Below are 288358 nucleotides of genomic sequence, written 5' to 3' on the forward strand. Positions count from 1 at the left end.
GCTTCCATGAGCGTCAAATCCCGCCGCAGATGGGAATACATTGCAATCAGTTGAAAGCTATTTGCGTCCCTTTATGAAGTTGAAGGAGCCTAGGAGCGTCACAACTGCACGCCACGGACACTGACCAAACGTCGCTCCTGGACGATTATGGAGTGAGAGTGTGTTGCCTCACAACACAGCTCCATTTCTCTGGCCGTTATTTCTTCTAATCCTTGGCTGCTCTTGGCCGCCTAGCAGGCTCATAATTATAAGGTTGTGGTCCGTCATATGCATTCGAATATACATTTTCAACCTCTTCTTTGTCAAAACTAGCATTGTGATCCATGTTTGTTTATTAATACGTTAGACCGGCCGCTCTCCCATGTGATGTCACACGCGAGTGTTCTTTTTTTATGCGGAAGTAAACATGTCTTACAAAAAGTACGCCAGATGTCACTGTAGTGTATATTTATGTATATTTTTTGGAAAAACATCATTTTCCTACACATTTATTCACTGGGGTCTCTAACCTGCAAGTTGCCCTTTAATACTAAATAAAGGTTTTGATTTAACCCGCAAGAACACACGATGAATTGTTATGTGTTCTTACAGAAGATACATCTTTTATGATGCAAACATATATGTATTACGAGCGAGCGAGAAATCTGATTTCATTATGTTTCCTAGACACATATTTTAATGCTGGATATAACTGTATGCCTTCTAAATCATATTGGTACAACATGTTGATATGAGCAGCATGTTTATCTCGGTTGATATTAAAAGGCTCTTTTGTCTCTCTCTGTTTACATCCCAACAAGGCAGGAAGCCTCAGAGGATATCATCAGTCTTATGGCTCCCGACGGTCTCACATTATCACCCTCATACTCTCACCCACTCTTTTCTCTCCCTTTATATATTTTGTTTCTCTTTACAGCCCAGCAGAGCAGCAAAGCTTCCTGAATACCAGCCAATAATTAAAAAAGTTTTTCAGTCTGGTTTCTTTACTCCGAATAATGGTCATGTAACATTTCAAAAGGTTACTTTTATGATGACAGAGAATTTTTTTTATATCATTGTAATGTATAGTTTAAAGGGAAGACAACGCAGACAGGTTGCCGTGAATTTAGGGAAAGAAAAACACTGAGTGAATTAGATAATACTAGATCATTTTAGTTAAACTTTTCACATTCAGCTGTCAATTTGGTTAGGTATGAAACAATGAAAAATGCGAGGGTCTGAGAAACACAAAATAATGTGTTTTAGTTTAAATTCAGTGAAAATTATTTAAAATTGAGGAATATCAACGGATAAGGTGGCGTTATTCTTCTCTTCTTCAACATACTGTATCAGTAAATACCAAAACATCAATGTATGTGTGTGTATCAAGCTGATTTATACTTTGTGCCATAGCGCTCAATGCTTTTTTCAAAAGACTATTTCACACATCAACAAGCAACTGGGTGTGCTGGGTGACCTTCATGAACAAACACACAATTTAGTTTATTTTGTCTTTATACGAGTCCTGATGCTAGAAATACTCACTACAGTACCAAATGTTGCATAAGATGATAAAGAAGAAAAAGGTATCCACCAACACATTTCTGTTATTATCTTTTAAATCCCACGTTAACCACGGGATTCATTAAGATTATTCAGCCAAACATCACTAATTAGTCCTACACAGTTCTATTGATCCTTTCTCCCAAAATACCACATGTCTGTCCGTGTAAAGGGTATAAAATGATCATTAAAATAGTTTTTAACAGCGTGTTCATCCTGATCCACTGTTTAGTGCCAAAGAACCGCAGTGGTATTCCAAAACTGCAGCCGAACACGAATGTTCGCTCGTGTACGCCAGCCTTCAATCACTGAACAGCTAATTAGTTCCCAGCTTGCACTGCACAAGTCCTTCTCAACTCCTGCTGTTTCCAGCCTCTTTTCATTAAAGGCTCTTCATCATGTCAACAAACAAAGTTTATAGAGAGTCAGGACATTAATGTGATCAGGCAATGCCTCCAAGTTAAGGTGCAATAGTGACACAAATCAGTTTGATTTGATACAGGTGATAGAATGGGATATTTCAAATTCAAAAGGTAAAAGCATCAAGTCAAATACAAATATTTAAAGATAACAGCAGCAAGTCATCCATGTTTTACAGTATGTCCTTAGGGTTATTCTTTTATTTCTTATAACTTAATAGTTTCAACCTGCCTTGATTGACATTATGTATAATTTGCATAACAATGAACATTAATGCATTGTTTTCCTATATCGGAAGCAATATAAGGTGATGAATAGAATTGCACCAAGTACAGGACTGACTTTGGAAAGTATGGATAATTCATCGTTAACATGTTCAAACTGATACAAAGACCACAACTTGGGTCTTTGTATCAGTTTAAACCAGTGTAGTGCTGGTCCTTTAATGCAAATTAGATGTTCCAGTCTCTTTAATAGAATGTGATGGTCAATGGTCTCGATTGCAGCCCTTAGATCCAACAAGGCAAGTCCTTTGTCTGATGCAGTTAGAAGGTCATTTGTAACTGTCACCAGTGCTGTTTCTATGATGCTCTCTGAATCCGGAGGCTAAAATGTGAGAGTCTCAGTATCCAACGACAATAAAGTATCCTCAAAGTAACTGCTCTACGGTCGGTAGAATTTGAACTTTCTGAAAAAATGTATGCATGCGAGTGTAATGATCAGGAATTCTCAGAGATTGTGGACAAAGACGCCTTTCACAGTTCGTAAAGTTTCTGCAAACTAAACATTAGCTGCAACAATGCCCTTTTAATCGACGTTCGCCCTCTTCACATCGCTTGGTTGTTATTTAGTGATGCATGAATGTGACTATTGTTCCCTGGTGAGAGTGCAGCCACTGTGTAACCACTGTTGATCATTCATGTGATTCCTCCCAGTGTATGTGGGCTGAGGAAAAATTGTACAGATTAAGATCCGAACCAGCGAGTGCACTGCCTAACGCAGAAGAAAGAAAATGTTGGCACCTCAACACCCGCAGAGCGAGAAAATACTGACATTACACAAAGCTCAGTCAGCACAAACCACTGACCACAATGGACCACAAAAAAAAAGATGAAAAAGGGGAGTAGATTGTCTGGACTATTCTGTAATACCTGCTGCCAGGTTCAGCCCGGAAAGAGTATGAGATATGCAGTTTTTTTGTTGCTAATTTGGCTCACATTTATATCCCTGGTTATGAAGCTGCGATGTGAAATAATAAAAGCAGTAGAAGAGAGAAGAGAGTACATTTTACTTGGTAAAATCAGATGTGACAGTACCATCAGGGTAGCAATACAAAGAAAGCAGCAAACCTTGTGAAGGAACAAGTGAAATCACCTGGTGGGGTTAACATTGGTGTGCAGAGCTTTTAGCTCATGTGCCGTCCACATCGATATACCATTATAAAAATGTTTTCTTGTTGAGCAGTGAAAAAACTCAGAGCTAAAAAGAAAAACAGCACTTTTCCCAATCTTAAAGACATTTGAACCCTGCAATAAATAGTCGGAAGCTGCCAGTAGAAGAGAGAGAAACCCATTGCCACTCCCACCTCACAGATAAAGCCATTTGCCTTAATAATCCACCTGATTCCCAACAAGTCAGGAGTCAATTAATGTTGACTACTTGACAGATTGCAGTGAGTTTGAATAACCAAACACTTGCCATCATAAGAGGGTGGTTCATGAGTTATGTTGACATGATAATGGCACGAAAAATTGCCGGAAATGACCAGAGATGGCAAAAGTAAACACATCCTTTACTCAAGTAGAAGTACAGATACTCTTGTTTAAAAATACTCTGGTAAAAGTAGAAGTATGGACTAAACTTCTTTACTCAAGTAAAAGTAAAGAAGTATGGGCTTCGAAATGTACTTAAGTAAAAAGTACCCATAACTACCATCTGTTTTAAAGAGTACCTGACCTCCCTTTATATTAATAGAACAATAATGTCATTGCTAGCCAATGAATGTTTCGATGCTGAACAACGGCAAAATTACAACGTTCTCATTGGTCCCTCTTCTTTAGAGAAGACCAGGAAATGATGGATACACGGATCGTGTTCAAATCAATAGACACGCAATGACTCTAAATAATAATGATCACGCCACCAAACGTAGATTAAAACTAAAGTAACGACCCTGTTTTGAAAATGTAAGAAGTAGAAAGTTCAGGGATTTGTGTTAAAAATGTAAGAAGTAAAAGTAAAAAGTTGTCAGAAAAATAAGTAGTGGAGTAAAGAAAAATGTACTTAAGTACAGTAACAAAGTATTTGTAGTCCACTACTTCCCACCTCTGGAAATGACAACTATTAAAACAAATATATGACAGTTCTCAAGTGTGGTGACTGCATCCGGGCACATCTCTCTCTTAATAAATGCATCAAATTGGCAACAACAACGTTAGGGATTGTGCTTTGTAGAAGCAGATTTTAATGCAATGTGAGACCAGAATGTGACACTTGTCTACAGTGTTTATTTATACCGTTAAATGACAAAATCACATCTGGCTCTGTGAGATCAGATCACTGCCAGGCACTCAGTAATTGCTTGACGTTTTTTGACTTTCAAAACTGAAACAGGTCCAAAATTCCAAATTCTAAAACACTAGTTTTATGGCCAAGAGTTTTGGCAAGCTGTCATCTGTGAACATTTGTAACTACATTCTCTAGATACAGAAAAGTTTGCTCTGTGTGTGTTTGAAGAATTTGCAGGGGAAATAAGGACATTTAAATCAATGTATCAGCTAAAAGTAATCTTTTGTGTATACAGAAAGCAACTTTTTAGAGCATTTGCTGATATAATTCATTGGATTATGGCTTTTTACCCTATGTTTGACATATAATGTGTTCCCTTTGTCATCACAGTAAAAATACAAAATAAATGAAAACGATAAAATCCTGAACGACACAAAAATGGCAAATAAAATGATCGATCTCACAAATCTCAGAATCACAGGATTGAACTCTTATGCTTTAACAAAGGGGCAAAGTAAATGCAAAGTAAGCAAATACCGTATATTATTTAGCATTAACTTAAGCCACTTTGAAATAGAGGATGATTTATCTCCAATTTCTTTACCTCCAATGTACAGCTATGTGAATTCATGTGCATTTCAATCTCAACCACCTGGTGCACCTGGCACTTTATTCGGAAGTATCTTGAAATACCATCCAGTACGTACGAGGCACAAAAAAGCTCAGACATAATTATTAAGGTTTTACACGCACTGCAGATGAAACAGAAATCAAAGTTACAAATTCATGACACTTCACAACTTTTGATGAATCTCAGCAGCCAGTGCGGATAAGTGATGAATAAAACTTATATGACAACATTTTCATCCATCAGATAAAAGAGCTGAGAGACACATAACGGACTTTTATAGTAGAATCAAATCCTGGGACAGCAGTGGCTTTTCCTGCCATACTAAAACTATACAGGAGAAAACGTGCAACAGTTGAGCAGAGTCAATCCAACACTGTTAAACGGCTGACTTGTAAGTGTGTCAGACAAGCATTACATATTCAAACCAGCCTCAGACAAAAGGTGATTTTAATATTTAATCACAGGTGAAATCACTTCTCTGTGGAAACTTGCTCGACAAATAGCACCAGCGTCACTGATCCAACCAGCCGCAAGCCATAATCCTTTATATGTGTATTCAAACATTTTCAAACTATAGTTCAAGGAATAATGCATTACAAAGACTTCATTCCTTTTCATGCAGCCCTTCAGGTAAGAGAAAGCCTTTTTCTTTCTCTTTTCAGCTGAATCATGAGACAAAGAGAAGGCCAGTCAATAACTCCCCCTCAGCTTTGTGGGCTTCTTATTCCAATAATCCAAGAGAAAAGTCATCTTTAGGAGAGTGGCTCTTTGTATGAAGAAGCTCTTTTCTTAAAAGAGCCACTGTGAAATGGCACACAATCATGTGAAATCTTTGCCTTTCTGTGACAACGACGCTTGACTTTGAAACGTCCTTACTTAGCCAGTAGTGTTGTTGAAATGACAAAGAAAGAGCTTCAAAGAAAATTGTCAAAACCCCTTTTAACATAATTAAATTGGCATATTGAATATTGATGGGAAAGCCGCCAATCCTTCTAACTTTTATCCTGTGACAGTTATGATAAAGAAATATAATGTAAAAGTTTCTTACAAAAGGCATTTAAATGTGATTTGTTGCCAGTTTTACTCTAATGCAGACAATGTCAGTTGTTTTAATATATGGACAAAAACGCTAACGCCATGCTCAGATGCTTTTCGCAAAAGATCTGTAGCTCTAGGTTAGCCGTCGCTCAGTGAAGATTTGCTAATGAGTCAACCTGCTGAGTCCCATTCTCCGAGCCAGCTTCTCTGATCAAACAGTCGCTCTGCAGTGGGCTTGCTATCATGAGATGAAGAAAGCGAGGAGCCCGGATTAATCTGGGGTAGCAATGGTTCACTCTGCTGATAAAACTGCAAACAAGAAAGGAGGCATGACCTAGAACGAACTCTGCCAGAGCTAAGCGTTAGGGTCGGCTGAAAACCATCAAATTAAAATACGCTGAAGGAAAGTGAAGTTATTTCTGAGCGAATGTGGCCAGTGATGCCCGACAGCGGCTTTAAACAGACTCATTTGTCTGCTTTGTGAGATTTAATATCTGACTTTGGTATATAAAAAAAAGGCCTGGACTTAAATAACCGTTCACATTTTTCATTCTTAAAAAATACAGTCCTTTTTCTTTTGAATGAAAAGCTTCATTAACGCGTTCGAAAAAGCTCCAGGGAGTCTTTTTATTCCAAACTGAAAAAATCGGATTTCCTTCGATGATTTTAAGGCTCGGAGACAATGAAAAAGGCATGAAAGCTGTCAGGAAAACAATTTCACACATATGATTAATCATGATCCATTGAAGCGCCATGAAGACGATGAAGACATCAGGGAAATGTGGAAACTGGATGCATCGAGAAGCATTGTGAGATAAAACAGCAATTTCTTTGGATAGATTACATCCGATTTTACTCTCCAATGTCTTTTTTTTTTTTAATTGTAATTGAATGTATAAACATAAATATATATATCATTTGCAACTCTCCCCTTAGGACAAAATAAATTACAGAAAGAAGATTAAAGACTGACGACATGACCTTAATGGCATCTGTACAATCTATGGCTTGAAATAAACACTACAAACTGGATACAGATATTTTGGAAATGGCTTTCCTCATAATTCTGTGCTATCTTTACAGTCCTCCATTCACCAGGTATTCACCCTGTACGTTATTGCAGAAATGTTTGCACTGCAGATGAAAAGGAACTTGGTCCAGAGATGCTCGGCCGCAGGCGACAGACAACTTCCTGTTTCTTAAAAGATGAGACACATCACATTCGGATCAAAGTCACATTTTTATCAAATGCCTGAAACCAGCTTCTGAATCTCTGAAAACTTTAGACTTTCTTATTATTGACTTCACAGCTGAATTCCATGTTATTTGTATAACAGTGGGATACATTTGACTATACATTTACTTTATTCAGAGCAGCAGGTAAAGAAAAGACAGAAAGTAAAGAAGGGAAACTTAATAAATATGACCATAAGCCTGTTGCAACATCAGCTTATCACTACTCTTAGGTTTTAGAGATAACACTGACTTTTATAAGCCAAAGCTACACATTGCCTCCTAGCTAGCTACTATCTTATGTTGCTCATTCTATTTGTTCACATTTATGAAAATATCAGGCATCTTCTGGATGTTTTCTGTCAAAATTCAAAGGTAAGGGAAACATTTAAAACATGGTGTCATTTTAACAAAGATTGAACAAAAACGAGCAGTCAAGTGCTTAAAACGTTTGCCTTAGCATCATCGTGGTACTTAAAAGTCGATTTTTGTTTATAACAGCTTCGATACAACCAACTTAGCTATAAGAACTACATATATCAATGGTGAGCCATTATCTGTAGTCTAGTGAAAACTCAATTAAATATCAAAGGGACATTCACCACCTTTTGAGGTAAAGTCCCATCAATGTTGATGATAGGCGAATAAAGCAATAAATTACACTCAGGCAAAACGCTGTGGGCCTAAAGAGAATCATCGTCGATTGCATTTACTATGTAAACATTTCTAGTTGTTTTTTTGGATCCAATGACTACCGCAGTCAATTTGAACAATGCCTTTTATTTTGGCATCTTTGAAAACTACTCCATGAATGGCAGTTTCAGACTGAAGAATGCAGGAAAATGTAAATATTCAGGATGGAAGTACAGAGCACTCAGCGACAACACACAGGGCTGCATCACAGAAAGTGATCTGGGCAATATTATTATTTAATCAGCCATATAATCCACTGGGTCATGCCTCATCAGTGTCATCATTGGATCAAATGTAGGTTACTTTAATTACAACATTTATGCATTACGCAATCCAATGTTAAAGTATACTTCTGCTTTCTCAATAGTTTGTCTCCGATTCAACATATTGGTTTCATCAAGATTCATGAATTGATCATATTTTTGTTGCCCATTTCTGTATTTATCCCATTGTTGCAGCTCATGTCTTTCCTTCATTGCTTCTCTTTACTTTTGGTTTCTCTGAGAATCATTCATCACTTTCTGTGGAGCAGTAAAGCAAAACAATAGCTCACTCATAGTAGCACAGATGTACACACACAGCACACTTGGGGGAATGCAAAGACCTCGAACCCAACACAACAATAACAAAAAAAAAAAAAAAAGCAGGTTTTTGTAAAACATCTGACCTCAGCAGGTAGTACAGGAAGGAGAAGGCATACAAAGAAAACCAGCTTGTTCTCCACAGGCAAACATTGTATGCATTGCTGTACATGCTAACTCAATTGCCCTTTTAGTATAAAACACATACTGATGTACATTATAAAAAGGCTTTCCCTTTTGCAAAAGGTCAGTGTTTCTCTTTCGTCGGCGTGTATCATCTGAAATATTTCTGAGTCCTTTAATACATAGCGACAGAGAAGCTGAGACAGCGAGAGGGTCGGTACACCTGACTCTTAAAAAGTATGTAAAGCTTTAAACATCATAAGATATAAATAAATGTCATGACTACTATGGGTATGTTCAGGAGTGTTCACAAGATGTAGTTTCTGTTGTAACCCAGATTGTTACGTCTTGTCACGTAGTCAAGTGTTTCCGTCAGAAAAGGTCCAAATCTGGTGCCGTATAAAGTAAAACATGTATTAATGCCACGTTTTTTCGAATTATATTGCTTATGATGATGCTTCTGTGTCGTTGGCTGTTACCTATGGCAACACATCTGTTTCTTACGCCTTCACTATGAATAGTAAAACCTTTAAGATATTTGTATTAGAAATATTTAAGTATTGGCCGTTGCAAATTCACCTATATTGCCTAAACAGAATCACTACGCAACCAATTTGTTTACATCTACTTCCATAGTTTTTAAATGTGATGCTTTTTTAGAACACTTGCTTGTGGGAAGTATGTAGTTGTAGTGTTCATTATGATTATATTGGGGTTAGAATAGAGCTCGGGTGCTGTAATACAGTGATGTGGAATCAAATAAACAAATAAGTCAAATAATGAAAATGACACCAGATGGGAAGAAATGAACACATAGCCTTGTTTGAGAAACTTTTAAGATAACATTTTACATGAACAGAAACACATACATGTTTTCACACTGAATATTTGATCAAAAAAACAAAGCAAAAATATCCAAAACTTGGGAGGTTTAGTGGTAAATAGAAAATATAACCCTCTCATCCTTTTGCAAAGTCAGGTGCTGACAGCAGGGGGGCTACAGTCAGATAAGGTCTTTGCATTCACACAGAGGGAGAGGTTTGTGATCGGGATGAAGCTGAACTGAAATCAGAGATTATGTTACTCGTTGATGCCAAAGAAAGTCTGTGTGATGTGCTTCTTCTTGCCACAAGTGCATTGACATAAGGCACAGGCACAGTTCCCCTCTTTCAACAGAGCGGCTCGCATTAGTTTGTTTTTGTTCTTTTAAAAAATATCCCAGTGCAAGAAACCAGTAGGGTGACCACCGCCGCTGAGCTCCCGTCAGCTTACATTGGAAATGTTTTGTGTGAAAAGAAAGCGTTATAACAGGTTGTGACATTGTTAAGGAGACAGATCATTTACGCAGCAAAGCAAAACACTATGTGAAAATCAAACAGCTTTTTACTCAGTTAAAAATAGAATGACTACATCAAATAAAATAGAGAAAACACACACAACAGACCAGTAGTTTATAGGTTAAGCTTTTCAAGGCAGAACTCTTTCCATGTTCACATCCTGCAAATGTGCCAAACCAGAAACACATATTTAACATGAGTGACATCATCCCAAAGCAAAGTCCATAGTGAAAGCGGGTTGGTAAACTGAAAACCTTATTTGTCTGTGTTCTGGCTGAGCTGAAGTATCCATTAAACTCATAAGCCATGCAGTCCTTTTGTCAATTACACCAGTGGTTCTCAACCTTTTTGAGTCGTGACCACCCCCAGAATAATCTCTTTAGTGTTTGTTTACCTTGAACAGCATTTACCTAGGCGTCGCTAAATGTACTCTAGGCACTCTGTTTTTTTTAAATCGGACTTTCTCTCCCCGACACAGAAATCCCCCACTCACGAACACACACCATACACTTTTCGTTTTCTAAGGCAAATGATAACACTGTTACAGGCAATGATATGTAAAAAACCTTCCCTCGTCTAAAATAGGTTATTTTATTATTAATGTTTTTTTTTTTCCGTCTTTGCACAACCATCTGGCAACCCTCAGAAATAATCTTGTGGACCCCCTGGGTTGAGAACCACTGCATTAGACCATCCTATATCCTGACCCAATTTGTTTAAGGAATGACCTTAATTAAGTGCTTCCAGAATGCCTATGGGCTTTACAAATGCTTTATGAACAACAGCAAAAGTATTAATCCTTCACTTATCTTCGCTGCGGAGAAGAAAAAAGAGAAATTAGGAAAAATGAGAAGAAAAACGGAGGGGAGGGGGAGTGGCCTGTTGCTATGGGTTATCACCCTAGTGATTCTCGTTCTCTTGAGAGAGAAAAGGAACAGATCGGTGTTTCTTTTAGTAAATCTCTGGAGATTCTCCTCTTAGTTTCTACCAGGAGGCTCCTACGAGCAAAGAGAGTGAGTGTGTTCATACACCATGTTAAATGTGTATAATGTGCGAATGCATGTTTGTAAGCAAGTGTGTGCATCCTCATGTTTGTATGCTATAAATAAATAGCAGGTTGAGACCGATATATTACCAATACTGTCCTTTTGTTAAATAATATTAATATCAGCCAGTCAGTGCCCTTTCTATACAACTAGTTTGAAATGTCTTTCTGATCTCAGTGTTAAAACCTTTTTAAAACCTGCAATAAAACACATTTTTTAAATGTATTCATGTAATTCAGTTTAAAAGCCATGTAACTCGTGCTGTACTTTATGTATAAAGAGCATAGAGAGATGTATGTGACACTCAGTGGAGAGTTTTATTGTCCGTGATGTTGTAAATGCTGATTTAAAAGGCTTTTCCTTTCAGAAACGTATAAAATTAGGGGAGAAAATATCTTTTAGTGTTGAAATATTGGCACAAAAGATCAGCTGTCCGCAGCTTCAATCCAAGATTTTCGGTATTGGCCTGCTGAAACATATTGGTTGAGCCTAAATATCAGTCTGATTGTTTGCGATTGTTTGTGAAGTGTATACATCAGTGTGTCTGTATAGTTACAGTATCTGTTATTGTTTATATTTCCATCAGCTCTGGCAGTCTTTGTATGGTGTGTCTGTGATTGCTGTTTATCAGTCCTGGAGGCGGGCAATATGTGAACATCTATCCGTCTTTGCCCGTCTGTCTTTCAGGATATCTGTGTATTTATTTATATATGTATATATCAGTCCTAGAGGCAGACATTGTTGCTGATCTGGCAGGTGGATCCGGTGCCCGCCTGGGACAGGAAAAGCCTCCCGTTCGGGCAAACGCAAACCTCGTAGACAGTCTGCCTGTTCCCAGAGGACGAGGAGCTGGTGGAGGCCTTCCCCTCAGGCAACCGCATCAGGCGAATCCTCCGAGCATCCAGCGAGATCTGAGGAGAGAGAGAGAAAACCGGTGAGATGGGAAGAAGGGAGGAGACATAATGAGCGTATATCAAGTGGGAGGTGAAGTCAAAGAGGTTGAACATGTAGAAATCCAGTTTGAAAAGGTTTTTGAGATCATGTTTTTTTGCTACACATATTCAGACCCAGTGGGAAGGAAATATATGCAACTTTGCGCTGGGCTGCAAATAATTCAATATTTATAATGATTTGATGATTTGTTTTACCTTAGGGTGCTACACATATAAACCGGTCTTACCTGATGAGCAGGACCGACGTGCAACAGTAATATCTCCTATTATGCTATTTCTAGGCATATATTATTGTGATTCCATAGATGTGTCTCCCATCACCCAAAAACCCAGTTAACAAACACTAGGTAAAGTATTTTTCCTTCAGTAAAGAAGATGTAATTCCAATGTAGACACACCTGTCTTTTAAAACTACAATTCCCAGTAGAGACGTGCTATAGAGAACATGTTGCGAAACACAATAGCCAGCATGTGTAGTTCTGGGGGGCGTTCGAGTCCAGTTTAGAATAGTCTGCCGTGGTTTCGTTCCATTTCAAAGAGCTTGACGCTCGGCGTAACCTTGACGCACTGCCACTCCAACATCCAATCCCAGAGCTTGAAGATTAATCACGGGGATTGTCAACGGGACTGTAGTCCCAAACGATAGCTGGGGATTATGGGTAGTGTAGTGTCTTCGGCCATCCTAAACTCTAACATTTTGTTCAGATATCATATTGCATTAACACCACATCCCAACGTGCATTGCGGCTAACACATCCAATCAGCGAACATGAAAACATTCCCAGTTAAACATGCAAAAACAAATCGCTAAATAAAAAGATAAAACACTGACATGTAATTTACGTTAGAATAAATAGAATGGTTTTGAATAATAGATGAGAGTCAAATCTACATCACTTTACAGCCCCGCCTACTTTTGGGGAAACCAACGCTGTCATTTGAACGGCGATCAAGCCTGAAGCCACAGAGCTCTTCTTTAGTGTCCTTTCTTCTTAGAGGAAGTACAGAAACACGTAACTCTGGATTTGTTTGAATGTTTGAGGTGCAATGAACGACACAGCAGCTTTTTGGCATGTTAAATCTATTATGTTCCGCCTCGCTCATGAGAGTAACAGCTGGCGAAATTACAGCCTCGCCTACTGATTTTAATTTAACCATATATCGAGCCCTATTCTCGATTTCAAATGTGTGCTCTAAAATGATATTTATAAATGACTATTATCATTATTATAAGCAAGACAATAAATGGCAAAGATATGTAGAAAATAAACATATTTAAGATACGTTCATAACAAATGGTGGGAGAAAATATGTTTCTAGAAGATATGTAGAAAATAAACGTATTCATAACGTAACGTGGGAGAAAATACGTTTCTAGCATCTAACTGAGAATGCAGTTTAGTTCTGTGGGAACGTAATTTTTAGGAGACAGGGTTGCTCCGTTGTACCCCCGTTTTTAGAGATGTGGGTTAGGGGTGCAACAACTAATCGACTTAATCGATTAAAATCGAATTAATGTGGCCAAAACAAATTACATGTTATTCAATACAAAGTCTGAGAGTAGAAATAAATGACTGTATTATACGGATTTGCAATACTGAGATAGAGAAAGTTGGTGCATGTACATTTTTAGGACTCATTGTTGATGAAAAACTCAACTGGAAGCACCATATAAATTATGTACAAACTAAACTGTCAAAAATAATAGCTATTTTGTATCGTATTAAGAATATTCTCGAGGAAAAAATACTCAGAACTCTTTATAACAGTCTATTTCTCCCGTACCTTTATTACTGCTCCGAAATATGGGGAAACACGTACGCAACAAATCTACAAAAAATAATAACATCTCAAAAAAAAGTATTACGAATAGTCTGTGGTGTTGGTAAATATGAACACACAACTCCCATATTTAAAAAACTCAATCTATTCAAATGTGTTGATATAGTTAAGCTTAAAACAGTACTGATTATGCACAACATTTACCATCACAAAATGCCTACTAACATTCAAAAGCAGTTCCAAACCACAGTCAGGAAATACCCAACCAGGCATCCTAACTGGTTGTGTAGCAAGCCCTGTAGAACAACCATCAAATCACACAGCTTATCCATAATCGGAGTGACACTTTTTGAGTTCCCTGACACACCGGGGACACATATATATACAGTATATGTATAAACGACATCAAAAAGTGCATTTAGCATGATAGGACACTTCATCTCAAAGATAAGAGATGCTATGCCAGATTATAGCTGTAAACTGATTTCCATGCAGTCCTTGGGCAGGTATACACAGAACAATCAATAAACATTAAAACATCTGACTATCTTTAAGACGGCACAAAATCTGCGTATTCTGATAAATATGGATCTTTTTTTTCTGCATCTTTGCTCATAAAACATGGGTTTAGATTGTAGTGCCGATTGTAAGTACAACCCATTTAGGCCCATACTATGTTTTCTGTTTGAAAGCATTCACACCTTGCAGAAACCACAATTCATTGTATGAGGTTGAAGTCTGGACTAATAGTGACTTTGGACATGTAAACCACAAAGGACAAGTCCAAGTTAAGTAGTTGGCTTATAGTGAATTAAGGTGTTTGAACTGAGGTCAACTGGACACGACTGTCGATGGTCAGGATATGTGACTTTTGGCAGAAAACCAGCTACAGTTTCTTCAATCTTACTCAAATCACCTCACCTTGATAAACTGCATATGTCTGTCCTGTTCATATCACAATTTAATATACAGTACGTTCAACCTCCCTAAGATCCTCACTCTTCATTCAGACCAGAAGAGGAACCCATTTTCTTTCTTTATAGGCTAAAATAATCGTCTTTTCCCCTTTAATCTTTACCTAAACTAGCCCCTGCTGAAGCATGTGTCTCTTCTCGTCTCTTCACTCTAATTGCTCTCAAAGCAAATCTCTTGACCCACTCTCTGTAGCTAAGCCTTTGTTTTTCTTTGCAGAACTTCTAACTCACAGGATTGTACTCACACAAATAGTGTATTTGGCATATAGGCAAGGCAAGGCAAGGCAAAGCAAAGCAAGGCAAGGCATATAAAACCCTAGCACTCCACTTTGTTGGTTTCCTAGAATGTTAGTCTAGAGATTAAACTCAATTCGCAACTATGCAATTTCCCTGACAACGGATCTTGTGTATAAGAGAACTTTCCCTTCGTTCTTGCAGCGTTTTGAGCTCTTTCTAATATTCAGTGCACACCGACAGTGTATGAGTGAAGAGAATGATAAAGGTCATTTGCTGGATTTTGAGTGTGAGCTCTGATATATGGCAGAGTGATATCCATGAGAAAAGCCACCCAGAATGCATCTGTCTGGTATTGTAGCCTACAGGACAAGAGAGCTTGTCACCTAAAGGTTATCAGATTGAATCTCTGAAGCATGAGACAACACATAGGTGAATGGTAGAAGTAATTTTCTCAAAACCGGGAATAGCCAGAAGATATTGCGAAAAACACTCCGAGATCCATGCTTACAGACAAAAAAAACAGCTGTGCCTAGTCAGATATCTATCAGCAAATTACAACCGACATTTTATATTTTTTAACAATTTAATGCCTTAGACACAATAATGAAGATAACAAAATGGATGGCAAAACAAAAACAAAAATGTGTTTAATGTCTGCTGAGTCCCAGGTCATTCCTTTTCTCTCTAGAGAAATAAAAAAAGAGCAAGATACTAGAAAATTCCTTACTACAACGCCACAAACACATACTCGCACACAGCTCCTCATCCACTCATTGTACCCTCTTGAGCCCCTCATTGATTGAACAAAACTGCCCTTCTCCCTCTGCGCAGAAACAAAGCACTGCTGCATGAATCCTATCTCTCTCCGCTCTCATCCTTCCTCCCTACCAGCCTCCTGGGGCTCATACAGGGCTGCTGTCTCACTGGCCGAGGAGGGAATGAGCTCTCCAGCCATATAAAAGGTAAAGGAGCCATTACCGGGCACTTCTGGGAGGCATCACCATCAAATGACCTGGAACCCTTTTAAAGCAGAGTCTCAGCTGACTTTCTCAGCTGCTGTTGAGCACATCTTTCACCATGAGGGGCAAACAGGGTAGACCTCCGTGTGTGTGTGTGTGTGTGTGTGTGTGTGTGTGTGTGTGCGTGTGTGTGTGTTGAGGCTTGTGCTCATGGTTATACACTAGCAGAGAACAAAGAACATGAAGTATATACATAGAGTGAAAGGTAGGAATCATTTTCTGATTTTTTACTGAAAAATACCCAGGTAGTTCGAACCGACTTTCGATACATTTGAATGAACTTTTTTCAATGTTGTCTCATATTCATTTATTAGGAATGTCCTCCCTGCAGCACAGTGGAGATGTAAGCCTACTCTACACTTGTATACACTAAGCAAAACCTGGTAGAAGAAGAATCAGCCATGCAACCTCAACAATTACACTCAATGTCAGTGTAAGTAAGCAGAAAAGCGGCAGCAGTTTAAAGCATCCATCATTGTCTATAAGATGCGTTCAGGCACATCACTGAATGTGGGTCATCCCAGGGCCCAGAACCCAATGCACTACCACTGTAGTTATCATGTATAGTGCAAATACAAATTATAAGGCTGGGTATTGGGAGATAATTTAAGGTATTGATGATATTTTCGATAACCAAGTAGAATTGAAACTTCTAACCCTAACCCTAACAAAAGAAAACGTTTAAATGGAAGGCAACCTTGAGTTGTTGTTAGCTGCTAAATATTTGCCTTGCTGGGTCCCTTAAACGATGCAATTATTTTGGATTAGCCAGGAGTTAGACAGCCAAGATGCTGGGGAACAGCCTACTTTCAGCTTCCCATCATATCTCCAGAAACCCATGGGTGAAATCACAGACAATCTGGCCCTATTTGATTGAGTCTATGGATAAACCACACTGGGTTGTGGTCTGTACTTGTGACTACACCCAGCTGTGATGTTGCATGATATTATAGTACCCCAATAAATCACTGCTGTACATGGTTCGGAAAAAGCACACCGACATCTTAAACCGGATGATCAGACAGAGTGAGGTCACCCTTAATAAGTGTTAGTTATGTGACTGTGAATAGCTTCAGATAGAGTGTGTGTGTGTGTGTGTGTGTGTGTGTGTCTATTTCTGTATCTGCCTGTGTGGTTTGTGGGTGTCTAATGACCAAAGCCACTCTGTAATTGCAGTGGTGGTGCCAAGGGGGTCCTGAGGAGAGGGGAGAGAGAGTGTGTGTGTGTGTGTGTGTGTGTGTGTGTGTGTGTGTGTGTGTGTGTATGTGTGTGTGTGTGAGTATACGTGTATGTGAAAGATTTGACAAATGGACATTGTGCACGCTAATGGAGCATGAGAACGTATTTCTAATTATGTGAATTGACCATCATAAGTTAACAGCCTTACTGTGGATCACACAGCCGTGAAAACTGATGTGCCGTGGGCGTGGCTACTGCAGTTATTTTTAATTGAACCATGAATCCAAGAACACTTTCCAGAAACAGTGTCTCTCTTCCTCAATCCCATATCAGAGCCCGTCTTCATGTATTTAAATGTTGTTGTGGGAAACTTTTTAAACACTTTCTTCTCCCTAATCCTCCTTTCGGTGATTTAAACAGATCTGACATGACACAACTGCTGCAACGCAAGGAGGGAAATTCTTTTATCAGCGCAGCCGAGCGTGATGAATGTGAGGACTGATGCATGTAATGAATCAGAGGAGGGTTGGAGGAATTTAAGAGCAGAGAGGAAAGAAATAAAGAAGCAGCATGAGAATGATGAGGGAATCAATGAAAAAATGATGTTAAAAAAGCAAAGTTAAAGACAGAAGGAGGACAGAGAAAGGAGGAGGGGGTTCAGATAAGATAGGAAAATGGAAAGTGGATGTAAAAGAGAAAGTTGTTAGAGTACACAAGAACCAAAGACAACTGAATTAGGAAATGAAGGGAGGATATGAGCATAAAAAAGAGAAAACAAATCAACTTCTGTTCTCTAATTTCCTGTTCTTCTGTGAGGCTCTAACAGATTCTGGTGGACGGCCAGTATGTGGGAAATTGCCAGAAGCCAAAGCTGGTCCTGGTCCACTATTGTTTGCTAAAAATAAGTTTGGACAGGCACAATTTTCAATTGAGAAGAAGCCTTATCAGCCAGTATGGCTTGAGGACAATACAAGATGATGCATACCCTTGCCAATACACAGAGTAGGAGCTTTAGTATATGTGTAAAAGGCTTTTTAGACATAAGAGGACTGCATTTAACCAACAAAAAAAGTGTTTTTATACTTTGTTTGGTCAGGTATCCCAACTCATGACAGAAAGTCTGCATGTCCAATAACAAGACACAGAAATCAAAGTAGCTCTATAGAATTGAACCATCATTACAATTATTATTTAATAACACACAACTTGTCAACATTTCTTTCATGAAAAGGCCAATGGTGCTAATAAAGAAAAAGGGCAAAGAGGGAGCGTGACTTAATTCTTCACTCAGGTAGACACTACTCCAATATATCTTTACACAGCCCCTTAGAGCTCGTTCCGTTCTATTAATACCAAACTGTCTAACCCACTTCATGAGGATACCAGTGATACAAATATCACAATATTAATATTCACTCATTGCACAGGACAACTGTTTGTGCACGACTACACTAAGTATAGTCCAAGTCAAAGCTGGAAGAAGTATTTTTCTTACCTTAAATACATTCTGACTGTGTATTCAGACCTATCAGACTAGATTTGAGTGATTTATCAGTGTTGCCAGATCTCAGCTATTCACTTTTTATAATGAGTAATGCCATCATCGCCTAAGCCATGACCATAAGACTTGAGTTGGTGAAGTTCTCGACTTTCAAACAAACAAAAAGTTAATTTGCATTTTAGGTTGACGCACCTCTCCGTCTTTGGACTCCAGTCGCAGCTCGTTCCTGCAGATGGCCTGAATGTCTCCGGCCTCAGCCAGGATCTGGATGCCTTTAGGAGCCTCCATCAGTAAGGACCGGGTGGGAGACTCCAGCCTGAGGGTGACACACAGGCACAACACATGTATTCCTGAAAACTGTTTGAATGAGTAGTAGGAGATTCTTACAACAATTAAATACGTTTATTCTGTGAATATCCTAGTTTGTTGAGTAGAATATTAGACGTTGTTCCATCTTGTTGTTGGACATTACATTACATTACATTGCATTTAGCTGACGCTTTTATCCAAAGCGACTTACAATAAGTACATTCGACCAGGAAGACACAACCTTGGACAGCCTAATTGGAACCTTGTAAACTAAAGAAACAATTTTTCAAGCAGCCTGTTCATTAGATTGTTTAAAGTGGACCTATCATGCTATATTTGAATAATATATTGTAGGGCCATACCTATATAAAACATGTCTGTGAAGTTTTTTTATCAAAATACCAAACAGATCATGCATTTTAGCCATGCCTCATTTCGCTCTATTTGCTCTATTCCAGCCCTGTCTTCACAAGGGCTGATTCTGTGGCAAATGAGCTGCAGCTGACCATGCCCCCCTGCAAAGGAGGGGGGCGAGGCACGAGCATCATGTTACCATGCTGTTACCATGCTGTTACCATGCTGTTACCATGCCACGCAACCTCTCATTCCCCTGATAGGTGGAGAGTTGCCCATATAGGCGTCAGAACAATTTCAAATCTGTATCAGTCTGTATCAGATCCGTTGCAGTCAATCAATCAATCAATCAATCAATGTTTATTTATATAGCCCAATATCACAAATGTTACATTTGTCTCAGTGGTCTTCACAGTGTGTACAGAATATCAGTATGACAATACGACACCCTCTGTCCTTAGACCCTCACATCGCACAAGGAAAAACTTCCAAAGAAAACCCAGTTTAAAGGGAAAAATGGGAGAAACCTCAGGGAGAGCAACAGAGGAGGGATCCCTCTCCCAGGACGGACAGACGTGCAATAGATGCCGTGTGTAAATTGAAAAGATAATACATTTGCAACATAGGTAGTCCAAATGTTTGGAAATGCATGTGTGTATAATAGGAAGATGAATCCACGAGGATATCCATCCAGGACCTATGATCCAGGACCACAGCCACGACTCAAGATCCAGCGCTCGCGATCCAGGACACAGGACCGCAGGATCATCCATGACTCCGGATCCCAGCGTATATAGACACCAAAAAGAAAGACATTTGGGGAAGCTGGGTTAATCGGAACATGAGTGTACACGGGTATAGACAGAGAGAAGGAAGAAGTAAGATGTCCCCCGACAAACTAAGCCTATATCAGCAAAACTAGGGGCTGAATCTAATCAGCCCTAACTATAAGCTTTATCAAAAAGGAAGGTCTTAAGCGCACTCTTAAAAACGGATAGGGTGTCTGCCGCCCGAACACAAACTGGAAGCTGATTCCACAAATGTGGAGCTTGATAAGAAAAGGCTCTGGCTCCCATTGTACTTTTAAAGATTCTAGGAACAACCAACAACCCTGCATTCTTGGAACGCAGTCCTGTTTTTAGAGATTTGGGTATGGAGGAAAAGAGAGAGGGTTGTGTTTTCTGACACTTGGTGAGTTCCCTGACACACCGGGGACACATATTCATGTATAAAAGACGTACAAACGTGCATTTTGCATGATAGGTCCCCTTTAAGCAATTTGTCATCCTGACACTGCACAATTCTTAAGAGATTATTATCACTTTCGCAAATAACAAAAACAAAACGCAGGGAATGAGAACCACCCCCCCTTTTGATTGACATCATGCTTAGGTATGTAAGGAGAGTAGACACAACAAATGTTGTATAAATAAGTTATTTTACTTTAAGGCAGGCAAAGTTGATTTTTATAGCTCATTCAAACAACAATGCAATTCAAAGTGCTTTACCCATAACTTTAAACACATATAAAACAAAGTGAAAAAGAAGGAGATTATAAATAACTTTTAAATACAATTAAAGGTGGGGTAGGTACGTTTCAGAAACCGGCTCGAGATACACTTTTTGTTATATTCCATGGAATGCTCTTAACATCCCGATAGCAATGAATATCTTAAGTGCTTTGACAAAAAATCCATACAAAAATGTCATCTGTGGAAGCCGTAATACTGTAAAAAGCCCTGTCTGTCAGCCTTCCATCTCGTGCACGCACAAATGTATCTCGTGCCCTCATTGGGCGTGCCGTCATTGGGCGTGCCGTCATTGGGCGTGCATTGCGCGTTCACGTGTGTTGGAGGAGGTGCTCTGTAAGGAAGTCTGAAGGAAGGGGCGGATTCTTTTCGGCTGTGTCCTTTCAAATTTTCAATGTACACCCGATGGACACACGAATATTGAATTGTGAATTTCGCACAAAGATGGCCCCGAACCACACACGAAGGCAACATTTACATTACATTTAAGACATACAACTGCAATGAAAGTAACACAAACAATTATGTTACAGTACTATGTACTGATATCTTCAGACTTTGTTCTTTACTTTATCCGTCTTTATATGTAGAATATATTAAGTTTTCTCCTTAATGTTGTTTCCATAGCAACAACAACTTCCTGTCAACTCGCCTTAAAAATAATATATTATATCCTTTTTTGTTTCACAGAACACAAATTGGGTTATTTACATAATATGTTTACATGATTTTGTTGTGCAATAAAACAACCAGATGGACACACGATAAAGGAAATGTTCAAATTCGGCTGTGATCGTAGCAACATCGGGCCATTCGTGAGGGCATCTTAAGCCTTCGTATGACCGCCGGTGGAGTTTCTCAGGCTCCGGCAGCAACTTCGTGAGCGGAGGCAAAATCTTTGGCATGCCAAAAAATTGCTGAAGGACCTTGCGAAGGTTCATTTTCATGTTGAATTTGTGTGTCCATTTTGCCCTTCGTAAGGCCCTCGTGAGGGCATCTTGTTATCCTCGGTGCCATCGGGCATTCGCCCCGATCAGAGTGAGGGTGAATGCACCGATGATAACACGATTTGACAAGATGCCCTCACGAGTGCCTTACGAAGTTGCCTCTCACGAAGTTGCTGCCGGAGCCTGAGAAACTCCACCGGCGGTCATACGATGGCTTAGATGCCCTCACGAATGGCCCGATGTTGCTACGATCACAGCCGAATTTGAACATTTCCTTTATCGGATGTCCTTCGGGTGTCAATTTCGGGACAGTGTGACAGGGGCTTAACAGAAGTCATTACAAGATAAATGCTCAATAAAACAGGCTAAAATAGAACAAGACACGTGTGAAATAAAAATATTCAATGTAACAGTTAAGAGTAAGAAATAATCCTTATTGGATAGCCTTGTTTTAAAAGTTTGTTCCAGATAAAAACTTGCCCTCTCCTTAAGTTTTGACTCTGGGGACAAAGTGCAGACCTGATCCTGAGAGTTCTTGATGGCTCATAATGTAGCGGAAAATACAACACGTATTTTGGTCCTAACTTCTTTGGCATGAAACCAGTGTAAAGACCTCAGAGCTGGAGGGATGTGACCCACTTTTCTTCGTGTTAGTGAGGGCTCCAGCAGAAGCGTTCCCAATCAGCTGGAGCTCTACAAACTACTTATTAACTTTTTTAATAAAACCCTAAAAAGACACCGTTACAGTGGAGTCTATACTGAAGAATAAGCATGGACAAGTTTTTCCAAATCTTGCTTAGACTTACGTCCTTACATCCTTGATATATTTTTGTTAGGTTTGACTTTATAAATGTCTTAATGTGATTGATGAACTTCAGGTCGTTAACAACTTGTTTTCAGAGGATTTTGGGGACTATGGAAGTAAAAGCCTTCTATTGTTCATTGTTGTGCTCCTTCCCCTAAAACAGGGGCATTACATCCTCAGTCTTAATATCTAAAACTTGCTTTGGTTTTCAGAAAGATTCAGAAGCAAGAACCGATTTCGTGGAACACCACAGTGAATGGAGTTTAAATTGAGTTGATCTGACATCACAGCCCACCTGCATGCTGTGGCTGTTTACTATTTTCTGTACGAGGATTTAAAGTCAGCCAACTCCTTTTCCGGTGTTGACAAAACCCCTCAAAGCCACAAGCCGATCTCTATAGGAAGAAGCAAAGGTGTCAGAACGCTTCAGTAGATTCAGACCTGCAAAGGAGGTCTCTGTAGACTTCCTGTCTTCCTGTCACCACGGCAGGCATGGATAGAACCTGTGATATTTTCTCCATAGGGAAGGTTTTCATTGATAAAACACACTGTATTGTGCTGGAGGATTTGGGGCTTTTGTTCTAAGCGAGGAACATCTAGGTTATTTTTGTATGCACAGATACAGTAAATGTTATCTACATGTATCATTCCCTTGTGTTCAGGGTCTAAGTAAGTATTTCTATGTTAATGTGTCAATGTAGGATCAGCGTCGGCATAAGCTATGGGTTTAGTTTTTTGCCCATGAGCCTTCTTTTTTGAACATATTCACATATCCAAGAAGAAAATCTGGAGAACGAAATGACTGAAGAAGAACCATCTAATTTCTAATGTAATTCCCTGCAGTCGGCTGGTGTCACTCCCTGACTTTTCTCCTGTCAGCTTAAATGAACAGTGGTGACCCAAATTCCCCAGAAAACGAGGAGAGGTGAGAGGAGATGCAGCACAGTATGTTGTTGTATATTACAGAAGTTAAACGTTGAGGGAAATAAATAAACGGCAGCAAGTTTAACTTCTGTTTCAGTACAGACAAACTTGAATGCACCTTATATGACCCCTTACTCTCTACCACAGAGGGTCATGCCTTAACACATATTAATTGGTTAGCCTAAAATGGTGAGGTATTAAATGCACTTAATCGTTGCCTCACTATTGTAGCAATTTTATTATCAGTCAGATTTTATAGGATGATTTTAAACAAGTGTCATGTCTAGGAAACTAATAGTGAAAGTTTATTCTTTATGTTAGTTTTGTCATGTCCCTTTGCCCTGTGCTTTATGTTTATTCCCTTAATTAATCATCCCTCTCATTTCAGGCCTCCACGCTCCCCGCCCCCTTCTGTCTCCTGCGTCCTTGATTGTTTTCCCCCGCCCTGATTGTTTCCACCTGTGTCCCCTTTACCTGTGTATATATTGTGGTAGCTTCCTCCTGTTCATTGTCAGTTCGTTGTCTTACTATGACCCACGTTCCTGATTACCTCACGGACTTCCCACGGATCTACCTCATTGATCACTTGCTAGTTTTCCTCGAAAGAGTATATTTGTTTTCCTTGTTTTGATTACGGTGCTAAATTCCAGTAAAGTCTTTATTTTTTGAAAACACTATCTGAGTCGTGCAATTGAGTTCATGCCTCAGAGTCTCTCCTTGACAGTAACATAAAGCACAGGGCAAAGGGACATGACAAAACTAACATAAAGAATAAACTTTCACTATTAGTTTCCTAGACATGACAACAAGTTCTGGATACAATTGTTGAAATAAGCAGCTTTTTTATTCCGCTCAACTCTAAACACATCAGACCAATCAATCACCCCATTAGCCAGTCTCTGTTTGTTTCTCTGTTTTTGCCTGCATCAACAGTGTTGACACAATCTATTTGTATTCTCACTAACCGATGCCACCAGAGGGCATATAACAACAGATTAGAGACAGCACAATTTAAAGCTGTTGCAACTGAACATTAAGTCAACATGGATAACTTTTTATGCTTTACAAAACAAGAGAGTAAACATTGATCCCACAGGGGTTGTGGTGGGAATAATGAAACGCTTTAGACCTTAAGAGCTCAACGATGCATGGAGAACTCACTGGATGGATGGAGTTTGGTGTTCGGCATCCTTAAACACCCAATAAACCAATTTGTGGAGACTGGCCCAACGCCTTTTACCTCAGGACATGAATTCCTCACAGGGAATTATTGCATAAGAAGATGTAGTCCATAATATGACAGAGTGCAGTAGCTCTATGTTGCAGCACCTTGCTCTTGCTCTTTACCCCTACTAAAAAGACTCTGAGGAGGCAGAAAAATATGTTTCTTTAGCATTGAAAATAACTCAGGGGGATTTGGTGTCTATGGATGTGAAATACTCTAAAGGCATTCCTGCTCCAAGTTTGCTCCTCAGGGAGTCAGGAGAGAAAACATTTATGTGCGAGGGTTACAGTCATTTTCATTTCCTTTCCACAGTGCTTGTCTATTTTTTTCTATTTCCTTCAGTATTATTTCTGCCTTGTTCTAATATTACCTTTTTTCTATTTAATGAATATCTACATTGAATACATAGTCTGTCATTGAAAGCTTTTTAGGCTTTTTGAGTGCAGCGGCTACGAATATGGCTTACAAGAAAAGTTTCTCCAGATTAAGAATAAAAACACAGCAGACTTTTTTGAAACAGCTTGAATGTAACCAACACCCATTTATATAAATAGAACAAGTATAAGTAGACATTGCAACCTGTAGCTGTAAAGAATGCATGCAATAAGGTCATCTCACCCATTAATAACAAGTCACCTTATTGTATTTCACCACTTGATTTCCATTTGTATCTTTATATCCCTGTTGTCACCTTTGGCTTTTATGGTTGCCACAACATTTCCCCCGCAGCGATCAATAAAGTTTCCTTTTGCTCTCTTTCTTGTTTTTTTATTTAACTTTTGTACATCCTTTTATCTGTTCTCACTCTTTTCTTGGCAGCATTCGGTATCTGCAACTGAGATCAAAGGTTAATAACTTTTCAAGCTTCCTCCTCATATCGCCGGCCTTCAGATAAAAACAGAAATGATTGGAGGTTTTTGACATGACAGAAATTGTAAACTTGCACAGTCTGAAAGCTGTGGGCAGCTTTCTTAATCTCCTTCAGCTCGACACGTTGCTCCTTTTGTCCTTGGCGACATCGCCTTTTTTGAATGATCTGCAACTGTTTCGTGTGCGGTCTGAACACAGTGGTCAGAACAATTTGCTGTTATAAAAAATGTAAGCTATGGTGAGTGGAAATGAGCTGCGAATCATAGGTTAAATGGCAATCTCGGCAGATACGAGAGCAGCTTATTGCTTCGCGGGGCTTTGTGAACGGCCCGATATTTTTCTGGGTAACACACCATCCTCTCTATTACTGATCCAGAGTAAACTGAAGGTGTGGAGGATGACAAGGGTAGAGAGAAAAAAAAAAGATATGACTGTGACATTCAAGAAGACAGAGCATGGATATGGTATCCTAATTTGCGACCTATTTTTCCTGATTCTTCTTTCCTGTTCAGAGAACGCTCGGAGGTGGTAATGGCAAACGCCACCTTAAAGGTGGGGTAGGTAAGTTTGAGAAACCGGCTCGAGATCGCTAGAATTTGAAAATACACAACCGGAGAAAATCTGCCACTTCCTTACAGAGCCCCTCCTCCAACACACACGAACGCGCACATGACCAATGAGGGCACGAGATAAGTTTGTGCCCCGATGGAAGGCTGACAGGCAGGTAGGCCGGCCCGGTTGTACTTTTTACAGTATTACGGCTTCTATAGATGACATTTTTTTATGGATTTTTTGTCAAAGCACTTAAGATATTCATTGCTATCGGGATGTTAAGAGCATTCCATGGAATATAACAAAAAGTGTATCTCGAGCCGGTTTCTGAAACTTATCTACCCCACCTTTAAGTAGTGATTTGGTACACAGTATTTGTATTAGTAAAATGTCAGTGTGCAACTCGACTTAAGATAGGATACTGCTGCTGACTTCTAGAATTGTGTGAGTAACACTTTGTTTTTTAGACTTCTCTGTTTCAGTGTGCTCTGAATAAATGTTCTGTAGTTGATCTGATTGAAATTGTGATATTAATATCAAAACTGCTAAAGTATTTTCAGGCAGAAATGTGGGACAATTATTTTTACAGAAACCTTAAAACAGAACTAACTGGTTGTTAGGGTTTACTTTGATTTAAACATTAAAAACTAAGGGCTTTATTGACTAGGGGTAACTGTATTAAGGGTCAACCTCATAACTTTATTAGCTAGGGTTTAATGTAATTGTAAACTTAAAGTTTCATTAAGAACTCAGGATTAATCCAGTTTCAATTTCCTATTGCTGCCCATCAGCTGCAGAGAGTTAACTAATGAAAGGGGCCTGGCCCCACAGCTGTGACAACTCAGTAATCAGGACTGGTGTCCATTTTAGGCAGCACTTTCCTGGAGCGTCAGACAGACGAAGACAATAGTGTCCTGCTGGAGTCACGAGTGAGGCAAAGAGGAGGCAAATCCTACTTTGACTGAGCTAAGTATCGCTGGTGTTTTTATCCCCTCATGCTAAAACATGTGTATATTCTCCATTCCTGTTCATGTATCCTCTCGCAATTATTACTGGCCCCGTGCATCGCCTAATCGATATACCCGGCCTGCTCTCATCCATCCCACATGCTCCACCGAGATCCAACATCTAGTTACAGGTGGCCCGTGGAACTGCCAGTCAGCTGTTCCTAAGGCTGACTTCATCTCTGGCTACGCTTCCCTGCAGTCTCTGGATTTCCTTGCTCTCACTGAGACGTGGATTACTCCATCCAACACATCCACCCCAGCAGCTCTCTCCACAGCATATTCCTTCTCCCATACACCCAGACCCACTGGCAGAGGAGGTGGCACTGGTCTCCTGCTCTCTCCCAAATGGAGCTTTTCCCTCTTCAAGCTACCTAACTTCACTCCTTCCACCTTTGAATTCCATGCCGTCACAGTAACCCATCCTATACAATTAACCATTGTTGTTCTCTACCGTCCACCAGGAGCCTTGGGGGACTTCTTGGAGGAATTAGATCATCTCCTCTCACACATCCCTGAATCCGGCCCTCCCGCTGTACTTCTGGGAGACTTCAACCTCCAGACGGGGAAGATAGACGAACTAACATCTCTGTTAACCGCCTTTGCTTTCTCACTGTCTCCATCCCCACCAACTCATAAAGCTGGCAATGTCCTCGATCTCATATTCTCAAGGAACTGCTCTACTTCTAACCTCTCTGTAAACCCGCTCCACACCTCGGATCACTTCGTCATTTCATTCTCTCTACCCCTTTCCAAACATAACGAACTAATCTCTTCTAATTCTGCACTTGTCCGCCGTAACCTTCGTTCCCTCTCCCCCTCTACCCTTGCCTCATCGGTGCTCTCAGCCCTCCCTTCCTCTGACTCGTTCCAACTCCTGCCTCCAAACTCTGCTGCAGAAACTCTCCTCTCTCCTCTCTCATCCTCTCTGGACTCTCTCTGTCCTGTCACTACCTGCATGTGCCATCCGACCTCTGCAGCTCATCCAGAATGCAGCGGCTCGTCTGGTCTTCAACCTTCCTAAATTCTCCCACACCACACAAAGACACTGGTACTTGCGTACCATGCTGCGAATGGATCTGGCCCTTCGTACATCCAGGACATGGTTAAACTGTACACCCCAGCACGTGCACTCCGCTCTGCATCAGCCAAACGGCTCGCTGCACCCTCACTGCGAGGGGGACCCAAGTTCCCATCAGCAAAAACACGTGGGTTTAGTATCCTGGCTCCAAAATGTTGGAATGAGCTCCCCATTGACATCAGGACAGCAGAAAGCTTACACATATTCCGGAGCAGACTGAAAACTCCTCTCTTTCGACTCCACTTCGAGCAATAAAAAAAAAAAATGCACTTAGATACTAATTAAGCACTTATATACTGTACTAACAAAGCACTTACTAACAAAGGACTGGCTTATCTAAAGCCTGTTGAGTATCACTTGAAATGGTTTGGCTCTAGGAAACCTAATGTACTTATATGATTCTGTTTTCTTCAACTTTGTATCTTCTTGGGCGAATGCACTTATTGTAAGTCGCTTTGGATAAAAGCGTCAGCTAAATGTAACGTAATAAGTAATGTGTTGGTTTTCTTACTGTGAATTCCTTTTATTTTATGTTTTTTTTGGTTAACTTATAATGGCTCTTGCAGTTAAATGTTATGATAAATCAAATAACAAGGTCGAACTGAGAGACAGGAGTAAAGTTCAGACTCAAAGATTAATATGGAAGAATAAAAGGGGTGCACAATAAAACGAAAAAGAAAGACAGCACGTGAGGAGAATAAAAGATAAAGGGCAGAGGGATGATAGGAGAAGAAAGAAGACCAATATGCTCGGAGTGGAGGGGTGTCGTTGAGACAGGAATGAAAGGGAAGATGAAGGAAATTGAACAGGAAGAAGAAGAGGAGGGTGGAGGGTAAATAAGGGCAGGGTGAGAATGGAGAGGGGAGATGAGAGGAGATCCTGCAAGAGTGAGGTGAGAGCAGAGGAGATTGGAGATGGCAAGAGTTGAAACAAGAGCTGAGAGGTAGAGATGAGGATAAAGAAAGGAAAGGGCTCAAGGCAACGTTCAATGAAAGTCTGACCAAGGTTCAAGGTTCTTTATTGTCAAACTAACATAGCTACAGAGTAATTATGTCGTTGAAAATCTTAGGTCACAGGCTTCTCCAACAATGCAACACAATAATACAGATAAGCAGACAATATTAAAACAATATTAAAGTATATTATATTAAAAGTAACACAAAAAAGAAAAATAGTTTCAGTGTTCAGGTGGGTTTGCAGCACTGTGTGATGTTGAAAAGCTACAGAAACAGGTGTTGCTGAGAGCAAACTTAGGAGATACATAGAAATACATGTAATGTTATATGCTGTTAAAGGAAATACAAAATGAATACACAAATGTATACAGTTTGTATGTTTTTTAAGGGCCAAACTAATAGACATTGATTATATTAGGATGCGAGCATGTAGAGTGATATAAAATTCACTGAAATCAATCAATCAATCAATCAATGTTTATTTATATAGCCCAATATCACAAATATTACATTTGTCTCAGTGGACTTCACAGTGTGTACAGAATATCAGTATGACAATACGACACCCTCTGTCCTTAGACCCTCACATCGTACAAGGAAATACTTCCGGAGAAAAAACAAAAAAATAACTGAAATTGGCTTAATTAAATGTGATGTTAACAGATTTCACATGTATTAGGTTAGTTGAAAGTAATAATATTACGTTTAAAGCAATTTATTGATTCAAACTAACCTAATCAAATTATGTGAAATGTGTTGACATAATACATTTAAATAAATTCAACTTTGCAGTTTCTTCAGTGCATAGTGGCTTAAAAGGACCACAGGGTCAACATACATTCAATAACTGTGTCCCTACTGATTGATTGTTTGCTCTGCTCTGTAAAAAACATGTGAATGTTTTCCTCTTGTGCCAGATGATATTGAATATCTCCTGCTGTGCATGTCCGTCCGTCAGCGCACTTTAAATCTCAGCACCATAATGTGTAGAGCGAACATTGCAGGGCACTGAAAACCGTCCATACAGAAAGAGCCGGGGGACAAACGTCACCTGATTGAGTTCCTGTAAGTCTAATGTGAGTCTATCAAAGTGTTCATGATGTGAAAACATGCAGCTGCACAGCTCCTGCAGGAAGTGAGCCTCTTCACATCTCAATTCACCTTGTAAAAGAAAAAAGGAACCTCACGATTCTCCTCACTGCATTTGTTTCCTTCCTCATCCTGTCCCACTACTGTGAGTATTGTCCTTGTTATTGCTTCAGTTTTTCGTCCCTTTATCTGTGCTCTGAATTGGTCGGGAAATAAATCAAGGTTCTAGCAAATTCGTCCACGCTGCCATTTAACTTTCACAAAAGCATTTGTCTGATGCAAGGACACATCCTGTTGACAAGACATTACCTCGCAGATGGATATGGCAGTTACGGTTTTGATAAGAAACTGACAGCTCTGGGTGGGAGATGTGTGTGTATGTTATCAGGGTTAATATGATATCCCCAAATGGGATTTGAGTCCTCGATTGCTACCTGCCAAGGGGTTTAGAGTACGATTAGATTTTAGCCATGCTCCAACGAGCTCGCTCCCCTTTTCTGACATAATTGGATAGTTTGTGCCATATTTCATTGTCAATTGGCGAGTTGTCACTAAAGATGCATAAACACAGGGAAAGGGGAAAGGGGAAAGGGAAAAAACACATCGCGTCGACTCTGACTGTCATATTAGATGAACATTCGCATGATGAGGGGCATTGGATCGACACAAATAAATGATCTGCACATCACTGAAAGGACTTTTTTCGCTTTTTTATTATTCGAAGGGAAGGTTTGGAAAGGAAAGCTGCGATGATTGATGGTGCACCACCACTGAAATAGTGTAATTAGATATTTGTCATCAAAGTCCTCTATCCAACCCCTAATTCCCGTCACGCTCGTCTCTGCAGCATTTCTTCTCTGTCACACAAAGCTATATTTTTCTTTCTTCGTATTATCTCTCTACCCTCTTCGTCTCTTTTTTCTTCTTGTTTCATACTTCTGTCTTAATCTCTTTCTGACAAAAAAGGCCCCTTTTCTAATTTTTCTCTTTTGCCATCTTCATACATGCTTCAACATGCCTTTCAAGCTCTTTCATTGTTGCCCATGTGTCTTTCTTTCTCCTTCACTCTTGTTCTTTAATCTTCACACTTTATACTTTTGTCATTTATTTTCCTGCTCTTTCTAGATTTTCTAATCCTCATCTCACAGTCTGCTACTGTCCCTCCCTGACTCTCATTCAATTTGTGACTTGTGAAACCGACTAATTGTGGCTGTAGAACGTGAAAAGACCAGTACAGGACATTCACTAATAAACTACACTTTTATTGTGAAAACAAAGATCTGCACACCGAATATTTTTGTAGTCGATCAGGACCATCATTTGTTTGTGACGCTGCACCTCAGAGACGGTGTGGTTATTGTCAGGCTTATAAAGTGTGTCGAAAAACACAGTCAGCTGATCGAATGCACCTATTTCCACATCTACACTCCATCAGCTGATTATTTCTATTTGCCTCACTTTATGAGCTTCACATCACCTGTGCGTTGTACCGCAGAGTTTGCAACGTCACAAATAAATGGGGCCAATCTTCAGTCAGATGTGAATGTGTAATCTAACATTTTCAGTAAGAATAATGGACAAAAGGATTGCAAATACAAATTCAATTTATTGAAATGTGAACCAAAAGTTAATCAAAAATGTTTTAAATAAAAAGCACATGTGGACAGAAGGTGTAAACCTATTAAATGTATAAGTAAACACATTTAGTCAAATAAAGTGACAGACTAGGCCTGTGCAGGTGGTATCAGCTAAGCCCAGCATGGGCTCCTCAATCAGGCCTGGTCCTCCTCGCTGAGGAAAGACCCGCAGTCCTCTCCAAACCAACAGACAGGACGTCCATCACACGGAGGTTTCTCCCTGAAGTCTCTGCAGCCCTCTGGACACCACGCTGTCTCAATCCGTCCACACTGAATATGAGAGGGGAAAAATGAAAATAATAAATGCTTTAGACAATAAGAAATATAAAGTTGACTGTTGAGTTGCTCAGTTTTTTTAGATTGTCAATACTATTACTGTATAACTAATATCTCAGGTTAAGAGGCACCTTCAAATAAAGATTGGTCTTTAAATACATTTAGTTGATTTTGTCTTTTGAATTGTTTGTCTAAAGTCAAGGATCTAGAACTGGCACTTATAGTTTTAATGATAGTCTGGTTATAATGCTGTTTGGAGGAGGCCTCACAGGTAAGAGCACTAACTAGCTACCATCACATGTACCTTAGCTTGACTTAAATGTATTAAACGTATAATTAAGTGATAGCAAAATATAACTAACTAATGTCATGCAAACATATTAATATTTGCTTGATTCCAGTGTTGAATTTAGCACAATTGCATACAAACGTCAAGGGATTTTAAGATTCTGAAGTATTATGCTAAAAACTCAATAACTTAGATTATTATTTATAGTTTTGCTGAATAGTTTTATGTCCGCTTACCTTAGAAACGTAAAATGCGACGACAGTGTGCAGATGGGGAGCATATTAGCTTAGCTTGGTAGCCTCAGCTAGCTCTGGAGCTTCCAGCTCGGTGGCAGCAGGTCCCGCCTCGGCTCCGCCTCTTTGCCCTTATTTGGATCAGGCTGGAGCAGGCGGGAGTTGGACTCTGACGTCACTGTCGAGCCGTTAGTGGCCGACACCGCCTACTTTAGGCTTCTCAGCAACTCTGCAGAATCCTATGGGTGACGTCACGGACCCTACGTCCATATACAGTCTATGGTTGATACCAAATGGACTTAAAAAAAGAGTCCATCACCATTTCTTAAAAACATTTAAAAAGGAAAGATTATATTATATTTAGAATGTGTTAGCCTACTGCAAGCGAACATACAGCTGAAATACGTTGAATAAAAACAATTGTGATTAGTCTGATATATTAAAAAACTATATGAGAAGTGAGAATCAGCCTCCAGGTTATGGCCATTTTCATCAAATCTTACAAGACTAATTACCTGAGAAATAGAGTCATTCTCTCTTTGAGAATACAGTATGACTTATTGCAAGTGCTGACCATTGGAAAAAATGCACTCTTGAGGCAATTCCACAATGGCTTCGCTTTTCGGGTCCAGAGGTCCACCCTGTTAATATTTCTTGTGTAAAAGTATGAGTTTTGTCTGAGAAAATAAATATCTACAGCAGTTTTTATGACAAACTGGCTATTATATTCGGAGCTACATTGTTATGGACCAACGTCTTGGGGTAGGGTAGGCTGTAAGAGGAACAGTTGGCCTAATGATGGCTATAGGGTAAATGTACATGCTGTTACATTTTAGACACAGAATGGCCAGCAGCTGTTTTGTGATGTATTTTCCTTTTGACTAAAGGACTAAGTTCAAAGTAAAAAAAGACTAAAAACACATTTTCACCAGCTGTGTCTTTTCAAACATTCAAAGGTGAAACAGATTATGGAAACACCTGTTAAGGTGTTTCCATAATCTGTTTAATTAGATTTCTGCGAGGTTGAAGGTGTGAGTGCTGGGAAAAGGAGAGTGAGGGAGATATCAATCAAGATCAAGCAAAGTCTGTACACGCCCACTCAACCCTGAGACAGGGAAAGTAAGTGAAAACACACACATGGTAAGGAATTGATTTTAAGAAGAAAAAGTCAATGGGTTCAACATTTATATCCTTATAAGTATTCTGAAAAATATGGATTTTCTTCTCACTCCCTCCCTGTCACGCAGCGATGTAGCTCTCTCTGCTCCATCATTTTCTGGATAAACGTCTCTCTCTCCACTGTCACACTGTCTCACTCTCTCTCTGCTCTGATTGACTGTCATCGCACCTGACAGCAGAAGTAGGGGAAAGATGATAAACAAGACGTTTACACCAAGGCGACATCGTTTGTTGTCTCCACACACACACACACACACACACACACACACACACACACACACACACACACACACACACACACACACACACACACACACACACACACACACACACACACACACACACACACACACCACACACACACACACACACACACACACACACACACACACACACACACACACACACACACACACACACACACACACACACACACACACACACACACACCACACACAGTGAGTCTGTTACATTAGTCTGATGTGTGTCAGGCAGCTGAACACGTTGACATCTCTCTGCTTTAGAGTCATAATCAACCCAAACCATTGTGATGATAAAACACTCAGGCTTGAGAGGTGGCTGTTATTGTTTCCCCGTGGCAAACTGAGTCTGTAAAGTATGTTTTTTTGAGCACTTGGCAGAGAAAATTAACACCTTTTTAGTTCACAAAAGATAAGCTTGTTCTCCACCAAAGAACAATATATTTGTCTAAAACGCTGCTCCGTTTTCCAAGGCCATTTTGATTTAGTGTCTAACCAGTTGCTGATCTCGTAATCTTTTCCCTCCCATTATTTGTTGTCTATCTAATAATGTTTATATTTCCACATCTCTTTTTTTATTCAAATCTTGCTCTTGCTTCTCTTTAGTCCTCCCTGACATCTTATAATTTTTCGGTTCATTTCCGGATGTGTTGGTTTTATCTTTGGGAGATCGATAAGGCATCTGTTGCCGAAGATCGACCAATTGATCTGAAGATGACTTAACACTGACTCTGGCTTATATACATGGAAATTACTGGAGAGGAGAGGCAACAGCCAATGGAAAAGTGTTCTTTCTACCTCCAGGAAGATGAGTAAGTAATGATATCTCAGGGCTGAAAATGATGCAAAAAACAATGTACCAGAAGTTGATCAAAAGTAAATGACAAATTAGTAATACATTCAAACACTTTCAAAGTTTTTTTTTTGGAGACAGCCTAGCTTTTTCTTTGGTCATAATCATACTAAAAAGGGCTTATTTACACAGGATGTATCAACACAACATATTTAAGCCATTAGCAAAGCATCGATGAATCATCATTTCGCCATGCATCATGAATTCAAATATTGGCAGAGACATCTAAGTGTAGTGCTTCTGTGATTAGTACTGGAATATTAAGCAATATAACAATATCATTGTACCCGCTGTAAGCAGTATGATATAAACCCTTTATATGATAATGCATTTCATTTGCTGCCTGCAGTGTTTTTATTGTCTGAACGATTACTGGAGACTGATCCATATCCGCAGATTTCACACCTACTTTTTCCAGACGTTTTACTTCCTCTGCTGTAATGCTCAATGAGTAATATAATCAATCAAAATCAGTGGTCATTTAAAAATATCTCCTTCTGTATTTTAGAGGATATATTCATCTGTCATCATACTGATCATACAGTCAATAACGCCATCGAAAAGAATATGCTACATTACAACTACTTCTGGGTCTCTGTGTGTCATTCAAGCTCGGCTCTGTGTGTGTGTGTGTGTGTGTGTGTGTGTGTGTGTGTGTGTGTGTGTGTGTGTGTGTGTGTGGCTAGCTATGCTAGTATAATAAACTAAAAAAGAAAAGTTGTTATTAATAAACAAGAATACAGTTTAAAGGGGGAGTGATTTATAAAATGTCCATGAGCACTTTGTTCAACGTGGGTTGTTTTTAAATGTGCTTTATAAATAAATGTGATTGATTGATAAAGAAAAGGAACATCTGCTTACAGTTCTGTTTCATATGGATGTTGAGCGATCTATCCATAGATCTCTTCATTTTGCTCTCAAAGTGCACCAGATGGATGCTTTTAACTTCAACATTTAATTTGTTTTTGCACAGCATGAAAGAAAGGCAAAATGAGTGGGCTGTGACTTTAATATTTTTAAGCAGAGGTCAATAATTTGTACGGCCCTCGGAGGATGTTGTAAAAATTGAAATGGCCCTTGAGAGGAAAAAGGTTCCCCACCCCTGCTTTAGATGAAAATGAGGTGCCACTCCCAACGCCCCTCTGCGAGATATTTTGTTAACCCTGAGCCTGTTTTTCAGGTTTCAGGCTCGAATAATGGCATGCCCAGAACAAATGAATATATTTCCCCTTATAAAAGAGGTAAATGAATAAACTTTTTTCTCAAAGCAATGATACACCTGTGAGTTGGATGTAGAAAAGTCAGAATCAATATAGATGTTTTTATTTGAAAGTAAATTCAGATTGAACATAGATTGGTTGGCTAATGGTTACACAAGCCAAATAATCTTTATGACATCATAAAGTGGCCAAAATCTGATCAACTCATTTTCAGTTAAGTTTTTATATAGATCAGGACAAAAAGTGAGCGAATCTTGTTTCCTTAAACTTTCAGAATATCTTTACACAGAGGGGACACATGTTTATGTATAAAAGACATGAACACGTGGATTTTGCACAATAGGTGACCTTTAAAATTCCTATTGCATAAGCTCTATGCATCTTTTTTGTTCAATTAATCCAATACAAAAAAATCAATCCAGAAAACAGAGCATCTTCAATGTTTTTGAAACATTACTTTTTAAGCTAAAAATCTAATATTTAAATGTCATTTTCTATCTATGGACTAATTGTTTCAGCTCTTTTATGATCACACACACAAATGTAGACATATCAGTGCTGGTGTGAGATAACGTGAGTGTTATACTCTGTGGAGGCTTGGGTATGTTTGTATTTATTGTGTGAGTGTAATTGTTTCATTGAATTACCGCAGTATTTATGCAGTGTAGGTGCAGGACCTTTCCACACTATTAGAGATGTATTGATTGACTGTGTATGTGTTTGATGGGTGCCAGGATTAAAACAGATGCTGACTCACCTCAGCTCTTTGAAGGGCTCGGCCCTGACATGTGGCGTCTCCACCGATTTGCTGAACACGGCTCCTTCGGCCCCTGAAATCACAGAAGACATTATCAGACAGGAGGCCGCCGTCAATAGAAACCACAAACCACTCCTGTCCGATCAATGGACATAATCTCTCGGAGTCCGCTGATCTATACGGCTCCAGTCAGCGCGCACAGCGGCCCTCAGCTCACCTTGCCTCACTGATAACTCACACACATTTGATAAGGAAACATATGCTGATGGAATATTATGAGAAAACCTTGTTTCATAATTCAGGGAAAAGGAAGAATATATTTAAAGCTTCTGCTACTGCAGCAAGAGCAATACTGAACATTCTGTCAAATATGAACTCCTAATTGCAAAGTCTTTGATTTTTGGAAAAACATAACATAACATTTTTGCATTTCAATAACTGACCTCTTGTAAGGCTAATGTCAATAGGTATTCACACACATAAGCAACAGAACAACATTCTTTGATATGATATAGTAGTTATTTACCAAAAATAACATTTGGTCCAGTACAATAACAAGATTATTTTTTACGGGAGTCCTTTCAACCAAAGGAAATGCTTATTGTCAGCTTTCTCAAATGCAGCAAGCAATGCAGACTAGATATAAGTAGACGTATTGTAATTAAATATACAGAAAGAGAAATCAAGTTCTACAAAGCAGTCATGGGACAAAGTACTCAGAGCTCAGTATACAGTAATCTTGCTGACAGACAAAAAAGTGAACCGCAACCATCACCACTTTGGAGGAGGTAATAAAGAACCACAACGCTATTAGCAGAATGATAATGCATCATAAACAGTTTAAGGGCGACACTCACTTGCAGCATATCAATACAATATCCTGTTAACACTGCAGAAAATCAGCTTTTAATATACTTCTAACAATGTTTTCCCCCGTCCAGTTGTATAAGGAATAGAAACGGGTAAAAATGGAAGTTCTTCAAACTTTTTTACGTCATGCTGTGTTGCTTTGTTATATTTAGTCTTGTTTGATTTCTTAAAAGACTTCCAAACCCAAGTTATATTCTGAAGTATGACTTGTGTTTTATTGCTTGTTTGTGATGTAGTACAAGCTAAAAGCAAACAAAAATCACAACAAAGTAACAATCAGTTAGCCCTCACCCCCAGGCTTTGATTGACTGTAGTGCAAATACAGCAGCACAGCTTGAGTAAACTGAAGCTTTCAGGTACATCGAGTGATCAAAGCATAAGGTGCAGACTTTTGCCCACATTTCAGATTATTATAATTATTTAAACTAGTCTAGTGTTGTGCTCATTGATGGCTGTTTCAACAGTCATAAAAGCAATTGAGCCACTCAAAGCTTTGCTAGCGTAACATAATATAAAATCCTCTGTGGATAAGGGAACATTGGGAAAGCCATCACAAAGTGCTGCAATAATTATAAAAGTCATTTTAAATGTGCAACCCAAACTAAAATGGAAAACTTCTTATTATTAAAATCAATTATGTTGATGCCAGCTGGACAGATTTAGTTGTGGGAGGACAAGTTTGGGTATTTTTCAGTTAAACAGGCATTTAATGGTTGAGTTTCCCCTTATTTCTGGAGATATTTACAACACTCACAATCCTCCTGGGGGCTCTTCATAACACCGCTCAAGCTGTTGAGAAGTAAGGGAAATAAAATATCTTTACGCAATGCAGAACCTTCGTCTCGCCCATGTGTTATAGATAACTCTAGTCCTAATGACTGAAGGTGGATTGTTCAAATTTACTTGAAGTGACCAGGTTTTATTGGTTCTGTTAATCCTTAAAAATACACTAGCCATAGCATGACATATCTAACTAATGACAGTGGTGTAGTGATGAAATAGCCGATCCTGAAGTTAGCATTGCAAGGACTCTCTAAAAAAAAGCATGGGAATTTATCATTGGATTTGCAAGAAATAAGATCTGTGGCAAACAAACGCTTGTGGTGTTTAAACGTTTTGTCCGGGAGAATAATCTTCACAAGTAACACTATCGTTTATGATTTGTGTAACGTTACTACATTCGCTAACAGCTTCAAACAAACTACATCAGGTCTGCATGACTTCATGTTCTGCACGCTTAACCAAAGGCTGCTGATGTTCAGTGAGATGGTGTTAGCACCTTACATTTTTAAGACACATGTACAGTACGTAGAAGCTATGGACATGATGTCTTTATTTCGTAGAACAAAATGTCTCTTAAGCTTGTGTGAACCACAGACTGTATTTCAGTCATCTAACCAAAATCATATTCATAAAAACGTTAACGGTGTGACAGGGCGACAGGAAGTGGTAAAATGCTGACTAATTTCAGGGTTGTAGGACTCGTTACTGCACCACTCTATGGAAGGACTCCATTCTGTCTATCTCATTGTATTCAGTGCAGGTACACCGCATGGGTGCAGCGACTGACGTTTTTGTAAGCATTTGCACCCAACTGACCCTTAAACTTCAGCTTTACAAGGGGATGCAGAACTTTATTTCATGGCAGCTTTACTGCTCAGGACCCCAGGAGTGTAGTGTAGTGTGTGTGTGTGTGTGTGTGTGTGTAGTGTGCAGTTGTTGATGGGTGGTCCATGAGAAAGCTTAGCAATAGGCCTGACCCAAGCACTTTGATCACCTTGGGTATAATTGGGTAACTTTGCCCAGCCAGTATTTGACAAAAAAGTTCTTATTAGGAAATAAAGGACAAGTGCTTTGTTTTGGGGGATTTAAAATATTAATTCCTCAGGTTTCCTTATAAGTTAAAGAAATGGTGGGCTTTCAATGGGAAAAAAACAACTTTTTCTTATTATCTCATGAAAGCTCCAGTGACATTTAAATACCTGTTCAGTCAGTTAGAACTAGAATACAGAGAGGAGGATGTAAAGTGAAGTGGAAGCCTCGGTGCGTGTCACTGACTCTTTCCTGCAGTAAAGTGAGTGAAGATAAAACAGAAGCCTAACATTAGAAATCCCGGCACTCAGTTGGAATAAAAAGAACAAAAAGCTCTTTACTTTGCTCCTGGCTGTCACGCTGTCTACAATAGCTAGTGTAAAGGATAAAACCAATGTCATTTAACTTAATTCATACTACCTTTTATATAGCACTATAGAAAGTCCGAACAGACTATTGTAATCCTCTCTCTTTGTGTATGTATTTATTATTTTATTTGAATGATTACTTCAATTTTCAAATACACATCAACACAAGGGTCTCCAGTAAAATGTATTTTTTTGTAACTTTAGATTGTAAATAATTGTGCTTTATTCCACAACAGTATGACATTAACCTGTAGTTTGGTTCACTACATAGTACTAGAAAATGTGATTATTTCTGTGAAAATGTGACCATACAGAACAGCAAAACCTATGGAAAAATAGGAATATGTTGTGATGCAATCAGGGACATAGACATGCAATGTTGCAGAATTGATCTAAAATGTATCTTAAATAAAGGGAAGTAGTTCAATTTGGTGAAATGTGTTCAACAAAGGTTAACCTATTAGACCTGGAAAAGACTAAAGAGAAAAATCACATGCGGAAAATAATGCATGTTCTCCTGTTCATGAATTCATGGTCAACCTAACAGATATTGATGGCGTTCTAAGTTACTGCTCTCAAACATACTGGCAGATTACATTCTGTATTAGCCTCAAGAAACACTATTTATCCTAGGATAGTATACGGTCTATTATCTTATACATAGGGTATAATATATAGGTGGTTGGAAATGTTTGCATGTTAGGTTCATGTCAACTAATATTAACTAATAGATTTTAAAACTGACATATATCAGTTTCAGTTTAAAACACATGTGAGGGTGAGGCACGAGTTATGTATTAGACAATGACATTGATGAAGATTATAAGGACAAGACATTTGCTTGTACTAAATGTTACATATTAGGCGTGTGCCGCAGTGGATAGAGCCTTGGTGTTGGGGTCAGGGGGTCACAGGTTCAAACCCCACTGCTGTCAGCATGTCGTTGTGTCCCTGAGACACTTCACCCCAAATTGCTCCTGTGGGGATTGCCCACAGTATTGAGTATGTAAGTCGCTTTGGAGAAAAGCGTCTAACAAGTAACATGTAATATTATTGACTTTATGACACTGCAGATGTTTGTATTTTGGCTCAGCTCCATTTATGTGCACCTCTGTGCATAAAACTTGATCTATCTGATTTTCGGATCACACGCTCAACATGAATACCGAGCAGACAGCAGCAATACGTCACAGCTCTGACATGTTCATAGACCAATGGGGGGGGGGGGGATAAATGATGCCAATAAAGATTAGGGGTCTGTGTGAGCAGCTGTGTGTGTCCATGTGTATCTGTGTGTATGAGGCAGTCGTGAGACCAGGGCTGGATATCATCAGTTTTGGCCTGAAGTCCCTGAGAGGTGATGAAATACAGAGACAAATAGCACACAGAAAAGCCTCCCTCCAGGAATAATTCCAATGATTGGTGATGGTTATGGACGATACATGACTTGCAACAATAACTAGAAATTCAAATCCTGCATTTATCTTCATGCATTTCAGCACATATTGCTGAATGGTTTTGCTTTTCCATCTACAACAGCGGTAGCGGGCCTGGTAGAAGGCAAATAAATTAGATTCCACTGCAAAGATGTAGTAGTCTTTCATAGAACATGCTATTTATTCGAGTTTCCTGCATAACTAAAAAACCGAGAGATAGTGAGTATGAAGAAGACAGTTTTATAGTTTTTAAACCAATTCACCACTGAACTAAAATGAGCAAAGTATTGGTCTCATGGAGCACTGGTGTGGTACTTGCACCTGATTGGCTTTATCTGCTTCATTTATGATTCCTATAACCGGCTCATTAGTCTGCTTTTTGTCTACTTGCTGACTCACACAGTATCTTGAGAAGCCTGTAAAAACTGTCCCTGTCATTATTAACGGCCACTTCCTAATACAGCTTTGTCATCATATTATCGTTTATGTAACAAAGGTCTCATATTCAAGTATGTGTTCTCACTTGATATTTTGTATAGCTATTCTACACACAGTAGAGCCTTCCCTGGCAAATTGAACTTTACATCCATGTGCTACAGGGTCATTTCCTGTATGACAGACTTAACTACAAGTGATACATTAGCATAATATCTCAAATGTTCACCCCTGGGACTCCATGGCCTGCTTCTAGTTGGAAAACACATTCCATCACTGCTTAGCTTACAAACAGTTACCATCAACTGAAAAGAAACCTAAAGAAGTCTCTGCAAATCCATCCTTGATTCCTTTCAAATGAAAAAAAAGTTGCTAGATCTCTCCTGCTAGAAGTGAACATACTGTGGCTGCTGCTGATGTGATACTGATAAAAGAAGGATATTAAATCTAAAAGTTGAGTCTAACCTGATGGAAAAGGACAATGCCTACAATATTAGATTACATTTACACAGTGTTTTGCTGAATTTAATGCATGCAGTCACGCACATGCAGGTACCCAGACACGCATACTCATATATTACATTTCCCCCTGATACATATGAGCTGGATTAGCTTGCATATTATTCACACAGCTCATCTTAACCTATGTACTGTTACGTGATGACTGTTCAGCATCACAACCCCGCTGGAGCTGTAGCATGCCAGTTAAACTTTGACAGCAGGTTATAAACCCTGTGAAATTATGATCACTGACCGGACGGCCAACTGCATGAAACACTTTCATCCTGTCAGGGGAAATCCTACTCTCAAGCTGTTAGATAAAGCCGATTTGTGATATTTTGTGCGTTCTGTTGAAGTGTTGTAATGTATTATCATGGTGTACCCACTTTCCCCACAATCTGCCTCAACCATCTCTACTGCAAATGAAGATTGCCTACATTTTCCAAAATGACTTTGAGACCTTTGAGGTTGTTGTGTGTATTCTAGAGAGAGTACAGAGGATAGAGTGATTCTTCGACAGTTTTACTGCTACTAGTAACTACGTAACAATATAACTTGTTATGTTGATGTTATGTGCTTTTTGATAATGGATTAATTCCAATAGGAATGTTTCAAATTAACATTTTGAGGTGCCGTGACATGTCCTTTAGTTTGATTTTTAAATGTAATCCCTCATTGTTGAAAACATATGGAAAATCCTGCATGTACAATAAAGTACATAAAAAGTCTAATGTTGTCTTTATGAACGTGGTATTTCTGAGTAGAATTTTTAATAAATTAGTCGGTAAATTGGCTGATGGTCATCCAGCCTTTTGACCTATTGAAGGTTTTGGAAATATCAACTCCTGGAGGCAAGTATTTACCATCATGTAGACAGAAAAACCTGTCTCTAAGAATCCTGCAGCTAAGGGAAGTTTAATAATCTCCATTTTAATATTTTCTCTCTTTTACCTGTATTATCTTCCACTCTCAGTCTATAATTAATATTATTCCGTTTTTGAACTCCAGCCAGACTTGGAGGGCAGCTAAAACCAGATGCTTTGTCCTTTCTCCTCTCTCAATGCTGTAAGATATCAGCAACTTTTATTGAGGGGGGTAATTCAACACCTTGACAGTAAGTTTAGGCTGTCAAATAGTATTTGCAGCAAGCACATTAGAACAGAAAGTAAAGAGAGGAAATGAGTTCAAAGTAAGTACTATATTTAGAAGTAAACAGCAAAAGTGGAGATGGAGGAGTGGAGGAAAAAAGAATAAAATAAATGTAAGATATCAGCAACTTTTATTGAGGCGGGTAATTCAACACCTTGACAGTAAGTTTAGGCTGTCAAATAGTATTTGCAGCAAGCACATTAGAACAGAAAGTAAAGAGAGGAAATGAGTTCAAAGTAAGTACTACATTTAGAAGTAAACAGCAAAAGTGGAGATGGAGGAGTGGAGGAAAAAAGAAGAAAAGAAATGTGAGAAAGCACTCCCGCAAAAAAAAAAAAGAGAAGCTAAGCATGGCAGCAGCTGACATATGGATTCCTCTTGCTCAGCTCAAGTCCGACTCGTCACATACAGTATGCAGCGGGTGGATTATAGCCCGCTAGGAAAGACGTGACAAGCCACCGACAAGTTCCCACTGCAGGTGAATGGACGGAGTGCAGAGACACTGCCACCGGAGTGACAGGCGTGCAGACAGTGATCGGTGAGAAAGCAAGAAACATTTGAACAACGACGGTGTGGCATCGACCACAGAGGATACACAGCTGTCAGCTGCAACATCAATGTCAGGCTGCACGCGGTGACTACCTGTCATCCAGTGTAGAATAATACAGAAACAACAGTGCTGGTGCATTTTTGGAGGCACTGCCAGTGGTTTGGAGGATTACAGAGCCATTGATTCAGGACAGTTCATACGCATGCATTTGTCAAGACTTGTTGGGGATCAGAGGTTGAGATGTGGGTCTAAAGAGGCAGGAGGAGTGTTTTATACAATAGTTTAAATAGCAGACAGCTACCGGGATGCAGGTCATCATCAGCCTTGTTCTCCACAGGCTGCTATATAAAGCTGTGCTGAAAAGGCCAAATTATCTTACTCCAGGTCATAAACCTGACCCCAGATCTGAGAGAGAGAGAGAGAGAGAGAGAGAGAGAGAGAGAGAGAGAGAGAGAGAGAGAGAGAGAGAGAGAGAGAGAGAGAGAGAGAGAGAGAGAGAATGGCTACGTTTTAGGCAGCTAAGAAATAGCTTCACATCTCAAATAAAAAGTGCTAAATCAAAGTACTATTTGTCGGTTACCACAGAAAACCTGAATAATCCTAGGACATTTTGGAAAGCCATAAAATCGATTTCCACTGGTGATATCCCAAATGAGCTACCTCCGTGCCTCACCACAGCATCTGGCTCTATATCACACAGGGCTACTATGCTCAATTGCTTTAATGAGCATGTTGTGTCTTGTGGCTCTCTGTTTGGCTGTGTGGCTCCTGTGAACGCTCCAATCCTTGACTCTGAACAATGTGGTCTGGAAAAGCCTTTCAGTTTTACTCCTTTAACTATTGGTATTGTTCATGAAGCATTATCCAAGTTAGATCCTAGGAAACCGGCTGGCCCGGACAACGTAGAACCTTTCTTTTTAAAGATAGCTGCAGATTTTATTGCTCCACCTCTTACTTCTCTTTTTAACCTCTCCCTCAGCACGAACACAATTCCAAAAGTATGGAAGTCTGCTTATGAAAAAGCAGATTTTACCCCAGAGCCATACGAGAACTGAACACCGTCAAACGCTGAACTGAACAGTTACAACTTCCAACTGCACTACTTTTTAATAGTTGTATTAACTTATGAACTGATCGACATCAGAGATGCAAAATATCATCCCTGTGTTGTTTTTTTATATTGTAAACTGTATTTAAATAATGTGCGGGCATGTATGGATGTGTGAGCATGTTTAATGTGCATATGTTTATATAGATAATATATTTATTCGTTGTATGTGGAAATGCACTGCGAGGATTGCTTTTTTAAATTTCGTTGTACCTGGTGCGATGACAATAAAGGAATTCTATTCTATTCTATTATGTCTTGCCTTTACTGAAAGGAGGGGAGGCAACTATTTTAAATAACTATAGGCCAATCTCTAAATTGTCAGTTCTGGCTAAGGTGCTCGAACGACTTGTGAGTGAACAAGTAAAGGAGTTTTTATGTATAAATGATATCCTGTCTAAACATCAGTCAGGATTCAGAAAGAAACACAGCACCATCACTGCCACGATGAAAGTGGTAAATGACATTACTACTATTTTAGATAATAAGCAGAGTTGTGCAGCTCTGTTTATTGACCTTTCCAAAGCGTTTGACACCGTTGATCATCGCATTTGCAGTGGGGTGGTTTGTGAACTACCTCTCTGAAAGGTCCCAATGTGTTCATTTTGATGGACTGTCTTCTGAGTGGTTAAACATTTCTAATGGTGTACCACAAGGTTCTGTTTTAGGATCACTTTTATTCTCCATATATATTAACTGCGTAGGTGATAATGTGGATGAAGCTACTTTACATTTGTATGCGGATGATACTGTAATGTATTGTGCAGGTCCCTCCATTCAGGAGGCTGTTGTTAAATTACAAGCTGTTTTTAACACTATTCAGACTCAGCTCTCTGAACTAAAGCTTCTTTTAAATGTGGATAAAACCAAGGTAATGCTCTTTTCAAAAGCAAAAAAGACACCAGAGCCTGTTTTAGATATTGTAACTACGCAAGGAATAAAACTTGAAGTTGTTGCCTGTTACAAATACCTGGGTATCTGGCTTGATGATTGTCTCTCTTTTAAACTTCATGTCAATAACCTGCTTAAAAAACTGAGGGTTAGGCTAGGGTTCTTTTTCAGAAACAAGTCCTGTTTCTCGCTTGAGGCCAGGAAAAGGCTATCACTGTGACCTTTTTACCTGTGCTGGACTATGGGGATCTGGTCTATATGAATGCACCTGCCAATTACCTGAGCAAATTGGATGCTGCGTATCACAGTGCTCTGAGATTTGTCACAAATTGTAAAGCGCTTACACATCACTGTACCCTGTATACCAAGGCAGGTTTACCATCACTCTCTGTACGGAGGCTCAGTCATTGGTACACGTTTATCTATACAGCTTTGTTGGGTAAACTCCCGTATTATATCTGCTCTCTGATAACACAGAGAGTTGCAAGCAGCTATTGTCTGAGGTCACATGATGTGGTCTTGTTAGATGTGCCAAGAGCAAGGACTGTCTTCGGTAAGACAGCTTTTATGCGTGCAGCTCCACTTGCTTGGAACAATCTTCAGCAAGAATTGAAACTGAGCAATCTCATTCCTCTGCATGTTTTTAAAGCTAGGCTAAATGAAATGCTTGCCGATACAATGGGCACTTGTAAATGTCTGTAACTATGTATCCTGTAAATATAATGTATAATGTCCTTTATTGTTTTATGTTTCATGTGGAACCTATATGCTGCAGGTCTCCCTTGAAAAAGAGATCTATGATCTTAATGGGACCAATCTGGTTAAATAAAGGTTTGAAATGAAATGAAATGAGAGAGAGAGAGAGAGAGAGAGAGAGAGAGAGAGAGAGAGAGAGAGAGAGAGAGACAGATAGATGAACCTCACTGAGCCTACAGGTAACATCCTTCAAATCTTAAACAGATTGTACAAGATAAGTAAAGAGCCTGAACCTTGATGTCTGTCTGCCTGTATGTACATATACAGTATCTGTGTGTGTGTGTGTGTGTGTGTGTGTGTGTGTGTGTGTGTGTGTGTGTGTTTGAAGCCTGCAGCCTGTGGGGCGGCAGTAATGAAGTCCTGAGCCTCTAATGGGAAAGAATGATAGTGAGCAGGACGTTTGATATTCCTCTGCAAATGGGCCTGCAGGGGACGTCGACTTTAAGAGTGTTGGGCCAAGCTGATTAGCAAGGCAGGGAATGTGTGTGGGTGTGTGTGCTTCTGTGTGTGTTTTAAGATCATTTCAGTTCATTCATTTGCATTAGAGGCACCTTGAAAATAGCATACAAAAATGTATACATCAAAACGTTTTTGAATGCTTGTAGGCAAATATATTCGGAGTGTCTGATCTGGCGGGTCAACATAGCTGAAGCTGATCTAAATGTCCATTTTCCTTCGTTCTGCTCCACTACAAAAATCACTTTACAGAAGGACGATCACAGTGTGTCATAGCACATTAAATGATTGAACAGCGTCATTCTTTAGACTTTTCACTTTGACAGTGTAGAGTGTATGGCCACAGTTATCACTCTATTTACAAGCATTGGGCTCCATGTTTCATTTAGTTATTCTTGTGAGCTAAATAAATTCACTTAAAGTCAAGCGATCAAATCATACACTTAAAGTAATATGTAATTAGTGAATGTTTTCTTTCTATTTCATTTCATTCTCTGGCACGAACGTCTAAATCTAGTAACGCAGCAACAGCATCCTCCCATGCTATTTACAGCTGTATGTGGGGGTCAGTAGTGCTGTAGCGACGCGTCGACTTCAAAATATCGACGTGGGTGTGTAAACAAAGCAACAAGCAGTTTGCAATCGCACTTCAAACACAATGGAGACTGAAACGGCTACCACCTCCTCCTCACAGGATTGCGCACGAAGCCCTCAAACGAAAACATCTCGCCCTAGGTCTTCAAAAGCATGGGAATATTTTAAAGTTAGTCCAAAACGCAAAGATATTGTCATTTGCAGTCTTTGCCAAATGGAGTTGGCATATCACACAAGCACAACGGCTATGTTGGAACATTTAAAGCGGCAGCTAGCTGTGGTGGCTACCATTAGCAGCTAGCATTTGCTCTCCGATTTTTACATAAAAATGGAATTATGGATTATAAATTCAATCATTTTTTTATACATAGACGTTAAAAACCTATGGATTAACCGATTCAGCCGCGTTTTTTCTCGTTTTAATGCCATTGAACACGTCTTTTGATCAGATTGACAGCTACGGTGGTGAGACGATCTCCCTAGAAGCTCTGTAAATGTACGTGTTGTGATGACTGTATTTGCTTCCCCTGTCGCGAGTCCGGATCACTCAGTGATGATACTATATACCTACATAATCTGTGGAGTCTCAGCTTTAATCGGATATCTTGTATGTGCAGCTACGATAAGTAATAAGGGTACTTTTATCTTGAGTTCTGTGCCAATGTCCGTTAGCATTTTTCGCTCATGGGTCATCTCTATCTGAATTCGCACTTAAATCCATTCCGGACACACAGGAAAAAACCTCTGCTTCAATTTCAATTTGCTTCTTATGAGACTTGTGTTTTGTTTTGGTAAACATGGTTTGTATCGTCAGTTAGCTGAGATTATTTCCGTTAATCTGGTATAACACATTAATAGTTTGTTAAATATTAAGATCCCCTGAGACACAGTATCGTGAACAATTTTTTTTACATTACGTTTTTTTTACATTACGTTTTTTATTAATTGAACAACAGAAAAATAATCGTTAGATTAGTCGACTAATCGATCAAATAATCGCCCGATTAATCGTTTTTGAAATAATCGTTTCCCCCCAGCACTAGGGGTCAGGCACTTGAATGTGCATAATGACTCAATAATCCAAAAGTGTTAATTAATAGATTAAATAAAGACCGTGTAGGCATCTCTAAGCAGAGACACTTTTTATATCCTTGTTCTTTCATCAATGGTTACATCCAATTCCAATTGCATTCATTTGGTATGAATTCCTGGCAAATATGTGTTCAATGAACACAAAATGAAGAAACCAAATAGTTTGACGGAATAGAAGTTGCGTGCAGGTCTCTGGGGGATTGTTTTCTTACCCCCATTACAAACATAATCAATTTAGAGCTAACCTTTAGTTTTTTAATATTTATGTAATGTTTCAAATTGAAGTAAAAGCTAGAAGCTTTCTTAAGCTTTAATATACATATGCTTATGTTTTTATCACATGCTATCCTTACCACCGAGAAGTTCTTCTGCCAACCTCTCTTTATTGCCATATTTGTTGCTTTAACAAAGTTAACTAAAGTGTCATTGGCTGCCTTCCGGTTCTAGACACGATTAGATCCGAAAAGTACTTCACACACTGCCGGTGCCCCCTCGGTCTGGGGTGTTATCATTGGGTATAAAAACAAGACAGATTACTTATCCGGCTAATGACAGTGCACACATGTAGTTAAATGTTAATGTAAGCATATCAAATGGATTCTGGGGTTTTATCAAGACGTGGGACACTTAAAAGTACAACGTTGTGAATGACTAGCGATTATAATCGTTCTTATCTGTGACTTTCCACACCTTGCAGGTCACGGCTGTATTTGTGAGGTTTATTTCAGAACCATTAACGGCTACGGAGGGAACCTGTCTGACTATTACCAACATTTCCTTTCATGTGCTTCTTAACTGCGGTGTAATCAGTCCTCATCTGCCGCCCAGTCGATGAGACGCCTGCAGACTCGGATCGATACGGCCCACCTGCATTTACACACCGCTCGCCGCCTCCACGCTCACTCTTTACCACTTTGTTCTCCACCCATCCTCTCGTCATCTTCCTCTCTCTCTATTTGCCTCGTAAACATGTACAAACAGACTCCAAGAGGGATCGATAAAACCCATTCCGGGGGTTTTATTTCGACTTTTTATAGCCAAAATATTACGCCTCCTCCTATGAAATGATTTCATCAGTAGGTTTTCTCAAACGCAACCTCGGATGTAGTCTTACTTTCTTTCTTTATGTTTTGTCTTCTTCCATTCCTCACTTTACTTTTTCTTCTGCTACTTATGACATCATTGTTTCAATGCTCTAGATTTATTTTCCATGTTCTTTCCTTTATTCATTCTGTACCCTCTCTCCCACTTCCTTATTCTTCTAGTTTGCCCCTTCACTCCGTCCCTCCTCTGTCATCCCACATAACTCACCTCCCCTCTCCCCAGTTCCTAATGCAGTCATCTCTTTGCTTATTTATTTCCTTTCTTCTTGTGTCCATCCTTATCTCTTCATCTCGCTCCGCCTCACTTCTTAATACTAATCTTTCCCGCAGTTGACAAACACCAAGCAAGTCATTTAGTTTGTATTCACAACGCTAACCATGTGTTTAAAACTTGATCCTGCAACTCAACTATGTGAACAGCGGGGAATGAGAACGAGGTCACAGACAATCCATAAATCGCACAGACATGACAAGCAAAATGTCCTTAAAAGTGTTGTACTATTCATACGCCTTCCCATGAGACTACGTTGCCATGTGCTCTTCTTCCCTTGTTTATCCTGTTTAAGAATCCCTTCCTTTTTTGTTCCAGAATTCGTCCTTTATTGCACCTTTCCTTTTCTTCATTTTCTTCTCGGTTCTGTTCCTTATTCACTCAACTATGTTGCTATATACTGTCCTAATTTCCTTCCTTTCCGCTTGCTCAGTTTTTTATTCACTCCCTTGTTTTACACATCATTCCTTACCTCCATTTCTTGCTTCTGCACAATACTGCCTCTACTCTCCATGTTCCTTTTCTTCTTCTGTTTATTTGTCATTAGAACCTGCTCTTATTCCTTTCCATTACCTGTTTCTTCTTTCCTCTGTCTCATGTTCCCCTGTCAGATTCCGTCTCTCTCTTTGGGTTTGCTCTTGTCCCTCCCTTAGTTTTCTGCCGTCCGCGACTGAGATCAATCAGGAACTTATGAAGCATGCAGCAGGATAAATCAGCGGTGTTTGGAGGCCTCATGAAGATTCACTTAATGGTATTTCGTGTCGGCAGGCGAATGGTACTGATAAGGAACAGCAGCATCGGAGAGAGAGAGAGAACTGGGGTGAGGAGGAGGAGGAGGAGGAGGAGACGAAAACGGGGACAGAGAGAAAAATGTGATGGATAAAGAAATGCCCGGAGTAAAGACAGTAAATAAAACAAAGTAAAATTGGAGAAGAAAGATTAACAGTCTCTATATAACCCATAAAATAGCATTCACACACGAATTTCAGGCAATCTGCCACCGAGAAGTTATTTTGTTTCCCCAGACCCGAGCCATTGGTGGCGGGGAATTATGGGTATTATAGAGAAAATAGGATATTATAATAAACAAAACTGCAGATATATTACAGAGCCAGGGGGGAACCCACAATGCTGCTGAGCTTTTGCAAAAGTCTAACCTTTCTGATGGTTATTGTACACACATGTGTACTGTGAGCTACTGCCAAGGTGAAACCCCCGAGGGAAATACTGCAGTGCCTCAAAGAATACACTGAGTCATTTATGGCTCACAAAGTAATGGTTGAATAAATTGATGTAGAAGTTTGTAAAATGTCAGTGAATTAAAAAAATAGGGTGGGGACAGGCATTGATGATCGAATCACCAGGTTAAGATTTTCCTTTGATTGATCAGTATCAGAATCAGAAACAGGTTTGTTACCAGGTTGACATGTACGAGGAATTTGCAAAGATATAAACAAATACATATTACAAATAATAAAAAATATAGCAGTATTTTACATAGAAATAGAATGGAAAAAATTGAATAAAATATGGAATAAGATTCGGCAGTAATACCAAAGAAAGAAAACATTGTGTGCATCGATGTAAAGATATGATATGATATGGCATCTGTCCCCCGTAGGCCACCGTAGTAAATTATGAGCTGTCAAAAATGAGAGTGAAAAGTGGAGTGCCATTGAATATGGAATGGAATAAATAGGAAGGCCGTCTACATTAAACATACCAAAACGTATTAATACTATACAGTTATATCAAACTACTGTGGTCCACTGCTGTTTCATGCGTGTTACAGCCCAGAGTGGCTTCGTACAGAGAATTGTATGTTTTCTCCAGACTGTCAGTCAGGTGAAGTTGCTGCGAGCTGCTGGGGGAAATGACGGAGCAGCTCAAAACGCTGTGGAGCCTTTGATGTGTTTTTCTATTTGGTCTATAAGCAAACCAACCATCTGTTCCAAAAAACTTTCCTATGGGAGACCCGGGCCATTAAGACCACAACTAGCTGTCACCTTAAAAGGTTCGTCACAAAAAGCTGTCAACCCTCTCCCCCAACACACACTCAAACAAACACACACAACACAGACACGTTCAAATTCAAAGTCAAACTTTGCTCCAGAAACTCTAGACTCCCTCTCCAGGGGGATCTCACTCTGCTCCTGTAACTCCCAGAGCTTCCACCAAGTGTTGTGAACACACACACACACACACACACACACACACACACACACACACACACACACACACACACACACACACACACACACACACGCACACGCACACGCACACGCGCGCGCGGGCGGGCATAGGAATAAAGCTCACTTTTAATTAGGATTGCGTCAGCACATTTACAATATGTCAGAGCAATTCAAACACCATCCAAAGTTAATTGTCTAACAAATAGAAAGACTGCAAGCACACTGCAAATGTCAGGCTGCATGCTCGTCTATAATTAACAGGAATCTGGGCTAAATGGTAAATTATGTTCAGCAAGTCTCAGTTTAATACATATATTCAACAATCTCAACCTGTGGAGCAACAGAGAACAGCATCGCATCCCAGCGTGAAGCCATCACGGTCTCATACCGCACAAAGAAACAAATCTGACACTGGATACACAACCGTTATGCATGTGGATTCTTTAAATTCTTACAATTACTTTTGCTAAGACGATTGGTTAGTTATTGTACCTTATTATTACTAGTCTTTTTGTTTTGGGCTTAAAAAACGACAAGCATATTCTTGAGTTCCAGCGTCTGAATTGTCAAAGTATGTGACTCTTTCGTTTTATAAAATAGTGATTTTTCAGGGGGTTGACTGATAAAACATCTAAAGATGTCAATTTTTACTTTTCCCGAAAAGACCATACTAAACAATATAGTAGGTTATGACAGTTAGTCAGAGCTTAAATGTTGTAAATGATCTATATTAGTACGAAAGGAAACAAATTATATATTTAACACAAATGTTATAATAATACATTACATTTATAAAGTGCTTTTCCTGGTGCTCAAAGCGCTTACAAGCAAGTAAAACAAAATAATGTTATGTTATGTTATATATATAATAAAGTTATGTTACTAACACATTAACCTCTCCTACTGGTTCAGATTGACACTGCACAAAAAGTAAAAAGTAGCAACTTTGAACATCAGTAAGATTTATTTTACACTTAGAAACTTATTTTCCTTCCAACAATGATATCTGTTCTCAACAGACACTTTGTGGCACAGTGGGAGTGTAAGAGCAAGTGTAGCAATTTAAGCACATGAAACACTCTTTTTGGTCCTGTTGCTTGCCGCCCTTCATTAAATACTATTCGCTGCAAGTTAGATTGAAGAGCAGAATATCCCCTCATCGTTTGTAATAAGGAACCTCCTGCAAGTCGCTGCTGAACATGCTCCAGATGGCCCATAGCATGGAAATTAGTGCCATCCTTCTGGCTGCGCCGCATCTCCTTCCATTTACCAACACAATTACATACATTTGTATCCGAGCCACAAGAGCCAATGAATGTACTACTTTAGGTCCCTTTAGCACATCCTGCAGTTCTACCCTCACTTCAGTATCTCAACCTCCTTGCTGGTTGATTTGATTTGATTTTATATAGCCCAATATCACAGATTTGCCCAAGGGATTTTACACAGCATAGGACATACTGTTCTTAAATCTAAAATTAGTTAAAACCCGGCTGAAAAACGTTTTACGTCTTCCATTTTTCTTCCACTATTTTCTTCCTTACTGCCTTCCCTCCTTACTTCCTATACATTATTGTCTTCCCTATACCTATTTATTCTCACAAAGCACAACTTCCTCTCTGTCTGTCTGTATATCACTCCTCTTTCTTTCTTTCTTTCTTTCTTTCTTTGTGTCCGTCTGAAATGAATTTCTTCTTAATAACTCTAGTTATTAACCAGGGAGGAGATGAGAGAGGAGGAGGATGAAGGTGCATGTTGGACTTGATGTACAGCTAATGAGGGTCAGGGGCTGGACAGGGCCCCAGGCGGCGCTCTCACAACAGGACAGTGAGATTGCACATTATCGTGAATATATATTTAGCTCTCCTCCATCTCATTACAGAAAGTCAATGAGAGAGCTCGAGGAGGATCTGGGCAGAACAGAGCAAAACGAGCCACCGGACACATTTAACAAGTTGAGCCTGCAGCGCTAACAGGCGATTAAAACCTTCCTTTCACAACGGAAAGAAGGAGAACTTCAATCAGAAATGGCTTAATTATAAATGAGAACAGTGTGATTTTGAAAAGGCGGGATGTGATTGAAATGATTAAATGTTCAGATTTAAGGAGGGTTAACACTTGCAATTAATAGCTCAACAGATAGTTTTAACGCCGATATTGATGAAAAAATGATATCAGTTTATTAGATATCTTGAAGAAATCTGCACGAAAATATTAAGAAATGAAATATTAAGTGTTTAATTGCATGAGGTGGGATGTTTTTGAAAGTCCTTCAGGGCAAGTGTGTCACATGACTTCCAATATTTCAACTGCCTCACGGCCCAGTACTGTTCATGGGGTTTGGGTTGAGCCTTTCTGCATGCAGCATAGAGGAAGATTCAATGAGAAAATCACCTCCAATGGTGATCCTGTCGAAGAAGTCCTTAGTGTTCCAATTTGAAAGTCGGTCTGACTGTTTCCCTTTTTAATGGTCATAAATCATTGGATTCATGCATTATTGAATACACTCCAGTGTGCAGTACCTTGATCTAGCTCATTGAATGCAGAGACAAATGAAAAATAACCAAACGGACACAAGAAAGCTCTTGGCCTGTGACCACTATGACCGTTCAATCACATACTTATGGTACAATCCTCACTGTGTCTGCCTCCCCTTCAATCAGTGCCTGTTATAATGCTAATGAGAGAGCCATATGGCAGACACAAACACAAATGAGGGCAGCGCTCGGGCAAATGACAAGCAGCAGAGTATTTACACAACAAACAAAAAAAAAAACCTTGCTGACAATTAGAACACGATGTGTAGGTGGGACGACTCATGTTTGTCTTGTTCATGTTTGCTTTCCTGTGTGTGCATTAATCAGTTTCTCTGCAGCTGTTCCAGTCAAAGTGAAACACGCCGAGGTGAGAGAAGGGAGGGCATCATTTAGAGCTTCTTAACCTCAGGGTCGAAATCCAATTTGTAGTTACTCACTCAATGTGATTTGATCTTGTAGAATAGGACATTACTAAACACTTTTTAGATATGTCTCTGTTGGATATAAAAAACACATAGCAATAGTGAACAAATGGTAATGTACCTCGCTTAGGTGGAATGGTCGGCATATCAACAAAAAGGGAGCTGATGGCTGATAGGAAAAACAGTTTTTTCCTTTGTTATGATTTTGTATAGAAAAGGCTTTTTAGGCCAATGTACACCACTTGCAAAAATGACGATTATGATGGTGGCATCTAAAGTTATGTTTCCGACCGAAAATACATTTCCGTCTAAATGTATATGTGTGGTTTATTCCCTGGACTGTTTGTGCAGGCTGTTTATTTAGGATATGCCAGTGTTGTAGTCAAGTCACCAATTCACGAGTCCAAGTCACCCTCGAGTCACCACTCTTCGAGTCCGAGTCCAAGTCCGAGTCACCAAGGGAGAGTCGTAGTCGAGTCCGAGTCCAAGTCCGAGTCACCCAAGGAGTGTCCAAGTCGAGTCCGAGTCCGAGTCATCATTACCTGTGTTCGAGTCCGAGTCCAATTCCGAGTCACTTAAGAAGAGTCCAAGTCAAGTCCGAGTCACAAGTCTTCATGTATTAATCTTCGTGGATATATGTTTTGAAATGTAGCTGCTCCTCTACATTGCTGTTATCCTGTCTATTGAACTGCTGTGAAGCGAGTTTGGCTACAATTCTTGTAATAGGTGCTATACAAATATAAAGCTTATTTCTAATATTAATATTATTATTATATATAAATAAACTATATTTAAAATGAGTTACCTTTTAGAGAAGTGATTATATTTGTATGCCAATATTTTCCTATGGTAAAGTTTTCGTTTTGCACTTTTATTTTGATAGTAATAAGATCGGGACTCTTATTTTGAAGGAACTTTTACGGGTTAAATCAGTTTACTGATAAAGATTTATCCCCAGAAAGCACATGGCTACTTAGCATGCAAAATGACATCATTCTGCATGTTAAGTATGTGCTTTCGTTATCGGCTGAATCTTTATTTATTGATTAGATCACGTTACTCTGATGAGTGTTCAAGACAGCCTATATGTCTGAACTCGATCCTTAGAGTAATGTGTTACGGAGCCTTCTCTTCTATATTGTTTCCACATAACGAGCATTTTGCTCTTTTCCAATGTGGAAGCAGAATGTGTGAAAGCATACAGCACGATGCGGGGTGTGTCTCTAGACATCTCTAGACTGGAATAGCGGGGCCCAGTACGTGAACTCGCCATACAGGATAGAGGACATCAGACTCCAGAGAAAATGTGGAGTCAGAGCGTCAATGTACGAGTCGAGTCCGAGTCATCGTGGGGGGGGAATTCACGAGTCCGAGTCCGAGTCCAAGTCATCCTGTGCGAGAATTCACGAGTCCAAGTCCGAGTCGCGTCAATCAGTGCGCGAGTCCGAGTCGAGTCACGAGTCCCGAAAATCGGCACTCAAGTCCGACTCGAGTCCGAGTCCAGGACTCGAGTACTCCATCTCTGGGATATGCCATCTGTACCGACTTTGTAGCAAAGCAGCAATGTACACATCAGTTGTGTGTTGTGTGATAGCTCCAAGTCCGACTGATCTTCAGCTCTGTTATATTGCTCCGGACCCAGATACCCATAACCGGTCACATAAACCTCAAGATAAGCAGCAACCTTTCACTGAAGTAGACATTTGTTTTACTTGCAGGGATATTTCTTTGTTTAAATTTGTGCTAGCAACGAAGAACGTTCATCCAGTGTCCTCACATGGACTGCTTCTCTCATTTAAAACAGAAATGGAAGGTCATTCTGTGCCATTACAAAACTATAATTTTTAAAACGTACAAAATAAATGACACAACAAGAAAAGTATTATAAGTGCAGCTTCGTTATGTTCCCATCTTCTCCTTCCTTCCTCTTTAGAACACTTCTTGTATGACTGGGAAAGTCACCTTAGAGTAAACTCTGCCATCATTGTTGAAAGAATTGCATCATGGCTGTCGGTTATGCTTTCATGCTAGATGTTATGACTACATTAGCACTAACTGCACTCGCCTTCATTCTCTCTCACAGATGGCCCATTACGTGTTGATGGGGGATAAAGACAGAGAGAACATAACATTCCTCTACCGCCTATAGGACCCTGACTGCCTGTCACTGACATATATCTGCGTCTGGAAAAGCAAACAAAGCCAGCCGTGATCTGTGTAAAATGGCTTTATCAGGGTTCTTGAATGCACCTCGTTTGTCAGGGACGTTGCCAGCTGCAGTTGCCCGGAGCCGAGGAGGAGGAGAGCGCCACACTCACAATCTAATCTGGCTTCATGACTTCTGGCACCTGGATTTATGTCAGCCATGAAACAAGGCTGCAGTAGATGTCCTCTAACCCTGAAGCCAGCCAGGTGTGAGGGACACAAACACACACGAACAACTGCAACTAGACATACCCGAAGAGGAACGTTTTATTTTCAGGTTTCTTAAGACAGCTGTCCTCACTTTGTGATACATTTTTGCACAATCGAACACTTTTGTTGATCCACAAGTTGAGCCAGATCCGGACTGTGGACTGATTGCTTGGATGGTCTTCACTGAAATGCACTTTGGGGGTCGTTGTCAACCGTATTTTCTTTAGTTTTTAGGTGCAGAGGTTTTTACTTGACTGTAGTGGATGACTGATGTATTGGCCTTTCTGCTTTGATAATGATGCAGCAATTAATCACATCTGAACAATAGTCCGGGGATGTGAATCAACATGCTCAAAGCAAATCCAAATCATTGATCGTCCCACAGCATGCAGGGAAATGTACAGAAAACACTGTGTGATATTCTCTCACTTTTTCTTTGAATGAGACTGGCTCTGTCAAACCAAACACAGTTATGACCATTACACACACATCTCCACATGTGTGTTACAAGTGTTTGACTCTGCAGATTAACACTTATATTAGTGGTTTACTGAAACCCAATGCAGTACGGATGAGCACACACACACACACACACACACACACACACACACACACACACACACACACACACACACACACACACACACACACACACACACACACACACACACACACACACACACACACACACACACACACACACACACACACACACACACTATTAGTTGCAGTTTAATGGATTCTTTATCATCTCCTTGGTGGTCGGCTGACAGGAATCCAATGACTGCTAGCGCACTAGCACATTTCCCATTCACTCCAGATAAAACCGTAAAATGTAGGCCCTGTCTCGCCTTGAATAAATTCTACGCTGTGACGTCCCCTACGCAGTAACTCTGAAGTGTCTTTATGTTCTTATTACGGCTTAACGGCGTCCACTCCGAGGGAAGGAGGGCTGGAAATAAAACCCTGAGACTGAAGCTTTCAGGGTGAAAATATGACTGAGCATGGGGAGGTTTGATGGGACATAAAGATGAGGATCGCCCAAGTGAATGTGTTCAGGCAGATAGTGCAGAAGTGTTGGGTGAAGTTTATTACAGACACATATGTTGAGTCTGTTTCATTGAAACTGAAACAGGCCCCAAAAGTATAGAAGTCAGTTTGTCTCTGCCAAATTTCGGGCCGAACACTTCAGAGACATGTTTAGTACATAATAGACCTATAATATATTGTTGAAAAAAAGTACAATAGGAGACCTTTAAATTGAAATTGAATATTGTATGCATGTTCTTAAATTAGCCTGATTTCCTAACATTAGCCGGGATGTATCAAAGGTGCATTCCCCATTTCCTCCCATCCTACTTCCTGCTTATTTTAACACCCTTCTTTGAATTCAACCTCCATTTTCACCTCAACAGAACACCTGTAAACACTGCATTGTTCATGGTTATGAAGCTATCAATGCTGCATAATCTACTACAACGTGAATATAAAAAAACCTTGCAAAATACCTGAAAGTCTTGTGTGGTAACTCTGCAGTAGCTTCAGTAGCTGTCTCCAGGAACACATTTAGCCATGAATGCTCCTGGGTTGCTCAATTTAGGGCAACACAAGACTCTTTTGTCAGAGGAACCAAATGGCTCAATTTGATTTCTGTGCTTCAAAATGGTACTGGGATCTTTGCAGCATGGTTTCACCCCCTGTGTCTGTCCCAACCCTTCTGTCTGGCTTCACTGAAAAATGGTCCGGTGGATAAAAAGAACAACAACATCATTTAAAATCCTCACAGGCAGTCTTGAGAAAAGGCACTCTCCCGAGGGCAAATATTCCAACCGACGCCTCCTAAAATCCGAAGTGACCCTGGAGCAAAAAGGCTGATGCAAGGTTAGCTTCAGGCTACTGAGAGTCCACAGGGGCTAAGACTGGGGCAGAATAAAACCAGCTCCTCCAGGGCAACTGGGAGGCAAACATCAAAACACAAACTGACTTTCCTCATTACAAAACAGCCGAGGAAGAGTGTCAGAGGGCGGCTGAACTCGGAGCCCTTTTCAGGCGTGATCCCTGTGATCATGAATCTGATGCGAGCCGTGGGAGAGCTTCACTCACAGACGCTGAAGGTTGGAGTTGTTTCAGTAAGGACAGAGAATAAATCAGAGCCTGAAGGAAAGAAGGCTGAGGTCAAAGGTGCAGTTAAAATTATCCAAGAGCTCAACTGTAGAGGAAAAGAGCGAGAGAGAGTTTTGCTTGTGAGGTGATGCTTTTTAAAACTTCTCAATTAACTTCCTGAAGTTTACCTCCGTGTCTTCTGGAAGGAGTGATGTTTTATGAGGTCTCTTTTTCCCAGGGATCTATTGTTAGATTGGACTTCTGCAGGTCGTGACCACAATGATTGCACACGTTTAGGTTCTGGGCTCCATCAATGGATGTTCAGCGGCGGTGAATCCTACACACTAATAAGGTGAGCTCAAACGTTATTTCTTCTCACAGTTAAACAACTGTAACCCCAGAGCTTCTTATCTTGGCCTTGGTTTTCATACAGTACAGGTAAAATATAGGGCTGAAGAGTACAGAGTGAACAAGGTTAAATATATATATATCTGAATCTTCCTTTTCTTTGTGAGAAAGTACAGTGAACAGGATGGTGGGTGTATGACAGATAAACGGCTGATGCAGGCCCGCGTTTGAAAGCATTAACGACAATTCAGACAAAAGTTTAGAAAGGGAGGCTTTGCTCTTCGCTGAATCCAGACAGGGAGTTCAAGCAGAGGTTCTTCGCACTTTAATGCAGTTTATAAAAACACACCATTTAAACATTCATTGTTAACCTTTAAGTGAAACCCTCTCCCAAGCCCCTTGATTTTTTACGTTTGTATTGCTTTTAAAGAGTTTGGCAGTGTCTCATCCATGTGCTTTCTGAAGCTCTGATCCCACTTCCAGCAGGTCCTCCTCAGGCGGGCTACGAAGGACCAGAGTGGGAGATGCAGATGTTACCTCAGTCCAACGGTTCACTGCCTGTGAGTTGAACTGTTGCTAGGATTTGGCAAAAACATCCTGGACTTTTGAGGGGAAGTTAGCCATTCAAGTTTTGATCAAACTGCTTTCAATCTATAAGCCTTCACCAACTTGATTCAGAGAAGATAATATAAAATAACAAGAGATGTTGCTTATTCATGTGAATCTCTTGATCATTGATTTTAAGATTTTATTGTTTGTTTTTAAATCTCTTAATGGGCTGGCCCCAGAGTACATCTCCGACCTCTTACAGGTGTACACCCCCTCAAGGGCTTTGAGGTCGGCTGATCAGCTGCTGCTTGTAGTCCCAAAAACAAAGAGAAAGACCAGGGGAGACCGAGCGTTCTCATCGGTAGCCCCCAGGCTCTGGAACGACCTGCCCCCTCATGTTAAATTGTCGCCCACTCTTGAAGCTTTTAAGTCCCGCCTAAAAACCCACCTCTTGTCCCTCGCTTACCAGTCAGTCTGAGCTGAGCTATGTCATACCTATTTGTATGCTTTCACTGTCTGTCCATGGCCTTATGTGCCTTGTTTTTACGGAATGTGTGCTTTTTTTTATCTATTCGTGTAATATTATATTTTATTATAATGTTATGTTCATTGTGAAGCACTTTGGCAAACCCTCTGTTTTTAAACTGTGCTATACAAATAAAGTGGATTGGATTGGATTGATAAGAAAAAACTAAACAAAACAATTGTTCTTTACAAAAGCATTGAAATACCGTTTTGTAGTTAACAACATGAGGCCTTAATGTTTTCTCTGTACTCGCGTATTGAGTGCATCAAAGCAGACGATAACCAGTCTCATACACGGGAAGAGCAGGTGAAATCTCTTCCAGTTGCCTTTCTCTCTCCTCTGCTGTCTTCTTCCTTTCAACTTTAACAACCCTGGTTTAAATACCAACCTTGGCCACATGTTCCAATAGAGAACCGCAGTGACGCGTCGTAAAACCCGGAAGTAAATTAGCATTTGTAGCACTTCCGGTTCCTTCGTCAAAAAAAGCAATGCATTTTCTCCATAGGGTTTTGGAAAATAGCTCGAAATAAGGTCTGTGGTTGACACACATTTAAGAGATAAATCACGTTTTGTTCTACGACAGTAGATACATCAGCACTGACCCCACTGGTGATTTTTGAAGAGTTTACGTGTCTGCAAAACGATGGTTGTTACCGAGTGGCTGAATAGGACTACAGAAATTGTCGAGGCCGTTGTACGTCATTACGCCTACACACGTAAACAATCCCGCTAAGTTTGTTTCCCCCTGTGTTCTGCTTGAAAGCAAGTACCTGCCTATCTTTAGTATCTCTATCTATATCTGACCATTAGAATCTGTATTTTTGAAATTGTCGTTTTTAACACCGTAGTTTTACAAAGTATAGAATAATTCATTACCAGTGTTTTCCAATTTTACTCGGCAGTTCGTTTCGTTGGCTAACGTCAGCTAAAGCTAGCGCTACTAGTTAGCTACGCAATGGTTTGTTGCTTTGCTCCGGGTTGCAGCCACAGGTCTTCGCATGAAAGGTGCTCGTTCTATCGTTTCCCGGCCAATGTTTTCCAAAGGAGAGTCTGGATTCGTGCCATGAGGTAAGCTGACGTTACATTTTTGTCCATGTCACGGTGAAATGTAGATGATGGGTAGTGACTGTATCGCCGTTTTAGAGATGGCGCTTCTGAAAAGACCGCAACATAAGTAAAGATAATGAATACATCCTATTAAAACCTGTGTGGCTTATATGATAAGTCTAATTAGTACAAGCAGCATAACGTTTCACCATGTAACTAAAGATTGTATTCAGGGAAATCAGTTTGACATATTGAACTAATAACAAATCACCTCTGGCTGGCAGAGAACTCTCTGCTCCATAGCTTCTTCCATGTACATTTTACATTTATATTCAATGTAATATTCCATCCCTAACATACTTTTGTATATATAATAACTTATATTTTGTTTTTCTTGTTATGCTGCTGCAACACAAATATTTCCCAAATTGGGATCAATACAGTAATATCTTATCTTAATTAATTAAGAAATATAACTATTATAATTAGTGTAGCAGCTGACACCTATTTTCAATATGGATTAATCTACCATTTATTTCTTTAGTTCAATTTTGATCTATAAAAATGTCAAAATAGTGAAAATGTTCACGAGACAAAGTGCAAGGTTATATCTTTAGATGTTTTGTTTTAGCCTATGTACTGTATGTCTTAATGCTCTTATATGTGACGGTGTGACTTCCATGAAACTAATATGTTATATCTTCCCAACAGACGAGCTGACAGGAAGCCTAACACTCTAACAACCACAACATTGCAAAGGTGAGTAAATGTAAATTAAAAACGATTCACAATTTCTTAATTTCTTCTTCTTTCTTGCAGTGAGGTGAAGCTGACCTTGCACTTGGTGCCAGTAAGGATGCTCCTCACGCAGGCTGAATGTTTCTCCCTCCTTACTGACACAGAAGCCCTTGACTTGCAATGCTTCACTAATTGTCATTTCCCTGGCTCCGTAGGGACACTTTACCTCCAGCACAGCGGGAGACCCTACCAGACCATCTGGAGATGCCCCCAACACTCCTGATTGGGAGAGCCACAAACCTGACTCATGGACCTGCATCTGGGATGCAGTGGTGAATGCCCTGACGCCCTCACATTCATTCATAGTCCCCCACTGTACAGACAAAACACCATCAAGGGCCTGTTGTTGCCCTAGCACCCTGGCACTAAGGGCAGCAGTCACACGCTTTGACCTCAGGACAGCTCCATAGTTGCTGGCAGTCAACCTTCCTTTCCTGAACAAATGCCAGTTTGGGTTGGTTCGCTGACCAGTGTAGCCACCTGAATTGCCCTCTGTTGCTCCTCAGACAATGCCATGCTTGCCACAATTGCCTCAGGTCCCTGATGCCCAACAGATTTGAGAATTTCAGGAACAGTAAGTGTTTCCAAGCTGAAGTGTTCCTCTTCTGGCTCGGGGGAGAGAAGCCAAGACATTCCTGAGAACCTGCCCCCGAGTCTGTCCCTCAGCCAGTCACGATCTTCGGAGGTGGGCTCTCTTGTCAGCGGGTTGAATGAGTTATTGGTTGGAGGAAACAGCTCCTCCACTGAATGCGTACGTTTAGCTGCCTTTGGCTTCTTCCACTGACAGGGGGTGTCAGTGCAGCTGAAAGTGTGGATGGCAAAGATGGCTAATGCAGCCATTCTCCACGTGGGCATTCACATTTTGTGGAGAGAATTCCCTCTTCTCCTGTAGATACCTGTGGTGGTGGGATTGTTTTATTATTTAAAATATATTTACATTTGTAATGCCTTCCCAATTATCCCTTTAATTGTTTATAGCCTACTGTATGTTTATTTCATGGATATTTCTGTGTTTTCTGGTGTGTACTATTTGTAATCTTGGGGCCTCTTCTCTTTAACATCTACATGCTACCACTGGCTCAGATAATGAAGAACAACAAAATAAGTTACCATAGCTATGCAGATGACACACACATTTACGTAACCATTTCACCAGGAGACTATGCTCCAATTCAAACACTGAGTACGTGCATTGAACAAATCAATGACTGGATGTGTCAGAACTTTCTCCAATTAAACAAAGATAAAACTGAGGTAATGGTTTTTGGAGCCAAGGCAGAACGTATAAAAGTGAGCGCTGAGCTTCAGTGTGCAATGTTCAAAACAACAGATAAAGCCAGAAATCTAGGTGTAGTCATGGACTCTGACCTGAGTTTCAACAGTCACATTAAAACAGTTACTAAATCAGCCTACTATCACCTAAAGAATATATCTAGGAATTAAAGACTAATGTCACAGCAGGATTTGGAAAAACTTGTCCATGCCTTTATCTTCAGTAGACTCGACTACTGCAATGGTGTCTTCACAGGTCTGACTAAAAAATCTATTAGGAAGCTGCAGCTGATTCAGAACGCCGCTGCTCGAGTCCTCACTAACACTAAGAAAGTGGATCACATCACTCCTGCTCTGAAGTCTTTACACTGGCTTCCTGTGTGTCAAAGAATAGATTTCAAAATACTGCTGCTGGTTTATAAAGCACTGAATGGTTTAGGCCCAAAATACATTTCTGACCTCCTGCTAAACTATGAACCATCCAGATCTCTCAGGTCTTCAGGGACTGGTCAGCTTTCTGTCCCCAGAGTCAGAACTAAACATGGTAAAGCAGCGTTCAGTTATTATGCTCCAAACATCTGGAACAAACTCCCAGACACCTGCAGGTCCGCTGCAACTCTGACTACTTTTAAATCCAGGCTGAAGACTTTTCTTTTTGCCGCTGCTTTTAATTGAACTATTCATATCTTAAACTGCACTGTAACTTTTATCCATGTATTTTTTCTTTTAATGTTTATTTTATTAGCTTTTCTTTTTAATGACTGGTTTTAAATGCCATTTCTTAATGTCTTTAATTTTTTGTAAAGCACTTTGAATTGCCATGTGTTGAAAAGTGCTATATAAATAAACTTGCCTTGCCTAATAAAGATTTCATGTGATGGGATTTGTTGATGGGAATTAATGTGAATAAATTAACTCTTGCTATAACTACTCACCGACACTATAAACCTTGTCCCTCATGCTAGCCCTGACAACACCGGTAAGCACACCTTCATCGAGGCTGCACGTGTCCTGACTTGTAGTGGTTCTCTCCTCTATCTCCATTCTTCTTGTCATCTTTGTAAAACGATATCAGACTGGTAATTGACACAGCCATGACTTCTAGTTAAATTCAGTGTGGCTAAAATGAAAAGCTTTGTTAAAATATGCAAGCACGCGGAAGTCAATGTCAGCTTTATTGTAAACAAATTCTACATGTGTTATACATCCAGAAATATCGTTTCCCACAGTGTGACATGTATACATAAAACAAAACAAAAAGGGCCTAGATAAACGGGGTATACAGTTTAAAATGTTAATATATTTAAAGTGTTCAAAGTGCAGTTTCAGTGCAAGTCAGTTGAAACGATCTTAAGTCGGCGTGACGTTGAAGTCGTGCGACCCTGCTGCTGTACTGGCTTGTAGTTCGTTTATAGCATAACGTTAGCATTTCGCTTTTGGCGACTAGATTTATGATTCAAAAATTATAAAAGTAGGCGAGACATGTGGATATTATCCGGCTAAACAAAACGTGATCCCTCTCTTAAATGTGTGTCAACCACAGACCTTATTTCGAGCTATTTTCCAAAATCCTATGGAGAAATTGCATTGCGTTTGTGACGAAGGAACCGGAAGAAGTTTACATCCGGGTTTTAGGGCGCGTCACTGCGGTTCTCTATTAGGGTTCGTCATTATAAATCTAAAGTTTCAGCCAGCAAACGGCACAAATTTGCAAAAGAAACATGTTGGGTAATTCAACCGTGTCTTCAAATTACATCAACAAGTCATTTACACTTGCCAATATGTTTGGAAGGAAACATAATGATCATATTGACTGTTTTTGCAACATTTGCATTCTGCATGCACCTCTGGCAAATGAAGACGGATTGACATTTACTTTAATTATTTATGTAGCATGAGACATTCAGGCGTTTAGTACACCTCAGCAACCACACTTCCACACACTTTAATCTCAACACAGCCCAGTAAGCAATCACATTACACTACGTATGTTCATTAAAGTTGTATAAATAACCACCTGCCTTTCTCCTTGTGTTAACATGACTCTGATCCAGAGCACCAAGGTGACTTTTGCGTTCCTCCCTGTGGGCTCTTGGCCTGTACAAGTTGAAATGCCTCTGGCCTTGTCCACCCTTTGCTGTAAACTGTATCCTGTATTTATCAGTGCAGTCAGCTGCTCAGTGGTTTCCTCCAGAGCTTTGAAAGGAAACCAGCATGAGCACAACGCATGAGTGAGCAGTGCTTATTTTGGAACTGGAGGTTGATTCAAAGCTGGTCTGAGCGAGCTCAGGAAAATCCGTCGGGGATATATGACTTGACCTATTGACTTACAAACTGCTACTGTAACAAGCAGCTGCCCTCCAGGGGTTCATTTACATTAAATGTTAATGGCATTTTCTTTTTTTACAAGATTGCTTCTGGATAGGTTTAAAATAGCAGTCTATATTTATTAATAATGTTGAATTGTTGACTGTATAACAGTTATTTAAAAAGTAGGTGTTGTATTCTCCATTAGAAAACATGACATTATAGATCACATTGAAACAAAAATGTATATCATAATGCAGGGAAATATACTCTTACATTTAAATGACTTGACCAATTACATTCAATGATATGTATGATATTTTACAATAAATTAAAAATATAAATTGAAAAAAACTGGCTGGTGTCATGACCTTGCTTACTGAAATGTTACTAAATGCTTATTTATTTTATTTGAACTGTTTTGCTATTTACTGAAAGATGCATTAATGGAACCATATTGTGAAACAAGGAGTTATTTTCTCGCTAATCCTAAACTGTATCAACCAATCCTGGGTGTTTTACAGCTCTTTGAATTCTCATCTGTGCCACAACTGCTGCCAGAATGGGCAAAAACAAACCATAACAAAGTATTTCTACTGTGCTTTGACCCAGACAATCATCCCATTCGCCCTGTTTGTGTTCTCCTTTACTGTCTGTCTGCTGGGAGCCCGTCAGCATGTCTGACTGGACTGTAATATCTATGGAAGCCATAATGAAGCCAATGATAGCAGCAGCATAGATTTCCAATGACCTCAGTCGGGCCAGTTAAAGTTATATGCAGGGTATAATCATCAATTTGATTGGTGAAGAAGGAATGACTAGGTAATGACATGTGGCAGCTTTATAAGCCTCCACAGTGCCTTCATACATCACAGAGACGAGGGGGAAGATAGTAGCTCATACTCAGGTCAGAATACACTTCAACTGCCTCTGTTTCACTGGTGTGTGGTGGACATTAAGAATCACATGCACAGATAAATGTGTGTGATCCGTTTAAAGATATATTTTTATGACATCTTCTATGTCACTGTAACAAAAATGTGTCATGTCCATGCACCAACACAATTCAATTATTTGACATATCATGTTGTCAAATACTATAAAAAAAGTCAATATTTTATTTGGCCTGTACTTGAGTTTTAATTGAAGAAGTTTGTCCTATTTGTTAGATAAAAAAGAGAGCAGGTCTTGTTTTGTAATTGGCACAGAGATCACGGCCTCAGAGTGGAATACACACTAGGTGCTCCACGTAATAAACATTTTGGTAGACTCAAAGGGCCGTCTCTTTGTGCCGAGTCAGCGGTTGCGAAGGTGTTTGATTAGCCTGGCAGCCCTGAGCGGCCTCATCAAAGGGCTGTGGAGATGAATGCAGTAATTGGAAAATCATTGGCACTCTCTTCCTCTGCGTTCCTGCTCTGACTCTCTCCCACACCTGCTCCCAATGGCTTTACAATGGTATCACCTCAACTAACTAATAACCGTCGATTAAATAGTGTTTTTAACTTCCTGGTTCTGTCACCTCTTATGTATGGATGATTTGTCACGATTGTCTTGGATTGTATTCATGAGGGCAAAAAAGGGATAAACGTGCTACTGATGTTTTATTGTGAATCCCAGCTCAACAGAGAACAATTAATTATCAATTTGAAAGCTCCCAATAAGTTTGATATGTTTTGTCGAGTTTCTTGAATTAGCAGAGATTAAAATAGACCACTAGGATAAGGGTGCAAGACCAACACCATTTACAAGATAAATGCTGGCATAATATGCAAGTGGCTATAACATTTACATCACCAACAAAGAAAAACAGTAACCTGGTAAAGTTTGAACATTCATTAAATTCACTGGTGGACAAACAATTAACATGTTCACCTTGGTTTGGACTAAACGTCTGCACGAGTTTCACTGATCATTATATATGAATGTACGTATATATGAATATTTTGAAAACAGAAGATACAACAGCTCCTTGCAGAGTTACTGATTTCACTGTTACAAATTACAATGTCTTGCATGATGCTTTTGGAATAAATAAAGTAGACTGCCCCCCTGTTAAACTTGGTCAAAATCATGTCTTCAGCCTCTCTTTTTCTTCACATAATTGATCAACATCCCTGCAAACTTTTGTAGTGCTTTTCCAGTTTCAAGTAGGGAATCAAAGGGGACCCTCTAGTGCTTCTGTGAACATCACACAACAGCGATCACAGGAGTTTTCTCTGGTAAACACAAGCTTGTTGTGTGTCAGGATGTTGAGGATTCTAATCTTTAAAACTTAGTTTAAAAAGGCAGCAGTGGATGAATACCGCAATAGCTTTGACTTTGGGATAGATATTGTGTCAGAAACAAATGCCTTCCTTATGAGACAACCCTGACTCCCCCCACCCTCCATCCCCACCCTGCTTCTGTGTCTCCCTTTGTTAAGAGGAGCACTTTGCTGAGGTGGGTGACGGTAATGAACTCTGACTCAGTGAGGGCTGGAAAGGATGTAAATGAATGTAGATGAGGATGGGAGAGGAAGAGTAATTGCTCACAAAGAGGGCTCTGAAAGGTGTGTGTCAGAGAGAGAATGTCAGAAGCAGAGAGATACAGCGCACCCATGAGAGCTCCTAAGGGAAATTGTGCGGCCCAGACAAGAGGGAGACGCTTCAAATATCTGTTTATCTATTATGCCTGAATGGATGGATTGATGAACGGGTGGGCGGATGGGTGAGTGATGGTGAATGGTGGCAGATGGAAGTATAATGGTGGGTGACGTTAAAGAGGAAACGGGAAAAAGGCAATACTTTTTAAAGTAGAACAGAGGAAAGGATGGAATTAGAATAAGAGATGGGATCAATACAAAAATATGTAAAACACAACTTTGGATGAACTGTGAATCTGAGGAAAACTGTAAGTGTGAGTTCACTTGAGCTTAACATTCGGCGGATCTTTTTATTTTTTTATCTTAATTATCCTCACAGCAAGTTATTATATTCCATCCTAATGTATAAGTGAGTGTGTATCATATTAGAAATAAGCGATGATTACATCTGTACTCTCGCAGCATGGTCAGCTGGTTTCTTGAAATCTTATAGCAGAAAGTCTGGAAAAAAGTATTTTCTGGTTTGCAAGCACTGCGTTCTGCATCAAATGGAGAAACACAGATATATAATGTCAAGGTTACATTTTCTATGATTCCATCAACAACTTATTTAACTTATTATTTTCATTATTTCAGCCAACGGTCCTTAGCCCCATTGACATTTACTAACTTTGTTCATTTTAGTGGACAAGATGCAACACATACTTAATTTACATTAAACATTAGATACAATGGCGTTGTGTTCAGAACTACAAAATAGATTGAAGGAATGCTACCTAATGACAAAAACATGTTAAATCATGACATAATAATTGGTCTACGAGTGGCTGATGGGTCAGTCACTACTTACTCTACATTCTTTAAATTCTAATGGACATCTTAAAGTTTACAAAGACACCAAATAAACCAGGTTTACTTTTTTGGAATAAAAGTGTGTAAGGGGATTTACAACACAACACCTAGACTAATTACACATTGAGTAAACACATTGAGTAAACACACATTGAGTAAACATGTTCAACAATACAAGACAGAAAAACACCTAACTGCTTCTTAGAAAAGTTATTTTCTTCCAAATAAATAAACAAAGCGGCATCCATTGTTGCTTCCACCTAGCAGCAACATCCTGAATCACTTGAACCCTGACGAAACCACATCTGGGTTCATGCAAAAGTCTTGTGATACAGACCACAGATAAGTAAAGTCCATGCAATCTACAGGATGATCTTTCAGCAGGAGTTTGCATTCATGTTTTCAAAGTAAACACATTTCCTCTCACTATTCCAGTTACGCCTCCCTATTCTCACAGAAAATCATCTGTCGCAGTAGCATCACTGCAGTCAGAACAGCGTCTGCATTTCTTACCTCCTGTCTAATGACTACATGTCAGTCCGTCCCCCCGGAGCCCTTCTGGATATGTGAGTTCTCTCCCATGATTCTCTTCACCAAGCTTTCATCTTCTATCTCCCAAAAAAGCTCAAAATATTATCTTCTCTTGCAAGTTGTCATATTGCTCCTCTCATACACAATGTACTTCCTGCATACATCTGTAACTTGCTCTCTCCACTGACTGCTAACACTGCTCATGTAAGCATTATATTCTTCTTCTTTGAAAGTCATACATCACATCAGTTCAGTTACAGTGATGCAGTGTGTAGTGTGTGTGTGTCTGTGTGTGTGTGTGTGTGTGTGTGTGTGTGTGTGTGTGTGTGTGTGTGTGTGTGTGTGTGTGTGTGTGTGTGTGTGTGTGTGTGTGTGTGTGTGTGTGTGTGTGTGTGTGTGTGTGTGTACATGAGTATGTATGTTTCCATTTGGAATAGGTGAAGTAACCAATTTCCCTGAGTTCAATGAACATAAGAGCCGAAATCCAATTATACGTCCACTCGCAAAAGATTAAGATAAGAAAATGCACCTTTTATTACGGAGCCCCCTAGGGGACATGGAGAAGAAAAAGAAAAATAATAAAAAAATAAATAAAAATGTTTTGCGAGATCTCGCAATACTTTTCATTTAGTACTTCCTGGTCAGTTCTGCTGCTACGGCAACACAGAAACCACAACAATAGAGTGGTTCATCGATTTTACTTTGAGCTTGGCCTTAACTATACAGATATAACATCAGTGCTTGGCAATAGGCACGGGTTTCACACATAGACTGTATATATATAAAAGGGTTTCACATAAGTGAAGACACCTCAAGAGAACACTCAGAGCGAGGGGACATGCACGTTCCTCTGAGCTGAGTTATTGACAGATTCGAGTTTCGCGGATCAATAACTCAGGAACATAACGTTGTAAAAATACAAACAACATGACTTTACAATCATAGCAAGGTAGACAACGAGCTACAGAGTCGTTTTTATCAGAACAGTTCGATACGCGCCGTCAGCCGAGCTAAACATCAATAATTGGTCACAATCTGCAGCTGGAGGAGGGAGAGGAGTGCTTAGGGACCGTCTACAAACTGCAACGGGGTTTTGCGAGATCTCGCAAAAAAATTCTTTTTCTTCTTCTCCATGTCCCCTAGGGGGCTCCGTATTTTATATCTAAACAAAAGTAAATGTAATCTTTTCTTTCTTTTCCAAAAAGTGAGTTCAACAAATAAAATCAACTTAAACTCCATGATGCTATTATTATAACAAGAGCCTAAGTCACAGGATCACACATGGTAAGAAACAAATATGGTCTGAAAAAAAAAAAAAAGCCCTCTGTCAGAACAACACAAACATCATTAGTTTTAATTTCATACTTTGGATCCTGACAACGGGTCAGTTTGCATACATGTCATCTGGTCACTCACCCATCACTCGGAGCCTCTCGGCGCCCACCACCACCTCCTGCTCGTCGGCGGAGAAAAGGAGCTTCCCAGAGGTGGATTTGACTTCAAACAATTTGCCTTTTGCTTTAAATCCACTCGAACCTGGACAGAACACACAGAGGGAGAGAGAGGAGACATCAAAGAGGAGCTACTGTAGCTTGAGCTGATTTTTTAGAGAATTAACTCAGCATTTGAACATTTAAAATGCTTCCAGGTGGAAGACATTCAAGTTGGCTGGTAGGACTTGCCGACTAGCTTACAACTTCCTAATCTAACATTTTAAATTGTTGCCACCAAATAGCAGAGGAACTGTCTAAACACAGAAATTCATGTTCATATATTAACACAGATATATATTTGATTTATATGATAAAGTTGTTCTCTTTGCTCCTTTTAGCTCTGTTTTTGGTCACCACCACTCCTGATGACAACTATAGGACGATTGGTGCGAGGCAGGTTATGTACAGCAGATTTATCAGAGCTGTTGGGTTAAGAATGGCAGCCTGCTGGAGTTTGAAACATGCAATAAAAGGAAGTAAACATTTACAAAAACAGTAGTTTTGAGGTAAAAAACAAAACAATGAGCTGAAAGATGCTAACATGCTAAGTACAGCTAAGAGGGACCTTCAGTGTAACATAATATTCACTGTTGGTTCATCCTTCCATGAGAAGTTTATCTAGACGTGTTGTAATTTTTTGTTGACACAGTGACTTTTGATATAATTTCAAAGGAATCACGACTAAGATGAAGATGGTGTATTACAAAGAAATTAAAAAAACTATTGCATGTTTTAGATCTTTGCCAATTACTAAAATCCTTTTAAGAATAAAAAAAAAAATGTATCACTAGATTAGCCTTTATGAATACAAATCAAACTGTTGAAACTATCAGTCCGCCAAACAGAATATTGACAGCTTGTTTGAAAAAGGATGATCAGTTTTAGCTCTTACAAAAATGCATGCTGTTCTGGAACAGCTCTATAAAGGTTTGTGTACCCGCTTTGATTTTATCCCTTGATAATTTAGACTTTAATTATTTGAGTAAATACATTCAAATGTATATCGGGAAAATATAAAGTAAGACATCTCGAGACGAACGGAATTACAGTATGTATTTTTCACTGATTGTGATGAAAGGTTTAGAAACTATTTCATCCAGATGTGACCTGTTGGTGAAATAGATTTCCACCACCACAATACTCAAATTAAAGATGCCTGAACAATAACTGGTGTCACAACAAACAAGAACATGTAGTCACCTCCCTCCAACACAAATTGCTTTGTCTCACGCGGTGACAGAAAACACTGGTGCTGGGGGTGAGTGGTTGACTTGCGCGCAATTGATTCTGTCATTCTCCATCTGGGATGTGAAGTTCCTCCCCGTACACAAACCCAGCTTTGTCATCCAAGAGAAACATCGGAACATACTTCGTCTTCCTCCTCCTCAAACCCACAAGGCAAATGTCAGATCACTTTTTAAACGTGAGAGACACTTCCTGTGTATGCTTACACAAAGTTATTTCCATTCACAGAAGACTGCCAACTCTATTAGAGTGTGACAGGCAGAACATGGGGGAATATAAAGCAGAAAGTGCAATCTCAGATGTATGGTGGTGCAACTGAGGCCTCTGCTGGCACAGTAAAGAGGAAGAGAGGAAGAATATATAACATGCTAATGGCTAATCCTTGAAAACGTCACATTTTTGAACAGTGGTTCCTGACCCAACAGTCTGGGCTACCCAAAGAGTCCCAAGAGAAAAATAAAATCACACAATTACAATAAAAGTGAGAAATAACATGGCTGATAAAATAATGCAGTTTTTCTCATTTCTTTTTTCCTTTATGGACGTTTTTTTATGGACGACTAACAGGAGGGCTATTTTTCTTTTATAAGTTATGCTTTCTGCCCTCCCACTTCTACTAATTTAGTTTTGGATTGTCAGTTGCATTGATTGACTGTATTAATATTGAACTGGTATGAGAATACAATTATGCCAAAATAAAGTTCCCAGTGGCAATAATGCATATTTTGTCAAAATGAATGAGAACTTAAAACACAATTCTTAGTGGCACACATCAACACTTTTACATGTCGGGCAGTTGCAGTGAATGTCGTCAGTGTTGTCAGGTTTGATGTTTTTGAAACAAGAAGACATGTATAATATCAAAAGAAAACTTCAATACAACACATGAAAGCACGCTGGCTCTTACCTGTTACAAGTTGTGTGAGCAGCTGGTTCTTGCTATTGACAATATTGACCGACACATTTCTGGATGACTGCAGGAACAGCGGGCGGCCCTGCAAAGAAAGAGACACCATTATTTATTTAGTTTGTGGTACGTGCATGGTTATTCAACTATTGATGAGTTTGGAGGAACGAGAATGAGGACGGATAAGGAGAGAATAAAATAACATCACAGGTTGAAGATTAAACATCTTTACAATCAAAAGGTTTGTTCTTTGGTTTGTTGTTCCCGACCCCTTGACTTTCATAGACATATATTTTATGAACATGTCATATGACTGTTTGCTCATCAGCAACCTTTAAAGTGAAGGTCTTGTAAAGTTTAGACAAAGAACTACAACAAAATGGTTATGGTTTAGGAGAAATACTGGTAATGATTTGGCAATTATTTGTCTTTCCAGCACGGTCTATGGCTGGAAATCTCCTCCCTACTGCTTTTTGACAATCGATCTCTATGTCTAGCCACTTCAGGATAACATTGATTACTTTAATGACCCCAATATTTTACTTTGTTGTCCTATACAGGGACGAGAATATTGGAGATGAGGTATTTACCTGGACTGTCCCAGTATGAAGTAGACAACAAATATACAATTCAACAAAAACGGGCTACCAAATCCTTATGAGTTTGTTGAACCGATGACTTTTAATATAGTTGCTGACTGGACTGTAAGTCTTGAATTGTTTTGTTCTGATTGTTACGTTTGGTGTTTTCTGTCAACAGCTTCAGGTGGATCACCTTATTGGCACGTAGCTGTGCTGACTTGGGGGTTGGGCTTACATTGGTTGAGCCAGCTATAATACTAAATGAGTACAATAGCACACATACATAGATACACATGCATACAAATGTACAACTTTACACTCAAACAAAACCACCAGAATTGTCGGAGCGCAGAGACTTAAGCCCCCTGTTCGGTTTGATAACTTGTATTTCCCAGAGTGCCCTGCACCCATCTGTAATGCTGATCACGTTGGACACTCTGCTCTTTCTGTGCCCGACTAATCTTCATGCCTCAGTCAACTTCTTAATTAGAGATAACGGCCTGACCATTGTGCTGCGCTCGCACCCGAGGAAGGGATATGCTTTGTGTGTATAAAACTGATAACATTATGGCTCTTGGAAAACGTATTGAAGTTCTCACAGTAAATACACTAAATGCACGATGTGCAAAGACATTATCACAATAACAATGTGTCGGGACCTGAATGCAAATCTGGAAAAAAGTTTGAAAAGAAAGTAATTTCACTGTGTCAGGTTTGACAAGTCCACTCGGTCTTTAAAAGTTGAGGCGTGTGTATTTTAAATGTTTGCATGCAACCAAGCACCATACAATGTTTAACGCCGGAAGCAGTGCCTCAGTGTGTTGAGGAGGCTGTTTGCTCATTAGTTCTAATTACCTTCAGCTGTGTGGACATCAATATAACAGTCAACAAGGTTGTGTACAGGAAGTACACATGTGCAGTGTGACAAGAAGCAATATCAGTCAATCTATTCAAACAAATACAATATTATCACATTCATTCATCTAACTCAGAGCATAGAATAACGTATCTGCAAAACATTCACTGAAAATGTTTCGCATCATTTGATTCAAGCAAACGACAGCTCATGTGTTTTTTGTCCACAAATTGCATGGATCTGTAAGGAACAACAAGTCCTGCAACTCATACGACCAAATAGGTCGATTGCTCAAGACCTTATTATGACTAAATAGGTCGTTTGTTCGAGCGCTTAATACGACCTATAATCACGTTTTAAAGTTTTCGCCCTCTAGTGCTCCCGTTGATTGCAAACGTTACAGAGGGTCGTTTATTTACAAATAACCCTCTCTGTAAAATCCTAAATTGTAGGATAGTTTGGCCATTAAAACGCTTTTTGATTAGATTTCTAGCGAGAATTGTATATTGTACTTTTAGAATCCACGTCCAGTGGATGTGTAGGATCTATAGTTTGATAGATATTACGAAGATGATTTGAGGTTTCGCCAGGAGAACGTGTATATGCGGCAGTGAAAACAGTGTTTCCGGTCTCGAAGTTTTCATAATAAAACCAATGATCAAAGGATTTAACAGTGATATCTGCAGTACTCATCCACTAAAAAACATCAGTTTATCCTTGTTAATTACACAACATTAATTGGTTTAAATTGTGTACTTTTGTGTTTTTCCCATAGGTTTTTCCCTTTCGATTCTGAGAGACACATTTATTTTTTCAGAGGTTTTGATAGGCTAAAACATCGAACTACCCATAATCCTGGATGTTTTAGCCGCAATGCACGTCGGGATATGGTGTTTATGCGATATGAAATCGGAAAACATTTAAAAAAATAAAAAAATAGCACTTTATTCAGAGTGTTCTTGCTTTTCTCTTTGGAAGTCATCACATAACGGCATTGTAATACACGGTTCGGCTGCATTAAATATTACATATCTGCTGTAGTTATTTATCTATAGAGCCCTGATTAGAAGACTTCTGAACAAACTGAAAGAAATGCCGCCGAAACTGAATATGTGACGGGGATCATAAATATATCAGCAATTAAACAACATCTTCAATTTCTCTTCACACAATACGTCTCCTTGCAGTATCAACACTAATTCGGCTGACTTTCATATTTGATCCAATTGGTAGATAGGCTGTATTTACACCATAACGGTACACAGCTGATAGAAAGGGACACCTAGCGGTTAAAGCACGTTATTGAATTTTATTATTTTTATTATTAGATATTAATAGGAGACACATACAGACAAACCAATAAGGCTTTATTTAAACATTAAAGAATCCTTTAGGTTAAGGTCTTCTTTTGAATAAGAAAAAAGCTTTGGGGGTATCTACAGATAAATATTAAGCCTGACAAAGTACTAATATTGCATTCCTGCAATGTTAACTACTGTATGTTTAAGCACTTAATTTAACTGATATTATACATATGTATTATACTCTTATACGATGTATGTAGATAGTATAAGAAATGTGCAGAATAGGACAGTTTAATGGTGGAGGTATACACACATATTGATAGATGTCTTGTAATGCACTGTTGAGGAACCTGCGACCCAAGTTTTTCATCTCCGGCCTTGTCAGGTATTGAACAATCAATAAATAAAGAACACAGAATTATTAAATATAAAACACAGAATTTGTGTGATTATACTAAATGATTTACAAATAAACACCACTGCATATTTACAACTGTTACACATGCTGATGTAACTCAAATGTTTTCAACTTGGGATCAATAAAGTATATCTTATCTTATGATGATCGATGGCTACTGCCATATTTGAAAGATGTGCCTCTGAACCTTGACAAGTGCATGTTTCAGGTTCATCAATGAACAACAGGAGGGGTCACAGACATAAGACCAGCTGTTAAATACAGCTCTTCTGACCTTAGCTGGCATGTGGGTATATATTAATGCTGCACATTATGGACACAACAATTTTCACCCATTTATTAATTATATGTTTTAAATGTGAGTGTTTCCTATCCCCTAAACCTCCAGGGATGTACACAGTTTAATACTGGCAACTTCTTATTATGGGAAATACGAAAACGTCTTTTAAAACTACAATTCCCAGTAGAGACGTGCCTTAGAGAACATGTTGCAAAACACACAATAGCCAGCATGTGTAGTTCTGGGGGCGGGGTGGGGGCGGGGGGTGGTGGACCCATCCGAATCCAGTTTTGGACAGTCTGCCGTGGTTCCATCCCATTTCAAAGTGCTGTTTGACGCTCGGCGTAACCCTCGGTGCACACTCAAACAACCAATCACATAGCTTGAGGACTAATCACGGGGTTTGAGCAAAGCGGAGAGAATACTTACTTCCGTGTGTAAAATTCTATTAAGCAACTGCTATGAGCTGCTCCGACCCTCAGTCCTGACGGACTCCAAAAGTCCTACATTATACAATCAAACAAATAAATAAACACAAGGATAATTGTGTCTTATTGTTGAGTAAATAACAGTGTGTGGTTTAGAAAAGAATACAAAATTAGAAGGAAAAAACGATGAAACAATACAGATTTCAGTTTTCTGAGCCCCTACTCTCCCCCTAACTGACGGCAACAAAAGTCCGACATTATTCAATTAAAATAAAGAAGTAAACTCAATAAGTGTGGCTTGATATTGAGTTAGAAAAAGGTTGATAAACGCTATGAGAATGGATCTGCGGAGAGCATTTCGCCGCGATCCCAACTCGTCTATTACCAACGTTCAGGGAACTCTATGCAAGTCAATGGGACAACCTGATAGTTGAAACTCGACAGTTTCCCCCCCTTGCGTTGGACAGTGACGACAGGGACCCTGACATAACGTCAACATAGGCCGAGTATACATAACAGGAAGTATGATTACCTAGAAGAGCGCCAGGACACACTGTTTTAGGCATTAGATAGCTATGTGACAACGATTAACATGATGATTCAGCCTCTATGGAGATAGACATATGACTGTCATGTCTAATGCTTACGCAGGCCTTAGCTAATCTGAACGAAGCATAGAATACTGCTTTGAATCATTATTCTGCATCTTGTGACTGTAACACTCTCTTGTATAGCATATCAAGGATACTATTCTGGGAACTATTTGTCGCATGCAACCCTATGTTTGATGACTACTTCCATTCTTGCAAGGACAATAAATACATGTATCCTGATATTGAAGATCAAGCCGGTGACGAGTGATATTTGTTCTAACAATAACCAAGTAGTAAAGTAACACACCTAACTCACATGAAGTTGGACTAACTTGCATGTTAAAAAATGACGGTAAATGTGTTTAAAGGTGACAAGTTGTTGCTCCAGGCACTACCTTGAGTGTGTTATGTTCCAGAGCAGCCATCTCATCGTCCCGTCTGTCTTTTTTTCTCTGCTCAGTCCCTTGGTATTCCTCAGAGAGGCTAATGTCCATTGGGGCTGCTTGTGTACAGTACAAGTGTTTGTTTTGTTGTTGTGTGGTGACTCTGATTCACTACGTTTCCCTTCTCTCTTCATTACTTATGCAACAGACCATATTACTCCCAGCAGGAGGCCTCTCACACAGAGAGGAATACAAGTGAGGGAAAAACAAGAGAAGTGAGAAAAGACACATGGAGAATGATGTTGAGTGGAAATACGTATATAAATATGTTTTGGAGGCAGAACTTATTCAAAGATGATATAAAAACTCACTGGTTGAATTAAACCTTATAACTTGAACTAAAATACCACAATTGAGATCAACAGGTTGGCTTTCCAGAAATGTTGTTTGGTCTTATCAAAATATTTTCTCGGCTTAGTGTTGATCTCTCTTTATTAAAGGGCACACAGGTATTGTAGGGCGTTGTAAGCAATAGTTGATATGTGGTGGAGTTGATTAATCAATTGATTTACCGATCATATATTTGAAAAGTAAACCTATTCACTTATTGAGTAAAACACAACATACCTGTCACTACCAATCAATGGCAGTGGCAGCCATTTGCCCTTATGTGGCAGAAACAAGCCGAGAACAAAACACTGACTTATTATCAACTTTTTAATTGCTTGCTAGCTAACTTTCGTCAGGTATAGTGAAACATAAGCTTTCACTAGGATTTATTTTTCTGGCATTTTACACTGATTCATTAATCTTTGGTTTTACACTTACTCCTAAAAGGAGAACTCTGTGTCTCTTTAACAGCTAAATGCCCCACTACATGTATGCTTACCAGCTAGTCGGTAGCTTTGTTAAAACTGAGATATTGATAAGAGTATTCAGGAGATGTGATTAAAATGTATTATACTGCATATCATTTGATAACAGATAGTCCCACGGAGTCTTTAGTAATAAGACAATTATTTAGTGATAAAGTTAAACTACTGTAAGAGAAAGATAAAGGCTAAAGATCAGAGGCATGAATAGAAGACTAAATAGAAAATAGAAAGGAAGTATCGGGAGACTGCAACAAAATGAAGAGGAATTACTGCATAGGGGTCTTTCCATGTTTTATTTTTCTTAATCGTTCTGTAAGTCTGTCTTTTTTCCTCTAACCTGCTTCTTGGTATTAAGATTCTTCTAACTGCTCGGCTGAAACGTTCATACTAGCCATCAATTACCTTCTCTGTTCTCTCCTCTGTTGATATCTAATTCTGCATTAGTGTATCTTGTCTACCCTCTTTTATTTGGGACTTCATTTAAATATGAATATTTTACTGTGTAATTATATCACACTGCAAATATGTTGTGTTTGTTTGAGTCTGTGTCAGACTTGGACGCTTCTTGCACGTCGCCGCCTGTCATAATATGCTCGCTGGCTTCTAATTTCTCTCATTCTAATTCAGTCCTTGTCCATCTGTCTCTCTGTTTTGTTTGTCTCTATTACTCTTCTTCTTCTCTCTCATTATTCATCTTCATCTCCATACTCACTCGGCTTTACCTCATTCCCTTATGCTCCTCTCCGCTCTCCATCGCTCATTTTCTCTATAAGCTTGCGTAAGATCCTAGACAGCAGAGATAAAGCATGCTACTCTCCCTCATTATCAACCATCCGTCCACTACCTGGCTATTATTACTGCCAGAGCACAAAGACATAGGGAGAGTGTGCGTATCACTTTATCGTGCCCATCACTCCATTTCTCTGACATCTCTAAGCTTGGATACTCCTCCTGTAGTTGTAGTAAAGGCAGCACGAAGCACATCAGAATGTTAATTGTGTAAACAGAACATACGAAGGGACCTATAACTTGTCTTGACTGATGGGGCCATATGGTGCTTGTCAAAACTTTAGGATGTTTTGTCATATCTTGTTATGTTCTGACATGAAATCACATTACAAGACAAGCCGTTTTGTGACACAGTATGACACATCTTCTCTTGTTTTGTCATGGCATGGCACAGAACATATTATAATAACCTGACATTTCTTGGCGTGACATGGCATGATTTAGATTGTAAATGTGACTGGAAGGCTTGAGCTTTTGCTGGAATCTGCTCTTTCACAAAACCATAATTAATGCTAGAATAAATCTAGGCTAAAATTGCAGTAATTAACTCCCAAGCTAACAAAGCCATGTTTTTTTCCAAAGACCCTGCTTTTGCTGCTGATTTAGCAGTCACTGTATGTAAGAGCTTTATGGTTCTAATTTTTGGAGGATGACCTTAAAAACAGGATTGCAGGCAAGAGAAACTAAAATAACTTGTCTTTGCAGAGTAATTTGGCTCGGCCTTTGGGACACTATGACATCAGGGACAAGCTTGTATGTGAACTATTGCTCCTTCAGTTTGAAAGAACCACCTCCCTGTGGAGGTTTCCTGAGAGGGGACACAATGGCAAACCCACAGCAAACTCCACAGACTACATATTCCATCTGACCTTGGAAGGCTTCAGATTCCCACATGGGGGATTGATGGAGTACTTTTGGACTTCTGGCTCACTCTACTGACACCGTATTCTGACCATACATGTGGCCAGAAATGGATCAATGGTTGTCAGCTGTAAGAACATGCAGTGCAGTGCCTTTTATTTCCCTAGAATGCATGTTAGGGAGGCTTTAAAAACCTTAACGCTTTGTTAGAGCAATATTTAGACACTTAATGGAATCAATACAAGTTGTAATGTGCAGCTTGGTGTCCCAACAGGATTCTCTCACATCTTTTTTTTTCCCACTATGGAGATGTTGGCTCCAAGAATCAATTCGCACTTATAGTCATTATACTGTCATCTCTTCAAACCATTGGACCTTCTCACTTCATACTGTGAAATGTTATTCATCGGGTGTTAGTTGTGACATACACATCAAGCAATTTAGAATGATTTATGCCATGTAAACTTTTATTTAATATCAAATTATAATTTTTGTCAATGTTAAATGAAAACTTGTAGAGCATAGTGTGTTTTTTGTGAATGACTTACTGGTTTGGACTGGATTTCTTTGGCATAGAGGGGTTCAAGGAACTCAGAGGCCCCCTCCACTTTCAGGCCCTTCTCTGTTATTCTTAGTTTGCCCATGCCGTCCTGTAAAAAGAAAGACAGTGACAGTTAGTTCATATTCTATTCTTGTGCTTTTAGAGTACACATCAACAGGTTGTGAATCTCACACATATCCATTTCTATATCCAACCGTATTTCGCTAAATACAATCACTGATGTGACAGTTTGTGACATCTGTCTGACGTCAAAGGGAGATAACAAAGGTTGAAGTTAAGTAGAGCTTTAATTATGTTTGATCTATTTCTGCTTCCGTTATCAAAATCAACAATGAGTCAAATGCAGTGCTTGTTCGCAAGCCAAGACTCTTCACAGTTTTCTCTTCATGTATTTCCTGCCAATATGGTGCGGAGCCATCAACAGGAATCACTGGCTGATAGCACACATCTATGTGGTAAAATTGGTGTGCAGGGAAAAATGAAACCTAATATCACACACGCCTGATGTTGTGATTAAAGATGTTATTTTTGTTGCACACTCGCAGATTACCAGGTACACACTCTGCACAGTGTACACAGACGAAACCAGTCTCATTAAACCGTCTCCCTAGTTGATCAGCTGCACAAATCTCTTTAATCTTTTTTAATGCAGAGTTAGTGGTTGATACTTGACTGAAGCATTAGTATTACAAACTGATCCATTGGCAAACATGGCACATCGCATAGAGTCCAGGCTCCTGCTATTTTTCATTATCAAGTACAAGAGACAATGCTACTGACAAGTCACTGTATTTTGTATTAATGACAACTGAAGTCTCAGAAGAAGCATATCCTCCTAATTATATGAGCAACATTCAGAGGAGGATTAAGTGAATTTGGTGTACTTTAGTATCCAAAATGTTACGGTTATTTGTGTCAAAAAATGAATAGCAATAATGCATAGTTTAACTGGGTTTTAACTGAAGAGATGTTGCTTATAGATCTAAAAGGATGTCATGTGTACATAATCTTTCAATGTGCAAAGTGTCATATCATCCAATTAAAAGGAAATGTATTCACCTGAGGGACATACATTTCCTCTTTTGGAACCCTTATGGTAAAAACTACGTATACTTCAATAAGAATTTTGAGAATAATCATAATAGCATGTTTCAATGTAAAGGTAACACTTACACTATATTTTGTTCTTGTTTGTGTATTTCAGACAGGCACCCAAAGGGACACATTTTGTTTCTTTCTCTGGTTGATAAGCTCAATAACACAGCAAAACAACAAATACTTAGGTATCCTGTATTAAGTAAATTAAGTGAAATATTTTATGGTGGCAGCAGGAATATCATTTGATAGAACTGTGTCAATAAATACATGTTGATGTAGCTCAGAGGGTACACAAGACTGTATGAAAGTAGCCAACCAGTATGCTTCCATTTACCACAAAGACTGCTGTCAAGCCATTAAAATCTACTAAAGCTGAGTTGTTGTTTTATTTTACATATTGCCATTTTCTCCCAAAATGTAAAAGTAATTAAAAGACAAAGAGGAAATGCAGGAGCTTGCAAGTGAGTCAAATGTATTGCAGCAGTGTTGCAGATGCTCATGTTGTCTAAGTCTATACACTATAACAGCCACATACCAAAGGATATTAACCAGCAATGATTAGAGGAGATTGGCTCAGTCTGTTTTCATTCAAAAAAGACTAGCAAGGCTTAGCCTACCCTTCACTTTCCATCCAGTCTTTATATATATATATATATATTAGGGCTGTCAGTCGATTAAAATATTTAATCGCGATTAATCGCATGATTGTCCATAGTTAATCGCGATTAATCGCACATTTTTTATCTGTTCTAAATGTACCTTAGAGGAATATTTTTCAAGTTTTTAATACTCTTATCAACATATGAGTGGACAAATATGCTTTATGCAAATGTTTATTATCATTTGAACAATGACAAATATTCTCATGAATATTAAACACAACAACCTGGAACCTCTCTCATTCAATAATACAATACATATGGTGTGTGTGTGTGTGTGTGTGTGTGTGTGTGTGTGTGTGTGTGTGTGTGTGTGTGTGTGCGCGCGCGCGCGCGCGCGTGTGTGTGTGTGTGTGTGTGTGTGTGTGTGTGTGTGTGTGTGTGTGTGTGTGTGTGTGTGTGTGTGTGTGTGTGTGTGTGTGTGTTGGAGCTATGTGCAACTCAAGGCATATGCTCGAACGGGAGCTTTCTGGACGCTGCAATCATGTTGCGCGCACTATCCGTGCTGAGTGTGCTGACTTTTCGTACAATGTCCCACTATCTGGCTTCCTGCATAAAGTCAAGTGCTCGGGAAATGTCGCTCCTCTGTTTTCATTTAAACAGCTCCTTATATCCGTTAGCGCAGCTAGCTAGCACCAGATGCTAACAACAACAATACACGTAAGGTCTCTCTCTCGCTCGCTCGGGCAACACATACACACACCCTCCCGGTCCTCCCAATAGGCAGTCGGTGCCTGCCGGTGAGCGTGGAAGTGTGGTCTGCTGCAAGCGGGCAGCAGGAGCGGGGCTGTCAGCATCAGTTTACAAGTAGATGGTATTTTAAACTCGATGCTCTCTGAAACTACGGGGCGGCCGAGGAAAAAAAATACACATGCGTTAATCGCGTTAAAATAATTAGTGGCGTTCATTTTTTTTTTGTGTTAGCGCGTTATTAACGCGTTAACTTGACAGCCCTAATATATATATATATTAATTAAATGAAATCACCCGCAGGATCATTTCAAAGATAAGAGACGTCGGTGTGATATAAGAGTAAGACAGAGAGACAAAAAAGCTATCCATGTGATCTTCTCCTGCAAAGACTTTTTTTGTTTTCCCGCCGTCTTTTGATACCAAGGTTCTGATGAGCAAATTGGGATCAAGACCCCTTGAAATCCCAAAGTAACTGAGGACTGTTTTCAAGCCTCCTTCATGTAATCCTTCCCCCCACTGAGTAAAACATATTACAATTCTGGCACTGTTGTGGCGACGGAGGGGGAGAGTCCCGGACGTGTTTGGATTGTAAATTATCCCCACGTGGAAATCAGCAGGCCTGTGAGAGAAGGCAGGCCGATCTTTTCTAAACCCAATTTCCTGCAATTTGATGACAAAAGCAGTTTATTTTTCCTACTTGGAGGTTCTCAAAAGAATCCTCTCATTTGCATACACCTTTTTTCTCAGTGGAGTTTTTGTCCATCTGTCCTTTTACTGAAACATACTCATCGAGACTTTCTTTGACCAGTTTAGTATCTTCAATGGTGGTATGACCATAAAGAGAGAGATACATACAATATACTTGTTGTCCCTGCAATATTAAAAACTGATCAAGGAGCAAAAGAGCAAGTAATACAGTATGTCCACATTTTGTTGAAATCACTTGTATTTATCCTTGTATTTATCTATTTCCATTTTATGTGTGTGTCCAAATTATTTCTTATTATATTCTGGCAGTTTCTGCCCTATAGTGTCCTCCACAAATCCTTGATGGACTAAAACTATAGGTTACTTACGTAACCCCAGTTCTCAGAGTAACATGAAGTGAGATGTCTCACTATGGATGCGCCTCATCGCGGAGCAAACAGAAGCATCAATCTCATTACGCCAATCCTGATTGGCTGGTGATCTTGACGTCAACGTCAGGGGAAATCACCCCCTATAAGTAGCCTGCGCCACGACGCATGCGTCATTCAAAATAAGCACCTCTTCTCGCTTCACCATAGCAAGGAGGCCGTCTGGTGAGACATCTCACTTCATGTTACTCTGAGGACTGGGGTTACGTAAGTAACCTATAGTTCTCATTCATAACACTCCGTTCGATGTCTCACTATGGGATATTGTAGCTCCCGTATTGCCAGACAAGCTTATCTCGAAGATCACCGATCAACCAGAATTTAACAGGTGGAGTCCCGACTCAACAAGGTGCCCAGCACTGCTCGGGCCACGCTTGGAGCGGAGACGTCTAGCCTGTAAAAGCGGACAAAAGTGAGCGGCGAAGACCAGCTTGCCGCTGCACAGATGTCTTGGATGGAAACACCCTTGAACAAAGCCCAGGATGTAGCCAGGCCCCGAGTCGAGTGAGCCCGCAGACCCGAAGGTGCTTGCAGATTCTGACTTGTGTAGGCCAAAGCAATCGCCTCCACGATCCAGTGGGAGAGCCGTTGCTTAGTAACAGGCTTTCCCTTGTGAGGTTTAGCCCAGGACACGAAGAGTTGGTCATTAAGACGAAGCTCCTTTGATCTGTCCATATATGTGTGTAAAGCCCGGACTGGACACAACAGATCCTGCTGCTGCTCCCCGGAGGAAACCAGCGGCGGAGGAAATGCCTCAATGTCAATCGGGGTACACGAACCAACCACCCTTGGTGTAAAGGCAGGGTTGGGTTTCAACAACACTCTCGTTTGCCCTGGGGCGAACTGAGTGCATGAGGGATGTACAGACAGTGCATGGATATCGCTGACCCGCTTGGCGGATGCCAGGGCCAGTAACAGCACTGTCTTGAGTGACAGATGTTTCATGTCAGCTCCTTCCAGGGGTTCAAATGGGGTCATCTTGAGCCCATTTAAAACCACTGCCAGGTCCCATAAGGGCACCAGTGACCTGGAGACAGGGAGGAGCCTGCGAGCTCCCTTCATAAAACGGCAAACCAAAGGATGTTGGCTAGCCGTCTTACCCTCAAAGCCCACATGGCATGCAGCAATAGCAGCCAGGTACACCTTGATCGTGGAGAAAGCTCTGTGTTTTTCGATCAAGTCCTGTAGAAATGATAAAATCACCCCGACAGGACATTGAAAAGAGATGTGTCCTTCTTGAAGGCACCACTCCTCAAACACCCTCCACTTACAGTCGTAAAGAGACCTGGTGGAGGAAGCTCTCGCACTCTGAATAGTGTTTATCACCTTCTGAGGGAGTCCCACTGTATTCAGATTGTACCACTCACGGGTCAGGCCCATAGTGCCCCACGCTCTGGGCGTGGGTAAAGGATCGCCCCCCCCGCCTGAGACAATCTGTCCCTGCGTGGTGGGGGCTGCCATGGCTGCCCGCACAACAGCTGATATATCTCCGCCAGCCCGGCAATGGGTGTGTTGCTAGCTTGAGAATCAAAACCTTACCTTAATTCCAGAGGAAGAACGGCGAGGTTGATTATAATACTAACTGGTGTGTTAGTACTATACTCTTCTGCGAGGCAGAATAGGGTAGCTGGCTAACGCCCGTCGACCGAAATTAGCTTTTGGTTCAGTCTGTGGACTGTTAAGCTAGCCCGGCTACTGTAGAGATGTGCTCTGAAGCGAGAAGAGGTGTTTGAATGACGCATGCGTCGTGGCGCAGGCTACTTATAGGGGGTGATTTCCCCTGACGTTGACGTCAAGATCACCAGCCAATCAGGATTGGCGTAATGAGATTGATGCTTCTGTTTGCTCCGCGATGAGGCGCATCCATAGTGAGACATGGAACGGAGTGTTATGAATGAGAACTGGTATATACTGAATCAACAAGACGATTCATAGTGTTCGACATCTTATTTTGAATGAGTCAGCACCAGGGAGTGAAGCAGATTGTTTTCCACCATCCAGACGCCTTATCAAGTATGTACTCATTACACAGATATTTACTTAATGTAACAATACTACAGTGTAAAAACAGTTACAAGTAAAAGTCCCATTCTAAATTGTAACTTTACTTAAGTAAAAGTAAAACAGTATTGGTAACAAAATGTACTTTATACCAAAAATACAATTATGCATTATGCAGAATGGTCCATTTAAGCACAAACCATTTTTTTAGCATTTTATAAAAAGATATTGATGAATATATGTGTTCATCACCTTCATTTTGGACTTGGTAAAAGTAGGGTTTGTTTTAATTACTTTATATACTACCGTGGCATGTAGCCTACCCTATAACATATGTATTTTCTGATATATATTTTGTATTAATAATCAAATTCTGCAAATCAACAAGTAATTCAATCTGTGTAAAAAGTACAACATTTGCCAACAATATGTAGTGGACTAAAAGTTTAGAGTAATGTGAACATACTCAAGTAAAGTACAATCCCTCAATTGTGTACTGAGAGAATGTACTTAGTTACATTCCACCATTGCTTTCATGATCCGAAAGTTAAAACAAATCCAGCAGAGGGTCGAAGAGAATGCAAGCGGACTATTCATTTTGTTTAACTTATTCCAGCGGCATACGATCAAATCATGAACTTCATCCCGCTGAAAAAACTGCAATTAAAACGGTCTCAGAACGTCTCACACAGCTACACTATTTGCAGTTTATTTTGCTAGTCAGAATTCTTTCTTTTTATTCTCCGCAGTGAGCATTGCGCTGCAGCCAGCACAGCGAGACGAGCAGTCATGAATAATTCAGGAGCGCTCTTACCAGGACGGAGGCCTGTGAACACTGAGGTGTGCCTCCTTACCTCTCCTCCTCTCCTCTCCACTCCACTCCTTCACCCGCTGCCTTTCAACTCATTGTAATCCTCGCCCTTGTTCGGTGCCCTTGCTGATCAATCTGTTTGTCAGTTTTAGAGTCCTCTTGTCCTATCTCTTTCTGTCTTCTCTCATATTTCTCCTCCTTCAATTTCTTCTCCTACATCTTTTTAACTTTCTCTTGTCACTTGTTTTGCTTTCGATCTCTCTCTTCACCTCCATCTTTTCTTCAAAACTTTTATTTCTGTCTCTTCTGTTTGGCTGCAAATGTATTCAAATGCAAAAATTCAAAACAACATGATGTGAGAATAAAATGACATATACGAGATAAGGTCATAATTCAGATAGCAGTCATCGTGATGACAACAATACTAATAATACTACAATAAAGTTACTCAGACAATGAGACAAATAAAGATTGCATATTTATTTCCACCAGTGGCAGCGTTCACTGCTGACCTTTAGTTGTCGACATCTATTGGCGCAATCTTCATTTCATTTGGCACAAACTGTATTTATGGCCCTTAGAGGACAATTCCTAAATATTTTATTGACATCCTGACCTTTCTATTCCAACCACAACCACCACATTATCTTCATTCCCCAAACCAGTATACACTAAATGTTACGAATGGGTGAAGCAGGTAGGACTCAAATGCAGAATAACGAAAAGCGAGCTTTATTAAATAATAAAGCTGTCGCAAAAACAAGGCAGAATCCAAAATATCCAATAAAGCTGCACAAGGAACACAGACCGTGAAATAACATGGAGGGGAAACAATGAACCGACATGGAACACAGGGGAAGACTAGACTAAATACACAGAAGGGTAATCACAGAACAAGACACAGCTGGGCAGGGGAGGAGAAACACAAGGACAACAGGTGAACACAATCGGGTAATCAGGGAGGGAAACAGACATAAAGCAGACAGGCAGGAAACGGGGGTGAACACTTTACACAATAAAACCCAAGGACAAGAAAAACACCAACACAGACAAAACTACAAACGTAACAAAACATGAGAATCGTGACACTAATATACTTTGGATATTCTACAATTGCAGTAGATACATTATCTTTCCAGTTTTAAAAGCACCATTGACTTCAGAACAGTTTCTTTATCATTAGATTCATGTTTTAGCAGCACGATAACAATCTCTTACGGCAAAATATTTCACAAGACTAGAGACCTACTTTTTACTTCTACCTGCAGGATTTAGTGAGCACTTTAATGCTCTTTAACCTTTTCTGTACCACCACCACTCCCAAGACAAAATGATAACCTTGCACATGACACACTCATTAGGTACAGCTAAATCGAATGCAGACTAATGCAACAGTCTTGTAATAAATCCTATGTTTTATGTATACTTCGAAGGAGGTGGTGCGGTTGAACTGCATTGAATTATAGAGGTGAATGCTTTGCTTTAAGAAAGGTGCACTCAATAAACCGGCAACAGTTATAAGAATGTTATAATTTAATGCACCCATCTAAAAATGTACAATTTCATGCTCCAAAGGTGTGTCATCCATCCGTCCATCCATCTGTCCATCCATCTGTCCATCCATCCATCCATCCACCCAACTACTTTTGTTGTCTATATTTTTATTGTTTTCCATCGGATGGATAGATGGATGGTCCGGCGGACTGATCGACGGACCAACAGACCGACCTACCAACAAACCAATTACATTTGTTGTGTAAATATACATTATTTTAATTGTATTGAATTGCAGCAAACATACAATCTTTGACTATTTTTTTAAATTAAAGCTATGTACTTAACCTTTTCAGTCATCCTGTAATAGTGTTTTCATCACCTAAGCCACTTTAATGCAAGTTATATTTGTGGGGGAAACATCTGAAGCAATTGGAGTCAGGACTCAGAGAGACACGAGGAGAGCTGGAGCTTTGATGGCAAACACTGATGGTTTATTTGGAGCTTCGGCCGGAGATTCACAAGACATGTCACGGGCCACGAGTTGACCACACGGCTGAGATGCCACAATCAATTATGAAGAACGCTACCCCAGACCCATGTATTTAGCTAGTTCTGAGAGAATAATCAACATTGTGCATAACAAGATAGAATCATACCACCTCTATCAGCTGACGCCAAGAGGCAGGAACAGGGAGACAAAACACAGAGAGCACAGCAGCCAAGGTTGCAGGTGCCTGTGCACAGTCAGGACAGTATAAACTGGGGGCGCAACAGTGGTAATTAAAGTTTCAAAGTCTCAAAATGCTACAACTACTGTCACAAACTGGATGAATGTGAAGTATTTTGTTAAAGGAGGATGAAAGCGTAAATTAAGGAGCACTATTGGATAGGGGTGTAACGGTATCCGTATTCGCCCCGTACCGTCACGGTTCGGACGTCACGGTTCGGCACATGCAGTCACACGGCGAATACGCCTTTTTTTTTACGAGTGGGAAAAAAGTCTGTCATTCAGGGCAGTATCCACTACACTATATATAATCCAGGGGGCGGTATTGCGCCTAAAAGCTGTTTGCCAGCCGCCCTTAAACAACAAATGAAGAACAAGAAGAAACAACAACAAAACGAACTAAATACAAGAAGAAGAAAAGTTAGTATGGCGATTTCAGATAACACACAGGAGCTCTCCCACCTGCTTCTTTTAAATCAGCTGTGTGGGAACATTTCGGGTTCCCTGTGGACTACAATAACGATGAAGTGTGCGAGTGGTGGATCGGAAGAGGACGGTGTGTCGGCGTTGTTCTACAGCGGTGCGGTATGCTAATGGTAACACACGCCAAACATGCTAAATCATATCAGAACGCAAAACCAAAATAAATAACGGAAGCTTTTGGCATATGTTTTTCAACGACTTTGCGCTCTGGAAACACTTTCTTATTATTTATTATGTAATATTTTCAAGACATTCTTTTTAGTTTTACAGCTTGATGAAACCTTTTAGTTTGACATCAGCCATTATAGATACTATGGCCATCTGAGTGTGTGGTGCTGTTTGTGGTTTGTTTTTAACTGATTAATACAGTTCATTATTCAAGATGTCAGAGTTCCTTATTTTGAAACTGAAACTTGCACTACTGTTCAAAAATAAATAACAACAAACCTGGAATTACGCATTTGGGATTTGTTTTGCTTTTTCTTGTTGTACCGAACCGTACCGAACCGTGACCCCCAAACCGAGGTACGAACCGAACCGTGACTTCTGTGAACCGTTACATCCCTACTATTGGAGTGACTTTGATGGTTATTGGACTCAGGATTAATTCATTTGGATTCCCGTTGTATGAAGAAATTAAAGGACGGCGCAAGTGGAAACAATTCATAAAGGGATTAAACTGTTTAAAACACGCTCAAAGTAAGCCGGATTTTGCCGATGTGTTTATGTGGATTCAAAAGTCGTAAATAATCTACAAAATGGAGGAGACCAATCTGATCGGAGCAACTGTGACAAATAATCCAACTGAAACCGGCATGGACAATGACTATGTTTTAAAAATGCGCTTATCCAGACAAGCCTGGTTTGGACACTTTACGGGCGGAAGAAACATTTCTATTAAAGAAAGAATTATACATTTCTGTCTTTGTATGCCTATAATAGCTACTAACTTGAATTTGTATTCAAATGAATTAATCAATTATTTTTTATATTTTATTGTAATGTAGAGACAAGGCTTTTAGTGACAATCATGTATTGCGTTACAATAATATGTAAAAAAAAAAAAAAAATCTAAATATGATATTTGGCCTCAAATCATCTGAGGCCTGGCGCCCCCCCTGCGATCTTTGGCGCCCCCCAGGTTGGGAACCACTGCTCTACTGCACCAGACAATATTTCTTTTTTAATGTTGAAGTTAAATGCATCAATCTGGTGCACTTTGAGCACAAAATGAATTTATGGATACAGCTCTCAACACTCATATGAAAGGGAGCTGTATGCTTTTCAATAATCCAAACATCTTTAGAATATGATCACAACCAATAACAAATCATTCAATCTTGTTTATTCTTATCTTATTACATCACATGTCACTTGTTAGACGCTTTTATCCAAAGCGACTTACATACTCAATACTGTGGGCAGTCCCCACAGGAGCAATTTGGGGTGAAGTGTCTCAGGGACACAACGACATGCTGACTGCAGTGGGGTTTGAACCTGTGACCCCCTCTTATGTTACCTAGTTAGCATTCTTTTTTTATTTATGCATAGTTTACTAATCACTCCCCATTTAAACCGTTTTTTTTTTTTGTACTGTTCTATAGTACACATTGGAGAGATTCCTTACTTTATTTTTACAACTAGGTTATATAAATAGATAAAGGCGTGCTCTCTCTCTCTCTCTCTCTCTCTCTCTCTCTCTCTCTCTCTCTCTCTCTCTCTAAAAAATAAATAATAATAATCTCCCGTTCATTGCGACCCACCTATCACATCTCTGCGCCCCACTGCCCCACACTTTGAGAAACACTGCTATAAAGGGTTAGCAAGGCCTTACTCTAAGGATCTGTTTCTTCCTTTGCCTGCCTGAAGTTGTGAGCGATTTGGACATAATTCATTGCACAACTCCCCACCCTACCCATTTTCCCCCCCCACCTAAATCCCTTTCTTCCTCTCTCATCCTCTCGCTCTCTCGCTCTCTCTCTTTCCAGCATTTTCTGCAACAAGGACTCAATTGATCTACACTCAACCCAGCACTGCCTCTTCTGTCACCACTTCTGTTAGTGTTATAGCTATTGACAATTTATTGTGTTTCTGTGTGTACTTGGGCTTCTTTTTGAAAGTGTGTTTCTTAGACTCATTGTGTATGAAGTCTGTGCGTGTGTGTGTTTTACTAGATATGTGCGTGTGGCTAGCTGCTCTATTTACCTGGCTGTTTGTCTCTGTGTGAGTGCAGGAGAGAACGTCTGTCTTGTAAATAACACTTGTGCCTTCAGTTCCCTCTGTTATTTTCAAGATTTATTTGGCTCAGCTGTGTGTGCTACAGCAGAGACAGAGGGGGGTCGACAGTGACTGTGAGGAGGGCGTAGAGAAGTCAGTGATGAGCAAGGCCAAATAAAAGGACTGAATGTGTCTTTGAATCGCTCTGTTATGTCCTCTATCTGTATCCGTCTGTGTCTTTATCTATACTGTCTCTCTCTGAATGTTGTCTTCCTCCATCTCCAGTTAACATTACCAGAGAGCTGGGAGTCAATAATCTAGAGCCCTCGGTCTATTATCGAGCGTCGGCATCGATATGCATCAAGCGACCACCCAAAGCTAAAGCAAATATAGAGGTCTTGAAGCTTTGGGGAATATATCACAAGGAGTCTGACTTTATTTTTACAGCATAACTTAAGTTAAGTTCTGCATTTTGAATCTCCTAGTACACATTATTCTAGGATCAAGTGTTATGTGTTGGCTCAATAAACAGCAAGAAGATGAAAAGCAACATAAACTTCAAAATGTGACCAACATATATTATCTGTTGCCAAAGACTTCTTCACCTGTTAAGTTGGGTAGATTTTTCTTTCTTTTAAAACTCCTGTTTTGATACACATCCCTTATACCTTGTTGGGGGTTCTTATATTAAGGGTACCATCACATGTGTACATAAGAAGTATTGTTTTTTAAATCAAAATCTGAATATGAAGGAGCCTTAAGCCAACCAAACGGTGCATTTAAGGTTACCAAACAACAGTTTACCAACAAACTGACCATTGTTCAATGATTTTAACATGTGATTGGCTTAAACAATGTTAGCATTGGGTATTTAACATATTCCTGGTATTTGCACAATCATGCACTGGTTTCAACCTCCTCATTCAACAAACTAAATCTAACAAAACCAATGCTATATTCACATAAAACTAATTGACTGACCCACGATTATTATAGGACCACAAAGGCTGTAAAGTCTTTGTGGTGACACTGGTCACATCAAATTGAGGATAATTCAGGCATTTTAATTTACTCCTTTTCAATGAGTATTTTAATTGTATCTTAAAAATGGAAAAAAAGAGGAAAAAAAGCTTTCATGAATTTGATCACGGTTGTACCTTCATGGCAGAGAGTCAGATACCATGAAAGCCTTACAATAGGAACATAGAAATTGTAAATAATGTAGCATTGCAGATTACCAGATTTACATTACAGCCTGTGTAAATCCTCCCCTCCAGGCAGCTTCAACACTTCCCTTCTGGCACATGTCAGCAAATAATGATGAGGGGCTCAGAGGTAGAACGGAGCTGTGTGTTTGCCACAGGTAAACATACAAGGTTCGAGGAGAAGCTGCTCTCTTGTTTATTCTCTCATTAACTAGCAAAACCTGCATTAGTGTTTAAAATGCAAATGAATACAACGCTGGCCACCTGCTAGCCCTCTGCCAAAAAGCACTTGGAGAGTAACATGAAGCACCATTGAGCAGCAACAATGCTTCTCCTGCCATGCCTTCCCTCTCCAATCTTGCAACAGAGTGCTCTTTCACTCAGCCTCTGATGGTCCTGTTTGTCTGCCAGGCGCGACAATGGCCGAACTCCAAACTAATACATTTTCATATTGATCAATGTGATAACAACAACAAAAACAACAACTGCTGCAACAACTACCACAACAACATCCTCAACAGAAGAAAAGTGTTCCCCTCCGTCCAAAAGTTTGAGAAAAGCACCTGGAACTCGGAGAAGCTGCTCTCACTCTTTTTCTCCTTCTCTCTCTCTCATTCAACAGGTGATATCTGCAACGTCATGTTGCAACACCCTGCGATGGCTATCAGTGGAATTGGCTTTGAGATTGCTCTCCACAGCGAACCCTGATTGAGGCCCTCGACGCTACACCACATCATCCATCAATGGGATAGGAAAGCAGATGGGGGAGGGAGTCGAGGGACATACCCAGAAGAAAAAGGAGAGCAAGAAGAGGTATTGATGAAATCAGGTAGAGATACGACTGGGTATAATAGATAAATAAACACAGAAAGCACGATAAGGGTGAGGGAAAAAAATGAGATGGACTATGTGTTGGGGTGTAAATGAGGAGAATGACTGCAAGTGTAAAGAGAGGTAGGCAGGTGGGTGGGGGAGCGGGTGGGGCAGAGTGATGAAAACATTGGAAGGATAGAAAAAAAAAAGTGAGAGACTGCGAAAAAATAGGACAAGTAAGAGACTTCACGTCCACATTAATGTGAATGGATGTGAAAAGCCATCTTTTTCTCTCTGTTTGGTTATTGCATCCACTTTAAGCCACCACTTTCACATTCTAAGCTGTTGGAAAAATGCTCTCCAAGGTATCATTTGGAAAAGACTGGCCTCACATTACAGTGCGGACAGAAAGAAGAGATCTTTTTAAAAACCCTCTTTGGTACAATCTTCAATAAACCTTTCACAAATGCAGACCCATTACTTTTGTTTAGCAGCAATTCTACAAAGTAAACTGTCCATCACATTCAGCCATCTCTGTGAAGTGGTATTTTATAAACCAAATGTGTGCGCTAATAAATGTAAGCATGTTTACACACTACACTAACATGGTGAACATACTGTAGTCGATAAACCAGCGTACTGTAACGGACTGGTTATAATGTTAATGTTTGATGTGTTTGTTGTTCAGAGTTTGTTTGCATTTTACAGAGTGTCAGTGAACGTGCCACTGTTTTGATGGACGGTTCTTGTGATCTGTAGCTGTGGGTTTGGGTGGGAGAGTGTTGTCTGGTTGGTTGGGGCTGGAAGAGAGACGCGGGAAGCTAGGAGAGAGCTAGCGGGAGACGTGACGGAGTGTGAGAATACGACAGGGTTAGTGGATTGTTTTGGCGTGGTTATGGCCAACAGTAACCTGTGATCTGTATAATAAACTCCCGGATAAAGGACAAACTAAGCCTCCCTATGTTCCTGTAGCGAGACGCTACAGTACATTAATATCACCATGTTAACATGCCAACCATTATCACTTAGCCCAAAGTACTTATTGGAGTTGCTAGCATGACAGTAAACTTGTTAATAGGATGTAATATTACTATTTAAAAAAGCACATATTCATATATTGCATGTCTATGTTCATATTAATGTAGAAATTGTGCATTTTAGGAGAGAGAAATCAGCTATTGCCAAAAGACTAATGGCATTTATATATCATCAAGTCAACATATTATCAGCAAATGCAACTCAACTCCTAAGACTTGTTAATACTTAGTAAGGAGGTCATAATATTTTTGACTCATGGCTGAAGTTAAGTTTCTCCAGCTCTCCCCAGGTTGGCAAAAAAATGCATCTCAAAATGCATCAGATTGATGCTTTAAAATATGGAATATTCAAAATGTTCTTCCGGGGGAGCATGCCCCCGGACCCCCCTAGAGGGATAATATCCTTCTCACCTTTTTTACCCCTGACCCGTTTTCATGCCTGCTTGTGATCGTTTTTATATTTAGTGAAAGTGATGCTTTGGCTGAGCAACAATGGTCTCCTTACACATATTCTGACCAGGTGATATATAAAAAATCCTCTCAAATTCCAAGAGGCAGTTAGGACGTACATTGTTGTATTTGCTCGTAATTAAATGCTTTAGAACAGTAACAAGGGCAGGTTAGAAAATATTTTTAAGAGACTCCATCTAAGCTCCCTGTGCCTGAGGCTGCCACATGTCAGTGTCACAGGCCGATAGATTTCTTTTTAACTTCATCTTCATCTGGGAGGGACTGCATGGCCTTCGGAGGCTGATAGCAGCCAGTATCAAGGTCTTCACAGCGGCAGTGATTGACGTGTGAATACAGAAGCTTGCAGGCTCAGTGTGCTGCATAAGAGACACATTGAGGAGTGGGGATTGTACACAAGATGCCATGAGCGTTCCTGAATTCACAAACACATCGTATGATGTAGGTTACACTTTTTAAATGTTTGTGGTTTCGAAAAAGCTGCAAGAAAGAGCACAATGTCCAAACTTTCTTACACTGTTCACCATTGGTTTACATTGTAAGGACACAGCACACACACACACACACACACACACACACACACACACACACACACACACACACACACACACACACACACACACACACACACACACACACACACACACACACACACACACACACACACACACACACACACACACACACACACACACACACACACACACACACACACACACACACTCACACTGTTATGAATAAATTGTGACAGTAGTCAAAGTGGTGAAATTATCTCCTGATTATTAAGTAATTACTGTGGGCTAATTGGAAACAGTTATTGTTTTTATGGTTCTTAGAGCAGCTTTGTGAGGAAGTTGTATAGGAGACAGAATTACGGTTCGGTCACTGTCACAGCCACGTCCGTCCAACGCAGCATTTAGTTTAATATGTGTGAGGATGCAGTCATGTGCTGCAGCAGCACTGATTAAGTGGGCAATAAATGTCTCAATGTGTGCTATATTGACCTACCTATTGCATTCCTTTGGCTGTATGTCTGAAATAACTATGTCTGGATATCTGAGTCAGTCAAAACACAATATATATCCTAGTCTATTAAAATTCTTTGCATTACTGTGTCGTGGTGACAGGAAAAGGGAGTTATGCTATTTAGCTGCAGAATGTCCAATGGATTTTCAGAATAAGCCTGTGATTTATTTTAATAATATGTCATGCTTTATTTCATGAAAATACACAAAAGTGTTAGTATGCTTTATTACGTAGTAGCAGTAGTTGCTCTGTATAATAGACACTTTGTAATGTATGCCTTCAGAACAACTGTATATAATGTAGAAACAATGATCTCAGGTGATGTATACAGGTGATGGTCAGGTTCAACAAAGTCAAAACAAGAACACAGATTATAATATTACATTTAAAATTGCAGCCTTCTCTTTGATCTACGTCTCCTCCCCTTGTCTTTCTTGGGAAGAGACAGTTTAAATGAAGTCTTGCCCCTATCTCCAGATTGCATTGAAGAGGCCTTCAATAAAATGTTTGCCCTTCTCTGCATCATGTAAAGAATTACGATGTACAAACTTTCATTGAATGTCAGGGTTGCTTAGATTGAATAGCCTTGTCTTCAAGGCACAAGCCCCATCAAAGGGACCTCGATGTCTGCAAGGCCGATAGGACAGACACACACAGATAGAGAGAAGACCAGCTAACTCACATTCAAGTTTTGACATCTTCTGTATAGTGACTTTTTTTAAAAACAATTTCTCCTATACAGCCTTTCAACTTTATGGATACATATCGAACCCAAAGCCAGTCAGCATAAAAACGAGAACATTCAATCAGTGTATCTCTTTGCTTTTGTTTTAATGAACACATACTCCATATTTTGATGTAACTGATCTATACTGATGTACTGCATCTATGCCAACCTTTAAAGGATCACAAACGGTAGTTTTGAACAAACATGTGCATCTCTCCGGTGCAAGCTTGACCATTATACGGTGCATTTTCAAAAATAGGATAAATAGAAGGTCTTACTGATTCATATAAGTGTCCTGAACTGCAGCGGCATGTTATTATGTGTGATTTTCTTTTAACTTAAAAAGAACAAAGCACCCTTGTTATTTCTTGCTTGCCATCAAATCTCTATGAGTAAAATAAAAAAGAGTTTGGTGCGCACCTCCAATAGGAGGCACGAAGGAAAAACATACAAATAGTCTCAGTGCTGATGTGGGCAGAAGAGCGGACCTTGCTTGTTAAAGCCCACCTGGATGTATTAGGGTTAATATGAAAGTAGATAAGCAAGATTTACTGATATATGGTGGTGCTTTATTTAGACCTGTCATCTTTCTTTTCGTCCTCAAGTGTGGAATTGGAGAAATAGACGGCCATTTTCTTTAACTATTATTCACATCTAAGGGAGCCAATTGAGAGTGGAGTGGATACATATTCAATATGCCCACCTGTTATGATATCCATATATTTCCATCTGTTGTCATTATGGATTGCATGGCCATGTGGCAGTGCAGTAATACATTTATTTTTAAATGGTAAATATACAGATGGACAATTTTTTCATATTCTGTTCCTGGAGTGCCAAGATGTCAATTTCCTTCCCATTTTAATACATTTTCTTCAATATCATTTTATCATATGTCTGAAATGTGTAGGCTATGCATGCAAAATATTCTTGGCAGCCCTGTTCCCTTCAGTTCAGTCTGCTGGGTTGTGCGGTGATGGTGTGTGTGCACTCTCAGACACTCCCTTCAATCCCCAATATGAAAAATAGTCAGGGCGGGTATAGCTGGAAGTTGTCAGCTTTATCTGCCACCCCTGCCATTTGATCTCTACCTTATGGGACTTTACTGAATGCCTGGGAAGTCAGACATAAACACAATGCCGCAGAGCAGACACATACTCTCTCTCAAACAAATCCACACAAAGTCAAACCTGTTGGTAAAGCAAACGTGCACTTAAAACGATCAAAACACATCCATCTATCCTTTTGAAAAACACTCGTAAGGGCTGTAAACAACAAATGAACCTCTTGCTGTGAAATACCTGATCTGTGATATTTTAATATCTATATTAGTTTAGTCCTGTAGATTTATGAATTAGTAGCACAAACACTAAATCCTGTCTTTTGTAATGGCTTTGTTAATGGTAAGTGTAAAGCGTTAAACCAGTTCATTGTTAAAAAAAATAAGTAAAGTTAAAAAAGTGTCACCCCCATATTTTGTATTGTTGATGTCTCTTTAGAAGTCATTCAACTGTATTACATTGCAACTGTGTGGCGGACTGATCACTAGAGGGCGATACCACTCGGGAGGATCAAGAACCCTGCAAGAGCAGAAACCTGCAGATTAAATCCTGCAGTTGAGCTACAAACAGGTGGGTTCTAAATCCTTCAAATGACACCATAGTGTCCCAGTATAAGGGGTATAAGTGTTGTGAGTGTGTTGTGATTGAGTGTGATATGTCTAATCGTTGTTTTAGGCAGTTATGTATAGCAATGTGACGCTAGCGGCTAGCGGAGCTAACGCTAAGGTCCACTATGTAGACACGTGTTGCTTGGTGTATGATGTAAATTACTATGAGGTAGATTGTGTTTATGCATATAGGTTGTATGTTTCTTTGAAGTGTGTGTATTGTATTGGAATTTGAGTGTGAGGATAACAGTGAGTTCTGAGTGTGACGATTTTATTGTACATTTCTGTTGTATTTGTACCATGATGTCATCGTTGTTATGTGGATGCTGTTGCCTTATTGATCTCTGGTGTTGTTGCCTCATGGAAATGAGCATGGATAAATGCTTTTGTTGTGGATTGTTTCCAAATGAGGAGATTAAATCCTGCAGTTGAGCTACAAACAAGCTAACATTTCTGCCTCGTGTGTTTTTCATATACAGAGGTAGAGTCTGCTGCTGGCCCAGGTACCCCTAGGCCTGAGGCCAGTAACATAAGCAACATAAGTAAAAAAGAGAGATAAGGGGATTGAGACAGATTCACAGCATGATAGGGTTTTTCTACAGAGGCAGTAATAGATGCACCTGATCTTTTCCAAATTATGATTTCCCTCAACCTGAGTTTTTTCATTGGCTCAGACTAGAGACATGCGTTCTTTCTGACTGGACCACCTGGTGTGAAGTACAAAAACATTGCTGTTCTCCCTGCTGGTTGGACATATTAACAGCCTGATGAGTCATGCTAATATTGATCCTCAGAGCACGTCAAAAGACAGACAGTTATTATCAGCATAAAAAAAAACACAATGCTGACAGGAGCTCATCAAACAGGCTTCTGCTTTCTACGCCGAAGGGACAACAGAACAATTTCCAATGTTTTATACTTCCACAGATGACTTTTAAAGTCTGAAAAATGGCAACAAATCAGGTTTAAAAACTTCTAACATTGATCAGAACTTGTGTTTGTAAAAAAGCTGACTACTGCTGAAAACCAGTTTGATAAAAACAACACTCATTGAACCAAACAGTAATACAGTATGTGTCAAACCTGTCTACTCCATATAATCTTAGGATATATTCAGAAATGCAGCTTCAACACTGAAGTATAAATCGCATTTTTGATCAAATTATCTTCTTTTAAGGATAGGAGAGGGCTTGGCTTTGTTTGATCCTTGTTATTCTGAGCTATTTGGCAATTGTTCACATGCTTTGAACATTGTCTAACAACAACAACTTAATGAAACACAGTACTGGAACACTCCATTACGAGTAAAACTACAGAGCTTTGTGCTCCTGCTGGAGCTCAACACCACTTCAAAGAAACTCTGACCTTCCCTCTCCTTTGCTCTTCTTCTGTTCTTTATAGGCTACCACTTTATGTCTCTTTAGAATCCCTTACCCCCTCCCTTTGAATAATCTCTTGCTTTGTATTTCCTACTAAATCCCGCCTTGCCTCTTTGTTACTTCTAAAGCTTTTTAACTCTCTCCACTTTGCCCGTTGTCCTTTCCCTTCTGTCTTTCTGCCCTCTGCCTCTCACTTTACCCTCTTTCCTTTGTCTTCTTCTGAACTTTGCTTCCATCTTCACAGAGAAAAACAAGCCATTAAGAAGATGCTAGACTCCCCCCCAACAAGGCTATCAGTCAGGTTCCCAGGAAGTCATGAAGGTTGTCTCGTATGAGGAGGCTCAAGGGTCTTGTATCGCCAAATCACCTCTTGAAATGCTGCTGAGTAAGACTCTTGAGCCTTACCTCACCAGCAAAGCGAAAATGTGCTGCCTGAAGCTTATTTCTTGAAATACACCCTTCATAAAAGGGAGGCTGATACAACCCCGACAGTAACCCGGGAAGCATAACACCAAACAGTAAGAGTCTGACCCTGTGAAACTGAGATACATTTTGGAGTGTAATAAAAGCGCAGACACAACACCAGACAGTGCCGGTCGATGACGTTGATGCATCTCAGAACATTTTCCACTTAAATTTTTCTACATTGAAGAGCACTGGATTGCTTTTTTCCCACCATTTTTCTTGCCTCAAACCCACTGTGTTCACGTTAGCCTTCCGCCCTTACCGATCAGTAGTAAGTGACATATTGATTAGTCATTTTCAGTCGACGGAAAAGTAGCTCTGTCCATCTTCTCACTGGAGAACATTTGCCTGATTACATGACTAAGGATTCAAAGCAAAACCCTGCATGACCTGTCACAGATAGCTGATTAAGACTGATTAGAAAAGGTTAACTGAGAGAACTTGGAACCTTTAGCATTTGCTTGGTTATTTGCACACACCTCATTATGTCATATGCGGGTGTGAATGACCTTGCTCAAGGGTATGTCAGCTGCAGCAATTATGGAAAGGGGGAGCTGATGTTTCAGTCTGTCAGGTTCAAACTAATGACTTCAGGTCCCAATAATTTCATCTCAAACATTAGCAACCCGATGCCTCATTAGCAGAGCGTTTGTTTGTATATGTGTGTGTTTTGTGAATGATCAAACATTAGCCCCGAGCAGAACTCACTTTTCTACAGTGATACGCTTTATTCATCCAACGCCATCAATATCAGACTCAATACTGTTCAGACGACAGCAGACGGTGGGATGGATGGATCGTTACTGTATGTGAATTAAATGTTCAACACAGTTTCATGTCTTTTTAGATCTGAACTTCCCTTGACCCTATTCCAACTTGGAGGGAAACAAATGCAGTCAATCACTTGACTCTGACTAAGAGGAAGAACAAATCCATTTCGACCGACTCCCTCTCAAACAAAGTCATGTCAAACTAAACTGTCAAAACAATTAAAGTTAGGACTCTCACTTTTGGAGATCAAGTAAGTGTTAAGAAAGTTTCTGGCATTCAGATGAACACATTTCTGTGAACAAATAACAATTGTGAGGACCATCAAAATAGATCTCTAGTGACCGATCGATACTGAGTGTACTCGATGGTCTGGTTCTGCTAGACCTGAGCACATTTCATGCTCATAATTAGGAATCTTATTAATATTAGAGTATTATATTTAAGTCACGATCATATTTTTAAATGTATGGACTTGCTGTTTATTCTAGAAAATGTTATAAAACCCCATAGCTTGTTTCCAGCCTAAAAGGATTATGTTTATAATATTATTATACAGAAAGACACTACTTGGTTACAAATGTATTAATAATCTCATTTTGTAAATAAGGATTAATCAAGATTTTGAATAATAATCAGTGTTACTAAATACAAATGTTAAAGTGAGTCAAAAGTGCAGATGATAGTTGTCAAGGACACTTTTAAATGTTTGGTGTACTTGGTAACATGAGCATGTTTTGTGTCCCGGAGTTTTGCATGTGCTGATTTTATTATATCAAGCACAGGACTGATTAATGCGGGATATTAATTAAAATCAACTTCATGACACAACGCTGTTGGATGGACTAATGGTTGAAGTCTTTGTGACTAGGCATGTTTTTGATGGTGGCCGAGGTTTTACACTTCAAGAATAGTTCACAATGCTTGATTAGTTTGTCCTTTTTGATCATTAAATGCTCGGTTCAAGGCAAGTTTGAGTTACCAGAGGGGAAACTTTCTGCAGACTTTTACCAGAACCAATCACTTCGGCGGGTGATTTCACTGATGAGTCCTTGTCTGTTTGAAGCTGTTCTAATCTGAGATCATTTGTTGGTCGAATCCAGCAAACTATCTGTCCTACATAGAAAATCATTTTCTATATAGGGAGAAGGACACAAGGCCATATTGATTACTGCTGATGACACCAGACCACTTGTTCTTTCCACCTGATGAGTCGGATCGAAAGAAAACCCTGATGAGCTTCACTCAATAAATCAAACTGTGGACGGCACTAACTAACAACACTTGTAGTCTTTGGATTGGTAATATAATCCAATGTCTATAAATAGTATTTTCAACAATTAATCTTTTAACAACTAAGTCATGAGTTTTAGTTGAGATTGTGTTGAGGCCTTGGTGGAGCTGTAGATATGAAAATAATTACAGCAGTATTGTTCACTGCTGCTGGCGTATTTGAACACCACGATAAAGCACTTACATTAAGTACACTTTAAAGTGGGGGCACATTTGCTTCCTCTTGGCTTATTAAGAGAGCTGATAACATGACTGGTCAATTACAATGATTTAGAAAGACGTATTTTTTAAATTTTACTAGTTGAGTATGGTGTAATACGTATGTCTTGTGTTGTAAGGTCTTGCCAAGGGACACATCTTTGGAATTGATTTATGTTGAATATGCCAGTAACAATTAAATGATGGTAATAATTGTGCCCAAAGATTGCTTCTGTATTTTTCTTTATATTACGTCTTTTGTAGGGGGTTTATATTAGGACTTCATTATTATGATTATAGTCATGCCTTACTCCAACTTCACATTTTAAATCGTTTTTTCTTTGACTTTTTGCAGGCAATTAAGAGCACAGTCACCATTCACCAATAAGCCTAATTACCGTGGGACACAGTAGTGGGAGATGAACATATCTGCATTTAATTCATTTTAATCTATCTCATATAACCCCCCAGGATGTTCTTCTCTGGGCATTACACAGCAGGATCAAAATTAAATATTTTCACAGCAACATTAAAATATCTCTCAGCTGGCGACCGTTCTTTGTCACGGCTGTATGTTTTGCTGTTTTTATCTCTTCATGTTTTGTAATTATGCATTTTGTTGGTTGCCTTGCAGCAATCTAATTTCCCCATTAGGCACTATGACATTTTGAAGTTGAGCTTTATTAGTCATTCCCTGAGCACTGAAGTCAGGAAGTAAGCAGCCTCTGCCTCAAATGTAATTAGAGTCTTCGACCGTAACTCTATTTCACATTTCCGAAATGCATTGCATGCTTATTTGTCCCACTCTCATCATTCCTTTCATTTTGCATAATGAATCGTATGTGAATTGTGGAAACAGCCTGCCGACGGTCTCGGGTCTACTTATTTTCTCCCTCTGTCTCCCTCATGGCTCTTTCTTCCGTCCCTCTCTCTGTTGACCTTTCAGTAAAGGCTGCTGGAGGAACTGAGATTTAATTGTCCCCAATGAGAGCCAGTAACTCCAACCTCATCAACAGCATAGGATTTAATGTCACCAGCAGCCAATTCTACATTCTGTGGGCGAGAAGCAAGAATAGACAGTTTGGATGCTGATTTGGACTAAATCAGGGAGAGAATAATCTGGACCTGAATTCAAATTGAAGAGATGATGATTAAGAGTTGCTGATTTTTGTTTCAAAGCTGTAAACATCCACATAGTTAAACAAAGTTGAAAAAACATTACCATTGAAAAAACAAGTCCACAATTTCTAACATGGCTGCAGGCCAGAGATGGGGACTCGAGTCTGCGACTCGGACTCGAGTCGCACTTAAGTCGCACACACAGAGACTTCAGACTTGACTTGGACTCGTGACCAAAATACTTCAGACTCGACTTGGACTCGTGTGTTGGGACTCGTGAACAATCATTGTGTTTTCTATTTTTGGCGTATTAAAGGTGGGGTAGGTACATTTGAGAGAAACCGGCTCGAGATCGCTAGAATTTGAAAATACACAACCGGAGATAATCTGCTAGAGGCTGCTACTTCCTTATAGAGCCCGCCTCCTCCAACACACACGAACGCGCACATGACCAATGAGGGCACGAGATCATTTTGTGCCCAGATGGAAGGCTGACAGGCAGGTAGGCCATCCAGTTATTTTAGCCGGGCTCATTACGCAGACGTGCGCGCCTCTGTTACTACCTCGTAGTAACACCATGGCGACCGGCGGCACACCTGCGGCTGTACCGCTTGTAATTAGGTTCAACTACAAAAACTTTGAACAAAACGCCGGCGGCACCAACAAAAGGAGCGCACACTGCAAAGTCTGCAATATCAAAATCAAGGATGCTGGCGCAACAACGTCGGATTTCATCAGGCACTTGAAAACTCACCCGGAGAGGTCAGTCACATTAACGCATGGACGGTTAGCAAACATGTTTAGCTCAGCATCAGCTATGTAATGTTAACTTAGCTTGCTACTAGCTTTGTAACTGAATATTTGAAAAGATGAGTGAATGTTTGCTTGTCACACTTGTTTGAGTTGAGTGGCGTTGACATCCAACTCTTGACATGACATCAAAAAGGTCGGTAACGTTAATCATTACGTTCCGCTGCGTTAAACGTATATACAAAAATACATAGTTACATACATAAATACATCTGTGGATTTATAGGCAGGTTACAGGTTTATTGTTGACCACGTAGCGTTAATGTTACAGGTTTATCAGGTTACCATGACACTGGCTTTGAGTGAGAGGATATAGGAATATGTTTATTAATAGTAGACTTAAAAGATGTCATTAGAGACCCAGTGTATAATAACACAGTAAATGCTTTGAATTGCTTAGATATAGCTGTGCAGTATTCTTAACAGACTGGATAGCAGCAGACAATAGAAGGCTTATTACAACCAGAAGAGACATGAGACTTTTATTCGTTAGAGACTTGAGACTTGACTTGGACTCGTGACCAAAGACTTGAGACTTGATCAAGTCTCACCCCACAAAGACTTGAGACTTGACTTGGACTCGTGACCAAAGACTTGTGAACATCTCTGCTGCAGGCTTGTGTTTTAATGCATTTAATTTTCTGAACACACCCAGTGGTGGTGGATGAAAAAGTAATGTTTTGCACGTAGCACTAGTGTTAATTTCGTTGACTAAAACTATGACGAAATATGTTCGTCAACGACCTTTTTTTCCATGACGAAAACGAGACGATGACGAGACGGCACCGACGGCAGTAAACAATAACTGTAACGAAATCATCATGCAATATTGTTGACGAAAAGTGACGAGACGAAAATGTAGTTTACTAAATAAAAACTATGACAAAATCTCTCTTTACTTTCGTTGACGAAAAATGAGGAGACGAAATATTATCAAAGATAACGTTACATCTCTGATAGTCAGTTTTTCTCCCAGCAGTTCCATTTCCGGTGCTGCGGCAGAGCAGCAGCTGTTTCTGTGCTGCGCGCGGCGGTACATTTGAATTACACCGGGCAGCGGCACAATATGAACTGTCAGGAAGACTCGGGTCTAACTAACTCATGGTCTAACTAACCTTATTTAACAGAAAATAAAATGGCCGCGTTAACCGAATACCCCCCCGTCAGCGCGAGTGAGTGATACATTGTGCACTCGACGGATAATAATGGATTATGACGGAAATGTTACAATCCTGTCCGTAAAAATGACTGACAACAAAAAAGTCTAAAGCCACCACTGCTTGGGAGAAAGAAACGATGTGATATTTGGGCCCATTTTCGCTACAATGAGGCGGAGAAAAAAAGCGAATGCATTGTTTCATCAGAAGGGAAGCAATGTGGCCATAACACAGCTGGTAAAAACACCACAAACCAGACCTGATACTCTCTGCAAAGCTTCTTAATCATTCAACCTGTGTTTTTCATCAAATAAGGACAAGATAATCTTATTTATTTATATACTAAAATGACAAATTATTGGTTTTGGCTAGACTAGTTTGACTGAAATGTTCTATATAATCTGATGACTAAAAAAGACTCAACCGTTTTCATTGACAAAAAGTAGACTAAAATAATTAGTTTTCTTTGACTAAAATAAGACTAAAATGCTCAGACTTTTAGTCGACTAAATCTTGACTAAAATGTTTACTGTTTTAGTCGACTAAAATAAGACTAAAATGCTCAGACTTTTAGTCGACTAAAACTTGACTAAATAAAAACAGGATGAAGGTGACTAAATATGACTAAAACTAAAAAGGAAATTTAACACAGGACTAAGACTAAAACTAAATTAAAAAATAGCTGACGAAATTAACACTACGTAGCACTTAAGAAGCCCCCAGACGCTGTCTCCTGCAGTGACACGTTTTGCATCAATCTTGACACAGGATACTTATTATATGTTGTAGTTTGCATTCCTAAAGCTTTTAGTCTACCATCCCATCATTCAAGGGTGGTTTTCACTATAAGTAATTTTTTATTTTTGGACGGACACAATCATTTAAATGTTTTTACTGTGTTCAATCTGAATTGACTTTAAAATAAAAACATCGAAATTGATTCTGACACTTCTACATCTAACTCACAGATGTAACCTTGCTTTGAGAAAAAAGATTATTAATTTAACCCTTTTAGAAGGGAAGATATGGTAATTTGTTCTGGGAATGTGATTTTCGAGCCTGAGACCTGAAAAACAGGCTCGGGGCTTAACTTAAATCTTCTCTTTATTTTTCAGAGTGATGGTCAGAACTCCAAAAATAACACCCTAAAATGTAAACAATTAGATTTTTTTATTTTCCTTTAGTCCATGTACCAACAGAAAACCCCCCAAAATCTGAATATGACAAAGACAAGCCTTTTAGAAGGCTCGCAGAACACTGATGAAAATGAAATGATGTTTTACATAAATTATATCACGGGTGAAGTTCGACAACCTCAGTCATCTTGCTTTCTCAACCAAGATGCAGAATAAGTCAGACGGTTCATGACTGAGGATGATACAGAAAACCAAGGTCCAATAAAACATATTACAGGTCAGTGTAATCATTCTAATATAATATGGCAACCAATAAAGAAAAAACATGGTCATTTGGGTTCCTTTTTTGGCTGTAGTCAAATGCATCGTCGTCGTCGTCGTCGTCCTCATCAACAGCAGCAGAAGCCTCTTCATCTTCTCTTTATTTGAATTATTTTTACCTATCCCCTTTATTCTATGATTGAAACCTGAAAAGCTGTGAGAAATCTTATCAATGTTGCCTCTGAGGAAGGCAGGCTGCAATCAGAGGGAAAATTACTGCTCTTTCTCCTGTCGCCATCACCGGCAATCAACAGCAGAGCCAGGGATGTTTCTCTATCGAAAGTCTTCAAATGCATTACGACTGAACTGCAATCTGCAAAAAGGAAGAATGGACTTATATAGTAGCATGTCCCCCCCCCCCCCATCACACACAAACATACATAATTGCTTATGTTTCCTTTATAAATAAATTGGGTTTCAAAAGTTTTAGAATTCAAAGACCTATATTATAGTGAAATGCTGACTCCTGAGAGTTGGTCAATACTGAAAAGTACAACCGATCATATCCTCAAAAATGATGTCAGATGATTTGTAGCTCTCTGTAGAACCTACATAACTAAATAGATGACCCTTGAGTGGTCCAATATCACTGGATATGTGCTACATGTACTCTGTGTCAGAGTATACAGCCATTTAAAACGTAGTACTCTCTGAAATTCCCATAATGAGAAGCAAACACCTTGTTCAAACAATCCTACATGTGTCGCATTTATGTATGTAAACATTTATAAAAATTGTAATATTACAACTGTCAGTGATGACTCAAAAGGATGGTGTCAAAACTCTAAATGTTCAGCTAAGTAAAGAGCAACTCAGACTATATTTAGAAGATAATACTGACTGCTGCTGCACTGCTTAGGCCCATAGCTCTGCCCTATAAACCACCACAACAAGCACCCACAGTCACTGAAACAGATACTGACATAGTTGCGTGTGTGCTTTTGTCTCTGGGCCCTAAATACAGTTTGGCACTCCTCTCTCAGATTACAGAAGGAAGTAAACATTTCAGCAGCTCCGAGTTCATCTCCCGTCCTGACATTGTGAATCGTATCAAAGCCTCCACTGTTATGTCAGAGTAAAGGTTATGAGAAGTTTGCTGAAGTATGCTGTTGAGGACGGTATACTGGTATACAATGAGCTTACACTCTGTCTGAAAAGAGAGCTACACCAGAACAAACCAACTGGTTGTATATTAATGGGGCCAAAAGGTAGTTATCAGTGTTTTGGTTTATATATTTTCTTCATCATGCCACATCTTATTATATCTTCAGTGTTACTTTCAGAGTATGTGTGTGAAAGTAGCATGTGTCCGGTTTGTCCGATGGGATGTATAGATCATTTCAATCTTTTGGTGGGCAGGAGTAAAACATTCATAGAGGCAGATATGTCAAAAAGACTACATGACTAAATGCCATTAGAACTACAAACACATTTTGGGTCAGCTTTCCTTTAGCCGTTTGACTGCCAAACATATAGTAAATACCCAGTCCAGAAAACCCACCTAAAATATTCTATATTTCCAATTGAGTCTAAAAAATGAGAGGAGCTCAAACTTCAAATTCAGCAACATCACTATGACCTTGCAACATTTCCTGCAGAAATCTGTATTCCGTAAATCAGAAAACATGAATAAACAGCATGGGTCAGTGGGCCTTTAGGGAGTTGGTGAGTGCTGATTGTGTGGGTGAATAGGGGAAGGTCAATCCCCCCCCCTGAGAACACATAGTCGACGTTGTTGGCACTGCCGGCCTCGAGTTGACCTCTTCTGGGACTCCGGGAGGCAAAGGCTCTTGGTTCAACAGCACAGTGTGGAGCCGCTGCAACCCTCCTCCTGTGGGCTTCGGATCTGTCTCCCTGGAGCAGTGAGCCGTGTCACGCAGTCACAGCAGTTCACCTCACTTTGAGTACCGGCTCCAGTGAGGAACCAGGTACAGAAAGAGTTTGGAGCTTTTTTTATCCTTTTCTCCCCTTGATTAATCTCTGCTGCCAGGCGGACCTCCCTGGTTGTTTGTCCTGTAAAAGTGCTCTGCGGTAACAAAGTTAACTCCTATCAGTCAGAATAATGGCATTATGTAAGTCAAACTACTGCTTTTAAATATGTACTGTGTATACAGAATAATGTCTGAAAGGAGTGGAAAATGTTCCTAACATTTCTTAAATAACATTATTTTGTTGATTTGATACAACTGCTCTTCATTTTGCTTAATTTTTCTCTTTTTAGAGAATTGTGCGATACAATCTAATTTAAATGTAAACGTTTGAGTAAAAGTTTGAAGCTTAAGTAGGCCTTCTGAGTTTTTGTAATGATACAATAGCAGAAAGCATCTTGATGATGATATAGAACGTTTGTATTCTTAAGTAGTATTTTAATTTTAATTTGAAATGCTTAACTAAAACAGTTATTATTATTATTTAGCAGTGATAAAATTGGACCAAAACTTGAAGATATGATATATTAACCATGTTTTGTTATCGGTATGAAGCTGTGCTTCCACATTCCAAATAAAGTCTACGCACAATGGGAACAAACCCCCAGCCCTTTGTGCAGTATCATTTTACCCAGTTTTTGATAGTTTTAGCTCAAAAACCGGAAAGCTGACACTCAAATCTTAACACTAATGAAGTTTCACCATTGCATCTGTTCCTTTACAACTCCAGGCCATTTTGTCTGGCTGCTGCAAAGGCCTGGTTCACTGGAGTGGAAGGACCTGGAAGGAAGGGCTGCAAATACATCACTTCCCCCTCTCTTTCCTCATTACCACACTGACTCTGGACCGCCATGTACATGAGGTGCAGCCACTTCAATATGTCTCAATCTGAGAGCCCTCGGCAGTCTTCGCTGCTACAACGAGCCTATTTAACATGATGAGAAGCAGGAAATACGGCCTACGAGCTGTAGATCTCTGGAGACAGAGGCAAGGAAATTCAAACACACACACACCTGTACGACAAATAACAGACATGAACTCTATACTATCACACTAAGATAACAGTCACACCTCAAAGGCTTAGTGATTGAAACGCAAACATCTCATTACATCCTACAGGCCCATTACTTTGTTTCACACTACTCTTGTGCTGACTCATTGGATTGCTTGGAAATGGTGTCTTATAAAAAAAGAAAATCATTCAATGTCATAACGACCTTGCTAGAAACGGACCTTCAGAGACAGAGACACCAGCTGCAGACACTGCCCTATTTGACAGCTTTATAGAAAATCTTAAACAGGGTCAAATGAGAGTAACTATGCTCCAAATGTTGCACAATCCTAATTGGGAACATTTTAACCCTTCATTATTAATTTATGAGTATTCTATTAACTTATAATGACTTTACCGCCCTGAGCTCTTTAAGTCTGTGACCCTGACTAAGAAGTGCGGGCTCTCCAAATTACTGCTTTTGCTTTAGCCTTAGGATTTTCATGTAATGTACTTTTTACATGTTTAGCATTCCACACAGTCTGCAAGTTGCTGTATGTGAGAACAAATACACTGTCTCAAAGTTACAGTTCCATACCCTATAAAGGCCCTGTATTGAATCCAATCACGGAAAAAAGGGAGCATATATTATCAGATGCTAGCCAACCATTTTTTAGTAGAAAGCACAAACACTGTCCATCCAAATGAAAACGCAACAACCTTCCTGATCAAAAAAAGGCAAATATCTAATGAAAAAGTTTTTTTTTTTTTTTTTATGAATAGCTGCATATGTTTGTACCAAAACTTAGTTTATTCAGAAATGTGCCAATTCACATCCAACGTTCAACAAAAGCCATGACAATATGTTGGAACTTAAGAAACAGTTCTGATTTGAAAGTCATGTGATGCAAAAAAGACATAAAGCTGATAAACTTCTATCCTAGGACAGGAAGCGACATGCTTCCATTTCAAACTTATCTAACTCATTTCCAATGTTTTTCTAATCCTATATCTTCAGGAAGATGCATTAAAAAGGTTTTAAAAGCCCAAGTGCAGCGCTCTGTCAGAACATACAGCTCCTCATCAGAGAAACATGCTCTTTGATTTATGTAGATCTCATATTAAAGCCCCACTGCGAGGCAAACTTTATGCATTATTCACAGCAACGATTGCGTGTGTGTGTGTGTGTGTGTGTGCTTGTATGTGCAATACTATAAATGTGTGTGTGTCGTAGTCTGTCGAATCTGTATCTGACTCATCACAGGCACAGTGGATTACTAAGCAGGGAGAGAGTGGAGCATACCGACAGAAACATTGAGAATTAGTAAACGGAAACTAGGATGAGAAGATGGCAGTACTGCAAACATGGATGGAAGAATAATCTGATAATTACAAACATCGTTATTCTCGTTAGCATAACTAAACTAATCGTCCATGGTACTTTTTTATTGGAATGCATATTTTCTCTCTTTTATTGCACAATAATTGACTGCTTAAACAGACTGTAAACCCGGTTTGTAAAACCTCCAACACCTGGGGCCTGATGCAAAAAATAAATAAAATAGAAATAAGAAAAAAAAAGTAAGCCAATGCCATTTTAGATACTAAAAATTGGAGTTGTATATGTTTCGCAAAAACACACAAACATCCCAAGGCATTAAGTTATAGAGAGATGTACAGTGTTTCTGATGAGAAATCCAATGTGTACGCATGCATTTGTGTAAGCAGAGGTTAACTCATAAACCTACTATAGACAAAGTTTCATGCATTTGGTTCCTGGTGTCAGTATGCCCCGATTGTAACATGGGAAATTAAGTTGTTTTTACTTTGAGTTTGTTGGGATATTAATCTGATGAACGGTTCATCAGGTTAATGAAAATAAACAACAACAAAAAAATGATCATGGAATAAACACAACAAAGCAAGGATAGCTAGCATTAATAGTTTAGAACAAAAGTGTTATTAAATCAATAATACTTCACAGCTTCTGGTAAAATCCACAGTCACGACATAAATATACTGGAGAAAATGTCAGGGAAATCATTGGACAGTACCAATTACTTTACTCTATTGATTTGAGTTCTGATGGTAAACACATTTTAGACCAACTACAGGCCTTGTCCATAGTAGCAACAAAGAGTAATTATAAAGTGTGTAGATCACACTACCCTGAAAACTGAACCAAACTTTCACACGTGAATCAAGGCAGCATGTAACAAGCAGATAACATCGTAACCTATGTGATACAGATGGATTGTGAAGAACACTGTAATACCGAACAGTACAAGCTTCTTGAAGAATATTGGTTGTTTTAACCCAAACATTTATAAAAGTTAATTCACCGCTAATGTTCTGATGACTCTGAACTGATTTGTAATATTGTGTATACAGTATTCATCCACTTTTGGTCATATTGGGGATTGTACTCAAATGTCTTTACTGAATCTGTCTGACGTCATCACGTATGTGCTCCGCCCCCGACGTGCCTCACTGCTCTCATCCATGCGTTCATTTGAGTCCGCCATTATAGCTCCTCTCGGATGAAATCACTCAAACTTTCAGAAGTATACTTTGCCCACCATGCTCTCGAGTCTCACTACCAGAATTTGACCGCGCTACTCTGGTAAGTTACGTCTTGCCTTTGCACAGTATTTAAATGATGTTTTATTAATTTCTGCATCTAATGCTCTTTGTGTCGCATGGTGTTTGATTTGAGCTCTTGTTAGCTAGCCTAGATTTAATATCTGCCTCACTTGAAAAATGATTTAAACGTGTAAGACAGTATTTTATATTGCTTTAAGTTATATCTCAAAGTGGAACGTTTGTGTTGCAAAAGTTCTCTGGAAAATTCAAACCGCAAATGGCGGCAGTTTTTTTTCTTCTTTTTTGTTACTGCATGCATGTCTGAGCATATTATTAACTTAGAGGCATAGAGGATTTATGTTCATTTTATCCACTACAATTACCATAACCGTGCATTCTGCATGTTTGTAAAAGCAAGCTAACTTGAAATACTAGACTATTCATTTTACAATGGGTTTCAAGTTAGCTTGCTTTTAAAAAACATGCATAACGCACGGTTATGGTACAACGTTAGTGGATACAATTAACGTAAATCCTCTATGCTTCTAAGTCAGTGTTTCTCAAACTTTTTCATACCAAGGACCACTTAACCAATACAAAAACACTCTCGGACCACACAACTAACAATTAACTCCACAAATATCAAACAACACATCGTTTTTCTAGAACAGATTACAAATCACCTGAAAATGGTACAAACAAGTGGCAACATGTGTGATGAAGGTGTTGCGCTGGGCTATATCAGGCAATTGAAAGTGAAACTTAACCTCGCTCCATTGCGGAGAAATTCCCGCGAGAGTGCGGAAAACTGAAATGAATTTATTTATTTCAAATGTGAAATGTTACCAATATACTCACGGACCACTAGGGGGCGCTCACGGACCACCAGTGCTAGTGTGTGTTAAGATGAGAGATAAAAAACCATCCCTTGATTGCAAAGTTAATGCAGACACCTTTGCCCTGCGGCGCAATGAGATCATCAATGATGAGCTACCTGTTGGAGAGATCGCTTGACAATGGAGTCACAGGTGAAAATATTTTAGATATTACAACTATATAATAATTTTGTGTGCCTTTGTCATTGATAACTTTGGCATGTGTACTCAGATTTAGCATGTTATGTTTCTGTTTATCTCTGCTGCCTTCAGTCCACATATACATTGTACTCTGAATTAAATAGTCATTTTATATTTTGGCAGATTTGTGCAGAGTTTCACAGGATAACGAACCTCAAGCTGAAGAACCACTTGTACGCAGAGTTGGATCGGCATGCTGTTGAGCTTGTTCAGGAAGAAGGCGGCAGGCGAAGTGTCTGAAGTTCAGCTCTTCACCGCCTATGACCTCCAGGTGAGTCGGTTAAGCCTCTTGGTGTTTTATTATCATACTAGAGTGGATTCTGTGTGTGTGTTGGGGGGCAGAGGGTCAGCCTGATAGATTTAGATGTATTATTAAGATACTTGTGTTTGGGGAGGGAACAGCAGTGTTAATGTTATTGCACCTACACACACAGACACACACATACACACATTCACAGACACACACACTCGAGAGGGCTTTCTTTCCTGCAGCACCAGTGTTCAATACAAAATAATCTCTAGTGTTCCCCATATATTTTGTATGTGTAGTAAATATACTGTATATATTTACAGTACTGTATACTGTAAATATATATTCAGTTTCCAGTTTATTAGGTACAACTAGCTAATAGTAACAGTCTAATACAGTGATGCAATAAATAATACCCTTATGAAGGTTATACATGTTTTTTCTGTAAAATAATTTGTCAACTGATTGGTTATTTTAGAGGCTGAAGTTTCTGGTGCAATGCGAATAGGCGTTTCCTTAAACCCACGTTATGCACAAAACATTAGGTTATTTGATGTGATATGTCACTGATGTATTTTTCAGCAAACATATTTCTGAGATAGCTAAGGCAATTTGGGGTAATAGGTAACGTGTATCTGTTCTTGTCATCAGGTAGAGCAGTCTGAGGATCCAGACATAGATGACGTCGCGTCAGACTTCTCTTGATCAGTGCCAGGTCGACAAATGCCACGCTCTTCTGCCCAGAGAAGATCGCTGTTGTCATAGAGGGGGACAAAGTTATCGAACTCCCCACACTGGCTGAGGCATTCATCCATCTTTTCGCACTGATCTATGCCCTCCATCTGAGTTACCCGAAAGAGTTGGCAAACACTTTCGACTTCATCCAGAAAGTATTGATGGGCCTGGATGAGGAGAACATGAGGCCCAGGGTATTGAGCCTAAAAAATGAGCTTCTCACATTGTAGTCATCCTACAATATAACACACACACACACACACACACACACACACACACACACACACACACACACACACACACACACACACACACACACACACACACACACACACACACACACACACACACACATCCTGCAATTTCAATCTGTTAATTGAAAAATGTGTTACTGTTCAGCTTCAAGTTGAAGGACTGTTTCCCATTATTTTATACTTTTATAAAAATATATCTGGATATTTGTCAAGGCCTTAGCACTGTTTAATTTATTTTGTATTTAAAAGTTAGTTATTTGCTATAATTTATATATATTGTTTGGTAAAGTGTGTGTCACTTAATAAAACAGTAATTTGCATTTCAATTGTCAGTGTTAAAGTGCTTTTTAATGTTTAGTCAAAATGTTAACTTAGGGATTTTGAGTTACAGTTAACAAATTGTTTCGATGTAATCGGTTTCAACAAACGTTTTAAGTATTCGACATTCCGTTTCGAGTACTACTCAACATTTTAATTCATATTGGGGTTTAGAGATAATAAAAATATTTAAGTTAAATCTACCTGATTTTCATATCTACTGTGCTAACAAAATAGCTATTGAAGAGATATGAAAATGTCTAAGTTAAAGATACTTGATCTTTATATGTACAGTGTTAACAACAATTATTAGTTTAAATAACTTAATATATCCATGTTTCTTTAACTTAAAAACAATATGTTTGTGTCACTTAAAAATTACTAGTAAATAGAACTAAATTGATAAGATTATACTTTAACTTAAAACATTTAAGTGAAGGTACTCAAAAATGTCGATGTAATCAGTTTCAAAAAAACGTTTGAGTTCTATTAACTTGTCAGGTTTTACAGTGAAGAACACAAAATCAGAGTGGAGCAAATGTAGGTCTGTATGAAATGTAAGAGAGTGGTGGTACCATCAAAGATATACTGTATACAGTATGTGACCGTGTTATCGGAGGGTCACTGTTAAACATTTAATGAATAACCCGGGATGCAGTGGTGAAGGTATTCAGAGAATACTCTGGAACACTCAGATAAAACAAACAAAAAATTGATTTAATCATATAAATAAAATGAATACATGACAATCGTATCTGTGTTGTTGTTGTAATCTGTAAAATGACAGTGATAGGTTGATTTGTTTGTCTTTCTCAGTCCATGCAATATGCATTTGAGTGGCTTTGTGTTAGAAAAAAATTGCAACCAATCAGATATTTTTCTGGGTCTCTGGGTAGAATATCCTTCAACCAATGTTGAAGGTGCGGCGTACAGGGGGTTGTGTGTCGACAGAAGGTCCAGTTGTGGTAGACACGGTTCGCCACTGCCAGGATGATAAGTTGGGTAACTCAAATATTTATCATTGAAGGATTTAACTAATCCCACCCCTGAAAAAAAGGACTTTATGAGGACTACTTCATGCACTTCATTGGTACTTGTTTCCCAAGAAATAAAAGATAAATGATGACTTACTATGGTGAAGTTCATGACCTTGAGGATCCAGATAGTTAGTGCCAAGTTGATCAGGATCAAGATCATCAGCAGCAGGACAAAGAAGTAAAGGCAGCGTTTCCTCCAGCCGTATATTCCCACTTTGTACACTTGGGGTTTCTCTGAACTCTGGACATTGTTCCTATGAGTGCACTGTTCTTGGGTCATCTGAAATGAGACAGAAAGAAAGATACATTTATTATTATTGAAGGAAATGTCAGTGACATTTCCAATTTTAACATTCAGTAGGGAAACATTTTCCACAAGTCCAATTTTCACTCCTACTTTATCTTCTATTAAGTCCTCTGAGAGAAACATATGTGGCTTGGTCTGATAAATGTTAACTTTATTTGCTTGTTGGTGCTGGACACTCTTTGTATAATCAACAGCAACAATTTACAGTCTCATTTTCTTGTCTGGCTGTTGTGTATTCTTCAATTATTGAATCCATTGGGCCTCCATGGTGAAGCGAGCCATGATTGCTTAGAGATTTGTGATGCAGCTGCAGAGACTGTGTAGAAAATGACCTTAAGATAAAATATAGGTTATATCTGAGCATTAGTACAAATAACATGCCATAAACATTCATCTCACAGACTCCACTCCAATACTGACCGGCCATTCTGTACCAGCACGATGAAAGACAGTTTAGTTAGCAATCACATTGATTGATTGCCCCATAAGTGGTCTATAACTCCATTATATCCCCTCTGCCCCATTGATGTGCTGATAGTGCCGATTAATGATGATTCTAATTGTGTTCCTGTGAAGACGAGGAGGCATTGTTCACTTGAAGCGCCATAATAATAGCCTAATAACTCTGTGGAAAAATACAATTTACTGTCCACCGTGCTTTGGAGTGCAAGTCTCAGACCACCAAAGCCAATCGTTGTTGACAACCAGGCATAATACCCACTAACTGAAACAAATGGCACAAGACAGGGGCCCAGTGAAAAAGTGCTGAAAGCTATAGACGAGACTCCAAAGCACCAGTCAGCAAAAACAAGGAAATCTAATTGTGTACGATCGGATTTTCATTTTTGTTTGACGGGAGATGCAGGGAGATGAAGAAGCATATCTTTGGAATGTTGAGGCTGGCGGAGAATAGGGGAATCAGTACAATGAGAGTAAACAAAGCTGGAATACCAAAAAACAAACAAAGCTCATTAGGGTCCACTAGATCCCGCATTGTTCACTATGCAGAATAAAAGTTATAGACCAGAATGTAACGTTTCTGGGATTTTTGTTTGCTTTACTATTTCTGTCCATGCTAAAGTCCTCTTTTTTGAACATGCCTTAAAAGCTCTGATTGGCAGAGCTGCATTTTAACTCAGCAAAACCACAATCAATGAGCTAAAAACCAAACCTATTTTGAGCTTTGACAGAAATTAATATGAGGAAGAAACAATTGGGTCATTGAAAATGGCAAAATCCACCACCATTTCCCCGAGTTGGGAAATAAATATTGTGCTCAGTAACAACCTTGACATTACCAGTTTACTCATGAACCAACCTAATGAGTGATGTCTTTCACAAACTAAGTATGAGTTTGGGTGATTACTTGCAAGAAAAGGCCACAGACATCCACTACAATCTTATCATGTAGTCCCAAATAGACTACATAATTGACTCATCGAGGAAATCGGTTATTTTGCAGTTCTTGGAATACACAATGGTGTACGTAGTGAAGTAAAGTACACCTAAAGGACGCCTCATGCAGAACCAGATACTCAGTTTTACTAACCACCACTCAATACAAGATATAAGACATATATACTATAATGGTGCTTATGGAAAGCTGATACTGGTGCCAGGCCAAGGTTTTGCAGACATGATAGGGAATTATCCTCTGTGGACCTTGAATAGCTAAACCCAAATTCATGGCAATAGTTGTGGAGATTATCTCGGATTGGATGCACATAACACACAATATCTTCTCTATCAAAGTAACAACAGTATAGGTTGGTTCTTTAAGTTTGGTTTACATATAGAACAACTAAAATATACAACAAACAGCTATACTGTATGAGCCACAAGTAACTGAGGATGTTTGATCAGCTCTTTGGCAAAGTCCTCATAGAAAGCTGCAGCCTGTGAGTGGAGATTTATGTTATAACACACCTGATCCTGCATCACATTTTATTTTGTTTCCATCTGCAAGCACCTGCCAGACACACTGTGTTGACCCTGGAACAAACAGCTGTCCGGATCCAGTTCAGGTGATGTTTATTTAAACCAGGGCATTTGATAATGACAAAAACAACACAATATTCAAAGACTGACTGGCAGGTTTTCCATTTCCTCTCTCTGGGTTTGATTTGTTCTGATCTGATGTGACAGCTTCAGATAACTGACCCTGAAACTAATATGAAGCAAAAACCTCAAAACAAACCAGATCACGTCAGTAACATTTGGTATGCCGATAGCACCAAGATGATGAAAAAGTCTAACAACATCAAAGTTATGAGACAGGGTTTTTGGAGAATTTAATAAATCTCGAAAATGTGAGAAATATAGGGAGGAAACATTTACAACCTTAACTGAGTAGTATGTATATACTATATCTAAATAGTAAATAATCATTGACACAGCTTAGTGAAGGTGATTCAAGAAGGATATTACTTTTCACAAAGGTACAATGGCCAGTATGTAAGCAATGCTACTTGCTTACCAATTGCTTGCCTATGGGTACAATATGGTTAATACAATGTATAATACAAGTTTAGCATATCTAGGCTTAGTATACTGTACACAAGAAAAGGGCATGAGGGAATGTGTGACTTTCTAATAGTGCCCTGAACGGAAAAAGGAATACTAAGCGATATATTATACGTTATATATATATTTTATTCCCTACTCTCACCTTACTGTAGCCTCCATCCCCACAATAAGCATGGGTAAAACAATCAGTTCGCACAGGTGGTCACAATGCACATTGTTGAACTGCGTGTGCAAAACAGCTGCTCTGCAAAGCTCTTCTACCTGCAGAACACGTTTACCTCAGTAGCATGTTTTCCATACAAATGTAAGATATCAGCATACAGTACAATGTCCGGAAGACTAGTTTGCTAATACCATCAGTTAACTGTTACCTTGGACACTTTTAATGTCGATGAGTATTTAGTAGTATAGTTTCATTCCTTACATATATTATGTAGCAGTATCTGTATATTATATATATAGGGCTATGCAGATATAAGTACTTTTTATATGTTAAGTGTTGGTTGACATCATATGAGTTCATCTTCTACAGTAGCTTAACAAATAGAAATGGAACTCTCGTAAAAAATCCAAACATGAAAACAAATACATAATATTTAGTCGATAATTTGAAAACGCAATCATGGCCTATTTGTTTATCGTATTCCTGCACATGTACTGTATTGCATTGTGGATTTAGCTTCTCTTATAAAGTGTATCATAAATCAAATAAATGTAATGCACTATTGAAATATGTGTTTCTCTCGCCTGTGCTTTCCACATACTCAACCTACATGCAAGTAATACTGATAGCTTTCCAATAAGCACTTAGGCTACCGGCTGACTGAGAAAAGAAAGTACTTGGTTACGAGCTAAATAATAGCCACTCACGTAAGAGTGAAGGTGTGTGTGTTAAGAAAGCGGAGTTAAAGAGCCAGGGAGGAAGAAAATAAGGGGCAAATTGGAGGCAAATCAAATCATCGGCCTTTGAGTCTTTTCCCTACACTCTTGCTGTCCAAAGGTAACTCTTGCTAAAGCCAACTATTCATTCAGAGAGCCTGAAGAAATCCCAATGGTCCAAAAACAAAGTCTGTTTCTGATTAGAGAGAGAAATTAGGTTTTACAAATTGTTATTGGTTATTACCGTTGCCAAATAGCCACGCAGCGCCCCATTAGGACTTTTATAGACAACATGTGGATCTCTACCAGGAACTGCAGGCTGCTGCCAATGTATACGCCATTAGTGGGGCTCGCACGCCTCCAACTGTGTGAATATACAAAATGGCCGACAGCCAGGGGCAGTTTATTGGCCATTGCAATGTGTGGGTAAACGGACAAGTGGAGAAAAGTGAACAGCTGACTGAATAGTTACTAAGTATTTCACGGTCTGTTTTTCAGGGTCATGATCATAATTGCTAGCAGAAGCCAGAAGCAACTAGGCTACAAGCTAATAGCTATAGATTAGCTCTTGTGTTTTTTGATAACCTGGGTAAGGATTTTAGTTTCAGCATGTGTTGGTTTTCATTTTATGCTGTGCAATCTTCTATTATCCTGATCAATTAGCTACTGTCCTAACATTTACCCCACAACTCTTCTTTTAATATTAACTGTCCTTTTCCTTGGTCTAAAGGGCCCCTATAGCAATTAATTTGTTATTGTATGGGTGAAGTTCCAGAAACTTCACTACAAGCTTTTTTTATTTGCCTTCAACAGAACCAGAGAGCAGCACTGAAGCAGTGCAGACCATTGGAGGCAAAGAGCAAAAATAATCTGATGAAACGGTGACGAAAACATCTTCCATACTAAACCAACTATGTTGTTTATTGAAAGATCAATAACTTCTGAAGATACTAATAATACTACTGCACTTATAATAGTGATGCTGCCTTGCAGATCTTTGCAATTCATTTTAAGAACATATCTACTAAGGCCAAAATTAAAAGATAACAAAATAAGACAGAAAATAAAACAGCCATCGAAGCAACTGAGATACATGCATTTTCAACCCAGTCTCACGGCATTTCGTGTTCACCAACACGATTTTTAATCTATTGATTCGTGTTCACCAACACGATTTGCCCCTTTTTTTCGTGTTGCACAGCACGATTTTAAAAGCAATGTATTTCTACTGGTAACGTGTTTCGTGCCTGCAGGCTGCAGCACGTCTTTTTCTCCGGTCGGGTCGTGGAAGACCGGAAGCTGTGTGGTTCATAAAAACATGTTCTTACTCAATATCAAGCCACAGTTATTGCTTTTATTTTAAATCGTATAATTTCGGACTTTTGTTGCCGTCTGTGAGGAAAATAAATGGGGCTCAGAGCCTCAGGATACTGAAATCTGTATTTTTTAAATCTTTTTTTCCTCCTAATTTGTTATTCTTTTCAAAATAACACACTGTTATTTACTCACCAATAACACACAATTATCCTTGCTTTTATTTATTGGTTTAATTCCACAATCTCGGGCTTTTTTGGCGTCCGTCAGGAACTGAATTTCAAAATAAATATAACCGGAAACAGACGTAGGCATTTTGAGCGATTACCCAAGATCCTCAGCTATGGTTTTAAGCTCACTGATTGGATGTGTTAGCCGCAATGCATGCTGGGATTTGGTGTTTATATTATATGAAATCCGGAAAACATTTTAAAAGTATAAAATAATACTTAATTCCGAGTGCTCTTGCTTTTCTCTTTGAACGTCATCACATAACGGCATTGTAATACACGGTTCGGCTGCATTACATATTACAGATCTGCCGTAGTTCTTTATTTAGAGAGCCCTGATGAGAAGACCTTTGGAAAAACTGGAAGAAATGGCGCTGAAACTGAATACTTGACATGGATCATAAATATATCAACAATTAAACAACATCTTCAATTTCTCTTCACACAATACGTCTCCTTGCAGTATCAACACTAATTCGGCTGACTTTTACATTTGATCTAATTCATAGATAGGTTATATTTACACCATAACGGTGCACAGCTGATAGAAAAGGACTGTAGTTTTCAAGATATTACTGATTTTCTTTGAATGTAAGAATGTAAATACTGAGTCTGAAATAGTATAGCAATATGCTGTAAAATGATGTGAAAGCATGCATAAAACTATACATCTTCAGATGTTGTACATACACACTAATAATACAAAGTTATTATGGCTGTGTGTACCTTGTGTGCACCTCCTAGTGGTTAAAGCACGTTATTGAATTATTGTTTTTATGTGTTATATTTGATTAAAAAAATATTAAGAGTACATACTTTCATAGGGGGGAAGTATAAATATAGAAATATAGAATATAAAAAATCAAGAAGATACTATAAGTGATCTCTACAATAAAACAGTTTAGTGCAGGATGTACACAGATATTAATAGGAGGAGGTGCAAAACAGAAAAACGGATTAACCTTTATTTAAACATTAAATATTAAATATTAAGCCTGACAAAGTAATTAACGTCTAATATATTGCTTTCCTGCAATGTTAACTATGTTGAAGCACTTATTTTAACTGATATTATACACATTAATTATACTCTTATGTATGTAGATAGTATAAGAAATGTGCAGAATATGACAGTTTAATGGTGGAGGTACACACATATTGATATATGTCTTGTAATGCACTGTTGAGTAGTGTTAATTTCGTCAGCTATTTTTTAATTTAGTTTTAGTCTTAGTCCTGTGTTAAATTTCCTTTTTAGTTTTAGTCATATTTAGTCACCTTCATCCTGTTTTTATTTAGTCAAGTTTTAGTCGACTAAAAGTCTGAGCATTTTAGTCTTATTTTAGTCGACTAAAACAGTAAACATTTTAGTCAAGATTTAGTCGACTAAAAGTCTGAGCATTTTAGTCTTATTTTAGTCGACTAAAACAGTAAACATTTTAGTCAAGATTTAGTCGACTAAAAGTCTGAGCATTTTAGTCTTATTTTAGTCAAAGAAAACTAATTATTTTAGTCTACTTTTTGTCAATGAAAACGGTTGAGTCTTTTTTAGTCATCAGATTATATAGAACATTTCAGTCAAACTAAACTAGTCTAGCCAAAACCAATAATTTGTCATTTTAGTATATAAATAAATAAGATTATCTTGTCCTTATTTGATGAAAAACACAGGTTGAATGATTAAGAAGCTTTGCAGAGAGTATCAGGTCAGGTTTGTGGTGTTTTTACCAGCTGTGTTATGGCCACATTGCTTCCCTTCTGATGAAACAATGCATTCGCTTTTTTTCTCCGCCTCATTGTAGCGAAAATGGGCCCAAATATCACATAGTTTCTTTCTCCCAAGCAGTGGTGGCTTTAGACTTTTTCGTTGTCAGTCATTTTGACGGACAGGATTGTAACATTTCCGTCATAATCCATTATTATCCATCGAGTGCACAATGTATCACTCACTCGCGCTGACGGGGGGGTATTCGGTTAACGCGACCACTGCTCCTAAGCCCTGTTGTTACCATTTTATTTTCTGTTAAATAAGGTTAGTTAGACCATGAGTTAGTTAGACCCGAGTCTTCCTGACAGTTCATATTGTGCCGCTGCCCGGTGTAATTCAAATGTACCGCCGCGCGCAGCACAGAAACAGCTGCTGCTCTGCGGCAGCACCGGAAATGGAACTGCTGGGAGAAAAACTGACTATCAGAGATGTAACGTTATCTTTGATAATATTTCGTCTCCTCATTTTTCGTCAACGAAAGTAAAGAGAGATTTTGTCATAGTTTTTATTTAGTAAACTACATTTTCGTCTCGTCACTTTTCGTCAACGATATTGCATGATGATTTCGTTACAGTTATTGTTTACTGCCGTCAGTGCCGTCTCGTCATCGTCTCGTTTTCGTCATGGAAAAAAAGGTCGTTGACGAACATATTTCGTCATAGTTTTAGTCAACGAAATGAACACTACTGTTGAGGAACCTGTGACCCAAGTTTTTCATTCATTGCATAACTACTAGGGGTGTAACGGTTCACAAACATTTCGGTTCGGTACGTACCTCGGTTTTTAGGTCACGGTTCGGTTCGGTACGTTTTCGGTACAGCAGAAAAAATTATCACAAAACATAACATATTTTTTTTTAATTATTATTAAACTGTGAATAATGTATTCACTCAAATAAATGCAAAATATAATAAAATAAACATTAAGGTGCAGCATTTCGATGAACTGAAATCATCTGTATTTGAACTTTACTGTACTAGTACTCACAAAACATAAACTATTAGTTTTGGGTTTTTAATTATTATTAAACTATGAATATTCACTCAAATAAATATAAAATATAATAAAATAAACATTAAGGTGCAGCTTTTCGATGAACTGAAATAATCTGTATTTGAACTGTACTGTACTAGTACCTAAGCAGCCAGCTTGACATTATGACTTGCTTGTCATTCATTGTATGTTCATGTTGTTTGAAAGAAAGATGTACTTGTCCACATTGCTTGCCGAAAGGGCAGATCTGCTGGCACTAACAATGTCTCCTGCTGTGGAGAACACCCTCTCGCTAGGGACAGAGGTAGTAGCAGATACAGCCAGGTAGCGCTTTGCTAACATGGCAACATAAGGATATTTGCCGTTTGTAATAGCTTTGGCTCGGTCTGAAGTTTTTGCGAGTGGTGGAGGCTTAAATGCTAGCGGGAGTTGGGTTTGCACTTCAGTCTTTTGGTACCGGTGATATTCACGTTCGGGTGATGCCTTTTCAAATGAGTGCAAGTTTGATGTATTGCCAGCCGCGTAACCAATTGTAGTTGAACAATGCCGACAAACAGCTTTGGTTCGGTCCACCCGTCTTTGTCCGTCATCCTTGTACGTAACTGCGAAACCAAAATGTTCCCAAACCGGAGACTTCAATGATGCTGGAGGATTTTCGAGCTCAACTTTATCTGCGTTCGCCATTTCGACAGTTCCTCAAATTACTGACTACATTTGAACGCATCCCTCTGACCAGCTCGTCCAATAAAATGACTTGGACGCTCTGACGCGTTGAACACAATGGGAGCAAATTACTCTGAATGCTGCGACGCAGCACCTGAGATTACTTCCAAGAAGTTGTTCACGTTCTCAATTTTTTACGTTTAACGTTATATTCGTTCGGTACACTTCGGTACACATGTGTACCGAACCGAAGGGCCCGTACCGAATAATTTTGGTACGGGTACGTGTACCGTTACACCCCTAATAACTACACCGTAGTTGTGTATGATATGTCAATAAACCTTTGAAAATCTTGAAAGGGATGTGCAAAATAGCCATAATATACAGTCTTTAATTAACTATTAGTAGAGAATAACGAGTAATGAATATACTTTATTACTTGTTTCCATTCATGTCAATTGCAGATACATGTTTAGTCTTCTCAAACACCAACTATCAAATATCTCTCCTGATTGTTGGCACGTGACAATCACCTTACCTGAATTTTACTCAGGTGTAACTAAAGTCTGATTTAAGGGTTGTTTATATTTCACATAATTAATCAGAATCTGCAAAGTAACTCAAATAAATGCAGTGGAGTAAAAATACCAGGTTAACCTCTGAATTGTAGTGGAGTATAATTACAAAGTAGCAATGAGCTGTCATGTGGGAATACGGCATTAATATAATGCTGCGCATGGACACAAGTGATTTTCACCCATTTATTAATTATATGTTTTACATTTGAAAAGAAAAGGGAAAAGAAAGCCCCAAAAGAAAGTTTGGGGTTCTCTGCTGGAACTGCTACCCCCGCGACCCGACCACGGATAAGCGGGAGAAGATGGATGGATGGACATTTGATAACACCAATGTGTTTAATAATGGCAACTTCTAATTGTGGGAAAAACGAAAACGTTCAGTAGAGACGTCCCATAGAACATTTTGCGAAACACAATAGCCAGCATGTGTAGTTCTGGAGGGGTGTTCGATTCCAGTTTTGGATAGTCTGGCGTGGTTTCGTTCCATTTCACACAGCTGTTTGACGCTCTGCGTAACCTTACGGGAACTGTAGTCCTAAACGATAGCTGGGGATTATGGGTAGTGTAGTGTCTTCGGCCATCCTAAACTCAAAAATGTTGACAATCTCAATGATGCTCGAAATGTCCCTTATAGTCCTACGTCTGTTTCCGGTTATTTTTATTTTGAAATTCAGTTCCTGACGGACACCAAAAAAGCCCGAGATTATGGAATTAAACCAATAAATAAAAGCAAGGATAATTGTGTGTTATTGGTGAGTAAATAACAGTGTGTTATTTTGAAAAGAATAACAAATTAGAAGGAAAAGAATATTTAAAAATACAGATTTCAGTATCCTGAGGCTCTGAGCCCCATTTATTTTCCTCACAGATGGCAACAAACGTCCGAAATTATACGATTTAAAATAAAAGCAATAACTGTGGCTTGATATTGAGTAAGAACATGTTTTTATGAACCACACAGCTTCCGGTCTTCCACGACCCGACCGGAGAAAAAGACGTGCTGCAGCCTGCAGGCACGAAACACGTTACCAGTAGAAATACATTGCTTTTAAAATCGTGCTGTGCAACACGAAAAAAAGGGGCAAATCGTGATGGTGAACACGAATCAATAGATTAAAAATCGTGTTGGTGAACACGAAATGCCGTGAGACTGGGTTGGCATTTTATGTTGTCTTACAGAAGTACAGTAGTTGTTTTGCTGAGTGGACTAGCAACACGTTGTTGCCCCTTATTACCACTGAGGATACATTCCTAGCACAACCCTTTATTCTTGTGTGCTTTAGCAGCTTACTGCCCATTGCAGAGGAGAACAATTAGGCTAATACTTACAGATACTATACTGAAAAACAATAAACCATTTTAATAAAAGCCACATTGTTAAGGATCTTACAGAGCTACTTCAAGTAATTAAACTAAAAAAGGCAAAATAATAAGAAACCATCCAATTTCACTTGCTAATTCTGCCGTTAAGATGTGAGTCCAGGCCTGGGGCCATGCCTAACTGGGAGGTTAATGAACACTTAAACAGCTGAGTAACTTTGACCATTTTCTTTTTACAGGTGCAAATGCAGATTTTTTTCTTTAACAGCATTGTTGAGCATAATAAGGATCATTTGGCAAATACCTTTTATCCTGTGTGAAAGATGTGATACTGATCTGTGTATTTATAATTAGGAGTGAGGAACCACATCTTTTATAGCATGTGCTCTTAAAATCATGTTTTTAAGCACTCTGGTCACATTGGGGTGTAGCTTTGAATACCAGATTCATGCGTGAATGGGATGGTGTTGAATAATGTTCCCTAAAATGCAGTTCATTTTTAATGTCAATCCAATTTGAAGGTGCAATATATAATGCCAGAAGCAATAGTGAGAGGTTGAATGTCTCACAATATAGTACAGGATGCAGACCGAAAGAACAGCAGTTTAAAACATGCATCTCTGAATAATTTAAATCGTCTTTGCGTTCTCTTTATTTAACTAAAGTGGACCTATCATGCTATATTTGAATAATATATTGTAGGGCCATACCTATATAAAATATGTCTGTGAATTTTTTTTTTCAAAATACCAAACATTTGCCTCATTTCGCTTTATTTGCTCTATTCCAGCCCTGTCTTCACAAGGGCTGATTCTGTGGCAAATGAGCTGCAGCTGATCACGCCCCCCTGCAAAGGGGGGGGGCGAGGCACGAGCGTCATGTTACCATGCTGTTACCATGCCACGCAACCTCTCATTCCCCTGATAGGTGGAGAGTTGCCCATATCGGCGGAGCTCCTCGTTTCTGACGTCAGAACAATTTCAAATCTGTATCAGTCTGTATCAGATCCGTTGCAGCCCCGTTTTTAGAGATTTGGGTATGGAGGAAAAGAGAGGGTTGTGTTTTCTGACACTTGGTGAGTTCCCTGACACACCGGGGACACATCTTCATGTATAAAAGACGTACAAAAGTGCATGTTGCATGATAGGTCCCCTTTAACTAAGTGAAGTAGTTTAAATACATAGTGAAACAATCACAATGTTAATGAAACCCAGTAAAACACATTTCCTAACATGATTTCCTTCATGGGCATAAGAGGTGAAGGTAGTTTGGTTATTACATTATTAAGCTATAAAACACAATGGCAACTTGACAGCACCCATGGTACTATGGTTACCTGCACACCTTGCTTATTTATAATTTACCAAACATATTTTCAACTAAAAACAACCGTTTCCTGCTGAGTCTGTAAACCCTGATGCAATCCTAAACAAGAACAAATCAACTTCCAATCTGTAATGCTATCAAAGCTAAAAGGCTCTCCGTTATCATGAATGAATTATCTACAAAAACATCTAATCATAGACTGAATATGAAGCGTATAGAATCAGCAAGGAAGTCAAGCAGAAAGAAGGAACCCAGAATACATTCCCTTCCAGATATAGAGACAAAAGTGAAAGCAGAAGTAAAGAGAGAAGTGGGAGTGACACTGCTAAGCTCAGAGTCTGGATCGGCACCCCGCTGTGATTAAGATGTGTTGGACTTCAACGAGGCAGAGAAGTAAAACCTCCATAGCTTACTAAGAAAGGCCGAGATGGGAAATAAACAGTTTAGGGGGGAGGAGGGTAGGGGAAGGAGTTGAGGAATTAAGTATAGAAACAGGAAGTGTTCAGACTATGGCGAAAAGCAGTCTTTGCTGATTGAAACCTTCTTATTTGCTTAAACACAGTAACACACTCATATTGACTTGAGAAATATATAAATATCACAATAACCAGGGATTTTATTAAGTATAATCTTTGCTGATATGAATAACCAACCCGGTCTCACAGTCTGCGTACAAATGACACGACTTTGCAAAGGCGTGCAATAGATACGCAGAAGTCCGATTTTGCGTGCATATGATACGCTGATATTGCACCTCAAACATTAAAACAAAGAGCTCTGTGGCTTCAGGCTTGATCGCCGTTCCAATGACAGTTTTAATGTTTGCGGTGCAATAAACGACACAGCAGCTTATTGGGTTAGGCGTTAGGTTAAATAAATGGCAAAGATATGTAGAAAATAAACGCATTTAGATAAAGATACGTTCATAACAAACGTATACGTGGGAGTATCATATGCACACAAAATCGGACTTCTGCGTATCTATTGCACGCCTTTGCAAAGTCGTGTCATTTGTACGCAGACTGAAGAGAGTGGGCTGGAATAACACAGTCATCAACCACACATTGGGACAGCAGTGGCTTCAGATGTTGTTGGTCAGTGTAGACATCCTTGTATCCAGTAGTGAAGACACAATCAAGCAAAACCATATCCAATGCACTTCTGCTGCTAACTCTCATTGTGGGTCACACTGGCAAAACACAAGTCTACATTTTACATGAAATATGTTAATTTTCATTTATAATTCATCAATATTTAAAGAAGTGTGTCAAATCAGACACTTCAGTTATCCTTGGTTTTATGACAATTGTCCATGTGTTTCCATTTTTTAAAACAAAAGGTTTGTGCTTTCCATGTGTGTCCTTGTGATCTTATATGTGGTTATTGATTTCGTCTAATGTTTTGTAAATTCATTAAATGGTTCCACTGGATAAAGAAAATAAAACTAATGAATCAATCAATCGCTAGACTTTGTATCGCATCTACACGTAGGACTGTTGTTAATGTTGGCAACACATTGCCTATCATGATTTAAGAAATTATGAAATATTAGTAACCTGGCTGGGTTTACTTCAAACATAATGGTCAGAATAGCCTGTAAGATAGAGATGGAGGCTTTAAAGTGGGTAAAGATGTCTTTGTGTGGGAAAGAGATGTAAGGAGTCCTCTTCGATCACACCCAGCACAGTGACAGGTCAGCAGTGTGCCGCCGCCTTTATCCCAGGAGAGAGACAGTGATGCTAAATTGCCTGGCTCTTATCCTAGCTCTCCCTCTCTTTCTGTTTCTCTCTCCCTTATTCCCTCAGTTTTTCATTTTAAATATCTCTCTCTCTATGTATCCCCCTCCCTCTCCCCCTCGCTTTGAGAGGCTAACATCTTAATCATAATTATGTCATGAACCATACACACTCATATGCTAGGCGGTGGAAGCAGCCTCGGGGGAAGCAATGGTGCTGAATAATAACAATAACTTTATTTGAAGAGCACCTTTGTGAAAACTTGTCACGGCTTATGTGTGTTTACATACTGTACAGAACAATGAGACATCACTTCAAGTACAATAGGTATCGTATTAAAAAAAACACAACATGAAGGCGAAGGAAATTATACCAGGTCATAAATCCATTGATTATAAAACGATATTATGTAATTTATTCAAACCAAAAATGATAAACTTGTTATCCGACTATTTTGTGTCACAAACAAATTAGTACTTTTATAAATGGTGATTTATAACCACAGTCTAAATGTCATTTTATAGGACATGACACATAAGAGTTTTAAATATTTCAGAGTTTTGAACTTTCTACTTTTTATGAGAAACAGAAAAAGGTGATGTTGCTCGTAGCAGTTCCTCTCAGGATCTCAGGAGAGACAGAGCATGATTCAGAGTGAGACAGTGGACAAGATGCAGTCCACGATGTGCCTGCAGAACTAATGCTGCACTTCTTATCCATCCCAGAGAGAAACTCTTGAGTAAAAAGAAGCCATACAATAAGTAGTTTTACTCTACTTCCAGCATGGGGTATAACAAGTGATGCAGCAGTAGAACTAAAGGCAACATATCCACTATTCTTTCACAGTTTGTTATTAATAACAGAAAAATGATTTTCGAGTACACGGTAAGAGAGGGATTTCTCTATAGGCCTACAGCTTTTTTGTTTTACTGTATAGTGCCAGAACTAATACAACGTAATAATGCACAGGCAGCAGTGTTATTGCTCATTTGAGGAACAATTAAGTGTATTGGCTTGCGGAGGGGAATATGGAATTCCAATGGCAAACAGTCAGTAAATATGGTCATGGTGATGACACAAATACAATATTGTTCTTGCCCTTAAAGGTTGCTTCGCAGCACCTGTCTCTCCAATATCCCAAATGATGTCAAGTACATATTATTAATATAAACCATTTTACATACAATATTTTCAAAAGTCCTCTGCAATTATATATGTATATATAAAAGGAAATAGTTAAGGAAGTGGAAAAGAGGACGGACCCATTAGACGTTGTTTTAACTCCAGTATGTTATAGTTACATTACTACAAGTCAAATGCAGCCGCAGGAGATAGATTAAAGTGCTGTTGGTACAAAACAAACACGAATAATGTTGGTTGGTTCAGTGATTCAGTCTCAGTCCGTGTATAGTATTTTCTTGGTATTACAAGGGGATTGATGCTGATCCAGAGAATATCATACAACTTCTACTGGCTTAGCTGCCTTTCCGATAGCAGGATCTCCCTGCCTATTGGACCAGTCTGTGGGGGATTGTTCAGAGGAAGCTCTTGGACTTTCTGTGGCTCAACCAGATGGCAGACTACTTCCATTTCCAAACCCACAGTAAATAAATATTAATCCGATAGCCAAAAGCTGCTTCCAGGGTACAGATATACGGAAGAACGTCTGCAAGGTTTGCTGTGGGCCTCTACATTTCTTTTGAGCTCAGCAGGGGTCTCCAACAACAGAAAACAATCTCTCCAGCTTTAAGATTCCATATTCATAATAACTTGTTTGCAAATTAAGTCGAAAGAGTATTTTCATCATTTTGGGAAAACATTTCCATCCAATTCTAGCAATCAAATTCTAACTATTAAGGCTGCATCTATTATGATCAATTCTCATTTCAGATGTACGTCTAGTTAGGACTGATCTTTTATTTGGCTCATGTCATTTGTATCCTTTAGCTTTTATCCAAAACAACTCACATACACTTCAATTACTTAGAAATGACAACGGGAGCTTTTTGGGGTTAAGTATATCTTGCCCAAGGACACTTTGACATATTGGCTACAGGTGATGGGGATAGAACCATTGACCCTCTGATACAGAGATGGACATTTATATCAACTGCATTAGAGTGGCTCAAAGTTTTTACTGTTCGTCAATTTGTTTGGTAATTTGATGATTACATTTGTCAGTACATTTACACAGTAAAAGGGCCTTAGGGTCCTGTAGCAGAGTGACGTTTTAAAAGCTTAATGAATATGTTACGTCCCCAGCTCGCTTAGGGTAAAAGGGAAGCAACACGAAACCAGGTGTTCTTGGTAAGAGGTTGATTTTAATAATAAACTCAAAAATAAAGATGATATAACCAAAAATACAGGCTCTTAAAACCAGCTATCTGTTCACAATAACGCTACACAAAACGAAGGCCACAGATTATCACAGTCATAGCACACTATGGGCACTTAAGGCTAAAATAGTGAGGCGTCTCGCACAAGTTCGACGCCGTCACAAATCACAGAATACACACCCTAACTAACCACTGTAGCAGAACTAGCACAGAGCTACACAGAACTGACACAGAACTGACACAGAAAGTAAGGAGAGCACCGAGAGCGGTCTGACACAGATTCAGACCTCTCCTGTCTAACTGAGATGCACACACTCTTGTAAGAGTCCCCGGAAGGTGTGGGCAGGGATTGGTGGCCCGACCTGCTCCAATCCAGATCTTCGGTCACGCCTACCGGAGGAGGGACAGGAAACTGGCATCCAATGGCGTCCGGGCAACGGCACATCTCATATACATATAACATACACAGCTGAAAACAATCCCAGACAGGTTAACGAGCAGACAGCAGCAGCAGCCATGACACCCCCCCCCTTAAAACACAAACTCACAGTTTTGTTAACCATGCCTACTACTAAACCTACCTAATAATTCTGAAGGACTAAAAGACTCGAAGGAACTCTCTACACACCATACACATAACGACCAGGGTCGTAACAATTATGGTGCATTATATGGTTAATCAAATTGACAGTAGCAGATTGAGGCAAAATACAATTGAAGCAAAGTGCTTTTGTTCAAGCTTGCTGGATTTCTGGGTACATAATTATGCTGCCATGTAAGTCAGATGTTTTTATAAAGAATAAAGGCTATAACATGAGTCAACAGAAGCATATGTTAACAATGTCAGCACAGACGTTAAACATCTCTGTGTCTCTTGGCAGAACTCTAAATCTAGCAAACATTTTCAGATAGATAGACATGTTGGCTTACTAATATCATAAACACATTCCTAGCCAAGACAGCATAATCAAACTTAGATATGATATCCTCCAAGATCATGTTTATATATTTATTTGATATATATAATTACATGTTCACTTTTAATGAGAAGCCATTCATTTTGAACTGAAGCAGTGAATAGCACCCTTGCTCTTTTTGGTAACTTTCATCATACATTATGCAAACACAAAAAATAACTGACTTCCTTTTGACACACTTTGATTTCCTCTACAAGGATTATGATATTATATAACATCATAATAAATCTAATGAAACAGTCTCATGTAGAGCAAAGAAAAGAAAAGGCTACATGACACTCTCCATACAGTTGCATTGTACACCATGGAAACAAAAACAGATTTTTTTTCCGCAACCTGCTATTAGTCAGCCTGGCAGCAAAGTAAGACATGTTGAATTATACAGGATGGAAGTCCTCAATACATGTTAAAAAGAAAGAGTCAAATTGGCCAATATCAACCTTCCCTGTGACTGCTTCATTTAATATATTTTTCAAACAAGCTCTTTTTGAAAAGCACTTTTATCCAAAGAGTGACACAAGTCCTTTGATTTTCAGTTGGCAGCACTGGGCACAAATAAAGAACTGGCTGATTCCGCAGTGCTGCACAAATAGAAAAAGAGGCAGATTTCAGTTAATAAAAAAAAAGGGACTAAAGCACTTTGAGAAAAAGGCTGCAAAAAGGGCCAAACAAATAAAAGCTCAATTATGAAAGTTAAAATGAAGAACATTGAAAGAAAGATAACAGAAATAGCTTTCGGAAAAGTTGAGCCATTGATTTTAAAGGGCTGGATGATTGAGTTAGGTCAATCTTGATCTAAAGATATGTGCAAAATGTTTGCGATACTGGAGTTGTCTGAAGAGTTTACCTCCCTGGGTGGCGCCTGAAGTTTCAGTTTATTTTTAACTGTTAGATGAAACCTGTCACGATTCTTATGTTATGTCACGTTTGTAGTTGTGTATGTTTGGGTGTTTGCTGTCATGTTTTCCTCCTGGGTTATTGTCTGGTCCTTTTCCCTGTGTTTTTCCTCCCGTCGTTAGTTTCCCTGGTGTGTCTAGTTGTCTGATTGTGTTCACCTGTTGCCCTTGTGTCCTCCCCTGCCCGGCTGTTTCTCGTCTCGTGATTACCCCTCCCTGTGTTCAGTGTTGGTTCCTCTTTTATTGGTGACTGAGTTCACCGGTGAGTGTTCTGTTTTGTCTGTATTAGTTTCATTATCCTTGAAATAAAGGTTTATCAGAGTTATCTGCATTTGGGTCCTGCTTCCTTCACTCAACCGTGACAGAAACCAGGTCAAAGGTTTCGGCACTTTTGACATTGGATTACTTATGCAAGGATTTGTCTGACTTTGAAGCTCTGGAGTCGAACTGTACTTTGAAAAAGTTGTGTAGGAGAGGCTTTTCTGTCAATCTCAACACCCGTTACCTGTTAGACTTCCTATCTTGTCTTGCAGTCTCCCAAATCCACATTTGGCTCAGGTACTTTTCATGAGGTAGCTTTTTTTAAAGGGAAATGTTGGTTGTATGTGACTGCACTTCATGTCATTGAGTTTAAAAACAATTTAATTAATTATTCAGTTATGCATTTCAGCATAACCCGACCTTAGCAGTGACAACCCCTTTCAGCTTAAAATGGAAAAAATGATATGAACTGTCAAAACATCACATGAATTCAGACAGATTAGCTTTTTTAGTCACCAAAAGTGTTGGTAATAAATTGCCTGCTAAACAGAAAACACTACACTGTGTTTGCATAATAAGGCTTGGACTGTAGGTCAATGTTGCACCAAGGCAGGAACAGGAAATTAGTGTACACAAACAAACTCTTAGAAACAACGCCTGGTTGTTCAGCTCTGTTGGCATAGTCGTTGTCCAGGTAGCATGACTTTTGCCAGATAAATAAGTGTTAAAAAACAAATGCTTCAAATTAAAGAATGTATGAGCATTACACCGTCCACCACCAATATTTCTGTTTTCAAAGTTTGAGCAATTATGTATCCAACGGGTGCTATGGTAAAAAAAAAAACGGTGCTGTGGTAATAAAAAGCTAACTTAGTTGAAGAAAACTGCAATTGCTTCCCGAGGCACTGTCAAATGATGTCCTGCTGACGGACTATTACATTACAAAGTTGCTCTCTTCTACCTAATGGTGATAAGATGCAACACATGATACTAGGTGACATGTTTTTTTCGAGCACCAAATACGTCAACATACATGATGTCCTTTTTTCCTTTTTAGCGTATCAGGATTCTTGTTATAACAGGAGAATTGAATTTGGAGTAAATCCCTTTGTATTAAATGTATTGGCCGTCACAGGCTGACTAATGGCGGTTTTTACTTCTCTGCACGTCAAACTCGGTTTTCTGTAAACGTCTGTGGTATTTACCGCACACTGCACTCATCCACAGCATCGTCATTTTGTATGCTCTGCTGCAGTTGTCCATTTTACTCTGATCCATACTCAGCCCAGCACTGAGTTGTTTGGGAGTCTGGGACTATTAAGAACAACCAAAGTTTTCACAGTAAGTGCCAATCAGTCATGTTGTACTCTCTGAGAGTCGTAACAGCGTTAAAAAAGGAAGAGGGCAGATAAGTAAACAGAGAAAGAAAAACACTGAGACATGAGAGACACAAGTGGAAGAGACAGAGGGACAGAAACAGAGACAAGGAACTAGAAGAATGAGGGAAGAACAGAGGAAGGAGACAGCAAGTGTACATGTGAGGAAACATCAAGAGACAGAAAGAAAGAGACAAAGAATAAGATACTGAGATTGAGGTAGATGAGAAAAAGAGATATCTGTGTGTTCCAGAGAAACGTAGAGGCACAAAGAGAAAATAACCTTGAAGCTGGAAACAACTTCATCTGGGTAAAAGGGTTGAAGCACCATAGGCCATAAGGTGAACCCTGTTATCGTTTCATCCCGCTCCACAGAAGTGGAACTACACAATCTTTAGTTCATAAAAAAGAACGAGTCATGCTTATCCACCAAAAAAAAGTTCGTCACTAAAATTCCTGTCAATTCTTCTAGGCACGTAATTATTGGCTAAACTAGTCCCTTCAAAGCGTAATAATATCTTGGTCAAAAGTAGTGCCACGGTCTGTCACGTGATCGTGCTACACCAATTGGGTAGCTGCATATACCGGTATCAACAAACAGATTTGGAAAAAATGGCGACCGCCATGATTTCATCGAGTAGCGGGGACGAGGAAAACGCACCAGAAAGTCTAACAAAGTCAAAAGGAGCGGGGCTGTCAGCATCAGCGGGGCTGTCAGCATCAGCTTGTAGATGGTATTTTAAACTCGATGCGCTCTGAAACTACAGGGCGGCTGAGGAAAAAAAAATACACATGCGTTAATCGCGTTAAAATAATTAGTGGCGTAAAAATTTTTTTGCGTTAACGCGTTATTAACGCGTTAACTTGACAGCCCTAATAATAATATAATATATATATATATATCTATAATAATAATAATCTATATATATCTATAATAATAATAATAATAATGTAATTAATCAAATTATTATATGATGAATGAGTAAATAAATGAATCAATGGTCATTGGTATAAGTACTGCATTTTATTGATCTAAATTACTTAACGTAACAAGTGTTTTTATTTTTTTATTTATAGAAGGACCATGCATACAAAAACATTCATCTCAGCAAAGAGAAGAGATACAATATGCCAGATTATAGCTAATAGCTAATTTAGAAGTTAACCTTCTTCTTGGACGCAGCTATGTATGAAATCAAGTCATGTTTATTTTAAGAGTGCATTTAACGTGTACAGGGTAACAATAACAACAGACAGACAGACAAAAAGTCCTCAGTCTAATGGAATAATCCACGAGCTCAGCCAATGAACCTAGCGATGCGAACATGGTAGTCCAGGAATGTTGTTGTAGCTGGAGTTGGCTGATAAACGCTGCTAGCCAATGTTGATTCGATGGTCAACTCTGTTCCCAGATAGTAAAACCTCTCACAAATACAGCGTATATAACGCAACTACCTCGGACTTAGTGATGTATTAAGACATATGACAAAACATGACATAAAACAAGCATACAGCACTGTTTAGAATTCATTTGGTCATCTTTCACTTCTGTTGACAATATGCAGTTACCCAATTGGTGTAGCACGATCACGTGACGAACCGGGGCACTACTTTTGACCAAGATATTATTACGCTTTGAAGGGACTAGTTCAGCCAATAATTATGTGCCTAGAAGAATTGACAGGAATTTTAGCGACAAACTTTTTTTTGGTGGATAAGCATGACTCGTTCTTTTTTATGGACTAAAGATTATGTAGTTCCACTTCTGTGGAGCGGGATTTCTTTTCTAAAGGACTTTTCGAGGTTCACCTTGCGGCCTATCAGCATTGACTTGAATTACGAAAAAGGGTGTTACATTTTCTTAGTATCCAACCAAAACCAGGATCCTTCTATTAATGGCACAAAAATGTTTGCTTGAACCTAAACACATGCAGGAAGTCAAACACCAGTCATGCACTTACAATGTACACTATGCATTAAAACCAACACTTCACTTTCACTGTTGAAAAAACAGCCGGATATACCTTTGAATTATGTCCAAGACCGGTAATTCTACAACATACAGTATATCATATATATATATATATATATTAGTGCTGTCAAAATTATCGCGTTAACCGCGGTAATTAATTTTTTGAATTAATTGCGTTAAAATATTTAACGCATTTAACGCATGTGCAGAATGGCCCGCCCCATACGTGCCACCAATGGCAGCGCCAGGGTATGGCTGGGGTAGGCTACACCTATACCAAGAAATGGCTTAGCCCCACCATGAGACATGATGTTAAAGTAAGCAAAAATAAAGTCTGCCAACTCGCGCGGAGTAAATTGCACAGACAGCAGTTAGTAAGATTGATTTCAGTAGCAACGGTTTTGAAAACTTTTGTCACGTAGTGATCGACTTCTTAATAGAACATCTTTGATAATGTCTTCTGGCCAATCAGAATCAAGATAACGGCGTTGTGTTGTTGCAGGAAGTCCCTGACATAACTAACTGGTACGCAGGTTATGTGCGTAATCTGAAATGCGTACCGTCACTTGTGTCACAAAGCGCATTTGCGTACCGACGTACTTGTGAAGCTTTTCCAGAAGGCGGTTCGTTCACCGGACGACAGAGTCGGTCTCCGTGTGCACAGACAGGGCTAACGTCGGTCTGTACAACGGAATTGTGCCAAAACTAAGCCAACCGGCTGCGGAGGGAGACTCCCCCCCCCTTCACTGGAGAACTGCGCTAAAACAGCTGATCACAACGTTCACACTGTGGTCACGAAGTACTCCACTAGACTTTCCTGAAGTACTCCCCCGTTGATAGAAATCAACACGTAATGAATTAAGACCCCACGGTTTGATGATTGATAGTTGTGTGGGTTGTCTTTCATTTTGACATGCAGAAAAATGTTATAATAAACATAGATACTGTATGTTAAATGGATATATCCGCCTTCTTTCATTTATCTTTCCATTCCCACAACAATATACATAAATAAATGGCATATTTTGGACATAGTTCGAATGGTGATTAATCATGATTAATTCATTTTTAAGCTGTGATTAATCTGATTAAAAATGTTAATCGTTTGACAGCCCTAATATATGGTCCGGGCATAGTATGGGTGGCTAGAAGGACATCAGCTTCAGCATAATTTAAGAATGTAAATACATGGAACAAGGAATGTGGCTTGTATTAAATATGTATCAGAATAGAAAGAGATACAGTATGTGTACATGGCCACAAAGAACAGGATGGACAATTCGCAACCTAACATAAAGAACATTTGGCATGAGTATTATTTAAGATTAGAAAATCAAAACCTATCCATATAAAATTGGCAAGGACTAACAAATCAGTGGATTCATAAGCATCAACTAAATGTAAAAGCATAATACACCAATATAATGTACGGCCGGGCTATGACAAACACTATTGCTCATTATGCTGAACTGTTGCTGTAATCAGCTTCAAAGTTGTGCAAACATCAAATCATAGTCAAAATGCCTCTAATTAATTGCACGAGTGTTCTGTCATTAGACTTTGTCGCCAGTTGTATCGCAACAGTTTTCTAAAGGAGTGCTCCAACAAATAACAAAATGAGCCAAGAAATGAGCCACTTATGTAATAACAGCTTTTAAAGTGATTAAGATAACGTTTTCTCTATAAAAGTAAAATGTTTCTCTGAACACCTCTCACAACAGTGCTGGTGAGTTTAATCTTGATTGGATTGTACATGCTGGGCTCTCTGATAACAAAATCAGCATTCCATTCATTTGTTTGTGGCAGCTATCCACTTTGACCAACACATACAGTATTGATGTTCCATATCAGCTTATTTGTATTTTTTTAATGTTAAAATGTAAGTTGGAGTCTATGTATGTTTATCACACTCTAAGCAACACTTTAGCAGATTAGCAGCTGCAGCATAACTTGTTTTCCATTAAACACATATCTAGTAACCAATAAGATATTTTCACAACGTTTATCTATTTTCTCTTTTGAACAACAATGTTGTCAAGAAAGTAAAAAAAAAAACGAAGTTATTTGCAGATATTTCATTTTCAAAATATTGTAGCAATCAATGTCTATGAGGGGATACGTTGATGGGAGTTCTGTTTTGTTAAATACACAATTGTAAAGTTTCTAATGTGCGGTTCCACTGTGCAGCAATCACTGAACTCACACTGTGCACAATCAGCATCATAATAAAAAACGCTTTCTCTTGAAATAAAGCAGATGCAGCACCTCAAGATCGGCAAACACATTTAAGACCAGAAACAATGATTGACCAGTGAAGTCTGTCCGAGGTCTAAGGAGTCTGTAATGATGCGGAAAGAAGGCAGGCTCTGCCAATCCATCACCGTGCATAAGAACCTTCGCTCTTAATTGACCTCCCTAATGGCTAGGTCCCACTTTAAAAGAAAATAAATCCAAAGAAGACTGAAATGGACGCACCCCCAGGTCTCCAATTGGTTTTACAGACGGCACACATTAAACAGTGAGGAAAAAACAAGAGAATCAAGCACACACACAGGTATACAAGCAATATCACTGTAGAATCTCTGTGACTGTGGTTCTTATTAAAATCACTCTGCTCTCGAGGGTTCAGGTACTATTTACCTTGCAGTCAAATAGCCAAGAACAAAGAGGGACGGGTCAAAATGTACATGGAAATTACTTTGCAGCCCAATGAAATGACAAGTGGATGTGCGAGGAGGTTCGCTCGGCGCAACTCGAATACGGCTTCAAAGTCTAATCCAAAATGTATCACTCACTCACTAAATCGCCCTGTTCTCTTCTCTTCTGCTTCACTTTTCTCCCCTTTTGTATTCCCTATTCTCACTTCTATGTCTCTCATATTTCCTTTCAGCACTACAAAAAAGAGACCCATTTCTAAAGTTGAGAACCCTGATCTATAAAAAAAGAGAGAGATTTGTAATACAGGTGGCTCAGTCGTGTTGCATAGCAGATTTGCATCAAATGTAATATCAGCTTCCAGAATTGTTGGTAATGGGGCTAAAGTCAAGGGCTCTGAAAATGTGTTATGGGTTGTGAAATGGATTTAACATGTTCTTAAGACTTAGGAAATAAGGAATTGTAGTCTTAGAGTTTTAGCGTAATAGTCCTCTCTTCTTTCATGAGTAAGTTGAGAAGATTGACACCACTCTTGTGTCTTCAAAGGCAAGAACAAGTTATATACGCATAGTAGCTTCAAACCAACAGTATCATAAAGACTCAACTAATTTTACCGATTGTCAATTGTACAATATCCAATATACAGTATAATATTATTTTATAAAGCTGTTATGGATTAGCAACCATTTTGCATTCAGAAACAATCCAACTCAACACCTCAGGACATTTTGACACCGTTGGTCTCTGCCACCCCAACACTGCCATTCAGACAGTGAGTTGGTCCCATGTTAACAAACTAAATAACTAAGCACACAACTGAAAAGCTCTGGTGAGTCATTTTTCCCAATTCTTCAGACTAGGGTGGTGTTATGGTTGGAGAAAGCTGAAGTATGAGTCCTTAAGGCACGTTGCCAGCTGTTAAATACAGTGCTGTTTATGGGTAGGAATACTGGTTAAAAGCTTTTCCTGGATCAGAGATTCGTTGGTTGGTGTCATGGTCAGAGGTACTGTATTGAACATAGCTCTGCTGATACTGTATACGTGTGGAATGATTTGGCTAAATGTTTGTAAGAGATTTTTTATCCACAAACATCTTGTGCCTGCAAGACTTAAAGCCGAAGCAAATTAATTATTTTAACAACGCTGTCTAACCTTAGCTTGCAGGGATCATTACAATAGCCTGCAGTGAAACATTTAACATGTGTGTTACATTTAACAGAGGTTTCATTACCATAATAACTGGAACACGATATTAACTGAAATAAAAAAAGGAGGCTAATCCTGGTCTTTTGAAGCAGCTCCAAAAGACGAGAAGCATACAGTGTACAAATTGTTTCCATACATGTAATAATAATATACTTCTTCTTCATGCTGGACTGTGCTAAAACAAATCGGTGGAAAGATCAATAAACATCTAAGCCTCTATCCAGCAGGAAAATACTTGTATTTCAGAGAGCTTCTGCACATTTTATGGAATTCAAAAGAGAAACAATCAACTCTAAAAAAATAACAAATATATAACATTTGCTCAAAGAGCTGGCATATCCATGCTTTAACTGTGCCTTTTGTCTCTTATATCGACACTAGGTGGAATAAATGGAACGTTTTACCATAAATGTAGCTGAAACTTTAAAAAAAATATTTTCAGATGTGTTTGCTAGCAGCATTTTGGCAGTGTTGTTATTTCTGTGTTCTTTTCTCTCGCTCCTTCTTGGCCAGACTGTATCACTTTCTCAAAAGTTCCCTGCTTTCATAGCATTTAACAAATCGCTAAAGCAAAACATTTTTAAAGTAGCGAGAAGGATTTAGGAAAATATTTGAGGGACTCTAATAGTCGTAGCCTGGCTGTTTTCTTTCTCCATCCTGTCGAGTGGAGCAGAACAGCAAGTTAGATGCTAAATGTTGATCTGAAGAGAAAAAGGCAGATTTCTTGAAGCATGGCTCTAATGTGCTAAACTGCTACTGCATAGATAAGCAGGAAAGCATAAACCTCGCAGACACTCAGCAAACAGCTAAATGCTCTCAGTGGTGGCTGAGATGACTTTGGTCATACTGTACTGTATCTCCAGTGTAGCTTCCTCGGTTGGATAGCTGCCACGGTTACACAGTCACAGACGTCTTGACATGAAACAATCTTGAAAGAAATACTTGCAGGAAAGTATTTAATGTTCTTCATCACAGCAGCAAATTATTGCAAAAAGCAATATATATATATATATTTTTTTTTTTAAAGTAGCTTTGATAGTATACTCAAAGCTACAAGTAATTCAAAAAATAATGGCCATATATGAATCACACGTTGAGTTATTATACAGTAAACAGCCATGTGTCTTCAACACCATCATATATGTGTACTGCTGCCTTCAATACATTAAAGTTTATCAGCCGAAGAAAAAACAATTTAAAACATTGAACAATTCCACCTCATAATGGAAACAGGCTACGCTTTCGGCTCGCAGCAAAAGGTGCTAACAGTGCGAAGACTGAAAACAACTGCAACTATGGTGACAGAGGTAACGGTTTTAAACTGAGGGAGGATTTTAGCATGGCTGTGAGTAGAGGCCATTAGCTAGCCAGTGGGACACACAGGACCTTAAGCACCAAGAAGCACATGCCTGGGCCGGCCACATAAACAAAGATCGAATTACAACAACCTAAAGCGGGGAGGCAGTTATTCTCTGCTCAGGACGCAATTACACCACTGTATATCTACATGGAAAATATTTGTTTTGTTATGAAATGAATACTCTGAATGCCATATATAGAACCTTTTAAAGTATTGAGGATTGTTTTGGTTAAATTGAAACAATGAACCTTAGCGACTGTTTACATTAATGAACTATTCTAGTGTTTATGCTTAGTGTTTAACTAATGGAGGGAAACAAAATGGAATGGATTCATGTCCGTGTGTTTCAACAGATTGCAAAATGACTGCTTGTTATTATGTTACTATATCTGAGTGAGTGTAGGATTGGCTTCAGTTAGAGGTAACATTAGACAGTTGGAAGCTACATGCAGACTGACAGTAAAAAGCCTATAAAGAGACAGAGACAGAGACAGAGAGTCGGGGCTGGGGGCTGGAAGGTCAGCAGATATTTGGAGCTCTGACTCTATTCCCAATATAACTGTGTGTGGAGTGACAGCTGCTGTGTCCTGAAGCAGGTGGGCTGTGTTTCATGCCAGAGTCACAGTGGGATGGAATGGACTCTCGAGTTTTCTGGTGGCAGAGGCTACTTCAGCGAATATATATGCTGTATGTATAATCAATGTCACAACAAGTGTTAAGACACGAAACGGCTACTGGCAGTCGGTAAGACACAGCCATTGTTGCTAATTTCCTTCATCTTTCCTTGGCATCTTGTCATCATTTTTGCTCATGAAAGAGAAGCAAGTAAGAAATTAATTGGCTGTATGGCATGTTTTATCCTGCTTCTTTGTATTCTTTTGTAACCTATAATAAATCTCTGATTCATCCAAACTCTTTGGGAACCATTGAAATAGTCAAACACTTAACTGGAAAAATACCCCCTTCAAGGACAGATGTCATGGAAATGCATTGTTATTCAATAACATTATATTACTTTGCTATTATTTAAGCGCGATGGAATAATTTGTTTTGTATTATCAAAGTTCAACTGACAGAAATCCATGCGACAATTGCTTAGCAACTGTTCTGCATCACTCAGAGCCAGGTTACCATAAATACTCAGCTAAGTTTGAACAGAGCGTTTGGTCCCTTCTGGTTAGGTCGGTTTGAATATTTGATTTGAAACTTCCATGTGCCTGACTATCCTCACCAAAAAGGGCAAATATGTTGCATATCAGTAAATATAACCAAGCTTAGCCCTCTTCTGTCTTGTCACGCGTGCGAAGGTCTCCATGAAATATCATCAAAACATGGGGATAAAGAGACCTTTGAAAAACCTGTGGAAGCACATTTGGGTTTGAAAAGTCTTCTGGAAAAAGCACAGCTCTGTATAGGTTTAAATAAAGTGCAATTACAAAAAAGTAATTTCACTTTTATGAAAGCTATAACAAAGAAGCTCAGCAGGTTTTCAAGGTGAATTAAACGGAAGCAGTATAGAAGCCGAAATATGCAGAAATATAAATGTGTGGCTCATATTGGTCAAAAGGATGGATAATCTACAGGAAATAAGATAATTGAGATGTAAATCCAAAAGATTGGGTTATTGTCCACGGTTGGAGAAAAAAGTAGTAACTATCAACATTACCAATAGACGTAACATTTTCGAACAAAGCTAGACATTTTCATCAAGGAATTGACACAAGGGTTGGATGTCAAACCCAGATTTTTTAAAAAATACTGAGATTTAATTTAATTTGTCTCAATAGACTCAAAACAAATACATTGAGCCAAACAAGACCTTTTCCTCCAAAACACACACACACACGCACACGCACACACCATCTCCACAACTGAGCGTGCCACTCATCCCTCCCACCCATGCTCCCACCCAGAGCTGACCCAGAGTCAGTGTTGAGGCGCCCCTCCTCCCCCACAGCCGAACCCTGACAGTAGGCTGCAGTCTGTCCACATGCAGCTTCTTGTTACTTATTTATAGCAGCGTGTTCCCCAGAGGAACAAAGTAATTGAAACCAAATGTGTTGCCGGGACTGATATGGGGTAGTTGGGCGGACAGTCCACCCACAATTCTCCTTCTTCTGTGTATACACACAGATTGAAGGAAAATTAGATGTAAAGCAAGCAGTCTTGGTCAACTATTTTCTTACAATTTTTAAAAAGGAAAACAAAAAAGTTCCTGAGCTTTGTTTCTTTGCAACTTCTCAGCTCAAAACAAGTATTTTTATTTAAATGCTTCACTCTCAGTGGCTCTGCTTTTGTTAAGTAGTCCATGTTGTCATTGTTTCCCAATGAGCACCAAGTGGAAACAATTAAAACACATTTCTGCCAAAAGAAACAAGCAAACTGCAAGCTAAGAATCTAGAGCCTTAATTTGGTCCACTGTTTGAAGGAATAAGTAGCAGCACTCAGAGCTCAGCCCACTTCCCCGCCCACCACAGCCACACTTAATGAGCAGTCCAAACAAGGCAGTGAAACCAAACTTACCATATTTACTTTCCCTTATGGTTCTCTCTTTATTCCTCTCTTTACTTCCTCACACTGGGCTCCCGGTGACTCCTGCTCAGGGTCGAGGTGTGTCAGGCAGATACAACTGGGATTTAGTTGCTGTTAAGAAGCTGCATGAGGCCTTCACTGACCAAAGTCAAAGTTAGGCAGCCACCTCTCTCTTTCTTTCCCCTCCCCGCTGCCTTGCTCTCTTGTCAGATTTTCCAAGAACACACTCCTCCCCGCCCCTTCTGGCCCCGTCCCTGAGCTGTGAGTTGTTTCCTGGACGCGTGGTGGACTCCTGTGACCCGGTTCTTTTTTTCCCCTGAAGGCTCTGTCTTGTTGCTCCAGCCCTCTGAGTCTCTGAGTTGCAGCCCTGCCTTCCAGCCAGATTTAGAAGCAGAGACACATGTGGGCTTCTGGTTTGAAGTTTAGAGAGGCGGGACTTGTCTGAGAGTGTTTTGTTGTCATGACAACCCCTCCTTCTCGAACACTTTGAGCCCTGCCCCTGCTGTGTGTTGGGTAAAAGGGGTGTGTGGATTTTGTGTTATTTTTTCCGTGTGGATTTTGTGACATACAGTATATCACAATAAGTTGTAAACAAAGTCTACTGGACATTATGTGTGTAACAGCTGCCACTGTTCATAGCTGTGTGGAATAATGACATTTTGCTGTTTATGTCATATATATAATTTAATAATATATTTGTGTTTGATTTAAAAATATCGATTGATTTTACTGTGTAATTAGTTGAGGAAATCGCTCAGATTTGTTTTGTCCTTTTGCAAAGATGTTTGACATTTTGAGGATGTTGTTTGCACATGAGGTGTGTGTGTGTGTGTGTGTGTGTGTGTGTGTGTGTGTGTGTGTGTGTGTGTGTGTGTGTGTGTGTGTGTGTGTGTGTGTGTGTGTGTGTGTGTGTGTGTGTGTGTGTGTGTGTGTGTGTGTGTGTGTGTGTGTGTGTGTGTGTGTGTGTGTGTGTGTGTGTGTGTGTGTGTGTGTGTGTGTGTGTGTGTGTGTGTGTTGACAGATTTGGAAGGCACTGAAAAACAACCAGCTGTGTTTTGTTGCTCCAATGTATGAGAATGTTTTCTTTTAGTTGCTTCCAGCCAAGCAGCCTTGTGTTCTCCCACTGAATATGATGTACCTTCAGGAAAATGAAACCTCTTCTTGTACCCTACATTTCCACTGACTCACTGCAGACTGTGGGAAGTATATCCCTTCTTAGCAATTGCTTTCAAGTTTCATGTGAAGCCCATTATTGAACTCTCATGTTATTGAAGTCTCAAAGTTGCATTTCTTGGATTTAATTCCAACTCAAGTCTTCAGTGTTGGATATTTAAGAGAGGTGCAGATTCAACTTCTTGGGCTGTCACAAAGGTGTTTCTTGTTTTTTAGTTGACCCTCAAACACTGAGTATTTATCATGTTAACTTACATACATTTCCGTAACTGTTTTCTTTAGCAACATGTGGGGAATGGAAACATCTCGGCAGGAAAGTTCAGTAAATTATGTAAGAGCATGCATGTGTGAGTGCACGTGCACGGCGGTCAGCATGTGAGCGGGGGAAAGAGAGAAAGAAGCGATTTAAAGAATGCAAATTCCTCTCCTCCACTTTAATGTTCTGTGGCCTGACAGCGAGGGAGGAAAAAGCCTTACAAAGCTTCTCCTACAAAGCTCCACTTTCTTTCCTCTCCCCTCTTGCCTCCTCTCTTCCTCCCTCCCACACTGATCCCTTTCTCTCTGCCTGCTTGTTTGTGGTGAGGCTAATTTTGTAGGTTAGGGGAGTACTTCACGCTTTGATGTAACATCCAGCAGTTTCACAGCGCCTGCCTCTGATAAGAAAAAAGCAAGGTGCTTTATTGCTAAAAGAGCTTCAAATCCTTTTATTTGCCAATAAAACAGGTTAAGCTACATCATGTCCACGCCCAAAACAAACTTTTGAAGCCTGGTTATTACAACAATAGTGAATTTTTGTTTGTTCTCTTTTACTCCGACATAAGCCACGATGAAGATGCTGCCACTTTCTCCCTAGCATTGGTGGCTAGAACAAAGATATCAATAAATAAAAGAATAATAACACGAGTCTGAATCTTAAGTGGGCAGTCGGGATGAAGGCTGCAGACACCAGGGGAAATTCTCCGTTGTTCCCGGCTGCGGCTGGAGCTCCACTTGATGATGTATTAATCAATAAATAAAGGGGAAATCCCTAATAGGCCTGTAGTAAATAAAGGAGGAACACAGGGAGGCTCGGTCTCATAATGAAGATATAGTGAGGGCAATATTCAGGGGAAGCGAGGCAGAAGATCACATACACAGACAGATTTCAAAGAGTTTAACAGAAGATGGATGAGATAGTGAAGACATGGCAGCTGAGCAAAGCTGATGTGGAGGCAGATGCTCTAAAAAGACTCATTGTTAGAGTTAAATGTCAGTGGGTGGAGTTGGAATCTAATTCTAAAAAAAACACAGACTCATTTCAGGTTGAATTGTAGTACACACAGTTGTGCAATTGTTCATCCTTAAAATACAATAATATTCTGCATGGCTAACAGGCAGTCTGGACCAGACAAACACATACATTATTATTATTTAATATTGTTGTAAAAGTGTATGGTTGTGTGATTGTGGGCTACAAAGAAATGTATTACAAAAATCATAAAACTTTAGCTTGCACAATATAGCGCCGCATGATTAGCTATTTTCTGCTCCTTTAAAAGCATGGGGATCGCATAGATACACTTCAGCCGTTCATGGTTAACCAACATTATGATTTTGGGCTGAACTAAAAGGAGTCAGGCAATGTTTGTATGTATGCTGTTATTACTGGGTGTTGTCAGTGTATGTAATGCTTTAAAAGTCTCCATTCATATGCATATGCATGTTTATAAAGATTAAGGCTGCTTTAACTTAAAGGTTCCCTATTATACACTTTTTCAAAAGAGCTGATTCTCTGTCTGTTACTTTAGATGAAAATAAGGAGCCACTCCCCACGCCCCTCTGAGAGAGATTTGGTTAAAAAAAACTAGGGCTGTCAAACGATTAAACATTTTAATCAGATTAATCACAGCTTAAAAATTAATTCATCATGATTAATCACCATTCGAACTATGTCCAAAATATGCCATTTATTTATGTATATTGTTGTGGGAATGGAAAGATAAATGAAAGAAGGCGGATATATCCATTTAACATACAGATCTATGTTTATTATAACATTGTTCTGTGTGTCAAAATGAAAGACAGCCGACACACCTATCAATCATCAAACCGTGGGGTCTTAATTCATTACGTGTTGATTTCTATCAACGGGGGAGTACTTCAGGAAAGTCGACAGAGGGGGAGGGCTAGTGGAGTACTTCGTGACCACAGAGTGTGAACGTTGTGATCAGCTGTTTTAGCACAGTTCTCCAGTGAAGGGGGGGGAGTCTCCCTCCGCAGCCGGTTGGCGTAGTTTTGGCACAATTCCGTTGTACAGACCGACGTTAACAGCAGCCCTGTCTGTGCACACGGAGACCGACTCTGTCGTCCGGTGATCTAACCGCCTTCTGGAAAAGCTTCACAAGTACGTCGGTACGCAAATGCGCTTTGTGACACAAGTGACGGTACGCATTTCAGATTATATAACCTGCGTACCAGTTATGTGCACCCCTGTACTACAGCAAAAGTATTCTCCGTCGGGACTTCCTGCAACAACACCACGCCAATATCAAAGATGTTCTATTGAGAAGACGATCACTACGTGACAAAAGTTTTCAAAACCGTGGCTGCTGAAATCAATCTTACTAACTGCTGTCTGTGCAATTTACTCCGCGCGAGTTGGCAGACTTTATTTTGCTTACTTTAACATCCTTTTTCATGGTGGGGCTAAGCCATTTCTTGGTATGGGTGTAGCCTACCCCAGCCATACCCTGGCGCTGCCACTGGTGGCACGTATGGGGCAGGCCATTCTGCACATGCGTTAAATGCGTTAAATATTTTAACGCAATTCATTCAAAAAATTAATTACCGCCGTTAACGCGATAATTTTGACAGCACTAAAAAAAACACAATGGTGCTCTAGGAGGAGATTCAGGTGATAAGGTGCAGGCCCGGACTGGCCATCGGGAGGACCGGGAGGTTTCCCGATGGCCTGGCCTGCTAAGTGGCCTGCTGGCCTGAGGATTTATTTTTTTATATGTATTGTGAACGCAACGCTGCCCAAATGTGGGTCTGACTCTGCCTCACAGAGGGTGACTGGCTGTCTCCATGATGTGGCCTGCCGACATGGCCACTTTCATACAGATCATACACTAAAGCCCTCGATTGGTCTCTGTGTGTCATTCAAGCTCGGGAGGGTGTGTATGTGTGGCGGGCGCGAGCGAGAGAGAAAGCGTGCGCACCGGTTACGTCTATTGTTGTTGTTAGCATCTGGTGCTAGCTAGCGGCGCTAACGGATATAATGAGCTGTCAACAAGATGGAGCAGAGTCCTCTCCTGTCAGACTGAGAGACTGATAACTACAGCTCATGTGAGGTAAAGGACTCTCTGAGTGTTTAGATAGTTAACTTAGTCTAAGTTATCTCAGTGGGTCTCAAACGGTTTGGTCACCATTTATGTAAACACATATTTCCATTTGAGGGGGGAGTGATTAGTAAAATATGCATGAATAATAAAAAAAAAAATGTTAATAGGTGAAAAAAGGTAAGATACACTTTAAAAACTTGTTGAGAGCTAAAACTAGTCTTTGCTGCTGCCTCAAAGAGGAGCAGGGGGAGATGAGGGAGAGGAGGGATACAGGAGAGGCTGATTCAGGAGCACAGACACACTCACAACTATATATAAATGAACCAAAAACAAATAAATAAACAAGTTTCAATGTTTTTTCATATTGGATATGGTATGTTATTGGTTATGGCCATGTTCTTATGATTTTATGATTATTTACATGTATACAGTTCTGTTTCATATGGATGTAGTCTCTTTATTTCCCCCTCAAAGTGCATCAGATTGATGCATTTAAGTCCAACATTTAAAAAAAAAAAAATCTTACTGTGGGAGCATGCCCCCGGACCCCCCTAGAGGATTTGAGGTCCACCTCCACTTAAAATATGTTCACATGGATAGGTTCCTAAATAGATTTGCAAATTATTTTTAAATAGTGCATGTCCATATGTTTATTGTGGGGTAGTAGATTTAAAGTTTAGGGCTATCACTAATAAATCCAGGAAAATGGCACAAAAGAAAACTGGTAGTGGCCTGGTTGGGTGTATAATTCCCGGCCTGACTTATTGTCCCAGTCCGGCCCTGATAAGGTGGTAGGTGTTACCTTGGTTGGTGATTGGCTAATGGTTACACAAGACACAACATCGTTATGACATCATAAAGAGGCCAACATCTGATCAGCTAATTTTCAGACATGTTTTTATTAGGGATGTCAGTCGATTAAAATATTTAATCGCGATTAATCGCATGATTGTCCATAGTTAATCGCGATTAATCGCAAATTAATCGCACATTTTTTATCTGTTCTAAATGTACATTAGAGGAATATTTTTCAAGTTTGTAATACTCTTATCAACATATGAGTGGACAAATATGCTTTATGCTAATGTTTATTATCATTTGAACAATGACAAATATTCTCATGAATATTAAACACAACAACCTGGAACCTCTCTCATTCAATACAAATGATGCGTGTGTGTGCGTGTGTGTGCGTGTGTGTGTGTGTGTGTGTGTGTGTGTGTGTGTGCGTGTGTGTGTGTGTGTGTGTGTGTGTGTGTGTGTGTGTGTGTGTGTGTGTGTGTGTGTGTGTGTGTGTGTGTGTGTGTGTGTGTGTGTGTGTGTGTGTGTGTGTGTGTGTGTGTGTGTGTGTGTGATCGTTGGAGCTATGTGCAACTCAAGGCATATGCTCGAACGGGAGCTGCCTGGACGCTGCACTCATGTTGCTGCAATCATGAGTGTGCTGACTTCTCGTACAATGTCCCGCTGTCTGGCTTCCTGCATAAAGTCAAGTGCTCGGCGCAGTTGTGTGGATAGGGCGCTCCTCTGTTTTCATTTAAACAGCTCCTTATATCCGTTAGCGCAGCTAGCTAGCACCAGATGCTAACAACAACAATAGCCGCGTTCACACTGCGGTACGGTAATGCACGTAAGGTCTCTCTCTCGATCGGGCCACACATACACACACCCTCCCGGTCCTCCCGATGACCAGTCGGTGCCTGCCGGTGAGCGTGGAAGTGTGGTCTGCCACAAGCGGGCGGCAGGAGCGGGGCTGTCAGCATCAGCTTGTAGATGGTATTTTAAACTCGATGCGCTCTGAAACTACGGGGAGGCCGAGGAAAAAAAATACACATGCGTTAATCGCGTTAAAATAATTAGTGGCGTTAATTTTTTTTTGCGTTAACGCGTTATTAAAGCGTTAACTTGACAGCCCTAGTTTTTATATAAATGGATCAGGACAAAAAGAGAGACAATCGTTTTTCCTGCAACTTTCAGAATATCTTTACACAGAGGGGAAACAAATGTATGTATAAAATACATGAAAACTATAGGTTACTTACGTAACCCCAGGCCTCAGAGTAACATGTAGTGAGATGTCTCACTATGGGATGCGCCTCATCGCGGAGCAAACAGAAGCATCAATCTCATTACGCCAATCCTGATTGGCTGGTCATCTTGACGTCAGCGTCAGGGAATCCACCCCCTATAAGTAGCTTGCGCTACGTCGCATGCGTCATTCAAAATAAGCACCTCTTCTCGCTTCACCATAGCAAGGAGGGCCGTCTGGTGAGACATCTCACTACATGTTACTCTGACACTGGGGTTACGTAAGTAACCTATAGTTCTCATTCATAACACTCCGTTCGATGTCTCACTATGGGATATTGTAGCTCCCGTATTGCCAGACGAGCTTATCTCGAAATTCCCCAAACCAACCAGAACTGGTAGAGCTCTGACTCAACAAGGTGCCCAGCACTGCTCGGGCCACGCTTGGAGCGGAGACGTCTAGCCTGTAAAAGCGGACAAAAGTGAGCGGCGAGGACCAGCTCGCCGCTGCACAAATGTCTTGGATGGAAACACCCTTGAACAAAGCCCAGGATGTAGCCAGACCACGAGTCGAACGAGCATGCAGACCCGAAGGTGCCTGCAAACCCTGACTCGTATAGGCCAAAGCAATTGCCTCCACAATCCAGTGGGAGAGCCGTTGCTTAGTAACGGGCTTGCCCTTCTGAGGGTTAGCCCAGGACACAAAGAGTTGGTCATTATGACGAAACTCTTTTGATCTGTCCATATAGGTGCGTAAAGCACGGACTGGACACAGCAAATCCGGCTGCTGTTCCCCGGAGGAACACAGCGGCGGAGGAAATGCCTCAATGTCAATTGGGGTACATGAGCCAACCACCTTAGGTATAAAGGCAGGGTTGGGCTTCAACAACACTTTCGTTCGCCCTGGGGCGAACTGAGTGCCTGAAGGATGTACATATAGCGCATGAATGTCACTGACTCGCTTGGCGGATGCCAGGGCCAGTAACAGCACTGTCTTGAGTGACAAGTGCTTCATGTCAGCTTCCTCAAGGGGTTCAAATGGGGTTAGAGTGAGCCCATCTAAAACCACTGCCAAGTCCCATAAGGGCACCAGTGACCTGGAAACAGGGAGGAGCCTGCGAGCCCCTTTCATAAAACGGCAGACCAAAGGATGTTAGCTAGCCGTCTTTCCCTCAAAGCCCACATGGCATGCAGCAATAGCAGCCAGGTACACTTTGATCGTGGAGAAAGCTCTGTGTTTTTCGATCAAGTCCTGTAGAAATGATAAAATCACCCCAACAGGACATTGAAAAGAGATGTGCCCTTTTTGAAGGCACCACTCCTCAAACACCCTCCACTTACAGTCATAGAGAGACCTGGTGGAGGAAGCTCTCGCACTCTGAATAGTGTTTATCACCTTCTGAGGGAGTCCCACTGTATTCAGATTGTACCACTCACGGGCCAGGCCAATAGTGCCAAGCGCTCTGGGTGTGGGTGAAAGATCGCCCCCCTCGCCTGAGACAGTATGTCCCTGCGTAGTGGGAGCTGCCATGGCTGCCCGCACAGCAGCTGCTATATCTCCGCCAGCCAGTACATTGCTGGCCAGTGCGGAGCTATCAGGATAAGTGTGTGGCGTTGCTCTCTCACTCTGGCCAGAGTTGGGGGTATCAGAGCCAGGGGTGGGAACGTGCAGAAGGCCCGGAGACCAAACGTGTGCGAGCGCGTCCACGCCTAACGGAGCGTTTAAATCGCGCATCGAAAAGAACAGCTGACATTGAGCATTTTCTTTCGATGCGAACAGATCTACCGCGGCTCTGCCGTAACGCACCCACAGCTGACTCACAATCCTTGGATGTAGAGTCCAGTCTGCATAAAGTGGTGAACCTCTGGACAGTAGATCCGCCCCGAGGTTCATCACTCCTGGTACGTGTGTCGCTCTCAGAGAGAGGAGACGTCTGCCGCTCCATAAGATCAGTTTGCGTGCCAGCATGTGCAACTGGAGAGAACGCAAACCCCCTTGGCGGTTTATATACGATATTGTGGTTGTGTTGTCTGTCCTCACGAGGACATTATGTCCTCTGAGAAAAGGCAGAAAACGTTTTAGGGTGAGGAACACCGCTAAAAGCTCCAGGTAATTTATGTGCGCCCGCTGGAGGTCTCTGCTCCAGAGACCCCTCACTGGACGACCTTCGTAAATACCTCCCCAGCATGTCAGACATGCGTCCGTGGTGACCACCTTCCGTGAAAGGACAGCACCCATAGGCACACCTCGTACTAGAAAAGCCGGGTGCAGCCAGTGACGTAGTGCCATTACGCATTTCACAGTAACCATTACGCGCCATGACGCACAGGGTTTAGTTTTAGGGCGGCCACCCAGCGCTGAAACTCCCTCACGTGTAAGCGTCCCAGTCGTACGACCAGGATGGCTGACGCCATGAGCCCCAGTAACCGCAGGCATGATCTGAAGAGAACATGTTTGCTTAGCTGGAAATGAGCGAGACAAGCTCTGAAAGCTTTCACTCTTTCCGCTGACAGGCGGGCTGTAAAGGGCACCGAGTTCAGGTGTAAACCCAGGAAGAGTATAGTCTGCGCGGGGCACAACATGCTCTTCTCTGTGTTTATTATGAAACCCAGGTTGAGCAGGTGCTTTACGAGGACATTTGTCTGCGTAATAGCCTCCTGCTCCGACTGTGCGAGAAGCAGCCAGTCGTCTAGGTAGGTCGCCAGGCGAATACCCTGTTGTCTTAATGGGGCTATCGCGGCTTCCGTACATTGTACAAACACTCTTGGACTGAGAGACAGACCGAAGGGAAGTACTCTGTATTCGTAACAGATCCCCTGAAATGCGAACCTCAGATATTTCCTGTGTGGGTAATATACTGGGATGTGGAAATACGCATCTTTCAGGTGGACTGATGTAAACCTGTCGTTTTGTCGCACGAGACGCAGCAGAGATGTGTTCAGAACCCTCAAATCTAGTATTGGCCGAATCCCGTTCCCTCCCCGTTTGGGAACGAGTAAATACTTAGAATAAATGCCGCTCTGACTCTGCTCGGCGGGTACTATAGATATAGCCCTCTTTTCTAGAAGTGAGAGGATCTCTCTCTCTAGAATATGGGCTGACTCTCCTCGGGCTTGTGAATACAGAATGCCCGAGAAGCGAGGGGGGGTGACAGCGAATTGGAGTCTGTAGCCCCATGTTACTGTCTTGAAAACCCAAGCATATGTTGTGAGCATCTTCCACTGTATGCTCCTTAGAGCCAGCGGAGATGTCACGTCTCTTCCCCTCTGAGTCTCTATTTGTTGTGTTATGGGGCCCTCTAGTGTCTGAACACGGTGGTACCCCATTTCGACATGCGCATGACGGTGGTGCCTTCCCAACCCCTGCCGGCACTGCGCATGCGCGTGACGGTGGTGCCTTCACAGACCCGTCTATTATCCGCCTTTTGAGAGAGGCCGTAGCTGCTCTCAGAAGGGGAACAGTTGACGGACTGTTTATTGTTTTTATTGTTTTTCTTTTCTTTTCATTTTTTGTTTTTGTTTTTTTGGCCTGAAGCCTGGATGCGTCAGCGGAAAATGGTTTTGTGAGAAACAACAACAATATTGTGACATGTGTTTTTGCGGACTTGAGGATGGTGTTGAGGCATCTCTCGAGGCAGCGGGAACACATCTAGAGCTGGGGAACCATGGACTTCCAGCTCTGTCACAGAGGGGAGAAGGGGGGGCTGTCAGGCCGCCCGCTTCTTCTTCCTCGACTGCTGGCCGAAATTCTGGGTTGGCTGCGCCTGGGCTGCAGCCGGAACCGGAGATTTTCTAGGCCAGCTCGCCCTCGTCTCCAGCCTGGGCTGGGGACTCAGGGCGGGCTGCGACCTCTGCTGTTTCGGTACTTTGAACCAAGCAGGGTTCGAGGCAGCTTGGGCGAAGGACTGCCGCTGTGAAGGCAGCGGCTGGACCCTTTGAGGGAGACAGAGGTGGAGGGCCTCGTCCTCCTTCTTTTTCGACTCGCATCTCCTCTGCATGGAGGCGAGAGCGGAGCCGAAAACCCCTCGGGAACGATGGGCATGTCTAGCACATCCTCCTTTTCCCGGTCTGGGAGGTTGGTGAGGTTGAGCCATCTAGCTCTTTCCTGCACCACCATGATCCTCATTGCCTTGCCCGTGGCCTGGACGGCGCAGCGTTGAACACAGAGACAAATGTCTGTGATCGCGGCCATTTCGTCCAGAACGGCCGGTCCAGGATTGCTTGACAGATCCTCGCAGAGCTCCGCTTGGTATGCGGTTAGCAGCGAGGAAACGTTCAAAGCCCTGGCGGACAACGCTGCGGCTCTGTAGGACCGTTCAGTCATGGTCGACTGGAATCGGTCCGCCTTCGCTGGCAGCGTGGGGTTCCTGCTTGGTGACGGGACCAGCCTCGGTAGGAGGTGGGCTGCCACCAGCGGTTCCATAGGCGGTATGCGGAGCAGGCCGAGCCTCTTCATACCGTCACAGTCTAGGGAGGAGGCACCCTGGATTGGGGCCTTGTTGCTAAAGGGCCGGTCTCTCCACGAGACCGACACCTCATCCAACATCTCCGGGAAGACCGGAAGGAGTTGCCTCTTTGTCCTCGTTGCTTGGGGGAAATGTTTCCCCTTGTAACGGGACCTGGAGGTCTCCTTGGCCATTTCGGGCCACGGGATGTCTAGTCTGGACACGGCACGCTGACACACGGCCTGCAGGTCCATGCTCAGACAGGGCGAAGCTGGTGTGCTATCGCCCGGGAGAGCAGCCATCGCTCCCGGCGTTGCAGCCTGAGCCGATGACACGAAGATATCGTCTTCTTGCTCATCCGAATCAGACAGGAGGAACACAGAGGCACCCTCTTAGTCCTCCATATAATCCAATTCCAGGACATCCTCCGCGGGCGAAACCATGGTGAGTTCCAGCCGGGATCCCCAGCTTGGCGTGGGGCTCCGTTCTCGCGTCTCTTGCCGCCACCGGGTCCCAGCCTGACACGACGCGGGACTCCGGTTCCACAGCTGCCACTGTTGATGAGCCCCAGACCGACACAGTGCGGGGCTCAATCTCTGCGGCGGACGCCCCCGCGTCTTGATTGCCAGCCGGTAAATCAACGGACATGATGGGGTCCTGTCCCGACAGGCTAGCTTGGCGTGCTAACCGTCGGCGGAGGCTCTTTACGGTGAAGCGGGCACAATGATGCTTCTGTTTGCTCCGCGATGAGGCGCATCCCATAGTGAGACATCGAACGGAGTGTTATGAATGAGAACATTTATTTTTCATAATAGGTGACCTTTAAAGCATCCGTAATTTCTCTCAAGTCGGTTAAATCCAAGCAAACTCCATGTGAAAACTGGTTGAACAATACTTTGGCATTGAGTCAATACTAAATGTCTATGTGATGATTTTGGGTAAGCCTTTCTAAATGAAAGTGTTACTTTAACAAACGTACTTTCCAGCACAAAAGGATTTCACAACTTTACTTTTTTGACTTGTTTTTCCGGAATCTACCTGAAGATGCTAGAAAACTCATCAAAGTTAAGCTTTGTGTTGACCCCAGGAATGTAAGCAACTGATGTTGCAGGAGCTAATGGGAACTGGAAAATGATAAGAATACTCCTCCTTATTTTACTAGAAATGTGCCTCTTTTGAGTCTCCTAACATATAGTTGCCAAACAATCAGGAACAAAATAAATAAAAATGTACATGACGTTTTTTAACACAATGGCTGGTTTACTAACAGACTTCTCCCCATTAAAGTCAGGTTTGCAGCTACAGTTTTCCACCAACTCCTGCATCTTTGAGTGTAGTTCAATCTGAGGTCACTTATCCAGAACCCTTATGCTTATGATGCTCCGCCTTTCGGATGTTTAATTCATCCAAATAGATAATTTCTGCGTCTGGGAAAGGTTTGAATAACAAATAAACCATCTATCTACTCTTTCCTGTTTTTTTGTGTGCCTCTGTGTACATTCATCACTCTCTCTATGGATGAAAGAATACACAGAGAATATTACTTGACATTCTCTATATTGTTTGCCCATCATTTGTCTCTCTGTCAGCTTCAGCTCTTCATCTGTCAGAGAGTCCCTCCAGGTATGTCTCTGTGCGTCATCCCCGCAGTGATATATAATGGATGCTGTTGTTTGTATTGTGTTCTTGTGTGAATCATTCCAAAGGCAGAAAATCCTCAACCTGCCCCTTACAGCCAGAGTGTCTGGATCATGCCCAGCCTGCTTCACTCTGTGCATGAAAACAGCCAATTACATGCCCAGACTGTCCGCACAGCCAGTCCAGATGCAGAGACCTTTGGTTGAATATGGATTGTTTCATGGATGTCATCATGAATAAATATAGTTATTTAATACAATTTCACTTGTTTACTTTTTCTCTATTCTTTCTTCTCTAGGTGTGAGTCCTGTTCTGCTTACATCAGGCAGTTTGGATGTTTTCTTGATTAAACAATTAACTCAAGTTCATCAAAAAGGCCTTATTGTTTTCCTCCTCATAACAATATCGGAATGATGCTGTCAAATATTAAAGCAACACAGACCAAAACAAAACAACAGAGCAAGGCTGAATACGAGGTGATTATCATAATCAGATGGAAAAGTTATTTGGAAATTGACAAAAAATCTCTTGTGGGGCCTTTTTTACAGTTTAATCGTATCTGAGCACAATGCCAGAGGTTGTTTATCACCAAAGAAAATCTATATTTCCATTTTGGATTGTAATCATTTCCTCATAATCCAATTTATTGTTACTAATGCAAGATGATAAAAGAGTTGCAGTAATACACCCAACTATAGCTATACAATGATTTGAGTGTTCAAAGTGAGGCAATTCTTATGTGAGTTGTATAGGACTGATATCTTGTCAATAGGCTTTAACCTTGTTACTCTACAAAATCTCAGGACGGAAGATAATGAGGGGAGACAATAAAGACACAGAAACTTCGGGAGGATACTCGGCAGAGGTTAAAATATATAAATAAAAGCACAAGTGTTTAAATAAAGTAACACTGTGTTACATGCAAGACCTTTTGACATTCAAATCAATGTTTGAACTAACTATTAAACGACGAGCGCTTATTTTCTGTAACTTCTTTATCAGTGCTGCTGACACAGCTCTGAAACTTCAGAACTAAAGAGTTGGTTAATTCAGCTATTTCCTTTTTTCCTCAGCTCCTTTAACTTAATTTCCCCCTTAATTAGCCATTTTGAAAGCCACTTTAGAAAAACTAAATCCTGATTGGCAAACCATCACATATAAACTGAAGCCGTGAGATAGAAAAAGTATAGAACGTTTGATTTTGTTGTTCTAACATATTATAATTTCTTTCCCTAAAGCACTGAATAGTGATTTCTAAGATAGTTTACTCTCTTACTTTAAGCTGTAGAATTGAATCTGTTGTATTGCTGTTGCTACACTATTTACTGGAACCAGAGGTCATACACAGCCTTTTTCTAGAATGTGTCTAACTATTATACTTTTATGATCTAATATCCTTCTTCACAGTTTCCATGGTGGTGTGCTGTGTTCTACGTCTCGTTTTCTTTCTTGACTTCCTCTTTGCCAGAAGGCATGTCTTTTTCTATCAGAAGAAGGGGACTCACTGAAATCCCTGAGAGCGATCTGAAATCACTAACAATCAATGACACTGTCAGCTGATGCAAAGCACATTGACTCGAGTTGTATTCCTACCCTGTGATTCGCCTTCAATTTCCTCCGACACTGTGATTTGTTTTTGTCATAAAAAAGTTACAGTCAAAGTCATTTGTATGGCTTAGAGGGGATTTTTGTTGTATCACAGCTCGACAGACACCATTATCCACTCTCGCTAAACGCTGCCGTGCGCAACAAACCAACCCGCTGTGTTTAATTTACAGTGTTGCATCAGTAAAGTTTCTCCCCATGCATTTTTAATAAGTAACAATGGCCTTCCGGCTTATGTGCAATATAAGCAGATATGCTCAGTAAGTAATCATCATAAGGACTATGCTATGAACGTCGCAGGGAGCAGACCAATACTCAAACGCTCTAACAAGAAATGAACATGGTTGTTGAAGGAATCAAGCCTGAATGGAGTCAACTATAATGTTAAAATGTGCCTGACAAAACTGCTTTTTGTAGTGTAGTTGTTATATTTGCAGAAACACTGTAGGATTGCAACCAATTGTGGACTAAATTGAACTTAAATATGGAACTGTTTCTCATTAACTTCCTATTAGCAGCTAAGCTACAGTGAGCACAGGGACACTTTACTGCTGCAGAATCAGAGATGTAGTATCTTTGAAATGTGTCACAGAGAAAGAAAACAACTATGCACACAAGTGTTTCAAAAACTTTGGATTGAGTGAGATGGTTTCATTGTCTGAAACAGATGTAAGATTGTTTTTTTTCAAACGGGTTTAAATTGGTTTTGAAAGCATCCTTCAAATCAGTTCTCTTGCTAGTAAACTATGATTTGATCTACTGTATATCCAAGCTACCGTAAAATCAAAGAGTGATCAGTCAAGTTCACCTCATGAAGGGACGGGTGGCGCAGTGGTCTGTGCATCTGATCATCAGATCAAGGGGGGGTGCTGGAGAACTCCAGTTCGAAACCCGCTCCTGCCGCCACTGCGTCAGGCCGTTGTGTCCTTGGGCAAGACACTTCACCCGGATTTGCTCCTGTGGGTAATATCCACAGTACATGTATGATATCTATGTGTACTTGTAAAAGCGCCTCCATGACTTCGAGGCGTGAAGATGGACGGTGTGGGGCAGTGCGCTGTGCAATGATCATCAGATCAAGGGGTGAAACCCGCCGCTGCTGCGTCTGTAAAGCCGTTGTGTCCTTGGGCAAGACACTTCACCTGAACTTGCTCCTGTGGGTATTGTCCACAGTGGTGACCATTGCATGTATGATATGTGTAATGTGTATTTGTAAAGCGCTTTGAGCATCTGGAAAAGCGCTATAATAAATGTAAGGAATTATTATTAATTATGAACTCACTATAAAGACAGCTCTCAGCTCTCCATGGCCTCAAAGTTGGATAGTTGAGGGAAGTGTTGGGAGTCAACAGGTGAGAGTGGAGTTAAGAGAGAAAAGGTGCATATACAGTAGAGACAAGACCAGTAGGATAATGACCACTGCCAGGCTCCGGCCATGTGGTTAGCTCATAAGGGAAGCAGTTTCTGCTGAACACAACTGAATCTATGGAGGAGGTAGGAGGTAATTGGTGTCACGGTGGTAGTAATCTGGTAGAGATTCTCATTAAATGTGAGAGTGAGTGTGAGGTACAGTCCAGCGCCTGCTTCCGGGTTATTAGGATTTGAGCTAAAGGCGACAGTGATGCTAACAAGGACGGTGGCAACTTTGCTTCTGAGTGAGCAGATTCTGCCAGCATGATTGACAGCAAATCTATACAGGGTATCCTAATGGCTACCATGACTCCATTAAAAGTGACAGGATTACAGAGTCTGAAACATAAAGTTCACTTTTTGGATAATACAAAAGAAGACACAAGAAGTTTTTGACATCAGGTATCAGGTGATTCACAAAGTCATTTTTCTTGTGCTAATTCGTGACCTCAAGTGTATGGATTGAGACATAATGTTACATGGACTGCATGCTCACTTTCTACTGTACATATACGGACTACAACACACCTTGAAGACAAGGCCAAACATGAAGACATAAGTAAGTGAGACAATGTTAAATAAATACAATACATATTATAATTGTATTATTTTAATGAATGTGGACATTTAACAAATTAGTTTCCTACTTTTATTATTTAAATTAAACAAAAATGTATATCTTGTTATGTGGCTAGGTATTGATTATCCCTCTCTTAATTTACATTTTAAATAGTAATGGATCACCATAATGGAAATTAATCTGGTGTGATATTAAAAACAATTGCAGTTTTTTGCACTCCCCACAAAGGGTGAATATATTAATATATCATATGTGATACCATGTGTGATTTACACCACATGGCAGTTATCAATTTGAGATGCAATAATTGAATTCCAGCTGAAAGAGGACAGTTATAACTATTTTTGAACTAATGGAAACCTAAATCATCCTTTTTTTTCCACAAAAGGACTGTTTATTTGTATTGATCCTAGGCCTGGGACTATAGGATGCTTCCTTAAAGAGCCTGTGACACCATCCCAACAACTGTTGTGCAATGAAATATTGGGCTACTAGTAATCTCGAACCGTCAGTTTAAAAAAGAAAAAGCGATACCGTTCCGTTAAATATCAATAATTTCGAACATCGCGGGGAAATTCCTTCGACTCATTTTGAAGTTTTGGGGGAAGCCGGAAGTGACGTCAATGCGGGAACGCTTCGAGAGCCAAACACGGACAAAGTGTGTTGTCATGCGTAGAAATGGTGAATTACTGAGATTAGGCACGTTAATAACGTTTTAATGAAGTTGACTACAGTATATTCATATTTGTCAGTGCTTTCATGTCAATTCGGCGAACATAAACATAAATGATCGTGGTGAAGATGATGATTACATTAGGATTAAAAATCGGGAGTGAGAGCTGCTGAATTTCCTCCCGTCGGATGTGATATAAAAACAAATCGATTATTTTTGTGGTTGTAAACTCAAGTGGATGAAACTACATTTATTAGTGCTTTCATGTCAATTCGGCGAACATATGAACACATTAAATGATGAGTGAGGATGATGATTAAAAATCGTTTGTTTGAGCCGGTCTGCATTTCCTGATGAGAAAACAAACCGATGCTTTTTGTAGTTGTAGTACACCAACAACATGGATCCTGGACGGTGCAGCTGGAGCGCTGTGCCCGCAATGACGTCACCCATCATTTGGCGGGACTTGAAGAATCCGCGAGAAGATCCAGAAAATTGTCAACATTGAAGGGCAGATTAATGGTTATCAAAGTACAAATATCCAAAATCAGTTCAGTAACGGTTTTCAAGGGGACAATAGCCGCTTTCACACTGCGGTACTTTTACCACAAAGGTTCATGCAAACTTAGTTCATGCGAACTCTTTAGTTCGCATGAACTAAGTACAGATCGCGTTCACACCAGAAAAAGTCCCTGGGGGTGGATTAGGCAAATGAAGCCGCTGACGTCACTTCTTCTTCTTCTGCTTTGGGTTTACTGGCAGGCCGCCAACCACTTCACGGCGTATACTGCCGCCCAAAGTCCCCGGCCGGAAGTCCCCGGAGTTGGGGACTGGCTTCAGTAGAAGCTGCTGGGAGTCCCAGCAGCTTCTACTGAAGCCTTCCGAGTAAATCGCCAGAACGCCGACACCTCCTCATCTCCACCGCTCCCATGTTTTATTTTGTGTTGCCATAAGTTAGTCTCTCTGCGTTTCTGCGCTGGGCTAATGCTAATAATGCTAATAATGCTAATGCAAGGATAATAAAATGGCGGCTTCACAAAACTTTTTGGGAGTTTTACGGGGCGTGGTTTGCAATCCGCCCAGCCAATCAGAAATATAGCTCTTTTCTCAAAAAAGAGCCGCTCGAAAGTCCCTGCTCTCTAGCAGGGACTTTCGAGGGGATTAAAAGGTTCGCATGAACCACTTTTAGTACCGGCTCTTTTTGGTGTGAACGCGATCATGAACTAAGTTCGCATGAACCTTTGTGGGAAAAGTACCGCAGTGTGAACGCGGCTAATATGTACTCAAATTGATGGGTTTGGATGATGGGGGAAAACCGTGTCACAGGCTCTTTAAGCAACATCTTGTTCCTTTGCTCTCCATTCATATGCAAATATCTGTTTGTAAAGATTGAGGCTGCTTTAACTTAAAGTAGCTGTAGTTTTTCTAAAGTCTGTTGGATCTAAGCAAACTCCATGTGAAGGTGAAAACTGGTTGAATAATCTGTAAAGAATAGTACTTTTGTAAAAACGTCGATGTGATGGTTTTGGGTAAGACTTTCTAAATGAAAGTGTTAATATAAAAACGTATTTGCCAGCACAACAGGATTTTACAACTTTGAAGATGCCAGAAAACGTATTAAAGTAATGATTTAACTCATCGTGAAGGTTAAATTCTATGTTTGTATTCTAAAGCAGATCTTAACCCCAGGGAGGAACAGCTGCTTAATTTCCAGCCATGTCGTTTCCACCATCAGTCGATCTTGTTCTGTTTCATTTACTAATTTATTTCTCCCTCATACACCCACCTTCTCTGGCCATTTCACTAACATTGTTTGAATGGAGACAGAAGCTAAACATATTGCTCCTATTATACCCTGACGTTTGGTTTTCCATAGAAAGTAGTGATTGTGTTTCCATTGGAGCGCGGTGATGTAGATGATGACTTTGGCAGGCGGCAGACAGGCATGCTCTGATGAGCGAACACTCCACTGGAGGAGAATAGGACGAGAAAAAGCACAAAAAACGGTGCAACGTTTAGCGTCGCTTGGCACTGCTGCCATGGGTTCAGTGAGTCAGAAACAAAGAGGCCGTCTTTGTTGGGTGTGACTGTCACTGTCGGATGACAGATTGCATTCTGGGTCCTCTGAGAAACACTGAGGCTGAGATAATGGTTATGAAATAAAAGTCTGTGAAACAGTGAAAACTGGTGACATAAACTGCCGGTTAAGGGTAACATTCAGCTAAACAAAAAAAGAAAACTACTTTCACACAACTTCTTCCTCACTGAACATATTAGGAAAAGCCATATTGATCTGTAAGCAAATGGCATTTTTGGTATAAGAAATAACTGCTGGCCACTTCAGGGAACAAGATGACAACCTGGCATTAAGAATTCAATAAGCTGGTTTCCGTTAAGAGGCCAAACAGAGTTTACCACCTCAGATTGGGACATTAAGAGATTGTGACTAATTCCCTTATCTCATTGGCTGGCCATCAAAGGGGATTTGTCAGTTGAGCTGAACGGTACTTTAAATCAACGCAAATCGATCATGCAGGTCACTGAGTCATCCATGTACAAGAGCTCAAAAATATTTACCTTACTCTGTCCTGAAATGTCATATAATTATGTTTCACAGCAATTTCTTTGTATAACCCAAAGCTTTATTTTAAAAAGACTACACGGCTCAAATACCTAATGGTAATTCTCTGTGGGTTTGTTGCTGTGAGAAACCACTTTCATACTAATATAACAATATGGAGAAACGGAGCTTTAATAAAAGAGAATTAACTTAGTCCTTTATATTTGTTTAATGGATATTTCTTCCTCAGGCTAAAAGCAAAGTAATTAAGCAGTGTACTGTAAAACTGGCTGTATTTGTGCAATACGATTTGTTGAGTTTTCCATGCAGTGAGAAAAGCTGGTGAGGTGGTTAATCTCCTAACCATCACAAATTCCCCACAGTCATTTTTCTCCCAGCTCTCGCATGATCATTGTTCCATCACAGGAAAACTGATAGCAGCTCTGAGACAATCACTTTTCTAATATCTTAAGATAGACATCTAGAGATTCAGGCTACGTTTGGCAATGTCATCATACATGAGGCAAAGTAATGCTTTACCATGCTAACTGCAAATATACTATGGCGGCTATGAGACCTGCATGTGACTGTGATAAATCCTTCCTATGCCTTTCCCATTCATCTTGAAGGGGTCAATAAGGGCTTCAATCCTTTAGCAAAGCTTATCTTAGGAGCAACAGCAGAAGAGGTAGCCTTTATGGATCTGCAGCGCAACGCATATCAAGTGCGCTCCGCCAAGGGCAACCAAGAATGAGATCACTTACAAAGAGATGAGGAACTTTTCAATCTAAAAGCCCTTCTCAAAATAAACAAACCACCATCTGCACCAAAAGGATATCGCAAGGACTTGCTTGAATGTAACTGTGACTCAATAGAGCCTTCAGATGAAGCAGATTGACACTGACAATTGTCACATTTTGTCTACATCTTCAAAAGAACGGAAGGACATGGGAGAAGGGGGACACATGATGAAAAAGCATGAAATTAGAGTAATTGGTTGTCCTTTCATATAACTCAATTCATGGCTCAGTCACAGAAGTCCACTGGACCTCATGCTGTCTAGACAAACTCAAAGGAGGAGAGAGTTTTGAGAGGATGCAGGGGGAAAGCACTGGAAGGAACATTTCTCTGTTTTTTTAAAGGGAAATGGAACAGAATGACACACTGAATTCTGCAAAGACAAGGACAAGAACAAACAGGAGCATGACAAATCTGCCGTTAGCTTCCTTGAATGCATAGCCTCTCTCTCTGTGAATGTTGCCCTAGGCTAGGTTTCAATCTCTTACGTCGTTATAAAAGACACTGTTCCAAAACACAGATGTACACGGCCAGAATAGAGCCGACAGTAAGCTGTTGTTAAACAGCACGAGGAAAATGTATTGTTCTAATTTCTCCAAGATACATTTATTTTGTGTATGCCACAGCACACATTGAGGATGGGTTTAATAGAAAAGTTAAGAGGGAGATGAGGACTGACATGTTTAAAAAGCTGGGTTTGAACCTGAGGTTTTACAGTTACACAATAAATGTTCAAAGCAGAGTTGGGACTGTGTCTATTAATCCTGCAAAGCGAAGGTCAAAGAGATTTAAAGGGAAATGAATGAAGTAAATGTTGAGCAACCTCTGCTGCCAGGTGCACGACATAATAGATTCAGTCAATATGCATGAGAGCATAGAAGAAACACTCAATTTGTAATCTGCTTAACAATGAGGTCAATGCTCTTAATACCAGGCGCTGTTACATTGTGCATAACCGTAGGCGCTCAGACATATCAATAAATAAATGTTTGAGACATCTCTGCCTTACACAGTTGGGGCATAAACCATACTTATTCTGTCCCTGGACCGGTAACCACACCAAAGCTGCCTTTCCATGGGGCTTTTTGAATAGGTGTCCAGAATCCCTTCATTTTTATAATGACTACATGCTCTTTAGCTGTCAGGCAACAATGCAAAACATTGCACTTCTGTGCCATCCCAGGTGTTCACGAATAGAAAGGACTTTAAATAGCAGTGATCACCACACTCTCAGTAGACAAGGTTAGCTAGAGTCAACACATTCACCAAATTACTTTTTTGCTCTCAGCTCTACAGGAAATTACTTACCACTGACTTGTTGATCATGTTTGCAGTGTAGGCACAGGATACAATAATATCCATTACAGATTCTACCTGAATACACCCTGTTTTAGCACACTCCAAAAATAGGGTGGTTCACTGAAATCCTTCAAACATCTCTATAAAGGATGTAAAGATGCTGATAAATGGAGGTAGATGAAGGATATAGCAGACTCAGCTACAGCCGCAAACAGATATTCAAACAATTCAATAGTGTTAATTGACTTTTAAATATTACATAAAAACTAATAAAGGCTTCTCATATTTTTCTCATTTAATTTACACAGATTCCCGTTTCCAAACTCAATTAGAGGCACTGTAGCAAGTTGTTGCTTTTTGCACACACACACACACACACACACACACACACACACACACACACACACACACACACACACACACACACACACACACACACACACACACACACACACACACACACACACAATGAGACAAATAGAGACACACAAGGTCTGCAAGCTTGCTCCCACGTGTAAACACACACACAGAAACACACACCCCGTCCTTTTTAAATTATATTTGTCCTGTAAAGCTCCCAAAACTCCTCTTCTTAATTCTTCCCTTGAAGAAGAAGAGTAATCCACAATCTCAGGATCTTCTCTTTTTTTGCTTCCAAATGCAAATGGGAATTTTTGTTCTACAAACGGCCTATTGAATGGCACAGCGAGGAGGCTGTTGCTTCTCATGGGTTTCCTGCAGCAACAAAGCTCAGCGAGAAGTTCTTCTTTGTGCACGCTGCTGCAATGCTCCAATTGTTCACCTTACAGGAAAGTGATACTGATGCAGGAATGATCAAGAGTAAAGGTTTAAAGCTACAGTGCATCATATCTGCCACAAGTTGATTTAAGCATCCATATTTGTGTTCCAACAAAGTCACTTTTTCTGGCTTATGTTTAAGTGATCAGGTTCAGCAAAATCTCATTATGACCCAGGTCGGGGCTCAGATGTCAAGGCAATGGGTTGGACAGCTACAATCCTAAATGAATGTGAGGTCAGTGGGTCGTGGTTTTAGTGTATCTTAATTCCATTGCTGAGATGTAATGGAAATCCAGTCTCCAGGAAGAATATTCTGCACATAAAATCTAATTAGGGTTTAATTTCTGGGGAAACAGTGACTGAAGGAAAAAGGAGTTTAACCTGTTGTTCTGCTAAATTCCTTTTACGTTTATTTAAAGTGACACAATTACATTCATTTGAATGCAAATGTGGACACTTATTGGAGATTGTCAGACGTCTTATACACTTGTTTCATATTAGCTTTATGCCCATACAGAATATTATGATTTAAAGGGACTACAGTGCGGATTAAACACTTCTTTTCTGAGGTGAGATCTGAGATCAGATTGCTCTTACCAAACACAAACTGCTGGGCTGGCCACAATCCCATAAACACATTTCACGACTCATTTCATATAAGCTGAGAATTGCATTCAATATGTTAAATTGCATTGAGCTGGAGGGAGTCAAAAACTGAATAAAGCTGAATTTACTGGTGTGAACTGAAGTGCCATTGACATGTCCATCTATTGGTATGAACTTAACGTAGAGAGAGTACAGACCTGTGCTGCCGGCTGCTGATAAGCGAATAGCTTTGGTGTGTGTTTGTAAGCCTTGTATCTGCAGTTTGATTAGTGTTGTCGGGATTGTTGCGACTGAATGTCAGACACTTCCATGCAACGCAATGTTTGGCATATGCAGACTGATCGACGTGTCAGCGCTGGCAGTGAAGCGGCTGAGCGGTGAGTTGTATTGAATGTTAGAGAGCATCTTGCACAAAGGCGGAGAGTGAATTGATGTGCCCAGTGTGAATACAACAATTCTCTCAAATTGAAAGTGAAATGTTAATATTATAGACAATGGGAATCTTAAAAGTTTGACAAAGGAATCGGCCTGATCTGTTCTTTATATAAAGGGCTGCTGTTTTATTGGGATGGAAAGTTAGATCAAAGCTGATTATCATTTCTAAAAAAGATCCAGGTCCAGGGGAGCAAGATATTGGTTAATGTACAGTGTTGGGCAAGTTACTTCCAAAATGTAATACATTACATATGACTTATTACTGTCTTTTTTAAGTAATAAGTAACATTACAATATTACTGTCTCTGAAATATAATGAGTTATACGTATACTTTTATATTACTTTTGAGTTACTTTCACCAAAATAGCCGCAACATAATGGCTAGATATTTTAAATGCTAAAATGTAGTTTAGTGCAGCAACTGTGTAGGCCCTTAAAGAGCCTGTGACACGGTTTTCCCCCATCATCCAAACCCATCAATTTGAGTAAATATTGTCCCCTTGAAAACCGTTACTGAACTGATTTTGGATATTTGTACTTTGATAACCCTTAATCTGCCTTCAATGTTGACAATTTTCTGGATCTTCTCGCGGATTCTTCAAGTCCCGCCAAATGATGGGTGACATCATTGCGGGCACAGCGCTCCAGCTGCACCGTTCAGGATCCCAGCATCTGCATGTAAACGCACGATGGTGCACACAGCAGCAAGCTCAGACAGCGATGACAGTTTAATTTTGAACGTGTCTGAGAGCTCATATGAGGCTGAAGGATCGGTTTATGTTGTATCTGTTAGAAGTTTAGGAATGAGGTGCGTCAATATGGGCGATCATATGGTCATGTAGCCAGTGGTGTAATGGGACTAAAAATCATCCCGGGACTCTCGACCGGCCCACTTCGGTACCGCTAGTAAATTGTCAACGGGGGGAGTGGGGGATGTCAGGGGCGGCGGGTGCTGGAGATAGTAAATGTAAATATGTAAATATTTGTGTCACTGCATCCTGGTAAAATACAAATATAATGTATAATATATATAATATAATGTGTCTTTGACCTTAGCGCTGCTAGCCACCTGTGCCCTGTACTACGAAGCCAGTTCAACAGACCCTGGATATGTTTGAGTAACAAACTAACAACAACAAACTAACAAACGAGATCTCGCTAAGCGGTCCTACGACGCTGGTTATCAACTCGGTAAATCAAGCCAGGGTTTCTCTCTCCAGCTGAGAGCGCGTTCACGTCTAAGACACGAGTGGATCTGACTTTAATTACATTTGTCTCGAGTGTTTCGTCAACATAATGTGTTGCTTAAAATAATACTTCTGCATCCAGTCTGTGAGTGTTGCACGGCCAGATGAGGCTGGAGAAGCTGACTCAGATAAGGAAATATATGATATATTATGATATTATATGATCGATGATCTGATTGATGATGTAATATGAATGATAAGTGCGACACGTCGGCGTCTTCTCTGCATACGGCAGTTTAAACTGTATTTCCTTTATCCTGTAATATGACTTGAGAGATTTAAACTCCGCACACTGAGTTGATCTCTTTTCTATAGACGCCGGAGGCGGGCAGCGTCAGGTAAAAGAAGTTATTTAGCCTTCCCAAACCTGAGCCTCACGCGCCGACTATGGGGGATGTGCTAGTTACCTATCCGACCGGCCCACTTCGGTACCGGCCCATCGGGATTCGTCCCGATGGCCAGTCCACCTAGTGTCCCGATCGGAGTGGGAATAATAATAATAATCCGTGCATTTTATCCATTAATTTCCCCAACATTGTGGTAAAAAAAACACACGTTTAATCCATGTTGTTGGTGTACTACAACTACAAAAAGCATCGGTTTGTTTTCTCATCAGGAAATGCAGACCGGCTCAAACAAACGATTTGTAATCATCATCCTCACGATCATTTAATGTATCATATGTTCGCCGAATTGACATGAAAGCACTAATAAATGTAGTTTCATCCACTTGAGTTTACAACTACAAAAATAATCGATTTGTTTTTATATCACATCCGACGGGAGGAAATTCAGCAGCTCTCACTCCCGATTTGTAATCCTAATGTAATCATCATCTTCACCACGATCATGTATGTTTATGTTCGCCGAATTGACATGAAAGCACTGACAAATATGAATATACTGTAGTCAACTTCATTAAAACGTTATTAACGTGCCTAATCTCAGTAATTCACTATTTCTACGCATGACAACACACTTTGTCCGTGTTTGGCTCTCGAAGCGTTCCCGCATTGACGTCACTTCCGGCTTCCCCCAAAACTTCAAAATGAGTCGAAGGAATTTCCCCGCGATGTTCGAAATTATTGATATTTAACGGAACGGTATCGCTTTTTCTTTTTTAAACTGACGGTTCGAGATGACTAGTAGCCCAATATTTCATTGCACAACAGTTGTTGGGATGCTGTCACAGGCTCTTTAAGGCTACTAACAACTTTTATTACAAGGCTTAGTTGAATACTCAATTCTGATTGGTCAATTTGGTTTAAGTTGTTATTCGACGGTGACGAGAAACACTTTGAGTTATGGGAGAAGAGGTTTTTGGCGCACATGGAACTGCGCGGCCTCAGTGAAGTTATCCTGGAAGAGCCAGCGATAGACTACAACGACGAACACGCACTTGAAGAAGACGCAACAAAGAATGCAGAAGCATATGCTGAATTAGTGCAGTGTCTAGATAATAAGAGTTTATCACTCATAATGAGAGACGTGAAACGAGATGGAAGAAAAGCGTTGGCAATACTCCGAGAGCACTACACAGGAAAGGAAGAACCACGAGTCGTGAGCCTGTACTGTGAACTCTCTTCACTCCACAAAGCAAGCAACGAGACTGTTACTGATTATATTATTCGAGCGGAGACTATATTCACGTCTTTGAGAAGGGCCGAAGAAAATATCAGTGATGGGTTGCAGATTGCCATGGTAGTGAAGGGGTTACCGTACTCATTCAACCACTCAAACCAACGACCGTCTAACGTTCGGTGAGTTCAAAGCTAAACTGCGGAGCTATGAGAGCACTGACAAATATAGGACGAGTGACATGAATGCGGACGAGGACGGCGTTATGAGGACTAGCGGGGCGAGGACACAAGGACGTGGAAGAGGGAAGAAGATGGACTTAGCCAACACTGAATGCTACACATGCGGAAAGATGGGGCATATGGCTAGGACATGCCCTAACGAGATCCAAGCGAGGCGAGAGGAGCGACGGTGGGACACGCCACACCAAGGAAGGGGGCGAGGCCGAGGCAGAGGGCTGGGCCGTGATCAGGTGAAGAAGGCAGACGGAGACACGGAGGATGATACCGGTGCATCATTCTTTTTCAAAATAAGTGACTGTCAAAATCAAGTAGGAAATAAGAGAGGTCTTATGGTCGACTGTGGTGCCACGACACACATGATTAATGACCTGGCAAAGTTTAAGACAATCGATAAGAGCTTTAGACCCGAGGACCATGTGATAGAGCTGGCAGATGGTACGAAAACTATAGGTTACTTACGTAACCCCAGTTTTCAGAGTAACATGAAGTGAGATGTCTCACTATGCCTCATCGCGGAGCAAACAGAAGCATCAATCTCATTACGCCAATCCTGATTGGCTGGTGATCTTGACGTCAGCGTCAGGGAATTCACCCCCTATAAGTAGCTTGCGCCACAACGCATGCGTCATTCAAAATAAGCACCTCTTCTCGCTTCACCATAGCAAGGAGGGCCGTCTGGTGAGACATCTCACTTCATGTTACTCTGAATGCTGGGGTTACGTAAGTAACCTATAGTTCTCATTCATAACACTCCGTTCGATGTCTCACTATGGGAAATTGTAGCTCCAGTATTGCCAGACGAGCTTATCTCGAAAGTCACCGACCAATCAGAACTTAACAGGTAGAGTCCCGACTCAACAAGGTGCCCAGCACTGCTAGGGCCACGCTTGGAGCGGAGACGTCTAGCCTGTAAAAGCGGACAAAAGTGAGCGGCGAGGACCAGCTCGCCGCTGCACAGATGTCTTGGAAACACCCTTGAACAAAGCCCAGGATGTAGCCAGGCCCCCGAGTCGAGTGAGCCCGCAGACCCGAAGGTGCTTGCAAACTCTGACTCGTATAGGCCAAAGCAATTGCCTCCACAATCCAGTGGGAGAGCCGTTGCTTAGTAACAGGCTTGCCCTTGTGAGGGTTAGCCCAGGACACAAAGAGTTGGTCATTAAGACGAAGCTCCTTTGATCTGTCCATATAAGTGCGTAAAGCACGGACTGGACACAACCGATCCTGCTGCTGTTCCCCGGAGGAATCCAGCGGCGGAAGAAATGCCTCAAAATAATCAACCAATGTGTGACATGTGTTTGTGCGGACTTGAGGATGGTGTTGAGGCATCTCTCGAGGCGGCGGGAACACATTCAGAGCTGGGGAATGAACTTCCAGCTCTGTCACATAGGGGAGAAGGAGGGGCTGTCACGCCGCTCGCTTCTTCTTCCTCGACTGCTGGCCGAAATTCGGGGTTGGCTGAGCCTGAGCTGCAGCCGGAACCGGAGATTTTCTAGGCCAGCTTGCCCTTGTCTCCAGCCTGGGCTGGGGACTCGGGGCGGGTTGCGACCTCTGCGTCTGCGGTGCTTTAAACCGAGCAGAGTTCGAGGCAGCTTGGGCGAAGGACTGCTGCTGCGAAGGCAGCGGCTGGACCCTTCGAGGGAGGCAGAGGTGGAGTGCCTCGTCCTCGTTCTTCTTCGTCTCACACCTCCTTTGCATGGAGGCGAGAGCGGAGCCGAAAATTCCCTCGGGAACGATGGGCATATCCAGCACATCCTCCTTTTCCCGGTCTGGGAGGTTGGTGAGGTTGAGCCATCTCGCTCTTTCCTGCACCACCATGATCCCCATTACCTTGCCCGTGGCCTGGACGGCGCAGCGTTGGACACGGAGACAAATGTCCGTGACCGCTGCCATCTCGTCCAGAGTGGCTGCCCCCGGGTTACCCGACAGGTCCTCGCAGAGCTCCGCTTGGTAAGCGGTTAGCAGCGAGGGCACATTCAGGGCCCTGGCGGACAACGCTGCAGCTTTGTAGGACTTTTCAGTCATTGTCGACTGAAAACGGTCCGACTTTGCTGGCAGCGTGGGGTTCCTGCTCGGTAGAAGGTGGGCCGCTACCAGCAGTTCCATGGGCGGCATGCGGAGCAGGCCGAGCTTCTCCATTCCGTCACAGTAGGGCTGTGCGATTATGGCAAAAATCATAATCACGATTATTTGGGTCAATAATTGATATCACGATTATTTTGACGATTATTCATTGACCATTTATTGAACTTTAAAACAAATAATATTTTACCAATAAACAAGATCAATAAATATGTTGTAGCGCACTTCCAAAACCATACTAAACATATATTAATATGATAAATAAAAATAAATTAGACTAAAATAAATTAAATCAAATATGTTGCAGTGCACTGTCACAACCTACTGAAAACTCCTGAAAACATATTCAACATATTCCACTAAACGTTGAAGGCTGGCCAACCGTCATGGTCCAGAAGTAACAGGAAATAAATGTTGAACTACAATTTAAGACCAAATAAAAATGTTTTGGCCACCATGGTCACACCATGCTGGTAGGGCTGCTCATGTCATCTCTTAAAGATTTTTTGCAAGAAACACCAGCCTGTTTACATGGTCTGGTTTCAGAGATGAGCGCAGGCAGGTGACAATATTGCCATCTGTACTGAAGACCCTCTCTGAAGAGGAACGTGTGGCAGTGCTGCCACATATGACACAGGAAAAAAAGAAAATACTCTGAACCCTTTCTTTGCCATTATATAAAAATAGTGTTGCAACAAAAGTATAAATTAGGCTTACTAATAAGACAACTCAGATCTGAAGCTACACAGGAATCTGCTGCAACAGTGCAATAAAAAAGACAAAATTAATAGAATCAAACCCATTTTGTGTTGCATTTTATTAGAGTATAAAAAGAAATGCCTTTAAAATAGGATGCAAGCAACACTAGTTTCTTAACCTGAATTGATAATAGACTATAATCAATTTAAACAGAACAGATCTTAATGTTTGCATTCTTATACCATTTTGTACAATAATTATAATGAATAAGTTCAAACAAACTAAAACTTACAGCTGATTAATAACGGTATCTAACTTGAGTTTTTATTATATCAAAAACCTGTTGAAATGCTACTGTTATTTTTACTGTCCCCCAAAAGCGCGTCAGCAGCCTCCAGGAATGCTTCTTTCACAACTTCGCCGTCTTTGAAAGACTTCATGTGTTTCGCAAGAACATGACTGACACGATAAGATGCTCTGGTGCTCTACCAGCTTGCTCTTGTTGTTGGGCCTGGTGAAAATGGACTGCTGTGCATTTAGCTGTCCTTTCAGGCCCCTCCCCTTTTGGGAGCGTAGGGCAGAATTAGGAGGGAATTCCGTCTCGTAGTGTTTGTGCACTGTTTTGAAATGCCGCTCCTAAATTACCCTTCTTCGATAAAGCCACGCTCGCATTGCAGATGAGACAGATAAACTGGAATAGATAAAAAATAATCATCCTCCCACTCGGAGTGAAAATTATATATTTTGAGCTTTTTTGCTTCTGCCATAATTGCGGTCTTGTGTGTGTGCGGACTGTGACTCCTGTTGACACGGAGAACGTCAGCAAAATAGTGCCCACTGCCCACCAGCCACGCCCCGACACATGGGGTGAGGCTGGCCAATCACAAAGCTTTGATGCGTTCAAGTGCATTATTCTGGCACAGGAAGATTATGTTACGGGACATTAACGATAAAACAGAATATTGTTGTTCTATTTTTAGACACATCTCGCGATCGACTGGGAATCTCCCCGCGACCCTTCTTTTTAACTAATTGATGCTCTTATTCTGACATCTTCGCTCGAGCTGAACACTCACAACACATGTCACTCATGTGGCTGGCCGAGTGGGCTTTTAGGGAGGGGCGAAAGCGCACCCAGCAAAATAATCGTATTTTGTCAATTATGCTGTTTTCATAATCGTCGCAAACCATAATCGTAATCGCGATTAAAATACGATTAATTGCACAGCCCTACGTCACAGTCTAGGGAGGAGGCACCTTGGATTGGGACCTTGTTGCTGAAGGGCCGGTCTCTCCACGAGACCAACACCTCATCCAACATCTCCGGGAAGACTGGAAGGAGTGGCCTCTTTTTCCCCGCTGCTCGGGGAAGATGTTTTCCCTCGTAGCGGAACCTGGAGGTCTCCTTGGCCATTTCAGGCCACGGGACGTTGAGTCTGGCCGCAGCGCGTTTACACACGGCTTGCAGGTCCATGCTCAGACCGGGCGAAGCTGGTGTGCTATTGCCCGGGAGAGCAGCCCTCGCTCCAGGCTTTGCAGCCTGAGCCGATGACATGAAGGTGTCCTCTTCCTCTACATCCGACGCGGACAGGAGGAACGCCAAGGCGTCCTATTCTTCGTCCTCCTCGTAGTCCAGCTCGAGGACATTCTCCGCGGGTGAGACCATGGTGAGGTCTAACCGGGAGCCCCAGCTTGGTAAATCGCGGGGACCCGTTCCCGCGTGTCTTGCCGTCACCGGGTCCCGGCCTGCCAGGGCGCGGGATTCCTGTTCTGTAGCCATCGCAGATAATGAGCCCCAGGCCGACACGGAGAGGGGTTCACTCTCTGTGGCGGACGCCCCCGTGTCTTGACTGCCGGCCGGCAGGTCAGTGGACATGGGGGGGTCCTAGCTTGTCGTGCTAACCGTCGGCGGAGGCTCTTTACGGTGAAGCGGACATAATGTCCGCACGAGCCGGGGTTGTCGATAGCGCCTCGGGCGTGTTCCAGCCCGAGGCAAGACGAACAGACCTGGTGTGTGTCTGTGCCCGAGATCTTCAACCCGCAGCCGCAGAGTCGAGCCACCGAGTCCCTGACTCCTCTGGTGTGAGGGAGAGGGGCGTCCATCTTGTTCGCCTCGTGGCGTGGAGAGGGCCCACTCTCGACAGGTAGGATGGGAGAAAAAGATGTTACCACCTTGTCCTTAATCCGGAGAAAAGGACGGTGTGGGTCTAGGCTATATTACCTTAGCACAGTAGAGGATGAAAATACTGATGATGTTTGTAATGGTTGTCATGACATCCAGACATGGCATAGAATACTTGGTCATTGTAATTTTGAGGATGTGTCTAAACTTGAGAAAGTGGTTAAAGGTATGTCGATCAAAGGGAAACATGACATGTCTAACCATAACTGTGAAACATGTACCCAGGGAAAATTTACTCAATGCAGAAACAGGCAGGCAGATGCAAAAGCTAAGACAGTACTAGAGCTAGTACATACAGACCTATGCGGTCCAATAGAACCAGCAGATAAAGACGGGTACAGATATGCAATAGCATTTACTGATGATTATAGTGGGATGATTTGTCCCTACTTTATCAAAGCAAAGAGTGATACAGCAAAAGCTACTGAAAAATTCATAGCGGATACTGCTCCATATGGACACATTAAGTGCATAAGATCTGACAACGGTACTGAATTCACTGGGCATGAGTTTCAAACTTTACTTAGGACGAAAGGGATAAGGCACGAGACAAGTGCCCCATACTCACCTCACCAGAACGGTACTGCTGAGAGAGGTTGGAGGACCTTATTTGAGATGTCACGATGCATGCTATTGGAGAGTAAACTCCCAAAGCAGTTATGGACATATGCTGTACAGACAGCAGCACAGATACGTAACAGGTGTTACTGTAAGCGTCTAGAGCACACCATACCGTGTTTTTACTGGCAAAACACCCAACTTGTCCAACATGAAAATATTTGGCTCCGAATGCTATGGGTATAAACAGGATAAGAAGAAGCTAGATTCTAGATGTGCAAAGGGTATTTTTGTAGGATACGACAAAATATAGCCCAGCATTCCAAGTATTTTATCCTGAGACAGGGAAAGTCCTGAAACATAGGCTGGTAAAATGTATCACAAAGAGTAGTGCAGATAGTCAGACTCAGACACATCATAATATGGATTTTGACACTTATGGAGAAACTATTCCCACAACACCAGCAGGGAAACAAATGGTGAACCAGAATCAGAGAGAGCCTAATGTGGGTGTACAGTCCTATAGTGAGGAGAATACTGAGGCTAGTCAGATCCAGACAGATGGTACTCAAAGAGAACAGGGAGAGAGTGCACGACGCTATCCCACTAGACAAAGAAACGCTCCAGAATATTTAATGGAGTATCAGTGTAAGGCTGATTGTAATGATGAAGGTGTAAATGTAGATTGTTTCTACAGGGTTGCTTGTGACGTACCCAAAACATACATGTAGGCTCTAAGAAATCAAAAATGTGGGCTGATGCAATGAAAGAGGAGATAAACTCTTTAATAGAGAATGAGACCTTCAGTCTGACCACACTGCCAAAGGGCAAGCAAGGAGTGGGAGGTCGTTGAGTATATGCAGTAAAGGAAAGCCCAGATGGATCTGAGATTTTTAAAGCCAGATATGTAGCTAAAGGCTATAGTCAAGTAGAGGGAATTGATTACAAGGAAACTTTTTCACCGACAGCAAATATGACTTCTGTACGTACATTGATGCAGGTGGCTATACAGGAGGATCTTATCCTACACCAAATGGATGTGAAGACAGCTTATCTCCATGCACCAATAGACTGCGAGTTATATATGGAACAGCCCGAAGGTTTTGAGGCAGAATCCAAAACAGGGGAACACTTAGTTTGCAAACTTAACAAGTCAGTGTATGGTTTAAAGCAATCCGGGCGAAACTGGAACAAGTTACTGCATGATCATCTTACAGAGAATGGGTTTGTGCAAAATGATGCTGATCATTGTGTCTACAGACAAGAGTCTGAGAAATAAAGAGTTATTCTGTTGATATGGGTAGATGACTTACTTATAGCGGCCAATAACAACGGCTCACTCAGTGATGTCAAAGAGATGTTGAAGAGGAAGTTTAAAAAGAAAGATTTGGGTGAAGTTAAACACTTCCTAGGTATCGACTTTACACAGAGTGAGGGGAGATCAAAATGAGCCAAAAGAGACACATACTGTAGCAAAGATGCTAGAGAGGTTTGGCATGTCAGAGTGCAAACCAAGGTCAACTCCATGCGAGCATAAGTTACATTTTGACACTGAGGGTGAAGTTATCGATTCAACAGGATACAGAGAGATAGTATAGCTTGATATACATTATGACATGTACTAGACCTGATCTGAGCTGGATTGTGAGTAAACTATCACAACACTTAGCAGAACCAAAACAACAACATTGGGCTGCAGCAAAACAACTGTTGAGGTATCTAAAGGGTACACTAGACCAAGAGCTACATTACATTACAGCAGCGTTCAGTTATTATGCTCCAAATATCTGGAACAAACTCCCAGAAACCTGCAGGTCCGCTACAACTCTGACTACTTTTAAATCCAGGCTGAAGACTTTTCTTTTTGTCGCTGCTTTTAATTGAACTATTCATATCTTAGACTGCACTGTAACTTTTATCCATGTATTTTTTCTTTTAATGTTTCTTTTATTAGCTTTTCTTTTTAATGACTGATTTTAAATGCCATTTTCTTAATGTCTTTCATTTTTTGTAAAGCACTTTGAATTGCCTTGTGTTGAAAAGTGCTATATAAATAAACTTGCCTTGCCTACAAGAAAAGTGAGGAAAGCCTAAAGCTTGAGGGATACAGTGATGCTGATTGGGCAGCCGATCAAAATGATAGGAGAAGCACAACTGGATATTGTTTCAGCTTAACGGCCCGTCTACACTACAGCGTCGACAGCGTCGAAAGCTCAAATCTGCCCATTCACTTTCAATGGGGTGACGTCACGTAGCCGCGCTTTTTCGCCGAACTTTTTCGCCGAACTGAATTGTGGGTAGCAGAGCGGTCCGCCTCAGGCGACAGAAGTTGAACAATGTTCAACTTCTGTCGCCTGAGACGCCGGAGTAGCCAGCGCCAGCCAATCAAATCCCGTTTCCCAAAATCTGACAGCTGAAGCCGTAGCCAATCAAACCGCGTCTAAGCTGGGAGAGATATCCCGCCGTTCATTTCTATATTTCAAAAAAAGTCGGAGGAGAAACTAACTATCGCCGTAGCAAATCACCCGGTTTTGTATGACCAGACCCTCTTCACCTACCGGGATACAAACCGGAGGAACCAGGCATGGAGGTAGGTGGCAGAGACAGTGGGGGAAACTGGTAGGTTTTCGCCTGTTTGGGGAGTTTATATATATATTGCTCGCATAAAATCCCCGGGGGTTTTTGCTTTGTATGTCGGGGGCGGGAGATTCATGTGATTGGTTGTTGGCCGTGTTGCTTGAATAAAATCCCCAAGCTCCAGACACGCCCAGCTCCAAGCTATTTTTGAAGCTGTAGTGTGGACGCTCCGTAACTGAAAATGGTCCAGTTATATCCTGGAAAAGCAGGAAGCAGCCAACAGTGGCGCTATCGACCTGTGAGGCCGAGTACATGGCATTAGCGACTACTACTCAAGAGAGCATGTACCTTGTACAGTTATTAAAAGGGATAGACCGTAATAGCCCACATGTACCAGTGAAGATATATGAGGACAACCAGGGAGCAATAGCTCTATCAAAAAACCCTGTATCCAGACAGAGAAGCAAGCATGGAGACATCACATTTTCTTATGATTAGTAGGTTGGGGGCGGGGAGACCTTAGAGAAGGTTCTGACTGGACTGACTGGTTGCTACGTCAGGTTGCTTGGAGCTGAGTTGGTATAACCCTGAATTAGATTAGAACATTTTAGAAATATGAGGAATAACCTCTTGGTTTTATAAACCGTTTTGTAATTACTTCTTCATCCATTTTTGGATCTCGGCTGGGTTTTCTTTTAAAACCTTAAACCCCCCCTTGGGCTTGGTCCCTCCCCTCTCCCTCTGCGGATCTAAGGTCCGGTAGAGGGGGATGGGGCACAGAGTCGCTTATTCAGGCGGGGAGTGCATCTGACGAGGTTGTTGTGCTCTCTATCTCTGTTTTCTTATCCTACATTTTCACCCTGGACTAGAGGGAAAGCGTTCTTGGACGCCTTTTCAGCTCTGTTTCTTACTATAGTCTTCCTACCCCGTTTACCTTGAACTATTCTAGGAGAGTGTGTTGACGTTGACTCATTGGGCCTTTCCTCCTGTACTTGTTTGTTCCCCAGTTCTTTCCTTTAACTGAATCTAGGAGAGGGCATTTAGGCCTCTCTACTTCCTTCTTTTGATTAGTTTAGTTTTTCACCCTCTTTCCCTTGAACTAAATTACACGGGAGAGTGCATTTACGTAGTCACGTTGTGCCTCTCGGCGTATACTTTGATTTTCTGTCTCTTTGGAGAGTGCTAGTACGTTGGATACGTTGGGCTTTTTCACTGTTGTCCCTCTTCACTAGTATCCCATGTCCCCTCTTTATAATTTGGGTCTTCATAATTTCCACCCTATTCTAAGGGGAAGCATGACGGTGCCTTTTCTTCTCAATTTCTGGCATTGTGTTTCTTCACCTCTTACTCGTTTAATATTTAGGAGAGTGCATTTACGTAGTTACGTTGTGCCTCTCTTCCTCTGTTTCTGGCTATTCTTTTCATACCCTTGTTTCTCTGAGAAGAGAAGAAATACTATTCTAAAAAGGAGCTGACACATGGTGTCTCTTCACTTGTACACTTGAGGGGTCAGAGTTCATATGGTGAGGGATTCCATGAGCGGTATGCGCCGGCCTGTGCCTTTACCTTGGACTTCTAATAGAACTGCTCGGGTCTTGATAGATTGAGTGGGGAAGTTCATGAGATCTTTCCAGAGGGTTATCAAGAATAACTTTTATCCAATGACCTTTTCCCTCTCTGTCTGTGTCTGTGTATTCTCTTGTTCCAATTAACCCAGCCAAATCTTTTTTCTTGTTTTGTATCTATATCTACGCCGGGATCCGGAGTCGAGGCTGATCCTCTTGCTGTAGTCCTGTGTCTTGGATCCTCTATCCTGAGTTCTGGATTAAGTCGTGGACTTCGGGTCGTGGCTGAACCTGTCTCTGCGGTCCTGCCTTGGGTCTCGTCATGCTGCTTCCCTGATGGCTTCCTCAGGATTGTAGCTGACATCCTCGTGGATTCATCTTCTTATTACAGACACATGCATTTCCTAACATTCGGTCTATATGCTGTAAAATGTATTATCTCTTCGATTTACACACGGCATCTATTGTACATCTGTCCGTCCTGGGAGAGGGATCCCTCCTCTGTTGCTCTCCCTGAGCTTTCTCCCATTTTTTCCCCTTAAACTGTGGGTTTTCTCTGGAAGTTTTTCCTTGTACGATGTGAGGGTCTAATGACAGAGGGTGTCGTTTTTCTCATACTGATATTCTGAACAATCTGTGCTGTTGTATTTGCTGTAAAGTGTCTCTACTGTAGGCTATTTTTATTATATGTACAGCACTTTGGCTCGACCAAAAATCGTTTATAAATGTGCTATATAAATAAAACTTGATTTGATTTGAAATACCATTTTGTACGATCTACACATGCTGAGGGAAAGATATCTATTACATATTGTCCTACTGCAGATATGGTAGCTGATGTCCTAACCAAGCCGTTGACAAAGGCACAATTTGACAAGTTCAAAGGGTATTTGTTTGGAGAGTAATGTAAATTGCAGGGATAAAAATTGAACACTCCTAGAGAAGCTTTTGTTTTGTTTATTTGGATATTTAATTGTGATGTCCTGTCTGTATACTTTTGCTTGTAGGCCTACTTGTGCTTTAGAATGTATTGTTTATTTTTACATCAAGTGCTTGAGGGTGGGATTAATATAATTTTTTTTATTTTGGGTGGTGCTTTTTATGAATAGCCTGGTTGCCACGGTATGCACCCCTTGCTATCTCTGACAATAAACGTGTCACATACATGAAACCTGCTCCATTTAATGGTACTGGTCCTACAACTATAGGCTACCCTCCAAAGTGCTTGAGGGTGGGATTAATAGAAGCATCTTTTTTTGGGGGGGGGGTGCATTTCACGACAGGGGTGCATCATTTGACACAACACCGGCACCATTTTTCTCTGGTGTCGGAATGTCTCGCGATGTTAGTGAATTCTTAAAAAACAAAACACCATTTCATTTAGGGTTAAAATGAGTTGTAACTGCGTTACTGAGAATTGTAACGGGTAGTATATTACCCAAATGTAATTAGTAATGTGTTACATTACAGCAAAAAGTAATACATTACTGTAACTCTGTTACTTTTGTAAGGCGTTACGCCCAACACTGTTAACTTGTTGAGCTGGATGGATACACTATTAGGACCATTCATACATTGATGTTAGAAATGCATTGTTCATATTTGTGATATCACTAGTATAAAAAGCTATAAAGAGTTGTTTGTCATACGCAGAGCAATAGCTAATGCTTTTTAACCTATGGTGTCAGCATAGCAAACTAAACATGAAAAGCAGTGGACCCAGAACTTAACCATCCATGTGAATTTTAACAGGGTCACATTAAGACGTATGGATCTAATTGGAAATCTTACTAAACATGTTTTTGACTTTTGCCAAATCAAATCAAATCAAGTTTTATTTATATAGCACATTTATAAACGATTTTTGGTCGAGCCAAAGTCCTGTACATATAATAAAAATAGCCTACAGTAGAGACACTTTACAGCAAATAAAACAGCACAGATTATTCAGAATATCAGTATGAGAATACGACACCCTCTGTCCTTAGACCCTCACATCGTACAAGGAAAAACTTCCAGAGAAAACCCACAGTTTAAAGGGAAAAATGGGAGAAACCTCAGGGAGAGCAACAGAGGAGGGATCCCTCTCCCAGGACAGACAGGCGTGCAATAGATGCCGTGTGTAAATCGAAGAGATAATACATTTTACAGCATATAGACCGAATGTTAGGAAATGCATGTGTCTGTAATAAGAAGATGAAGAACAAGAACAATGATTGATAGATAAGAATAGTAGTAGTGGGTATCAACTGATGTCACCCAACATCAATCTGTACCATTACTGTTCTAAACATGTGTGGGAAGAATTAAATCTTCAGGATACATTTTGGTTTTAGAACTAGTTAGGAGAACTAACCAACATACAGAATGTTGTGAAAAACATGTTCTTATGTCGGAGTGTGTGTGTAACGGATTAAGTTTATTTATGATAGCTTGTGTCCAGTTGTAAAAAAAACCTGGACTTCCTTTTGAACTGTGAGCATATAAAACTCCACCTCTGCTCTGAACCTCTCTGCTCTGCCATGGCCTGGCTAATCCTGCACATCATCACTGTGATAGCATTGCTCTGCTAAATCTATCGCGAACATTTCCTTAAATACTCAACAGAGATTATACTCAGTTCTCCCTTAGCAGAGCCAAGACGTTGGCTGTTATTTTACATTAAAACCACAGTTGAAATAATGTAACAGGGATTGATGGATGAGGGCTGGGTTAGGGAGAGCTGGGATCTGATAAGTGAGCCGCTGCCCGTCAGCAGAAAATTATCAGGGATGAAATTCGCAGCGAAAATGAAACAAGTCTTTTATGGACAGCCAGGCGAAACGATGAACCCCAGAGAGAAGTCATGTCACGTCCAACTACTCAACCGTAGCAATAGAGGAGTGTGTGTCAGAGAGAGAATGTGTGTGACTGTATACCTATATTCAGGCATTTTGTCCCAAACTTGGTGGCTATTTCCTGTAGAGGAGAATGAGGTAAAGGCCAAACTTGAAGGCTTGCAGCAGTTGTTTTACTCTGCATATGAGTTTGAGATCAGAGCAACAGGAAGAGCTTTACTAGATCACAAAAGGAATGACAGAAGATGGAAATAATGTGGGAGACAGAAAAGAGACCGTGATTTCTGTTAGACTCCTTCAACTCTCACATTATAACATAATGGATGGAGTGAGAAAAACTAAATGTTTGAGGACATACTTTGGAAATGGGAGGTTCACATGATTGATAAAGTGTGTGTGTGTGCTGAAGCAGGTGGACAGGTTTGGCCATTTAAAAATTGGGTTTTGTAATCCTTATAGGGATATAACTATATAAAAAAAAGCCTGACAGATGCCCCAAATTGGTCGCCAATTCTAAATCCACTGTGTTCTCCGGGTTTATTGGTGCCTTTGCAGAGCCACATGGGACTGAAGGAGCTCAATATGTCAAATTGCAATAGATAGAAAGGATTAAACAACTGGTGCTAACACACACATATAATCTAATAAACCACCGTTGGCTGCTATATGTATTACACCACTGAAAAAGATACCCACAGACCAACACACAGTAAGATGAACTCTAGGAGGTGCTTCTCTTGAGAATCTGGAGATATTACAAGTCAGCAGGTCCAGGGGGATGAAAGGAAGAGAGCATAGTGCGGTCAGTGAAGTCATCATCTGAGCACAGGTTCAGTGCAGTATAGAAAAGCTGCAGAGCTTATAAATATGTTATTCCTCTCTGCAACTTGAGGCACTATCTCTAGCGGCCTCATTACCAATATCATATAAATATATAGCCTGGGACCTTGATTTGAATTATTCAAGTGCTGCTTCTTTCTTCCCTCAGTCTGCAGCTGCCGCCGAAGGCAAGTCTGGAGGATGTTGTTATTACTGATAGGGGAGCACAGTCCTGTGTGTATGAGTAAAAGCATTGGGCAAATGGATGAATAAACCAGGAACCGGCGGGGTAATAAATCAACTGCTGATGGAAATATCTTATCTAATATGAATGTTCCTTTGACTAATTAACTGGATATTTGGCAATAAAAAAGTCACAGAAGGGTGAAAATATCATGTGGCTTTGCATAGAAATGCGTTGACAGAAAACTGTTGATAAACTAAAAGCAGTGTGAGAAAAAGTTTTTACAGAGTACTTGTCCATGGACAAGTGAGTTTGGCAATTTACTTGTCCGAATACATTTTTCACTTGTCCAGAATGGACAAAAATGTGGGGCCACTGGAATCTTCTTCTTCGCCATCGTATTTTACATTTTCCCACGGTTTTTACGACACCGCTAACGTAAGTGAGCGGTAAGCTTTTAATGCATCACACATAGGGTTGGGTATCGTTTGGATTTTAACGATTCCGGTTCTGCTTTTCGATTCCGGTTATTTTTGTTTCTCGATTCCGGTTATTTTTGTTTCTCGATTCCGGTTCTTTGAGAGGGTAAAAATAAGTCCCATGACAAACTGGGAGAAAAATATATTTATGAAAACATTAAGTAAAATCTGTATTCCTATTTACAAATCACTTCATACTGTTTAATTTCTTTCGGTTATTGAATACAATTATATAAAAATAATCTCTGCATTGTTTAGTTAGTTCTAAGTGGTGCAGTTTGAGAATGTACAGTTGGCCCAGTCTCCTCTGATGTTACACTGCAACCTGCCTGTGAGACAGAGTCCAACCACACGTCCAACACATAGGACATATAATAATAATAATAATAATGACACATTAGATGTATAGCCTAGAGGCCTAGCGCTTTTCTACAACTCAAAGACGCTTGCACGCTTACACATGTCCTGCAATCAGGGCCGCTATTATTAATAGAAGTTGTTTATTTGCATTAATTATATTTTAATCTTTTTGAGAATAGTATTTGGCAGGAAATGCAGACGTATTCACCTGTAAACGCATACTGAACGACATACATGCACAACCATTTACCTCACTGCATAAAAAAGTGTTGATAATAATAATAAACAGGAATTATATTTATATTATTATATTAGCCTACTTTGTTTCGAAGAAAAAAAAAAAGTTAACTCCTGTCGGTTGGGGGGGGGGGGGGGGGCCTCATCTCACAATGTCACTTGGGGCCCCAAGTTGGCCAGGGGCGGCCCTGCCTGCAATACACATGCTGCAGCTGCTCACTGTTTGTAAAAGTAAATAAATAGTATTTTCATTTCAATAATGTACTTTCTATACCCTGCTTCATAAACAATACTGACATCCCTGTGCTCCTCCGAGTCTGGGGGTCCGGGAATGTGAGGACAGGGCGAGGACACAGACAGGGAGGCTACTTCATAAAGGAAATGGCGGGCAATATTAACAACATAGGAGTTAAAACGCTTAATAACCTTCATTATGTGTTAGAGAAAGAACATAAGAAAGTTTGACAAAGATTAGGCTGTTAAACGGGCAGAAAGAGTGTGTGTAGAAAGAGAGAGAAAGACGCTGAGCTGCACCGCGCAGCGATCAGCTGATACGGAGCATAGAGAGAGAGAGCTGCGGTCCGCGGGGCTCGGCCTCGCCTCCTGTCCTCACAACTCTTATTAATCCCGGTACCGGACAATTGTTATTTGTTCCCACCCCGCTCCGCCCCGCCCCCGTCTAACTGTACAGAAAGCGGCGAGATGCATTTCCTTAGGAATCGACAAGCAGAACCGAAACTAACATTTCTAAACGAACAATGGCGGGCACGTACAATTTGCGAATGAGTTCTGCCTTTTGTAAACTGAATGTATCAATAATTTGTCAATAAATCAGGCCGAAAAGCGTCACTTGTCCGCCGGACAAGTCAATTGAAAGATCTACTTGTCCGATATTGTAAATAACACGTCCCGGACGGTGGGACGTGTACTTTTTCGCATACTGAAAAGGTAACTACATTTGTTAATAACCCTTTTTTTCTTTTATCTTATTGATTCAACTGGATTGGAACAAAGCTTTTTTCAGACTAAATATGTCCTCTTTGACACTAATTTGGTTGGCATTTAGTTCCTTATGTGAACACTGGTAACATCCTAGCTTGAAACAAAGATAGCAAACATTCTAACGCTAGCTAGCATGAATTGCCTACTAAGATTGCTAGTGGACTATAAATGGACAGTTTAAATATTGTTCACTGCTATCTCATTACCACATTTTGAAAACATATGATTTAGTTTAGCAAGACTGGTTGGATCGGTTGACAGTGCATAGTCACATTTTAAAGTGTATCAAAGCTGAGCAGCAGCCAAATGCTCAATGTGGATTATTTTATTCTATTGGCCCAAGCACAGACTGAGCAACGTATCCTTTACGTCAGCTGAGAAATCTGGCATTCTGTCACGTAGACAATGCAACAGCCTTGAGTCTTTGTCAAGCACCGAAAACAAAAGAAAGGAAAACAATAAAATTCACTCACTGTTGCCAAGAAAAACCCAATGCATATTGGGTTATACATACATATTAAATCATGTCTTTACGCTGCATGGCTATAGATTCAAACAAATCATCAATAGACGTTTCCCAAAAGAACAACATATGTTCATTTATATTATTTGATCACTTTATTTTAGCAGAAGGTTTTGATGTTTTCTTGCATTACTCTATCAATAAGTAACTAGACATGCCACCATTATCTGATGTTTTTCAGTAGATGGATTCACAATTAATAGAAATGAATAAACCACTAAGACAATCTGACATATTTTAGTGCACTGGATTGCCAATTAAGTGGCAGCAGCACTTCTTGTTTTTTTCAAGAAAAGATCTCACAGAAAAGGAAGGATTAAAATGTCCTGTTCAGCATTATGTGTAAAGTAATGTTGATGGCCTGTAGTAGTGTCAGAGCGTATCGCAGCTCGTGTTTCTACGATCCACAGTTGCAAAACTCCGTGATCATCTTGCTTTTTTTAAAGCAGTACTGAAATGCGTGGACTGCCAAGTGGCATCTTCCATGTTTCATGAGATGAAAAACCCTGATGATATAAAATGATGCAGACCCAAAACTACAAAGCTCCAAACCACAACATTTGTATCAAATATACAATATATCCACATGGGTGTATCATAACTTTGGAAATAAATTAAGCACACGTACTGTACAGTCATGACTGCTCAATTGTGTCTCTCTCAGTTTCTTTCTGTCGTTTGCCTCGCGTTTTCCACATAGCAACAGGACCACAGAGAATATGGTGATAGAGCCTGGTCTACAGTACTGTTCAGTTAATACCCCGCAGGCCTCCCATTGCATTTAAACTCTCTAACCTAGTGACAAAAGGAAGTAGGCGATGAGCTGCTGCCTTATGGGGAAGCTCAAATTGCTAACTAATCTGCCCCCATCTCACAGTCGTCCCTCTCACAGTCGTCCCTCGACGCGGCTCTCCGCTCTGTAAAAACCCCGCTGTGTCATTGCACCCGTGTCTGGAGGTCACTGTATGGCGCAGAGTGACCTCACAAGTTTTCTGTAGCAATTAATTACCGTCACTGTGGCCGGCACATATGGGCCTATTATCATAAAGCCTCATGGGAGGATGTTTCCTGCTACCATTATTCCGTGGGAAGTGACAGAGAACGTTTAAAAATTCCAACAGGCTTCTCTTTTACTACTTTGTTGTGTCTGTAGTCTGACTAGAGATGAGCAGAACGCAGATCATTTCTGTTTAACAGATTTGGCGAAGAGAGAGAAGGATGTTTGGAATGACAAGATGGTAGAGCAAGAACTTCTTATTCACAGAGTTATAGGTATTTCTTATATGCAAAAAGGCATCGTTAAAGTTGCCAAATCACTTTAACCTTCTCAGCCCCATGGGACAGTGACACTGGCATTCTCTGAACAGACTGTGGATTTAGGGAGGGTCAGTGTCCATGAGCACCTGGTGTCTGATATTTTAGGAACTGTAAAAAACACCTTGAATATTTAATGAAACATGAGTCAAATCATTTGGAAAATGTAAGTAGCTTGAAATCTTAAAATGTCTCGAGATGGATTTATAGCTGAAAGCCTGGTGTGTTACATACACAGTACATGGTGTTTTGTGCATCAGTAAGCTCGGCTGGTTGACTTTATGTTCATAATTTATTATTAAGTATTCAATGTATTTTGGATATGAGTAAATGTTACAATCTTTTCAGGGACACAAACATTGTAACAAGCAAGTAACGGAGGCCCAAACTGGAACGTCCCCAACCTGTGCCTGAAGTCCCACAGGAATCATTATTACCTGGGAGATCATTTTAGATTGAAATCCCCTGAGAATGTGCAAGCTGTGAAGTCAAAACTCCGGCACAGATGTCTTGCCATATTTTGATTTAGATAAGACACCCCTGATATGCTTATCCAAAGTAAAAGCCGTTTTGATTTGTATTTTCTGATGGGCTCCTTTTTTTTCTCTAGAGCGTTCTGTACAGTTCTATTCAATGTGCAAATTTAAATTTAAAGTTACAGTTGCCTGATTTGAGACTGTACACTGTGAAAATGGGGCTTTATACAACTGTATCGAGACACTGGGGATTCTGGCAATTATTATTACGTGTAAATATTTTACATGAAACGCATCAGGGGAACTTCTTATTTAATGAGGTCTGCACAAATTATTATGCTTGAAAATTGAGCTTTTCCCAGCTGAACCTTTGTGTTGATTGATTTAAATGATGTATATTTTCCCCGCTCAGAGACCCAGGTCGTCGCAGGCATCTCTGCTTGTCTAGCAGACATCTCTTAGTGGATGTCTGCTCATCACCTCAAGCTCAACCTTGACAAGACTGAACTGCTTTTCCTTCCGGGAAAAGATTGTCCCACTCTTGACCCAATAATCAACATCGGCACCTCTGTTGTTTCCCCGACTCAGACTGCAAGGAATCTGGGTGTGATCCTAGATAACAACCTGTCCTTCACTGCAAACATCGCTGCTACAACCCGCTGCTGCAGATACACGCTTTTCAACATCAGGAGGATGCGTCCCCAGCTGACCCAGAAAGCCACGCAGGTTCTGGTCCAGGCTCTCGTCAGCTCACGCCTAGACTACTGCAACTCCCTCCTGGCTGGTCTCCCTGCATGTGCCATCCGACCTCTGCAGCTCACCCAGAATGCAGCGGCTCGTCTGGTCTTCAACCTTCCTAAATTCTCCCACACCACGCCGCTCCTCCGCTCCCTCCACTGGCTTCCGGTAACTGCTAGAATCCACTTCAAGACACTGGTACTTGCGTACCATGCTGCGAATGGATCTGGCCCTTCCTACATCCAGGACACGGTTAAACCGTACACCCCAGCACGTGCACTCCACTCTGCATCAGCCAAACGACTCGCTGCACCCTCGCTGCGAAGGAGACCCAAGTTCCCATCAGCAAAAACACGTGGGTTTGCTATCCTGGCTCCAAGATGGTGGAATGAGCTCCCCATTGACATCAGGACAGCAGATAGCTTACACACCTTCCGGCGCAGACTGAAAACTCATCTCTTTCGACTCCACTTCGAGCGATAGAACTATTAACAAAGCACTTATATACTAATAAAGTGCTGGCTTATCTAAAGCCAGTTGAGTAGCACTTGAAATGTGTTTGCTCTATGAAACCTGATGTACTTATATGATTCTGTTTTCTTCAAGTTTTTATTTTGTTGGTCGAACGCACTTATTGTAAGTCGCTTTGGATAAAAGCGTCAGCTAAATGCAATGTAATGTAAATGTAATGTAATGTTCTGTTTGTCACAGAGCAGCATTGAGAATTCGGAGGTAATGTCTTTGTTTATTTTCCCCCTCAGTTGCATTTTGTCAGGATCAACCTTTCAACTGTATTCTAGTTTATCCTTTCTTTTTTCAGATTGCTTTCGCTTTACATATTTTGATATATTATCTCCTTCTTCTCCATATTTCTCTCTCCCATTTCTAGGCTCACTACTTTCCTCCCTTTATTGTTGCCAATGCTAACAGGCTTTCCAGAGTGGCCTTCAGCTGGATCGCGCTGGGAGTCTTTGGAGATAATCCAGGACGTCATATGCCGCTCTCCACTTTATCGTCCTCCGCCTGCCCACCTCTGCTTTTCCTCCTTCACACATTTTAATCTCTTTTTTCTCTCCGCAACCATTCATCCATCCTCCCCCTCTCTCTCCTTTAGCCTACTTCTTCACTTATCTCTCCTACTCTTCTGCATTTCTTCGCTTGTCAGCATCTCCCTTCCAACTCACATCTTTTCATCTCTTGTTGCGCTTTTCCACCAGAATCCATCGTGCAAAATTGGAATTCCATGAAGCTTACGTTTAATAGTGCTCTAGCATCACTATGAACTAATACTTAGAACTTTTGACAGCCTGTTTTTACTTCCAGGGGAGGACATCCATTTACAACAATTCTCCAAAAATAAAGTGACTAACAAGGACATAATCACAACACTTTTCCTCCATGGCTTAGCTCTCCTCTTTTTTCACACACTAACCAATTTATCTATCCAATTGGGTCATTCACAGTTTGTATCAGGTCTATCTTTAGTTCTCTTTCCTACCAGGTATGAATGTCCTTCGCTGCCTTTTGGGTCTGTTTAAACAATTATGCTGAAATGCATTTGGCCAAAACAAGGTAAGTCCATGGACAGGTTTTATTTAAGAAAATAGTATTTGATATCAGGACCTTATATGTTTCGAAAAACTGTTGAAAAACACTTCAAAGATGGTTTATTGTGATTTTTGTTGGGACTCTTTTTTAGTTTGAAAATAAAGAAATGTCACAAAACATCAGAAATCTATTTTTTCTCTTGTTGGTATGGCAATAAAGTGTAATACATTAACCTGCAACCCATTCGGAAATGAGAGGCAGCTCCTGGTTTGTGTTGCAATCTGTGCCTCGATGCGTGTTGCAATGTGCGGTAATCCTGACCTCAGGCAGACGGGATATACATCGGTCGTGACACTGACCCGCTGTGTTGTCTTTAAAGGAATATTTGTTGTCCCCTTTCCATCGCTTTTCCTTTGCCAGATTCCCTCTCAACTGTTTATTTCCTCTTCCTGTGTCTTGAATCGTTACCTCTATTTCTATTTTTGACCCCGCTCTCCCATTATTACTTACTGTACTTTTCTTCAGAATCATTAACATACTAACACCAGGCAGTCAAATATGTATGTGTCGTATATCCATTCCAAACCCTTTTAGAATGTGTGGACACTGTTTAAATACGAAGCAGGTTATTGCTTGAAAGAAAACTGTGTTTAAGAGTGTGTTCACTTTACCTTCCTGGAAAATTAAAGCTAAAAACAACAGACAAAAACACAGATAATGCAACGAATACATAAATCACAAAACCTCAGTGGACTGTCGAAGGATTCCCATTCATGACTTAGATTATTTAGCTACCAAGACAAACTTACATTTTAAAGTAAAAAGAAACATTTACTGTAGGGCAGGGGTGGGGAACCTCCGGCCCCCGGGCCGTATACGGCCCGCGAGACAATTTGGTACGGCCCTCGAGGTAATTTATGTACACACGCACAAAAGAAAAACATTAAAGAAATCTAGACCGCAAAAAAATTAAACAAACGAGCGCCTGTTTTTCCTGGCCACGGTCAGGGTCCTTGAACACAACACGAGCCTAACGTGTCATCACGTGGTATATGTCTTGTCTGACACAGAGGGCTCTGGTCTGACAGGGGTGCAGTTCTGACGGAGAGCACCAGAACGCGGCTCCGGCACTTCCAACAATTGCAGTACCCATAAGGAGCCGTACACATGCTGCAGTTTCTGCGTGGCTGTATCTTTAGTTGAAAGCCCAGTGGCGATCTGTTCATCTGTCACACTGATCAGACAGTCAATAACTTTGTTGTTATTAGCATCTGGTTAGCTAGCTATGCTAACGAATATAAGAAGCTTTTTCTCCAACCAGTGAGGTAAAGGCACATCTTTATATGATCATTATAGTTATAAAAAAACAAGAGAATAAAGTAAACAGGTATAACATACTATATGACAGTAAAAAAAGTTGTTAATAAACAAGAATACAGTTTGAAAGGAGAGTGATTTGTAAAATATCCACAAAGAAAAAGAAAATCTGCTTACAGTTCTGTTTCATCTGGGTGTTGAGAGATGTATCCATAGATCTACTAATGTTGCTCTCAAAGTGCACCAGATTGATGCTTTCAACTTCAACATTTAAAAAATAATCTTCCCGGGGGAGCATGCTAGTTTGACCCCCCTAGAGGAGGTTAGGTCCCCCCCACACTTAAATCATGTCCACATGAATAGGAAACTAAATACATTTGCACACATCTTGTGTCCACATCTTTCTGTTTTGGTGTTCATGCCACCGTGCACGTGCATGCATGCGCGAGTCATGGTGAAATATCTGGATTAAGAGGTTGCTTTTTCTTTGCACAGCATGAAAGAAAGGTGAAATGAATAGGCTGTGATTTTAGTATTTTTAAGCAGAGGTCAATAATGTGTACGGCCCTCGGAGGATGTTGGAAAAATTGAAATGGCCCTTGAGAGGAAAAAGGTTCCCCACCCCTGCTGTAGGGGAACGGTTGAAAGCCAAAACCTGACGCAGCAGATGTTTTGTGAAACAAGCCATCTTGTTTCACAAAACACAACTGTTTTGAAAAAGCAGGCTCTTGAAAAAACATGACAGATTATTGGCTAAACCATTTGTCAATCAAATTTGTTTGGAGGTCAGCCCAGAGAAGAGTGAAACATTTTCTTTTACCGTTGAGAAAGCTTTCAATACTCTCCAGTTTTGCTAGAACTGGTTTATTTGTGCTAACGTTCGAATGTGACGGGATGAAAAAAAAAAAGCATCTTCAATGATTGAAAATAGTACAATGTGTATCTGAAATATCATTAAACCAAGAAATACCAGCTTCTCATTCACACTTACTGGCCAACTGATACATGATGCAGTTTAGTGAGATTTATGGGCCTTTGTCCTTATGAATGATATCGGAACAGAGAAAAGAGCACTCTACATTCACAGTATGCTCAGGACTCTAATCCTCAGAGGAACTGGGTGACCCAAAGCTGACCCATATCTTGGTCTTCATACTGAAGATAATCTAACCAGCAGGACGGAAGATAAGCAACCAAACCAATTACCACACTGACATGCTGCTACAAATGCCCAGTTTGCACACTGCCACTGACACACATGCTATCAAACCTCTTTCCTGTCTAAGTGGGTCTTTTTATTTCTCAATCCACTGTCAGCAAGGTAAGCCAAACATGCACGAGTCGACAGATCCCGACAGCATTGGCTATTGTTCCAGGCATAGCCTCTCTCTGTGCTTTTATTTTATTTGGTGCTTTCATTCCTTCGGAAACACCTGTGAAATCAGTCTTACCGCTCCTCTGGCAACATGACAATATGTGGCAGAATGCAGCTGACTGCTCTGTGCCTTTGTTTTTATTCACACCAGTAAAACAGAGCCAGCAGAAAGAAACGACTGGCTACCGTTACTCCCCGAAGCAGATGCTGTTTAGGTCTGAATTCTGGTGAGGCACCTGAGCTTCACTTAAAACACCAGTAGTGGAAAGTAACTCAGTGCATACTGTAGGTGCTGTACTGTAGTGTAATGTTGATATACTTTGAGTATCTGTTATGTCACACTCTACTTTAACTGTATTAACTGTTTGTTTTTTCATTGACAACATGTGTTTTACTGCACTGAAAAACTGAAACGCTGTCTTTAATTAAACGTATTATGTCAACAGATTTCACAAAACTGTATTAGGTTAGCTAGGTTCAACTTAATATTATTGCTTTCAACTAACCTAATACCGTTATCTGAAATGTATTGACATGATACATTTATTAAAGTCAACGTTTCAGTTTTTCCAGTGTGGATAGTTTTCTGTAATTCTTCTTCTGTACTTTAAGAACAATTCTGGTATACTGTATGTCAATCTGTGTTTCAACACTAGTTGGCTGATTATAGTCTGTAGCTCTGGCATGCTTTTTCCCCATTATAAAGTAGTGACAGCAAGTGATAAGATGGTTCATGTCTGCACGTTTCTGAGTTCCAAAATGTGTCATTTCATAGATGCTAACCACTTTCAATCAACTACCAGGTTGAACACAACTACAGGAAATGCATTTCCCATCCTTTGCTGCCATTTTCTTAATGTTTTTCATTTTTTGTAAAGCACTTTGAATTACCTTGTGTTGAAAAGTGCTATATAAATAAACTTGCCTTGCCTTACCTTGCCTTGCCTTGCCTTGCCTCAGATTGGCTAACACTTATTGCCTATATTGTTTGGTTCGGTTAAGTTTCTGTTTCTGGCAATTATTGCAATTCCTAAAATTAGGAATGTTTAGATTGGGTTTACCCAATAAGGGGCATGGCACTCTTTTATTAGGATGCAATGAGCTTGAATTTCTCTTAAAGGAAAAACAGCCAGGGATATATATTATTGCCAACAAATCCAAAAAGTATCTGTGTATGCAAAGCCTAACACATCATAAAACTCTGTACCAGAGAGCTCCATTGTTGACCAAAAACTATAAAAAAATACTCTTCACACTTCAGTTTATTTTAACTTTATCCCACATACACTGTCCTGTTTACAAAAATACTTAATGGTACACCGAATACGTCGATCGGCTTTGCTTTTTTACAAATAGACATAATGAAAAAAGGTAACACCTACGTTGACAAAAAAACTATAGTTTAATGCAGATTGTCTGTTTGTAACAAACTTTACTTATTCTACCACGGGGGTAGATTTGTGCGGTTGCTCTCAAGCACACATGGAGTATAGGAACGAACAGACAGAGCAAACTACATACACCCACACACACACCCACACACTGTTCACTCACCTCAGTGTATAAGTGTGCTGATTCTGGGTTTCTGACAGGGTCTGGGGGATTTCTCTAATCACCTGAGATGAGGAGGTAGAAAGAGAGGGTCAGCAGCATGTGAAGGATGGGCCTCCTCTAAGCTGATCATCTCCTACAAGGCCCATATTATTTCCCAAATGACTTCCAATTAAGAGGTGCTGATGTGGGATCAGTGCACAGATCTCCCACAGTCATCGCTTTCATACAGAAAAAAACAGCAAAACCGGAAAGAACCGAGGGACCGGATCAGCAGAATTCCTCAAAAGTCCTTCTCAAACGCAGTTTTTATTGAGCTCCAGAGGTCGTTTCAATTCTGTGTTTTTGTGTTAAATATTGCAGCCAGTGTGGGAATATTACAAATGTGGAAAACGAATGAATGCATGTAGTCAGAGATGCTCACAAGTCTTTTTTTGCAAGTCCAAGTCAAGTCTCAAGTCTTTGGTCACGAGTCCAAGTCAAGGCTCAAGTCTTTGTGGGGTGAGACTTGATCAAGTCTCAAGTCTTTGGTCACGAGTCCAAGTCAAGTCTCTAAAAAAATAAAAGTCTCATGTCTCTTCTGGTTGTAATAAGCCTTCTATTGTCTGCTGCTATCCAGTCTGTTAAGAATACTGCACAGCTATATCTAAGAAATGCAAAGCATTTACTGTGTTATTATCACTCCTATATCTATTAGCATACAGTATCAGTACCGATTAGTTGTTGATGATCACTTTAAACAGGCTATTGCAATGCAATATGAGGAAAAACATCACACTTTAGCTAAATGCAAACAACTTATAAGCAAAACACTTCAGAATCAGAAATCAGTATCACAAATACAAAGCTAGTAGCAAGCTAAATTAACATTGCATAGCTGATGCTGAGCTAAACATGTTTGCTAACCGTCCATGCGTTAATGTGACTGACCTCTCCGGGTGAGTTTTCAAGTGCCTGATGAAATTCGACGTTGTTGCGCCAGCATCCTTGATTTTGATATTGCAGACTTTGCAGTGTGCGCTCTTGTTGGTGCCGCCGGCGTTTTGTTCGAAGTTTTTGTAGTTGAACCTAATTTGAAGCGGTACAGCCGCAGGTGTGCCGCCGGTCGCCATTGTGTTACTACGAGGTAGTAACAGAGGCGAGCACGTCTGCGTAATGAGCCCGGCTAAAGTAACTGGATGGCCTACCTGCCTGTCAGCCTTCCATCTGGGCACAAACTGATCTCGTGCCCTCATTGGTCATGTGCGCGTTCGTGTGTGTTGGAGGAGGCGGGCTCTATAAGGAATTATTACATGGCTTAGTTGAATACTCGATTCTGATTGGTCAATTCAGAACACGTGACACGTTGTTAATACCGAACAGACAGACCGCTGTCAAGGACTTATTGACCGTTGTTAAGGACGCTCACATCTTCAGAAAGAAGTCCGGTCGATTTAACTGTATACAGTTGGGCCTTTTGGAACTGGGACAAGAAAAACTGCGGAGAAGTAACGGGGCAGAAACCCTCCTTTTTACGCAGCGGTCCAGACATAGACATCAAACGGCGACACATATTCACTTGCCAGTTACTTTGTCATTAGGGCAGGGATATCTAGATACTTTCCAAGGTTTGACATCATGAATTGTGCTACTTTTAAAGCAAGGAGCGATGTTTTCAAATCTGTAATCAAAAAGCTCCTCAAAAACGCAAGCAGGTCCTACCGTTGGCTTTTCAAACTGACAAGAGACGCTCTCACTGTTTTTCAAATGTAACAGTTTGAAAAGCAAGCAAACTGTCTGATTGTCTTTAGTTTTCCGCTGTCGTGTGATAGCAACATGGAGGATTTTAACATTGATTTTAATATATTTGGAGAGCACAGTAATTTGGAGTAATGGTTAGTGGCTGATGAGTCCCCAGTGAAGAAAAGAAAAAGACAAGAGGGACAAGAAAACAGCGGAGAAGTAACGGGCAGAAACCCTCCTTTTTACGCAGCGGTCCAGACATATACATCAAACGGCAAAACATACAGTGTGCAGTTACTTTGGCATCAGGGCAGGGATATCGAGATACTTTCCAAGGTTTGACATCATGAATTGTGCTACTTTTAAAGCAAGCAGCGATGTTTTCAAATCTGTAATCAGAAAGCTCCTCAAAAACGCTATCGAAGCAGTTCCTGCCGTTGCTCCGTTAGTTCAAACAGTAACAACGGACTCTTTTTCTTCGCGGATGCATGTCAATTTAAATCAATACATACAACTATTTTTTAAATCAATAAAATCATTTTCTAAATCCATAAAAGCATTTCAATTAATATTGGGAGTCATAACGTTACTTTGTTGAGAATGTGGCCGATCTAGATCCCTCCGCTTCGCGTCGGGCTCCTGATCAGCCTGTCGGTGTTCTTTTCCCCATAATGACCGCGTCGCAGCACATTATCCCTTACGTAGCAGCCTCTAGCAGATTATCTCCGGTTGTCTATTTTCAAATTCTAGCGATCTCGAGCCGGTTTCTCTCAAATTTACCTACCCCACCTTTAATACGCCAAAAATAGAAAACACAGTGATTGTTCACGAGTCCCAACACACGAGTCCAAGTCGAGTCTGAAGTCTTTTGGTCACGAGTCCAAGTCAAGTCTGAAGTCTCTGTGTGTGCGACTTAAGTGCGACTCAGACTCGAGTCCCCATCTCTGGTTCACAGTAACGTCTAAGCTGCAGTACAGTATTTAGTACCGTGTCACTGTTATAGCAAATACTATACTTAAGCAATAGCTCACGACAGGCCGTGGTATATGCTCATTATATCACAGCTAAGGGGCGTGGTTCGGCCCGACGCGAAGCGGAGGGTCGACAACCCCCTTAGCTGTGATATAATGAGCATATATCACGGCCTGAAGTGAGCTATTGCTTTTATAAAATGGTTACCAAGTGTGGCAATATGAAAAAAAAATACACACTCTAATTTAAATAGTTTTTATTAGTAAATAATGATGTTCCAAATAAAATAGTCCCTCCGTTGCCTTCTGCGCGAAACATAGTGCGAGGTGGTTGCTATGCAACAACACTAACAGCTAGCGAACATATTAGACAGAGAGCGTTGATTCATTATTTGGCTATTTATTTACATTCATTTGTATGTTGCACCCACTGAAAACCTGTCCAGCATCAGTAGCATGGCTTACGTGGTTACTTGTTGAGGTTGTTCTAGGCTGTTGCTTGGCGTGGTGAGAATATTGCTCCACTTTCTCCGGTCCCCGAGATTTGCTCTGGAGAGAGCTTTCGCACCTGTGGCCACTAACGGTCATACTTTCTCTGCTTTCTTTCAAGACCCGCATCAGAAAGCTTTTGAATGGTGGTACTTTTCCAGTTGGTCTACCTGCTCTTCACGTAGCTCTGCATGTCGTCGTTTAGGTGCTTATTTTTCTGGAGATAGGCACTGCTCAATCCACTCCTCCATAGTAAGACCCCTCGGAGGTCGAAGTTAATCTTAAATGTTTCCATTTTATGCTTTGTAAGTTTGTTTCGTAACAGAAGAAATGTAAATATATTTATAAAACTGACAAGTGAAATCAAGCAATCTGATTGGCCGATAGTATTTTTGCGGACCTCTTTGATTACAGATTTGAAAACATTGTTGCTTGCTTTAAAAGTAGCTCAATTCATGATGTCAGACCTTGGAAAGTATCTAGATATCCCTGCCCTTATGCCAAAGGAACTGCACACTGAATATGTTTTGCCGTTTGATGTGTATGTCTGGACCGCTGCGTAAAAAGGAGGGTTTCTGCCCCGTTACTTCTCCGCTGCTTTCTTGTTCCAGTATGAAAAGCAAACTGCAAGCAGTTTGCTTTTCAGCCTAACGGTATACTGTTTTTCTCAGACGCGGAAGGATACTGACTTGTTGTGAAAAGTAACTTACAATTCTACCCGTGGTATACGCTCAGTATATCACGGCTAAGAACCAATCAGATTGCTTGATTTGACTTGTCCGTTTTATAACCATCAATAACTCATAATTAGTTGTTTCATTGGTTGTAATAATGTGTTGTGTTGTCAAGAAGTTATACTAATATGGTGTTAACTAGAGAATAAAGATCACAACTGACTGATTCTACCACAAAGTTGAAAAACATTATCACAATCAATATTGTGGCATTAACAAAACACTGTATCATGCAACCAACCACTTTAATATAAACCAGAGAAAATTATAAGAATATCGTTACATAAAGGGTGTCTGAAAATAGTGTAATGTTCGTGGTCAACAGCCTTTTGCCTCATTTGACAATAAAAGAGCCACAAATAAAAGTGATAAGGAGTGATACAGTTAGCATGTACAAGAGCTTTTGGAACTTCACAAACAAAACAGTCGGTCCAAAAAAAGAACAAATTAGAATTTCTAAAAGCACATTTAAAATGTGTGTACAAAGGTCTAAGAGAAAGTCAGAGCTTGTAGATGATGCTCAGCCGCATTAATGTTTAAAATGCAACAAAACTTTACTTGGCAAAATATATATCTCAAAACTGATGCAGGTCTGAAATGTTAGCACATAAGTACAAACTGGCAGAAGCGACGAACGGTCTCACATATAGAGCAACATACCAGAAGACTTATTAGTTATATAAATCAGGATATATTTATCATTATTGGTGTTCTTTTCTCTCTTTTTGCAGAAAAAATACATTTGGCCATAAACTCAGCTGTATCCATCATTGTTAATAATAAGAACTGCATAGAAGGCAGTTTGGAGGAGATTGAATGTTAAAAGCCATTGTTCAAAGCTGTTATAGACGCATGTGACACACCTGGACTGAGCATTTAATGATTCCCTCTTAGGCTGGGGAATAAAGATACTGTTATAGGAATTAGGGGCTCAGTGGAGTGGAGCCACGCAGCATATGGAGGTTTTAAAATGTGTACGAATCAGCAGCTTTTACTTAAAGGCAACTCAGTTTGAATCTTATCGAGTGTGAGAAGTGGATCATTTTTGCAGCATTCTCAGTGTGTATGTGTGAGTAAATGTAATGCACTGCATATGTATTTCGGTGTGTTTCTTGAAACATAATAAGCTCAACTAGGTCAATTAACATCCCTATCCACAACTCACGCTACCATTACACCAGTATGTCTCACATGAATTACACACACATGGCCAAGTTGTAATCAGATGGTACAATATACAGCATGACTAATTTACATAGTATTATACAACATATATTATATAAGTGCTATAATGAAGTTATAACTATATCAAATGGAAATGATTGACTGTGATGTATGTATTCATTAACAACTTAGATAATATGATATCTCCCAAACTGTACTTCCCATGTATCTTTCCATTGTGCCTTTATGGGTCATATGGGTAACAGCTAACCCCGTTGTGTACATTATTCAAACTTCATGAACATCCATCCATCCATCCATCTTCTCCCGCTTATCCGTGGTCGGGTCGCGGGGGTAGCATTTCCAGCAGAGAGCCCCAAACTTTCTTTTCCCTGGCGACATCAACCAGCTCTGACTGGGGGATCCCAAGGCACTCCCAGGCCAGCGAAGAAATATAATCCCTCCACCTGGTCCTAGGTCTACCCCTTGGTCTCCTCCCAGCTGGACGCCTGGAACACCTCCCTAGGGAGGCGCCCAGGTGGCATCCTAACTAGGTGCCCGAACCACCTCAACTGGCTTCATGAACATCAGAATCACAAACACACATGCTTTTTTAAGGAAATATATCCCCTAGATTGACATGGTGACCCAAATAAGCATGAGCCATAGAGAGTCACAACGGCCACTTTTACAGGAAAGTTGAAATATAATAATAATAATAGACTTATTTTGTTAGCGCTTTTACAGGTGCTCAAAGACGCTTTACAGATATAGTGAAAAGAAAAGAAACGAACAACAAATAAATATATAGTTAAAGTTAAAGTCAAATAATACAAAAACAATCACACATTAAAAGCCAGATTGAAGAGGTGAGTGTTTGTGAGTTTTTTGAAGGTGGTGAGGTCAGTGCAGTCTCTGATGGGTTGTGGGAGTGAGTTCCAGAGGGAGGGGGCAGCGACAGAGAAGGCTCTGTCCCCCCTGGTCCGGTGATTGATGTGGGTATATAAATATACCGTGAATATTTATTTACTGCTTCACGTGGGAAGGTCAGCAGCTGCCTGGTGTTCGTGGTCTATATCCTTATTTTATATTTAAAATAAAATGTAATTACAATTTAGTCTAATAACTTGTTACGACCTATTGATTAGCATGTTAATTTAAAAAAGCTGAACTGGTCTGGGTCAATATTAGGTTAATAAAGGTTTTGCCTCAACAAAGCTACTTAATATGCCATTATGTTGCTACAGCTCACTGTTCCTATTCAGCCCCAAGAGCATTACTAAAAATAAAAAAACACACTAACTGTGGATGGAAAACAATTTGACTAACCACTTAAACTGAGCATTACCTTCGATTACCACAACAATAAATCACCCGTTAATTTAGCACCTACTTGCTCACAAGCTTAATATTCCATGTAAACTGACAACGCGTTTATTGGTTTTAACAAATAATCTCACAAAAGGTACTTTCCAGCTGTTCAACGCTAACAGAACATGCAAATGGAACACACATTTCCTTTGTTTGGGCGCTCTAAATTAATTAAATCAGAATGGAAACAATTTAAGAAATTAAATGGTAATTCAACCTTTGTGTTGTGGGACATTTTCTTTTAAATACAACAACTACAGAAACAGAATGACTAACCAACAAAAAAACACTTCCTGTTTGTTCACAAAAAAATACAAAAAGACAGTGAAGGAAAGTGTCCTTACTCACAACTTTGAAGCAATGACATGCTAATTATATTGTCGACATGTTATTTTGTAGTGTTAGTTACAATATTTGTATTATATTTGTATTTATCCGAGTTAACTCTTACCTGTTCTATCTGTTTTTTTATTGTATTCCTGTTGCTACTTTAACAATAGAGTAACAGACACATTCTCACAACTATTAAGTGACTGTAACAACCAACCACTTTTAGCACTTTGTCAAAGAAGGCAAAAGGGCTCCATCCACTCCAGCCATTACATGATCCCATTCCGTACTATTTATGTGATGAAGAGAGCAAGCTGACCCCCTCCTCCTTTATTTAATTACGTCTTCATCCTTTATGAAAACACTATGAATTCCCCACCTGCTGCTTGCTGAGACTGAGATGTGAATACTTGACACTCTTACCAATATCCCTTTTGTTAATCATTTATTTTCTCTTCTACATGGAGAGCAGGAGAACACAACACCCATTACACACTGCGCCGCCCAATTAGAGCAGGAATGTGAATTAATGAGCAGGTCAGAGCAGGTTAATGAAGGGTGCTGCTGATCTGCTGAGGTCTGAAATGTAAAGCTGTATATTGTGTCCAAATAAAGTTTCACAGAAGCGTCCTTCTAACTTGTTATCATCATGCTGACTTGTGTTTGTGCTATAACTCTGTAAACTACAGTATCTTGCAGTGCTGAGCGGCAGCTGTGAGAGCGGCGAGTGACGAGTCATATTTTACGAGTCTGCTGTCAGCCTGCGGGGCTTTATTTTTCTCTGTTTCCTGGAAGAAAATTGAAAAAAAGCTGGAAGTGAAAATAAATAAATGATCTAGTGCAGAATAATTACTAAATAATGTGTTTATTTGAGATGGTCATTTATTTTACAAGTGATCTATACTTGGTTTTTCAGTTTAGGGAAACTAAGACGACAAACAAAGTTAAAATACCTTATTTTATTATTGGAAAATAAAAATTAAATGTACGTACCATTGATAATTTGACTGCAAGTAAAAGTTATTCTAATCAGGATTAACTCTTTAATAACAATTGGTAATGGAATCATGTCTAAAGCAGATTTCACTGTAACCCAACAGCTGGACAAAACAAAGTAGAAAGAAAATAGAAAGTGAATTTACAAAACAAGACTTCTAATGAATGCTAGTGTTGCTCTGTATCTGCTAGATGTATATATGTGTTACAAAAACTCAACTTATACACCAAAAGCATGACATGTGGTGGGTGAAAAGGTGTCTAAAGTTAAAGACGTTAATAGATGTCTTCACTTGCACAATGTGTTATGTATGTTCACTCTCCAAAGTTGTCCTGTACTCCAAAAATATGAAATGTATCTGTGCTGTGGTTGAGGTGCTTCTAAATTCAACTATATTAGCTCTTTGAGTGATGCTTACTCAGTCACTTACTTTTCTCAACACCCACTCTTCTTTAGTGTCTACAGCAAGTTTCCGAGTATGTGTTATTAAAAGAGGAGGGTCCAATACATTTGATGCTGTGAACTGCTAAAAGTTCAACGTTGAATTGACAGCAAACATGTTATAACTGAGTGATCTTTACTTCTTTTTTTTTCCTATTCTATAATGCAATTTATAATGTTCAAAGTGTACCCACTGTCTGTATATCTGTATAGCTATTAGTAAGATACGTGCCAATAGCTATGAGTCAGGAAACCCAAGCAGATAACTGAAAAACATCCACAGAATCATTTAAACTTGCTGACACAAAAACAACTGCATAATAGAAACAAACCTGTTCCCTTAACAAGCTAAAAGTGAAAATGTTTCCAGCGGGAGACTCTGCATTTGCGAGGATTCTATCTACTGTAACAGCATTACCAAAAAGAAGCAGAAATCTGACTCTTTTGGGAAATTGAAGGCTTCAATTTCCTAGGCAGCCCGCAGAAGCAGCAGCTGACGGCGCACAGGGCTCACAAGGACTCAAAAAACTCTGAACACTGCAAACATCCTGCGAGTGCAGCTGAGAAATGAGCTACTGCAAACCATCAGGCTGCACTGAACCAACACGCTCTGAGCCTGAAAAGAAGAGGCTATCATGTCTGCAGGCAGCACACACATAAAAAGACACCTGTTACACAAGATGGGAAAGGGCACTGAGCAATCGTCAATGTTTTCTTTATACATTTCGACTTTTTAGCATCCTTTCTTTCTCTGGCAGAGAAGAATGGAAACACATAAATGAGGACCACAACATTCAGGGGGATTAATACTGAAGTACGGTTCACAAAACTCGTCCTCAGCACCGAAAGATGATATTTTCATTTTCATGTTGACTGACTTTATTAATTACTGAAAGAGGCATAAAGGTTGCATTAAACTAATGAAAGCTTGAGGGTGAAATAAGATATGCTTGATTAAACTCCATACTGTTTGTTGCAGCCAAAAGATGTACCCAAATAGGAAATGGTCTTTCTTTCAAGTTATCCTCATGGCATTTCTTTCTTATTTGAAAACGTGCACTTTGTTTTGCTCCATTAATCCCCCCCTATTCTCTCGTTCGTTTGGATTTCCGTTGCTCCTTGGAACTTCATCTCACATTTTCCATTGGTTTCCCCCATTCAAACTTGCATTCCTTTCTAGGTTAGCTATTCATCCTTTACCCACTATTTTCATCGATCTCTCTCCAGCTAAGAAAGATTAAAGAGGAAGCAGAAGTCACGTTAATGGCCATCAGTTCCCTCTGTGCAGGCAGTTCCCTCTCTGCAGCGCCTACCAGCTTAATTAGTGGAGAGGAAAACCTCTGGCAATGAAACTGGCATAGCGGCACACACAAACACACTCTTGCTTTTACAAATGCTGTTGCATACACTTTGTCTCATTGCTCCTGTTTTTGTTATAGGTACATCACTTCAAGTCTAAAGCTTCACTTGCAGGACGTACGCCAGTAAAAAAAAACTGATGAAGCTCCCATTTACTTAAATGTCTCAATTATTTGCCTTATTTTTATCCTTGATTCACAATAGACTTGCAATAAATATTTGTCAACAATTTAACACAGGGGACAAGACAATGATATACAAACTGTCCTTTTATGGGTGAAGTATTCCTTTTCCTCACATTGATATCCCTATATCCCTACACACACAAATGTTGCCATTGCATATGAAATGATGCATTTTATGTTCCTCATTAATACTGTATTGGATAAAGGGGTAGTAAGCATGATCGTCAATATAGCCCTCAATGTTTTTGCAAATAAACCAAACCTGAAAGCTGACACATGCATTCATTTACACACTCTGGGGTGAGAATCGAGAGAATAATCAATAACTGCAATATCACAAAAAAATGTGGTGGCAGAAAATGTCCTATTGTGTTGTGGCTTAGAGATGTTTGTGTTACCTCAGCACGGTTGGCTGTTGTCCATTTGGTTTGAATGTCTGTATGAGATTCCACTACTGTTTGCATCACCTGAACTTAAGCCAATATTGTACCATTGAAGAAAGTATTGTCTAAACATTTTCAGATTTGAATAGTCTGAAGCTTATGTCCTATAGGAATACAGGAACACACATGCCTCCACATCCGGCAGCATTGTCTAATTCCAGAGCCAGAACATGGGTAAGTTATTAATAGCAGCTTCATAATCCCCTCACAGCCTATTAGTGAGTATAAAATGTAAAATATATGCCAGCATTTTCTATGTTTATAATCCATTATACCATTTTTTTCCCTAAATGTCACTTATGTATGTACTTTGTGGTTCAAAATGTATTGCACCATGTAAGCGGGCAGGGTTCCCGCAGTGTGTTATAGAGATGGAAAGAAAATTATGCAAAAAATTCCGTTGAGGGTTGTAAAGGCTATCCAATACAAAATAAGAACATGCACAACTGTTGAAATGTGTCTTTAGAAACTTTTTTTACTAAAATCGTAGCAGATTTGAGATGAGTAGCCTTGCCAACAGAGTTAATGGCATATTTAAAATAACTTTTTATGAAAAACACATTTTAAAATATACTATGACCCTGAAATGACAGTATGCAATATTGGTGTAAAGAACTGGAGGTGGAATGTTTTTATTTGTATTGAACAACTACATGAGGGGGTGTAACCTCTCTGGTTATGTATCCTTTCTTGGAGGTTGTCACCAACATTGACAAGTCAAATTCTTCATTTTTTAGTAAAATATCGAATAAAGTTGGATTAAAATTACATTTTCCACTTTTTGGAGGTTTATTGTTCAACATTTACCTTACAATTTGATAAAATATGATTAATGGGGTACGCATATTTTACACATTAAAGTCTAGTTTGCAGGTATTTGGGAGTACTACAACATACTTATGTGAAAACTTACTCTACATTTTGAGACATCTGATAAAGGTCCTCAAGTGAGTCAGCATTGGATGAGGGCAAAGACTACAAGTTGAGTTTTTGCAATGGTAAATATTTGGACTACTTTCTGAAGGTCAAATAAATCTCTCCGTTGGGTTGATGTAATGAAAGACATCTGCTGTTATTACTAACATTTGTTGTTTAGCTGTCATCGTTTTGGAGTCAGAAGGCAAAGCTGTCAATCTACTGGTCCATCTTCATTCCTACTCCTCACCTATGGTCATTAAGCATGGGTTATGACAGAAAGAGCGAAAACACGAATACAAGCAGCAGAAATGAATGAATACATAGTCTACTTCTTTTAAACACTTTGACTTGTGGTACCTTAAGGGATTCCATTATCTGTATAATACTCCATTGAATTATATTTGCTAACATTAATTTAGTGTCTTCTTTATGACTGCCTTAACATTCATTATGTGAAATTATTGTTGTGAATAAAATCTCCCTAGGGAGACACCAGAGTACCGTCTAGAGCTGAACCCTACGCCCTGATGTTCCCTGGACACTCACCACCGGTAACAAATAGTACATGTGCGTGATCTTGTAAATCCTGAGCCGTTAGCGATGCTCCTGTGTGTGAAGACAGGCATAATAAACCTCCCTAGGTCCTTCAGCTCTCACAGCTCTGATGACATATTAGCAGCTGTATCAAAGCTGAACACTGCGCTACAGCTCCGCAGAGAGGAGGCATGACTGGGTTTATGACCACACTGTGTGTGTGTGTGTGTGTGTGTGTGTGTGTGTGTGTGTGTGTGTGTGTGTGTGTGTGTGTGTGTGTGTGTGTGTGTGTGTGTGTGTGTGTGTGTGTGTGTGTGTGTGTGTGTGTGTGTGTGTGTGTGTGTGTGTGTGTGTGTGTGTGTGTGTGTGTGTGTGTGTGTGTGTGTGTGTGTGTGTGTGTGCAGGTAAGCATTCCTCTGCCTGAGTGTCTGGACAGAAAATGGAAATACAGAATTCACAACAACTTGATCCATCTCCCCCATACCTCCACTTCTTATTTCCCTGATTCTAAGTCTAACTTTACCTCATAATTCTCATCATGCAGTACGAACAGAGGATGCACTGTTTAGCAGACATTCATTTTTTCCCTTGAGCTTTAGCTGGAAATAGAAATACCCATTAAAAATAGAAAACATCAACGTCAAGATTGTGCGCTTGTTTACCCTGCAAAAGGTCTCACATCTATTTTCTACCGGAGGTAAAACCATAGTGCGGTTCTCTATACTGAACTATTATACACAGCGTAGAATATTCCCTGGTATGTTTTTTCCATATTTTCCTAATAAATCTGCAAAATATTATTTTCTGGATTATTCTTTCCTTCAGAGTTAGAAGATCTACGTCACTAGGTAGGACGTATCAGAGTAAAAAGGGTAAGGTCATACAAAGCTTTCCAAATGTCTCCAAAGTGATGCCATTTTCAAGTCATTCCCAGCCAAGAGACACCATTTTCTTGATTAAAGTGCAAGACAGATGGATCAACCAATAATGCTACCTTCTGGCTGTTTATCAGACATGCACTTCACAAACCAGAAGGTCAGGCTGCAAGAGTAAAGCGTCGTCTGACTGCTAATTGACCTGATGTACATTTGTTTGACTTCTGATGATGTATGGCCCCAACTGTGAAAGATTCTTCATCCACAGTAACAACAACACCACTTAGAACACTTTCATTTACATCGAGCATCTTCCTCTCAAGCTTTCAAACAAAAGACACTGAAGATAAACTAGTCGTTTAAACTGCTCCAAGTAGTTTCTGCAGGATGTCTTTCTTATTACATCATTTGACTAAAATGTATCAGCTAGAACGAAACTGGTCTGAATTTGGTGAAAAAGCTAAAGTCCTTTGGATGTCTGGCTTGTATTCTTTTAACAGCATTAAATTACCATATGAGTGTAAAGTATAGGCTCTAACAAAATAATGGACATATGGTCATTGAAATGCTTTCTCAAACCGAATATTTCACTTCCTATCCAAAATCCAGCCAAGATTTGAGCTATATCTAAACCTTTTCACACTACTATTCGGCTATTCTCATGTTTCAAAAACCTCACGACTGACTTCATTTATGACTCAATGTATACAAAATGCACGCTGAATATTGTGCACATGTGATTAAAATGAAATGAAAATAGTTTGTATTCTTTCTAGACTGGCGGCAGGTTGTTGAAGCAGAAAGTGCAGTTTTGCTAGTAATGTCGAAGAGGTTAAACCTAGCAGAGGAGGGTAATTCATCATTGCTGCCTGTCAGTTTAACCTCTATCATGTTGGCATTAATCCTGTGTATACGTGTGTTTGAGCATGTAAGCACATACACCATAATGTGTGTGTGTGTGCGCTATGAGCAGAAGCAGGCTAGAAAACAAAGTCATTCCCAAAGTCATCTGTACTAACAGCAAAGGTTAAACCCAAAGATTTGACAAAAGATTAACCTTGATGCTCTTTGAGCTTCTCACACACAAACACAGTCTCAAAGGCTCATGAGTCAGCGTCTGCTGGCAGTTTGATGGCTTCTAATCTGCTCTGAATAGACAGTGACAGACAGATACAGAGACAACGAGAGAAGGGAAGGAATGTAAAAACTAAGATATGACACAGGACATGACGAGATGATGAGTAGAAGCCTAGAAAGATAATGAGGGGAGGCTGGGGAATGAAATGATGAGCAGAGGGGCCCGAGGGAAGAAGGAGACATCAGTGGAGTGAGCAAAAAGACAAAAAAAGAAAAGAAATGAGAAAGCTTCTCGATTTCTCCGACTGAGGAGATTACCACACAAAAGCAGCAGTTCTATTCCATCTCATCTGCTTTACCACCCAACAGTCCCAATCCCTGCATAGCATTGTGGGAAAGTCAAAATGTGCAGTGTGGGGGTGGATGAGAGGTTTATTTCCCTCCCCCATTGACCTTTAAGATGGACTGTTGTTCTCTTCGGATCTAGCGTGACATTCTCATATCAGACATCTGTTCACTATGAAACATCAGGAATAATCTGGATACTGCAGGTGAGTGATATGATGTTAACAATTAGGCAGGTCAACCAATATGTAGCCTACATTACATAAAGTGGTAGCTGAAGATACAAACAATATTTCACCCTTGGGATTAAAGGTACAGCATATGTCAGAATGTTAATACAACTAGAGGTAACAGTGCTGATGTTATATCAAAGACATGGGTATACCTGCATATTGTGTTGCAGAGATATCTACTGATATTAGCATGCTAATTATGGCCCTGGTCCTGTCTTGATACCACTTACCCCATGTGAAAAATGCATATAAAAATGATGGCTAAGTAGGTTTGAATACTTGTACCTTTATATATTTATAAGTCTATAAAAAAAGGCACTTATACAAATGTAGCTGATCACCCTACATAATTTACAACAAGCTGAGCAAGTCTTTTATTTTTATTTTTTTTATATGACTAACATTCTCTGAGCTCAACTGCTTCCCTTGAAGATATTACATTGCTTCAGTCAAATGGTGGACATTTTGACCAAGAAGTCAAAGTATTCAAGTTGTGTGTGTGTCATAACCTGCTATTTAAATGAAGTTATTCAATTTGGTTTTGTCTCTTACATTATGATTGTTGAGGAATGTCATTTTTCACAATATTTTATTTATCAGATTTGGTATTTAATTATGAGAAACGATGTCAGGGATAGGGGAAACCAGCATAGTTTATCAGATGGATATAAATCCTCAACCCCAATAAAACTCTACATATTTTCACGTTGAAGTGCAAGGTTTATGTTTTTTCTTAAACAAAAACAAGAACTTTTTTATCACTTACTAGTTGAACAGGTGAATAAAGAAAAATAAGAGCCCTGTTAAGGATATCAGCTTTAGTTAAGGATAAAAGAGAAGAGACATCAGGCTAAATACAGATGCAATAAAAGCCCTAAAATAGACAAATAAGTATTGTACTCCTATGTTTTACAAACCAAGTGTATTTAGTGATAGTGAAAGATGCTGTGCAGCTGGTTCTCTTGTGCTTGCCAGGCTCGCTTAACCTTCTCGTATCAGTAGAGCCAAAATGAGGCCTGCCTGCTCTGCGTTTAGTGGTTTACATTCCTTTGAATGTGAGTTATTATGGATGCCAGAATGTATCTGCTGGAAAAAAAGAGGCAAAGAATATTTGAAATGAATGCCTGTGGTATTAGGGTGTTATCTGGATTTAGAAGTGCAGCTGCAGCCGAGCAGGGGGGGGGGGGGGGACGCTCGGTAAAGAGAAACTCCGGCAGATAGATGTTTAAAACGCTGACAGAAGAAAAGCCCAGATGTTTTAAGCATGACAGGGTATCATACTGTCTTCAGCAAAGGGCACAAGCTGCAGTTCCAGAGGCCTGCTGGTACTGCACATGAAACCCAAATCAGCCAACTGTTCCGCCAACAATGAGCCTCACATAAAGAGCAGGATAAACAGTACAAATGAAAAGTAAACATCTCCAGAAGTCGTTTAATCAAACGCTGGTGTCAGAGCTTCTAAAGACTGTAAGCGATTTGTCATTTTTCTAAGTCAACATATAATAAACTGTATGACTGCATCTCACCAAAATGTTTTGCCATTTTCCTGGATTTGGTGCAGGATGATGACAATTGGCAGTGTTGCCATGGAACTGGGGAAACAGCTGCGGAAAGTGACCATAACAACTAAAGGCATTATTGTTATATTTGTAGGTAAAACTATAGGATGCATAAAAGTTGCTGGGACTTTTCTCATTCCTGTGGAAAGTACCCCCTTCAGTCCCACCACATAGATCAATACAATATACAGCATTGTTGGTATGGATCAGTGAGTGAGACATTTAAAAATGATTTGGCCTCTAGATTCTGAAGTGTTTGATTAAAATATTTTTTTTTAAAAAGGGAAAGGCTGGTATAAAAAAATTAAATGAAGATTCGCACAAAACAGAACAAATATTTAATTGTTATCATTTAGAACTGATACAGACAGAGATAAACACAGAGAAAGTGGAAAATGGTGACAAAGAGTGTGACTCAGAATACATTAAAGACAAAAAGCAGTGGGTTGAAACTACAAAAAGAGGGGGTAGGAGTGTATAGAGAGAGTGAGGGGGATTAAAAAAGACAGTGGAAGAATGAGTGATAGTAGGTATGAGGGGGAAAAAGGAAGAAAGAGCACAAGTGTCAGATAGAGAAAGCACAACAGAGATCCTAACCCTGCTGCAGGGGTTTCTGGGTAAAAATCATCAATAATCTCTTTCTTTCTTTTTCCCCCATCCTCCTCTTTTTCTTCCTCGTCTCCATCCTTCATCCTCGGGATGTTTTTCAGACTCGGAGCTCAGTGGATTGTATCATTCTCCTCCCGAGGGACTTATTCCAGTTTAAAATCATTGATACTGATTACCCCGGGCCCTGTCATATTGATTTTTGAGATTTATTGTTGGCCGACTCTCTAGCAGAGGTCCCTGGCCCCTGTGTCCCTGAGCTGGCTGTCATTTGTTAAACACTCTCCTCTCCTGACAAGGGACACGCCAAACTAAGTGCAAACACACACACAAGCTTGTACATAAAAAAAGCTCAACATGTCGAGCAAATAATTAACCACTGCCATTCCTGCATTTTAGCAGCAGCAGTTTAATAGATAAGTTGATCTATTCTATACGTTTGTCATCACATCTAACAAATCATGCAATACACCTCCCCTTTTCAAAAGGTGCATCCTTTTTAATGATGAGTTAGTTAGATAAATGGCCAATGTCAAGTTGAATTCCATTGCACACCACACTACCATTGCAGCTGCCATCAATTGGACAACCATTGACTATTCTGGAGAGTACTCTACAGTAAACATTATAATGGCATAATGAACCAGGTTTTCTTTATTAACGTTGATTCAACATGATGCACTATTAGTCGCCTTGTATTCGTTTCCTAACAATCCTGGTATTCCCTATGACAGTGGTTCTCAACTGGTGGGTCGTGACCCAAAAGTGGGTATTTTTTCGAGTCTTCTGGCCAATCAGAATCAAGATTGTTACCGGAAGTCCCCACGGAGAATAACTTTCCGGTAGAACTATTCTTTATACATCCATGGGTACAACTTCAGATAAAAATGACCTCCGGTTTGATGATTAACAGGTCACAGAACAATGGGAGCTGTCTACCCTTATCCACAATTTAAAGTAATTCACACAAACTATCTCCTCTTTACTCTTCTCTCTGTGTAGAGCAGCAAGTTCAACTGTCAGAACAAAGTGAAAAATAAACAATGGCATAAAATATTATTAATATGTCGGGTAATAATAGATTTATTTATTTTAAGAATGCGTAGTTTATATGTAAGTATTTCTAAAAATCTCCTGGGGGAGGATCCCCCACAGACCCCCCCTCTAGGTCCGTTCAAACATCAAAACGTTCAGCTCGGTCGGGAATCGATGGCTATTACTTTTCTCATTCATAACTTTCATAATTCCAGAGATACATCCCATAATACATCACATTTTTAACATTGAAGTCAATGGAGGAAATCTTCAACTTCAACAAATCTTCATGCGACTTCAACTGCTAACTGTTCATTCATACTTTCACTCAGAAACCTCATTCCAACTTTCAAATGTTAAACATCTTTCTGACATTATTCGTGTAAATCTGATTCTTACTTTTAGAGATATTAACATTTGTTCAGAACTTGTTTTAGTGGTTTTCTTCACATTTTAACATTAACTAGAGTGCGTGATGTCACAGCTATAGAGGGTAAGAAATCTTGAAATTTGCCTTCATATATTTTTTTTAAACTGCCATAATTCCCAAACCCTACATTCCTGGGACATAATTGTTCATGATAAACGTAGGAAAACATCTCGTAGCTTGAAAAATTACAAATAATTAAGCAAAATAATTCAACAAAATGCCTCTTGAGGGCATGAAGTGACAAAAACGTTCAAAATTCCTCCATTGAAGCCCATTGTAATTTCAGGCAGATATTTCCTCACGGTAGCAGCCGCACACCTTTAGTTAAACTGCCAAAAAAGGCCACATTATTAACCCGAAACTACACAAAAATTACACTTCAGATACTCAACTTCCTTGACATGCTTCTCGTTTTGAAATGTCACAGATATCTGTTACGGTTCTTTCACAAAACGTTCACATGTAAGAGGTTCATCTCTCATTCAGAACAATGCAAACCTGTGATCTCTACAGAGCTCGTTAGCTCAAATAGAAACACCTGTGTAATGGAACACGATGATGTCATCACTCCAACTGACATGCAGCAGACTTCAACAGTCCAGCTGTGAAGACATCTTTGGGACAGTTTTGAGATTTCTTCAAATGCCGTTGCCAAGGCAACACAATGCTCGCCTTGAAACACGGTTTTCTCATAACTTCAGTGAAAATACTCCAAACAGCCCAGAACTTCACAGGTTTGGTAACGATGCAGCCATCAACGCATCTAAGCATATTATGGGGTGTCTTCAAATGCTGTTGCCATGGCGACAGACAACTAGCCATGAAACAGGATGTGGCTGTAAGTCCAATGGACACGGTCCAATCGTCCCCCAATCTTCGCTTGTATATCACCGGTCCATGCCTCAACAGCTCAACGCCAAATCTGAGATCTCACCATATGCCGTTTCCATGGAAACGCATCCCTCGCCATAAAACATGATGTCGTTATAAGTCCAATGGACACGGTCCAATCGTCCCCCAATCTTCACTTGTATATCACCGGTCCATGCCTCAACAGCTCTATACCAAATCTGAGATCTCACCATATGCCGTTTCCATGGAAACGCATCCCTCGCCATAAAAAAACATGTCGCTATAAGTTGAATGGACACGGTCCAATCGTCCCCCAATCTTCACTTGTATATCACCGGTCCATGCCTCAACAGCTCTACTCCAAATCTGAGATCTCACCATATGCCGTTTCCATGGAAACGCATCCCTCGCCATAAAACATGATGTCGCTATAACGCCTATGCAAATGTTCAAAAAGTGCACACACTTCACAAGTGTGCTAACAGTCCAGCCTTGAAGACATCTTCAGGACAGTTTTGAGATTTCTTCAATTGCCGTTACCATGGCAACAAAATGCTCGCCTGGAAACACGGTTTTCTCATAACTTCAGTGAAAATACTCCAAACAGCCCAAGACTTCACAGGTTTGGTAACGATGCAGCCATCAATGCATCTAAGCGTATTATGTGGTGTCATCAAATGCTGTTGCCATGGTGACAGATCATTCGCCATCAACTTAGTTCAGAAGTTTGCAGTTAAAATATTCTGCTGCTTTTCCAAGCCTTTTTACTTTATTTTCTTCTCTCATCACACATTCAAGCCCCCAGTGTTCATGGATCATTTCAATCTAAATTATTCACTTTCTTCTTACACATTTCATTTCAATCTAAATTCTTCACTTTCTTCTTACACATTTCATTTCAATCTAAATTATTCACTTTCTTCTTACACATTTCACTTTAATCTAAATGATTCACTTTCTTCTTACACATTACATTTCAGCATAGCAGTTTAGCGTCAGCTTTTCAGCATAAAACATTCCCACGAGCAATTTCTTCAGGAATTGCATTCTCTAGTTTTAATTAATATCGTATGCGGAAAAGTGTATATATTACAGCACGATGTTTTGTTGAATAGATGGTTCAAAATTAGGGTCACGGTTTATTGACAAAGGAAAAAAGTGGGTCCCGAGGCCTGACCAGTTGAGAACCACTGGGCCTATGACACAGACTATAGGGTTGTGATCAAATTAATTTGACATCCCATTATGTCATACACATATCTACCTCCCTAATGTTTTGCAATAGAGAGAGACAAAGGAAAAAACACTCCAATTGAACTTCTATGATTAACTTCCTGCAGTGGCTTTTTCAATATGAGGGTAGTTAATCATATATATTGACCAAAAACTGGTAACATATTTCCTGAATACGGAAGTTATATCATAGTCCACTGACTAAACCAGTGGACTATGATATAATGAATGTTGCAAATACACTTGTTATCTGCCCTGAAATAGAGCGACATTCATATGCAACCACTGAACTGGGAAATATTTCATTTAGCAGTGTGATATTTATACAGAGAGATAAAGAATTCCAAATTAGATCACTGCCCTGTAACCAATAACTAAATATTGAAGCTATTGCTGATTTAAATTCAATGTGAATAAATGTCACTGTATTTGCTGTTGTTGCTGGATTTCAGAGCAGAGAAATGTAGTGATATATTTTTAGCCTCCTTTATGTGTTTGACATTCTTCAAATAACACAGGGCACATTCAACACATGACTGCACTGCAAGATGCAGTGTGAAACATTTCCAAACTCATTAGTCATCTGAAGACTGCGCTTCTGCTGCAAGCTACTTGTTTTAAGTGTGTTCCGCCTCTCTTGCGCATACAGCACTCTAAGGAAACTACAAACATGTCAACTTTAAACAGTTTCACACATTGTATTTCTTATATTGATATTCAAAGCATGATACGAGAGAAGAAAGTAAAGCATGTGGTGCGTGAGGTCACAGGAGCATGATGGGAATCTCCTGGGAGCTACATGACCTAAACCACCCTGCATCGCACGACAACCTGCATAACTAATGAGAAACCAGCAGAACAGGCCAGGCTGCAGAGCACACAACAGGCATTTGCTAAGAGAGTGTTAGCAGTGCAACATGGCACCTATATGGCAAGGACATTGTCACAGGAAAAGTGTTTTTAATAAGCTTAATATTTGAAATATGATTTTAAGAAGACATAGTTAACTTTAGCCAAATGTTTATGGTATAGATAACTGTTTTATTTGATATTTCTCCATTAAACCTGCTGACACTGATGATCAGTCCCTGATTCTCAATTGCAAATTCAAATGTATGTCATTGGTCTAATGAGTGCCCTACTGCAGGCAACTGTACGCAACATCAAAAGGGTTCTCATGTCCCTGAATGACATTAAAACCCAGAGATTATGTAACTCGAAAAAAGAGAATACATGCCATTGACTGAGACATTTTATGCATCTTATGAAAGACAGAAAATGAAACACAAGTCATGCAGAGAAACCAGAACAATGGTCAAAGCGAGAGAGAAAAAATGGCAAAAAAACTGATGAAAATCAGAGCGTGAGGCTTTGTTCTCTTTTTCACAGCATTATTACACTGGAATAAGAATCTCACAATTACATTCCTTTGAAAAGACAATGCCATGGTAATATTGCTGTTTCAGGAAATATGGAACAACGAAATTGATTTTATTCTTCATGTTGTCAACCGATTCTCCATTTTGTTAACCGCACAGAGATAAAGACGTCAACACATTTCAAGTGGCTTTTGATCAGAACCTTGCTAATGACTCAAATAACTGTTTTTAAAGCATACTTTACTTCAAGGCATAACACTTTAACTTGTTACCATCCATACCAACAAATTACTCATAATTAAGTGTATATTGTTTAATAGAGAGAGCAGAGAGAAGGAGAGAAATGACCTCTGCCCACATATCTGATATTACTAAAAGTCCTGCATATCTCTGCCTCGAAAATATGTCTCTGGGTGACTATTGTCTTCATTCTTCCATATGCTTTATATGTTTTGACTTGTTTAAAGTAATGTTTATGTTGTTAACTCAGGACACTGATACAAAACTAAACCCTGCTACTTCTCCTTATGATAAGGCAGATGACTTTGGACCCATGCTGTATTATTGTGACAAGGAGATATTATATCATAGCAGTTGTGTGTATGCATGCTCCAATGAAATATGAAATACTTTTAAAGGAAAAGAGACTCAGACTGACAGTATAAATATGTCAAATTTGGGTGAGAAGTTGCATTGTTCTAAAAGGTTTGTCATTTGGACTGCATGTCTTTGTTGTATTGCATGTTGCATGATGGAACCACGGAGTACAACCTGTTATAATAAACAAATTGGAAGGGCATCATATTCCAGGGCATTATGTTGGAGTCCAAACTCTATCGGACCTCTTCCATACAGGACAATGCAAAGGAAGTGTACCATATAGTATTTAACTTAATGAACATAATGTAAAGTAAGGGAGGTTGGGTAAAAAGATAGGTATGGAGTAGGGATGGGAATGATTAATCGAATATTCAAAATTATTCACGCAGATCACGCAGACTCAAACCTCATCTTATGCCCAAATTCGAGCTGAGAGGGTCTTCTCTACAGCTGGCCTGATTGTGAATCGCCTCCGCAACCGCCTCTCCCCACATGCTCATATTCTTAAACAAGAATGAGTATTGAATAGCTGCATTCTGTACATAGGCCCTGTTATAGGTTGTTGACCTCTGTTGTAATAGGGTTACATATACCCTAACCGGTTATGTTGTTCGTGTATGATCCCTCTTTCATTTAAAAAACAAGTTATGTTTTAAGCATGAAAGCTGTAGGCCTATAGCTGCCAACTGTTCAAACTGTGATCACCAGTTAAATACATTTGACGAATTCGACTTGGTGTGTCTATACTTATTTGAACATGTATTTATTTATTTTTCAAAATTGACTTTTTTTTTTGTTTTTTTTAAATGTTTCTCACATGTTTTTGTTTTTTATAGGATATGTACAGTTTTGGGTAATCGGTTAACCGTTTCTTTCTTTCCTGCTTTCAAATTCCATGCAGCCTCTGACGACCTGATGGATTGTGGGACAGAAGGTGGTCTGGGAACCCCCTCCCCTCCAACTCAACTCTTTATCACCCCTGGCATATGATCCTCTTGCTCTACACTCACTTTTTGTTTTACTCCTTCCTCTAGGTTTGCCCTTTTCCGTCTTATCCTTTAAGAGAAGCATTGCCTTTTCACCTTACCTCCTCCACCGCTCCGGCTCTTCACATCCTGAACATAATCTAACTCAACAGCACTTGGCCCCACTAGTCTCATCACCCTCTCCTTTGTCTTGTTTTCCTTTCCCTTCACCTCCTCTCATCTTATTTACTTCCTGCCTTGAACTTGGCGGAAGACAACAAAGGCTTTTTCTTTAAATCAACCTCTCTTTGCCTCCTTTCACTGAGGTGGATACTAAAAAGAAGGGAGGTGGGGCTAGCTTTAAGAATGACTTATTGTCAAGGTCTTGTTTTTTTGCTTAAAACTGCAGCAGCTCAGTGTGTATGATATTCGTTTTTTTAAATTAATTTACTCTTCTTCTTCTTCAGCTCATATGAGTTTGTTGTATATTGCTTTACACCACCCTAACTAAACGAACCCGCCCCCAACATCCGTCATCAATGAGATACATGACATGGGTTCACTGTAAATACTTGTCTGACTACAAATGGTTCAACATTGATAATTACATGTGAAAATGTAGTAAATGTAAGAACACTTTCAGACAAATATAGATGGATGTGCAAGATTGACACCAGCATGTTGGAAATCCGCTAAAATGTGTAGAACTTTTGCTTGATTTTGCAACTGTGACTAAAAGCAATTTCATAATAGCTAAATTCAAATTAAATCCGGTCGGTGTCTAACCCTGAAAGTAGCACCGCAGAAACTTTTGTTGTTATCACCCACTTTTATTAAACAAGTGACAAAATGCTTCTGCCACTCATCAGCCGATGCTCAGTCAGAGAGAAAATGTAGCTCCCGCCGCAAATAACTGACCTCAAATTTGCTCAGATGAAAATAACAATTGCTTTCACCCATTTGAATGATTAAGGTCAGCTGGAAATGCTGGTTATAGTGAGTGTAAGTGGGTTTAACTACCACTACACCTACGAGTCCTTGCTCTCTCCATTATATTTCCTGAAAAACAGTCTGAGTTTTGTGGAAATTGATGTGAGATATTGTACCAAAGAACTGTGATACATGTAAAAGGGCAGAAAGTCTTGTTGCACTTTCCAGACATTAAAAGAGGTCTGTTGAGTTCCCTGGTAATTATCAAATAGGAGCAGTTAAGTGAATACTGTTCAAGCAATACCTGTGTTTGTGTTTTATAGTGATTTCTCTGTTTTGATCCTTTCATAAATGTGAGGACTAAAATGGCGAGAGACAAAGAGCTGTAAAAAATGAGTTTTATTGCAGTGGGGGATGTCGAGGTATGCAGCACAGGGGGTGTGGGCCAGGGGAGAGGAAATTCTGTTTGAGATCTCTGGCAGGCCAGGTTTTTAGGAAATCTATGTATCTTGAATAAGTATGTGTGAGTTTATACATTCCTGTGTGTTAATAGTTGAAGGAACAAAAGGTACATTTTTCCTCTCCAATATAGAGAGGTTTTTTTATAGATTTCTGAAACAATGTTCCCTTTTTTGTTAGAAATAGATGAGCACAATAGTTTTTTCTTTGACTTTTTACCTGTTTATCAAAAGAGTGTTTTAAGCTATTTGTGAAGAAGGAAGATGCAGAATTAAGGGTGATTTCTGTTTGGAGTGTAAAGATTATCCCTGATAATGTTTTCTGGGTTAAACCATCGATAAGTTTTACAAATGGGGAGGGACATTTTCCTTGAGTTTTAATGGGGTGCCTTCCCAACACCTGTGGCTTTCAAAGCTGCCAGACGCTGATTTCCCTGTGAGATAGCGTTTTGGTATCTCCCCAATGAAACGCCACCCCTTCTTTACACTAGGGAAATGTTTTTCTGGTGGTTAGTCCTCTCTTCATGCGTTGTCAAGACGAATAGGATGTCCGCAGTGCGTGAATAAGGGCGGGAGTACTCCACACATTGCTTATATGATTATTTGAATTGTATAAGTAATGTATTATATTATATCGTATTGCATTATACTACTTTGTTTAATTAAAACGGATTATTGTTTAACTGGTATCCTGGTGTCTTCTAATTCCTTCCCTGTTATGATTTCAAGCAGGACTCATCAAAACAACACGCGGTGAGGAGTTGGGTTGTAAAAACCCCTACCTCGCAACAGTTTGACTGTCGGTTCTGGTTTGCTTTAATTTTTTCAGGTTTATTCTAAATCCTGCTTGATTGATTCCCAGCATTGTTCACTTGCCATGGCCAACAAATTGCTACAGAGATTTTGCTGTTAACCTTTATTCACCCAGTGATGAATGACTAATCATATTCTCTGGTTTTACATTATATAAGCTTCCCTTTTTCCCGTTTCCTATGCTGAACTACAGAGAGACTCTCCTATAACCTGTCTTGTCATCATAATTTTCCACCTTCCATAATATGTACATACATTAGCAAAATGACACAGTGTGGGTCAAACTTGGCTCATGTCACTTAGGCAGAAAAGTTGTACTGGCACAGGCCTAGTTCACAGATGGTTCACTGCGAGCTATGAATATGCTGACATGAATATACAGAAGGAGACGGTAAACCCAGAGGAACAAGGTCAACAGAGCATACGCCACCTGCTCAGAGCCTCAGACAACGAAGAAATGTAACATCACATGTAAATATTAGTTTAGAGCTTCCTGACAACTGTTATTGACCTCATGCATGACAATAGAAATATCTGGGACAGGAAGGGTGCCTTGTGAGCAGCCTGTCCTCCTACAAAAACGACCATATTGGCCGATTGTTCATGCCCTTATTACGACCCAGAGACACGTTTTAAAGTGTATGTTGTTTCTTACACGACCACTAGAAGTGCTCTAGTGGTCGTGTAAGAAACAACATGCTCCCGGCCCGTTCATTGCAAAAGCTCCGGAGGGACGTTTATTCACAAATAAGAAATAACCCTCTCTGGAAAATCCTAAATTGTGGAATAGTTTGGCCATTAAAATGCTTTTTGATTCGATTTCTGGCGAGAAGTGTATATTGTACTCTTAGAATCCACGTCCAGTTGATGTGTAGGATCTATAGTTTTATAGATATTACGAAGATAATTTGAGGTCTCGCCAGGATAACTTGTATGCAGCTTCCATGTAAAGTTAGCGTGGGTGAAAACAATTTTTCCGGTCTCGAAGTTTTCATAATAAAACCGGATATATTCCCCTCACTGTCAAATACACAGTGATATCTGCATTACTCATCCACTAAAAAACATCAGTTTATCCTTGTTAATTACACAATATTGATTGGTTTAAATTGTGTACAATGCTTCTGTTTTTTTAACCTTCGATTCAGAGAAACAAATAGTTTTTTCGGAGTTTAGACATTACAGTTTCCGAAGACACTACTCTACCCAGAATCCCCAGCTATCCTTTGGGACTACAACATTCGCCTTGCTTTACAAACCCGTGATTAGTCATCAAGCCCTGTGATTGGATGTTGGAGTGGCAGTGCGACAAGGTTACGCTGAGCGTCACAGCTCTATGAAATGGAATGGAACCACGGCAGACTTTCCAAAACTGGAAATGGACGGGTCCAGCCCCCGGGTTTTCTTACAGTTTGTCAAAAGGTCTTCTGATCAGGGCTCTATAAATAATTATCTACGGCAGATATGTAATATTTAATGCAGCCGAACCGTGTATTACAATGCCGTTATGTATTGACTTTCAAAGAGAAAAGCAAGAACACTCGGAATAAAGTATTATTTATTTAAAAAAAAATGTTTTTACGATTTCATATCGTATAAACACCATTTCCCGACATGCATTGCGACTAAAACAATCGATGTTTTAGCCTATCAAAACCTCTGAAAAAAGAAAGGTGTCTCCCAGAATCGAAAGAGAAAAACCTATGGGAAAAACACAAAAGCATTGTACACAATTTAAACCAATAAATGTCATATAATTAACAAGGATAAACTGATGTTTTTTATTTGATGAGTACTGCGGTATTTACTCACTGTTAAATCATTTGATCATTGGTTTTATTATGAAAACGTAGAGACCGGAAATACTGTTTTCAACCCGTAACTTTACATCAGGAGTGCCCAACCTTTTTTGAACCGAGAGCTACTTTTAAAGTTGCCAGTCTGCCGAGATCTACCAGTCCAAATCGAGAGGCGTAGCCATTACTGACAGCCTACTACCAGGAAAATACACACTTCTACTTGTATAAAACTGACCTTTGTACAATTAATACTTCATAAAATACTGCAGATCCTTTATCTTACCTCTTTCTAATCTACACACATACAAGTATGTTACTGAATTTACACAACAGTGTTGTTGATACAGAGTTGGAGTTTATTCACACGTCACATACTACAGTGGGTAATGTTTTCAAGAAACATTGAACAGTGCTGCCACATATGACACAGGGAAAAAACTCTGAACCCTTTCTTTGCCATTAAATAAAAATAGTGTTGCTACAAAAGTATAAATTAGGCTTACTAATAAAACAACTCAGATCTGAAGCTACACAGGAATCTGCTGCCAAAGTGCAATAAAAAAGACAAAATTAATAGAATCAAACCCTTTTTTTGTTTTATTTTAGTAGATTATACAAAGAAATGCCTTTAAAATAGGATGCAAGCAACACTAGTTTCTTAACCTGAATTGATAATAGACTATAATCAATTTAAGTGTGCATTCTTATACCATTGTGTACAATAATTAAAATGAATAAGTTCAAACAAACTCAAACTCATAGCTGATTAATAACGGTATCTAACTTGAGTTTTTATCATATCAAAAACCTGTTGAAATTCTACTGTTATTTTTATTACGCATCGGCAGCCTCCAGGAATGCTTCTTTCACAACTTCGCCGTCTTTGAAAGACTTCATGTGTTTCGCAAGAACGTGACTGACACGATAAGATGCTATGGTAGCAGCCTTGCTCTTGTTGTTGGGCCTGGTGGAAATGGACTGCTGTGCATTTAGCTGTCCTTTCAGGTCCCTCCCCTTTTGGGAGCATAGGGCAGAATTAGGAGGGAATTCCGTCTCGTAGCGTTTGTGCACTGTTTTGAAATGCCGCTCCTAAATTACTCTTCTTCGATAAAGCCACGCTCACATTGCAGATGAGACAGATGGACTTTGAATTGGAATAGATACAAAAATAATCATCCTCCCACTCGGAGTGAAAATTATATATGTTTTGCTTCTGCCATGATTGCGGTCTTGTGTGTGTGTGCGGACTGTCTCTAGTCTCCTGTTGACAAGGACAATGTCAGCGAAATAGTGCCCACTGCCCACCAGCCACGCCCCGACACATGGGGTCACGCCGGCCAATCACAAAGCTTTGATGCGTTCAAGTGCATTATTCTGGCACAGGAAGATTATTTTATAGGACATTAATGATAAAACAGAATATTGTTGTTCTATTTTTAGACACATCTCGCGATCGACTGGGAATCTCCCCGCGATCGACCGGTCGATCGTGATCGACTGGTTGGGCACCCCTGCTTTACATGGAGGCTGCCGCATACCTCAAATCATCTTCGTAATATCTATCAAACTATAGATCCTACATATAGTCTGGACGTGGATTCTAAAAGTACAATACACTTCTCGCTAGAAATCAAATCAAAAAGTGTTTTAATGGCCAAACTATCCTACAATTTAGGATTTTACAGAGAGGGTTATTTGTGAATAAACGACCATCTGTAACGTTAGCATTCAACGGGAGCACTAGAGGGTGAACACTTAAATGTAATTATAGGAAGCGCTTGAACAAACAACATATTTGGTCGTAATAAGGGCCTGAACAATCGACCCATTTGGTCGTATATGAGTTGGAGGACTTGTTGCTTGTGAGGCATGGAGAACAAAATGTCCCTCAATGTAGACAAAACTAAAAATATTTTAGTTTTTTATTTTCAACACAATCCAAACCACTCCCCAGTAACTAGTAAGGGTGTTAAGATAATTACCTTTTTAAATGTGTAAGAATGCAGAATCGCCTATGGATTCACTAGGTCTGCCACATCCTAAGCTGCATCCTTAGCAAAGCACGCCTGCATAATAGGGCCGTCTAAAAAAAAATGTGGAAGTGGGTTGACAATTTTGCTAAGCAGCCAACCAGGACCACAGGGAGGAAAGCACTTCACACGAGGACACTGGAGAGTCTGCAGGAGGGTACACTGTCTAAATAAGGTACACTACCCACTCACGTCATCACTTATTTACACTGCTACCATCTGGACAGCATCACTGCAGCATGAAGGCAGTCCTACTCAACCATTTCAACCCAGAGTGCCACTGTCTTTTAGTTTCTACGTTTATTTTTTGCTGAAAATACTGTAGCCTATGTTGTAAGGGAAATTAAAGTTCTGCCTCGATTATGTTTGGCAACTTTATTTCCAGATAAGTGAGTGATATGTGTTTAGAACCACACACAAGTAGAAGGTGAAAGGTGGGTGTATAATGTTCAAGAATTCACATCCTGAGTCCTGCTTGTGTTTGGAACACAGAAGCTTGTTGGTGAATTTGCAAAAAGTAACGATTTTGATTAATTGAAAATTAGGTTTCTCTATCATATGTTAAGTTATATTTGACTTGCCAGATACGTACATTGAGTTAACATACTGTACTGAACTTGACATATATTCTAAAAGCATATTAAGCTAATTATTACTATATAAAAAAGCCCCTTTTTAAGGAGATGGGGTTGGACTGCAGTTAAAGATTACTTAGCAGGAACTAAAAGTGATGGTTGGACAAACAGCATATGTGTTTTAAAGTTGTCATGTATGCACTTTTGTTTTTTTACATGGTTGTGCTTTATCTTGCCTTGTGTGTTTTTTAAATGTATTTTTTGTTTTAATATTATATTATTTACCTGTCGAAGGACTGCTGATGATGATTATCCAGTCAGCTAAATGTGGCGCATTACCATTGTAATTGAATTAACATCATTAAAGATAATTACTAGGGCCGGGACTTTAACGCGTTAATTAAGATTAATTAATTACACAAAAATTAACGCATTTTAATCGCACTTTAATCTCACTTATTTTTGCACAGCGGAACGTTTCTCACTGGATGAGTTTCAGGCGTACCGATTATACTGGAGCACCAACTAACGTTCATGACTTCAGCATGGGACTTCAAATAACAACAAACAACGGTGAACAATAGTCAAACATGAACGAACAAGCTGATGAGACCGCTTTGGTCGGCCCCGTGGATGGGACATTTTGTTTTAAAAAACGGACGGATGGAAGCGTCGATAAGAGCACGGTTGTGTGCAAATTATGCAAAAAAGAATTTGCATATCACCGCAGCACATCAAGCCTAAAGTATCACCTAAATGCAAAGCATGTAGCAGCTAGCGTGGACGTTAGCCCGACTCCGAGTGCAAGGAACCACACCCTGACCCAACCCACACTCAACCAGATGACTGGTTTCAGGGCCAGGATAAGTAAGTCCACGTCTGAGCAAATAACCAGCTCCCTGGCTCACTGGATTGCACTCGACTGTAGACCACTTGGAGTGGTTGAAGATAAGGCGCTGCAAAAGGTACTGCATCGTCTGACGCAACATATGAGCTGCCATGCAGAAAGACAGTGACAAAAAGAATCCAGCAGCTTTATAACAATGAAAAGGAAGATAAAGAGAATTTATTGGAGAAAGCCGAATGTGTTGCCCTGACTGGGGATCATTGGACCTCGGTAAGTAATTCAAATTACCTCGGTGTGACGGCACACTTTATTGACATCAAGTGGCGTCTTCACTCATTTGCCTTGACCATCCAGAAGACCACCACTAGGCACTTTGCTGAAAACGTGGCAGAAGATTTTGAGTCTGTGGCAGAGGCCTGGGAAGTCACACAAAAAGTCACCACAATCGGAACAGACTGTGTCCGAACCATGATCGCTGCAATGAGACTGCTCACATTCCAGCACATGCCGTGTGTTGCTCACGTGTTGCAAAGGACCATCACAGTTTGCCTTGCTGACAGCGGGTTCACAGGCACATTGGCAAGATGTCGTAAGATAGTGGGGCATTTTAAACACAGCCCCTCAAACACAGAGGAACTGCACAAGGAGCAAACAGAACTAGAACAAGACAAAGAGCCACTGATACAGGATGTTTCCACAAGGTGGAATTCAACACTGTTTATGATCTCTCGTCTGCTGAAGAACCAAGAGGCTGTGAAGGCTACTCTAGCCAAACAGAAGCACAAGCTCACCATGTTGACTACAGCAGAGTGGGACAGACTGCAGAGGCTCGAGACCCTCCTTAAACCATGCAGGTAAACACCCACCAACTGTTTTATTAATGGGATTAATTCATCATTGCTGTCCCTTGAAAAACGTTGTGAATTGACTATGATTGTGCAGTATACATTAAATTGCTTTTCCAAAATATATTGTACTGAATATCAATATCACTATGACTATAGTATACAGTTGCTACTGTTTTTAATCTACTATTAATTGGTACAATAATAAATCACTTTCCTAAACTATCCACTGCAGATATGTGACTGAGCTCCTTGGGGGTGAGACTTATGTCTCGTGCTCTGTTGTGTTACCTGCTCTCCACCACCTGACCCGCACCATGGAGGTCTCAGATGATGACCCAGCCTATGTGGTGAGGTTCAAGGCTGCCTTTAAAAAGGACCTGTCTCAACGCCAAGATGCACTCAACCATGGATGGATCAGGGTGACTACAGCACTCGACCCGCGCTTTAAGGTAACGTGTAATGGTCTTCTTTGTTTTTCTCTTTTCTTGCTTTTTGACCTCCTTTCCCCTGCCCCCCCCTCTTCTTCCCTCCCCCTCTTTCTTTCTATGGAATAACAATATGATGGGAACCATGTACGAAAATGAATTTCACCCACCTTTTTACTCTGTAAATCTGTGATGTGACAATAAACCTGATTCTGATTCTGATTCTAAGGACCTAAAGTGTCTACCAAGAGGAGAGCGAGGAGGGGTGTGGACCAGCGTTGAGGCACTGCTGCAAAAAGAACCAGACAGAGCCACTCCAGAACCCACAGAGGAGCCAGCAAGGAAGAGGAGCTTCCTGCTGTGTAATTCAGACTCTGAATCAGAGGATGAAGAGGGGCCCAACGGGGCTCTGGGCCGCTACAGGGCAGAGCCCACCATCAGTGAGACAGACTGCCCACTGCAGTGGTGGTCCACTCATGAGGGGGCCCATCCACAGTTTCTGCCTTGGCCCGCAAGTATCTGGGCAGCCCTGCCACTTCTGTCCCTTGCGAGAGACTTTTCTCACTAGCAGGTAACATAGTTCAAAAGAAGAGGGCAGCCTTGAGCTCTGAAAATGTGAACAGACTAGTTTGTCTCAGCAACTGGCTGAAAGAGAAGAAGCAGAATAAGTAGTCTTAGAGGTATCCTGAGGCCAATGGGCTTGTTACTGAAATGTTGATCAAACAGTGGCCTATGCAACAGAGATTTTATTTTTCATCAGGATATTGGAAGAATAGGAGGGATTGAGGTCAATCACTGGCACTTTTTTATTTTATTTTAAATGGTATACTTTATGCTGAACTATTTATTATGTTGTTGGTGCAACTGGCACTTTATGTTGAACTGTTTATTGTTTTGGCCAAGGTTATTGAGAGAGTTGGACTGAAATTGATTAGATTAAATCAACAAAGTCTGTTATGGCCTCTGAAGCAAGAGAGATGTTTTCGAATAGTCAGGGTTTCCAATGTTCTAAATGTACTAGAAAGTATTGTGTTTTACTTAAAAAAGTACCACCTTGAAAAAAAATAAACAATGTTTTGTTGCTTAAGCTTATGTACTCAGTCATTATTCAATGGTATACTAAAATCCATGTGAAAATTGCTTCTCACTGTTCTCAGGTCAAATATGTATATTTGACTAAAAATGCGATTAATTTCGATTAATTAATTACAAAGCCTCTAATTAATTAGATTAATTTTTTTAATCGAGTCCCGGCTCTATTACCTATTTCCTTAATCCTGTTATATTGTTTCGTCTAGCTCTTAAAGGTGGGGTAGGTAGGTAAGTTTGAGAAACCGGCTCGAGATACACTTTTTGTTATATTCCATGGAATGTTGTTAACATCCCGATAGCAATGAATATCTTAAGTGCTTTGACAAAAAATCCATAAAAAAATGTCATCCGTGGAAGCCGTGGCGCTGTAAAAAGCACGACCAATCATCTGAGCCGGCCCGGCTAAAATAACTGGATGGCCGACCTGCCTGTCAGCCTTCCATCTGTGCACAAAGTTATCTCGTGCCCTCATTGGTCATGTGCGCATTCGTGTGTGTTGGAGGAGGGGCTCTGTAAGGAAGTAGCAGATTTCTTCCGGTTGTGTATTTTCAAATTCTAGCGCACTCGAGCTGGTTTCTCCAAAATTCCATACCCCACCTTTAATGCACAGCAGAGTGCAATGAAGTACATCAAAACGATACGAATCACATCTTGCCTGCCACCCTCTTTGATGTTACAAAAGAAAATGAGTGTGGGAGCACGGTCTGGTGGGATGTAGGTGGTAAAAAATTGAAGGGAGGGAGGTAAAAACAAGGTTAGTGTGACTATTTTGTTTTGTGGTTGTTACATGCTGCTGAACAAGAGCACTGAGGCAGAAAGTACACATCAACAGAGTTTTTAACCTCATGAACTCTGATAGTGCTGCTGAACACGTTGTGCTCACAGTCGTTCTAGCACCAGCTCCCCACAGAAAACACAGTCGGATGTTATTTTGGACTCAAATACCAATGATAACAAATGTATTCTTTTCCGTACACACTTTAACTCTACCTTTTTTTTTCGTGCCGTTTTTTCACTTAAAAGAGGAACCATTACCAGCAAAAGCTTGTTTGCTTATAGTCAGATGTTTTCAAGAGCTATGATCTTTACGATTGAGTGTCATTTACATTTTAAATCAGAGCTAAGGTAGTAGAAGGAAGAGGTTGAAGAAGTAAACTCCACAGTACAAAAAACGTCAGTATATAGTTCTTATAGCCATTTCTAGTAGAGTAGACCATCTCCCCTTCTTGGGACAGAGTTAATGCTACAGTGAGTAGAACTGAGAGGGAACCGAAAAAAGTGATAGCAACCTAAAAAGCTGCTTACCTAATGGTTCGGAAAACAAATAAACAGCTATGAGGTAAGAGGGGCATACAAATGAATGAATTCCTTGCAGGTATCACTTTATGTGTGTGTGTGTGTGTGTGTGTGTGTGTGTGTGTGTGTGTGTGTGTGTGTGTGTGTGTGTGTGTGTGTGTGTGTGTGTGTGTGTGTGTGTGTGTGTGTGTGTGTGTGTGTGTGTGTGTGTGTCAGTTAATGAACCATCTAGAGCTGCAGTGGAAGGCCCCCACCACTCTTTTACAAGATAATTTTACAGCCACAGTGAATCTCCAAGAAAGCCATCAGTGTGTGTTTGAGTGTGTATTAAAGCCGATGTGGGCCCCCATGATGTTGTGTAGACCTATCTGATTTATATGTAGGTGTGTGAGTAAATGTGTGAATGTGTGTGACCTGAAAAAGTACCCTCCCTTTTTACTGTGTGCAGCATCTCTTTCAAACCAAAATTGAAAAGGACAAAATGAAGCACAACTCAGAGACAAGGTAGCCTACCAGAATGGGCCTCGCTGATGGAGCTGAGGCATCGATGCAGCTAGTGAGACGAGATGGCAACCACATGTTACCCAAACAAGCCTTGCCTCTAATGAGCAACTTTAAGCCTTATAGTCTAGTTGCCAGCATAGTGGACCCGGAAACGTTATTGATCCCAATTTGGGACATTTTTGATAGAAAAATATATATTTAAAGATACACTAAAAGTGTTATGATAGAAAGTATGGTAGGCCTACAGGTCCCCACATGGGCGCGGGAAGGGGGGTGCTGAGGGCGCTGCAGCCCCCCCTAGCGGCAGGCAGGGGGTGCGGAGCTCCCCTGTCTGAATTATTATTTGACGGTTATTGCTGCTCCCGTTGTGCATAATCTGTGTAATATGTAGCCAATAAATTCCACATTGTTAGTAAAATAATATTTTGGCCTGCCCCGAATGTTGTTTCTGTAGCCCCGGACAATTCTACCTCCATAATATAATACATTAACCGTGCTTTACGTGAACCTCATCAAGACACTAGAGAGGATGACAGGACTGTAATTTCCCGTGTTCAAGGAATGCAACAGAGGCAAGACACCAGACCAATCAGAGAGTTGCATGGAAATAAAAGTGTGCTTGTGTCATTCAAGCTCGGCTCTGTGTGTGTGCGGAAATAGCGCATTTAGTGTGTGTGAGAGAGGGAGAGAGAGAGAGGGACCGGTGCCAGCAGCAGGGACCGTGTTGTTAGCATCTGGTTAGCTAGCTGCACTAACGGACATACAGAGCTGTTGGTTCCACAACAAGCTGGAGGAGAGTCCTCTCCTCTCAGACTGAGAGGCTCAGGTGAACTAAAGGACTCTCTGAGTGTTTAGATAGTTAACTTTAGTCTAAGTTATCTCAGTGGGTCTCAAACGGTTTGGTCACAAATTATTCAAAAGATTATTTCCGCGGCACACCTTCATATGATCATTATCGTTATAAAAAAAACAAGATGTTGAGAGATGTATCCATAGATCTCTTCATGTTGCTCTCAAAGTGCACCAGATTGATGCTTTTAACTTCAATATTTAAAAAAAATCTTCGCGGGGGAGCATCTCCCCAGACCCCCCTAGAGGAGGTGAGGTCCGCTCCCCACTCGTAAAAAATAGCACTTTACCCCTGCCTATATGCCGTGAGCTGATTATCGAGCCTTCATTGTAACAGTCGCGGGTGTACTGTGTGTTTGCGTGTGGGGAGTGCTTTTGTGCGTGCTCTATAGTGCCCGTAATAGTGTTCACTGGAGTCCAGCACCTCAGCACCCCCACTCAAAATACCTTCCCGCGCCTCTGGGTCCCCAGCATATAGAAACTGCTGGATGCTAACGTGCATATGTTGGGCAAATGACAAAATAACAAAATGTTGCATTATATAAAATGAATGGCTTTATAACAAAATAATGACTTGGCCGATTTGGACAATTTGGGAGTAGGGGTGTTGAAATTAATCATTTCTACGATGCATCGCGATGCGGACGTGGACGATTCTGCATCGATGCAGTACAGAACATAATCGATTATAGCGTAGTAACGTTGCTTCCTGATTTTACGGCCGCGTCTTTACAATAACGTTTTTTTTTCTGTCACTTTAATATCAAATATGTCGGTGACGCAGGATCAGGGAACAGACGTGACAGCAGCACAGCGACACCAAACACGGAGCAGTCTGCTTTATCCACCAACACACGAACACCAGTCCAGAACCAACAGCAGAAGGACCCGCTCTGGATCAGTCCGTGTCGCTGCAGCTCAGACACACAGGGATTTATGTTTTAAAAAAATACTCGTCAGGTTTTTGGTGGATTTGGTTAAAGGTGGGGTAGCCTATGTAATTTATTTCAGAAACACTTTTTGTTATATTCCATGGAATGCTCTAGTCTTAACATCCCGATAGCAATAAATACATTACACAAATGCATCTGTGGAAGCCGTAGCACTGTAAAAAGCACGACCAATCATTTTAGCCGGGCCGGCTAAAATGATTGGTCGTGCTTTTTACATGGCTACGGCCTGCCTACCTAACTGCCTGTCAGCCTTCCATCTGTGCACAAAGTTATCTCGTGCCCTCATTGGTCAATTGCGCGTTTGTGTGTTGGAGGAGGGGCTCTGTAAGGAAGTCTGAAGGAAGAGGCAGATTTTTTCCGGTTGTGTACTTTCAAATTCTAGTGCACTCGAGCTGGTTTCTCCAAAATGACATACCACACCTTTAAGTCTTGGATTGCAGAGTATGAACGTCCTCTTGCTATTTTCTGACGATACGTGTGTAAAGTTTGTGAAGGCAGGAGGAAAGCTTCCGCGATCACCGTCTCCTCTCTGCTGCTCCAAACCCCGCCCCCACCTGAAAATAATGAGTGACAGGCTGATAGAAACTTTATTATTCACTTAATCACTGATTTAGATATGATGAAGCTAACTTAATCTACAATCATGGGATTTATGTAACAGTAACGACAGAGAATAAGTGTGCACCCAGCCACCCACATGCAGTGTTTTTGTTTTTATATGCTGTTGTAAATACTCCTGTTGTCTGCTGTGTTCAGACTCAAGTCATGTTTGTGATGCCACATTCAGGACATTCAGTGTTCTTTTTTTAAGAGATGCACAGATGAAGTTTTGATGAAGGGAGACCCAGACTTGTTTTTTCCCCTGTCTTTTTAAGACAAGAAAAAGGTGTTATGAAATTATGAAATGCAATTACTGTCATTTGTTTCAAGCTAAACAGAAACTGACTGCTTACTGCAGCTAAAGAGGAAAAGCAGGTTACATGTTTTCTGAAGTGGCATTAAGACCATTGCTAGAAGCTGCAGCTAGACTGCAGAAGCATTAGTTTTTTGTTTTTGAGGATGGAACAATTTCACACACAGATACTGTATATGCTGGAGCTATACAATTGATTTATTTTAGTTTATAAATTAATGTCAAGACATTTATGTTATTGATTTCTGAAGCACTTTCTAAATAATAAAAAGAGATTTTATATATGTACTGCATGTATTCATTGATGAAAAAGAAGCCATGTGCAGTAATATAGAAAATTGAGGATGCAACGCATTGGTATGAATCGTGATGCATCGGGATATCGAATCGGTGACAGGATAATCGAATCGTGAGACCAGTGAAGGTGCACAGCCCTATTTGGGAGTGGTTTTGGGGGTTATTGAGGATGCTGATTCTATTTCAGAAATGTTCGGGATCAAAAAAGGCAGTTCTAACCAGAAAGTGTTGCCACCATTGGATATAGAGAGCTACTGTGGACTCTATGACCTGGCAACTAGACTATTACTATAATTAAAATGGTAAATTAATATAAAAATCAACCGACAGTGGTCATGGATAGGTATATTAGCTAAAAAGGAGTAGACTGGTACTTGCACTTGTACCAGTCTGTAAACATGTTTATTTTAGCTCTGAAGTTATACATTTTAATAAGGTAGCCTGTCGATGTTTTCTCCCTTTTGAAAATGCCTCAAGTGGCATTTAGATGATTTGCAGTTTTTTTGTTGCTGTTAGGTGAAGAAGCACGTTTTATTCCAACATAACCTGCCGTTAAAGAAAAACTAGTAAATCTTGCTGTGCATGCGTGTGTGCGTGTGCATGTGTGTGTGTGTGTGTGTGTGTGTGTGTGTGTGTGTGTGTGTGTGTGTGTGTGTGTGTGTGTGTGTGTGTGTGTGTAACTGTGTGCCTTATGTGATCAGGAGAGACATATAGTGGCATATACAGTGAGTTGGAGCTGTCATTTCCATATCAGCTTGTGTATGAATGCTTATGAGCTTATAATGATGATAAGACTTTTATTTGGTGCAGTAACATAAAATGAAGCTGCAGTCACGAGTGATGGTTGATGCATTATGCAAATAAAGCATGGCTGGTGTTTGTGCAGGTTACATAGGGGCAATAGTTGAATCGTGATGGTGCTCGGCCTAGAAAGTCTTAGCCCAGGGCCTTTAATGTGGCATTGTGAGGGGTGAGTCAGCCACTTTCTTATCCCAAAATCCCAACGGCATTAAAAAGGGAGGAAGAGAAATTGTGTATGAAAGGAGAGGAAATACGTGTGTTTTTGTATGTGTTCATATAGCCTATTAAACCTATTATTCATCCATCTTTTTCTTCTTTTCATGAAATGACATGTCCTCTATGAAGGGTCAACCTTTATTTATTTTGAGTTATACATAACACAGCTGTCTTTGCATCCAAAATAAAGAAGTGTGTCCTACTTGTCCAGTGTTGTCATGTAATTATGCATTGACTTCGAGTCACTGGTCACATGGAAGCTAATACAACACAGTCATACTTCCAGAGACAATAATGGAAAGGTAATTGTGCTTTTTATGTTTTTTAAAAAGTTATTTTTTGTCTTTCAATTCTTCCTTGTTATGTTACCATATGACTCCAAATCAATGCAGCTTTACTGTAGAAAAGTAGGATTTAGATTAAATACAAAACAAAACATTAAATATTACATTTAGAGTACATTTTTCTTCACTTTAAGACGCTAAATGCATTATTAGGGATTGAAATCATTTTAGATGGCTTCAACTGTTAATCACTGGCCAACTCATTTCCACAAGATGTTTAATATGAGCTAATTCTCTCCAGCAGATGGGAAGGAGGGACAAAAAGAGATAAATACCTCAAGTCCTTTGAAGATGAAAACCAGTGATGCAAATTGAGAACACGAATACAGCATTATCCAACTGAAAAACACTTGAGTATCCATGTTAATTCATTCAGGGATGGGAATGCTCTTTTAGACCTTACATCTGTTTGATTTGTTTGCATTATGGAGCCTCACATTGGCTCAGTTACACAGCCAGGTTTGTTCAGCAGCTACACTGCAGCAGCTGGAGTACCTTGCTCAAGGGTACTTGATGGGAGTTTGAAAGTGAACAAGAGAAAATGGCCCTTATTCCCTTTCCATGCAACATTTTAAAACTTAACCAGCACATATGTGCTTACACAGTTTCACCCTCAAGAGATTCTATTTTTAGTCTCCACTGTTATCAGGCTCTTTAACAGCTGTTAAAATAAGCCGCACCTTACACCCTCAGTGAACGCATGTCACTTTTTGTTGTTTCCTTCTATTGCTCTATTCCTGAATTGAAGCATTTAAAATATGGTTTTGATAATAGTGCAAACAGTACTAATAGAATAAAGACTAACCTCAAAGCATCAGTCTATCACTATGCTACAGTGTGTGTATACAAAGCTTAGAGTTCATGAGAGAGAGTTCAAGAGAAATCATAAACAGTTTCTTTCAGTGCTTTCAGTAATGACAAATAGAACATCTTCCACCCTGGCTGAAAGATGCATGATCGAATTGTTTTTTGTAAAATAAAAAGTACAAGTGATTTGAATCAATGCCTCTGTCAGTCTCAATGAACAAAAATGTTTACCAGCTCCAACAAAGTGGCATCAATTGCAAAAATACGGAGGTGGTTATTTGATTTTATCATGAACCTATTGTTTGGATCCATAATTGTGTCTTTGAATGTGTCTTTCTAGCAGCATCACAATAAATCACACACTATTGTTGAATGGCAAAAGCCCATGACCATTTCTCCTGTGCGATACAGCCGATACTTGATACAAACTTAAATGTTGTTGAAGTTATAAATATGATGCTCCATCTCATATTTGGATATTTCTATTGGTCCACGTACATGTAGGACACTATGTACATTCTAAACTTTTCTGTGTGGGGATTTCAGTATCTGCTCCTCAGTGCCTCTCAACATTTCCTCAAAAGTCTTTCCTAACTTTCCTAGAAAGTTTATGACGGCTGGTAGAGGCGAACAATTAAAGAGCCACCATGATGAAACATTTGGAGGTCATTAGATATTAGTGATGTAATCAGTGCTGTGATGAGCCAGAATGATGAGGCAGATCAAGCAAATTGTTTTTGTCTTACTAGAGACGAAGGTAGAAGGATGGGGTGAGAAAAGTAGGAGGCAAGATGGAGATTACATAAAATAGTAATAGTAGCAGCAGATTGCGAGAGATAAAGTGAGAGACTTTGACAACTATTCACTAAACTTGGTGATGTATGTTTCCCTGACTATACCAACCTCCTCTAATGAAGCAGTGTAGATGTCAATATTCCCCTCAGGCTGACGGGGACAAACTGGGACGATTCTGCAGCTGCTGACAGATGCCAAGTTGTGCAGAATCTCTCTGAAGTGCTGGTACCATAATGAGAGCCTCATGAAGAGGATTACATTAAACTGGTTTTAATTATGGATATTCTTTAAAAACTTTTTAAATTGCAAAATATCTCACATTTACAGACCGTTATTTCTGGACACGCAGAAGCTAACATTTAGTTAATCAGATTACAAGGATTAAAAATGAAGTAATGCACAGGTTTTCATTTTATACATATTGTTTTTTTATGTTTTTTTTTGTGTCTAAGCCTTGTTAGAGTTGTGGAAAAACGACATCCTCAAAAGTCTTGGAATCAGGGCAAAGTTAGGGTCCATCCATATTATGCAGCTTGATCAACTTTTATTTAGTGGGAATGCTGATACAGCATTCCAACTATATGTTATGCTACGCACAAAAAGTTTATTATTATTCCACCGACTTATTTTGGCCTTCTTCTCCTCCCGCATTCCACATCGCAGAAACTCCGTTCAAACATCAAAACGTTCAGCTCGGTCGGAAATCAATGGCTATTACTTTTCTCATTCATAACTTTCACAATTCCAGAGATACATCCCATAATTCATCACATTTTTAACATGGAAGTCAATGGAGAAATTCTTCAGACTTCAACAAATCTTCATGTGACTTCAACTGCTAACTGTTCATTCATACTTTCACTCAGAAACCTCATTCCAACTTTAAAATGTTACACATATTTCTGACATTATTCATATAACACAACTTTTAAATCTGATTCTTACTTTTAGCGATATTAAGCATTGTTCAGACCTTGGTAAAGAGACTTTCTTCAGATTTTAACATTAACTAGAATGCGTGATGTCACAGCTAGAGTGGAGGAAATCTTGAAATTTGCCTTCATATTTTATCTTAAAACTGCCATAATTCCCAAACCCTACATTCCTGAGACATCATTTTTCATGACAAATGTAGGAAAACACCTCGTAGCTTGAAAAAGGACAAATAATTAACCAAAAATAATTAAACAAAATGCCTCTTGAAGGCATGAAGTGACAAAAACTTTCAACATGCCTCCATTAAAGCCCGTTGTAATTTCAGGCTGATATTTCCTCACGGTAGCAGCCGCACACCTTTAGTTAAACTGCCAATAAGGCCACATTATTAACCCGAAACTACACAACAATTACACTTCAGATACTCAACTTCCTTGACATGCTTCACGTTTTGAAATTTCACAGATATCTGTTACGGTTCTTCCACAAAACGTTCACATGTAAGAGGTTTACCTCTCATTCAGAACAATGCAAACCTTTGATCTCAGAGCTCGTTAGCTCAAATATAAACACCTGTGTAATGGAACACGATGATGTCATCGCTCCAACTGACATGCTCAGAGCAGCAGACTTCAGATAAAGGTAATGGTCCTGCCCTCAACAGCTCTACGTCAATTATGGGGTGTCATCATCATATGCCGAAGATCAAGAGAAGAGAGAGACGGCGATCAAGAGAAGAGAGAGAGTAATGTATCCTCCTAATGCAATGTAACTCCTATGAAAATGTTCAAAAAGTGCTCAAACTTCACATGTGTGCTAACAGTCCAACCGTGAAGACATCTACGGGACAGTTTTGAGATTTCTTCAAATGCCGTTGCCATGGCAACACAATGCTCGCCTTGAAACACGGTTTTCTCATAACTTCAGTGAAAATACTCCAAACAGCTCAACACTTCACAGGTTTGGTAACGATGCAGCCATCAATGCATCTAGCGTATTATGGGGTGTCATCAAATGTCGTTGACATGGAGACAGACAACTCGCCATGAAACACGATGTCGCTGTAAGTCCAATTGACACGGTCCAATCGTCCCCCAATCTTCACTTGTATATCACCGGTCCATGCCTCAACAGCTCTACGCCAAATCTGAGATCTCACCATATGCCGTTTCCATGGATACGCATCCCTCGCCATAAAAGACGATGTCGCTATAACTCCTATGAAAATTGTCAAAAAGTGCTAAAATTTCACATGTGTGTCAACAGTCCAGCCGTGAAGACATCTACGGGACAGTTTTGAGATTTCTTCAAATGCTGTTGCCATGGCAACACAATGCTCGCCTTGAAACACATTTTTCACATAACAGTGAAAATACTCCAAACAGCCCAAAACTTCACAGGTTTGGTAACGATGCAGCCATCAATGCATCTAAGCGTATTAATTAAGGGATGTCATCAAATGCCGTTGGCATGGCGGCAGATCATTCTCCATCAAGTTAGTTAAAAAATGTGCGTTTAAAATATTCTGCTGCTTTTCCAAGCCTTTTTACTTTCTTTTCTTCTCTCATCACACATTCAAGCCCCCAGTGTTCATGTATCATTTCAATCTAAATTCTTCACTTTCTTCTTACACATTACATTTCAGCATAGCAGTTTAGCGTCAGCTTTTCAGCATAAAGCATTCCCACCAGCAATTTCTTCAGGAATTGCATTCTCTAGTTAGTTTTACTATTCACTTTGGTTTTTCTAACAATGGAAAAATAAGTTCTTATCTAAACCATGTTATATAATTTGGCCTTTCTTTCCGTTCCTTTAGTATGTTGATGTTTGCAACCATTGAGGGGAAAAAGCCAACTCTTTGCAAAGTCTTATGATGTGAAACATGTCCATTGATGCTATTTTTACTGATTGAAACCCCGTTCCTCTCTACATGATGCTGCTTGATCGCTTAACTGATTTTAGATGACCTTTAATCTGAGCCCAGCCTAAATTATTTGGTATCCGTCAAAATGCTGACCACATACATTATAGCATCATTTGGAGAAACTCCATGAACATATAGGGCAGAGAGTTGAGTTCTTGACATTGACAACATACTCAGCATCTCATGGAGAGGCAACATCTCTCGGAGATTATGCTGTTCACTGACGCTGCTGGATTTAATGAACGTCACTCGCTACAGCAGCTTCTTTGTTCCACTGAAAGGACCATTCAGATATAATGAGTTCAACAAGAGTCTGTTCTATCGCTTCATATTCTGTGATTACATATTCATGAATATTCATTTGAAGAGATGAGCTGAGTGTGGTGCTGCTGGCATCTCACGTTCCTCTTCTCATTAAGCTTTAGTGGTATTGGTTTCCCTTAACTCTGAAATATTACCTCTTTTGTATCATAAATTAATAACACTCCTTTGTTATTGTTTTTTTATTTCATTCTCAAATTTCTCCTGGTGTATAATAAATGAGAGGCAATGTTTTTGTTCATCAGCGATATTAAATCTAAGCATTGATGGGTTAATAAGAATGTAATTAATCTAACTAGTAAGGGACCGTGGTCATTTCATCTGCAGAAATCAAATTGTAATTGCTCTATTCAAATGCTGACGTCGGAATACATCAAGCAGTGTTTTATTGTAGATACATTATAACCACCCAAAATGTGTGGCACAGCAGATTTTTTATTTAGGGTGATGTCTTTTCTAGCTGGTTGCAAGATTACGATCGATGATCACATTGTAATGTGACAGTGGATCCAAGGTATTGGCTTTTTAACTGCCTGGACCACGAGTAAATATGAAATGAGATGTACTAGTTTGAATATGTGACCTGCTCTATCGAAATCAGTCGTATTGACCCGAAGACACATTTTGAGTTGTATACAATGTTGGAAAGAGGAGATTCCTAGCTTTCTAATGATATCAGGATTGTTGTTGTACTCCAAATATTAAGCAAAATATGTCACATTATATAATGACTATCACCGAGTCATCATTTTGAGAAAAATGCCTTCAAAGTTTCCTCTTCTCTGGAATCCATTGATCTGATTGATTATTAGCAGAGCAAAATGTTATCAAAGTAGTACGGAGGGAAAACATTTTCGTTTGTATTACTGGTTTGGGGGAAGCTCGCAAGTGTATGTGTGTGTGTGTGTGTGTGTGTATTCTTGCATTTGTGTGTATTGTGTTTCTTTCCCGGGGAAAACACTCACGGAAAACACCGGCTGTTGTTATGCCTGCTGTGATGTCAAGTTACTCCATTCTCCGCTTGTAATTATGCCGTTACAAGTTGTATTGCACGTCTGTCCGTCCTGGGAGAGGGACCCCTCCTCTGTTGCTCTCCCAGAGGTTTCTCCCATTTTTTCCCTTTAAACTGTGGGTTTTCTCCGGAAGTTTTTTCCTTTTACGATGTGAGGGTCTAAGGATAGAGGGTGTCGTTTTTTGCTGTATGCTGACAGTGTGTCTTGCTTTTGAGAGAAACTAGCCTATAACGTAAATCTGAAACTAGGCCAACTCACTCCCCGCTTCACTTTTTCTTCTCTTGACTACAAACACAAAACAACTAGTGTTACTGTACTGTACTGTATATACGGGGAGTCTGAAACCATCATTACACTTTCAGTAAATGACAAGCAGTTATGGTCTGTGTGTCAATATGTTAAATACAAACTCCAGTGCTGTTGTGTAGTTTTGCTATAAATATTACGAAATACACTAAAGTTATTTTTAATTTACCAAACAGGCAACATTATTCTGGAACACAACCACATCACTGCACTACGTAAATAACTACATTTGGTATATATTAGTTTTTGGAGGTCATCATCCCTAGAAAATGCTTTGCAATATGACCCATTAATATGTTATTCATAGTGGTTCTAGTGGTGCATAAGAGCGAGTTCAGAAACATGTTTGTCTATCCCTTCCACTCTTTTGAGAGAAAAAACGATATCATTCAAGTTATTTGCATACAGCTCAGACTTAAATTGCAGGTTACCATTTCAAGAAAACTTAAATTCTAAAAAAGTTCAAGAACCGAGGGGCTGTTGGTGAAATGTATGGCATCACACACGCATATCAGTAGTCACACACAAACAGCCAAGGCTCCACTGTATGGCGATAAAGGAAATACTAGCATGCAATCAGCATCATAAAAAGGCAGTAAACACTTACATGCACTCAGGTTCAACAACCACACAAACACAGCACCTTCCAGCTGCTTGCTCTATATTGCAAGCAGCTGATGTACAGTATGGTGTAATTTAGTTCGGGGAGGGAGAGCTTCTGATACCAAGAAGCAGAAAGACCGACCCCGACCTTTGGTGTCCTGCTCATCTTGAATTAATTGAGTAGGCGAATAACAAAATCTGGACAGGTTTAATTCACTACTTGGTTAGAATGATAATGGTGGCAGTGACCTATTTATACAACAAGCAAGTAGAAACATCCTGCTATCAACAACAACAGATGCTGCTGATGCAAACAGGACTGCACAATTTATATATTTTGTTGTCATTACGGTGATGTCACCGTGAGTGATAAACACATTGCGAAACACTGCGATATTGCCGTTTACAGAACCATATTCAATCACATTCTGGCTGTAGGCTGTTAAGCCTCTGGTCCATTAAACAACATTTGTTCTGAACATTTAAATGCTCTGGGAATTTGTGTGTCAGTACACAAAGAAAGACGTTAAGACATTATGAGGGTAGACAAGTGAAGACAATTATAAATGCACATCTGAAACAACGGATAATGCAGTTGTTTTACAAAGTTGTGAGGAAAACAGTATACAACAACTGGGAAGCAAAATGGCTGTCAACATCGAAAACCACCTCCATATGTATGAATCTAGTTGGTCTACACACAAACCGGGCAAAACAAGTTCTACGAGTTTTGGACTTGGAAGTGCCCTTCAGTTACACTCATGTATGAGCCTGAGAAAATGTCCTTATTTTATACAGAGAGACAGGATCAGAGTTTATTTTGAGCCAGATGTTGCTTTCAGTCTGAGCTGTTCTGAGCCTTTCTGCATATCTTTCCTGGTTTCAGGTCTGCACACTGTTACCCATCCACCTCAGCAGTGCTGTCACATGATACATTTAGGATTAGTTAGCTTGGTCTTACTGCCTTCACAAAGCCACATACTCTATGCCATTCTGTTTGACCTCTGAAACGGTTTCAGCGTCTGTGTTTGGGTTAATCCCTGTTGCAAATAACCTGAACTCTGACAATCAGAAGTTCAAACTAAAACTCTACTAACTTTAACCTTAATTCATAATAATGGTAAAGTCTTGAGAAAATGTCTATCAATTTAAAAATGCTCTCTGAATATCAAGGTACCAACTCATACATTATGTCTAAATGACAAGAGAACTTAAAACTTAAATTAGACACATGTGACCCGTACGGTGCAAAGGGAGCCTCGTACTTAAATGAAAAGGTCCAAGTAAGGTTAAGCAGCCTCCCTTAAGGTATAGCTCCATCCCGCCCATTTAGAGAAAGCTCCTTTAGGATTGTGCGATTTGTTTCTGTATACAATGGAGGGAAAATGTCATGCATCCCAATGCAGATCTTCGAGCAGTCACTTCAAGTACAGCGACTTGGTTTCTCTGATCCCCATCTTCACCGAATCCCTTCACCATCCACACATTGTACGCATTCCTGGTGCACAGGCAGCCTGATGGATGGGCCTGCTTCAAACGGAGCAATGAAACAATTATTCCTGCACTCCATCTCTGTCAGGACTCTGTTCAAAGAGTTCACTGTTCGAAAAGAAAAGGACTCATTGCTCAAACCAGAGTTCATTTGAATAACAGTTGGGTGTGTGTATGTTTATGCATTTCCATAGTTTGGAAAAAAGTAGTATAAAAGAGTTAAGAAATTAAGAGGAAAAAAACGAATAAAGCATATTTTCCATCACTAGAATGGAACGGATGTAAGGTCACGGTAACCTTTGACCACCAAATTCTGATCAGTTCATCCTTGAGTCCGAGTGGAAGTCTTCGCCAAATTTGAATCAATTCACTCAAGGCATTACTAAGATATTACGCTCAAAAGAATGGGAGGAACGGTGCTGAGGCTTAAAAGAGTTGTCTTATTATTTCTCAACTTACTGTAGGTGAGCACATCATACACTGTATGCTAATAACAGCACTTTGTCAGAAAGCCACTTCCCTTCATAGAAAATGTTTCCAAAAGTGTATAGTAGCATTTCACCCAAATAATCTCACCATGAGCTCATGTACACTTCCATATTGTTCCGTAGTTAATTCAGAGGCAGTTGCCTCTTGGTGTGTGTGGATGTGTTAATTATGAATTACTGTCAGGTACTGTGGTCAATGCAGCATCGTTACTACAGAATTAATTAAGCTACTTAAAACCAAAGGTAATTAGTGAGTTGGAGGGGAAAAAAGAGAGAGGCTGTGTGGGAAGAAGGAATAAACACAAAGACTCTGTGTAACCTTATTTCACGACTGGCAAGCGCGCAAAATGTGTTGCTGTTGACCCAAATTAGCAAAAACCATGTTGTCTGAATCTAGTCCAAAGTATTGTTTGGTCCTTAAGGGTAGGGCTGGCCAATCAATATTATATCAATATAGTCATACAAGAGTGTATATTGTCAACTTAACATGGCATAATAGTTTTCTTCCCCATAGGCTGTAATACATTAAAATTATGTAATTTTCTATAATAATTTTAATATAATGGACTTTGTGACTTTTATAAGATGTGCCTTTGCCCACATAGTCATTATTTATAAATTACTGTTGATTAAATATAAATAATGTCATTGTGTTAATATTATGTGGAAACATCAGTTGTCTATGTTGCATTATCAGTAAAGTATTTCAGAAAAAATATATAATATTTTATTTTCTCTTTCCATCCTTGCATTACATTACGTTCTGACTGATTTGAATGTGCGGACTCTTTACAGATGTGTAAAAAAAATATGTGTGATCATGATCAGCTTCCCAATGTGCCATCAAAAGCGTTGAGTATATCTGTATATCTGTTTGAAGTCTAAACAAACAATATTTGTATATTGTCATGGGTCTGATGCACAAACAGGATAATCCAGTGCAAATGAAGAGGATTAATTCTGATTTACAATAACAGACTCATACCGCGGATCTAAATTGCTGATATTAATTAATAAGCTGCCCACAAATTTCCTAACCGACCTGCGTAACCACAGAAACACACTGAAGCGGAAGCAAGCCCAGGAAACTAATGAACAGCTACCTTCTGCTTCATTAGGTTTTTATTCAACAAACTACTCAGTAATATGTAATGAATGCTCCCTGGGATTTTAATTGGTGACCGCAATATGTATTCCATGTTCAGAGGTGTCTACAGATTTAATTGACACTCTGCTTGGTTGCGACACTTCTTCTTTGACTCTGCAGCATGTGTTCAAAAACACTTAACACACAGGTTTTGCATTGAGATGTGCTGCTTTAATTGGACAAAGCAGTACTGTCATCAGAAGTTAGACATTGTGTTATAATATGCTCATTTAGTTTTTCAGTGAAAACAATGAGGCAGGATAATTGAACGAATGGAGATTTTCTACAATGGCTACAGCTGCACTTCAGGTAGGACATATGACTGTAAATGCTGGAAACAGGTTCTCTGTAATGGCTCCAGCTAAAAGCAAGAGCAAAACAGAGAGACAATCTGTGAAAAGTGATGAGACAAAGAACTATGAAACTGAGGGCTGTTAAAACAAAACTGTCTGCACCTCGCAGGAAAATTCTGCATGTTCATTTTTCAGCTATAATCTTGTTAGCTGCCGGAACCGAGTTTCATTATAGGGAGATTACCAGCCTCTCCACACATATGATATGGCATAAGAATATGCGCATTTATAAAATCTCTCTTAGTCGGACCGCACACATACACCTCGCCTCACATCAAACATTGTGTCTAAACAGCAGTTATTGAGGTTTACTGTATCTTTAGGACAACTAGTCCTCCAACTCATACGAGCAAATGGGCCGATTGTTCAGGCCCTTATTACGACCAAATATGTCGTTTGTTAAAGCGCTTAATACGTCCTATAATTACGTTTGGAAGTTTTCGCCCTCTAGTGCTCCCGTTGAATGCTAACGTTACAGATGGTCGTTTATTCACAAATAACCCTCTCTGTAAAATCCTAAATTGTAAGATAGTTTGGCCATTAAAATGCTTTTTGATTAGATTTCTAGCGAGAAGTGTATATTGTACTTTTAGAATCCACGTCCAGTCGATGTGTAGTATGCTGCTGTAACAAAAAGCATTTCCCAACTTGGGATCAATAAAGTATATCTTATCTTATGATGATCGATGGCTACTGCCATATTTGCAAAATGTGCCTCTGAACCTTGACAAGTGCATGTTTCAGGCTTATCAATGAACAACAGGAGGGGTCACAGACATAAGACCAGCTGTTAAATAAAGCTATTCTGACCTTATAAGGTGTCATGTGGGTATATTCATTTACCCATTTATTAATTATATGTTTTAATCTGTGTTTCGTATCCCCTAAACCTCCAGGGTGTACACAGTTTAATACTGGCAACTTCTAATTGTGGGAAATACGAATTCGTCTTATAAAGAGACGTGCCGTAGAACATGTTGCGAAACACACAATAGCCAGCCTGTGTAATTCTGTGGGGGGGGGCTGCTGGACCCGTCCAATTCCAGTTTTAGAAAGTCGGCCATGTATCCATTCCATTTCAAAGAGCTGTTGACGCTCAGCGTAACCTTGTCGCACTCCCACTTCAACATCCAATCACAGGGCTTGATGACTAATCACGGGGTTTGTAAAGCAAGGCGGATGTTGTAGTCCCAAACGATAGCTGGGGATTCTGTGTAGTGTAGTGTCTTCGGAAACTGTAGTGTCTAAACTCCGAAAAAACTATTTGTTTCTCTGAATCGAAGGTTAAAAACACAAAAGCATTGTACACAATTTAAACCAATCAATATTGTGTAATTAACAAGGATAAACTGATGTTTTTTAGTGGATGAGTAATGCAGATATCACTGTGTAATCATTTGACAGTGAGGGGAATATAACCGGTTTTATTATGAAAAGTTAGAGACCGGAAAAACTGTTTTCACCCACGCTAACTTTACATGGAAGCTGCATACACGTTATCCTGACGAGACCTCAAATCATCTTCGGAATATCTATCAAACTATAGATCATACACATCGACTGGACGTGGATTCTAACGGCCCGTCTACACTACAGCGTCGAAAGCTCCAAGCTGCTCCAAGCTGCCCATTCACTTTCAATGGGGTGACGTCACGTAGCCGCGCTTTTTCGCCGAACTGAATTGTGGGTAGCAGAGCGAGGCGTCTCAGGCGACCCAGGCCGTACCCATATCCGCAGCAGGTCTCCAAGGTGAACAGCCTCTGGCATGTTAGATCAAGGTATGTGAGGTATGTCGCCTGGACGCCGGAGTAGCCAGACGCCGGAGTAGCCAGCGCCAGCCAATCAAATCCCGTTTCCCAAAATCTGACAGCTGAAGCGCTAGCCAATCAAACCGCGTCTAAGCTGGGAGAGATATCCCGCCGTTCATTTCTATATTTCAAAAAAAGTCGGAGGAGAAACTAACTATCGCCGTAGCGAATCACCCGGTTTTGTATGACCAGACCCTCTTCACCTACCGGGATACAAACCGGAGGAACCAGCATGGAGGGAGGTGGCAGAGACAGTGGGTGAAACTAGGTTTTCGCCTGTTTGGGGAGTTTATATATATATATTGCTCGCATAAAATCCCCGGGGGTTTTTGCTTTGTATGTCGGGGGCGGGAGATTCATGTGATTGGTTGTTGGCCGTGTTGCTTGAATAAAATCCCCAAGCTCCAGACACGCCCAGCTCCAAGCTATTTTTGGAGCTGTAGTGTGGACGCTCCGTTCTGGTCGCCTGGACGCCGGAGTAGCCAGCGCCAGCCAATCAAATCCCGTTTCCCAAAATCTGACAGCTGAAGCGCTAGCCAATCAAACCGCGTCTAAGCTGGGAGAGATATCCCGCCGTTCATTTCTATATTTCAAAAAAAGTCGGAGGAGAAACTAACTATCGCCGTAGCGAATCACCCGGTTTTGTATGACCAGACCCTCTTCACCTACCGGGATACAAACCGGAGGAACCAGCATGGAGGGAGGTGGCAGAGACAGTGGGTGAAACTAGGTTTTCGCCTGTTTGGGGAGTTTATATATATATTGCTCGCATAAAATCCCCGGGGGTTTTTGCTTTGTATGTCGGGGGCGGGAGATTCATGTGATTGGTTGTTGGCCGTGTTGCTTGAATAAAATCCCCAAGCTCCAGACACGCCCAGCTCCAAGCTATTTTTGGAGCTGTAGTGTGGACGCTCCGTTCTGGTCGCCTGGACGCCGGAGTAGCCAGCGCCAGCCAATCAAATCCCGTTTCCCAAAATCTGACAGCTGAAGCGCTAGCCAATCAAACCGCGTCTAAGCTGGGAGAGATATCCCGCCGTTCATTTCTATATTTCAAAAAAAGTCGGAGGAGAAACTAACTATCGCCGTAGCGAATCACCCGGTTTTGTATGACCAGACCCTCTTCACCTACCGGGATACAAACTGGAGGAACCAGCATGGAGGGAGGTGGCAGAGACAGTGGGTGAAACTAGGTTTTCGCCTGTTTGGGGAGTTTATATATATATTGCTCGCATAAAATCCCCGGGGGTTTTTGCTTTGTATGTCGGGGGCGGGAGATTCATGTGATTGGTTGTTGGCCGTGTTGCTTGAATAAAATCCCCAAGCTCCAGACACGCCCAGCTCCAAGCTATTTTTGGAGCTGTAGTGTGGACGCTCCGTTATACAATATACACTTCTCGCCAGAAATCGAACCAAAAAGCATTTTAATGGCCAAACTATTCCACAATTTAGGATTTTCCAGAGAGGGTTATTTGTGAATAAACGTCCCTCCGGAGCGTTTGCAATGAACGGGCCGGGAGCATGTTGTTCCTTACACGACCACTAGAGCACCTCTAACAGTAGTACTTAGGAGAGAAAAACAAAAACGATTCTGTTTTAATTTAGAATAGAGGAAGCTTATGAGAGGAGCTTTATTTAAAATGTGCCACTTTATCTTTCAAGTTGTTTGCGAAATCTGAATGCTCTTTTCTTGAATATCCTTTGAGGGCCAAATGAAGCAAACTGATTAAACCTAAAATCTACCAATTTATATTATATTGGGGAAATCGTATTGACTTACACCCTTCTTCTGAGAAAAAAACATAAAAATAGCAAGAAAAACAACAACTTACAATTCACTTCACTCATACCATATCATTGAAAACGTTGATTAAAAACACTCCATTTTGGGGTTTTACAAAAGACTGTAAAACGTTTGCTGTGCAATAGTGTGGTTAAGGGTAAAAACAGCTGTATATTACCACAATAGTGTCACTAATAGGGCGTGTCAAAATTAAATCATGTTAATTACGCTTTTTTAGATTAAAGAGGTATTGAAATTATTATTAACAAGCAGAACTTGGAAACATTTGAAAGACAGCTAAGTAAACCCTTCTTCCCTGTTGTCTAAATAAAAGCAGAAAACTCTCCACCAAATATTGTTAAAGTATAGCTGAAATGGTGTGTCAAACCTAAACATATTCTCATGGCTGCTGTAATGTATTGCAGAGCCATCCACTCATCAGTTAGTTACGAACATCGGAAGCAAAAACATGGCTGCTAAGTGCTGCCATTTATTCAGTCTTGTCACATTTGATTCACAGCTTCTCATATGTTGCTGTTCTTGTCATAGTCTTAGTGTTGGTAATTGCCAAAGAGAGTGCACATTTGTGAGTTAAGGACGCAAGAGACACCTGGCTTCTCACCTCAATATGTCTCAGGAGGATGCTTTCAAATATATTATATCTCAATCAAGGTACCTCTAGCATTTCAAAATTACCCCATGAAGAATACAAGCATCCATTGACATCAGAACATTCCAGCTCCCATCCTCCCCCTTCGCTCAGACGAATCGTTGGAAACACAAAATAAAGTTGGCGGTCGACATTGAAGGACGTTTGACACTCTTAGTGCCAGGATTGAATTAAAAGACACAGGTGCTAAAATAATGAAAACACACACAGAACACACACATACACAAACAGAAAAAGTAGAACCTGGTTTATTTATGATGCTTGTTTTGCGTTTTCAATTTGGGTCAACTGAACTTTTGGCCGTTTGTTCATATACGAAGAAGCCTTATATATTTTGTGTGACAAGAGTAACCAGACAACTTGGCAGCAGGAATGAATAACGGTCACAACTCGATCCAGAGAGCTTAGGTCTGATTTCAGGATGGCATAAAGAGCTCTAGCCAGTGCTTTCACAAGAAGTGTTAATGGACGGATGTGATCCAAATAATGGAAAGTCGGCTATTAAGGCTGAAAGTCACTGATGAGTAAAATCACATTTTTAATGCAGTCCTGATGTATAATAGAATCAGCTCCTCTCGCTCTCATAACACAGGAGCATAATGGACTGCAATACACCTAATTATTGTTCCTTATGCTCAACGTAATGGAGTTCATTAGGACACTTTAAAAACAAGATGGATACTGTTAATGAGATGAATGAAAGGTGTCGGCATGGTTCTTTCCTTACCTTAAGGAATAATAATGGATTCCTCAGTATACTGTAGAGTAGATGATTGGCTGCATGTAGTTCCATGAAATTCGCTGTTTACATCTAGTCTAATATCTTATTCCTGAATGACATTTTGAGTTTATTTTAAAGAAAATATGTCACAAGAAAAGGTGTCACTTTTACTTGACAGCACAAATGGAAAATAACTTTTAAAAACAACACTTAGTTATTTAATATACTGTATGTCTAAGTAGAAAAAAGTATGTTTTTTTTCAAATATGTTGAAAATGTGGGTAATGAGCCTCATTGTCCCACTGTGCTGTCAAAGCCAATCTTAAGTTGACCTACATGTTGATATGGAAATTATATTAAAGGTGGGGTAGGTAAGTTTGAGAAACCGGCTCGAGATACACTTTTTGTTATATTCCATGGAATGCTCTTAACATCCCGATAGCAATGAAGTGTTTTGACAAAAAATCCATTAAAAAAAAATTCATCTGTGGAAGCTGCAGTGCTGTAAAAAGCACGACGAATCCTAAAATGATTGGATGGCCTACCTGCCTGTCAGCCTTCCATCTGTGCACACACTTATCTCGTGCCCTCATTGGTCATGTGCGCGTTGGTGTGTGTTGGAGGAGGGGCTCTGTAAGGAAGTAGCAGATTTCTTCCGACTGTGTATTTTCAAATTCTAGCGCACTCGAGCTGGTTTCTCCAAAATTACCTACCCCACCTTTAAGAGACAGGAACTTAGAATAGAAGACCTGATATATAATCTTTGCCTAATATGCGAAAACCTCTATTTTGGAAGAAGAACAACTGCTTGGCCTTGACCACTCCCACGCCAAAACAGACCGAAGAAGGGCAGCAGGGTCTCTTGAATCTGCACAACAATTTCTTAAGCACATTGTACGAGCAGGTTGAGGTCACTTTCAGGTCAGAGAATTAAGCAGAAGACGGTAACTGATTTTGAGTATGGTTATTTATGGTTGGATATGGCTAATAGGCCACTGACCCGAACAACTCCACCGTTCCCAAACTAAAAAAGTTTAGTAAGGTCAAGTTCATTATTCTGTGGTAGACTTCAGAAAAAGTTCTACCATGTTCTATCACCATGCATTCATATCAATAACAACCGTTCTTGAGTCCTCCGAAAATGGCTATACTCGTATCTTCAATGCTATGCCCACATTACAGTGCTTTATCGTCAATTCAGATATTTTCCCCCAAATCCTATCTGACCGGTCTTTTCACACACCTCACATGAAACCAACAACTGCACACAAATGCTCGTTGGAATACAACAAAAACTTCACATCGTCAACAAAATAACTATTGACGCAAGCGCATGATGCTTGAAGAATTTCTGCAGGTGTCAAGTGACAAATGGTCATCGGTTGAGGATAACAAACAAAGATAGAGGAAGTGATTTTGGTGTGAAAGAGGAGTAAACCGTGGTGGGGTCGTAATGTTTCATGGAAGAACAGTAACTTCAAAACGTTAGTATGTCTGGGGCTATAGGTTGACATTTCCGGCATCATAGCAACATAGCGTCTCAGCTATTGAGGTAGGATTCAAAAGGGAAGCTATCACCATCAGTGTGTAGACTGTTTGGCTTTATTGAATGGCTACTGTGGCTTTGATGGACAGCTCAAACACTGTATGATGAGTGGTCTGGGCCTGTGCACCGTGGAGTATGTGTTGGAAAAGCCCACAAACTCTGATGTATACCCCCCACACACTTTTTTTATTTTCAAATGAAATGATGTGCTCCTCTAATGAGATCAGCTATTGGCTAGGGAAATCTCACATTTAATTTCTGTAAAAGAAATTGACACTGCGTCCTCCATCGGCACTGATTGTTGCCACCAAGCATAAGTGATTCGCTATGACTACATCTAACACAAATCATAGCGCCTTCATGTCTTGGATTCAGTAAAGATGGCCGCCTTCTGTGTGAGACGCATGTGGTCTGTATTGTAAGGCTGTTTGGGTTTGTTGAAAGACATAGAGCAACAAAGAATCCAAAATGGCAGTGATATACCTGCTGGCCCTGAATGCTGTGGCTTAGTGGGGAGTTGTGAGGCTGTAATTAGGGACTGCGGGGGGTGTGTGTGTGTGTGTGTGTGTGTGTGTGTGTGTGTGTGTGTGTGTGTGTGTGTGTGTGTGCGTGCGTGCGTGCGTGCGTGCCCAGTTGATGGGGGGTAGTGCTCTAACACCACAAGCTGCATTCAAAACATCTGTGAAAGGATACACCTCTGCCACTGCCTGCTGTGCAGTTAATAAAGTCAAACTGTGACTAAATCAAATGTACCTTCCCTTTCTTTTTCCGTAACACCCTCAAACGGCATTGTAGTGCTACAAAGTCAGATGAAAATGAAGATAACGTTTTACATAACAGCTGAGAGAGAATCTATTTCAAAGACAAGAATGAGCCAGTATGGGGGACAAACAAAAAGAAAGAATAAGGGATGATAAAACAGACACATAGTTCATTTGAATTGGCATTGGTGGGTGTACAGCTTTAAAAATAAATATATATAATAAATAAAAGGTCCCCTTCCAGTCAGACACAGTTTTGTTACCACCACATCCACTGGAAAAAAAACATGAAGAGATAGTAAGGGGTAAACACAAACAATGAGAGGGAAGGAGAGTGAAAATGGAAAGAAACAGTACAGTGTTTATAAAAAGGACAAGGACACAGAAGGAGTGGGACGTGGTGAAGCGAGGCGGGTCTTTATTTACACCGTAGGATTTATGGCATCCTGCGTCTGCTGTGTGGCATGGGAGCCATCGCCTCCTGGCCGGAGGAGGCAACATCATTTCAAGCTCGAGTGCCCACTGCGCTGTCAAGTGTCCTGCCAAAAGAAGGGCACGGCTGCAGAATACCAACAAAATCCACTGACCTTTTCTCCAACAACCGCTGTGTTCATCAGAGTCACAGCACAGAAGGCCTCTCTCATGTTACACTGGATCCTCTGTTTTCCCGCTGACTCTAAACGCTCACAGCAAACATGACTCTTTCATCACATCTGAGTGTGTTACTGTGAAAAAGAGGACTCTCCGTGATATGCCACCAATCCCTGAGGGATATGGTTTAAGAGCATTTTATTTAAGAATAAATGATAAAAACTCAGATGTTGCAATTAAATAGCAAAGAGCGCTGGTGTAACAGAAAAATATTAATAATAGCTAAGTTCCATTTATTTGTATTACTTGTTATTTATTGACTTTTATTATCCATTCTGTATATTTGCTTTGTTCAAAATACAGACCTTATCGTGTGTTTTAGATCCCAAAGTATTTGTTTTTTTTACGTAAAGAAAATAATAATAACAAATTAAAAAGGTAAAGATAATTAAATAAATAAAATACAGCTCCAAAAAGTATTCTAATCCCTCTTAATATCATTATTGTTCATATGATTTTGTATCTATTTTCAATCTATAAGATTGGGGGCTTTGTGTCCTCATATTGTCATTACAGTGTTTCCCCTTGCATTATTACAAAGTAAGCTCCATACAAGGCAAGGCAAGGCAAGGCAAGGCAAGGCAAGGCAAGGCAAGGCAAGGCAAGGCAAGGCAAGGCAAGGCAAGGCAAGGCAAGGCAAGGCAAGGCAAGGCAAGGCAAGGCAAGTTTATTTATATAGCACTTTTCGACGCAGGGTAATTCAAAGTGCTTTACAAAAAAAAAAAATGAAAGACATTAAGCATTAAAAAAGAAAAGCTAATAAAATAAACATTAAGGAAAAATACATGGATAAAAGTTACAGTGCAGTCTAAAATATGAATAGTTCAATTAAACATTGCAAGAAAAAATACATGGATAAAAGTTACAGTGCAGTTTAAGATATGAATAGTTCAATTAAAAGCAGCGACAAAAAGAAAAGTCTTCAGCCTGGATTTAAAAGTAGTCAGAGTTGCAGCGGACCTGCAGGTTTCTGGGAGTTTGTTCCAGATATTTGGAGCATAATAACTGAACGCTGCTTTACCATGTTTAGTTCTGACTCTGGGGACAGAAAGCTGACCAGTCCCTGAAGACCTGAGAGATCTGGATGGTTCATAATTTAGTAGGAGGTCAAAATGTATTTTGGGCCTAAACCATTCAGTGCTTTATAAACCAGCAGCAGTATTTTGAAATCTATTCTTTGACACACAGGAAGCCAGTGTAAAGACTTCAGAGCAGGAGTGATGTGGTCCACTTTCTTAGTGTTAGTGAGGACTCGAGCAGCGGCGTTCTGAATCAGCTGCAGCTTTCTAATAGATTTTTTAGTGAGACCTGTGAAGACACCATTGCAGTAGTCGAGTCTACTGAAGATAAAGGCATGGACAAGTTTTTCCAAATCCTGCTGTGACATTAGTCTTTTACAAATGTCCCAGTAATCTGCATCTGTACACCAGTGTACATATTACCTGGGAATATGAGCAAGAACAAGCAAATAGAAAGCAGCCATCATTAATGTAATTAGTTACACCTGTGTTTGACAAGGCACAATGTCTGCGGTTGGAGAGTTCTATTAACGTGATTAGACAAAGCTCGTGCCTGATGGATGCACATTCGTACGATAATGATGCCGGCTGTGGCTCCATAATTGTTCCAATAAAGTCAATAACATAGCATCTGACATCTTTCCCTTCTTCCCTCTCTTTATCTTCCCGTCTCATCTTCTTCCCCCCTCCTTCCCACAGAAAGATATCAGCTCAGGTATTTCTTCAAAAACATGTGAAGGCCTGAACTAATATAGTGAATGACTGCTTTTAAATTCCTAGTTATTTTCTTTCAAATAATCCCAATAAAATGCCTAAAAAGCTTTGTGATATCTGTTTAAATCATCAAAATGTTCTCATACCAAATTAATTAAAACATTCTTAAATGACTTTGTTATAATGACATGTTTAAAAAGGCTTTTGAGGAAACTCTAGACTCTTAGTTCCCGTTTGCAAAGTATTTAGTTCAACCATCTGTTATTGAGTGAGGTAACTCCCAACAGCTTCAATAGTCACACAGTGTTCCTGTTATTATGTCTGCCCAAATAGTACTGGATAAAGTACTGCAATATTACAACTTGTATTTCAACAAAGCAGAGTAGAAACATAAACTACACTCCCACTTATAAGAAGGGGAATTATCTGCTCAATTGTATGTTTTATGTTGCTGCCTTGTTCCATGTATTTGTATGCTAATAAGCATTGTTTGCATTTTAGGGAAAACAATAGAAATGTATTAGAGAACAAATCCTTGACACCCTCCTGCATGCATAACATATTCTTCTCCAACCCCATACAGTTAGCGAGCTGTGTCTTTTGACTTCTGAGCGGACATCGAGCCAATCGATCGGCTAAGTTTCACCCAATTGACTGCACCCCCCCTCCCGCCATGTTTGCTCATTGTAACAGAAGTTTTACATTAAGACGAGTATGTGTTTTACATACAGAGAAGGCGACTGGTATGATGCTGTTGGACACATTGTTGGTGGCGATAAAGCACTTTTTGTCTTTAATCTTTTGTCTTATAACTCTTCATTTATAATTGTTTTACATTCTGTATTCTCTGCACTACTGTGTTTATTCAATCTGACTTATGTGCAGTTTACAGTATGTGCTTTGTCATCTGTTAAACACCTTCCACAATGATTAAGCTCTGAAGCACATATTGTGTTAGCTTACTTACATAGCTGACACTGTTAAGTATGTGTGGGTGTTTGAAACTGTGCCTATGCATTAAAGCACATTTCTTGAATATGATACAATTCATGGCATACCAATTAATCCTAATACTGTATGTTTATGCATCATTTGTTCACTGGTAATATTACATTTCTCAAAGGTCAAAGCTCATGAGCAAAGCAGATGAGTTAAATACAATACAATAAAGCAGTTAAAATGTATTATCTCTTCAATTTACACACGGCATCTATTGCACGTCTGTCCGTCCTGGGAGAGGGTTCCCTCCTCTGTTGCTCTCCCTGAGGTTTCTCCCATGTTCCCCTTTAACTGTGGGTTTTCTCTGGAAGTGTCTCCTTGTACGATGTGAGGGTCTAAGGACATAGGGTGTCGTATTGTCATACTGATATTCTGTACAAACTGTGAAGTCCACTGAGACAAATGTAACATTTGTGATATTGGGCGATATAAATAAACATTGATTGATTTATTAAAGCTATGATTAGCAAGTTAACAAGCTAATATGATCTAATCACATTGAATCACACGTATCAGTTTGTAGTAGCAATACATTGTAGTGTTATCAGAGGGTGTCTGAAACAGTGTACGCAGATAGGAGGAAAACATAAGTGAACCAAATTCTGTTATTTAAAACATTCATCTTATTATTGTAATGGTATGTGGCATATCGTCGTGGTTCATTAATTACCCCAACATTCAACATGAGAACTGGGGGGACATGTAGAACAGATTCACACTTTTTGAATTGAAAATCAAGGCCAACGTAAGAATAATTCACCTACCCTAATTTTGTTAAAAAGGAACCAAGTTTATGAATGATAGGTTTTTTCATTTTCTGACATCTTAAGGTTTCGTTTCTAATGTTGGTACAAATAATCGCTGTGTTAGGTAAGATGTGTGTATGCCTTTTCAATTGGACTACGTATTTTTTTAAAGCACATCACCTACTGTATGATTGGCCTTTTATTTACAAACGGATTCATTGTGTTTACAGACACATTCAAATGTCCAGAGAGATAATGAGTTCTCATCATCCTGAAGGACAGCAGACGAATGGATGGATCGTCCTTAAGACGGAGGAGAAGCTCTAATATAATATGACCACCTGTATGTCCTCGCCCTCTGTCTGACCGCAAACATTGTTTGCCGCTTAATAAAAACACAAGACAACAGCCGTGCCAATGCTTCTGTAGAAGCATCTGCATTCTGCTCCGGCAACATCCACAACACCGTCATCAAGGACGTTTCTGCACAGTGGTTCAAAGTGGTCTGAAAGTCAGGCCCAGAGAGAGGGAAGAGGGAAGTTAAGAGGGCGTGATAACAGCATTAAACGCCTCACCACCATCACCACCAACCGGCCTCACCCGGGCATTCACCACCCTGCAGTGGGGGTGCAGAGGCCCCGGAGCACGGGACAGAGGGCACGGAGCCCCCGGGAGGGCGGACTGGAAAGAGTTGCTAGTACAAGCAGTAAACCAGAGGGCTGAGGGTGCGCCGCGAAGGTCTGAGTGCTGCGAGAAGTGACCGAGATTAATGCCAGCACCCACGGGTGAGCAAACCCCCGGTGGGTGATGCTCTCACAGTGTGGCTGCGAGCTCGCTAAAATCGCTCTGTTGTCCTTGAAACCAATGATTATTCAGCGTGTTGCCCCACACTGATGAGAGAAAGAGACAGACTCTCTAATAGAGACTAACAATCATTGCTTGCTCAAATTTAGAGCCATAATTCATGCAAATCTGTCGAGGGAACGTCCCTTTGTCGTAGCCTTTTCTTTGCATTTGCTCCTGCTTTTTCTGTCTTTGCAGATTGACTTTGGGTTTGATATTGCATGCTTTTCCCTGCACTCTTGATTGTGTGTTGATGAATTACATCTTGTTATCTGATTTTGACTATTTATTTGTTTGTTTGTCTGCTTGCTCACTTGTTCATTTGTACAGAGGTACGAGGGGGACGCACATTGAATGGATAAGAAGCTCTAAATGGAATTCCTGATAGAAATTAGAGTGAAAGAGGACTGAGGGCTCTGCTGATGGAGAGAGAAGTAGATTAAGTGGTGGTTGGGGGGAAAGACGAAAGTAAAGAGACAGTCCAGGCAATTGTGGAGAGAAAGAGAGCAGGAAGTCTGGTTCTACCTACAAATGAGTTAATGCCCTGCAAAGCAAAAGATAAATAATGTCGTTGCTCATTTTCTTGCCAATTGCAATGAACGAGTCATGTTCCGAAATACTCTAAATTCTCATGCTAAATAAAGCTGATAGGGAGGTAAAATAAAAAACTGAATACCAGCAGTGTAGCAGCAGAAAGCGGAATGTATCGGGGGAATAATTCATACTGCAGTCTGCTCGGGGAAATTGAAACTCTTTGAAAGTTCCTAATAAACGAACATAGTGGTGTGGCTCTCCATGAAGTTACCGAGCTCAGCGATCGCATTTGAAGAGTTGGATCACGCATACTGAAGGGACACAGCCGAGCAGAAAGACACTAGCAGGAACCGAGGGGAAGGAAAGGAATAAGGAAGGGAAGACAATAGCGGAAGCAAATGAAAAATGAAATTAGATGGTAAAAAGGCTGGATTTCTGCAGAAAAAATGTGAAGAGTTTGAAGAGAAACAGAAGAGAGTCCATCAGTGTGAGGGCGTCAAGGAAGCTGAGAAGGGAGGAGAGAGAACACATGGAGAAGAGAGGTCACAGATGAGTAGAAGAGATTACTTGTTTCTCAGAAGTGTGAACACCAAGCAGAAAATGAGGCACAAATGAGATGTGCAATCTTATCTTCATTAGAAAGCAAATACCAAGAGTGTTTTTTTCCCTTTACGCTGCAGGGGGAGCCTAAAGGCACAACTGTTCCCTTCCAGTATAAATGGAGCACATACAACACTCACTACCTGCTCAAATGCAAATGCATAATCCATGGTTTACACCAGTTCAGTAATGAAAAAAGGTCAGTTTTAGCTATTTCTACATTACATTGAGCCCTCAGTCAAATATTATTTCCTTTAAAAGTAGTCGGTGGTTAGATATACTGAAAAAGATCTTTCGTATTTTTTGGCTCTCTTGGGCATGCTCTAGTCTTTTTTCTGGTTTTGACTGCCATCACGATGCACACAAATGTCTTTTGTATCCAAAGACTTTACCTAAACTGATCTCAAAATTATTTGTAAAAGTAGTTTTCTTGTTAGTAATTGCTCAGGTGTTTCAAAATTAAAGAACTATAAAAAGTTATCTTCGTAAAGTGACCAAATAAGGAATGGTATGTTGAAAGCTTACATTCCTGCAATTCATCTTTCAAAGATATTTCACCTCAACAATGAAGTTCATCATTTCATTTTGTGAATACTTTCAAAAGTTGTCGACCGAAACACAGAACAAATTTGAAGGCTGAGTCATATCCTGGCATAATGAGTCATCCAGTCTTCCCTATCTTTTACTTTTATCAATGCGTTACATTTGGAGAAAAAGTAGAAACATTATTTAAATCCATGAATTGGAGAAGTGCTCAACTAACTCAAGGAAGTCACCACTGATAATATAAGGTTTCTGTAAAGGCACAAACAAGTTCTCCATGGAGAACCTAATAGTCTTGAGTAGAACAAAACCTCACTACGTTCTGCCCTTTTCGTCACAACTACAGATCACTTTAAACTACTGTCTTCATTTTAAAAAAGAACAATGTACAGCAGTAATCCAGTAGAGTAGCAGGAAAGATGCATTAGCAAAGACCTGTACAATGGCTCCCACTGCCTAACCTCATTCAGGAGTCATGTAGTGATTTATTTCCCTTCAAAAGGCAGCAGTGTAAGCCTGAGGATTTGCAGGGTCCCAACAGGGTCTTAGCTGCTGGTCTTATAGGATTCAAGCACACCGGTGGTCCTGCAGGACCGCATGCCATTACAGGCGGATAGGTGCAGTAATCTACTTTCAATATGAGCCCATTGTGATAAAGCATATAAAAGCCCTGTCTCGCTTCCATTTTCATTCCCAAACAGAGAATGACACACAGATCTCTGCAAAATGACTCAGTATTGGATCAGCATGTAGTCACAATAAAGCAACTGGATACGGTCTTTGCTGTGCAGAAATGTTGTTATAAGAGCAGTGGGTGTTGGAAGACTGGACATAATACATCTGAAATGCAGTTTCTGTTCTTGTCGTTGAGTTATGAATACAAGCTAAAGTCAATTCAGCATGAGGGGATTAGATCAGGATTACAATTTCACAAGGTTATTTCAAATATCCATTTTAGACAACTCTAAAGTAAGAAGAGAGAAGATACTAACATAGAAGTTTTAGATTTGTTGTATTATCTCACACAAAAAGCTCCAGAGAGACTGAACAAATGGAAGGTTGCCACTGTTCATGGTGCAGACAGATTTGTAACTACGATAGGGCAAGTTGTATCAACCAGAAGAAACAAAGAAGAATGTTTTACACAAGAAATGGAACGACAAAAGTGTCAAAATGTAGTTACTCCAATAACACTGACAGATTAGTTTACAGATTACATATTATTTCTCACTTTGACTGTTTTGATTAAATGTAATACAATTAGGTATTGGAATCAGGAGATCTTTCATTTATATATATTTGTGTGTGTATATGTCTGTTTGGAGTGTTTTTATTACAAAACATGAGTATCTACAGCCATTGATTTATATTTTTCTTGGGAAAAGTAAAAATGCAGTACAGTACAATCTGTAAAACAACAACACTCCATACTCGAATCTGACTTCCAACATAAGAAAGAGCTCAATATGTAGTGTTAAAGAGTCAAAAATCCATTAAATATTTCAAGCTTACATTTTATTTATTTAAGCGTGACAGTTAGTTGACCGGATGTAACAACTACCAACTACATATGGAGCCACACAGCAATTAAAAGTGTCTCTGCTAATATTGATCAAGATGAATTTCTCAGTAATAATTGTTGAAGAATGCTTCTGGCTGTTTACAAATGCTTCCCATTCCTCTTTTCGACTCCGATTGAGCCATTTGTCACAAACCAATATGTTGAAGATTACTGAAGGAGCATGCTGCTGATATCAGGCAACAAAACAACAGCGCATATTTGTATGGCGCATGTTTGTAATAAATCTGAGGGAGATTGCATTGTCACCAATTGTATTGGATGCAAATACGCTTAGAACTATTAACATTAATATCCATCAAGTACTAAGTATATTTTCCTCCCCATGATACCGACCTAAGTGGATACATTTATTTATTATGCTTATTTTTAGAGGACGAAAACTAAAATAGAAATCTAAAATAGGGTAAAGAAAACTCTGCTCCTCATTGCTTAGTCATTGCTTATTTATTTTCCAAATGGCAAATGCAGCTTAACAAACACAAGAGTTTTGAGATGATTGTGATACATTTTTAACCACCATGGTTAATCTCTTTGGTTTCTATTTGTTTACCCATCAACAAAAAACCCTGAACTAGTCAGACAGTAAAAGCTCCACATTTAACTAAAATACTACATTTCCTGCAGAATGAAATGCACTATGCCTTCAGCACTCACACTAATGATGCGACAAAAAGTCAGAGACAACTAAAAGTATCAACGTCATGCCTTCAGGCTTCAAAGCGTTACAGAGCAAAGCTATTTGAATTATTGAAGGCTGTCAACAATAAGTATAACCACGGAAACTAAATGATGGCAAGCATTGAAGCATGTCATTTCGCGTAATTTATGGACCCAGTAAAAAAGAAGGCCTACTGGTTGAGGTAAAGTATGCTTTAATTCAGGCTTATGAAGGTACTCAGTTATTATTAGGAATACATCGATGCAGCGTTAAAAACGACTGTATGTTGACTTTTGGTACAAGAAATGACAAACTGCAAACCATCCATCATTCATGAGCTCGCCCACCATAACATGATTTGTGAGTGTAACAGTTTCACAATATAAAATGTATAGACTTTGCTGCTTAAGCTGGGATCAGAAGATAGTTGCCGAAACCTACAGTACAAGGAGAATAGACACATGATTCACATCACACAGAATTTCTTATATTGAAGTTGAATGCTGAACACCACATTGACAGAAATAACACAAGTCCTCGTCGGGACATTTATTTTGGACTCCATCTTGTAGTTCCACAACAGATAAAACATCTATATATAGTACACTATAACATAAAAAAATAGCATGTATTGACATGACTTACGCTACATGTACACAGTTTGCAAATACACATACACAGACAACGCAGCATACTGGCAATGATGACGACCTATTGCACAAACCCAACATTATACTTTGAAGGACTTTATGATTTCCAAACCAACACCAACCCTCTCATGCAGGGTCAGATTGAGACAAACTTTGCCCAAACAGCCGTTTATTCTATTTGCTGTGAGTAAAGCACATGCATTTACATTGTATGATACCGGTATGTGCTTTACAATTGCATTTGACTGAGCTCAACCTAACCAATCATATGTTAAATTGGCTCCAGGAGTCATTTTCTATTATTACCTAAAGTCATTACTCTGATAATTGTATGAGAGTCTCTTGCCAGGAAGGGGTAAAGGTGGGAGGATTTTAGTACTTGAGAAAATGACAAATGGTGACTTCTGTTTCTATGGTTAGGGCAATCTCTCTTAAGCAATAATTCTCAAGTTAAGTGGAATACTTTTATAAATTAGATTTAAAAAGGCCAAAGTGCTGTCAAAACCATAAAGAATAAAAGACACATAACCACCGGGACTTCAGATTTATCACAACATATGGGTTTTAAGATTGAATTTGGCCCACCGAACATTGATAGTTTGCTGCAGAGTCTTGGGAGGCAAAAGCTTGATATCTCCCGAGTATAAACCAAGATCATGTGACTTGTGGTTTTAACTTGGAAAGAGTGAATCATCATTTAGCGAAAACACTTTCCGCTCTTTGCTGATCTTGTTTTGTTAACTCCAATGAACTTCTAATTAACTTATAATCTCAGGATTTTGTTTATAAACTGCTCTTTACTGCTTTGAAATAATGATTTGCATCAAGTAATGGGAAATGTTAATATCCATTCATTCTAAGTGTTTGTTGGAATGCAATGGACAACTCCAAACAAACATCAGCCTGTTTCTAGCAAAAAAGGGAATGGAATGATGACTGACTCAATAGCAGACAACCATCACTTTAGTCATCAAGCATTTATATTGAACCAATGATTTAATAGGTCTTATTAATAGATTCCAATACAATGATTGTCTAAGCAAACCTCTTGTTTCCAAGCAGATATAATTCAGATCTAGAAAATGGATATGGAAAAGTCAAGAAACTTTAATATGAAACATCTTCAGAAAGGAGGAATTGATCCCTTTCTTCACATTATGTTGAGTAATAGACCAGAACTGATCTGAATGTCAAGAGTTTTAAGCTCTTATCTTAGAGTCATCTTTCCCAATATTAATAATTGTTATTTTTCTGATGGTTTTGTATGACTTAGAATCTTTGGAAGTGTAAGAAATATATAAATAAATCGTCCGAAACAGGTCAAAAGTAAGGATACGGTGCAGGCAGGATAAAGCAGGGTGAGAAGTTTTGCTCACACACACTCTGCGCCGCAACATCAAACACCAAAAGATACAGTCTAAACCCCTCCAGCTGCTGTGGGTTATTCACAAACTTCTTCTCTTTCCTGTTAGGAAGTGTAGACAGATCTATAAAGCCTGCAGCTGCTCAGGCAGAGGAAGAGCTGCCATTGTGAGTAGTCAATCGCAAAGTTCAGTTTGAAACGAGCGCAGGACGCCTCGGCCGGTGTCACACTGACATGGACTGGTGCATATCAGTGGGGAGAAGTGGTCAGATGTATACCACTGTTAGCATAGCATCAGTCAGGGTCCGGGAACTGAACAGAAGGCTTAGTAGTCCATGTTTGCAATGGAGCTTTCAGATGCTGGAAGGGCAAATCATTGTTGTGTATTATTTTTTCAAAACATAAAGACGTCGATTTTTCTCCACAGTTGTGCTGTGCCTCACAGAAATGTGCTACTTTAGATTTCCATATACATTTCCCAGGTGCAGTTTTGAGCCACGAGTCAGTCTAAGGTGCATGCTAAGAATAGCCCATAATGCTCCGAAATCCAGGTTCAGCAAAATAATTCCATTTGCTTCATTAAAATGTAATTGTAAGGCTTTATAATCAAAGTTTTCACACTAAGTGAATGCGACCTGAGCCAAGTCAAGCAATTCATTGTGTTTTCAGAGAAGACCTTGCCTGACATTTTACAATAATCAGTATGCCTGAGGATTACCCTGCAATATTAATTAAAATCTACTGTATGATGAAACAAATTAATTAGGTTTGTTTCAGTTCCTTCTTTTTGCTGTAGCATTAAAAAAGTGTATTCCGACAATGAGTCATTCTGCATTTGGCGATCCCATCACATTAAACTGCATTTGACCCTGTGGGTGTTGGTAATTAGTAGAACGATGCTATTGGGGCTGAGGTCTTTCTTTTCATGTTCCACCGTCAGATCTATCAACACTAGAGGAGATTTTGTTGGAGGACAGTCTGAGAGTCCATGCTCAATAATCTACCCCCACTTTTCAGTGATCAAATAAAGTCCCATGGATCAAATTCCACATATTACATTTCAATTGGTATTTTCCGGAGGTTTAAGTCTCTTTGAGTATTTCAAGGTATAGACTTCAGAGATAAAGCTTCCCCTAATTCTGTTGTTGAGATTTTTTAATGTACTGTTGTTTACATTCTTTATTTGTTTCCTTATATATCCTTGTGTGAACTCCAAACTGTCCTATGCTGTGCTTCAATATTATACCTGATGCAGATTTTACAACTGAATGTCCCTACATGGATCAATAAAGGTTTATCTTATCCTATTTGATCTTATTGATACAAGCTTCTTCTCGACAAATATCAAACCAACCAATCTTGCTTGGATGTCTCTGGATTGCTCAACAGTGAACATATTGAACAGTAAGATAAACTCTATTTAGTTACTGGAAGCTATATTAGAAGCTAAAATAAAAACATGATAATAAATCAATCTACAATGCCAAATAAAATATTTGTGATCAGTGAGGAGCCAAAAGCTGAGTTAGAATGTAGCTTGGGTTGGGAGACAAACGACCACGGGGAGATGTGAACCCACAATGTTGCACAAAGCTCTCGGTGTTAGAAAATAAAACGTCCCAGGAGAAACAGTTGGCCACACCACAGTCATTAATTCTGCATCATGACCCGCCTGTCTGCCGGCTGCAGGAGGGCAATGTGTATCCTGTGGCATCATTATATTAGGAGTCGGATCAGTACAGCAACAAATAACAGGAGGGCGGTGGTGTGGGACGGGGTGCATGTGTGTGTTTATGTGACAGCCAAAAAAAAGAAAGGAAAGAAACAACGTTGAGGAGTGATGCTGTGTGTGCGGATACAGAGGAATCCACAGAGGCGTAGAGGCTTAACCTTGGTTTTTCTTCTTTAATCCAAACACTTCTTAGGAGGTGACCCACCGCATTATTTCAAACTACTGGTCCCCCAGAATAGAGAACAGAACAACATCTGAAGTATTTACAAGCACATCTCACGAAGGCCAAGGCATTTCGAAAACACCTACAACATTCTTGTGAGCCTGACTAACATCAAGGAATCTAAAAAAAGTCCACACATATATTCGATTCTCAACCCAAATTCATCAAATATGAAAAAAACTGAATACAACTCATGTACTTTCATGAGTGTACTTTTGTATCTACAGTATATATTGAAACTCCCCTTGTATGGCATATGAAACTGATGGTACAGAAAATAAACAGAATGGTACAGAAAATAAAATAAACATTCACATTTATAAAGATATCACATCCTCAGAGAAGGTGTTAATGGGATGTGTTTTGTGAGTGTTCGTTTTCAAACAATGACATCTATGTTTTCTCTCAGGAACAATTGATGGTCTTATATTGCCTTTCATTGTGCATGGTTTACAAATTCAATATTAGCTATTCAGGCAGTAACTTCTTTAAATCAAAGTGACAACGGCAGCTTGATATGTGACTGATATCAAGGTCAATACCAATTAGCTGCATGTGTTTTAATAGAGCTCTGACATTTTTCTCGTGTCACTTTCAAAAACGTTAAAATTCAACTTGCAGAAGACACTGCCAGCCTGGTTAATTAGTTGCAAACGTCTGTAATGTGTCAGGAAGAAAAGTCTGAATGAATATGAGGACATTTGATTAAAGCAAAAACAAAAACTACAGAGGTGAACAGACTGACTGAATTGACAGGAAGACATTTAACGGTGTCAAGACCTCTGACAGTCTCATCAAAAAACAGAATGAGCTTGACTGCTTCCGTTTCCATTGCAGGAGATTGAGTGGTTCATTGTTAGCTAGTGCATCCATCATTTTTTACACCAAATGTTTCTGGGCAGAGGTGGTTTCTGCTGAGCAGTGGAAAAGGGTGACTGGTTACTCTTAAAGAAGGATACAAGCTGTGCAATCCATCGCAATACTGACGTTTTTGGCTGTCACTTTTTTCACAACCAGCTATGTTATCAGCAACGCAGACGGAGGAAGGACGAACATTCCTTTACGCTTTAACAGAAACTCTGACATGACAAATACCAACACAAATAAGTGTCTATATAAATGGACAGACACAGGTTCAACTACTGTATAAGCCCACTATGACAACCTAAGAAGGTCATGTTTATCTAATGGGATTGCACCACACATGTATTATTCTATATGGAGAAGCTTAACTGCCAGTTAGAAAAGTAAAAACCTTCATGCAGTAGCAGCAGCTCTTTTTATATGTTATATCAAGTCTTATAAGCAAATCACAAGTTAGTTTAAAATCTTACAGTTTCTGGACGCTGACCATTAAACTTAAATTATTAAAAGAATCCAGTCAGAAGCAACACATTGATCTTATAAAAGACAAATCAAACAGAAGTATAAACACACTTAGTTCATAGGAAATAGGGCACAACATTTATGTGGTTGGACATTTGGGTTATTTTAATGGCTGTCTGACGCATATGTCAAATGCAAATTGTGAATGTCTGTAATTTCTTTACAACCCAATACAGGAAATAGACCAGTGAGACTCAGAACCAGAACTCAGATATCCCAGTCTCTGCTGGTTTGCGACCCCCATTAACAGCAGCAGCAGCAGCAGCAGCAGCAGCAGCAGCAGCAGCAGCAGCAGCAGCAGCAGCCAGGGAGACCTATTACTTCTCAAAATGCTGCAAAATAGACCTCGGTAGACATATTGTTACTCAAAACCCAAGCCTTTCAAACCACTAGTTGCTGGTTCATTGCCTCAGTGCCTTCCGGCAATTGAAAAAGCACAAAAAGATTTGATCAGCTCCTGGGAGTTGAACAACAGTGCAGCAACGGGGTAAATGTGTGCCTTTCTGTCCCAGCAGTAGGAAGTGGTTTTCTGTCCTCAGTTGTCAGCTCATCAGGGTAAAACACCATCTTATCTGCAAACCGCTATCTTACACAGGGCTAATCATGAAAATCACATCTGTGTTCTTTGGCTAAAATTCCCTTTTTGAGGAGATACAAATGTACTTGCAAGATTAGGTTTAAGGCCGCCATGTCTCCTCTCCCACAGCAAATAGTCTTTGAAATTGATATCAAGTTAAACCCCCCCCACCTGGTCCTTCCTCTGCGTCCTGCTTCCGAGCCCGAGGCATGATGAAACAAAAGAAGCTTTTCACAGGAGCTTTGAGATTTACATTGAGCATTGCAAATTATATCCTGATCTTGTTTGGATATTTATTCAAGCATGATGACATAACATTTGATAAATCCAAAATGTCGGAGGTCTGCTCGGTTTGCTTTCCCTGACATTAGTTATAACTGAAAATCGCAAAGACGACCTAAATCAAACTGTGAACCTGAAAGAGACACTCCCTGTTGATTCATGCTTGTTTTGTCATTTTGAAACATTTTACACATGGTCAGTTAACAAGTCATGAAGAGTACACAGCCTGTTAAATCATTTGTTGGCATCTGAAAACAACAAAACCATTTTATAGTGGTGCCTTCGGGATTGTTTAGCTTGAAGAATACACATTTATAACAGAAAGCCTCTAATACAAAGTGTGGGCATTAAGTATGATATATATGGTCATTTATAGGGCAGGAAGGGTCTAAAGCCACATTCACTTCATATAACCCAGATGGAGCTATCCAGTGTTAATCCTTCAAGCCGACCTCATAGATATGTTTTCAGTCAAATAATTCCATACAGCTGGAATATTTTACATGTACACATCCATACAAAAAGCTTCATAGTCACAATCACAGGTGTGAAGACCCTTTCAGTGACCAGTAGTTTGATCAAATCCAGGATTGAAAATGTAAAAATATGATGTTTTGTTGAAATGTATGATTGGTTTCCAGGCTACAAAGCAAGTGACCAGCCATATGAGAATACTAAGTTCACCCCACAAACTGTGTTGTGTATCAACCTTGCGTTTCAAACAGTACAACCATGTTCATTGTTACATCCAAGAAAGTTATTATGCTTCTACTTAAAAGGGAATAAAAGCACAGTCACAATGATCTGATGAAAAGACAGTCAAACAAGAGAGAGACAGCAGCGAGTGGCAAACAACAACGACGAAAAACAAAGACAGCGAAGCTCCATCTATCCTATATTGAGCTTTTTTCAGGTTCTTCCTCTGACTTTATAATGATTGAAGAGTGCAGATGCACCGAGGAAAAAGGCCAGATTAAACAGTGACAACAAAGAGTGATTACCTTCATAGAAATGTCAGCACGAGTCATTTCCGGGAGAACTCCAGTGTTTCCCCTATATACAAATAGCGGAGGCGCAGATATGCGTCGCCACTTTATTAAAATAATAATAAGTGGTGACCCTTTTTGATTTTTGATTGTTTGTTATGTGGATTTGTAGTATTTGTATTACTGTATGTTCAATAAAGGTGTATTTTGCTAAATCTTGAGACATTGACACTGGGCCCGCGAGCCTTAGCACCGCTGCTATGACTCCATCCTAGGGGGAAACACTGAACTCACAGCATAAAGTTACTAATTTAAAAGGTGGGTTTGTGATGAGAAAGAGGCTTTCACTCCCTGCACAAAAAAAAGGAACTGACCCAGAACATAATTAAGGGCGAGTCTTTGAAGAGCAAAATGTATTTTACAGAGGATGTTTAAAAGCAAAAGAGTGTGTTCACTCTATTTATTCTAGTATTGCATACATAGTTGTACTTTTTGCTAAAGTTTTGAGTCAATAAGACCCCCATCAACCCAGCCACAAACTGTTCAGTCTGCTGCCGTCTGGCAGGCGTTACTGCAGCATCCGGACAAAAACAACCAGATTCAGAGACAGCAATAAGACTGTTAAACAACTGAACTGCTGAAACAATTTCATAACATTCATCTGCTACTTAGTAACTATTTATCTATTATCAAATATATCATTCCAATAATTTGTATATAGACTTGTATTGCACTATTCCCCTTTTTTGTATCACTTTTTTAAAAACTATTTTTCTTTTTGTATTACTTTTAATATAGTATATTTTAATGTTGTTTTAATATTGTCTGCTTATCTGTATTATTGTGTTGCATTGTTGGAGAAGCCTGCGACCTAAGATGTTCAACGACATAATTACTCTGTGTTAGTTTGACAATAAAGAACCTTGAATCTTGATTGAAACTGAGCAATCTCATTCCTCTGCATGTTTTTAAAGCTAGGCAAAATGAAATGCTTGCTGATACAATGGGCACTTGTAAATGTCTATAACTATGTATCCTGTAAATATAATGTATAATGTCCTTTATTGTTTTATGTTTCATGTGGAATCTATATGCTGCAGGTCTCCCTTGAAAAAGAGATCTATGATCTCAATGGGACCAATCTGAATAAATAAAGGTTTGAAATGAAATGAAATGAAAGTTGCCATAGCAGAGTGCAGTGCTGAGAGAAACAAAGACAAATTAAACTTTAAAGGGGACCTATCATGCAAAATGCACTTTTTGATGTCTATTATACATAAATATGTGTCCCCGGTGTGTCGGGGAACTCACGCAGCGTCAAAAAATAAAACCCTCTCTCTTTTCCTCCGTACCCAAATCTCTAAAAATGGGGCTACAACGGAGCTAATCCAGATTTGCGTCTGATATTACGTAATATCAGAAATGTAGGCTGCGGTTACACCCACGGTGTCACGATTCTTATGTTATGTCACGTTTTTAGTTTTGTATGTTTAGGTTTGGGTTTGTTTTGCTGTTCTGTTCTCCCTGTTTCATGTTTTCCTCCTTGTTTCTTGTGTGGTCCTTCTCCCTGTGTTTTCCTCCCTGTCGTTAGTTTCCCTGGTGTGTCTGATTGTATTCACCTGTTGCCCTTGTGTTTCTCCCTCCTTTACCCAGCTGTTTCTTGTTCCTTGATTACCCCTCCCTGTATTTAGTCTTGTCTTTTCCTGTGTTTCCTTGTCGGTTCATTGTTTGTTTGTCCTGCCTTCACATATGTTAGAAATTAAAATCAATATTTAATGATATGAGATAGATTAAACACCAGTAACTGTTTTATTGTGAAAATACTTCCGGTGAGCTTTCACCTTGTGGTATAACCGGCAAGAAAGAAAGCATTTCAGCTCGATACGGTTTCAGAAATAATCCTTGATAATCCATGATATGGCATTTCATCACCACAGACTGTGCAGATAGAATCTCCCGCATGAGCCTTTTTTTTTTTTTTTTTTTTAAAGCTTTATATCAGCACTTTTGAAACTGGAAGTGAAATAGAGGGAAATGAGTCATGGCTAGAATGGGTAATCTGTTTGGTATTTTGAGCAAAACACTTCATAGACATGTTTTTTATATATTTGTATATATCTGAGACCTATGCTATTGCCTCAAAATAGCATGATAGGTCCACTTTAACAAAAGTTGCTTAACCAGGTTCTGCAAAAACCCTAAACCTGGTTCCGGGAATGTGCATACACAGCCAGTGTTGAAGTCCCACATGTAAAGGAACCCTTTTACCTACAGCTGCACTTTTCCTATTTTTAGTTTTAATCAGTTTATATATTTTTGCTGTATTTGAGGCAGGGATTCCAAATGTATGCCAGTCAGCCGGTCTGACGTAGAATATATCACCTCTTGTATCAGCTCAGCGGTTCAACCACTGAGGAGAAATCCAGGGCACATTTTACTTATGTAATCGACTATAATGGTACACAAAAAGAGGTAAAAAAACTCGACCTCGCTGAGAGATAATTTCTGTTTTTTTAAGTTTTGATAAGTGGAATCTAGATAGGAGTGACTCACAAAAGGGGATTTCAAGTTGCACCTCAAGCAGTTACAGCATTAAGCAACTCAACTGCAATATATCAAAGCAATTGCAGAAATACAGTATATTAAAATGAACTAAAAATGTCAATACGACTTCAGTTAAAAATATTTAATACATCTTTCTTAGATATTAAATAAATAAAAAACTATATATATTTTTGATAGAGTTGAAAATGGTACCAACATTATTATTGTTTTTCTACAAAGTCTACATAATGAAGTGTGTATAGTGTATTGACATATAATATAGCTCACTTTAATGCTCAATCCAGTAAGGTCTTGAGTAAGGTGAACATGAACGTTTACTTTATTAAATCATAGTTGGCTTCAGTTTCACTGTGACAACGTAAACAGTAAAGGTCACTAGAAGCATCAAAAACGACATTATGAGTATTTGTGATAAGTGTACAAATATACCATAAACTTCACATATTTCACTTTTTTAGAAGATTAGAGCTTGTCGGAAATTTAAATTTGAAATGACACAAGTCCAAAAAGTCCTTATCACCTCTGTGTTTATTCAGAGCTTTACCAGCACAAGATAATTCACTAGACCAAAAAATGACACTACTTAGCATTCAACAAGGCCAGCACCAGCAGATAGCTCCCCCTTATCTCTGCACCGGGATGTAATAGAGTTGAACTGTATTACATTATTCTGCCTTTTTTTTGTCCAGAGAAAATATTAGCATTTTAGATAAATTACTGAACCTAGCCTTTATCTTATGTTTGAGAATGTATTATTTAACAAACTGCCTCTCAGTTTGGGGACGGAAATAAGCAAAGATAATGAAAGGTGCTTTATATTTCATCCTGAGGGGTTCTTCAACGATTTTATGACATACAGTAGGGCTTTCCTTTCAGACGGCCATCAGGCGGCTGAAGTGTTCGAGGTCTTTAATCAAAATGTACTGGAGTGTCCAATTATACGAGTGATATTATTAATGCCTTAGCAAAAATATGAATGTCTTTATTCAGACTAAGTTGAGGGATTTTGGAGTGACCCTGTCCAAAGAGGCCTGTATTTGAAATTATAGAACAGATGCTAGGAAAAAGAGGATTGCTCTCTTGCAAAAAGGTAATCAATTGATATGCTTTCATGTGTTTTAAACAGCTACTCACTGTTTGCTTTCTTTTAAAGAAGATATTATTATTATAACAATATAATAATAACAATAATAATAATAATAATAACATAATATAATAGTTGTGAGAAAATTGAAAGAAAGAACGATATTTATTTGAGTGTGTAGTTTGTAAACAAAGCTAAAAAAAACTGTTGCTACATTACCCTTAAACATTTTACACTGTCATAACACAACATATTGTTGTAAAATAAAAAATATTCCCTTCGCCCTCTTTGTATGCTCCAAATTGGGAACCACAATTTTTGACAGGAAATTCTTCCTCAACTACTGTATTTTTTAAATAACATATTCGGACCTCGGCTGCAACCCTGTTGTGAATGAAGGACATTTTGAAAAGTTCACCGAAGGAATTAATGACGGTGGGTCAGACATGAAGCCTCTGACTCCGCGCCAAGTCTGACCTCTCCCCATCCAACTGGACACTTTGCCCTTACACGATCCCAGACGATGAGATATAATTAGATACACCAAGCACTCAAACACTGGTATCAAACAGAGCCCCGAAAAACTCCTGAAAAACCCTGAGCGCCTGCGGTAATGGCTTCGTAAACAGCCCGCTATTCTGGTCAGTAATGACCCGTGAAGGAACCCTTCTGTGAGCCAGTGGCTATATCTAGCCGATGGCTTTTGGCCTGCTCATGAAATGTGCACTGACATTGACGGAGTGGGACAGGTGGCAGAGGCTGGAATGGAAGCCAAGGCTAATGTCAATCACTGCTTCTGCCCCCGAGTGGCTTCTAGAGCTCTGCAACGGAGAGTCAGAGCTGCCGACGGAGTTCTTCCAGGTCACCATCTGACTCCGCTGGAAAAAACTGGAACAACAGAGCTGAAACGTGGTGTCTGGCACATCCCTTCATTTGTCATGTTTAATTTGTAGTTGAGGCAGTGTGGGCAACACAGTCTCACCCCCTGATAGTCCAATAGCGACGCTTGGTCAGGGTCCTTTGGCATGCAGTTGTGAAGTGCAGAGTCTCCTTCAGCTTCACAAAGAGCTTTCAACTGATTGCAATGTATTCCCATCGGCGGCGGTATTTGACGCTCAGGGAAGCACCGCATCGGTCCATGTTGGCGGCAGTTAACCTTACGTTTCTTAAATACGTTTATTTTCTACATATCTTTGCCATTTATTGTCTTGCTTATAATAATGATAATAGTCATTTATAAATATCATTTTAGAGCACACATTTGAAAGGCTGTAATTTCGCCAGCTGTTACTCTCATGAGCGAGACAGAAAATAATAGTTTTAACATGCCAAAAAGCTGCTGTGTCGTTTATTGCACCTCAAACATTAAAACAAATCCAGAGTTACGTGTTTCTGTACTTCCTCTAAGAAGAAAGGACAGTAACAGAAGATCTCTGTGATGCCAGATGTGGTGTTGTTAATGCGATATAATATCCGGGAAAAAATTCAGTTTAGGATGGCCGAAGACACTACACTACCCATAATCCCCAGCTATCATTTGGGACTACAGTCTCGTTGATAAACCCGTGATTAATCTTCAAGCTCTGGGATTGGATGTTGGAGTGGCAGTGCGCCAAGGTTACGCAGAGCGTCAAGCTCTTTGAAATGGAACGAAACCACTGCAGACTATTCTAAACTGGACTCGAACGCCCCCCGAGAACTACACATGCTGGCTATTGTGTTTCGCAACATGTTCTCTATGGCACGTCTCTACTGTGAATTGTAGTTTTAAAAGACGTTTTCGTTTTTCCCAATTAGAAGTTGACAGTATTAAACTGTGTAGGCCTACAGCCCTGGAGGTTTAGGCGATAGGAAACAAATTGGTGTGTACAAATTTAAAACATGTAATTATTAAATGGGTGAAAATCGGTTGTATCCATAATGGGCAGCATACCCACATGACAGCTCATTGTTACTTTGTAATTCTTATCCACTACAATTCTGAGGTTAACCTGGTATTTTTACTCCACTACATTTATTTTAGTTACTTTGCAGATTCTGATTAATGATGTGAAATATAAACAAACCTTAAAGCAGACTTTAGTTACACCTGAGTAAAATGCAGGGAAGGTGATTGTCAAGTGCCAACAATCAGGAGAGATATTTGATAGTTGGTGCTTGAGAAGACTAAACATTTATCTGCAGATCTCTATAAAGTATATTAATTACTCGTTATTCTCTACTAATAGTTAATTAAAAACTGTATATAATTGCTATTTTGTACATCCCTTTCAAGATTTCAAAATGTTCCAAGGTTTATTGACATATCATATACACAACTACGGTGTAGTTATGTAATGAATGAAAAACTTGGGACACAGGCTCCTCAACAGTGCATTACAAGACATCTATCAATATGTGTGTACCTCCACCATTAAACTGTCATATTCTGCACATTTCTTATACTATCTACATACATACAGTAAGAGTATAATTAATGTGTATAATATCAGTTAAAATAAGTGCTTCAACATAGTTAACATTGCAGGAAATCAATATATTAGACGTTAAGTACTTTGTCAGGCTTAATATTTATCTGTAGATAGATACCCCCAAACTTTTTTCTTATTTGAAAGAAGACCTTAACCTAAAGTATTCTTTAATGTGTTAATAAAGGTTAATTAGTTTGTCTGTTTTGCACATCCTCCTATTAATATCTTTGTAGGTTACATCCAGCACTAAACTGTTTTATTGTAGAGATCACTTACAGTATCTTCTTGATTTTTTTATATTCTATATTTCTATCATTGACCTTCTAATTTCCCCCTATGAAAGTATGTACTCTTAATATTTTTTTCATCAAATAACATTATTCAGCAAAAATATCATTATTCAACAAAAATAATTCAATAACGTGCTTTAACCACTAGGTGGTGCACACAAGGTGCACACAGCATACTAATAATAACTTTGTATTATTAGTGTAGGACACTTATGTATGTATAACATTTGAAGATGTGTAGTTTTATTCATGTTTTTACTAGGGCTGTCAAACGATTACAAATTTTAATCAGATTAATCACAGCTTAAAAATGCATTAATCATGATTAATCACCATTCGAACTATGTCCAAAATATGCCATTTATTTATGTATATTGTTGTGGGAATGGAAAGATAAATGAAAGAAGGCGGATATATCCATTTAACATACAGTATCTATGTTTATTATAAAAAAAATTCTGCGTGTCAAAATGAAAGACAACCCACACACCTATCAATCATCAAACCGTGGGGTCTTAATTCATTACGTGTTGATTTCTATCAACGGGGGAGTACTTCAGGAAAGTCGACAGAGGGGGGCGGCTAGTGGAGTACTTCGTGACCACAGAGTGTGAACGTTGTGATCAGCCGTTTTAGCGCAGTTCTCCAGTGAAGGGGGGGGGGGGGGAGTCTCCCTCCGCAGCCGGTTGGCGTAGTTTTGGCACAATTCCGTTGTACAGACCGACGTTAACAGCAGCCCTGTCTGTGCACACGGAGACCGACTCTGTCGTCCGGTGATCTAACCGCCTTCTAGAAAATCTTCACAAGTACGTCGGTACGCAAATGCGCTTTGTGACACAAGTGACGGTACGCATTTCAGATTACGCACATAACCTGCGTACCAGTTTGTTATGTGCACCCCTGTACTACAGCAAAAGTATTCTCCGTCGGGACTTCCTGCAACAACACCACGCCGTTATCAAAGATGTTCTATTAAGAAGTCGATCACTACGTGACAAAAGTTTTCAAAACCGTGGTTACTGAAATCAATCTTACTAACTGCTGTCTGTGCAATTTACTCCGCGCGAGTTGGCAGACTTTATTTTGCTTACTTTAACATCATTTTTCATGGTGGGGCTAAGCCATTTCTTCGTATGGGTGGTATGGGTGTAGCCTACCCCAGCCATACCCTGGCCACCACTGGTGGCACGTATGGGGCGGGCCATTCTGCACATGCGTTAAATGCGTTAAATATTTTAACGCAATTAATTCAAAAAATTAATTACTGCCGTTAACGCGATAATTTTGACAGCACTAGTTTTTACATAATTTTACGGGATATTGCTATACTATTTCTTATGTTTTACTTCTACACATTAATATCTGATTTGTAAAACATCACAGGCAGAAAGCCATATCCGTCATTTAATGGTAAGCTATTGAAATTGTGATTCCATAGATGACACATCATGGGAGACACTCCCATCACCCAAATTCCCTATTCTCTCAACTCAGTATTTACATTCTTATATTCAAAGAAAATCAGAAATATAAAAGTCCTTTTCTATCAGCTGTGCACCGTTATGGTGTAAATGTATGGTGTATAATATATCTACCAATTGGATCAAATATAAAAGTCAGCCGAATTACTATTGATACTGCAAGGAGATGTATTTTGTGAAAAGAAATGCAAGATGTTGTTTAATTGTTGATGTATTTATGATCCACATCACATATTCAGTTTTGGCGGCAGTTCTTCAAGTTTGTCCAGAAGTCTTCTCATCAGGGCTCTATAAATAAAGAACTACGGCAGATGTGTAATATGTAATGCAGCCAAACCGTGTATTACAATGCCGTTATGTGATGACTTCCAAAGAGAAAAGCAAAAACACTCTGAATAAAGTATTATTTTATTTTTTTTAAATGTTTTCGTATAACATATCACATTAACATCATATCCCAACATGCATTGCTAAAACATCCAATCAACGAGCTTCAACCTGAGGATCTTGGGTAATCTGTTCAGTGGGTTTGTGGTGTGTATCGCTGGAAATGTCCCTTATACGTAGGCCTACGTCTGTTTCCGGTGACTTTATTTACGGCTAAAAAGCATGCTAAAAAGCCCAATATTATAGAATCAAACGAATAAATAAAAACAAGGATAATTGTGTGTTATTGTTGAGTAAATAACAGTGTGTTATTTAGAAAAGAATAACAAATTAGAAAGAAAAAAAGATTTTCAAAAATATAGATTTCAGTATTTTGAGGCTCTAAGCCCCATTTATTTTCCTCACAGACGGGAAAAAAAGTCCGACATTATACGAGTTAAAATAAAAACAAATAAATAAAAAGATAAAACACTGGCATGTAATTTACGTTAGAATAAATAGAATGGTTTTGAATAATAGATGAGAGAAAAATCTACATCACTTTACAGCCCCGCCCACTTTTGGGGAAACCAACGCTGTCATTTGAACGGCGATCAAGCCTGAAGCCACAGAGATCTTCTGTTACTGTCCTTTCTTCTTAGAGGAAGTACAGAAACACGTAACTCTGGATTTGTTTGAATGTTTGAGGTGCAATAAACGACACAGCAGCTTTTTGGCATGTTAAAACTATTATGTTCATGTATCATGAGAGTAACAGCTGGCGAAATTACAGCCTCGCCTACTGATTTCAAATGTGTGCTCAAAAATGATATTTATAAATGACTATTATCATTATTATAAGCAAGATAATAAATGGCAAAGATACAGTATGTAGAAAATAAACGTATTTAAGATACGTTCATAAGAAACGTAACGTGGGAGAAAATATGTTTCTAGAAGATATGTAGAAAATAAATGTATTTGAGATACGTTCATAACGAACCTAACGTGGGAGAAAATACGTTTCTAGCTAAACGTAATGGAGAATGCAGTTTAGTTCTGTGGGAACGTACTTTTTAGGAGACAGGGTTGCCATAATATATTCTGACGAAAAATACAAATTATTATGAATACAAATAAAATAAAAGAAGCCTCCCGTGAGTTACTACAAGCTATAAAGTAGATTTTAAAAACGTTTTATAGAATAAAAGCTCACTGCTGGACGTTTTAGAAATGCGTGTGTGCACCATGACAAAGGAGCCTCATTCACTTTACATTGGGGTTGTTTGCGTGGTGCCGAAACGTAAATGTAGCAAAGTTCGTGACTCCACCACCCAATGCGGTGTTAAGGAGTCGTGGTGGAGTCACTTATTCTGGTGAGATCAGGTTGAAAGGTATGCATGTGTTGTGTTAGCTAGAAAGCTAACGTTAAGTTTAAGCTACGTTAGACTTGGTTTCAAATCGATTAATCATTGCAAAGAGAAGACAAAACGGATAATAAACACTAGAACCACCAAGGGATTCATTTTGACTAACCCTGATACTGACGGGCGAGAGAGATAGAGAGAGAGAGAGAGAGAGAGAGAGAGAGAAAAAGAGAGAGAAAAAGTGATGCCTCGTTTATTTCCCCTGTGTTATTATCAGAAGTTGCTGTAAACTTTTGAATAATGTAGTTCATCTACTTTTAGTAGTTTGTTTAAATGTTTTAATTATGTGGTTTTTGTTTGTTCCTTGATTTATTGTAAAATGAATCTGAACGTTTTGATCTGTTATGATGATAAACTGAAGCACTTTCTAAATTAACCCAATTAAGTGAGTTTTAAATATCGTCCTACTTAGTTTATGAGGAAATTATGAAGAGGAACAAATTAAATGATTTGAAAAGATATCTATGTAGGTGCTGATGCTGTTGGCGGTTCTAGTGTTAACAGACATTTAAATTAAATATGTGTAATGGCAAATGCCATATATAATTTTCTCACCTGGAATTCTGCCTTTTTGAACAGACTTTTTGATTGAGTCCTAGCTATATTGTCTGCAGTTCTAGAGTTAATATGAATCTAATATGATTGTCATTGGTCTAAATTAGATTTCAAATGATTAACTGTGTATGTAATGAAGATCTTAGTGTGGGTTGAATCCATTTTCATAACCACTGTCTTTTAACTGATTTAAATGCGGAAACTGGGCTTATTCATCAGAATGTTGTATGACTTGACTTGACTTGCTTGACCTGAGCAATGACTTGACTTGCTTGACTCTTTACTTTCTCCGTCTTTATATGTAGATAAGAAGATATTACTTATCTCCGTCATGTTGTTTCCATAGCAACAACAACTTTCTGTCAACAGTGTAAACTCGCCTTCAAAATAAAAGCATCTAAATAAAACAGGAAGTTAACCTAAATTACATTTAAGACATACAACTGCAACGAAAGTAGCACAAACAATGTAATATCCTTTTCAGTTTTTCAGAACACAAATTGGGTTATTTACATAATATGTTTACATGATTTTGTTGTGCAATAAATGTAATCTCGATGTCATCGTACTATAATACGATGGCTACACAACGGCATTGCGAGGGCTTCACATAGTCGTGTTGCCTTCCTAAGACAATCGGGCAGCTTCTTGTTTCCTTCGTATTGTCTTCGTGAGCCGATAATCAGCCGAAGATGACACAATTTGACAAGATGCCTTCACGAGTGCCTTACGAAGGGCAAAATGGACACACAAATTCAACACGGAAATGAACCTTCGCAAGGTCCTTCTGCAATTTGTTGGCATGCCAAATATTTTGCCACCGCTCACAAAGTGGCTGCCGGAGCCTGAGAAACTCCACCGGCGGTCCTACGATGGCTTAAGATGCCCTCACGAATGGCCCGATGTTGTTACGATCAGAGAAACATTTGAACATTTCCTTTATCGTGTGTCCATCTGGTGTCAATTTCCGGACAGTGTGACAGGGGCTTAAAGAAAGCCCTCAGGATTATAAAAGACCCCCAGTCTGCTGCCGTCTGGCAGGCGGTACCGCAGCATCCGGACTAAAACCACCAGACTCAGGGACAGTTTCATGCCACAGGCCATAAGCCTATTAAACACCTGAACTTTGAAACAACATCCATAACATTCATCTGGCTGCTACTTAGAAATTATTTATCTAATATATCATATTCCAATCACTTGTATAGACTCTTATTGCACTATTTCTCTTTTTGTATTTACTTACTATTTACAATTTGTTCTATGTATCTGTTTTATTGTGCTGCACTGTTGGAGGAGCCTGTGACCTAAGGGGGGGGGGGGGGGGGGGGTAGTTTTGGATAGTGTGCCATCGATCGGTTACATTCCATTTCAAAGTGCTGTTTGACGCTCGGTGTAAAATTCTCGCACTGCCACTCCAACATCCAATCACAGATCTTGAGGACTAATCACAGGGTTTGTCAAGCACAGTGCATGGTGTAGTCCTAAACGATAGCTGAGGATTCTGTGTACTGTAGTGTCTTCGGCCATCCTAAATTCCGAAAAAACGTATCGACAGTAAGGAGAATACTTACTTCCGGGTGTGAAATCCTCCGTTATCCAATGGGAATGGATGCTCACATTGCCTTTAACTGCCACTGACATGGACCGATGCGGTGCTTCCCTGAGCCTCAAATACCCCGGCCAATGGGAATACATTGCAATCAGTTGAAAGCTCTTTGCGTCCGTTTATGAAGCTGAAGGAGACTCGGTGTGTCACAACTGCACGCCAAAGGACCCTGACCAAGCTTCGCTATTGGACGATAAGGGAGTGAGACTGTGTTGGTGTGGGAGACATACCCGTAGCTACATAACTGTGGAGTGACTGATTTGCTGCTGCATGTCAGCCAATCAATCCATCGAGATACTAGAATACACTGTGCAGCCAGCTGTCACAATCAAAGGCAGTTGTGTCACAAATCTGTTGTACTTCATTATGGAGGTCCAGAATTAAATGAATAGATACACTACAGCTTTGAATGCAGTATAGATATTGTATTACAAGAAGGCTACAAAAAGGGTTAGGGTTATGTTGAGTTCTGTGTGTAAATCTATTCAAATGAGGGCATAATGATTACAGAAGAAATACACAATTGGAAGTCTGTTCAGTTTGTGCAGACACAATGTAATGATGTATGTCAAGGGTGCCGTCACACACTTTTAGTAGCCTTGAAGTCCAATTCCAAAACACCCTGTGGTTGTACGCTGAGAAAAACTATTTTTAGAAAAACTCTAAGCATACAACCAACTGCTAAGGTCAGGGTATTTTGGCTATAATATACACATAGTATATAATGCTGAACATATAGACCAAAAATAATATTGTACATATGTCATTGTTCAACACAATGGTAAATATTATATTTGAAATAATCTACTGTTGTATTGGCAATGTCAATGAACGAAGGAAGGCCAACTCCAGAATAAACTAACACACATCCTAAGAAATACCAGTTCTTCCCTCTCTGACTCTAACCTCCACCTCCGCTGTCATCTTTCTCATTTCCTTTTGACAGTCTTGTTACTTGATATACAGGAAGCTTTCATCGCTATGGCAACAACCGAGGCTCAGTGTGCTGTTGACCAGCCGCGGGTCATCTTGTGATCCTCTCTTTCTGTCTGTTTTGTGTCACTGCTGTACTAAAATTAACTTTATGATGTAGAGGTTGTAAACCCAGGGTGTCACATCTTTTGCTGCAGAGACAGAAAAACGACAGGATGATGTGACTGCTGCTTTGTACAGATTAAGGCAGCAAGCTCATTATATTGAGGCTCAAATTAAAGGTGACCTATCATGCAAAATGCACTTTTGTATGTCTTTTATACATGAATATGTGTCCCCAGTGTTCCAGGGAACTCACCAAGTGTCAGAAAACACAACCCTCTATCTTTTCCTCTATACCCAAATCTCTAAAAACGGGGCTGTAACGGATCTGATACAGACTGATACAGATTTGAATTATTTTCTACGTCACAGAAGTGGTGCTCCACCTATATGGCCAACTCTCCACCAACAGATGTAGCACTCCAGATCAGACTCAAATGGGTGTGTCCCAGTCAAAAGCCCAGCGGATGCCAGTGGCTGGGGGTGTTGCCAAATTGCTAGAGGACGTTGCCCAATGTCCCTATTTGTTCAATTACAGGATTTAACCATGAGATGGCGCTTCATTCACAAAATACACAATGGGTGTTGTAGAAACATCAATATTTTAGATCAAATAAAGTATATAGTTTGCTTTATGCAGTATATTTCTTGTAATATTGTACAGTAGATTGAAGTAAATCAACTTATACATTAAGATAAGATAAGATGGACCTTTATTAATCCTGTGGGGAAATTCAGTAGTTCAAACAGCAACAGGGTGAGAGTGAAAAACAGGACAGCACAGATTCACACAGATTAATAAAATCAAAAATAAGATGAGCGATAAAAATAATAATAACGAGAAACTATGAAATAAGAAATGAATAAAACTAAAATGTAATTATCATATCATATATTATAATGTATTGTATTATTAAGTAATATCATACATTAACCCCATTATAGCAGATGCCACATTGAATGGATGAACACATGCATCAATAATTACAACAGAGTATTTCTGAATACAAGTTGTAAAAATACTTATATGTATTTAATATTAACCCTTTGGAGTCGACCGTCACGCCGGCGTGATCAGATCACATGACCTGTTCAAGCCGGTGCCGCATAAAAACAACAGTCCGGACAACATTGCTGTGTGTTTCTGTCGAAAGTACTGGCTTGAAACTATATCCCAGTCTTTGTTTTATGCAAAAAGACCCAGTAAACACGGAGATACGGTGATATAAAGTTAATACAGATATATTTCAGAAGTATGAATAATGGAAGCACATATTTTAATATCTTCGCCGTATTTTATCATTTTACGAAACGGAAAATACTGGAAACTGTAGATCCTGCTCAACAGGATGTATATGTGTATTTATGTCGAAAGTACTGGCTTGAAACTATATGCCAGTCTTTGTTTCATGCAAAAATACCCAATAAACACGGACATATGATGATATAAAGTTAATACAGATATATTTCAGAAGTATGAATAATGGAAGCACATATTTTAATATCTTCGCCGTATTTTATCATTTGACGAAACGAAAAATACTGGAAACTGTAGATTCTGCTCAACAGGATGTATTTACCAGGGAGGGGGTGAGGTAATCAGTTAAACGGAGTGATACGGGAAATGGAGAGAGACGAAGATATATACGAAGACAGGCGGCGGGAGACGAAGAGAGGCTGCGGGAGACTGCGATTGAAGTAAAGTGACAGACAAACATTGAGAATTTAGATATAGTTAGATAGATTTTGAGTTTTCAAGACTCAACTATGACGAAGAGAACTCTGAACGTGAGTCAAGCTTGTTTTTTGACATGGAGGAGGAGGAATCTGTGATGTTGCCCTCTGTGTCGTAGTTGACAGAAACCGCTTTGAAGCGTGGCACAGATAAAGACAGAAAAAACAGATTGTTGTACATAATGTGTATATATATATATATTTGTATTATATTTATAATAACACTTTTGTCTTATCAGAATGAAATCCCATGCTACCTCAATCAAACTTTCACATTATCATAGTGACATCCCATGTATATATTTCCAGTTTTTAAATGGTTTCGTTGTGTATGTTTGTGTTATGAAAAATAAAATCATTTTCAAAATCTGTTTTTACGTATTTTTTGTGATTTTGGGTCCAACATGTTCATATAGTAGAAGATCACTGCTCTAAACAAAGTCAAAAATCCTACATCCAAACGAAATAAATATAATTAATTGTGATGAGTACGTTAAGTCTTGTTCATTGTTTTTCACTTTTATTAAATGTTTGATATTTCCGGTGGAAATGGTGGACTATCGGACATTCAAAATGCAGCATATTTTCACTCTTACACACATATATTCTCATTTTACATACATACATTTTCACTCTTACACACGGATATTCTCCTTTTGCTCTCATGCGAAATCTACTAAAACAAAGTATGTCATGTATATTTAGTTTTCGTTGATGAGACGAGACGGACTAAGGTGTTAATGGTGGACTATCGGACATTCAAAATGCAGCATATTTCCCCCAAGTGTCTGTCAAAATGCATTTTACGTTTACGTCAGATGACAAACACCCACCTCTCCGCCTCTTCCAAGGAACGAGGGTGCGGTAGAGTTTCAGTTCGATTTTTTTTTGCCGGTCAACATGTCCGTTAAAGTTTAAATCTTCCGGACAAAATTAGAAAAGTGCCGGTCAAAGGTCTTCTTTGTTATTTATTGAGCTTTAAAACAAATGAATAATGACTCTATATAATCATATATAAGAATAAAACACGGAGGACGGAGTTCTTTTTTTGTCCCCCTCTTCTCCACGCTGCAGCCTAGCAGCTGATCTCAAAGCACGCTCCCCTCTCCTGCAGGGGGGCGTGGTCAGCTGCAGCTCACAGAATCAGCCGCCTGCAAAAACAGCGCTGGAAAGAGCAAATAGAGCGAAATGAGACATGGCTAAAATGCAGGATCTGTTTGGTATTTTGAAAAAAAAACTATATTTTTATACTTTATATAGGTATGGCCCTACAATTTATTGTTAAAATATAGCATGATAGGTCACCTTTAAATTACTTTCCACCTGGTTTATATAATATTTCTCAAAAGAAAAATCATGCAATTTTACCCGAAGTAAATAATAATGGATACAGATACAGACGAGGGCATTGGTTATGGACTGAATCTCATTTTGATTCGGAAAATAAATGTGTAAAAATGAAGTCAAGGTTTGCTTAATGGGGGTCCCATAATAAATTAGTATTCTACTTCCACACATTCTAGGCACTGGAAAACTTTTTTTCATTAAAATAAGCGGTCAAAATCAATGCAAAAGAGGCTGAGGTACACTAACTATAAGTCCATCATTTAGATAAAGTTCCAAAAGCAATCATTGAAACTTCTTACTACAAAGAACGTTTAAAAAGAAAAGACCATTATGCAACAGTTATCATCTCAAGTTGACAGAAACAAATACATCAAACACTATTGCAACAATTTTAACAATGACAAACTCTAAAAAAGCTGGAAAGATGCATTACATGACATACAGTTTAAATTGTAGTCAACAATAAGAAGAGTAGTTTATTTATTCCTCAACTTAAATGTAGATCTCTGAGAGTAGCTCTAAAGGCCCTGACACACCAAGCCAATTTCGGCCGTCGATAGATGTCTGGCCATCGATGAGCGTCCTGTCGCCCTACTCAGATTGGTGTGTACCGCACCGTCGTGTCTTTTCGGCCGAGCCGACACCTTCCGTGGCCCATTCAACATGTTGAATCGGGAGGCTGTCTGCACAATAAATCACTCTGATTGGCTGTTTAACTTAGTGAATCAGTGCAGGAGAAGCGAAACGGAAGTGAAGAAGGCACACACACAGACGGCTATTATTTTTCATTTTCATCTCACCTGGACGCAATAATTTATTTTACATCATGGCGATCTGGAATGAAGTAACCGAAGACCAACTCAGTTGCCAAGTAATTAGCTGCCACACTTCCTGCATGAGGTGGACAATAGCTTCTTCAAGTATTTAAAGGACAGGACCCTGGACGATGTGGCTATTTTTTTTTTTTTTATAAATTGTATTAGGCTACTTACTATTTTTATCTTATTGTATTGTAGTATTCTACATTTGATAATAAACCACTTTTTACGGCTACTGCAAAATACAAAACTTTATTTCTTACCTTCATACGACAGCCATTAGATAACACAACATTAGGATGAGGATACAATTAGCTATACTACAATAAAAGTCAGAAGATACAGATGTACATGATGATACATAATTTGCCTGTCAGTGTTATCATGTTATATATTAATATAATCTTGAATTATAATTACTGATGCATGGAATGTG

The 288358-nt window shown here is 39.9% G+C and overlaps 1 protein-coding gene across 2 annotated transcripts; it reads right to left on the reverse strand.

The window, feature by feature from the left end:
* Positions 1-9587: 9587 nt before the first annotated feature.
* sgcd (sarcoglycan, delta (dystrophin-associated glycoprotein)) lies at positions 9588-198796 on the reverse strand. 2 transcript variants are annotated; one of them, XM_071205552.1, is made up of 8 exons: positions 198749-198796; positions 118773-118958; positions 82580-82681; positions 74664-74751; positions 72435-72554; positions 37147-37219; positions 18990-19113; positions 9588-12063 (listed from the first exon to the last, which is right to left on the reverse strand). In XM_071205552.1, exons 2-8 carry the CDS (start codon positions 118956-118958, stop codon positions 11878-11880), a joined length of 879 nt encoding a protein of 292 aa, XP_071061653.1. In that variant the 5' UTR covers positions 198749-198796; the 3' UTR covers positions 9588-11877. The 2 variants fall into 2 exon arrangements, with proteins under 2 accessions (XP_071061653.1, XP_033954647.1); XM_034098756.2 differs by lacking the exon at positions 198749-198796 and adding an exon at positions 147881-148294.
* Positions 198797-288358: the final 89562 nt, after the last annotated feature.

Source organism: Pseudochaenichthys georgianus, chromosome 14, assembly GCF_902827115.2.
Source record: "Pseudochaenichthys georgianus chromosome 14, fPseGeo1.2, whole genome shotgun sequence".
In the NCBI taxonomy this organism is placed as follows: Eukaryota; Metazoa; Chordata; class Actinopteri; order Perciformes; family Channichthyidae; genus Pseudochaenichthys; species Pseudochaenichthys georgianus.

Coding starts and splice junctions, on each gene's coding strand:
- sgcd (XM_034098756.2), bottom strand. Junction 74,752..82,579: donor AAGAAATCCAGTCCAAACCA/GTAAGTCATTCA, acceptor CTTTCTTTGCAG/GGCCGCCCGCTGTTCCTGCA. Junction 12,064..18,989: donor TGGAGTCCAAAGACGGAGAG/GTGCGTCAACCT, acceptor CTCTCTCCTCAG/ATCTCGCTGGATGCTCGGAG.